General features: G+C 38.8%; 4 protein-coding genes across 13 annotated transcripts in view; all 4 read right to left on the bottom strand.

Moving 5' to 3' along the window:
- Nucleotides 1-28,366: 28,366 nt before the first annotated feature.
- On the bottom strand, nt 28,367-42,689 carry TAL2 (TAL bHLH transcription factor 2). Its single transcript, XM_059411143.1, has 2 exons — nt 42,592-42,689; nt 28,367-28,855 (listed from the first exon to the last, which is right to left on the bottom strand). The coding sequence occupies exons 1-2, from the start codon at nt 42,621-42,623 to the stop codon at nt 28,504-28,506; spliced, it is 384 nt and encodes a 127-aa protein (XP_059267126.1). The 5' UTR covers nt 42,624-42,689; the 3' UTR covers nt 28,367-28,503.
- On the bottom strand, nt 42,601-124,596 carry FKTN (fukutin). 3 transcript variants are annotated; one of them, XM_059411141.1, is made up of 11 exons: nt 123,947-124,596; nt 109,653-109,842; nt 98,730-98,789; nt 94,124-94,327; nt 90,374-90,651; nt 89,582-89,714; nt 82,332-82,461; nt 80,292-80,425; nt 78,725-78,852; nt 57,565-57,662; nt 42,601-42,695 (listed from the first exon to the last, which is right to left on the bottom strand). In XM_059411141.1, exons 2-11 carry the CDS (start codon nt 109,755-109,757, stop codon nt 42,655-42,657), a joined length of 1,311 nt encoding a protein of 436 aa, XP_059267124.1. In that variant the 5' UTR covers nt 109,758-109,842; nt 123,947-124,596; the 3' UTR covers nt 42,601-42,654. The 3 variants fall into 3 exon arrangements, with proteins under 3 accessions (XP_059267124.1, XP_059267123.1, XP_059267125.1); XM_059411140.1 differs by lacking the exon at nt 42,601-42,695 and having other exon boundaries at nt 51,873-57,662; XM_059411142.1 differs by lacking the exons at nt 42,601-42,695; nt 57,565-57,662 and having other exon boundaries at nt 78,732-78,880.
- A 5,271-nt stretch (nt 124,597-129,867) lies between these two features.
- Nucleotides 129,868-199,580, bottom strand: FSD1L (fibronectin type III and SPRY domain containing 1 like). Of its 6 annotated transcripts, XM_059411144.1 has the most exons (14): nt 199,366-199,580; nt 179,673-179,768; nt 177,116-177,247; nt 171,918-172,019; nt 163,789-163,811; nt 158,941-159,062; nt 153,722-153,931; nt 152,083-152,181; nt 149,135-149,264; nt 148,484-148,516; nt 145,338-145,438; nt 144,647-144,898; nt 141,532-141,620; nt 129,868-135,897 (listed from the first exon to the last, which is right to left on the bottom strand). In XM_059411144.1, the coding sequence occupies exons 1-14, from the start codon at nt 199,378-199,380 to the stop codon at nt 135,775-135,777; spliced, it is 1,527 nt and encodes a 508-aa protein (XP_059267127.1). In that variant the 5' UTR covers nt 199,381-199,580; the 3' UTR covers nt 129,868-135,774. The 6 variants fall into 6 exon arrangements, with proteins under 6 accessions (XP_059267127.1, XP_059267131.1, XP_059267132.1 ...); XM_059411148.1 differs by lacking the exon at nt 177,116-177,247; XM_059411149.1 differs by lacking the exon at nt 153,722-153,931.
- Nucleotides 199,581-205,607: 6,027 nt separating this feature from the next.
- SLC44A1 (solute carrier family 44 member 1) overlaps nt 205,608-288,358 on the bottom strand; it is a 202,368-nt gene continuing 119,617 nt past the window's right edge. The window contains exons 8-16 of one of the 3 annotated variants that reach the window (XM_059411153.1): nt 283,819-283,958; nt 282,061-282,247; nt 280,656-280,821; nt 279,088-279,244; nt 278,291-278,374; nt 267,036-267,173; nt 259,382-259,618; nt 256,551-256,631; nt 205,608-207,578 (exon numbers count right to left, since the gene is read on the bottom strand). In XM_059411153.1, the coding sequence (XP_059267136.1) occupies nt 207,564-207,578; nt 256,551-256,631; nt 259,382-259,618; nt 267,036-267,173; nt 278,291-278,374; nt 279,088-279,244; nt 280,656-280,821; nt 282,061-282,247; nt 283,819-283,958 (1,205 nt within the window). In that variant the 3' untranslated portion in view covers nt 205,608-207,563. Of the gene's footprint in view, nt 207,579-251,150; nt 253,562-256,325; nt 256,632-259,381; nt 259,619-267,035; nt 267,174-278,290; nt 278,375-279,087; nt 279,245-280,655; nt 280,822-282,060; nt 282,248-283,818; nt 283,959-288,358 lie in introns of those variants that run through there. The other 2 variants (XM_059411152.1, XM_059411151.1) reach the window with 2 other exon arrangements.

A 288,358-nucleotide genomic window follows, 5' to 3' on the forward strand; every position in this document is an offset into this window, starting at 1 on the left:
CACTCCAAACCTTTGAATTCCCTTCTATGAATTTCCTTTCAAATTGTTGACATCTTGGGGTATTGGGAGTAAAGGTCTCTAGACCAGTTGTTATCTTTAATTAAGTCCCAGTTAGATGGTTTACCTCCTCTCTTTAGAATATGAAGATAAGTAACATCTTTTGTCTTAGGGGCGGTAGCTGGAGTTCCAAAATAGTAACTCCCAATTAACATCTTGTTACACCATAAAATAGGCAAGAGAGAGATTAGAAAATGAGATCGATGAGGGAGGTTTGAAAGAAAATGCATGTAGCTAAAGCTAAGAACTCACAAAATGTAAGTGATCTGTGTGGATGGGTTGATTAAACCAAAACATTAGGAACAAGAACATAATATGCACCTGACATTTGGGCAAACCAAAGGAATCCTAACTAGACTTTCAGAAGTGTGACCAAATAACAGGGAACAAATGGTGAAGAGGGTCCTGAAGTATAGGTGGAGAGGATAAATGCAGGGGGTCTCTGTCCAGTAACAGTCACTGAGGCAAATTAATCCAGTAAAGCTGCTCTAATAGGACAGTTGACAATAAATACATATTCCATTGCTTGAGCCCAAAGCTGTCTAGCTTTCATATAGAATGGATCTACATTACATATCTCCCAAGTCTATTTCTAAAGTGCCTGTCAAGTAGTGGAATTGTATATGTTTCTGTGGACAGAACTTCCAGGGATTGAAGCATCAATCACTGGATGTTCTTTAAGCATCTGTAAATCTGTGTAAATCATGTTAGATATAAAATCTATAAAAACATAAAGATCTATTAATATTTATTATCCATGTTCTTATGGTTTTGCATAGAAAAATTAGTAACAAGTTTCCTTAGCCTGAAAAAATAAAATAGAAAAGCTAAAGGGAGTATTTTTTAAAAGACTTATTTCTTTATTTTAGAGAGAGAGCATGCATGTGCAAGTTGTGGTGAGTGGTGGTGAGGGGCAGGGGGCAGTGGGAAAGGGAGAGGGAGAGATAATCTCGGGCAAACTCCCCATTGAGTATGGCACCGACCAGGCACCCAATCTCATGACCCCTGAGATCATGACCTGAGCCAAAATCAAGAGTCCAACGGTTAATCAATTGAACCACTCAGGTGTCTCAAGAGCATATATTTTTTTAAAGATTTAAAAGATTGTATTTATTTATTTGACAGACAGAGATCACAAGTAGGCAGAGAAACATGCAGAGAGAGTAGGAAGCAGGGTCCCTACCGAGCAGAGAGCCCAGTTCGGTGCTCGATCCCAGGACCCTGAGATCATGACCTAAGCCCAAGGCAGAGGCTTAACCTACTGAGCCACCCAGGCGCCCCTCGAGAGAATATTTTTAATAACAGCACAACTTCTTATGGGCATTATGATTATCTAAAAAGGGAACAATTTTCCAAAGTGTTTTAAACATTGAAATCTACTTTTTTTCCCCTCCAAGCAGTTCATGAAACTAGACATCCAGCATGGAGAACTCAGTATAATTCTTTTCCTATCTCCAATACATTCAGCTGGACTATCAGATTATTTATAAGGTTCATTCACTCAATAAGTATGTATCTCATTTTCAAATAGGGCCCATCAAATCATAACAGAAAAGTCTTTCCCTCCATCTCTTTAGCGACTTCTCTGTTAAGCTTAGCCAGCTAGTAGCAGCATATCAGATTGCATTCTCCATTTTATACGAAGGAATTCGCTTGGGAAACTCTCACCTTGGGAGACAGTGTGGCATACTGCTTGATAAATCTTACCTATTAGTCTTTTATGATATTCAGATGTCTTGGAAGGACCTTAGATGTTCTTTCATACTGCTTTCTTAACTGAAGTTATAGAAATTATACTAATTTTAGAGACCTAGTGGTTAAGACTACAGGTGCTGCAGCCAGAGATCCTGAATCAAATCCTGGCTCTGACCCTTGCTAGCTGAACTATCTTGGGAAAGTTTCTCTATGCTTCAGTTTTCTCACTTCTAAAATGGTGAACATAATACTCTGGACCTCATGGGGTTTTGTGAGGATTAAATATATTAATGTGTGTAAAGAACAGTGCCTAGCACATAGAAAGCCCTCAATAAATGTCAGTTATTATTCAGAATTTACTTAACCAGCATTATAAGGACTTTAATAATTCTCTCTTATCATGAATATAATTCAATTGGGACCTAATTTCATTTTAAAAAAATCTGCCACATAAAAGCTCTCTCAAATTTGTGATCTAGTATATTAACCTAAATAATGAACAAAATCATCTGGGTGCAATAGGAAAGGATACTTAGGTGACAGACTTTTAGTAAGTTCAGTGAAATTGTCTTTAGCATTCCAAGAAAAAAATATAGGCATTTCTCCTTTATTTGTTGCCTTTTGCTTTTGTGGTTTTTTTATTCTTAATTTCCTTCTCTTTAACATTGTACATTGTAATAATAATGTGTGCCCCAATAGAAATAACAACAATCCTTTCCTTAAAACATGAAGATGATGCTATTGTTTTGACTAAAGTCACATTCTTGAGCTTTCCTTGAATTCTCTTGTCACATCTTATCAGCTAGAAGCCATCTACATTGAAGTCTACCAGTTCAATTCAGAAAAGTCTTTGTTAGGGCTTCCAATTCTGTAAATTGACCTAACTTAGAGGTGCTAAAGTAAGGAAAAAAAGTTTAGCCAGAGACTCTAAAGAAGGGCTGGGAACATTCCCTACCAGACAGATGTTAGGACAACTTGGCCAACAGTTGTTGCACATCCATAACTAGGAGAGAGACTGAGGATAAAATTAGATATAGGGACATTGAGACTACCTAATTTAGAAGCGGATAATTGGCAAGTCTGGCCAGTGAGATCATAGCTGAGACTAAGAAATCCAACCTGAGGACCAAATGAGGTTTAGTCAACTGGCATTAGCAGGAACATAGCCAAACACATTACCAGAACAAAAATGTCTGGTGGAGAAAAAAAAAAAAATCAAGCCAATGAAGAAAGAAACACTTCAGTGACAAGGTCTGAATGACTCACCATTGTAAAACCACTGAGGCTAACACTGGTTAGGAGCCTCACAAGGATTTCTCCCAGGTGGGTGAAGAGTTGCATCAGAAATGATTTGTTATCCTAAAGATACCACTGCAAAAAAAGCTCAGACCACGAAAGAAAAAATTGATGAATAGGATTACATTAACATTAAGAACTTCCAATTATCAAAAGACACCATTAAGAGAATAAAAAGGCTAACACAAAGTGGAAGAAGATACTTGCTATATGTATTTCTCTCCAACAGAAAAATCTTACCCCCAAAATATAAAGAATTCATGTAAATTAATAAGTAAAATTCAATTAACTTTTTCAATACAAAACCAAACAAAAACTCAAATAGATAATTCACAGAAGAAGATAAACAAATAACCAATAAATATATGAAGAAGAGGGACACCTGGGTGGGTCAGTTGTTAGGCGTCTGCCTTCGGCTCAGGTCATAATCCTAGGGTCCTGGGATCAAGCCCCGAATCAGGCTCCCTGCTCAGAAGGAAGCCTGCTTCTCCCTCTCTCCCACTCCCCCTGCTTGTGTTCACTCTCTCACTGTGTTTCCCTCTGTCAAATAAATAAAATCTTAAAATATATATGTAAATATACATATATACATATGTAAATATATACGTAAATATACATATATATATGAAGAGGAGCTCAAATTCAATAGCCATCATGGAAATGCAAATTAAAACTGCTTATTAAAATTTTATAAATTAAAAAAAGAGACAACACCAAGTGTGAATACACAATAAAAGGTGAGACTATAAACCCACTTGAACTCTCATCCATGGCTGGTGAGGGTCTAACATGATACAGCCACTTTGGAAAACTGGTAGTATCTGCTAAAGGTGAACACAGATATCCTCAGACCTACAAATTCCATTCACAAATACGCATAGCACTACTATTTATATATATAATTGCTACACACACAGACACACACACATATATACACACATGCACACACAATATTCTAAAAAGTATATTCTGCATGATTCCGTTTAAATGGAGTTCAAAAGCAGGCAAAACTACTCTATGAAGTTGGGATGAGTGGTTGTTCTCGGAGGCAGGAGAAGGGAGCTTCTGGAGTTTGGGTTCTTTATTATGATGTTACTATGTTCACTTTATTGAAAATAGTTATACTTTTAGGATTTGTGCATTTTTGATGTGTTTTTATACTTCAAAAAATTTCTTTCAAGGGGAGGAATGGCATTTGCTAACAAACTTACTAGGAAGCTTGGGGCTTGGCATTCAATCTGGCCCTGACTGGGTTTTCTGTTTTTCCAGGAAGAGTCCAATCTCTGTGAGAGTAGCATGATAAGCCAAGGCATAAAATCCTATCTTAATTCAGTCAAAGGCACTGTTATGTTATCAGCTCAGTTAGAGGTTTTTTTTTGAACTTTGAGAAAAAATAGCTAAGCTTCATGTAATTTTCTTAGTTTATATTCTCCTGAAGTCTGTTTCCTAAAGAATTCCCTCCAGAGAAGATGAAGTTAATAATCATCCTGGAGTTAATCTTCAGGTGCCAATAATCTTGGGCCTTTAGAATGGTTGTTCCTTATATCATTTAACTTTTAAATGTATATTCAGGGGTAGAGATGCTTAAAAAGTATGAGGAGAGGATCAGATGCCAAGTCCACTGTGGGGCCCTTCAACTATATGGCTCTAGATGCTACAAGAGTTCTCTTCTCCTTCCTGAAAGAGAAGTAATTTCAGCTAAGTAAAGGTAAGATTCTTGTGTCATTGCTTGAACAAATGTATACTATGGGCTCCAGACATACAAATTCTGGTGGGCACTTTGAACTCAGAGCTGGGTGACAAGGAGACCTAAAGCCAGGCTCAAATTTCATTAAGTATCTACTCTCCACCAGGCTGCTAGACCATGAGAACAGCAAGGGTAGGGATGAGAATACATCAACTCCCCTAAAGATTGCCATTCAGAACAGGAAAGGTAAATGGTTCAACAGTTATATGAAAATGACCACCAGCATCCCTGCCTACATTGGATTCTTATGAGATATTTGGGAGGGAATTCCAATAGGCTGGTTCATGTATCTAATCAACTTTATGTGTAGATGAAGAACACTCCCGGGCTCTGGGAGCTTTGCTCTAATTGGCACACAGACAAATGACCAAAAACTGTGAAGCATAATGAGTACTGTAACAGCAGGAAGCACAAGGTACTACGAGAGTCCTCAGAAGATAAACTCATAACCCAAACTTGAGAGGTTAAGGAAGTCTGGGAAATAGCTATTTAGTAAATGCACTTGAGTCATAACCCCATTTTGTACCCCACAGTGTTCGCCAGCCATCCCTGGCCATGAAGCAGGGGATTTCCTTCAGGAGGCTCTGAGCCAATCCCATGGCCCCAAATTAAGTCACTGAATAGCAGATATTCTCCCAGATCTTAATTCACAGTGTGTCCTGCTTCCAACTAAAGTAAGAGGCTTGGAACTTGACCAGGACTCTGATCCACAGGTCTAGAATTCGTAACAGCTGTCTCATAGAAAACCAAGTACAAATCCAAGAACTGATGCAACAGTTTGTTTAAAGTAGAAAGATAGTTGTCCTGCAGGCAAGTCAGCCACTATTTGATGGACTGTTTTCTAGAACAATCTATTTCTCTTGCTTCTGTTTATATATCCACCCACAGAAGCATGTGCCAAGCACTCCACACACACATACACACACATATGCACACACACATTCTGTATCATAGTCTCTAAGTCCCACTGCTATGTCCACTGGTACCTCATGTGGCCCTTGTTCCATGGCATATTCATCTACCAAAAACTAAGCTCAGAAAGCAGATAATCTTTTGTATCTTTCAGAAGGGCAAAGAGCCCAAGGATTCCCCCCACCACTCTCAGGGCAATTGCAGAATTTACTGGATGGGGGTTGGAAATTGGGAAAACAGCCATAGTGAAACTGAAAACTTGCTGCCAACTTCTGCAATACTTCAAACATATGACATCCTCCCACTACCACCTTACAACAAAGTCCAAAGACTAGCCTCTATTTGGACTGGAGAACTGGAGTTGCAGGAAGGAAAAATGGGGGGGAATCAGTGTCACATATGGTCCAGAGAGCTGGGCCATTATGAATAATTAAAGAGTCACAGGGATGGTTCTCTGCATCTGTATAAGAAGCCCCAATACACCAAATCACTAGCCCTAATAACAATGTGATCTTTCCTATTTAAAAAAAAAAAGAAAACAACACTTTATTGAGGTATGACTGACATGAAAAAGCTATACATATTAACATACCCAACTTGGTGAGTTTGGAAATAAGTACACTCCCATGAAATGATCACTATAAGCTGGGCCGTAGGCATATCCACCACCTCCAAAAGTGTCCTTCCATCCTCTTTATTTATTATTATTTTGTGTTTACATGTAATAAGATCAGATCTACCCTCTTAGCAAATTTTTAAGTGAATAATATATTGTTAACTATGGGCTCTAAACTGTTCAGTGGGCCTCTAGGACTTATTCATCTTGTATAAGTGAAACTTTGTCCTCTTTGACGAACATCTCCCTATTTCCCCCTCCCTCCAGCCCCTGGCAACCACCATTCTACTCTCAGCATCTATAAAGCTATTTTAGATTCCTTATGTTAGCAATATCATGTGGTATTTGTCTTCTGTACCTGGTTTGTTTCAGTTAGCATCATGTCTTCAAGGTTCAGCCATGTTGCAAATGGCAGGATTTATTTCTTTTTTAAGGCTGATAATATTCCATTGTGCATACATACCACATTTTCTTTACTCATTCATGGGAAGTTTTTAGCCATATTTCTTTAAATAATCTTTCTGCTCTTTCCCTTTCTTTTCCTTCTGAGATTTCCACAATGCATATATTCGTTTCCTTAAAAATATGCCATAAGTCCCATAGGCTTTCTTCACTCTCTTCTATTGTTTTTTCTTTTTGTTCCTCCAACTGGATAATTTTAAATGACATGGCTTTGAGTGTACTGATTCTTTTTTCTACTTGATTGAGTCTGCTGTTGAAGTTCTCTGTTGAAGTTTTCAGGTAAGCCTGTATTCTTCTTCAGCTCTCGAATTTCTCTTTGGTTCTTTTTAATGATTTCTATCTCTTTATTGAACTTCTCATCTTGTTCATGTATTGTTTTCCAGATTTTACTTATTGTTTATCTGTGTTCTCTTGTGCTCACTGGGATTCTTTAAGATGATTATTTTGAATTCTTTGCCAAGCAATTCATAGATAATCCATTTCTTTGGAGTCAGTTACTGAAGCTTTATTTTGTTCCTTTGGTGGTATTTATTTCCCTGTCTTCACAATCCTTGTACCTTATATTGGTATCTGTACATTTGAAAAAGCAATCACCTTTTCCATTCTTTATAGACTGGCTTTGTTGAGAAAAGGCTTCCACCGGTCAGCCCAGACAAAGATTCTGTGTGAGCTCATGCTGGGGTCCACAGGAATGCCAGCTGGTAGGGTGTACTCTCAGGTGGGCCTGGTCCCAGGGGGTCAAGGGCAGTCCGCTGCTGGGGTTTGCAGTGAAGGACCCCAGGTCAGAACTATAGTATAGCCTATAAGTTTTAACATTCTTTTTATAACCAGCTTATGCTAAGAAACTGTGGCCAGCTGACCATAGATAAGGGAGTCAGCAAGCAGCATAACAGGATAACGAATAGCAAAAATCTGTGTTTAACCCAGCTGTTTCTGGCTTCTGTATAATAATGCTTCTAATGCTTTGCTAAGAAATGAAAAATTGCTTAAACCCTCATTCGCTGTGTAATCAAATAAAGTTATACCCTTCCCCTGTTAAGAATTTCCCCTACTACTAAGTAAAATTGATAAGGGTTGCCTCCCGTACCAAGGCCGGAGACATGCGGTTCAGCACGTATACAGATAAAGGTTAGAAACGTGCAATTCAACACGTACCCTCTACTGTACACTACCTGAATGGTGACTGGCCAGAATGTATGGTTGGTTTTAAAGGATTGGCTACCTATGTGTAGGCCTTACTGTAATGCTTTGAAATTACTGGCTAGAAAAATGAGGGCTCTAATGTAATGGACTGTAAAATTCTATATTATGGGACTCCCGAAACAGATCGGGGCTCTCAGACACTGACCCATCCCTCGCGGATTTCATGGTCAAGTGTCCCTGGGAGTCCGAGCATGCCCGAATAAAATCCTCTTGTTTATTGCATCCAGTGCGTCCTTGGGTGCGGGTCCTCTAGGGTCTTTCAGCAGGCCAGCTGTTTAGATCTGTACATTGTTGGTGTACAGCTCTTTTCTTTGTTCTTAACTCATATCCAGTGATCTACTCTTGCTGATTCTCTCAATGTTCTGAGTGAAGCATGACAGAAGGGGGGTTCATAAATAACACCCTGAAAGGCAGGGGAAGTTTAAAGCTCACTTTGCTCTCTCTTTCCCACATAGAGGATTCACAAGCCAGGGGGATCTCCTTCAACATTGCACTGTGCTGTCTTGAGGGAATGGTGACATATATAAAGTGAAACTGTTCTTCTTACCCTTTCATTGCATCTTTTCTCACTGGGGTGCTGTGAGTTCTCACCTGGATTCCAGAGCTCTAGTGATAATATTGCCATCCAAGGATGGTTGTTAAATCAGTGTTTCTGTGCAACGAATGATGGCTGGAGCTTCCTATTCTGCTATCTTCCTGATGCTATTCCTCTGATCTTTTCTATTAACAAATAGATTTCTCTGACTCCAATCCCAGGTGTAACCATGGATCTTAGTTCTTATGTTGCATGTGCATTTGCCAATTTCCATCATGGTACTGTAAAAATTGATCTGAGGCAAAACATCCAAAGGCGTTTGGACTTGGTTTTGGTATACTGTCTATTCTGCCCTGATATAAAACTCCTTCCCCATTCTTAGTTTTGTCTTTAGTTTGCTTGCCTCAATAGTATCATCCCATAAAGACTAAACTCTCCCGTATAACCGGAGTGGGAGGGTCATTCACATGGTAGTCTATGTTCACAGATTTGCTGGGTTCTGGCTTTGGAAAATCCTGGGGTCTACACAGAACATGGGGAAAAAAACTCCCAGAATGAATTCAATCACACATTTTCTAGCATAACAATAGTATATATTAGTATAGTCCATGATACTTCTAACTTTATACAAGCATTTCTTACTCATCAGGTTTTTCTAATGTTAGCCAATTTTTTTTTTAAAACATCTAGGCCTTAAAAGAATCTATATCACTACAGTTTTTGTAAAGAAGTCATCTTTTCACAGAGGTATGCCTATAATACTTGATTTGAGTGAGGTCAAGGCAGTTAGTTTGGGGGGGAAGTCCCAAGACTTCAGCCCATATCCACCCTAAACCCTGGCCCTTAGTTCATTATAAGAATCTGACAAGCGAGTGTGCATTGAATGAGCACTAAAAATCCAATAGGACATCATTGTAGTGGCCAAAGAAAGCCATTTGCAGCAAAATTATACCAAGATGAAGATGTTTAAATATTCATCATTTAGATAGATTGCTAAATATTAAACTCTAGCAAAAGTCTAAGATTGGTTTATAATATTCAAACATATAAAGAAATTACAATTACTGGTGGAAACTCTTCAGACAAAAGACTATCTTTTTTTTTTTTTTAAGATTTTATTTATTTATTTGACAGAGTTCACAAGTAGACAGAGAGGCAGGCAAAGGTGGGGGGAAGCAGGCTCCCTGCTGAGCAGAGAGCCCAATGCAGGGCTCAATCCCAGGACCCTGGGATCATGACCTGAGCCGAAGGCAGAGGCTTTAACCCACTGAGCCACCCAGGCGCCCCAGACAAAAGACTATCTTAAACCAACTATAAGTTGAGTAAGAAAAACATTTTTGTGCTAAGAAATCGTTTAAGCACATCTGAAATCTGCCACGTCTAACCCTCTGCCTTTCCACTCCCCACTATCACCAGGACCTGAAGCTATGAGGTGAGAAGAATAATTTTTTTAAACAAAAATGGGGAGACAGCAGAGATGAAATATGCCTTTCTGTTCTTCTGATGGAATCTGATCATTGCTGCATTTTTAGGCTATTTTGGAGGTGATGGAGAGGGAAAAGTGAAGTGAGCACGTGCTCTGAGAAGGCATGAATCATTCACTAATTTTGGGATAGTCAACCTTGCCAGTTCTGTAAGTGAACTGCAAATTACAAGAGGCTCTCAGATCAAATACAGGAATGAGGGAATGAAGACTTTGGAATAAAAGGAAGACACACCTCTGCAAGCTGTGATGGAAAAAGTATGTGGCAATCTCCAGGGAGGGTACCTGCAGCTTCTGGAGCTTCATCACCCAAGGGCATACTCTGCTTAGAAACTAATTAGCATTTTCACTTTACTTTCCTTTGCCTTTGGAGACATGTCTTGAAAGAAGTTGCTGTGGCCCATGTGGAAGAGGTTACTGCCTATGTTCTCCTCTAGGATTTTGATAGATTCCTATCTCACGTTGAGGTCTTTTATCCATTTTGAGTTTATCTTTGTGTACGGTGTAAGAGAATGGTCAAGTTTCATTCTTCTACACATAGCTGTCCAATTTTCACAGCACCATTTATTGAAGAGACTGTCTTTTTTCCACTGTCTATTTTTTCCTGCTTTGTCAAAGATTATTTGACCATAGAGTTGAGGGTCCATATCTGGGCTCTCTACTCTGTTCCACTGGTCTATCTGTCTGTTTCTGTGCCAGTACCATGCTGTCTTGGTGATCACAGCTTTGTAGTAAAGCTTGAAATCAGGCAACGTGATGCCCCCAGTTTTGTTTTTCTTTTTCAACATTTCCTTAACAATTGGGGGTCTTTTCTGGTTCCATACAAATTTTAGGATTGTTTGTTTCAGCTCTTTGAAAAATGCCAGTAGAATTTTGATCAGGATGGCATTGAAAGTATAGATTGCTCTTGGCAGTATAGATATTTTAACAATATTTATTCTTCCAATCCATGAGCATGGAATGCTCTGCCATCTTTTTGTGTCTTCTTCAATTTCTTTCATGAGGATTTTGTAGTCCCTCTAGTACAGATCCTTTACCTCTTTGGTTAGGTTTATTCCCAGGTATCTTTTGGTTCTTGGTCCTATAGTAAATGGAATCAGTTCTCTAATTTCCTTTTCTATATTTTCATTGTTAGTGTATAAGAAAGCAACTGATTTCTGTACATTGATTTTGTATCCTGCCACATTATGGAATTGCTGTATAAGTTCTAGTAGTTTGGGGGTGGAGTCTTTTAGGTTTTCCATATGAAGTATCATGTCATCTGCGAAGAAAGAGAGTTTGACTTCTTCTTGCCAATTTGAATATCTTTTGTTTCTTTTTGTTGTCTGATTGCTGTTGCTAGGAGTTCTAGTACTATGTTGAACAACAGCTGTGAGAGTGGACATCCTTGTCGTGTTCCTGATCTCAAAGGGAAGGCTGTCAGCTTTTCCCCATTGAGGAGAATATTTGCTATGGGTTTTTCATAGATAGATTTTATGAAGTTGAGGAATGTTCCCTCTATCCCTATACTTTGAAGTGTTTTAATCAGGAACAGATGCTATATCTTGTCAAATGCTGCACAGCAAAGGAAACAGTCAACAAAACAAAGAGGCAACCGATGGAATGGGAGAAGATATTTGCAAATGACACTACAGACAAAGGGCTGATATCCAAGATCTATAAAGAACTCCTCAAACTCAACCCACACAAACAGAAAATCACGTCAAAAAATGGGCAGAAGACATGAGCAGACACTTCTCCAAAGAAGACATACAAATGGCTAACAGACACATGAAAAAATGTTCATCATCCTTAGCCATGAGGGAAATTCAAATCAAAACCACACTGAGATACCACCTTACACCAGTTAGAATGGCCAAAATCAACAAGACAGTAAACAACAAGTGTTGGAGAGGATGTGGAGAAAGGGAAACCCTCTTACACTGTTGGTGGGAATGCAAATTGGTGCAGCCACTTTGGAAAACAGTGTGGAGATTCATTAAGAAACTAAAATTATAGCTAACCTATGACTCTGCAATTGGACTACTGTGTGTTTACCCAAAGATACAGATGTAGTGAAAAGAAGGGCCTTCTGTACCCCCATGTTCATAGCAGCAATGGCCACAATTGTCAAACTGTGGAAAGAATCAAGATGCCCTTCAACAGATGAATGAATAAAGAAGATATGGTCCATATATACAATGGAGTATTATGCCTCCTTCAGAAAGGATGAAAACCCAACTTTTATATCAACATGGATGGGACTGGAAGAGATTATGCTGAGTGAAATATATCAAGCAGAAAGAGTCAATTATCATATGGTTTCATTTATTTGTGGAGCATAAGAAATAACACAGAGGACATGGGGAGATGGAGAGGGGAAGGGAGTTAGGGGAAATTGGAGGGGAAGACGAACCATGAGAGACTGTGGACTCTGAGAAACAAACTGAGGGTTTTGGAGGGGAGGGGGATGGAGGCTTGGGTGAGCCTGGTGGTGGGTATTAAGAAGGGCACGTATTACTTGGAGCACTGGGTGTGGTGCATAAACAATGAATTTTGGATCGCTGAAAATTAAATTAAATTTTAAATAAGAAACTAATTAGCAAAAGTGCTGGGTGCTGACCACCGGGTCAGCAAGAACCTGAAGCATGAAAGGGTCTGGTTTCAAAACGTGTGGGAGAGACCAATTCAGGGACCATTTGATGTCTAGACCAAGACAGGAAGAAATGGAACGGTGTAATTATACAAGAACAGCAACAGGAGAGGTAACAGCTAAAATGAGCTGAAGTTTATAAAAAATGCTTGTTTAGACTACTTCAGCTGAACAACTTCACTTACCCATTTGAAAATTCAAATTGGTTTTGCCAATTGCCTAATGCATGATGGTTTTTTTTTAAGCTATTAGTGTAACATGTTAATATTTTTGTGCTGTCCTACTCATGATACACAATTAAATGAAGCACTTGGCTCTAAGGTCCCCTCTAGCCTTATGTGAGGCCACATGCTGGGGAGGGGGGCAGGAAGCCCTCAACTGGGAACCAAAAGCCCAATTATTAATCAGAGGCTTCATCTTGGATGAGCCATTTAATGTCTCCAGTTCTCAGTTTCAACACTTGAAAATGGAATTAGAAATATCAGTTCTACTTGTCTCACAGTTTATTATGAGGGTCAAATTATAGACTTAGGTATTTTGAATAAAGACAAAGCTTTATATGAATGTAAGTCATTTTTTTCTTTTTTAACAGAGAGAGAGAGAGAGAGAGAGCACGAGCAGGGGAATGGATAGGCAGAGGGAGAAGCAGACTCCACTGAGCAGGGAGCCCAACACGGGCAGGGACCCCAGGACCCCAGGACCATGACGAGAGCTGAAAGCAGAAGCTTACCCGCCTGAGCCACACAGATGCCCCAGAACCTAAGTCATTTTTAAATAATCTATGGAAGACTGTGGAAGATGTCATCAAGCATGAGGCAGAGAAATCAAGTGGAAGAATTGCAATCCCCACACAGAGGTGTTTCGTACTTTCTGTACCTGGATTTCTTTCCCTACCTGAGTGTAAACTCTGAAAGGCAAGAACAGTGTCTTAGACACTTTTGTCCAGCCCATAGCACAAAGCATCATCCTTAACGAGTAGTAGGATCCAGTAAGTGTTTGTTGAACGGTACCACCCAGCTTCAGCTTCTGAATTTCTATATTGATTAGCCAAAAAGGTAAATGTGAGTAAAGTGGATGAAAGAAAGACAAGGAGCCTTTCTTTAGAAGAGGGGGAAACAGCCTTGTCGTTGTGGTCCTTATTGTTGCCTTCTCTGTGCCTGCTGCCTTTTCTATTCTGAACACAGAGACTTCTGAGCACTCTAAATTGTCAAGAGCTCTGTGGGCTTTCCAGAGTAGCAGCTTTGTGTGGCTAAACACAGGACGCGCTTTCTTTTTGCACTTTTTTGGGGGTAGGCTTACCAACAAAGTCGTTGTCCCTCTCTTCCTGGCCTTAGCCCTCTGCAGATCTAGTTATGCCGTTTAGGTTCATGAAGTACAAATTAGCATAATCCGATTAGATTAGCTGCTGAGGGACGTCTTTGGTGTGAAAAGCAGAGGAAACAAAAGTATCTCACAAAGAGGGGAGCCTGGAGCTTGCAAGGGGAGGGGCAACAATTGGTCCTGGGCTGCTGGCCTGAAAGCTTGCACCTGCACAAGCCCTCTTGTAAATAAGGACTCTTAGATGGTATTAAACAGGGCACTGAGGAGTCCGGGGGACTTTGGGGAGGTAGGCATCGGGAAGAGAAAGGCAAGACAGCAGCTCTGCATCCCATTAATTGATTTATCTGGATTGGCAAAGCCCGAGTTGCTGACAGAAGAGAATGCCTGTTTGATTCCTACTCAGCATTGAGAGTGGGTCAGCCCCATAATCTGGTCTATCGAGATAAGCGTTTTTAGAATCTCTGCAAGAGACTGATAAGGGGTTTACTTGTAGGAAACAAAGTTCATTGGATGCTTGATTTCAGGACTTTCTGAATTGGACTCCTGTATGTATCCTTTATTTCTGGAAAAGAAGGGAGGGGGAGAAGCGAGGTGGTGGTAGCTGTTAGGCCTTTGGGTAATGGGTGCTTCGGAGCCTCAGAAGAAAAACTCAACAATCGACTTGTTATAACAAGGGAAGCCAGGAAACTTTTTGACTGAGGGCACCTTTCTCTACTCCAGATCATTTATGGGTAGAACTGCAATTTTCATTATTTTGAAAACTAAGAAAAGGACTATGTGTGCAGTAGATCACTGTGTGATCTCAGGTTTGTCTTTTAGACTCTTTTTTTTTTAAATATTTTATTTATTTATTTGACAGACAGAGATCACAAGTAGGCAGAGAAGCAGGCAGAGAGAGAGAAGGGGAAGCAGGCTCCCTGCCGAGCAGAGAGCCCGATGCAGGGGCTCGATCCCAGGACCCTGGGATCATGACCTGAACCAAAGGCAGAGGCTTTAACCCACTGAGCCACCCAGGTGCCCCATCTTTTAGACTCTTTTAAGCCACAATTCCTCCAACTGTAAACTGGAACCAACACTGCCATTAAATGGTTATTAGTCTCAAAGACGGCATTTCTAAAATGCCAGGCACATAATGGGCTCTCGATGGATATTAATGACTTTTCCTTGAAACGTTTATACATCTCTTCCCCATCCCTACCTTGCCATACTCAGGTCTGTTTTTATGTCAATGTAGGGCTATCATGATCTTCAAACACACTGCAGAGAGTTTACTAGTCCCAAAAGCTGACTTTTCTCTGCTTTGTCTCCCCCATCTTTGGGCCAATACACCTTTCCTTCTCAATTTCTGTGATGGAACATCTTTCCTCCAGGAGCCTAGAGCCATTCTGTCTCTCAGAGAGGACCCAGGAGCTCTGGCACTGAGGGAAAAAATTTAGTCTGGGGAGGTAGGTAGGAAAATAATTTCTATGTGCTAGGGGCCAAAGTGAGCTTGCAGAATACCCTGAGTGTGAGATGGGCGTTTGGAGGCCTGCTGTCCTGAGGAAAGGGTAAGAAGGTGATCAGGGGAAGGTCTGAAAAGCTCACTGACTCTTACAGCCCATGTTTCCCTCAGGTTGTGGGTTGAAACAATTGCACTTGATACCTCTCTTCCATAGACAGAGTGGTTGGCGGCATAAAAGGAAGTGGCGCAAGGTGTCCTTAGTTAGACAAGATGCTCTGCCTTCCCATGCACATTTTAGTAAAGGTTGCTTTTATGAGTCTGACTTCTTCAGGGATATTTTACATCATGGTCAAGATAGAGATTGGGAACATAATTTGATAGTATATAAAATCGTATAGTTATGATGAGGGAGCAGGAGGCTGGCTGAAGACAGAGCAAGAGCTGGCGCTTTGCACCCCCTCTCCACCTGCCCCCCCCTCCATATGTGTGGCATTCCTCAGGCACCCCTGACTGCCATAAAACGATAAATAGTTAACTTGCAGGGATCGCAATCCTGCAGAACAGGAATCTCCCTTGCTCTACAGATGTCCTAGAGATCTAAACAGGGAGGTTACCTTATCAATAGCACAAATTTCCAGAGGCAAATAACTCTCAGTTCCTGAAGCCCTAATGTGTCCCTCCCCACCACAAACTGGAGGAGACTGAGGTAGAAGGGAATGTAAATGATAGCAGGATCATAACACCCCACCAAGAATCTCCCAACTATCTTGATGTTAATGCCTGACCTAAAGACGACATTGATCAGGCCATAAGGGCAAGGTCTCCCCCCCAGCACCTTGTAGGCCCTCCTTAACATGTGAAAACTCTGTTGAAACCTCCCATCCCTTCTCCTCACCTTCCCCTAACCTCAAGGTATATAACATGCCTACCCTCACAACCCGGGGCAGAAGCTCTTCCTGCCCACGGGTCCTGTCCCCGTGCTTTAATAAACCACCATTTTGCACCAAAGATGTCTCAAGAATTCTTTCTTGGTCATCGGCTCCGGACCTCAGCCCACCGAACCTCACCTAGGTTCTAGAACTTCATCAGTTATATATCATGATAATTATATCATGACCAAGTAAAGACTTCTCCAAACAATGCAGGGAAATATATTAATATTATATATCCCATACCAATTTCAATAGATACCAAAAACCTTTCATTAAAATGTATTCCCTGGCACTTCTTTGGGGTGGGGCGACAGGGCAGTGACAAATGCTTTTCTCTATGCTCCAGGAGGCAGATTTACACAAACCTCAGCCTCCCTCATTCTGGCCTCTCTACTCTCGGACTTCTGGTTAGGTTTACAAATACAAAGCAGTAGCAGAGCAGAGGGTAGCAGGAGGAAAAGAGGTCAGGGTATTTATCTGCCCCCCCCCCACTTTGTCTGCAATGACAGCCCCTGTCAGACAGCCCTTCATCATGAACACAGCTTTGCTGGGACCCAATCACACTGGGGGAACCAGGCAGTACCAGACTTTAATTCCACTCTTACCCAGCTCTCCCTTTCTGGAGACCGAATTTTTGAGAAAATTATTCTTCTGAACTTTTATTTCTTGTCTTTTTTTCCTTCCTTTCCTTTTTGTTTTGCCTCTTGGATGTTTCTTTTTCTTCTTGCCCAGGAGTGTGTGTCCTCCTAGCTCTGCCACATTAGGATAGAGGGGGCCAATCTATCTCAGACCTGGTGTGCCCTGGTTCCCCACTTTCTTGTGTCAGAGTTCCAGGAAGCAAGCTTTTGAAACCTCTTTTTATTAGAGCCAAATTTAGAAGTTGGTGAGGGAGCAATTTTATCTATTTGAATTTATTTGAAATATGTAATTTTCTTTTTTTTTTTTTAAACATTTTATTCATTTGACAGACAGAGAGCACAAGTAGACAGAGAGGCAGAGAGAGAGGGGGAAGCAGGCTCCCTCCTGAGCAGAGAGCCTGATGCGGGGCTCGATCCCAGGACCCTGGGATCATGACCTGAGCTGAAAGCAGAGGCTTAACCCACTGAGCCACCCAGGTGCCCTGAAATATGTAATTTTCAATGTCTTAATAAGTCCTTTGTATTATAGGAGAGGAAATACTCAGCATCCCACCACCACCATTTCTTGCCTTAGAAATCTCAAAAATGGGGCCTCACAGCAAGATTTTAAAGTGGGTTCAAAAAGACAAAACCCTGGGGTGCCTGGGTGGCTCAGTGGGTTAAAACCTTTGCCTTCGGCTCAGGTCATGATCCCAGAGTCCTGGGATCAAGCCCCACGTCGGGCTCTCTGCTCAGCAGGGACCCTGCTTCCTCCTCTCTCTCTGCCTGCTTCTCTGCCTGCTTGTGATCTCTGTCAAATAAATAAATAAAGTCTTAAAAAAAAAAAGACAAAACCCTCAGAATGAAGGAAGTCTTTCTAACTATGACTAGAAATCCAGAACCATAAAATTGATAAATTGTATAACACAAAAAATCAAATTCTTATACATGGCAAATGAATACCATAAACAAAGTCATAAGACAAGTAAAATATTGGGGGAGGGATATTTGTTATTCAGGAAAAGGGTTGATCTCCTTCATATATAAAGAGCTTTTAGAAATTAGAAAGAGAAAAAACCAACAACCCAACAGAAAGAAAAGGTAAAAATATCTAAAGAGAGTCCACAAACACACAAATGACTCATAAGTATATGATGTCAGCCTCATTCATAAAAAGAAAAATGCCAATTAAAATTGCATTGAGATAACATTTTCACCTACCAGATTGGCAAATATCCCAGCAGTTGTCAACATGCTCTATAGTTGACTGTGGAAACAAGAATTCCCACACATTGCTGTTAAGAGTGCACTTATCCTACAGCTAGATCTACAAACGGGAAATCCTGTGTATTGAAGGCTATTCATTGCTATTCACTGCAGTATTGTTAGTATCAGCAAAAGGCTGGGAAAAAATCCAGTGTCCCTCAGTAACAAAGGTACATTCTTATGATATAATACAAGCAGATGTTAACAAGAGTAAGAAAGTTCTCTATGGTATTGGAAGATCTCCAGGCTATAGTGTTAAGAAAGAAAGGACAATGGTATAAGAAAGAAGGAAATGAGAATATACAGTTGTATTTGCACAAAGATACAGATAAATTAGTTAAAAGATAATGGTTCACTCCTGGTGTTGTACATTCTAAGGGTTTTGATAAAATGTATAATGACATATGGAAGGTGGCGAAATAGGAGGATCCTAAACTCAGGTGAAGGGGATTAACAGTATACTTATGATGAACACTGAGTGATCTACAGAACTGTTGAATCACTGTATTGTACAGCTGAAACTAATATAATACTGTATGTTAACTCTACTGGAATTTTTTAAAATTCTAATTTTATATTCACTAAAACATCATCTTTGTTATCATCGATCAACTTTATAACTAGATATTACATAACCTCACGCAAATAAGTGTTACTGATTTTAAAAATCTAGTTTTTGTTGATGTTCCATGTTGGTAAGCTATACTTGGTAAGCTATACTTGGTAAGTATAGCTTACCAACATGTAACATAAATGAATAAAATTTCTACTAGGAGGGGCACCTAGGTGGCTCAGTCCATTAAGCATCTGACTCTTGGTTTTGGCTCCGGTCATGATCTCAGTTATGAGATCAAGCCCCCCCCCCCCCGCCACTCCCTCTTAGGCTCCACACGCAGCAAGGAGTCTGCTGAAGATTCTCTCTTTCCCTCTCCCTCTCCCTCCCCCAACTCACACTCTAAATACATACATACATACATAAAATCTTTTAAAAATTTCTACTGGAGGAAAAAAATGTATAATAACATGTATGATATCATACAGAATAATTTCACTGCCCTAAAAATCCTGTGTTCTCCCTATTTATCCTACCCTCTCCCAATTCTGGCAATCACTGATCTTTTAACTGTCTCCATAGTTTTGTCATGTAGAATGTCATGTAGTTGGAATCATACAGCATGTAGTCTTTTCAGGTTGGCTTACTTCACTTAGTGATGCACATTTAAGTTTCCTCTATGTCTTTTCGTGGGTTGATAGCTCATCTCCTTTTACTACTGAATATTATTATTTTGTCTAGATCTGCCACAGTTTATTTATCTATTCATCTACTGAAAGATATCTCGGTTACTTCCAAGTTTGGGCAATTACAAATAAAGTTGCTACAAACATCCGTGTGAAGGTATTTGTGTGGACCTAAGTTTTCAGCACCTTTGGCTAAAAACCAAGGAGTGCAATTGCTGGATGGTATGGAAGGATATCCTTAGTTTTATAAGAAACTGCCAAACTGTCATCCAAAGCAGCTCTACTATTTTGCATTTTCACCAGCAATGTGTGAGAGTTCCTGCTGCTCCCCGTGCTCTCCAGCATTTGATGCTGTCAGTGATCCAGATTTCAACTTCCTAATTGGTGTGTAGTGATATCTCATTGTTTCAGTTTGCCTTTTGCTGATGACATATGATGTGGAGCATTTTTCCATAAGCTTGTTTGCTCTCTGTATACCTTCTTTGGTGAGGTGTATATTAAGGTCTTTGGCCAATTTTTTAATTGGGTTTTTTGTTTTCTTCTCATTGAGTTCTTTGTATATTTTGGATAATAGTCTTTTATCAGATACATCTTTTGAAAATATTTTTTTCCCAATCTGTGGCTTGTTTTCTCCTATTCTTGACATTGTCTTTCACAGAGCTTAATAATATTTAAAAAAAAAAAAATACCGCTGTTACTAACTCCACTCCCACTCTCCTTTATGTTTTGTTCTTTTTTTTTTTTCTTTAGAAAATAACATTTTAGGGGTGCCTGGCTTGCTAGTTGGTAGAGGAGGCAACTCTTAATCTCAGGGCGTTGAGTTTAAGCCCTACTAACTAAAAAATTGGGCATAGAGCCTACTAACTAAAAAATATAGCTTTGGGAAGTGACTTTTTGATAACTATTTCCTGGGCATATTACTATATTTCCCCTATTATCTCAATTCTATCTTTAAAAAATATTACTCTTAAAGACTATAGTTTAGGGGCGCCTGGGTGGCTCAGTGGGTTAAGCCGCTGCCTTCGGCTCAGGTCATGATCTCAGGGTCCTGGGATGGAGTCCCATATCGGGCTCTCTGCTCAGCGGGGAGCCTGCTTCCCTCTCTCTCTCTCCCTCTCTCTCTCTCTCTCTGCCTGCCTCTCCATCTGCCTCTCCATCTGCTTGTGATATCTCTCTGTCAAATAAATAAATAAAATCTTTAAAAAAATAAAGACTATAGTTTAAGAACTATAGATTTTAAACACCTTATCAATTTATAAAAATATGGCAGTTGAATTGAGACCATTTTATTTTAGTATACTTACAGCCACAAGGATATAATGTATAGCTTTTTAACTTTTTACACATTTAGCTCATCTACTTAAACATTTTATCTCACTGGGTAACACTCACACATTCATTCTTTAAACAGAAGTGCTGGGGGGGGAATGTTTATGCCTTGGAAATTTTGTATTTTTAAAGTTTTGCTTAGAAAGTTCTCTTTTCAACTATGCACATGACTATTTCCTGAAAACTAATTTTTACTCCAAAATATTTTAAAATATGTTTGCCTAAATTTGGGCTCCAAGGCAGAAGCTTTTTAGAAGATTCAGATCTCAATTTGGCAAACACTATATTTTCTTGTTTATTTGATTGGTTTGTTCTCAGTTGCCATCTCCTCTCTTTTTTAAATCTACTTGTGCCCTCATGCCAGGAGAGTAAACTCAGAGAATATTTGGGGCTCTCCTCTCACATACTATTTAAAAGCTAAACATGTATCCAGTTTTTGCCCGGAAAGTCTCTGATCCTCCGTCTAGCAGGCATAGTAATATTCTGTCCCATCTAGAATATTGCCATGTGAGGGGTGCCTGGGTGGCTCAGTGGGATGAGCCTCTGCCTTCAGCTCGGGTCATGATCTCAGGGTCTTGGGATCGAGCCCCACGTCGGGCTCTCTGCTCAGCAGCGACTCTGCTCCCCCCTCTTTCTCTGCCTGCCTCTCTGCCTACTTGTGATCTCTCTCTCTGTCTGTGATTTTAAAATATTTTTAAATTTTAATTTTAAAATGTTTTTAAAAAGTGAATATTACCGTGCCCTGTGGTAAGACTGGGGACATCCCAGGACACCTGGCTGCAGTTCCCCTGGTTCCTCCTGTGGGATCTGGTTCATTTTGTGATCTCTATGACAACTTCTACCTCCTTGGGTAGAGTGTTAAAGAGCCACCAAGAAACTGGATCTCAGGCCAACAGATCTTCAGCTTTAACCCTGTCTATTTACTTATTGGTTCACACTGAAAGGAGTTGAAGGACAGGCCAAAAGATGTCACTGATATGACAACCTCCAAACTTTTCTTAGAGACCCAAGAGTCTCGTGTAACTGAGCCCATCCCCTTCGACATATTTTCCAGTCACCGTTGTCTCATTTTTTTAAATCCTCCAAAATCCATTCTTTGTGTAGTGAGGTATGACGGGGTTCGTGCTTCCCAATTGCTGACAATTGTGCACTCTCGGGTGTATTACATTGGTAGAAAGAGAACATGTGCACACATACGCACACGATAAAGTTTGTTGGTTTATTTAGTGAATGATACAAAAAATTCCCTGAAGTGATCAGACTACTGGAGCAGATGCTAAATATTCACCACAGCTCTCCACTTCTCCAAAACTGGGTAAAGGATCACAGTAGTCATAAGACTATGTGCAAGGCAGAGTCTTGCTGAATCCAAGAGATTTAATTCTCTGCTGTTCCACAGTGTTTCTAAACCTGGGACTTGTATCACCAGTTAAAAAGAATTGATACCAACAGTCAAAACTGAATATAGGAAGAGAATGCAATCTCATACCCAGTGAAGAAAAACATTGTCTGTTTCCTTAGACCCTCCTTCCTCCTCAACTCCAGAGAAGCTAAAACCAGAAGGACAGTAGATGTGGAGAAGATTTCCCACCTTGTGCATGCACGCGCGCGCACACACACGCACACACACACACACACACACACACACACACACAGTTACTCACAAGTACCAATGCCCTGAACCGTAGCTCATGCTCAAGCCAAGGTGGAAGGTAGAAGCCAAGTCTAAACAGAAGAACAGTTTGTCCTGTCGGCTCACTTTCAAGCCTGCCTCTGCAGGACACTGTCCTCAGAGTGTTTTACTGAGGTATCATTCCCAGCTTGGTGCTTCTAAAGAGGAGGCTTCGTTCTTCTGGGTGCTGTTTGATGACTCAGTAGCATTATTGGGTAATATTCCTGCCCCATGATGTTCCATTAAAGTAGACAGGATTTTAAAAGTTAAGAATTCCCACACCTGATATTTATTCAAAGGATAAAAAATAGTGATTTGAAGGGGTACATGCACCCCAATGTTTATATCAGCAATGTCTACAATAGTCACTCTAGAAAACGTAATGGAGCTTCCTCAAAAGTTAAAAATAAAGCTACCTTATGACCCAGCAATTACACTACTAGGTATTTACCCAAAGGATACAAAAATAGTGATTCAAAGGAGCACATGCATCCAATGTTTATAGCAGCAATGTCCACAGTAGCCAAAATATGGAAAGAGCCCAGATGTCCATTGACAGATGAATGGATAAAGAAGAGATGGCGCGCATGTGCACACACACACACATGCACACACAATGGAATATTACTCAGCCATCAAAAACAATGGAACCCTACCATTTGCAATGACATGGATGGAATTAGAGCGTATGATGCTAGTGAAATAAGTCAGTCAGAGAAAGACAAATACCATAGGATTTCATTCATATGTAGAATTTAAGAAACAAAACAAGTGAACACAGGGAAAGAGAAGGAAAAATAAAATAAGACAAAAACAGAGAGGGAGGCAAACTATAAGAGACTCTTAATTATTGGAAACAAACTGAGAGTTGCTGGAGGGGCAGTGGGTAAGGGGATGGGTAAATGGGTAATGGGCATTAAGGAGGGCATGTGATGTGATGAGTGCTGGGTGTTATAAGCAACTGATGAGTCACTAAATTCTATCCCTGAAACAAATAATACAGTATATGTTAACTAATTTACATTTAAATTTAAAACAACAACAAAAAGAATTCTCACACCTGAAACTAATGCAACACTGTATGTCAAATATACTTCAATTAGAAAAAGGTAATAACTTTTTTAAATTTAAAAATAAAAGAGAATTAAGAATTTTGTTGCAAAATAAATCTGTGAAAAGCAGTAGTTTTGAGTAAAAATGACCGAGAGTCAAATTCTGACTCTGCAGTGGAAAATTGAGCAAGATAAATAATCTCCTAAACTTCAGTTTCCTCCTCTGTGAAGTGAGAACATCACACACCATTAATATAATGTTAACAATGCAACATTGTTATGAAGATTAAGTGAGCTGATACATTGGAAGCTCTTGGCTCGGTGCCTGGTATACAGGAAGCACCCCAAGAATCTGAGCTCTTACTCTTATTATTATGATTTTTTGTATATTGTAAAATTCTGACGTAGAGATCCATGTACTTACGTCTCTGACTGTAATTCCAATTAACTCTTTATGATAGGTTCCTAGAAGGATGATTACTTAGGTCCAAGCGTCTGAACATACTGGGTGATAATCCTGTTTTGTCAGAGTTATGCAGAAAAGGCAATTCAACAGTTTGCTTCACTTGACTACCAGGAAATTCTCGAGCTCTGGAAGTTAAATTGTTAAATTTATTTGGCAGATTACAAACCTAACTAAATGTATGCATATTTATGTTAAAAATGAGTGCTCTTTAAGATCTCTTGGTGATAGGTCATTAGCAAGAAAGAGAAAGTAAGACAGAGCATTTCCCTATTTCTGGTAAACCAAACAGTACCAGAAGCAAAAGCAGTTTTAGGAGACTGTGCCCCTGGCTTCCTGAGGTCCTTTGAGTGCATTCATTCCTTGGCTTTCCTTTCTAACACCTGCCACTTTAAATCCCTTGCTTTGCATGGCCATTGGACTTTTAGATTCCCTCCTTATCTTTGACCTTTTTATTTAAGGATGTGACTTTTAACTAACCTCTGGCCTGTGGGTCAGCAGTTAAGCTGTCCATTCTCTCATACTCCTTTCATCTTTTGCCTCTTTAAGGACAAAGCCAATTGTGCATAACTTTTACATATTTGGGCCATCTCAAACCATTCTTAGGTGGGGAAACCTCCTAAGGCAGGTGCTGTCAGGGGCACATTGAATAGAAATGAGAAACAAAGTGTTAAGAAGAGCATTAGACTTTGGGTTTCTCAGGAAAACACAGCCTGTTCAAATTTCATTTCAATGTCCTCTTTTAGGGGAGGCTAGAGGATTATTCTTAACAGAGGCAGTGTTGATACAGTCTTCTCTTTTTGAAAGTGAGGTCTCTTGCAGGGCTGTTCTGAGGAGTAAATGTTAGAAACCGTCTCTCTCCTTAGGAGATCTAGCTTACTGGAGAAGGGGGACAGAATACACACAGAAATCTGTAACCTAGAGTAGAGGAAGTAAGGGTCACGATGCACAAAAGGAATTCTAAGAAAGGAGAGTTCAAGTTGAATGGTGGAAATCTAGGAGGACTTCATGTAAAAGATGGTTTTAAGAGGAGTCCAGCTTTGTGAAGGAGTGGCATTGAAGATCAGTCATGAAGGATGGTATTGAGTGGAATTTGGTGCAGGTGGAAGGTGAGTAGAAGGAGAATGGGAACATTCATGCCTGCAAGTAGAATCACAAGAGAAAAGTCAGAGATATTAAGAAGTGGAACATGTCTGGGGACCATCAAGTGAGGTAGTTTCATGAGCATGTATACAAGATGCTGAAGGTTTGATAGCTAGGGAGTGATCTGATCCCAGCTGTGGTTTGAAGATAGTGAGGGTGAAGGTGTGTAAGGTGAAATGAAGAGAGAGCCAGAGGTAAAGAGAGAGAGAGAGAGAGAAAAGAAAGATTAACGAGGGCATGTTAGATTTTTTTCTAGACTAAAGATAATGGTGGGGGAGGGGGTCAAAGCCAGAACAGTGGTTGTGAGGCTGGAGAGAATAGGTGGAAAAGCTTAGTAAATTGATGAATTCTTTTTGTTAAGAATAATTTCTTTTCTTAAATAATTTATTTGCAATAAATTAATAGTTCAATAGCAAATTCAATGGTTAAAAACTCATAAAACATATCAATAAAAAATCTTTGGTTAATACATCTAATCACATTCTATAAAGCACAATAAATCAACTTCAATAAAAAAGCATATGAAGATTACTGAACTCCGTTGAAAAGAGGTAAGCATGACAGTAAGGTGCTTATCTGTTTTCAATCCTAAAAAGCTTAGAGGTTGAACAGGTCTGTAGAAAGTTTGGACACTGGGTCAAGAAATCAGGCACCCATGTCTTGAGTTTCCATTTATTGTCCATGGGACCTCCGAAAAGTCACTTCATAACACTCTGGACCTATTTTCTTCTCTATAAAATGAGGATGAAACTAGCCAATCTCACGATTGATATAAATCAAGCGCCCTGTTTATATCTGGTTTCCAGAAGTTTCTAGTAGTGTCCATAGCAGACCAAACATTTTTTTTTCAAGTAACAGAGTAGCATGATGATATAATCCGCCTACACTTTTTTGTTAGGTTTCGATAATCCAAAAAGATATGTACCATCAGTGAACTAGAATGTGTTTTAATGGAAAATTCTTACCACTGCACTGTGTAAGTTGAGTATAAGACACCAAGGAAGATCACAGAGCAATGTTTGAATTCGCTTCCAGTCTTAGGAATACCCTGCCAAAGGTTTTGATCCATGTGTTCCTACAGTTCCTTTACAGTCATTTTAACCCCACACAAGATGATATACCAAAATCAAAGCTTGCAGAATAATTTAAGAGGTGAATTACATCAAGTAATATTTTAAGTGTTTATTCATTTATCAAGGGAATTTCCTGCAGGGTTTCTTTAAATCATTATTCCCCTCATATAGTTTAATGATAACTCAATCTCCTCATGACTTTTCAGGAGCACTCTCTTACACTTCAGTGGAAAGGTTCTCTGTACTCACAGGCATGGTTCAAACAGCAGAAAAGGGCCCTAATTCTGAGAAGAACAGTAAAATCCTACATTCAGGCAAAGAGGTCCTCTGTGTCCTCCTCAGCAACATGTTAATAGGAAGCTAATATAAAAAACACTATCAAAAGTGTTATTTTAATTTAATGCCAGATGAGAGAGTAAGTAATGTTTTTCAATTGACAATTGTCATCAAAGCTTTGAGATATACTATCAGTTGGTAGTCTGGGGACAAATTTAAGTCCATATAAACTCATGAGCAAGAAATGCACATGAGGAGGAAGTCCCTTAGTCTCTGTGCGTATGTGTTTCCCCGGACTATTCTGGGTCCATAGGGAAGTGTACAGAACACAGTTTAAAGAAAGGACCTAGGGGCGCCTGGGTGGCTCAGTTGGGTGGGCGACTGCCTTCGGCTCAGGTCGTGATCCCGAGGTGTGGGATCGAGTGCCGCATCAGGCTCCCAGCTCCATGGACAGTCTGCTTCTCCCTCTCAACTTCTCCCCTTTCATGCTCTCTCACTCTCTCTCAAATAAATAAAATATTAAAAAAAAAAAAAAAAAGAAAGGACCTAGAAGGAAAACATATTGCATTGGATAAATGCTTTGGGCTATGAGTGGGAATGCTGTGTAGATGTTAATGGCATTATGACCTTGTTATTTGCGGGGAATGAGATTCTGGGGGAGCCACATCTGGCTTTTTTTCTGATCACCAAACTAAAGAGGCTTACTTCAACCTTCCATAAATCAATACCCTCTTTCTAGAGTCACAGGAAATTTAAATTCATCTATTATGTATACACTGGAATCCCATAATTGCAAATCCATCAATTTCCTACCTGTGCTTCAGAAGGTTTTGAAACCAATGTACTGTCAAGAACTTTAGGGTAATAACATGTCCCAGAGACAATCAAATGACATTATTTGTATTCTGGGCTCAGCTATGGGATTCATCCTTGAATCCATCTTTGAATCCAATCATTGGGGGCACATGGTTGTGAGTAGTTCTGCCAGATCCACGCTGTTTCGTTGACTAGTAGGTACCACCCTTCCCGGCATAGGATTGAGCTAATGCTCCATAGCAAAGAAGACAAATGACAAAGTCATTAATTCATTAAAGTCTGGTATTACATTCCTATTGTCTACTCTAGATCTTTTGTTTAAACTAAGCTCTCTGTTAAATGAGTCATTAAATGGGAGTATTTATTTTCATAATTATGTTCATATTTTCATAAGTATATTTGAATTTTACAGGTCTTAAATCAGCAGGAACTTGGGCCGAATTAAACGTTTTAATGTCTGACATGTGCAACTAAGGGGTTAGATAATCTATTTTAGCTACCTGTTTTTCATAAGAAAACCAGGAACTCTAATTCTTAAATTATCAAGTCCTTTCCTCTAACAGATATAATCCACCATTCAGCTTTAGAGATAACAAAGATATAAATGGTTCAATGCAGGTAATACTTCATATTTCCACAGGGATAAAGGATGCAGAGCTCTTCCACATGTATCTGCTATGTTCCTGTAATCCTCACGTGTGAGAAGGGTCTCTCTCATGTTTCCACAAGTCTCCAAGTTGGTTTCTGTGAGGGCTCTCTTCACATTTATCAACCTTATTTTGTTCACCCTCGATCACATATACCTCATTTTTCAAAACAAACAGTAAAATGTTTTCTGAGGGAAGCATTTTCTACTCATCCATTTGAGATCTGTTATGGGAAAACTCTTTCCTTATAATTGAAATCAGACTGAGTAAAACAGTGATTTCCAAGCCTGTTTTTAACCTACGCTTCCCCCCTCCCAAACAACATCTTGTGCAGATCTTGGATACATAAAATAGAGGCAGGCTGCTCTGTCTGGAGCTCTGGGGGTAGCAGACTCCAAAGCCATCTTCCTCATGGCCTCTGTCTGGCTCCCTGCAGCTGTCCCTGAGCCACCTCCCGTGAAGCATAAGTGCATCCCTCACAAATTATTCATCAAGTTGACACTGGAACATGCAAAAGGCTGTCAACAGCTAGTGGCTTCAGAGCAAGGGCTGCCCTGGGTGATGACAGCTGGAGCCCCACTACACAATGCTGTGGCTTGGGTCAAGTGAAGGGACCTGGTAGTCATCGAGTAGAGTCCTGTCCGGCAGGTGGGATCCTTGGGGGAAGAGTCCCAGAATGTTTCCCTGAGCAGCCACTCCTGTTTGCTGCAGGGTTTGCTCCCCCAAGACCTTGACCAAGAAGTTGATGTACCTCATTGCCAGGCGAAGTGTTTCATTTTTGCTCAGCTTTTTGTCTGGAGGGTGAGTGGGGATGAGCTTCCTCAGCTTGGCGAAGGCGCTGTTGACGTTCTGCTGCCTCCACCGCTCCCTGGTGTTTGTGAAGATCTTCCTGGTCATGTCTGAGCTCCTGAGACAGGAAAGAGAAAGGGCCCTGAGGGCCAGTACTGTGTAAGCGATGGTGGGTGTCGCATGTCCAGCCAAGGATTTGAGATGTTAGATCTTTTTGACCCACGTCAAAATTTAGGAAATTCCACTTCCTCATTTTTAGTTTTGGGGGTTTTGTTTGTTTGCTTGCTTGCTTTTTCTTTTTTCTTTTTTTTTTTTTTAATATTTATTTATTTATTTATTTATTGGGTTTTCTAATAAGAGAAGAAAATGTGGCAGAAAAAAGGACAGGGTAAGAACAATACCCTTCAGCCTTTTTCTCCTGAGCTGTTTTGAAGCCTCCTGTTGCAAGGTGGTTTTATCCCAGTATCCCCACTATTTATCACCAACTCCTCCAAATTATTCAGAATCAGGCATAGTATAGGATTTAGTGCTTGCGCAGATAAAATATACATTTAGCCAATAGGGAGTTAAGTATGGAGTCTCAAAAATAAATAAATAAATAAAAGCTGTAGTCCTGGGACACCTGGGTGGCTCAGTGGGTTAAGCCTCTGCCTTCGGCTCAGGTCATGATCTCAGGGTCCTAGGATCGAGTCCCACATCGGTCTCTCTGCTCAGCGGGGAGCCTGCTTCCTCCTCTCCCTCCTCTCTCTCTGCCTGCCTCTCTGCTTACTTGTGATCTCTGTCTGTCGAATAAATAAATAAGTAAGTAAATAATTTTTTTAAAAAGCTGTAGTTCTAGATTTCCCTAATAAGATAATTTGGGGAATGACGATAATAGTGCAGCTCCCCTCTTAGCAGACAAACCTCACCTGGAGAGTTGGGTCTCACTGCACAAGACCTAAAATATCCAGCCTGGACCACGTTTAGAAGAGGATGAACAGAGTGATGAAGTGTCTTGAACCCCTGTTGTATGAAAGACAGAAGTGGGGCTATTTGGCATGACCAGAAGAAAAGACAAGAGACAGGTGGGTGCTACAGAAAATATTCAGGCCTCCACAAGCCTGTGCTTGGGTGACCTTTCCAACTTGGGGAGAGCTGATTATCACCATCTACTGCCAAATTTTCCTTTGCCATTTTTAATCCATAAAGGCACAGGCCCCTTTTGCCAGGCAGCCTGGATTAACATGCGTTAATGGGAACGCAGATGATGCAGGAGCAAACAAAGCCCTCTGAGATCTGGCGTGCGGTGGGCGCTCTACTCTGAAAATAGGAACCCGTCATCCCTACTGAAACTCTGGGTGATAAGGAAGCAGTACCTTCACCAGATCCCTGCAGTCCTGGAGGCAGGTCCAGCAGGAGCTCAGCACAGGGAAACGTCACCATCTCTGTCAGAGGGTGTGTGTTCTGGTCACAGCAGCAAACATGAACCAGCTGTGAGGCACTGCCTAAGTCACTTGACCAACCCGAGCCTCAGTTCCTCAGCTATACAATGGGCATGAATTATACCATCCTTTCTTCACAGTTTGATGTGAAAGCATTCTGGGAACCATAAGCTGAGGAACTTAACTTTGCTTTGTGCCAGGCATCATTTCTCACGCATTACCTCACACTGCATACATACGCAAGCAGTGTTGGTTGTAGAGACAGTATTGGAGGCACTGCTGGGATTGGCCAAGGGCCACCGACATGGTCCAGAAGTCATTTCACTACACTGTGTGCTGGCATCTCTGCCCTTCGGTAGGAACCAAATGACATCTTAGTTAATTAGAACAAGGCACTCTGTTACCCTCAAGCCCTGACTCTATAGGGATCCGTTGCCAATGGAAGCATCTTCGTGTGGGTAAGGACAGAGGCTTTGGAGCCAGAACTTGGTTTGGATTTTTGTTTCTGCTCCTTAGCTGAGCAATCTACTTAAACTGTCTGTGTATCAAATGCCTCGTAAGTGAAAGGGGACTCGGGGTGCCACCTGTAAGGACACATAAGATGATCCACATAAACCACTTTAGTGAAGGGTCTGGCACACAGCCAGTGGTCAATAAATATTAATCACAATTATTACCTCTACCAATAAAACAGTTCATTGCAACATAGCATTTTTCTTTCCTAATGAAGCAGCTACAGTGCAGTAGAAAAGGTCTGAGCTTGATTTATGGATTTGTTTGTTCTGCTCTATCTGTCTATGGATGTGTGTGTTGGGGTGTGTGTGTGTGTGTGTGTGTGTGTGTGTGTGTGTGTATGCAGAGCAAAATACCTAGATGGATTCAGGCTAAACTGTTGACCGTGGTTCCCTGGGGGAGGACCATGGGTTGGGGGCAGATAGAAAAAGGAGATGGGTGTGTTTTATCTGACATAGGTGGGTAATATTTTACATTTTTATAACTAAAAAGGATTCATATATTATTTGCTTCATAATTGACAAAAGCTAAAAAAGTTTATGGGCCTTAATGTAGAAAGACCCAGCTGTGAATCTCAGCTCCCAATTTCTTAGTTATACAATTCTGAGAAAATCACTTAACTTCTTTAAGCCTTGATTTCTTCTCTAGAAAATGGAAATAAAGCCATTTCCAGGGTTCTTGTGAGGTTTTATAATATATTCTGTGAAGCATATAAATACATAAATGAGGCAATACAGTGCCTGCTACAAAGGTGCTTAATAAATACAAGGCTTCTCTTCCCTATGCAGATGGGAAGGGTCGTTACTCCAAAGAATAGCATTTTTCAGTCATGCGTATGGCCCCAGGACACTTCCCCATCCCTGCGCTTGTTGCCTTTCCCGCTTCTGTCTGTATTGGAGACAGAGGGCTCTGTTGAGAACCCAGTGATAAGGGAAAGGGATGGCAGCCCAAGCTCTGGCTGGTTTCAGGCTCCTTCCACCAGCCACTTGGGTCTCTGTGGAGAAACGTTTAGTAGGACCCATGATCCAGATACAATCATACACACTCTGAGCTTACGTATCAACACTTACTGACCATATGTGGCGGACATGGTGCTGCCCGCTGGATCCTGAGGAAACCAGTGCCTTGTGAATGGAGAGAGCAGCACCTACTCCAGGTATTCTAGGGGCCTTCCAGGCATACCATGTATCCTTCCAAACTGAAGGGGGTGGACCAGGTGATGTGGGGGGCCTCTTTCTGCTCTAAAAAGCCACAGTGCCCTGCCTATTGCCTTTGATCTTACTTGGTCATGTCTAAATAGCCTCATCTTTTATCTACAATAAAAAATATGAGTGTTGTCAGAACTGTAACCAAGTAAAATTAACATATGACAGTTTGAACCTAAATTAAGGGATTTTAAGATAGAAAACTATCCAGTTTAGCTTACACTGAGGCTGGCTGCGTTGCAGCCGGGACTGTGGGAGCAAAGTTATTTTCAAGCTTCTCTTGTCAAAAGAGAGTTTAGCTCACTCACTAAGTCAACTCTGGTCCCTTGTGGTCGGGGGAGGGGGGGAGCGTCTTTTTCAAGCTGGAAGAAAAAGATTAAGCAGGATAAACTAACTGGTGTTCTCTTCTAAGAGGGCTCGATTCTATTGTGCTAGAAGCAGACAGAGGAAATCAGGAGAGGAAAAGATGGGCTTCAGAAATGTAGCCTGCCATCCTAGAAGGAGCTTAATAATGCCTTGTTGATTTATCCTCAAGGGTGTTACTCTCCTCCACAGGGGGAAAGAGAAATCAGTTCTTTAACAAGCTGGGAAAATTCAAAGCAGTGGTCACTGGGAAATTACTAATGTACTCATTAAATCAAAGGAAAATTGCACTTAGTGCTTTTCCAGTTGTAAGGACTGATTACTGCTAAGCTTGATTTCAGAATAATTTAAGAGCTTAAAAAATGCACCAGATGCTGCAGAATCAGAAAACATCTGATAGATGTCAAAACAGAGGTAAAACATGTTGTCCCAGGTCACATGGGGAGTAAGTGGCACAGCCGTGTGTCCCACGCCTCTGTATTGATGCATCTTTGTCACCACCGACTTCTGCTAGGTCAGAGTACATAAACTTTTTGCACCATGGTTTCTTCTGGGAGTCTGGGGAAGCCTAAGAGAGGACTCAATCTCCTAGAACAATGATTCAAAATACATAAAGTAAAAAGCCTTTTGTTCCCTCTTCAGAATAATTATTTTAAATGCATGAACTGAAATACATAACACATAAAATCACCAAATAATTATTAAAATAATTTTAAAATGCAAAACAATAATAATATGTTTTGTTTTTAACATATAAAGTATTTATTACTATAATTTCTACACAGTGATATGTAATCAAAAGATATGCAATGTCTGTGGATTAAGGTATTTAAGATTTCTATTGGTGACCTCATCACTAGTACTACTTTTTATTACCTACATTAGTAAATAAAGGAAATGGTAAATTTAGATCAAAGGTTACTGGAAATGAAGATGTAATTTTTTCCCACCCAAGCATATAGAACCCCTGATTTTTAGTTCCATGCCTCTGGTTGGGTAGGTGTCACGGACCTGGGGTTAGGAATGCCTAGGCAAGACGAATGTAATGGTAAAAATAGTAGGAATATAGGAATATAGGTGTGCACAAACTTCTCTCTATTATATTGTCACCACTGAAGTTAACAAGTTACCAGAGAGAAGAATGACAGTTACACACCTACAGAAAGTGACCAATGCCCCCAAAAGGGATTGCTGCTTTTTTGTGACAGTGGTTTCTGCACACAGAGCCTGGGGCACCAAGAACATTCCTGCGGTGGCCTGTCCCAGGCATTTGGACTCACATGGCTCTTTGTTCATAAGACTTAAAATTTCTCCTCCAGTCATTTGGTCATGTGCATTTGTCTCTTCTTTTGTCTTTTTCTTGAAAATAAGTGAAAACAGATTCCAGAAAGAAGGAGATGGAAGGTAGCCTATAGAATTGAGTTAGGGAAAGGTACAGAAACTCCAACACTGGGAATAGTTTTGCCTTTTGAAATCATTATAGAAGTAACACATGCTCATCCAAGAAACAGACAAACAAGCAGTACACAAGTGCATAAAGTTAAAAAATAGAAGTGTCTCTATCTATCTATTCAATCCTACTCCCCAGCAGTAGCCAGTTTGGTGTGTGTAAATATAATATAGATCCTTTATATAGAATACATATGTCCTTTAAAAATCGGAACACATACACATAATAGTATGTGTTCAACTCTGCACATTGATGCTCTAAATAAATACATTCACCGTGAGTAACTGTCTTTGGGAGGGCACCCCGCTCTCCCGGAGAGCTGCCTCTTCCACCTGCGCCTCGCGGCCTGACACACCTGAATTCTCCGCCCACCGCGCCCAACCTGTAGCCCCAGCCCACTTCACTTCCTTACTTCTGTCTTTTCCTTTTTATAACCTTCACTCCCCCTAGCCTGAAGTCTGCATCCAGGAAAGCAGCCGGCGCTCAAGTTACGCACCTGCCAGGTGCGGGGAAGTAGCTCACCCAGACGCAGAAGCTACCCTAACGGCCCTCGGGGGTGCTGCGGGGTGCGTTCAGCATCGCATACCAAGGTGAAGCAGCCAGGCTGACGCACAAGGGCATCGCTTTGCTCCCCCACAGTCGCGCCACCACCCCTACTCAGAAACCCCCGGGTCTTCTCACTGAGTCGACTTGGTAGCTGCTACCAAGTCGCCTCCACACCTCTGTCCTCCCGGGCGAGTGAGGCTCGGATTCCGGGGCTGCGCGGGAGACCGGCTGGCCCACGAACCCGGCCCGGGTAGCGCCCCCCCCCCCCCCCCCCCCCCCCGGGTCGACGCACCTCCTCGCCTGGAGCCGGGAGACCGCGCCGTCGTTGTCGCCGTGGCTGGCCGTGTGCGCCCTCGCCTGGACGCCGCGCCGCCACCGCTGCCTTTATAGGACGCGGTCCTTTGTCTCCGGGACTCACGGGACCCCTTCCTGCACGGGAGTCCCCCCCTTCCCTCCCCACTCCCTGTTGCCCCGCTTCCCAGGCCCACAACCCAGACCCACTAGATCAGCGGTTGTGGGGGTGGGATCCGAAATCTGCGTTTTCACTAAACATTCCAAGAGATGAAGATGCACAGTGATACACAGTGGTCACTGCACTGGGCAGACACCCGGTTCAGGCATCTCGGGGTCCACAGTGCTCAGCACACAGCTTGGTTATTTCAGTGGCCTTCTACTCGGCTTTCTTCTTCTATGCAGTCTCTGATATCCAGCATCACCCAGAAGAAACCTATGAAAATCCAGTTTGGATTCATGTCACTTCCTGTTCAGAACCCTTATGTGGCTCTCCATTTCACTGAGAGTTAATCTGAAGTCTTCACAATGGCCCCTAAAATACTCTTCACCTGACCTGTCTCCTTCTTCTCTTCCTGTGGTTTAGTCAAATGTAGCCACCCTGACCATTGTTGTTTCAGGAACACACCAAACACCCTCCTGCCTCAGGGCCTTTGCATTGCTGTCTCTGCCTCCAACACTCTGCCTCCAAGTTATCCATATAGTTTCCCACCTCCACCCCCACCTCCATTCATTCATTCCATCATTATCACCTACTATGGCCTACCCTGCTCAGGTGCAGGGAGACAACTTCAAACAAAACAGACACAAATCCCTACCCTCAAGGAGCTGAGATCCTTCAGATCTTTGGCCAAACGTCATCTTCTCATGCAGAGTCTCTGAGAATCACATCTAACATTGTACTTCACACGCATAGGGACTCTTCATCAACCTACCCTGCTTTATTCTCTTTAGTGCTCATTCCCATTTAGTAATTTTTAAAAAAGATTTTATTTATTTGACAGAGAACACAAGTAGGCAGAGAGGCAGGCAGAGAGAGAGAGAGAGAGAGGAAGGGAAGCAGGCTCCCTGCTGAGCAGAGAGCCTGATGTGGGGTTCCATCCCAGGACCCTGGGATCATGACCTGAGCTGAAGGCAGAGGCTTTAACCCACTGAGCCACCCAGGCATCACCATCACCACCCCCAATTTAGTAATATTTTACTTATATATTCTATCTCCTCCCAACCCCAGTGAATAGGCATTCATCAAACATTGGTTGATTAATGAATGAATAAGTAATTAATTTCTAGACATCACATTCTCTGAAGGACCCAGCATAGAATTTAGTACAATAAACTCACAATGCATTACAGCATAGTGGATAAGAGTAAAGGATTCAGGTGTTGCATTACCCAGGTTGAAACCTCTGGTCTAAGCATGGCACTGACACAAAAACAGACACAGAGATCAATGGAGCAGAATAGAGAATCCAGAAACAGACCCTTAAATCTATGGTCAACTAATCTTTGACAAAGCAGGAAAGAATGTCCAGTGGAAAGAAGACAGCCTCTTCAACAAATGGTGTTGGGAAAGTTAGCAACATGAAGAAGAATGAAACTAGACCATTTCCTTACACCACACACAAAAATAGACTCAAAACGAATGAAAGACCTCAATGTGAGACAGGAATCCATCAAAACCCTAGAGGAGAACACAGGCAGTAATCTCTTCGACCTCAGCTGCAGCGACTTCTTCCTAGACACATCGCCAAAGGCAAGGGAAGCAAAGGCAAAAATGAACTATCAGGACTTCATCAATATCAAAAGCTTTTGCACAGCAAAGGAAACAGTCAACAAAACCAAAAGACAACCAATAGAATGGGAGAAGATAAAGGGCTAGTATCCAAAATCTATAAAGAACTTATCAAACTCAACACCCAAAGAACACCCAAAGAACACCCAAAGAACAAATAATCCAATCAAGAAATGGGCAGAAGACACCAACAGACATTTCTGCAAAGAAGACATCCAGATGGCCAACAAGACACATGAAAAAGTGCTCAACATCACTCATCATCAAGAAAATACAAATCAAAACCACAAAGCGATACTACCTCACACCAGTCAGAATGGCTCAAATTAACCAGTCAGGAAATAGCCACTCTGGAAAACAGCATAGAGGTTCCTCAAAAAGTTGAAAATAGAGCTACCCTACAACCCAGCAATTGCATTACTGGGTATTTACCCTAAAAATACAAAGGTAGTGATCCGAAGGGGCGTGTGCACCCAAATGCTTATAGCAACAATGTCCACAATAGCCAAACTACGGAAGGAACCTATATGTCCATCAACAGATGAATGGATAAAGAAGAGGTGGTATATATATATAATGGAATACTATGCAGCCATCAAAAGAAATGAAATCTTGCCATTTGTGACGTGGATGGAACTAGAGGGTATTATGCTAAGTGAAATTAGTCAATCAGAGAAAGACAATTATCATATGATCTCTCTGATATGAGGAACTTGAGGGGCAGGGCAAGTGGGCCATGGGGAGTAGGGAGGGAAAAAATGAAACGATGGGATCGGGAGGGAAACAAACCATAAGAGACTCTTAATCTCAGGAAAAAAACAGGGTTGCTGGAGGTGTGAGTGGTGTGGGGAAAGGGTGGCTGGGTTATGGACACTGGGGAGGGTATGTGCTATGGTTAGTGCTTTGAAATGTGTAAGCCTGATGATTCACAGACCTATACCCCTGAGGCAAATAATACATTATATGTTAATTAAAAAATAAAAAAGAAATAAAAGAAATCTCTGGTCCACCCCATTTATGTGATCCTAGGCCAATTATATAACTTCTTCCTCCCTCAGTCTCCTCATCTGGAAAATAGGGACAGTGATAGGATTGTAAGGACAGCTACTGGCTCGCTTCCCTGGGAGAGGATTATATAGCCCCACCCATTGCCATGGACTGACAGTGCCTCCCTCACCTGTAGGTGATGGGAGAAGACTTCCCCAACCACCGCTGGGCTTAGCCATGTGACTTGCATCAGCCAATGAAATGTGAGCAGACCTGCTGTCTGGGGTGATGGAGTGGGAGCTTTAAGAGTGATTCTAGTTGGGCTATCATGTGAACGATATGTTTGGGGTTGCTCTTTCAGCCTGAAAGGTGTGGAGCAAACCCATAACCAACCATGGTTCTCATGTAACATGAGTGAGGGTTAAATCTTTGCTGGTGTAAGTCACTGAGACTTTGGGGTTATTTGTCCCCCTCCTCAAAAAAAAAAAAAAATGCAGTTCTAATTATAAATTTAAAAAGCTGTTGCATGAATTGCTAGAGTCTCGGGAGGTGAGAAGGTGAAGAAAATGCTACATCTGACTTCATGGAATTCACAGCCTTTGGGAGGGAGAGACATGACAAAAATGACTAAATACAAGACAGTCCTGAGTGTCAGAGAGTATGAACTTGGAAATGGGGAGGAACACTAATTCTAGTTGGAGGATCAGAGATCGCTTGTGGGAGGGATGGCATTCAAACCAGGCCCTGACACAAGGCTGCCTCTGACATTTGTGGGACGCAGGAGAAAGGAACCAATGGAGACTCCTGACCCATTCCCATTCTGTTCTCACTGCTTAGCTCTGTTCTACTCTGTGAAGGGCCTTATGTGTATGATGTGGACTTCCAGGTCACATGGACCTAAGGAAGAGCCCTGTGTAGGTTCTAAAAATGGCCACTGGAGCAGAAATTCAGGTCCTAGATACCTGGTCTAAATCCCAGGGTCCTGGATACCCAGAACGTGATCCAGAATGTGGGAAATGGGCCCCAGCTGGGTACTGGAGGAGGGCTAGTACAGGGCCATCTAAAGTGTATCTAAAAAAGCAGTGGTCCCGGGGCGCCTGGGTGGCTCAGTGGGTTAAGCCGCTGCCTTTGGCTCAGGTCATGATCTCAGGGTCCTGGGATCGAGTCCCATATCGGGCTCTCTGCTCGGCAGGGAGCCTGCTTCCCTCTCTCTCTCTCTCTCTCTCTCTCTCTGCCTGCCTCTCTACCTACCTGTGATCTCTCTCTGTCAAATAAATAAATAAAATATTAAAAAAAAAAAAAAAGGCAGTGGTCCCAGTTGCCTGGATATCTGGGGTGAAGAATGAAGAAGATTGCAGGAATTACACTGGTAGGAGTGGAGAAGACAGTCATGTGACACCAGCTGTGTGGACTGAAGATGGGAGCCATCCGTTTAGATTTACAGGATACAAGGCTCATTCTGGTGGCAATGCAAGGGATGAATTGGAGGGTGAGTTGGACAAAATTAATTGGTCAACTTGTGCACAAAGGGGGCCTTTAGAAACACTACTTGATATTTCCAGCAAACATCCCCAAGTTGTCCTCTTTCTGCTCTTCTGTCTTCTCTGTGCTCTGTGGAAGTGGAACTGTGGCCTCCCACTGCCCATGCTTTTCTACCATGCCCTGTTATTTCACAATTCTGATAGACCGGAGGTTATATTTTAAACCAAGGGCTTATACAACCTTTATCTTAGCCGAAAGCTTGTAAGGGAATATATGTGCTTAGTGGCATATTCTGAGATTGTAAAGAAAAGAATTGTGGCAACTGGACCACAAGATCAGAAACGTGTGATGCAAAATAAAACAAGAAGCTGTAAGTGGGATCTGTGCACAGCTGGACACGAGCTTCAGAGAAAGGGGCACAACTGACCAAGGTCGACATCTGTTTTCTTCTCAAACCTGTCTTACACACTATTGCTGCCTTTATCATTGTTAAAATGGGGAAACATTTGGGGGCACCATGCCACCAGCAGTGATTCTTCAGATGATGGGCCCTCTCCTATCCCAGTCTCCCAGTGCTGGGAGTTAGGGGCTAGGTCCGGTTCCTCCCGGGAAGGGGTTGAAGGAGGAATTTACATAATCCGATTATTGGGGGATTAAGTTTGGGCAGCTAAACGCCTCTGTGTGCTCAAGCTAAAACCCTTACTATTCATGGCTCCCACTGCCCCCTGGAGAGACTGCACCTGCAGACCCCTGGTGAGGGAAAGGCAGGTCGCTAGGAGAGCCTGGTTCTACTGGCTTAATTGATCTGTCTGGATTAGCTTGTGAACACTGGACCTCTAGTCTTCCGCGCAGGGGTTGTCTGCTTAAGGAGAGACCAAACCTGAGGGTTTCAGAAGGGATTTCTGTCAGCCCAGGTGGTTGTGGGCCAAGGTCATTTTGGCTGGAGGTCAAGCATCAACTTTATTTATCCAATCTTAAAACTCCTTCCTCCCTTCTCATTTCTAACTCCCTTTCCAATCCCCAATTCTGCATTTCCAGGACCCAATCCATCCATCCATCCATCCATCCATCCATCCATCCATCCATCCATCCCTTCTTCTGTCCCTACTGTGTATGCAGCCATCAATTCATTCATCATATGGATTAGCTAGTTCTTGATAGTTAATAGAATTCACTAGTAAATCCTTTCAGGTAGGTTTTGTTCCTTCAGGTGCTCTATCTCTTAAGTTAATTTTGGTACTTTGACATATAAACTTTGACATTTTCAAAATCATTAATAAAGTATTATATACAGCTATTTGATGATTTTTTAAAAAAATATATATCTGGAGCACCTGGGTGGCTCTATCAGTTAAGAGTCTGCCTTTGATCCTATAGCTCTGGGATCGAGCCCCATGTTGGGGTCCCTGCTTGGTGGGGAGCCTGCTTCTCCCTCTCCCTCTGTCCCTCCCTCCCGCTCATGCTCTCTCTAATAAATAAATAAAATCTCTTAAAAAATGAAAATAAAAAATATATCTACTGGTGTTTGTGTTGCCTTTCACAGTTCTCACGATATGTGTTCTCTCTCTTCTTGATTAGCTTTGCAGAATCTTATACATTTTATTGTTCTTTTTGAAAACTACCCCTGGGTTCCAACATTTTTAGGATTTTCTAATGTATCAATGTCTACTCTATTAAATCTGTTCTTTCTCATTTGCTTATGTTTATTTCATTCTCTCTCCACCTCCCATTCTTAGATTGAATGTTTATTTTATTAATTTTCAGGCTATGAATTTTCTTCTGACATACCTTTGGTGTCACTCTGTGTTTCCATTTATACTATTGTTGTCATTAGTTTCTAACATCTGCTGTTTATTTTAATTTTTCTTTTTGAAAGTATTTTTAAAATTTCTTTATGGTGGTATTTTTTTGGAAACAATTTTCCATTAATTTCTAATTTCACTGTGGTATTGTCAAAGATATGCTCTCTATTTTTTTGCTTTGGGATATTCATTGAGAACTTCTATTTGGTAAAACATATGATCAACTCTTATAAATGATCCATAAGCAATAGAAAAGTAGGTAAATATCCTGTTTGAAAAATAAAGTGTCTAAAAAAAATAATAAATAAATAAATAAATAAAGTGTTTTTATATACCTCCAGTAAATCGATTCTTCACCTCCTTCTTGGAAGTTTTGGTCTGTTTTAATCTCTTTGACAGAGCTGTATGAAAATCACCCTCCACTGCTTCATGTCTGTTCCCTCCTTTCAGTTTTTCCAGGACTACTTGGTTTAGATCTTTATATTTTAAGATACAATGCATTTGAAACATGAAGACTCATGGAAGCTTCATTGATTAAGAGAATAAACCCCATATCAATATAAAAATGGCCTTCTTTGTCTTGCTTCTTGTCGTGAATTTTATATTATGATAACCTACTCTGCATTTCCCAAATAAAACTGTGCTCATTATTTTACAATTAATTTGTAGGTATGTGGGTGTGACTCTTGGTCACAGGTGTTATCTTTCTGTGAAACTTTATTCGGTAAATTAAAATTCCTTAGACTCTGGTGTTTTAAGGAAGCCCCATCACCATGGTGAATTCTTCAAAGCAAATCTCATTCTGGTTTACTTGCTCATTGGCTTGCCTGCTATACACTGTAAATGTCAAGAGGGCAAGGACTTAGCTTCGTTAATCACTAAACCCCACAAACTGTGCTCGCTGCTCATAAAAGCTGCTTGATAAGACATTTGTTGAATGAATGCAAGACAGCGCTGACTCATTTCTCCAAACAGCTGCCCCCAGCCTTCTGTCCCAGGACACATAGCTTGTTTCTATGGAATGAATGTTTCCAAGGCCATGGGAGGGTTTTGGTAATTGTTTGTTTTTTTAAGGAGAAGAGAAGAGCATTCTGGCTGCTGTACCCAGGATGGGCGAGAAAAGATGTGAGAAGACTAGCTAGCAGGCTGTGACAGGACAGCAGATACTCTTCGACCTCGGGGGTGATATTGAGCCCTAACTGGGGGCCAAGTACCAAACTCTCTATCCCATTGTTTTGCATGGGGTCCTAGGTGTGATGCAAGGCGTTACAGCCAATTTTTCCATTTCATATGAGAAATTATATGCTTTGATTATAAAGTGACATAACAAGTTATCATCCTTGACAAAACAAAATATTGCTCCCAAACAAGCGAAATACCAAAAAGTATGCCCAAAGAAGCAAGATTTCACCTGCAGCTGACTCTGTTTTACCAGTGGTCCGTAGACAAACATCTTCGCAGAGCCAGCAGAAGCTGTAAATTCTCACGGACATTAATGTCACTCCATTCACAGGACCCACAGGGCCACTTAGTGCTAAGCTCACCTCCTCGGAAGCTTTCCTGCCTCCCCTTCTCTAACCTCCTGCAAATAAAAAAGTAATAAAGCAAGTGGTTGCAGAGAAGAGCGGGTGACATAGGAAACCAGGGCATCTGGAAAGACAAATAAGCTGACATGGTCCACCTCTCTACCGGAGCTCTGGAAAGGGCGTTGGATGAGTGAGAGCTTTGGTCTTCTCTCACAGGGAAAGAGATTTGGCTGCTTTATCACAATTTTTGGACTTTCCTGTGGTCATTCCCTAGTCATGACAGCAAAGGAAAGATGCTGGAATCTGCAGACCAGTTTCTGATATGCACTGGTCTCAAGGCCCTGGACATACTCACAGATAGACACAGTCAAGGAAAACATGGTATTGCTTTAGAAGGAAACAAACCTGCTGTCCACTGGGTTTTTCCCCTGCAGCATACAGTGACTTTAGTTGACAAAGGAAGAGAAACAATATCACTCTGTAAACAAAGTTATCCTTACTTGGAAGGCTGCCATAGGCTGCCGCCAGACATCCCGCATTTCAGAAGCAGCCAACACTGAATCTCAGGGATGATCCTCCACCAGATTCAAATGTAAGACCCTGTCTGAATAAAGAAGAGGGGAAAGGTGAGTGGTTCATCCACAGTCAGATTTGCAAAGATTTCCTGCACTGATGTAACACTCCCTTCTTGATGCCTCTTCTTGTTTCCTCTGTTTTCTCTGTCTGCTGTCTAATCCTGTGCCTTCCTTGCCTGGGATAAATACAATGATAAATACAATGATAAATACAATGGTTCTGATTGCAAGGAGAGGAATTTATTATTTGTTTTACAGGTCCATGCTGCTTTGTTGCCTTCCCAGGTAAACTGGCTACTTATTTAAGAAATATTTAAGAATTATTTTTTGAGAATTTTATTTAAGAAATTAAAAACTGATTGAATTGTTTCATTGTTTAAAATAAAACCCCACATATTTTACCCTTCTGAGGCTGGTTTCTTTAACCTGGGAATAGGGCTGGTGGGCCATGAATTCAGTGGGATGAAGTCCTACGCAATTCTTAGTCGGTAACAACTAAGAGAAGGCCTTTACTGTGGTCGCAGAGGCAGAGCGACTGGTGTCTGAATCCTTCTCCCACATTAGTCTCTCGGCTGTGAATCGGAAACCTCAGCTTCATGGCTTATTGTGAATTTTAGCAGTAAATTCTTAAAAATGGTGAGAACAGACATCTAACAAAAATCATACTTTTTCAGTAAACAATTGTGTTTTCATTTTTGTTGCCAGAAAAACTCGATCCAAAAACTAAACGGAGAGCTTAAACACATGCATCTAATATCCTCCAAAGGGCACTTTCATTTTTTTCTTTCTTTTGCCCAACCCACCCATCCTGGCTCCAACTTCTCTCCTTCCAGTTGCTTTGGGTCCTGTGCTGCTAAGAAGCATTTATTTCCTTCTAGAATTTGAAGCAAACAGAGCCCAGAGCTGGATAAGGGAGATATCAAAGAGGGGAAAGAAAAGCTTCCGTTGAGCATCGGGCTCTCTCTTACAATTAATTGCCACTCTCCAGCTCCCCAGGCCCAGCACCCCTTGGTAACACCCAGGCACACACATGCACACACATATCTCCTTCAGGACACCTGGTGCTGAGGCCTGTCCAGAACAAATGTTGACCATTGCAACAGAAAGCGGGGCACATAACTGCCTCCAGTGAGTAGGCTTTTCTTCCCATAGTTACACACAGCCCCGGGTGTGCCCAGCTGCTCACACTCTTAAGACCAGGCTTGTTTGGCCTTCACTCTAGACCTGGAGTAGAGAGTGCTACTTTCAGCCAATAACCTCAAGGGCAGTAGGAAAGCAAAGGGGGTGGGAGTGAGCAGAACCAGGTCCTGGAGAAAAGAAAGAGGTGGGGTGTGACTCCCCTTCTCCTCTTTATATTCTCTGGTCTTTGTTTAAGAGACATGACTCGGGACACCTGGGTGGCTCAGTTGGTTAAACAGCTGCCTTCGGCTCAGGTCATGATCCCAGGGTCCTGGGATTGAGTCCCACATTGGGCTCCTTGCTCAGCAGGGAGCCTGCTTCTCCCTCTGTCTCTGTCTGCCATTCTGTCTGCCTGTGCTTGCTCTCTCCCCCTCTCTCTCTCTGACAAATAAATAAAATCTTAAAAAAAAAAAAAGAAAAAGAGAGAGAGAGAGAGAGACATGACTCATCAAATGGGTCCCCTAGATGGGGATTTGGATGCTCTGTGGGCAGCAGATAAGAGTGCAGCCTTCTTGCAGAAAGTAAATTTATTGGATACTCCCCCATAAAGTCAATAATGCCAGGCTTATCAGCTGTCCTCATTCTCCACTCAGCCCCCTGGGGACCAGACTTGAAATAAAGGCCACAGCTCCAGGGCCTGGAGAATGGAGGCATAGGATAGGGCTGGGAAGGGGCCTCTGCCCCCTTGGGCTATATTTTAGGCAGGTGGGGAAAATCTGCCAGGCCTGTGTTGCCCAGAGCCCTCAGCACTCCAGACTGACAAATCCCAAACCAAACATATCCACTGAGGGGATGAGGCAAGCACCCCCTTAGTCCTCAAATTCAGCAGATGTTTTCAGGATGTTCCACTGGAGGTGTCTTAGGACAATTAGAGGATGTTATGTTTTTTTTTAAAAGATTTTATTTATTTATTTGACAAAGAGAGAGAGATCACAAGTAGGCAGAGGGTCAGGCAGAGAGAGAGGGGGAAGCAAGCTCCCTGCTGAGCAGAGAGCCTGATGCGGGGCTCGATTCCACGACACTGAGACCATGACCCAAGCCCAAGGCTGCGGCTTAATCCACTGAGCCACCCAGGTGCCCCTAGAGGATGTTATTTTATTTTATTTTATTTTTAAGATTTTATTTATTTATTTGACAGGCAGATCACAAGTAGGCAGAGAGGCAGGCAGAGAGAGAGAGGAGGGAGCAGGCTCCCTGCTCAGCAGAGAGCCCGATGCGGGGCTCGATCCCAGGACCCTGGGATCATGACCTGAGCCGAAGGCAGAGAGGCTTTAACCCACTGAGCCACCCAGGTGCCCCGAGGATGTTATTTTAAATGTAACCAATAAAAAACCTACAGAGGAAACCTTGATTTCTTGCCACAGTTCTCACGTTCACTTTAATACAGATACTCCTGTGCTACCCAAGAGCACGTCAATTTTTTTCTGGCTGGTGGAGATCTGGTTTCCTTTGCAAGTTGCCTTAAATCAGTCAGTTACCAGCTAGAGTTTCAGACATGATTCCAAAACTCACACAGTAGCTGAATCAGACTGTTTTTTGTTTGTGTGTTTGTTTGTTTAACAGGATACAGCCTGTGCTTGGCTCCTCTCCTCCTAAACTTGACACACACAGGATCCAAGCAGGCATTAAGCCTGGCCCAGACCTTATCAGTGAGTAGTCCCGGCTTCAGCAATCTGACCCAGGCAGAAGAATCTGGCTGGGTAGAAATGGAGAAGAGTGAAAACAAGATGGACTTAGCCTGGCCTGATTTTGAAGCCTAGAATGGCCCAGAAAGCCAATGGGAACCCAAGCTGTCCTATGGGGATAGGAGGTAGGGTGGGGAGAGTTAAGTCGGTTGTGAGCATAAGCTGCCCTCCTTGTGCAACTAGAATAGCTCCTCCTTCCTCTTTGGAGACCAGAGTCTCCAGAGTAAACAGACAATAGAGAAATGAGAACCAAGTTAAGACCTGGGGTTAACATTTCTGTTGAGCCCTCTCCTTTCTGACTTCTGCTTTCCCCAGTTCCCATAGCTAAGCCTTATCCTCACACAGAGAGTATGTCCTGTCGTGGTTTCCAGCTGAAGTAACAGGTGTAGAAATGGCTCCAGCCTCTTCCCCACATCCCCCACACTGCATGCATTGTGCTATTCCAGGTCTGACATTGACCACTATGATCTCACTCCTCCACCCCCTTTCCAGAAGTTGCTTTTCTAACTTCTCCAGAACCTGGGACCTCACTACCAACTCTCCTGCTCCAATTCATCTGACTAAGCTTTTGCCCTGGCTCTCTAATTCCCTGAATTCTTTGGATCACACCCTACCTCAGTCCTGTCATACTTCTCTGTGGTCTGCAGCACAGCTCTTGAGCCCCATTTCCCAGAACAGTACCCAGTGCCTTGTGCTTTTCCTGTTCCTGGCTGCCCTGTGTCTGTATCTGGCACTGGCTGGGAATTCCTAAGAGTCACCTTACCTGAGCCACTTGGCATCTTATGCCCACTTGGGTAAGCCTCTGTCCTCTATCTCTGAAACTGTAGGGATCCCAGGGTTTCTGAGATCTGTCTCATGGAACTTAAATTCTCCCAAATCCCCACTCTAGCCTTCATGAATATTTGCTGAGTCAATGAATGAACCTCAGCTCTCAACACAGTGCCTGTTGGATAGTACTTTAGCCAGGAGTGCTCATTAAAGACACGATGTTCTTATTCAAATAACCTTTCTACGCTTTCTCTTCTCCAAACTTCACAGCAGGATATTCGGTCCTCACCCCCAATCAGCTCCTTTCCTACTTTTCTAGTTGTGTGTGTATGTATGTGTGTTTCTGTGTGTGTCTAATTTTTCTATTGACCCATCTGAGACCAGGTGGTCTTAAGTACCATCTTATAAAGCCCATGCCATGATTCCACTGGTCATTTCACTGACAGTGCCTTAAGATCCAGTTGCACCGCATTGTCCCTTCCGTGCCTTCTTTCGTGGAGCTTTTTTCTAGGCTTGGGTGCTCAGGCTGCCTTCTACAAAGCCTGGAACTTTTGGTCTCCTTATCTAAGCTTGGTCTTTGTGAATCAATTCTGTTAACTGTTGTTTTAATCCCATGTCCTGTCTCAAGAAGCATGCACCTGTGCCCTGGAGGCCAGGGTCATTTCTTATCACCAGACCTCAGGACAGGGCCCTATACCCAGGAGAACTCTTAAATACCCAATCTTACAGAAAAATTATTACTTGGGTTTATCAGGAAAATATAAGTTCATAGGATTTATTCCAAAAGCAGAAATAAAAGCAAGTAAAGATAATATTGACAATAGCTATCACTTACTAAACATCTACTATGTACTAAACAGTGTACTAGATGCTGTGGATTTCCTGTATTACTTATAATAATCCTTATAGGTAGATACTAATCTAAGCCCCATGAGATTAAAAAAAAGAAACAAACAAACCTGGAACTCAGAAGTTAAATAACTCACCCAAGATCACAAAACTAGGAAGTGACACCCCTGGATTTGAGTCCAGATTTATACAATAGTAAAGCCCTTCCTGGTTCCATCAGACTCTCTGGATGTGCATTATCTATGCTCGCTACTAGCTACATGATGCTATTTAACTAATTAAAATTAAACATTCAGTTCCTTGGTTACATTTGCCACATTTCGAGTGCTCAGTAGTCACACGTGGCTAGTGGGTGCTGCATTGGACTGTGCAGACAGAGATCATTTCCAGCATCACAGGAAGCTCTGTTTGGACAGCACTGCTACAGACACTCTGATCTTCCACTACGATATGGGGAAGGATGGCTCCTAGTAAATTATACCTAGCATGATACGAGGAGAGGACAGATTCTTAAGAGCAAAGGTTTTCCCTTTGTCTGTGAAGTCAGACAGACGGATCAGATGGTTGCAGTGTGGGGTCCAAAACAAACTCCTGCACACTGTAACTATCACTCTTCTAAGTGACCTGAAAGACATTTTGTGGTAATTAACATTCAGGAAACTAGTCCTCCAATCACCCTTCCTATAATATTCACTAGAAAATATTCTCCAAATTACTTAAACTATAGAAAAAGATGGAATTTAAAAGTTTTAGGTGAGAAAAAAAAAAACGTGATAAATATGAAATCAATTAAACTTACAAAAGCCTAAGAATAATGACACCAGCTGCTAAAGGGCTTTTGCTGGTAGATTAGGGAAAAGTCAACTAAAAATGACACAAAAGAATAAAAATAAATTTTAAAGAGGATTATTAAATTTATAGAGCAAATCAATGAAGAACTGGAGGAAGAAAGGAGAAAAACAAAACTAAAACCTAAAACTCTGTCTTCTAAAAAATTGTGACGAGATTTTTCCTTTACGTTTCTTTAATAAAGAGTGTTATACGAGTTTTAATACATTGTTGAAGGGTACTCTCTAGTAAAGTCATAGTACAGACCATGGTGTACAGTACACAGGCAAAAAGAAAACCATAAAAGAGACAACTGCAGCATTTGTTGTTATCACTATTTAAATTTTTAGCCATTCTAATAGGTGTGCAGTGATAAGTCATTGTGGCTGTAATTTGCATTTTCCTGATGATCAACACTGTTGAACATCCTTTTTAAAAAGTTGTATTAATAATCACTATTACAGCCCTCTCCTTTTTCTTCTCTATTATCAATGATAGCTTTGACTCCTTCCAGGAAGTGCTGTTAACATTTAGCACCTTAGCTCAGCAGTTTATAGATAGCTTTGCAGGGGGAGAATAGTCCTAGGGAAACATTCTTTATGGGAAGAACAGTAAAGTTATAAAGTCAGGTTAGAGATGAAAGTGTACTAAGTTTTAGTAAAGATGGACGTTTCCACAACATTTCTAGAAAATGACACATTTTGGAAGAGGAATATGCTGATATCCAGCAGATTTTGTATGTTTGCATCCAAAGCAAAAAAATAAGAGCCTCCACAATACAAAGTGCGATGAAGCAGAGCTGAGGCAGAGGATAAACTACCTGCAAGCTCCCCTTCTACAGTCACTTGTCATACCAGTGACAACAGAGAAAATGCTTTCTAATTATCAGCTAAGCAAGGACTGATTTATTAATATTTGCTTCAGTTATATTTCAGGAGGTATTCATGGAAGAAATTAGGACAAGGAAAAATGGCAACATTTCCCCCAGTTTTATAGAGATATAAATGCCTACAATATTGTGTAAGTTTAAAGTATACAACATAATTATTTGATATATGTATTGTGAAATGATCACAAGTTTAGTTAATACCCATCACCTCACATAGCTAAAAATGCTTTCTTGTGATGAAACTGTCTTAGCAACTTTCAAATATACAATAGAGTATTGTCAACTATTCTCATCATACTTGACATTATATCCCCCAAATTTGTGTTATACAGGCAGTTTGTACGTTTTGACTATTCTCATCCAATTTGTCCAGTCCCTACCCCCTGCCTCTGGCAATCACCAATCTGAGTTTGGTTTTTCTAGTTCCCACATATAAAATGAGATCATACAATTATTTTTCTGTCTGATATTTCCCTTAACATGCCTTCGAGGTCTACTAACATTGTCACAGTGGTAGAATTTCCCTCTTTTATTTCTTGGGCCCAATATTACTTGGCTAAGTAATATTCCATTCTCTGTATATACCACATCTTCTTATCCATTCATATGTACAGGGGGTGCGGAAATCTCTTTGGGATAATGATTTCATTTCCCTCAGATAAATATCCAGAAGTGCAATTGCTGGATCATGTGGTAGCTCTATTTTTAATTTTTTGAGGAAACTTCATATTCTTTCTAGTGGCTACACCAATTCACATTCCCATCAGCAGTGAATAAGAGTTCCTTTTTCTGCACATTCTCATCAACACTTGTTAGCTCTTGTCTTTTTAATAACAGCCATTTTAACAGGGGTGAGGTTTTGATTTACATGTCCCTGATAATTAGTGATGTTGAGCATCTCTTCATGTACCCGTTGGCCACCTGAATATCTCCTTTGGAAAAATGTCACTCAGTTTCTTTGCTCACTTTTAATTGAATTATGGGGTATTTTTGCTATTGAGTAGGAGTTTCTTATATATTTAGGATATTAACCCCTTCTCAGGTATATTGCTTGCAAATATTTATTCCCAATCTATAGGTTGCTTTTCATTCTGTTGTTTCCCTTGTTGTGCAGAAACTTTTTAGTTTGATGTAGTCCCACTTGTTTATTATCACTTTTGTTGCCTTTGGTGCTTCTGGTGTCATATCCAAAAAAGTCACTGATACAAGCAATGTCAAGGAGATTTCCCCCATTTTCTTCTAGGAGTTTTATGGCTTCAAGCCTTACATTCATGTTTTTGAATCCATTTTGAGTTAATTTTTGGAGTGGTAGAAGACAAGAGTCTAGTTTTATTCTTTTCCACATGATTATCCAAAATTTTCCAGCCCCATTTATTAGAGACTGTATTTCCTCTGTTGAGTATTCTTGGCTCCCTCATCATATATTAGTTGACTGGATATGCATGGGTTTATTTTCCAGGCTTTCAATTCTGTTCCATTGGTGTAGGTGTCTATGTTTATGCTAGTACTATACTGTTTTGATCAGCAAATCTGATGCCTCCATCTTTATTCTTTCTTCTCTGGATTGCTTTTGGCTAGTTGGTTAACAGTCCTGAATGTCTTTTTGAGTTGCTTATCACCTATGGATCTTTTCCAGTGAAATATCTGTTCATGTCTTTTGCCCATTTTCTAGTGGATTTTTCTAAGCTGTTGAGGGTTAAGTACTTTATATATTCTAGATGCTACTCCTTTGTCAGCTATGTAGTTTGCAAATACTTCCTTCTAGTTTGTGGCTTGGCTTTCCAGCCTCTTTTTGTAGGCTTTTATAGTTTTTAATTTTGGTGGAGTCCAGCTCATCAATTTTCCCTTTTATGGATTGTGTTTTTGGTTGGTATCAAATATTAAGAAAGAACTCTTTACTTCACTCTAGATCATGAAGATTTTCTATTTTTTTTCCCCCCTGAAAGTTTCATAGTCTTACATTTAAGTACAGGAGACATTTGGGTTCATTTTTGTTTAAAGTATGAGGTGCAAGTTCAGGTTATTTTTATTGTTGTTGAAAGGGCTAGCCTAGCCTCTACTGCATTGCTTCTGCTCTTTGATCAAAAACCCATTGAGCAGGGGCACCTGGGTGGCTCAGAGGTTAAAGCCTCTGCCTTCGGCTCGGGTCATGATCCCAGGGTCCTGGGATCGAGCCCCACGTCGGGCTCTCTTCTCAGCAGGGAGCCTGCTTCCTCCTCTCTCTCTACCTGCCTCTCTGCCTACTGGGATCTCTGTCTGTCAAATAAATAAATAAAATCTTAAAAAAAAAAAAAACCATTGAGCATATGTGTGTCAGTTTCTGATTTCTTTATTCTGCTCTAGTGATCTATGTGTCTATCTCTTTACTAATACCACAGTCTTGATTATTGCATTAATCAAGGGCCACCTAATAAAGTATCACAGATGGGGTGTGAGGGGGGCTCAGTCAGTTAAGTGTTTGACTCTTGGTTTTGGCTCAAGTCATGATCTTAGGGTCATGAGATGGAGCTCTGTGTCAGGCTCTGAGCTCAGCAGGGAGTCTGCATGAGATCCTCTCCCTTCCTCTCCCTCTGCCCCTCCCCTGCTTGCATGCTAGTGTGCTCTCTCTCTCTCAAATAAATAAATACATCTTTAAAAAAAATGAAGTATCACAGACTGGGTGGCTTAAAAGAGACTTTTATTTTCTCACAGTTCTGGAGGCTAGAAGTCCAAGGTCAAGGTGTTGGTAGAGCTGGTTTCTTCTGAGGGTCTTTCTCCTTGACTTGCATGTAGATGGCCATCTTCTCCCTAATCTTCGTATAGTCTTCCCTCTGTGCCTGTCTGTATTCTTAAATCTCTTCTTATAAAGGACCCCCAGTCATATCTGATTGGGGCCGATGCATACGATTTCATTTTACCTTAATCTTAGAAATTCTGTACTGGTGGCAAGATTTACTATTTTACCAGACTGCTTATGAATATTAGTGGCTAATATCTACTGCAAATTTCAAGAATAAATACAAAACATCTCAAGTGATTAAAAAAGTTTTATTCATCATCCCAAAATGATTATATATTACAAATTCTGATCAAAATAATAATATTAAAGGTTTTTTCAGTAGTACCACAAACTACCTGTACCTGAAGATAAAACCAAATAGTCAACTGGTAAGCATACACTGAAATTTACCCATGTTTAAAATATCATTTGTTTAAAAAATCCACATACATGTTTTTCTGCTTATGAAGTAGAGGGAGCACACAAATAGCTATATATTATTTTCATGTAACAAACCCATGCTCTGAATGAGTCATCAAAAGACCATAAAACCTTGTAATTTTTTTTTTGATGGTGCATGAGACAGTACATTGTTTTATACAACAAGATACACTACTTCTAATTCTCCTCATAATCCTTTTCAACCCCACTGTGAGAGCTGCTCCTAAGTGTGTAGCAGCTTGGTTGGCTAACAGGTTCCTACATCATCTCTACATTGGGTTGGGTTGGGGGATGGCAAAGGGGCATTCTAACTAGAAGTTCTGGGAATAGAGATGCACAGATTTCTCATTAGAAAAATGCAGACCTGCCTACTGGTCCTGTGAAAAGCTATCACTATTGAACTGATCTGACTGACTTATAAACGATAATTAGATTTTAGTTTATGCAGAGAAGCTTAAAAGAGCTTGAAACATGCCCTGTAGATTCTTGCCCGAGACAGAAACACAAATTTGATGGAAGAAGGTGGAAGTGAGTATTCTCAATTCTCCTTTACTCAAACACAGATACAAACCTTTATCAACACAGATAGTTACATGAAACTAAGGATTCCAAGTTCTCTCCCTCTGAAAATCATGACTTATATCTGTGGCTGGGTAGAGATTTACTAACAAAGAGATGAGGTTTTACTTCTAGAAAAAGCTAGAATATTGAAGAAGTCCAGGGCAGAACAAGTACCAAAACTAGGGAAGCAGAGAGAGTGAATTGCTTGGGACCAAGGAACTATGCAACATAAGGGATCATACAAGGAGACCTTAGGAGACAACTGCTTGACCAATAAAATGAAAATATTAGTTCTATTTAGAGAAGGAGGCAACTTGTTAATGTCTCTGAATTCATGAACCATACAATTTGTCCTTTAATGCCTTGATAAAATGAAACAATTTTTTTTTTTCCCCTAAGTAAATTAAATTCAGTTACCCAACCTCCTGAGTCAGGCTTGTGTTCTGAACCATAGTTTTTTTAAATCCCATTTGAACAATAATTAGAAAAGCAACTGGGAAATAGGAAACGGAACATTCCTTGACTACTTACTTAATCCTAGGCCTGATGCTAAGCACTTTATGTTCCATCTTATCCTAACGAAAAGCCCTGAGATATACACACTTCCCCAATTCACTCATGTGGAAGTTGAGGCTGAGAGGTCCTCTGCCATAAATCCCACATGATGAACCTGTGATGCAAACTCAGGCCTAATTCAGAAATTTGTGATCTTTTTATACCAACATGCTGGTTCCCTTAAGTGAAATGTCAGAGGTGACCTAGCCAGGCCTTAATGAGAGAGGAAGAGAAGGAAAGACAATTTGCTGCTGGGACATTCCTTCAAAGATATCCTTTTGTCTGGTCAAGAACTGGAGTTTTCCCAGATAATTATATATTAGAAGTTGGGAATGTGGTACTTTCTCTGACTACTAATCTTTGAGGAAAATTTTCCCGTGGGGATTTATAATATTAACGATGAAAGAACTGTTCATCTTCCAGAAAGGAAAACTTGGGAGAGACTTAGAAACATGTGAAGCCTTAGGCTTGTGATACTGGATGAGGTGTTAGGCTGGAGTGTGGGAATTCATTCCAAGTGTGTTTCCCAGATGCAGCTCTGGTCCCCAGTCTACAAACCACTGCTCTTCTATGTAATACCTTGCTGTCCTATGTGCCATCTGAAGTTTGGAGCCATATTAAGGCTAGATACAACGGTTTGGGGTCACGAAGAAGAAAAGCAATGGATACAAGTTATTCTCAACTACTTGCATCCATCAGAGACTATCAATAAGGGAAGGAGGAAGGATTCTTTGGAAATGAGTGCTTAGCTAATGGTTTCCTGGGGAAGCAGAAGGGATGAAGTAGCAATGGGACACATCTTGAGCTTAAGAGAATGAAGTACTCCCGGATATTAAGAGTATTATGATCAAAGGCTGATGTCTCCAAACATGAACTATTTCACCTTTTGGAGATACGGCATTTTGTAGTTAAAGGTATGAAAATAGCCTAAGTATTTTGGACAAGAAAGAAATACTCCTTCTTGATCTCTTTGTCACCTTAGGCTCCCAATCTGAGCAAAAACCTATTAAGTGGGGAATGGCATAAACACCCTGAAACTGACTCCTGAGGCATGGGATGACTTCTCTTTGAAGCATCTCAAGCAAAGTTAAAAACTGTGTTGTGATGCAATGACATAGGAACTGGACCAAAATCATGGCACTCTTGAGTTTTAACTTCAGGTGTTTCTCAAGTCACTGCTATCATTTGTTGATTTAGCTATAACATAAAAGGCACAGAATGAATGTGACCTCTATAGCTTTTAAGACTCAAGAGTAAGATGAGGCACCTGGGTGGCTCAGTTGGTTAAGCGACTGCCCTTGGCTCAGGTCATGATCCCAGAGTCCTGGGATCAAGTTTCGCCTCAGGCTCCCAGCAACATGGGGAGTCTGCTGCTCCCTCTAACGTCCCCTCTCATGTTCTTCCTCACCCTGTTTCTCTCTCAAATAAATAAATAAAATCTTAAAAAAAAAAAAAAAGAGCAAATGATTTTCACTTGAGTAAACTTGTTTAGGAAATAGTGGTAGACATTCTGCCATCTAGTGGTCAAATTTCAGGGTCTGTAGCTAGTGAATCAAAGAAATTGGCCATCCTACTGCCCAGCTTCTTAGAGATATTAGATTTTAAGAACTGCAGTTATACTGCAGTTTTATTCCAGCGACCAGAAGTCAGGAGCTGCAGCAGAGGGGAGAAGGCCAAGGGCTCCCCACTTAGAGAAGGACCAAGTGTCCCTGTGCTTGTCAAAGGAAGGGTTATCAATCTTGCCTCTCAGGATCTGTCTGGAGACAGCCAGGGGTGCCTAACTTAGTTAATGTAAGAGGTTTTCTCCTGTAAAACAGACAGAGTGGACCTCAAAGTGGCCATACTAGGAGAATTGTTGTTGGAATACTCAGGTGAAAAAGAAAATTGATCTGATGAGGTTTGATGGTAGAGCCACTGGCCAGTGCGCACAGTTAAGGATCGTCAAGGAGGACAGAACAAAGTACGGCTGAACCTGCAGCAGAAGCAAGGCCAGCCTTCAGAGTCTGGGGAAAGGCTTTCACACCCTCAAGTCAGGGTAGGAACCAAGCAAGAGCAGAAGCCTGTAAAACCAGAAGGTAGTCAAGAAAAGTATTTCAGCTGCCAGTGGGCTGTGGAGGGAAGGATACAGAATCTCTGTCAGTGCAGCCAAGATCTCTTAGATTTTGGATTCTCCAAGACCTTGGACTCCAGCGATAGATAAAAGAAAAATAACCTAAATAGGGGTGGGTAGGACCCCCTGGCAAACAGTGGAAGCCCCAATTTGAAATGGGCAGATGTGTATGCACTTAAGTATATATATACTTCTAAATGCTAAGCAAAAGAAAATGGTCCTCACTAAATGACAGATTTTACCCAGAAACACTATTAGTATCTGATATTTTTTCAACTATGAAAAACGAAATTAGGTTTGGCTATTTAGAATTTGGGTGTGATTTCTATGGTCTAATCTTCCAGCAAAAAGAAGCTGATTACAATGGTCTATCATCTGGGGACAAGTTTACTGGTAATCTGTAAGAGTCCCTGAAAACCCCATTATGTTAGTTATGAAAAGATCCAATGAGTACACATTGAAAGCTTGTCCTAAGAGAGAAAGATGAGTGGTTATCATTTATCAAAAAAAGTTTCTGGTGTTTTGAAAATATAGAGTGGGTGGTTGTAGGTCACTTTTCTCAACTTTGTTTTAGGAAAACTCAGTCAGCCTACTATTCCCTCAGACTCTCTGGTTTCCATTTCTGACACTGTTATGATTCTCTGGTTTTAGAGGAAAGTCTGGGATTTTGTCCAGAAAGTTGTCCTAAGCAGGCTTAGGACAAAATATAAGACCCATCTTCCTTTTCTAGACAAAGAAAAAGATAGCAGTGCTTACTGTACCTACATATACCTTTACCTCTCTCTTGGAATATATCATTAAAGTGACTCACGAAGAGATGGAGGAGAGAGGGCCATCCCAGCCCACTCAGAAACATATCTTGAGTGGGGGAAAAGGAAACTGAAGGGTTTTAAATTGGTGGTACTTGATAAAGCTTATAAAGGAAGTCTGAGTTTTCATCCCATCAATATGCAACAGAGAGAACATCTAGATGGAATGATGAGACTGGACACAAACTTTACAAATACCATGACGGAGAAAGCATTTGTCAGATTTGCCACTGACCTTCACTCTGGAGATGTGATATAGTGTAGAGGAGAGGGAACAGGTAGGCTTATATACCATTTAAATTGGTTTATAGGCCATAACTGAAAGATATGGAGCTGGAATTGATGAATGAATACATGGGTACAGAAGAGTACATCTTAGAAAAATTACAGGTAATTTCTATTAATATTTTAGTGTTAACATCAAAATTGGGAATACAAGGATTAAAAGTTTAGAAAATATTAAAGTCTATGAATAGCTCATATTTTTACCTAACAGATGGTTGGGAATGAAACAAGTAAAGTAAGTTTTGTGAAATCACAACCCTTTCAAAAGCATGTCTGGTAGCATGATCTTGCTTGAATGATTTGTTAACAAGTGCTATAGAGGTCAGTGAAAATATTCTCACAATGGCTGGAAATTAAAGCACCACACAAGCACAAGCTTCCTTTTCATTCCAAATATGAAAATAGAAAATTACAGAAATTTGCATATCTTTGACAAAGCTAGAAAGCAGCTCTCATTCTAAGAGAATGATGCTCTGTACTCTAAATTAATTCCATATGGGGCTGCTGGTAAAATGAAATCTGCTTGCATCCTTTCTTGATGCCACCTAAAGTATGATCACTTAAATATTAACTGCAACTCTACAGTCTTAAAAGCAGCACTAACATACAAGCTTAACTGCTGATTACAGGAATGGGTTATTCGTTTTTTACTGGTATATCCTTCATTAGCTTTGCCCGATGAACCCATCTTCCAGTCCAAATGTTATCTAACATTTTTGAAAGAATATCATATTCTGTAAGAGCTTCAAAGGGTAAGGGTGTTTCCCTCAAAGGAAAACTGAGATGCTTACCAAAGGAATAGGAAAGAGAGACAGGTATGATGTCACCCATCTCTGCTTCTCCGCTCAAACCTAGCACTGTACCTGGGAAGTGTAAAGGGACTCCTTAACAAAAGTAAAATGAGAGAACTAAATCACATGGCTCAGAAGTTAGGACTTTTCCTGCATCTTCAGACTTGACATATATCTTCGGCCCTACTTGCATCTGACAAATAGAGATTTATCTTCTTAAACAGTTATCCATCTTTGTGTCAGAAGGGGAATTCTACCATTTCAACTTACTGTCTCAGTATAACTGGATAACCTCATCCCACTCAGAAACGGGCCAGATCCCATTGGGCTGCACATTGGGGGGAGAGCGCTTCCAGTCCCATGTCTTCACAGGAATCTTCCAGGTCTTACCATAGTTGGCTTCAATGTACTCAATAGTTTCACAGGGCACATGAATCTTCATGTCTACAAACTCAGTCCAGCACAGTGTAAACTTGGGAAACAGGTATCTGTGGCGAAACAGATGCAATGGGGAGAGGAGTTAGGCTCAACAGTACACGTTCGCTCTAAAGAACCCTGCTGCTAGTGCACTCTGGGCCCAAGGAAAGTCCTCCCCCATCAGACAGCTTTGGGGAGAGATACAGAGGACATTTTGTGGTTTCTGACTGTTCAGCACCCTCTTCCTCTTATAATGTTAACAGCATCCTAATCCCAATCCCCAGAGATGGGTAAAAAGGACCCAGGCCTAACCAGTACATTATAGTGACTGGATCAGGGATAAGAATATACACAAATTAGGCAAATAAAAGTCAGCTGTGGGATTTCCGCTGAAACACCAAAGAAAAAGGCATTCTTTTTGTGGAGGTTTCTAAGCTGGTGGGATGGAAGCTGAGCATCTGTTATCTAACAGCAGGGAGAGACTGTCTGAGAATGAAGTCAAAGCCAAAAGCGCCCAAAAGGCGGAGGAAAATGATAGAGCTCAGAAAACTGTAGGGAAGGACTTGCATTTGGCTGTGTCCATTCCTTAAACATCTCAGGTAAACCAATGAATATATATAATTCTTTTTTTTTATACATTTCTAATACTTGCAATTCTTCCTACACAGAGGGAGGCACATGTAGCAGTGTGAAAGGGAACAACTCTTCTAGTCTGCCAGAGAACCTGAATCAACTCTGGCAATACAGGACATTCTCCGACAACAGCATCACATATGCTTGTGCCTTTGAGGCAGGTCTTATTAACTCCTGTGTCTCGGGTTTCACTGTGTTTTTAGACAGCTTTTGATAACCTACTTAGCTTAGTTAGATAAAGAAGAAACTCCCTGGGTCAGCCAGGGTATTCTTCAAACTCCTTTCCTAACTCATACTGCAGTGAAAATTTCTCATGATATGTGAACATGGTAGGATGCACTAAGATGGGTTTTTGAGGAAAGCTTCACACCGCCTCCCCCCTCTTCCAACGCAGGCATCGAGGTCTAACGTCTGGATGTCCTATACTTCAACAAGATGTCCCTTAAAGACAGCTATACCAACCACATTCTTCCTGCTCTATTATTTTAGCACCTGCCCTTTTTAAATCTCTGTTCTCAGCCACAAACTTACTTTCTTATTTTTAACAGTTCACACATCATTAAATCCTCATTAAATTCAAACTGCTACTGAGTGACTCTACAGAATACTAAAATAAGCAGCATATGTGTGAGGTGAATCTTCTCTTTCATAACCTGGACTTCCAAGGAAGACAGCAAGCATGACTCCAAGATGCATTCCCAGACCTCTGTCCCCTCACATGAACCTACATGTAGTTCCTGGCTTTCTTTTCGTCTCAAATGCTAAAGAATCTCTACACCAGCTCAGGCAGTGTTAGTTATTTCACTCTATGTCTAGTGGAACTATTTTAACTAGCAACTAAGTTTAAGAAATTAAACCAAAATGTGTTTTTTAAAGGTATTCTAGATCAGTGAATTAAACTCAATATATTATAAAGGAAAGCTAAAACAAGCAGTTTCGTTAGATTTAAGTTTATACTATAGCGCGATATTCTGTGTTGGTGTTTTCTGAGAAATGTTTCTTCTCTTCACAACATGAAAAAAACTTTCAGTAATGAGATTTGAAGTGACAATAGCAGAGATCACAGAACTTTAAATTATCAGAGGATGAAAGAAAAAAGGAACAGGAAAGAGTCAGATGTCAAAGCATAATCATACTGTGGAAATGGGATCTAGCTGGGATGTTCTCCAAGGAAAGGTCAGTTCTCCTAATATTCTGCTTTTAAATATCGTGTTTTACCACCAGATGAACATAAAGCCATACATGAAAATGAGGGGCTGAACAAATTAAAAAGAAAGCAACAAGTCCCTTCTACCCAAACCAATGGGCACTGGCAGTTAATAGACAATCCCAGCTGGCTTCTGTGAAAAGACGGCCACAGCAAATCTCATAGCTGAGGAAGAAATAAGATACAGCAGAGCTCCACCATCTGCTGGTCCCAATTTTATTCTGCACACTCATATTCATGGAATTGCTTATTTTGTCATCAGACCAGCCATCCATCACGGGCCTCCACCCTCCCCTATCAGATACTGGTCAAAAGAATGTTCACCTGTCCCATCCTATCAAGTTGACATACTCTAGTTGAAATCAGAGGCAGAAATTACGACCTATCTCCATAACATAGGGCAGGAAACTCGTCTCTTAAATATTAGCCTCTACAGTCTATCAAAGAGGTGAAAGAAAGAAAAATCAGAGGTAGATAGATAGATACGGTAGATGAGACTACTACAAATTTTAATGAAAGCAGTATCTTAAACAATGAAATGTTCAAATGAATGAAACCATAACATTAAAAATAAACAGTGAAAAAATAATTCAAAGACAATTTAACTCCAATGTTCATTTGTGTTCCTAAAGGGAAACATCCCTAAATCATTGTGGTTTTCTTTTCACTAAAAAATTTTCAATTCAATCAGCAAAAAGAATATTCCAGCTTCCTAGGAGAAGAAGAAAGATAAACCATAAAATGTGAAAGCTGATTGTTAAATAGGAAAGAGGAGAGGCAGAGAGGGGGTAGGTGGCACAGACCACCACATACCATGTACTCTGTCCAGGTTACCAGTAAACAATGACTAAAACTAGAACACACCATGGGTCTGGGACATTACCTTAGCTAAGCTAAGGTTAAGTTTGGCTAAGCAATGTGTACTTTAGAGCTCTGGGACAGGATCCAAAATGTGAACAGATTTAAATTCAGACTAAGGCAACCCTTGTAAGCTCAAGGGATCTTTTCACACACATACAAATCTTTCCATTCACATTTTCTATGTCATAGCATGTTTACTTCATTTTATCTCTGCCTGAAAGATTAGAATTAACAGTTGGTTGGAGCGAAAAAAAAAAAGAAAAAGAGTTGGAGTAAACTATTTCATTTTTTTCCTCACAAAAGTCCTTATAATCTGTAAAACTACTTACTGGTGGTTAGATAAAGTAATCTCATCAGTTTAATTGTACATCCCATAAGCATAATTGCTAAATGGAAAACACTGTTTTTATTATTATTAGTTAGCTAGACTAAGTAAAAGACAGACACCATCATTTATAACTGAATTTGACCTTTTTAAACATAAGTTGCATTAAACTCTGGAAGTGGAACAGCAGAGCCATGTTTTCAAACAAGAATGTTCTACAAAACAACACAAATGGTTTATTCTCATTACCAATCCTTAATTTCTTTTTCTTGTGCTATTCCAGTGCCTAAGCCCTCTAGCATTCTGCTTAATAGAGGTAGGCAGAGCACACTTTTTTTTTTTCTTTTTTCCTGATTCCAAATCCATTTTACTCCAAGCTTGCTAAAAGGCCTTTCCCCCACTTTTGGTTAATTATGAAATTTATCAAAAGTTTTTAGTGTCAACAAATGATAATGGAGGGTTTTTTCCCTTTGATCTTTTAAACATTTAATGTTGAAAATTGCACTAATACACAAGAACTACAAAATTTGATATAATACATGATCAAGCTTTGCAAATGTTCTATTTATAGCAGACAAGAAAGTATATTCAGCATTTATTGGGTGAAGACTTTTCTATATATCCAATAAATCAAGCTTATTGATTTTCTTCATGTTTTCAAAAGTTTACTAATTTCTTCTTTGCCTGAATCAGCAGTTGTTTTTTTTTTTTAAGAGATTTTATTTATTTATTTAACAGAGAGAGAGAGAGATCACAAGTAGGTAGAGAGGCAGGCAGAGAGAGAGGGAGGCAGGCTCCCCCCTGAGCAGAGAGCCTGATGTGGGGCTCGATCCCAGGACCCTGAGATCATGACCTGAGCCGAAGGCAGAGGCTTTAACCCACTGAGCCACCCAGGTGCCCCAATAAATAAAATCTTAAAATAAAATAATTTCTACACCCAACATGGGGCTTGAACTTACAACCTCAAGATCAAGAGTCACACACTCTACCAAATGAGCCAGCCAGGCACCCATATTTGGAAATTTTAAATAATATTTCTATCTAGCAGTAGTTACTATTTGTAATAGCTACTATTGTTTTTAAAGATTTTATTTATTTATTTGACAAAGAGAGAGAGATACCAAGTAGGCAGAGAGTCAGGCAGAGGGGTGGGTGAAGCAGGCTCCCTGCTGAGAAGAGGCCCCCCCCCACCCCCTCCCCTAAACAGGGAGCAATCCCAAGACCCTGAGATCATGACCTAAGCCAAAGGCAGAGGCTCAACCCACTGGGCCACCCAGGAACCCGCTACTGTCTATTTTTTAACCTATATATATCACGGTAAGAGTTTCTAATAAAAACTGAATATGTGCAGAATCTCAACCCTCTTCCTACTACACAGAATTTAGATACACTTTACTCCTTCAACACTGAAAAATCATCTCCTCCTCAACTGATTATCATCAAGAGTTTCCCTTTCTAACCTTTCTCTTTTTAACCGCTGTCATTTTTTTATAGACAATGGCTCACCAATTTACTGACATATTGTACACACTTTTTTGTTCACCATTATGTCATATATATTATGTCTTCCTTCTGTGTTCTTTAATAGATCTTTAAGCATGGATCTCTGAGACATGAACTTTCTTAATCTTTTTACACATATAAATGTCTTTACCTTGACCTCCCTCTTGAATGTTAGTTTTAACTGCATATAACTTAGTTATTTCTCCTCAGCTTTTGAAAAATAACCTCCATTATCTTCTGGCCTCTATTGTTAAAGAGGTATATTTGCTGCTCCTTTGTGAACAATCTGTTTTGTCTATAGCCTGAAAACAAAAATTTTTTAAAAGATTGTATTTATTTGAGCACCTGGGTGGCTCAGTTGGTTAAGCGACTGCCTTTGGCTTGGGTCATGACCCCAGAGTTCCGGGATCGAGTCCCACATTGGCTCCCAGCTCCACAGGCAATCTGCTTCTCCCTCTGACTTTTTCCCCTCTCTGCTCTCTCTCACATAAATAAAAACAAATCTTAAAAAAAAAAAAAAAGATGTATTTATTTATTTGAGAGTGACAGAGATAGTGACAGAGATAGTAAGAGAGAGCACAAGTGGAGGAGAGGGAGTAGCAGGCTACCTGCTCAGCAAGGAGACCGATGCGGGGCTCAATCCCAGGGTCCTGGGATCATGACCTGAGCTGAAGGCAGATGCTTAACCGAATGAGCACCCAGGAGCCCCCAATTTTTGTTTTTGACATTACAGTTTTCTTAGGAATTATCTAGATGTAGATTTATTATTTATCCTGGTTATCTGTCTTTAATTTGGGAATTCTATTTAAATACTGCTTTTTCACCATTCACTCCAATTTCTTTTAGCTCAGCTATATCTTTTTAAATTTTCTTTGATTTTTATATTTATTTTTTATATTCATTTGAGTGTAGGTGACCACAATATTACGTTTCATGTGTACAACACAGTGATTAGACAAGTTTATACATTATGCTATGTTCATCACAAGGGTAGCTGCCTTCTGTCCTAATACATTGGCATTCTATTATTATTGACTATATTCCTTAAGCTGTGCCTTTTATTCCCATGACTTATTCATTACATAATGGAAGTCTATATGTCCCACTTCCCTTAACCCATTTTGTCCACCTCCCCATAGTCCTCTTCTCTGGCAACCTTCAGTTTGTTCTCTGTATTTATAGGCCTAATTCTGTTTTCTGCTTGTTGATTCATTTAGTTTAGTTTGTTTTAGATTTCACTTAAGCATGAAATCATGCAGTACTTGTCCTTCTCAGTCTGACTTATTTCACCTAGTATAACACTCTCTAGGTCCATTCATGTTTTCTCAAATGGCAAAAGCTCATCTATTTTCATGATTGTGTAATATTCTACCGTGTGTGTGGGGGTATCTATGTGTGTATACTCTTTATATCTTCCTGAGACATTTGTTTATTGATGGACCCTTAGTTTGCTTCCATATCTTGACTATCGTAAATAATGCTGAAATAAACAGGGGTACATATATCTTTCCAAACTAGTGTTTTTGTTTTCTTTGGGTAAGTATCCAATAGTGGAATTACTGGATAAGATATTTCTATTTCTAATTTTTTGTGGAAACTCCATACTGTTTCCCACAGTGGCTGAACCAATTTACATTCCCACCAACAGTGTATGAGGGTTCCTTTTTCTCCATATCCTTGCAAACACTTGTTATTTCTTATGTTTCTTAATTCTGACAGGCCTAAGATGAGAGCTCATTGTGGTTTTTGATTTACATTTCCCTGATACTCAGTGATGTTAATTAGGTATATCTTTTAGACATATTCATCGGTGACTTATACTGAAAGAAAGGGAATGTGGCAAAGTGAGGAATTACTGTGCACAGTAAGTCATTAAGTCCCTACCATCAATTTTGCCCAATTCTCTAAGAATTGCAATCTATTGAGAACCAAGGTTACAGCATGCTGACTAGCATTTTTTAAATGATCTCTTCCACTAAGCCCCTCAAATTCTACCACAGAAAACACAGAAGCAAAAAGTAATATTGAAATGGCTAATATACTTTTCAGAGCCTAAACTAGAATATAATCGTTGAGATCTTCATTCATCCCATACTCCACTCCTATCCCAAACTTCTAACATATAAGCAATATACACAGCACATACATGTTTTATAAAATAAAATTCTACCCACTGAACCTCATTTTCCCACTAACTTCCGTGGAAATTGAGTGACTCCATTTATCCTACTGACTTTTAAACTCTGCTATGCAGTTTCCATAAGACATTACTACTGATTATCCGTACCATAGGAGAAACAAGAAAAAATTTATATCAACAATGAGTAGACAAATTAAAGCTTGGATAAGTGGTTGTTATCATGTAACACTTGAATATAGCTCCATGACTATATCAAAAACTATCCATTTAAAGCATGCTCAAAACTCTTTTTTTTTTTTTAAGATTTTATTTATTTACTTGACAGAAATCACAAGTAGATGGAGAGGCAGGCAGAGAGAGAGAGGGAAGCAGGCTCCCTGCTGAGCAGAGAGCTCGATGCGGGACTCGATCCCAGGACCCTGAGATCATGACCTGAGCCGAAGGCAGCAGCTTAACCCACTGAGCCACCCAGGCGCCCTCAAAACTCTTTTTTAATGCCAGAAACAAAGTCCTAAAGCCCCAGGACATTTTTTTTTTCTTTTTAAGAATCTGAGGACTTCTGAGACTTCTTCTTCTTTTCTTTTTTTTTTTTTTTTTAAGATTTTATTTATTTATTTGAGAGAGAATGAGTGAGAGAGAGCATGAGGGAAGAGAAGGTCAGAGGGAGAAGCCGACTCCCCAAGGAGCTGGGAGCCCGATGTGGGACTCGATCCTGGAAGTCCGGGATCATGACCTGAGCCGAAGGCTGTCGTTCAACCAAAAGAGCCACCCAGGCGCCCACCCCAGGACATTTTTATTTCTACTGCATAACTTCCAAAAATTAGATCTATAGTTTATCAACAATCAGACTTAGCTGTGCTTGCTTTCTCTCAGACAATGTTAATAGTATTTCTCTTTGGATCTAATAGATAAATTTAAAAAGAGATTAAATTATGATTTCAACTTTTATACTAAATTAAAAAAGCTTGTTTTATTTTGAACTCAGATTACCTAATTTGTCAAATCAGATGCAAAAGGCTCAAAGCTTATCATTGCAATTAAGCCTGCCTTGATCAAATTCATCCCTCTGGTCCCAGGTATCCCTCTATTTTAGTATGTAATCTTGGGCTCTTTCCTCTTCACATTGGTTTTCTAAGTCATAATTTTTTTAAGATTTCATTTATTTATTTTAGAGAGAGAGAGCATGCTCATGAATGGGGGGAGGGGAGAAGCAGGAAAAGAGAAATAAGCAGAATCCTCGCTGAATGCAGAGCCTGATGTGGGGCTCAAGCCTATGATCCTGACATCATGACCCGAGATGAAATCAAGAGCCAGACACTTAACTGACTGAGGTACCCAGGTGCCCCATAAATTTTTTAAACGTGTAAATAAACTTTTTTTCTAAATACATTTTTTGAGAAGTAATTTACATTTAACAAACTGAACCCATTTTAAGTTTTGACAAACACATATACCTGTGTAAATACCACAGCAATTAAGACACAGACTACTTCTACTACCCTGCTTCCCAAAGGTCCCTGTGCTCTTTGGCAAGTCATAGAGTAGATCCACCCTGGCCCCTAGCAATCACTGATCTTACTATATCCTTCATTGGTTTTGCCTGTTCTACAATTTCAAATACATGCAGTTACATAGTATGTACTCTTCCTATCTGACTTCCTCCACTGAGCATATTTTAGAGAGTCATTTATGCTACTGCATATATCAGCAGTTCATTTCTCTTTACTGTAAAGTAGTATTTTATTGCCTGAGCATAGTATAATTTATCTGGTCACCAGAAGATGGACATTTGGGTTGTTTCCATTTTTCTGGCTACCATGAATAAGAATGCTACAAACATACATGTCAACTCTTTTGGTGAAAATATGTTTTTATTTCTCTTGGACGACTACCTTATAAAAGACTTTATAGAATTACATTCAAACAAGACATATGGCAGTCTTAAAAATATAATTTATGTCACATAAATGAAAGGTCTTCCATTTATTCATTCTCAGGTAATTTTTTTCAGCATTTTTTTTTTAAGATTTTATTTATTTATTTGACAGAGAGATCACAAGTAGGCAGAGAGGCAGGCAGAGAGAGAGAGAGAGAGGAGGAAGCAGGCTCCCTGCAGAGCAGAGAGCCCGATGTGGGGCTCGATCCCAGGACCCTGGGATCATGACCTGAGCTGAAGGCAGAGGCTTTAACCCACTGAGCCACCCAGGTTCCCCTTTTTCAGCATTTTTATTTTTATTTTATTTTAAGTAATATCTACACCCAATGTGGGGCTCAAAACTAGAGCCCCAAGCTCGAGACTTGAGCAGCCAGGCGCCCCTGAGGTAATCTTCTCTTAAAAAACAAATAAGCAAAGATAACTATATAAATAACTCCCACTTCTGTACCTTGCATACAATTACCATATAAAATTCATTCAAAGTTCTTCCCTCAACGATATACTTTGTACCTGCTACCCACTAGAGGTTTGGAGATATAATTAAGGAAACCTAAGACAATATATCTGTTGCAAGATATGAAGGCATAAACAGAGTAGGAAATGTGAGTCGTTTTCAGAAAGGCCAATGTTTCAAATATACTAATTTAAAGAAATAATCTTTGCTCACAGGCTGAGTAAGCACAGAGTGTGGCTGCAGACCAGGGAGACAGGAATGATTAACTGCTTTTCTCTGAGAGCACAATGAGGAGAGGGGACCCCCCCTCCCCTATCTCCTCCGGGCCAGAGTCTAGGAGGACACCATTTTCATTCTCGTCCTCTAAAACTACACAGAAAGCCTTCAGAGAACCAAAGCTACTGAGAGCAAACCAGAGCAGATTACTTAGCCTAACCCCTAGCAAAGGTGGTGCAATTCTGCCTGAGGCAGAAACATTTGAGAATCACTGCAACAGACCTCTTCCCCAGAAGATCAGCAAGAACATCCAGCCAAGACCAAGTTAGTTTACTGATCAATGAGAACTGTAAAACTTCAATGCTAGAGGACTATAGCATCCAGAATTCATGGCTTTTCCTTATGATTCTTTAGTCTTCCAAGTTAGTATTTTTAATTTTCATCATTGTTTTCTGTTCTTTTTATTTTTCTTCTTTGCTTTTTTTTTTTTTTTTGCCTTTTTTTTTTTTTTTTGGTAAGATTCTATTTATTGGGCCACCCAGGTGGCTCAGTAGTTAAGCATCTACCTTTGGCTCAGGTCATGATCCTGGGGTCCTGGGATTGAGACCCGCATCAGCTCCCTGCTCAGTGGGAAGCCTGCTTCTCCCTCTCTCACTCCCCTGCTTGTGTTCCCTCTCTCTCACTGTGTCTCTGTCAAAAAAAAAAGAAAGAAAGAAAGAAAGAAAGAAAGAAAGAAAGAAAGAAAGAAAGAAAGAAAGAAATTCTATTTATTTATTTAACAGAGACAGCGAGAGAGGGAACACAAACGGGGGAGTGGGAGAGGGAAAAGCAGGCTCCCCACTGAGCAGAGAGCCTGATGTGGGGTTCCATCCCAGGACCCCAGGATCATGACCTGAGCCAAAAGCAGATGCTTAATGACTAAGTCACCCAGGCGCCCCTTTCTTCTCCTTTTCAACCAACTTATCAATATCAATACCTTTTTAAAAAATCATTTATAATATTCACTTTTAGAGTTATATTCTATCCCTTCATTGTATTTAACCTTATTTTTTGTACATATATAAGTTTTTCTTTCTTCAAAATTTTGGGATACAGATTTTTATACCTTATAACTACTGCATGGCTTTTTCTATTCACCCATTTGATCATATTCTCTCCTTTTTTTTTTTTTGAAAAATTAAATTTTTCTTCTTTCTTTTTTCAGCCAACTTATCAATTCCTTTATAAAAGTCTTTTTAAATTTTCATTTTTACAGTCATATTCCATCTCTTCATTGTATTTACCCTTATTTTTGTATATATACAAATTTTTCTTTCTTTAAAAATTTGGGTGTCAGTTTCTTCTACCAGACCAAAATACACCCAAAATCTAGTGTATGGCTCTGTTCTGTTCACCAGCCTGATCATATTCTTCTTTTCTTTCTTTCTTTTCCCCCCAGTTGTGGCTCTCTTCTGATTTGTTTAGTGATTATTTATCTAGGGTTGTTGTTATCCTTTTATCATTTTATTCTCTCATTTATCTGTTCTTCTCTGGACAAAATGACAAGATGTAAAAATTCACCTCAGAAAAAAAGGACAAGAGGTTGTACCAACTGCCAGGGAGCTAAACAACATGGACATGATAAGTAAGATGTCAGAACTAGAGTTCAGAATAATGATTATAAAGATACTAGCTGGGCTTGGAAAAAGCATATAAGATACTAGAGAATCCCTTTCTGGAGAAGTAAAAATCTAACCAAGTGGAAATCAAAAAAGGCTATTAATAAAGTGCAATAAAAAAAATGGAAGCTCTAAGTGCTAGGATAAATGAGGCAGAAGAGAGAATCAGTGATATAGAAGACTAAATGAAGGGCGCCTGGGTGGCTCAATGGGTTAAGCCATTGCCTTCGGCTCAGGTCATGATCTCAGGGTCCTGGGATCGAGTCCCACATCGGGCTCTTTGCTCAGCAGGGAGCCTGCTTCCCTCTCTCTCTCTCTCTCTGCCTGACTCTCTGCCTACTTGTGATCTCTCTCTGTCAAATAAATAAATAAAATCTTAAAAAAAAAAAAAGAAGACTAAATGAAGAAGAATAAAGAAGCTGAGAAGAAGAGAGAGAAATAATTGTTGGATCACGAGGGGAAAATTTGAGAGATAAGTGATACCATAAAGTGAAACAATATTAGAATAAATGGGATCCCAGAAGAAGAAAGACAGAGAGGGACAGAAGATATATTGCAGCAAATTATAGCAGGGAACTTCCTTAATTTGAGGAAGGAAACAAAGATCAAAATCCAGGAGGCACAAAAAACCCCCCTCAAAATCAATAAAAATAGGTCAACATCCTGACATCTAATAGTAAAACTTACAAATCTCAGAGACAAAGAGAAAATCCCGAAAGCAGCTTGGGATAAGAGGTCTGTAACCGACAACGGCAAAAATATTAGACAGGCAGCAGACCTATCCACAGAGACCTGACAGGCCAGAAAGAACTGGCATGATATATTCAGGGTACTAAGCGAGAAAAATATGTAGCCAGGAGTACTATATCCAGCAAGGCTGTCATTGAAAATAGAAGAAGAGAAAAAAGCTTCCAGGGCAAATAGAAACTAAAAGAATTTGTGATCACCATACCAGCCTTACAAGAAATATTGAAAGGGGTGCTATATGTGAAGAGAGAACCTAAAAGTAACATAGACCAGAAGGCAACACAGACAATATACGGTAACAGTCACCCTACAGACAATACGATGGCACTAAATTCATTTCTTGCTATAGTTACCCTGAACATAAATGGGTGAAATATCCTAATCAAAAAACACAGTGTATCAGACTGGTTTTTAAAAAAAAAGACCCATCGATATGCTGTCTCCAAGAAATTCATTTTAGATCCAAAGACACCTCCAGATTTAAAGTGAGGAGGTAGAAAACAACTTACCATGCTAATGGACATCAAAAAAAAGCTAGGGTGGCAATCATTGTATCAGACAAATTAGATTTTAAACCTACGACTAAAATAAGAGATGAGGAAGGACACAATATCATACTTAAAGAGTTGGTCCAACAAGATCTAACAATTTTAAATATTAATGCCCCTAACATGGGAGCAGCCAAGTAATAACAAAATCAAAGAAACACATCAACAATAATACAATAGGGGAATTTAACACCCCCCTCACTGAAGTGGACAGATCATCTAAGCAAAAGTTCAACAAGGAAATAAAGGCTTTCAATGACACACTGGACCAAATGGACATTACAATATATTCAGAACATTCCCTCCCAAAGCAACAGAACTCACATTCTTCTCCAGTGCACATGGAACATTCTCCAGAATAGATCACATACTGGGTCACAAATCAGGTCTCAACCAATACCAAAAGATAGGGATCACTCCCTGCATATTTTCAGACCAACAGTGCTTTGAAACTGGAACTCAATCACAAAAGGAAAGTTGGAAAGAACTCAAATACATGGAGGCTAAAGAGCATTCTACTAAAGAATGAATGGGTCAACCAAGAAATTAAAGAAGAATTTTTAAAAATTCATGGAAACAAAAATGCCAAAACTGAACCAGGAAGAAACAGAAAACCTGAACAGACCCATAACCAGCAAGGAAACTGAAACAGTAATAAAAATCTCCCAGCAAGAGCCCAGGGCCAGAGGGCTTCCCAGGGAAATTCTACAAAACATTTAAAGAAGAATTAATAACTGTTCTTCTGAAACTGTTCCAAACAATAGAAATGGAAGGTAAACTTCCAAACTCATTTTATGAGGCCAGCATTACCTTGATCCCAAAACCAGACAAAGACCCCACCAAAAAGGAGAATTACAGATCCATATCCCTGATGAACATGGATGCAGAAATTCTCACCAAAATACTAGCCAATAGGATCCAACAGTACATTAAAAGGATTATTCAGCACGACCAAGTGGGATTTATTCCTGGGCTGCAAAGTTGATTCAATATCCGCAAATCAATGTGATACAATACATCAATAAAAGAAAGAACAAGACCTGTATGACACTCCCAATAGATGCTGAAAAAACATTTGACAAAGTATAGCATACTTTTTTTTTTTTTAAGATTTTATTTGTTTATTTGACAGACAGAGATCACAAGTAGACAGAGAGGCAGGCAGAGAGAGAGAGGGAAGCAGGCTCCCCGCTGAGCAGAGAGTCCGATGCAGGACTCGATCCCAGGACCCTGAGATCATGACCTGAGCCGAAGGCAGTGGCTTAACCCACTGAGCCACCCAGGCGCCCTATAGCATACTTTCTTGATCAAAACTCTTCACACTGTAGGGATAGAGGCTATATACTTTAATATCAAAGCCATTTATGAAAAACCCACAGTGAATAACCTACTCAATGGGGGAAAACTGAGAGCTTTTCCCCTAAGGTCAGGAACATGGCAGGGATATCCACAATCACCCCTGCTATTCAACACAGTACTGGAAGTCCTAGCCTCAGCAATCAGACAACAAAAAGAAATAAAAGGCATCTGAAATGACAAAGAAGTCAAACTCTCCCTCTTTGCAGATGATATGATACCTTATGTGGAAAACCCAAATGACGCCACTCCAAAACTGCTAGAACTCATACGGGAATTCAGTAAAGTGGCAGGTATAAAATCAAAGCACAGAAACCAGTTGCATTGCTATACACCAACAACAAGACAGAAGAAAGAGAAAGTAAGGAGTCAATCCCATTTACATTCATAACCAGACCCCTAAAATACCTAGGAATAAATCTAACTGAAGAGGCAGAGAATTTGTACTCAGAAAACTATAGAATACTCATGAAAGAAATTGAGGAAGATGCAAAGAAATGGAAAAATGTTCTGTGCTCATGGATTGGAAGAACAAATATTGTTAAAATGTCTATGCTATCTAGAGCAATCTACACATTTATTGCAATCCCTATCAAAATACCACCAACTTTTTTCACAGAAATGAAACAAATAATACTAAAATTTGTGTGGTAACAGAAAAGACCCCAAATAGCCAGAGGAATGTTGAAAAAGAAAACCAAAGTTGGTGGCATCACAATTTCAGACTTCAAGCTCTATTATAATGCTATAATTATCAAGACAGTATGGTACTGGCACAAAAATAGACACATAGATCAATGGAACAGAATAGAGAGCCCAGAAATGGACCCTTGACTCTTGGTCAACTAATTTTCAACAAAGCAGGAATGAATGTCCAATGGAAAAAAGACATTCTTGTCAATAAATGGTGTTGGGAAAATTGGACAGCCAGATGCAGAAGAATGAAACTGGGCCATTTCCTTACACCACACACAAAAATATGCTCAAAATGGCTTACAGACCTAAACATGAGACAGGAATCCATCAAAATCCTAGAGGGGAACACAGGCAGCAACTTCTTCGACCTCAGCCGCAGCACCTTCTTCCTAGAAAGATCATCAAAGACAAGGGAAGCAAGGGCAAAAATGACCATTGGGACTTCATCAAGATCAAAAGCTTTTGCACAGCAAAGGAAGCAGTCAACAAAACCAAAAGACAACCGACAGAATGGGAGAAGATATTCACAAATGATGTATCAGATAAAAGGCTACTATCCAAAATATATATAGAACTTATCAAACTTAACACCCGAAGAACAAATAATCCAATCAAGAAATGGCCAGAAGACATGAACAGAAATTTCTGCAGAGAAGACATCCAAATGGCCAACAGTCATATGAAAAAGTGCTCAACATCACTCACCACCAGAGAAATACAAATCAAAACCACAAGGAGGTACCACCTCACACCAGACAGAATGGCTAAAATTAACCAGTCAGGAAATGACAGAATCCAAAAAAGGGAAAGTCTCTAACTGGCTATAGGCTTATTATGATCAACAGAGGCCAGAAGATATAGGGAGTCAACCTAGAATTCTGTAATAAACCAAGCTTTTATTGGGAAAAAAGAAAGAAAGAAAGAATCCAAATTTGCCTTTTTAACTTCCCAGCTATAAGTACTAAAAAGGCAAGTATATTTTTGAGAGCTAAAACCACAGGAGCCTGGCTGGTATCAATCTATGAAGCTGAGAGAAAGTATGAGTGGGGATTCAACAACAAACTCTCATTTTTAGCTTCTGGTAAAGCAAAATGACTAAAAAACTGGGTAGCTTGACCTTATGGCTCTGATTCTCCAAAGAGAAGGTCGGTTGGATCAACACATTAATCTGACATCACCTTATCATCTTAACAAAACAAATACACTTAAGAACTGACTTTGGTTTCATGAAGGGCCCAGGTCTCACTCAGTTGCAACAGATTTGCCAGGCCTGATTCTATCTGTAACTCAGAAAGGACAGACAAATCAGCAGATGTCCTCAAATAAGGGATGAGAAAAATAAAGGGAAAAAAATCTAGGGAAAAAAAAAAGGACATTCAGAGGAAGGGGATATTATTTCCAGTTAGAGATACTGAGGAGCAATATCAAAAAAAGACAACCCAATGCCTTTGAATGGGCAGAACTGGGACATGTGATGATGTATAACTTGATACTACTTAATGACATACTTAAAATTTTTGTCTCAAATAAAGTTGCAAAAGGCTGGGTATCTAAATTGCAAGGCGGTATCTTGGGTTAGACCCTATAAAAGAGAAAAAAGGATTGAGGAAGCCATACAACTTTTGAGTCCTAAGGAGTCAAAGGAAAAAGTAGAGACTGAGGGAATAAAATCTTGGACTTTACTAATATTAGAACGTTGCCGACTTACCCTTTCTACTTCTTAAACAACACAAACAATAACAATTTCATTTCTAGGAATCTAGTCAAGGAAACTCCCTAATAAAGCTTTTACTTTAAAAGACACCTTAGAGTTTTTAGTTAGAAAAAAAAATAGGAACAGCTTAAAGAGGAAAATAGTTAAGCAAAATTATCATCAGGACTTTCTCCATATTCCTACCAAGTCTACCTAACAAACTTCTTTATTTTTAAGCCACACTTCCTTGCTGTTGCTTCCAGACAGACTTTGATTTGGTATCTCAATTATATACAACACATACTTCAATTACTATACACTACTGATAAAGTACTTTAATCATTTTTTTCTTGGTCCACATTATGAGAACGTTGAGAGCAGAACCCAAGTATGTCCACGTGAGAATCCTTAGCACATACAGTTAGTAAATACATTCTGCAGAAATGAAACATTACATTATATCAGAGCCACACCTGGACAGGAGTCTAGTCCCACAGAGAACAAATCCAAATTTTCTGAAGATCTGTCTAATAAGCAGAAACTACAAATATCAGTTGGGGGAAATCGGAGGAGGAGACAAACCAGGAGAGACTGTGGACTCTGAGAAACAAACTCAGGGTTTTGGAGGGGAGAGGGAGTTTGGTGAGCCTGGTGGTGGATATTAAGGAGGGCACATATTGCATGGAGCACTGGGTTTGGTGCATAAACAATGAATTTTGGAACACACACACACAAAATAAAATTAAATTTAAAAATTAAAAAAAAATTTTTTTAAAGAAGACATAAGGAACCACTACTAACCCAGGGGGTAGCATATTTCCTACCAGAGGATAGAGGTAGCTATATTACCCTGATAATATCACTGAATAGAAGGTCTATTTCCATACAAGGATGAGGTTCAATATAATAGATCATGCTGACACACACATTATCTACACTTTAAGAATTTAGGCTCTGAAGTAATATGGCCCCACGTCTGAGTCTTAGCGCTGCCTTAATTTCCACATCTATAAAATGGAGGTGAGAAGATTAAGATCTCCCTCATAAACTTGTGAAGATTAAATGAGATGATGCATATAAAAGCTTGGCATTGTGCCTGGCACATGCAAATATTCAAACTTAATTTTTATTATTACCTCTCCAACTTCTTGCCTCTACTTGTATCTGCTGATTCAGATGGGAAAGAAAGAAATATCCCCATGAAACCTGGGCAGTATCTGCAGAAACTGTGAAGTTGTAGAATAAAACATCACATCCTGGTGGCACAGGTTGCTTTTTATTACTAGTGACAGGGACTCTAGAGAAGAAAATTAAGTATAAAAAATTCAGAGACCTGGGACACCTGGGTGGCTCAGTCAATTAAGCCACTGCCTTCGGCTCGGGTCATGATCCCAGGCTCCTGGGATCAAGTCCCGCATTGGGCTCCTTGCTCCACAGGGAGCCTGCTTCTCTCTCTGCCTCTGCCTGACACTCTGCCTGCTTGTGTTCTCTCTCTCTCTGACAAATAAATAAATAAAATCTTAAAAAAAAAAAAAATTCAGAGACCCACTGCAGTAACTAATCCAAGTTACCACTGTGTTGAAGGTCCCATGCCTTGTGTCAGAGCAACACAGTAGCAGTAATAGTAATAATACTATTGTAATGATAGTGGCAGCAGTAATGTTTATAGATCACTTTCTATGTGCCAGGTACTATTTTTAAATGCATTTCATGTATTAACTCATTCAACCTATTAAGTCTTTGAAGTAAGCATGTAGGCTGAAGAGTCCAACAGCTCTGGAGTTAAATCTTGGTCCTGCCATTAAGGAGCAAGCTACCTTACTTCTCTGAGTGTTAGTTTCCTCATATCTAACTGGGAGTGAGAACTTCTAACCCACATGGATAATGTAAGGATTGTTTGAGATAACAAACACAAAGTACCCACCATGTGCCAGATAACCAGCTGATACCCTAGTAGCTGTGTCTTTATTATTGTTACATTAACATTATTGATAATGTTAATATTATCATTACATCTGAGGGCCAAAAACTTCATTCTGCAGGCATGGTGAGTGAAGTTTCAAAAGGGGGAACATTTTTCTTCCTTTCTAAGTTCCTCTTTAGTCTGTTTTTTTTTTTTTTTAATGGTAAGTGTTCTATGATATTATTAAGCTTTTCTCAGAATTAACTATACATGAATACAAGTAAAATATTACACAGATAAGAAGACCTTTAGACTAGCTTTAAAAGTTGGGTTTTTTCTTCCCCCCTCTAGGAACAGTAGTGGTGAAAATACTATAGTTCCTTCAAGTAAACAGTGCTGAAAAGAATGAAAATGGCATATGGCTGGGGGAATCTTCCAAAGAAACTACTCTACACAGCCATCCCCTGTTCTTTTCTCTGCCTTTTAAGGTCACAGTAACAGGATAGAAAATCTGGGACTCACACCATCTGTCCAGACAGTTCCATCACTGCTCATTTCTCTTGTTAAATAATCAGAACACTTCACACTTCCCAAACACTGCTACCATAAAGAGCAGTTAAAGCAGAATGAAAGAAGCTCTTTCTATGCAGAAATGTAGTGGTTAGAAATGAACCATTCTTTTGAAGTTTGTGCATTTCAGATCATGTCAGTGAAGAAAGAAATCCAAGAATTAGAAGGAAAATTTAAGAATAACAGAATTATAATAATGGCTCTAGAAAGTATCTCTCTTAGAAAATAGGTGACATCCTCATACGAGTTCTTTAAGAATAGATTTGGCAGTTTAATACTGAGTTAATTACATAGGTATCTAATCTGTAAGTTTCTCATAAGACTAAGAAGAGAAATTATTTTCTTTATCCCTGTCCTACTAATACAGTAGTAGTAATAGAAGCTAGTAATTACTTGGCACTCAGGAGATCTTTAATTCTCTTCAAAATGCTTTTTGTGTATTAACTCACTTAATCCTTAAAGCCATTCCATGTAGCAATTTCTTTTATTATTCCCATTTTACACTTGAGGAGACTAAGGCACAGAGAGGTTAAATAACTTGCCCAAGGTAATACAGATGGTAAGTATAAAGCCGGGATTCAAAAGCAAGCAAATAGGCTCCATCCCTTTCCTTTCTGTGCTACATTACAGTTTTTAAAGAAGCCTCTAAATTATATGTTAAATTCAGCTTTTGTGTGTGTGGGTGTGTTTTTAAAGGTTTAAAGGTTTACTTATTTATTTTAGAGAAAGAGAGAGGGAGCTCAAGAGGAAGGGGCAGAGAAAGAGGGACAGAAAATCCCAAGTAGATTCCATGCTGAGCGCTGAACCTGATGCAGGGCTCCATCTCATGACCCTGAGGTCATGACCTGAACTGAAACCGAGAGTTGGACATTCAACTATTTGAGCCACCCAGGCACCCCCAAATTCACCTTCTTTATTATATCTGAATAAAACAACTACAGCTGAATGTCATAAACACTTACCCCCATTCACCTAGCCACAGTGAGAATGTCAATTAATACATTCTTTAACTTATTAATTTCTGTCTTATATTCAGAGCTTACCCAGCATGAATTTGTTATTGTCATAAAGCAAAATAATTTTTCATATTAAATAAAAGTTTCAAGCATATGCTCTGGGTTCAATGTCAATTTGGGGATATATTTATGACTTTGAGAAAAAGGTTTGGATTATTCTCGAACCTCCAGAATTTAACAGTATATGAAGACTCCTTGCCTTCAAATAAAGATTCAGCAATACCAAAAGGGTGTCGATGTAGCCAGGAGAAACCAGTTTGAATCGAGCATTTCTCTTCCATGTCACAGAACACTCCCCACTCAGCTCAATGGCTCAAATTTATTCAATGATAGAAGCTCCAATCTCAGCTAGTTAGTGAGGCAAATTGAAGCTCCTGCTCATGTAACTATCATAATAATGAGAATAATGATGATAATCACTTTAGTTAATCATAATAATAACAATGATAACCATCATTTACTAATTAACTTAGTAAGTGCTGAGCATTATGCCAGGTGCCTCATATCATCAGGTATACTGGGGGTCAGTGGGGAGCAGTGGTTAAAGGACAGGCAGCTGTCTGAGTCCTTCCGTTATTTGCTATGTGGTCTTGAACAAACTACTTACTTTCCAGCCCCTCACAGAATACCTGCCTCCTAAGATTGTTTTGACGATCAGACGTGTTAACACTTGCAAAATGTTCTTAATAGTCAAACGCACAGTAGTGCTACCCAAACTTAACAGACTGGGAGCTTAATGTTCAGAGAAAAGCTAAAGGCCACAAATAGGTTAGGGTCCAGCGAAGGCCCCCAGCTCTGCCTGACTCCAAAGCTCATGCTCTTTGGGTTCTCATTCCCATTCATTCACCTCTCCTCTGTCTCTCAGAATTAAGAATAGGTCAACTGCTTCATAAAGGAGAGCGTTGTTACTCTAATGTCATTTTTGTCTTTTCTCATCAGAGTTTTACTGTAGCAGCATTAAAAAAAAATGTTAAAAACGTCAATCTAACATACTGTACTCCATCAATTCCAAGACATTTCCCCCACCCAAATTTTTCCATCTGTGAATCATGTGTCTTAGAATTATAATTGGCAGTAATTTTCCTTTCTGAGTAGCACATAAAATAATGGTGCATCTTACAATCCGTATCATCTTACGTTTGACAAAATATGGTAGCTGTTAAGCTCAACGAGTATGCTTTAAGGATCAGCCCTCAGTTACTGTTGAAGGCACATTCCAGACCTTGCCGAGCATTCCTGGCCTCAGAGTTCAGTTCCAGTTCATTTCACTTAAACTTCACTTGACTATCTCCTTCCTATGGACCCTACCCATTTCCATCAAATTAACATGCTTCCATTAACTCTAGTACCCAATCAGTGTTTCGGCTAAGGCTCTGGGCTTGGTTTTTGTGTTCCTTGTTTTGGTTTTCCCTTTCTGATGACTCGAGAGCTTCTAATCTTAATGACTCTTTGGACTGAAGTCCCAGGGGCACTTCCTCCTCTTACACTGTCCTTATAAATAGTCCATACTTTCCAAACATAATTGGGCTTTATGGGTAAACTGAGACAGTATTAGCTAAGAGTGAAGCTGTGACAGTCTTTCATTTGTTTCTCATTTTCAGTTACTTCCTTATTTCTACCTTCCTAAGTTACTTCTCTAGACCCTTTTATAAGTACTTATCTGGTTCATACTTAAATTTTTTTCCTGTTTTGGCCTGGGTGCCTCCATTCCACATATGGTCAGTCTCTTCATAGAAGAAAAAAATGTCGAGTTTTATATCATCTTTTCCTTGGAAAGATAGTTCCAAGCTGTCCTCTACCTAGGATGAAGATGAAAACCTTCACAGACTGAAACAAAGGAAATATATATTCTTTGAAAAAATTTGTTTTATATAGAGAGAATACTGATTCTAAGATAATATGTTTTTTCAAGCTGGAACATCTCTGAAATTGGGATTTATCAGTAGCATGCCAACATTTGATTTCTTTCTTAAATGCATATAAAATAATGTTACTTCTGACAATTAATGAAAACCCAGAGTAAATGACTTACAGTAGCTAAATTACCACTCTGCAGAACATTCTGTTCCTGAGCCTCTTTCTGAATTAAGAAGGAAAGAAACCAAAGAAAAATAACTCCCTTTAATAATCAAGTAGAACTATTAGGAAATAAGTCTCTCATCTCAATCAATAATAAGTACTTAAATAAATGTGACATCATAGAAACCTACCAATATTCCATAAATTACATTATATGAAAAAAATAAAAGTTAAAGATACAAAGAATTCTGAGAGCATTTCCCTAAAGAAAGTTAACCTACAAATAATTATGTTCTCATTCGATGTGGTGCATCTGTCTTGTTATAGTACTAATCACATAATAATTATGTAGTTATTTTTTCCCAATTAGACAGTGAACTCCTCAAAGATAAGTACTGTAACATACTGATCTTTGTGTCCCAGGTGCAGAGTGCAGTGCCAGGGAGAAAGTGAGTATAAACATTTACTGCATGCCTAGAGTTCAACTGCTTTGACTCTGACCTCTGGAGAATATTTTATTAAGTTTTTTTAATAAACTAGACTAATTACAATAAAGAAGTAATTTTTCAGTATTAAACATACTTCTACTTGCTTTCCAGGACAACACCTTCCTGGGAACAACCAAATTAAGAGTAAGACATCATTTGAAAAAAAAAAAAATGAGTAAGATGTTTGCAAGGAATCATGGGCTTAGGGCATAAAAATCAAATTGTCTAAAAAGAGATTTCACTTAAGTCATGATGACCTACTCCTACTTCAACTCTGAGAAAATTGCTATAACCCAGAATATGTGAGATAAATAAGAAATTCAAGTACTATTTGAAATGATTCTGTTTCTAACCCTTAGCCCCAAAGGACCATTTCATGTTGATGATAGGATGCCTAAGTGAATATAAAATTAAGTGACTTATGAGAAACATTATAACTTTAGGTAGGGTAGGTGAGATTCTTAATAATTGTATTAATTTTACATTATATGGTATATTAATTATATTGTAAGAATTCAAGACCCTTTTCCCCTTCTCATGGTCAACAGTAAGCCAGATTTTCTAGTTTCCTTAAGTAGTGCAAAAGTCATAAAATAAGCTTCTGCTGAGCTTACCCTGACCAATACTGAGTGATACACATGTAACATTCTTAACCATCTCTGAGCTGTTTAATATAAACTTTTCTTTTGAGACATGGTACTTATGAAGTAAAGCAGATTTTTATTACTGACCTTCCCAAATTTGTGTTTGAGTGGAAGTCCTACATCCTGAAATGCTGAAATAATATCAGATTTATAATCTTGTATAAAAATTCCTAGGTCAACATCTTTACTATATGGAATAATGTTGCATTGCCGATACCACCCTAAAAATAAAGAAGAAAAAAAAAGAAAATTTTTTAAAAATTTAAGTTTGGAAAAAATTAGTCACGATTGTATAATCTTTGTAAGAGTGGATTTTATTTCTTAAGGTATTTCTTAAGATTAGACTTACAGTGCTTTACCAAAAATATTTTTAAAAGATTAAATCCCAAACTAAAATCTGTGGTTATAAGAAGCCATCTGTTGAAGAACATTCCTTTCTTTTTCTCTTTCTTTCCTTCATTTTTACCATGCTGAAGACTTAGCATCCTCAAAAATGTTATGATGTATTCTAATTTCTAAATAAACTATTAGTTTTAATAATGTTAACTGGGCCAGGACGCCTGGGTGGCTCAGTCATTTGGCCTGGGTAGGTCAGTCGGTTGGTCATTTCAGCTCAGGTCATGATCCCAGGGTCCTGGGATCGAGTCTCACATCAGGCTCCCCACTCTTTGGGGGGCCTGCTTCCTTCTCTCTCTCTGCCTGCCTCTCTGCTACTTGTGATCTCTGTCTGTCAAATAAATAAATAAAATCTTTAAAAAAAAAAACTTAAACCTTAAAGCATATATCACATACATATGTGAAATGTATTTTTTTTCTTGGCTTACTCTGACTATAAGCTCCATGACAGGAAGAACACATGAATTTCCACAAAGCCTAATAAAGAAGATAACCATATATTCCAGTTTACACCTGTCACACCAACATTATTTTTTTTTTTAAAGATTTTATTTATTTATTTGACAGAGAGAGTTCACAGTAGGCAGATAGGCAGGCAGAGAGAGAGAGAGGGAAGCAGGCTCCCTGCTGAGCAGAGATCCCGATGCGGGACTCGATCCCAGGATCCTGAGATCATGACCTGAGCCGAAGGCAGCGGCTTAACCCACTGAGCCACCCAGGCGCCCCACACCAACATTATTAACGGCATTCCTTTTCACTCTCAAAAGACTCTTGAGGGGCGCCTGGGTGGCTCAGTGGGTTAAAGCCTCTGCCTTCGGCTCAGGTCATGATCTCAGGGTCCTGGGATCGAGCCCCGCATCGGGCTCTCTGCTCAGCAGGGAGCCTGCTTCCTCCTCTCTCTCTGCCTGTCTCTCTGCCTCCTTGTGATCTCTCTCTGTCAAATAAATAAATAAAATATTTAAAAAAAAAAAAGACTCTTGAATTGGACAATAAATTATATGGTAACACTATAAAAACAGGAGAATTAATTTTGTATAAATAAAATTATAATCAAAAAAGAATACAGTTAAGACCAACTACAGTTATAAACAAGAGGGAATAAAAACAACAGAACTTAGATTCTAAAGAATTCTAAATTCCAAGAAATTCAATCTAACATATAGTGGAAAGAAATTCATAAATCTTTCTCTGATTCTAGTTGCATAAGGACTCTAGAAATGTCTACTTTTCCCCATCTCAGGATGAGTGGAATGTGGTAAGGCCGTGATGTTCAACCAGTGAGAGCATCAGTGACCTGGAGAAGACTTGTGCGAAGACCTTATGACACCCCTTCAGTCTTCCTCTCATTTGTGTGGTGTGTAAGTGAAGAAATAGAACAGAGGTTTTGTTTTTGTTTTTGTTTTCTAACGGCTGAACAATCTTTGGGACAGAAATAATAAAATGCTAATCCAAGGATTGCCTCAAGATCAAATATAGTCTACACGTTCTGAGATAAGTTTTATACATGACTTACAGTTTTTGGTAAATACAAATGGCCTTCCTAACTCTCTTTTATGTTTCTGAAATTAATTTCTTTAAAGAAATCAATAAATGCCTGCTCCATGCACTACGTTTATTGTGTAAGTATGACACTTCAAATATCACTGATGTTTTGTCATCTCAGGCAGTCATCCCTAAAGCCAAAGAGGATGAAAAGACAAAAAGACAAATGTAAAGCAACAAGAATTTTACCTAGACAAGTTCCACTGCTCAGCCAGAACCGTACTCCCAATTTCTTTAATGTTTTGGCTGCCAGTTGCAATAATTCTTTTGCATTCTTCCGAAAGGTCATAGCTTCCACAGTGTTATCATCAAGGTACTGCTACAGATAGAACAAATAATCAGTTATTATAGCCATTTCTAAATTGCTAGAAATATCTCCATGATATCTAAATTAAATCGGACATCTAATTAAATCTAAATTAACCCCATAGTGTGCATATTTTTCTATTATTCAAAAAAAACCAAGTTTCAGAGTTTCTTGTTAGTTGCCTATCTATGAGACTACAGGAGCAGATTCTAGAAAAGACAAGTTAAAGGGGAAGGAGTATAACCAGAATTCCCAAAAGCTGAGACTTACACGTTTATGAGCTCCCTTCACATCACAATTTATCAGATAGGACAGTGAGAAGAAGACTAATTCTGAGAGCTATAAGCATATCTGAACAAAATGCACTTAGTGCCATTTTCACGATTCACTGATCCAATTGGTCTTTAGAGACTACAGAGTATAAAAGAAAGAGCCTGGGATTTTGATTCAGATTATCCATGTTCGAGTCTAGCCCCGCTTCTTTTTAGCTGTGATGCTGGGCGTATCACCTCAGAAGAACTTAAGCTCCATGAGGAAAGTGACTTCATTTTATCACTTTATCTAGAGTGCCCAGAGCAGCACCTGAACATCTGCTGAATGAGTGAGAGAATGAAGGAACAAACCTCTCTTAGATACGATTTCCTCATCAGTCACTAAAGGACAATAATTACACTTTGTAGGACTGCTGTAGAGAGTTAATGAGACAATGGATGACAGAAAAATGGCTCATAAATTATGAAGTTCTACACAAATATTATTATTATCATTTACCTAGTCATCCTTTTCTAGTTTTCTTCATTTTTAGGGTAGTCTACACTGAGGAAAACACTATAAATCTAGTGATGCTTCTCTATCTATGACTCAAAATCTAAACTTCTTCACATGGCAGACAAGGACATTTGCATTCTGGTCCCTGACTACTAGTCGGGTCTAATCGCCACTGTCCTCACACTTGAGAACACAGCAATAACTTCTACCTCCCCAAATATTCTACAACTTTTCAAGCCTCTATGCCTTTATACATGTTTCCTTTATCTGGAGTGCTCTTGACTAACAAAATCTTTCAGTTCTACCTTTCGAAAAGCATTCCCTAATTTTCCTATGAGGATGTATTCATTCTCCCAATGCTACCCTTTTGTTCAACATTTAAGGGAGCAAAGAATAATATTTGTTCTAGATATAGACAAAGATGAAGGAATCTGTCTAATGAGTTTATAACAGTTACCACTTATATACACTTCCACTATAATTCTTTTTTTTTAAATTCGTATTGTTGGTTTTACTTATGTCTCCTCCACTAGGTTGTAAAGATGGTTCCTTGAGGGCATGTACTAAACCTCCCCAACACCGTATGTACAAATCTGGAATGGTGCCTAATACATAATATGTGAGTATCACATAGTGATAAATGGGTAAATGAATAAATGACTAAACCCCTCCTGCATTCACCCCTGTCTGTAATATCCTATAATAACCTGTCATTCTTTTACAATATAGCAGGAGAAAATACAGTTGCTGGAGAGACTCTAAGGATCTTAAGAAAAAAGTATCCCTAGGAAGAAAGTGGGATCCCAGAAGATAAGTTGCCTTCTCTCTAGATCATAAAAATCCTATAGGATGTCTTCAACATGAAAACATTCTCAAAGGCATAGCTTCTCTTAGAACACATGGTTGGAATGGGAGGCAAATGTTTTTATCCTGGATGTGGTGGAAAACACTGAAGATGCAGGATTTAGTCTATGCTTAGCCAATAATGACTGTGTAGCACACTGAAACCTCTTTTTTTTTTTTTTTTTTTAATTTGTTAAAGGCAAATACTTGCCTTATTTCAAAGAGTAACTGAAAAGGTCAAATTAAGTAACAGACATGAAAACTCTGTGCTTGATAAAAATATTACTCTGATAGTTATGTCCTACTGAGACTGCCCCTGCATAGACATACTCTTACCTCTGATATACCTTTCGTAGCATGATACTCCCAGAAATTCCATTTCTTAGAATTGACTGCATGTATATTAAAGTGTATACACCTATAAACCTTTTGCATCTGTTAGGGATTTTTTAAATTGTAGTATGAATGTTTTTTTCTACTTAAAAATGTCTTATATCAATCTTGGGCTTATCACACCTCTAGAAAAGGACAAAATCCTAATTTAAACATCATGTCCATTTGATCTTTGCTATTCAGGTAACCTTTCCCCAGACTTCCCCCAACATATAGACTGAAAAAAACGTGACAGAAGGTACCCATTTATTTTACAGATGAGGAAATTAGGACTTAGAAATTTTTCCAAAATCTCAGAAAATAATTAGTAGAAGAAGGAGGATAATATAGCTCTGTAGCTATCCCTAGGCCAGGTGTCCAGATAGTTCCATATTTCCCTCTGGTTTTTCACTGGAATTCAAGAGACTGGACTTAAAGTCATTAATTATTTTTTGATGTTTACTGCTAAAACAAAACCAAGTTCAAGAAAATGTATGTTCTCCTACTTCTAAACTTCTTGGTAGACTAAGAAAATAAAAGTAAATGAAGTAAGCCAAGAGAGCATTTCTTCTCCTCCCTTCCTGAACTGTTCAATACTAGAACTATTAGGTAAGGCAGAGCAAGAAAAGGCACATGGGTGGCCTGGTATGGGTATCAGAGCCTGAGCAAGTGGTGAGGAAATCCACATGGAGAGGACACCCCTCCATGTCTAGTGTGGGGAGTCAGAGCCTGAACAGTTTGAGAAGTGTGTCCACAGATGGGGGCACCCCAGAGGGAGATTAGCAACATTCAAGCAGCGTGAGGAGAGCAACCATATGGGAGAGGGGACAGAAGCAATGACAGGGGATTGAACAAATAAGCAAATATATTAATAGGAGTCAAGTTTCTCATTGTTTGAGAAGGGAGTCATAAATAAGGAAACAAACCCTATGCTATTTAACTGAAACATGAAGTAGTTGGACTGGCTATATCATTGTGAATTCATGAATCTTGATAGATAGATGGATATAGAAATAAATACACACACACATACACACTGTCACTGAGAGGGCCTGTGTGCAACAAAAACCACATAGCAATGAGCACACCTGGCATCCAAACCTTGGCTTCTAAAAGGAACCAGGACTTGGAGAAATGGCTGATTCCAGTGTTGTTGCAGGGAAATTACAAGATGGACCTAGAGCATCTTGCTCCAAAGAGCAAAAAAGTACTCAAAAAATAATGAAGACATGTTAAAAAGACACGGAAACCATCATGAAGAAATTCCCACTGGCCAAACAGGGAACAATTTGAGGATCAAAATAAATAATGAAAATAAAGGGGGCGCCTGGCTGGCTCAGTCAAAAGGGCATGTGACTCTTGATCTCCAGTTTGTCAGTTCAATCCCCATGCTGGGTGTAGAGATTACTAAAAAAAAATGAATTAATTAATTTTTTAAAAAAGAAAATAATGAACTATAACCTATTGAATAAAATAGGAAACCCGAGTTCAGACTGATGTAAACAAATACACCGAAAGATTGATAAGGATATGGACAATTACCTTTTTTTTTTTAAGATTTTATTTGTTTCTTTGACAGACAGAAATCACAAGTAGGCAGAGAGGCAGGCAGAGAGAGGAGGAAGCAGGCTCCCTACCGAGCAGATAGCCTGATGTGGGACTCGATCCCAGGACTCCAGGATCATGACCTGAGCTGAAGGCAGAGGCTTTAGCCCACTGAGCCACCCAGGCGCCCCTATGGACAATTACTTTTTAAGAGACAGAGAACACATGCAGTAGTAGGGGGGTGAGGAGGAGTCGAGGGAGAATCTTAGGCAGGCTCCATGCCCAGTGCAGAATCTGATGTGGGACCCTGAGATCATGACCTGAACTGAAATCAAGAGTCCGACACTTCACTACTGGGCTACCCAGGAGCCTGAGGATATTGACAACATTTACCTGGTTTTAAGGTACCTTCGGGGCACTAGATGGCTCAGTAGGTTGAGCTTCTGACTGCTTCTGGCTCCTGTCATGATCTCATGGTTCATGAGATGGAGCTCCATGACAGGCTCCGTGCTCAACAGGGAGCCTGCTTGGGATTCCTTCTCTCTCCCTCTGCCCCTCCCCACCTCTCGTGCACGCGCTCTCTCTCTAACAAATGAACCTTTAAAAAAGATTCCTACCAAATTTTTTATTAGTTACAAAGGAAAAAACAGAAACTTAACAGGGATGAAGCTAGAGATACCACTTTAATCCAGTGCTCAGTGTGAATATCAACAGTAACGGGACAAATCACAACCATGCAGCACCTGACAGGATGTAATGAGAAGAGCACAAAATCACTTCTGCGTCATTCCTACTATAGGTATATTACCTGAGGAAAACCCAGACAAACCGCAAAGAAGGGACAATCTACAAAATATCTGGCTTGTAATCCTCAAAAGCATCCAAGTCATAAAAGTTTAAAAAAGGACTATGAAATCATTACAGACAAGAGGAAACTATGGAGAGAAAAATTAAATACAGGGGGCCCCTGTGGCTCAGTCGGTTAAGTGACTGACTCTTGATTTCCGCTCAGGTCATGATCTCAGGGCCTTGAGATCAAGCACAGGGTCAGGCTCCACACACAGTGCAATGCCTGCTTGGGATTCTTCTTCTTCTCCCTCTCCCTTTACCAACCCCCACTCCACACTCACATTCTCTATCTCTCCCTAAAATAAACAAAATCTTTTTAAAAAGAGAGGGAAAAAGAAAGATTAAATATAACACATGATTCTAAATTCTTTTATCATATTTTACTCTGAATGGATCCTTTTATTACATAGTAAAACTTGAATGGGATTAAATGGTGATAATCTATGTGTTAAGTTCCTGATTTTTTTTTATTAAGACAATGTAGGACAATGTTCTTGTTTTGAGAAAATACTAAATTATTTGAGGTTGTAGGATACATAGTCACCAACTTACTCCCAAATGGTTCAGGAAAAAGATATTTGTATTTTATTTATAACTTTCCTGAAAGTTTGAGAATGTTTCTCAATGAAAAAAAATATATTAGATATAGAAAGAAGGTTGTTTTATGAGCTCTAATAGATTAGTTCATTGCTTATTATACACGAGGCATTATATTTCAGATTGTTTGGCGCCATCATGTGTTCAAAGTTATGTATACTCACTTCAATTTGAAAACTGACCCTCCTGGTACTTTTAAACGATGATGAAGAATGAAACATTTAAGATAATAAGAATGAAGAGTTATCAACCTAATTAGGCACCCCACATCAGTCATACCAATACAACAGGAAAAGAGAAAAGCAAATTAGAAATCACAAGTATACCTTACTGTAAGGGAAGGACACACATGATCCTACTATAAATATAAACCTCCAATCAGGATTACGGTCTCCAGTATGATGGTACTTTTCAGCAAAACCATGAGGCTATATATGATAAGCCCTCTGAGCATCTGTCATTCATATCCTTTACTCAAATGCTGATTGAGTGTTTGACTGAGAATTTAAAAAGCAAGAATGAAAATATAGAATTAAAAAAATTTGATACTATCCTAATAATGTATCAATATTCTGAAGCATTTTACATTTTATACTGCTTTCTCACAAAAATCAACAAAATGAGTCTGGGCAAATGCTTGCTAGGTAATGGAGTAGTCCTAATAAGTGTCATTAAAAAAAAATCACTTGATTCAGATGAGCTGCTTATTCTCCATACATTTTTCCATAATTCTAGGATCCTTTCTTTGCGCCAGATGCTATTCTAGATACTGGGGTTACAGAAGTAAATAAAGAAGATGCCTGTCATCAGTAAGTTCATGGGACAAGACATACATTCACAATTCACTGTGATAAGAGCTCTGACAGAGGTGGCAACCAAAAAAAAAACCCCTTAAGGCCCAAAGTGGTCAAGTCCAAGCACTAGGCGGCATCTCCTCTGTGTTCTGTTACTATTGTGTGATAAATGATGATCAGCACTTGCCTATGAGTCGGCCCATCCATCCACGCAGTTTGCCAGCTTTTCATCCATGAGGCTGACTGGGGTACATTTCACAGCTCCATGATTACAGATTTAAGGGGACGGGGTTGGGAAGACCCACCAGGAAGGCTGGCAGGCATCAGTCCAGGGGAATAACACAGCTTACCAGAAAAACCTTGCATTTGAGGGTGTGGGGCACTTGGCCAGTAACGATACAGCTGGTACTTCATTTCCCCATTCCACTCCTATCCATGTGTCTACAGGTTTTTTGGAAGGGAATCCCAGAAAATAAAGGGCAAGTGGAAGGATTAGGGTACTAAAACCCCTCCATAAATCTGTTTTTATTGTATTTCTGTTTCCAGTCATATCTTAGAGCTGAACCTTCATGTCTCTCCAAATCATCTTTACATTACAAGGTCAGCAGAGTGCCTGGGAAACAGGCTTTCAATAAATGTTTATTGAATTGAAAGCTACAGCAGCAGAATAAAGTAAAGTTCAAAAAGCACTGGTCTCTGTGTAGCATTTACCTTCAAAATTCTTCATAAATACAAAAAAATTCATATTCATTGCCAGCCCTAAGAGAAAAACTGTATTTTCCATGAAATCATTCCCATATCTACATGTTCTGTCTTCTACAGCAGCTTCATCCTAATGGGGGTGGCTTCAAGAACACACCACCTTTGATAAAGCAAATGGCATATCCCAACTGAAAGCAGAGCCAGTGCCAAACCTACCAAAAGTCTATCCAAATAAAACAATGGCTCCATAAACATTGTACCGTTCAAATAGGGAAGAAATCATTTTTTAAGGTTAATGTTTAATCTACTTTAGGGCACCCGGGTGGCTCAGTTGGTGAAGCGCCTGCCTTTCAATCATGATCCTGCAATCCTGGATCAAGTCCTGCATTGGGCTCCCTGCTCAGTGGGAAGTCAGCTTCTCCCTCTGCCATTCCCCTGCTCATGCTCACACTCAATCTCTCTCGCAAAAATAAATAAATAAATAAATAGATCTTTAATCTACTTAAAAAATTAAAATAAAACAATCTAGAAGAAACAGATGAATCAAAAAGATGTTTTCTTACTGATTTTCCATAAGTCCCTTCATTTCCTACCCCTCCCCAGAAATATTAAAAATAAACACATGTCCTTTAATTTAAAAAGTACATTTGATTATTTCTAACCTGAAAGAATGCTCGAGCTTCTTTATACCTACACTCAATAAACCTAGAGTGTGGTATTTCTTCTAGAAAGCGCACTGGATCTTTTGGGATGAAAACTTCTAGTCCATCAATAGTAATTTGTTGCAACTCTGGCCTGAAAACAAAAGTTAAGATTTATTACAAGGACTTAACCCAGAAAACTGGCAGCCTCTTCAAAATATACAACATAAGTAAAACAGCTAAACATCAAGCACATTTTCCTCAGTTAACCTCTGATACCACTTTTTAAGATCTACTCTCTCAGCAACTTTTAAATATATAATACAGCCCTGATAGCTATAGTCACCAAACTGCACATTATACCCCCCGGAATTTATTTCTCTTATAACTGGAAGTTTGTACCTTTTGACCATGTTTACTATGTAAGCATATATCCACAAACATATTTTCTCCTCTGCTTGTACTTTTTATAATCAAGAGTTGTACTATTATACATCTTGCTTCTGTCACTCAACATTGTAGAATTCATCTTTATTGTTACACAGAGCACTAATTCATTTATTCCATGCTCTACAATATTTCATTGTATGAATATACAATGTTTGACGGCATTGAGAACAATGTTGTTATGAACATTCTTATATCTATTTCCTGATGCACATGTCCATGAATTTCTTCCCAATGAACATTAAGATTTCAAAACTGGTTTGTGTGAATTACATATTAGATTTAATTACTAAGTGTAAACAAAGAGTAAGAATTCATGACTGAACAATAGAGGTTTCAGAACACCTATTCAGATCCTGAATTTACCTGTCAAAAGCTCCAGGATAACGACCAAACTGTAACTTTCGAAAAGGAACAAATTTTCTATCCATGTGTCCTTTGAGTCGTAAATGGCCATGCCAGAGGTAGTTGCCACTCCTCTCATGAAAGACCACCAAGTGGATGGCATGACTGGCCAATCTGCAGATATAGTGCAGGGGAATTTCAGTTCCAGAAAGTGAGTCTATCCCATCTAGCCGGGGATCTTTGCTCTCAATCTTTAGGCATTGAAATCCCATATTTTCAGCTATCCGAAACCAGCCTTCCTAAAAACCAAAGAAACATCAAGTTTAAATATTAACCAAATACTGGTAGCAAAACTAAAGTGATTCTTACACCGAATTAAGCCACACATATTTTTTTGCTCATCTGCTCTTTGCCCAAAGATTTCAAACTAAGAGTGGGGGAAGGTGGTGGTGGGAGAATAAAGAATACCAAAAAGGGAAACTACATAGCTTGGTGGACATGTTCAAAGATTCCCTTTATGCAAATTAATACCAATTTCTCCCTTGGAAAGAGAATGCTCAGGTTAGTGTTCTCTGATTAAGATCTATAAAGTAAATGCTAATGTAAGGATGACACTTAAAATAAAACTTGTAATTTTTTTTTTCTTAAAGACTTTATTTATTTATTTGACAGACAGAGATCACAAGTAGGCTGAGAGGCAGGCAGAGAGAGAGAGAGAGAGAGAGGAGGAAGCAGGCTCCCTGCTGAGCAGAGAGCCCGATGCGGGGCTCGATCCCAGGACCCTGGGATCATGACCTGAGCCGAAGGCAGAGGCTTTAACCCACTGAGCCACCCAGGCGCCCAAAACCTGTAATTTTCAATTTAACTTCTATTAATCTTTTATCTTCAAAAGTGCTTCATGGGGTGCCTGGGTTGCTCAGTTAAGCATCTGCCTTTGGCTCAGGTAGTGATCCCAAGGGTTCTTGGACTGAGCCCCACAACAGGCTCCCTGCTGGGCACAGGGCCTGCTTCTCCCTCTCCCACCCCCGGCTTGTGTTCCCTCTCTTGCTGTCTCCCCCCGTCACATAAATAAATAAAACCTTAAAAAAAAAAAAAAAAAGAAACTGCTTCAAAAGAGTACTTTCATCTCATAGTTTATATCCCAGCACCTTCAACTGCTACCTCAACAGAAGTCCACCATAATGCAAATCATTAGAAAACAGACAGACTATGGGGCGTCTGGGTGGCTCAGTGGGTTAAAGCCTCTGCCTTCGGCTCAGGTCATGATCCCAGCGTTCTGGGATCAAGCCCCACATCGGGCTCTCTGCTCAGTGGGGAGCCTGTTTCCTCCTTTCTCTCTCTGCCTGCCTCTCCACATACTTGTGATTTCTGTCAAATAAATGAATAAAATCTTTAAAAAAAAAAAGAAAAAGAAAAAGAAAATAGACTATGAAACAAAGTGTATTTTCCAACATTATTAGTTATGGTATAAATCTCATGTAACAAGATTAATCTATCTTGTAGATTTTTAGTTCTAATATCAACAGCCAGTGCTATGGATGATTAAATAGTATTAATTATTGAGAACACCTGAGATTCTAACAGAACTTTATAATTTCCAAGCAACTTTTATAACCATTATGGTATTTACATATGACATCTATCTTATAAAATAAGTAGCACAGGTACGCTAGATTAAAAAGCAGACTCACAGAAGTCTAAAAAACCGAAATTAATAAAAGGCAAAGCCAGTTCCAGTATTTAGGTCTTATCCAACCAAATCTAAGGTTTTTTTCATTCTTTTCTTTTTTTTAAGATTTTATTTACTTGAGAGAGAGACAGAGAGCTCACAAGCAGGAGGAGGGAGAAGCAGGCTTTCTGTAGAGCAAGGAACCTGATGTGGGGCTTGATCCAGGGACTCAGGATCATGACCTAAACCAAAGGCAGATGTTTTACTGACTAAGCCACTCAGGAAGCCCATGGTTCTTTCTATTCTTAATACTACCTCTTTAGTCTATATTTATATAATGTACCTGAAGCTCTTTCACATTCATTATCTCATCTGATGTCCCTAGAAACTATTTGAAGTTAGAAAGGAAAATATTATTATATCTAGTCTATAGTTAAGGAAAACAATGCCCTAAGTGGTAATATCAGACTTAAATGTTATTAAATTACGGAGCTGTGTTTATAAGTTTATCATCTTAAAAGCCATAGCATTCATAAACATTCTCCAAGACTACATTATTCACATCACTTACTGCTTTTGAATGTTGTCATTTGGATTAGGTGTAACCTCATCCATGCTCTCATTTCATTACAGAAACAGACCTCTATCATAGTACTGATTATACTGCTTTTTAATTGTTTGTTTAAACTCTATCAATAAACTACAAGTTCCTCAACCATAGGAATCAAGAGTGAGTAGTACCCAGCAGGTCAAAATAGATATTTGTTGTTACTGTTGTTCATACTGTTCCATGTGAAAAAGTGTTAATTCTGGTAGAGAACCCTAACCAAGCAATAACAAATGTCTTCTCCTTTATGGAAATAGAGTTAAATTGTGTCTTGGTGAAAATAATGTGGAGGAGGGGCACCTGGGTGGCTCAGTGGTTTAAAGCCTCTGCCTTCGGCTCAGGTCATGATCCCAGGGTCCTGGGATCGAGCCCCACATTGGGCTCTCTGCTCAGCAGGGAGCCTACTTCCCCCATCTCTGCCTGCCTCTCTGCCTACTTGTGATCTTAGTCAAATAAATAAATAAATAAATAAATAAAATCTTAAAAAAAAAAAAAAAAAAAAAAGAATGTGGAGGAAATACCACATAATACTTCTAGGCCTGGCCTTACAATCTTCATTAAATTTCCACACTTTCTCCCTTCTGACCTTTTGCTTCTTCCACCAGCTACGGTCCTACTGGTTTTTGCCAATTCTAGCACATTCTCTTTCTTCTAAAGGACTGGTGTTCAAAGCAAGTGGTACTGTATCCAAGAGACATTTAAAAATGTGGACAGGGGTGACTGGGTGGCTCAGTTGGTTAAGCGTCTGCCTTTGACTCAGGTCATCATCCCAGGGTCCTGGGATGGAGCCCATGCCAGACTCCGTGCTCAGGGGAGTCTGCTTTTCCCTCTCCCTCTGCCCCTCCCCCTACTCATACTCCCTCTCTCTCAAATAAATAAATAAATAAAGTCTTTAAAAATAATCTGTGGGCATATTTTTGATTATCATAATGATTGAGGAAGACACAACTGGCATTTAGAGGCATGGGTGAGGAATACTAGATATCCTACAATCTAAAATACAAAAATCTGCCCCGTGTCCTGAATAATCTCAAATGTTCTATCAGGGAGTCCTGCAGTGATAACCTTGTTCATAATGATCTGAGTCTCTATTTCCCAGGATTGCAATAGCTATGTTAAAGGAGAGATAATTTTACTCTTCTGTTGTTGGAAACTTGTTTACTATTTAAAAAAAACCACATTACTAACAATATCATTCATAATGAGTCTATATTTGATGCTAATCATATTTAATAATCCTACTGAAAAGTGCAACCATCTGAATTACTTCATTATGCTTTCTAATGTAGTCATGACTAAATATTTACATACTGAAATAAACATTTCCTTTTATTTTTAATTTATATAATAGTTAAGACCTTATATTGACTTAGTAGATTATGTGTGTAGACAGGTTATAATTTCTATGAACTTTATTTTTTACTTTTTAAACTGGTTTAACCCCACACTAATTTGTAAAAGACACATTCTATTATCTAAAAGCCAATCATATTACCTCATTCTTCCATAGATGATACCGTAGTGCAAACGCAGTAAAGTCCCTTGGAACACAGAAAAACTTGCATTCTGAAGTGGAGCCATGAGAAGTATTTTTTACTTGTTCAAAGTCTTTATTAATCAATTCCAGAATCAAAGGATCAATAAGGAACACTGGTACATTTTGGCTGGATGTTAGCATAATAAATTTTTTAACTGCACGCTGTTTGAGAGGAAAAGAATCCCTTTAAATCTTCTAAACCAATACAACAACCCATCTTATTAAATTTTTATTAATTTTATAAGAATATATATGTATATTTCACTCAGTAGATTTATAATACAAGGTAAAATATGCTATAACAAAAATATATGCAACACACTATTAGAGAACAGTAAGCTACTAACTAATTATATATCAAAAGAGTAACAAAATCTTTATAGGGGAAGTTGTATCCCAAATGAAAACTTTGGGCTTACAAATTATTCCCCTGGTATTAACTAAATCTTTTTGAGCCAAAGTGGGAAAGGAAATACCAGATGTCAGTTTTTAAAAATTGGTCATGTCAACCTTTTCAAAACAAAAAATCAATTGTATGTGCCACTTTTCTTCATATTTGTAATACTGCTTACTAATCTTTCTAAGCAAAAAATTCAAACTAAAATATATTGCCTGCTTTACTATTCCCATATATAGTTTGATTTTCAAGTAATAATGTGATATTTTAAAATATAATTCTTTAAGGCAGTAAGTAGAGCCCCCTACTAAAAACACAAATTTCAGATAAAATGGACAAATTTCTTTAAAGACACAATTAACAAATTACCACAAGATGAAACAGAAAATCTGAATTGCCCTATACCAATTACCAAAATTGAATTTAAACATATATATTTTTTATATTCATATATATTTGCTATACATATATATGTAATATATACATTTGTTATATATCAAAACAATAGCAACAACAAGAAAAAACTCCAGACTCAGATGGTTCCCAGGTAAATTCTATCAAAGATTTAAGTAATAGTTCCAATTCTACAAAACTTATGAGAAAACTGAGCAGGGAGGTATCCTTCCTAACTCATTTTTACAAGGCCAGTGCAATCCTAATACCAAAACCTAACAAAAATATTCCAAAAAAGAAAATTCTAAACCACTATCAAGATACTAGAAAATCAAATCCAGTAGTTAAAAAAAAAAACAACAAAAAACCAAAAAAGTAAATATCCTGACCAAGCAGCATTTATCCCAGAAAAGAAAGGTTTAAAAAAAAAGAAAGAAAGAAAGGTTAGTTTAGCATTTGAAAATCAATGAAATTTATCATATCAACAGAATAAAGGGGGAAAACGCTATGATAATTTCAATACAGAAAAAGCATTTGACAAAATTCAATACCTAGTCATGATTAAAACTTCTCAGCAAATCAGGAATAGAATACTTCCTCAACTTGATAAAGAATATAAACAAAAAAATCTGCTTTTGAATTGTAGGAGTTCTTTATATATTCTTGATACCCTGTCTTTTGTCAGATACATGTTTTGCAAATACTTCCTCCTCCATGGCATTTCTATTCGTTTTCTTAATGGAGTCTTTTTTTTTTTTTAATTTTTTATTAACATATAATGTATTATTAGCTTCAGGGGTACAGGTCCATGAATCACCAGGTTTACAGACTTCACAGGACTCACCATAGCACACACCCTCCCCAAAGTTCATAACCCCACCCTCTCCCTTCCCCCAGCCCAGCAAACCTCAGTTTGTTTTGTGAGATTAAGAGTCTCTTATGGTTTGTCTCCCTCCTGATCCCATCTTGTTTCACTTTTTTTAATGGAGTCTTTTGAGGATTAGAAGTCTTAAATTGTGAGATTTTAATTTATCTTTTTTTTTCTCTTATGGTTGTTGCTGTCTGTGTTTTATACCAGGAAAATAAAATAAAAGATTTTGAAAGAAAGATGATGAAGTGACAGACACCACCACATATAAGGTGCTTAATAAATATTTGTTGAATGACTCTCTTTCAGCTTAGTGTTAAATACAAACATGATGAACACACTTATGGCTTCATTACAATTATTTTTATAAATATAGATTAGGGCAGGGTAGAGAAGAGAATCTCTAACTCACCTTCTAAATATGCCTTCCAGGTTGTTATCAATGCAATCATCAATGCTCCTTGGAAACAGATGGCCAACTGATTCTAAATCCAATTAATTCTAAATAAACATGACTATTACCATCTGACCTTCATTTTGTTTGTAAGAAAGAAAAATGTCTTGTTGAAAAACAGGGTGTACTAAGACTGTAATAGCCTCGTCATCTAACAGGGCTTGGTGGGACTTGTTCTTGTGAAAGGCTAGCTCCTAATAATCATTTTCTTTCCTAAGTGCTCTCATCTGTTTAATAACTCATTCTAGAATTTTATCAGGCTCAGTCACACTTACTGATCAGATTTCACTTTTCCTTCCCCCCTTTTTTTTTTTTTTAAGATTTTATTTATCTATTTGACAGAGAAAGAGATCACAAGTAGGCAGAGAGGCAGGCAGAGAAAGACGGGGAAGCAGGCTCCCCACTGAGCAGAGAGCCCAATGCGGGACTTGATCCCAGGACCCTGAGATCATGACCTGAGCCAAAGGCATAGGCTTTAACCCACTGAACGACCCAGGCGCCCCTCCTTCCTTTTAAAATACTATTACAGAAGTATTTTAGTACTTCTCCCCTTCCTCATGATTCTGCAATTACAAAGACTGATTCTTAGTACCATGCAATGTAATTAACAAAGAGAACTCACTGAATGTAGTGAGCCATTCTTTAATTTTTGCTCACTTATCTTGGAAGTAAACTCTTTTAAAAAAATCCATTATTTTCTCCCACCTCAGGATCTTTCCCTGAATGAAAAAGACGAGGCTTCCTGTTCTACTATTTTTAATAAATTACAAGTTCATCTTGATACTTCATAGTTGAGGAGCCTGGTATAGGATATCCCAGACTTTACTTTTTAAATAATAGTTCAAAACCAACGGGTGCCAGCAACGACCTAGAATTACTACTCTTTCATTGCTGCTTCATGATTTTGAAAATCTACATTCTATCTTAGAAGCTTCGTGTCTCTGGTTAAAGAGATGCCAAAGACTGAAGTCATCTACAAGAAACGACTAGTCACATCCAAAGTGTATACTAACAGGAGAAATGTAACTTTTTATTAGTAACTAGTAACCTAGCATCCTTTTTCATTCTAAATTTGCCTAGAAAAAAGGTAACAGGGGCGCCTGGGTGGCTCAGTGGGTTAAGCCGCTGCCTTCGGCTCAGGTCATGATCTCAGGGTTCTGGGATCGAGTCCCGCATGGGGCTCTCTGCTCAGCAGGGAGCCTGCTTCCTCCTCTCTCTCTCTGCCTGCCTCTCTGCCTACTTGTGATCTCTCTCTGTCAAATAAATAAATAAAATCTAAAAAAAAAAAAAAAAAGAAAAGAAAGAAAAAAGGTAAGAAAACTTATTTTTATAAATGTATAGGTTCTGAAATTTATAAATCAAAACAGGGATATATCATATATCATATACACTGCTAGTTTTCCTTATCTTAAAAAGGAAACCAGTTGAAGGGCACCTGGGTGGCTCAGTGGGTTAAGCCTCTGCCTTCGGCTCAGGTCATGATCCCAGGGTCCTGGAATCAAGCCCCACATTGGGCCCTCTGCTCAGCAGGGAGCCTGCTTCCCCCTCTCTCTCTGCCTGCTGCTCTACCTACTTGTGATCTCTGTCTGTCAAATAAATAAATCTTAAAAAAAAAAAAAAAGGGGGCGCCTGGGTGGCTCAGTGGGTTAAGCCGCTGCCTTCGGCTCAGGTCATGATCTCAGGGTCCTGGGATCGAGGCCCGCATCAGGCTCTCTGCTCAGCAGGGAGTCTGCTTCCTCCTCTCTCTCTGCCTGACTCTCTGCCTGCTTGTGATCTCTCTCTGTCAAATAAATAAATAAAATCTTTAAAAAAAAAAAGGAAACCAGTTGAATTGATTTTTATTCCTAATCATCATTGTCCCTTATTCATAGTTCAATTCTTTTTTTTTTTTTTTAAAGATTTTATTTATTTATTTGACAGAGAGAAATCACAAGTAGACGGAGAGGCAGGCAGAGAGAGAGAGAGGGAAGCAGGCTCCCTGCTGAGCAGAGAGCCCGATGCGGGACTCGATCCCAGGACCCTGAGATCATGACCTGAGCCGAAGGCAGTGGCTTAACCCACTGAGCCACCCAGGCGCCCTATTCATAGTTCAATTCTGATTCATACATTTTTTCATTTGGGGATGTACCATAGATAAGTGAGTAAGGATTTTGAAAGCAAATACTTACAATCTAGATTCATTCACTTATTAGCCAACTAGCCTTAAACCCTTTAGTGAACTGAGGATAACAGTATATATGACTTCATAAAGTGTCCATAAAGACTAAATGAGATACTGCATGTAATGCACTTGACCCAGGGCCTACCTCTTCCACTCTATCACCCACTCCCACTGCCCACCAAGACAGCTATTACCATTGTCACCATTCAACAAATACTTATCAAGTACATAAACAAACGAACCAAATGAACATTGTAAAGCAGGAATTTCACTCATGCTTATCGTACATACCCACTGTGTGCTATCAAATCCAAGTCGGCTTCCTTTAGATTTTGATAAACCAGCTCCATTCTAAGAAGATAACAAAAAAAATTTTTGGTAAATTCAAAGCTATCTTTCTCTGACTTATTTGGCTTGGCATGCAGAGAACAAACTAGTGGCGGGTACAGGGGAGGAGTGGGAGGATGGGAAAAATGAGTGACGGGGCGTAGGAGATATAGGCTTCTAGTTATGGGGTGAAAGGGACACACGGGAAATACAGTCAAGGGAATACAATCAATGGTACTCTAATAGTGCTGCATGACAGATGGTAGTTACACTTGTGGTGAGCACAGCATAACTGCTGAGTCACTGTGTTGAAACTAATGTAACACTAGGTGTCAACTATACTCCACTAAAAAGGAAAAATTTTTAAAAATATTCAGGTCTAGAGGATCAGAAGAAAGCATTATGAGTTTTCATCTGATAAGCCCCCAAATACTTTGAAAGTATTTTGAAAAAGAATGTCTGATGGTCTAGAGACAATAGGAAGAATGTTTCAAGCCCTAAGAAGATCCAGGGAAGTTTCTTATGCCTTGAATATGTTCTTGACCTAGAAGATATAGATGAGAGGATGCTGAGGAACAGGAAGAATAGCCTTACCCTAAAAAATGAAAAATACCCCAATTTCCTAAAAAGGAGACTCATCTCCCCCCTACACTGCATATTTAAGGGCAGGGACCAAGTCCAATCCTTCTCTGTATTGACAGTGACTAGTGTAGAGCTTAGTAATGAGTAAATGTTTAATGATGGTTTGTTAAACGCAGGGAAGGAAGCAGGAAAAGAGGTAGAGATATACTGAGTTATTAAGGTAAAGCCAGAACTGGTCTCTCGTAAGCTCTGCAACTTAGACAATAACATTTTAATAACAAGGGATATTTGAGAATAAAGCACTAAGAGACAGCTTTGTAATCTTCATCCTTAAAAAGAGACTGAAAACTCTGTAACACAGCCCTTGTTGCTCACCATAGCTCTCCATTAGTAGATGAGGCTGAATTTCCGAGCTGTTTGCTTTCTCTGCTGGATCATTTCCATCAATATATAAATATGATAGTATTTCTCCTATCTTAAAACAAACAAACAAACAACCCCTCTTTTCCCAACTAACAATTTTCTGTCCTCCTTCAAGCAAAACCCTTAATGGGCTGTCTGTTCTCATTGCCTCCAAGTCCCCTCCTCGTGTGCTCACAAGATTAAATTCACTCCTCCAAGTATTCAAGATCACCAATGACCTCCATGTTGCTAAAACCAATGACCAATTATTATTATTATTACCCTTGTCTTTTTTGATCTATCAAGAATTGTAGATCACGTCTGTCTCACTCAAACACTTCAGTTGGTTGGCTCTCAGAATCCTGACTGCTTCTGGTTTTCCTGCTATTTCTTTCTGGCCGCTCCTTCTTAACTCTCATTTGTTAGGTCTTCCACTTCTGATGTATTGGAGGGTCCCAAAACTCACACAGGGAGACTTTTCTCCCATTTCTTTACTCTACGTTCACTTTCTTGGTAACTTATCTACTCTTACTGACTTTAAATACAATCTATACACCTATATTTCCAACCAAACCAGTCCTTTGAATTACAAATTTATTCAACTATCTTTCACCTTCTTCATCTGGCTGTCAAATAAGCATCTCAAACTTAACATGTATGAAAAACAAAAAACTCCAGATCTTTAACCATCCCTCAAGCTTACTTCTCCTAGTCTTCCCCATCTCAGTAAACAGCAACTTCCCTTTTCCAATTATCTAAGCCCAAAATACTAAAGTTATCCCTCATTCTTTTCTGTATTTTATACCCAATATCTAGCCCATACACTAATTCTGATAGCTCTACTTTCCACTTTTCATGAACTCTACCACCAGTTCCCTTATCCAAGACATCATTCTCTTGTGTAAATTACTAGAACAGCCTTTTAACTGGTCTGTGTTAGCCCTTGATCCAATAGTCTATTCTCAAGAGAGCATTCACTACTACTGTTTTTTTTTAAGTCAGATCATGTCACATATCAGCTCAAATCTTTCCTATGGCTCCCAATTTCACTTGGAATAAAAGCAAAAGTTCTCTATTGCCAAATTCATCTCTTTGCTATTCTTAAAACTGCCAGGCATGTTCCTGCCTCAAGACTTCTGTGCTTCCTTTGGTCTCTAGGTATCCACATAGCTCATCCTTTTCTAGATATCCACATAGATTCCACACAGCTCATCTTTTCCAAATAGGCTGTTTCCTCTATTTGTAATGCCCTTCCCATCCTTCTTTACCCGGAAAACTTATACTCATAAAGCTTATATTCATAAAAACCAACTCAAAATTTATTCAATATTTCGTCCATTAAATATTCAACCATAACTTCCCTAAGTAGGTTATTCAGCTGTTTTTTGTTCCCTATAAACTTTGAAATTACCTAAGCTTGAAGGATCAAGGATAAGGACATAGGAAGATCCAGTTCTATAGGGGCCTGAAAATTACACAATTTTGGTGGTCCTATTTAAGAAAAGGAATGCAAAAATATCTTCTGCAAATGTCACCAAAATATATAGCTTTATAACATACTCCTAAGGCCCCTTCAAGGGCCTTTGGAAGTTTGCAGTTGAAATTTCATTTGTCTGAATGGTTAATCTATCTCTGGTGAGGAACAGTTACTGGCACCCAGTGGTTACACTGTAACTGTTTTGAAGGAATGCAGTCCCTATGGAGCAATGATCCTAGAAAGAGAGAACCAAGAGAATAACCTGGCCCCTCTTTCCTCCTGGTCTCCACCCTTTGGGTGATGTTTCCCATTGGCTGACCTCGGCTAGAAAAGGCAAGGAATTCAGCTAATGCAGTCCATACAGGTTACCTCCTGAAGCCCAGACTGCAGGGAAGACAGGATCTTGAGTAGAAAAGACTATCTACCATACCATGGTAAGAAATTAGGATCTTATTCCATAGGTATGCTATGAGAATACGTGGATCACATCTTAAGAAAAATAACTGTGACAGCTGTACAAAAGAGGGTTACAAAAGCTAAAGACTAAAGAACAGAAGAGTTCTTAAACTATAACTAGTAAAGTAGGCAGAACAGGGTTTATGAAGTATGCTTTGAAGAAGTAACATATTATACTGTCGTTTGCTTGTGTGTCTCTTTATAGGTTTCTTTCTTTATTTCTTTTTTTTTTTTTAAATAAGATTTATTTATCTTAGAAAGAGCCAGCAAGCAGGGGGCAGAGGGAGAGGGAGAGAGAGAATCTCAAGCAGACTCTGTGCTGAGTGCAAAGCTAGACATAGGACCCTGAGATTATGACCTAAGATTATGACTCCATTTGTGACTTCCTATACAGCAAGGATTACAGCTTAGTACTATAACTTAGTACTCTCACAGCTTAGTACTGTGCTGGTCACATAGTAAGCACTCAATGAACACTTGAGAAATAAATGGCTGAATGTTCTAAAAGAAATATTATATAAAATCAGGAGTTTTAAAAAAATTTTTAAAGCCTAAAGATAGTCCTGTAGGAATGTAGAGTAAAAATTATGTGAAGTGAATTAATAAATGGAAAGATGGAATCAGATACCAAAAAGCAGGGTAGAAAAAGTCTGGTGGCTATTGAACTCCACTGATAAATGAGTCAAATTAAGATATGCCATTAAGTATTTGGGATATAGGAGGTGAATATTTAAGGAAAAATCCTTTCATTTTTTCAAAGGCAGTATACAACAACCAGTTGCTTGCAGAAACCAAAAACCAGAATTGTTAACCTAGCATGATTATTACTCCTGCCTATAAAAAAATCAAACAGTCAGACTTAAAAACCTGATCTTTTTCAACTGTTTATAAATTTGCAATCTGGGGCATAAGTCTGTGTATGCCTTAGTAAGTGTATGCCTCCAGCTCAGGTCATGATTCTGGAATTCTGGGTTGGAGCCCCTGGGTCAGGCTCCCTGCTCAACAGGGGGCTTCCTTCTCCCTCTCCCTCTCCCTCCACCTGCCACACCCCCTGCTTGTGTTCTCTCTCTCTGTCAAATAAATAAAGTCTTTACAAAAATTAATTTGCAATCCTAAGGATCAGAAACACGAACCATGGTAAATTTACCAACCCTCTAGGCAACTTTCCCCTCTGTATCTCAGTGCCTTTCCTTCCACTAGATGCAGTGTTCTTTTACTTACTCCCAAGTCACTGAAGTTCTTACTGTTAAGACTCATAAATGTGATCTGAGACACTAGAAAAGCTTTGTTTATTAAGAAGACAAAGTGTTTGGCTAAAACACCTAAAAGTCTCAAGTCTGGGAATACATGGAAGTACTGTTTAAATATCCCTCAATTCTAATGGAAGAAATTCTTCCACATTTCTCCTGAACGATGGTGGTAATTGGAGGTGGGTGGGTACAGGAAAGAATAAGAAGAGAGGAAGAACAGTATTTATCAAAGTTCATCATACTACATCAGATTATCAGATGGAATACTCTTCCTCAAGAAATGACCCATATATTATCCTTCAGAGCATAGCCAATAGTCAAAGAAGATTTTTTTACAATCATGTTTCTTTTTTTTTTTAAGATTTTTTTTTTAATTTATTTATTTGACAGAGAGAGAGATCACAAGTAGGCAGAGAGGCAGGCAGAGAGAGAGAGAGAGGAGGAAGAAGGCTCCCCGCTGAGCAGAGAGCCCGATGCGGGACTCGATCCCAGGACCCTGAGATCATGACCCGAGCCAAAGGCAGCGGCTTAACCACTGAGCCACCCAGGCGCCCTACAATCATGTTTCTTTCATGATTTTAGCAAGCAACTGACCAAAATATTTTAAAAACCTTTGTCACACATGATCTAAAATGGCTACCAGATTAATTTCCATGTCTAATAATGGCACATGAAATTGTTCACTGTGAATGAATATTGCCGAATTTGAAATCCAAACTCCCCTTTCCACTCCCTCCTGGCCTTCTAACCAAACACACAGAGGTCACTACATATAATGCAAATAAAGACATCCTAGCACAGAACCCTGTAAGTGGCTTTCCACGTAATAAGAATAGCTGAATACTGCAGGCACAGGTGTTGCTTATGGTTCTAAGTTAAGAACATCACTAAGGTTTGGCTCACTCAATGCTTTATACAAACACTGTCCGTTAGCTTTGTCTTCCTTCCACTGAGGCAGCAATACTCTACAATTTTCTACTGTGACCCATAATACCTTAAAGCCATCTCATTTCATATCTTATCAGTGCTACAGTATTTTGTTTTAACATATTCCTAGAAGACTCTATGAGTGAAGATGTAAGTTTTAGGACCTGAACTTGGCAATCTTTAGCAAGAAGCTTAAGATATCTGGGCCCCAGATAACTTACTTATGAAAAAATGATAAGTGTAGGCTCGTGAGAAGCCTATAATAATTAAATATAATTTCACTTATTGAACAGCAATGTAAACTTTAAAAGGACTAGAATGTGTAAACTACTAACAACTACCATCTATTGAGCATCTACCATATATAAAACACTAAGTGAGATGCATTTCATACATTATCTCAACCAGCAATGGTGCTATTAGGCCCATTTAAAGAAACTGAGGCTCAAAAAAGTTAGGTGACTTTGCAGTAAGCAACAACCAAATGAGGATTTGAACTCGGGACTATGTGGGCCTTGAACTCAAGAATTAATGCTCTTGCCTCCTCCATCAAATTATAAGTTCCTTGAGAGCAGGACCTGTGTTCTATTTATCTCTGTATTCCTGTAAAGTAGCCTGTATGAAACAAGTAATCAATAAACACAGACTGAATGAACACACAGAATTATAATCACAGTCCTGGTTGGTGCAGGAAAGAAACAAGGAACAACTGACATTCCCAAGTGGGTCCTACAGACACCCCTTCCTTTGTGATGCAAACTGTCAGCCAATTACTTGAAAACTGGAGCTCAAAGAAAATGCTCACAAGGTCATCACACAAGAGTTTGTGTTTCAAAGATCTAGAGAGTTGTTTTTTGCAATGTGATGAGTCAAATCCACCCATGTATGGAGTTGTAGCCAACACAAGAGCTATATTAAATCCTTCTCTTTAATGCTGACAAGTAACTAGATAATTCAGACCTCATTGAGAAAATCTTGAAAGGTTAAATTTGTCTAACCAGCTAGGGCCAAAAGGAATTCTGTGGTGAAGCCCTAGAAATGATCAAAAGTAGATCTCCTTAACCCTAAGATAGCAATAACCCTTCTTCCCTAACCAATGATAAGAGTATTCTCTCCTGAAAAAAGCCTGAAAAGCTTTGCAGTCCTGGACATTTACTGCTGCAGGAATTCACTACTACAAGTGGACTGTGATCACAGATAAAACCAACTTTTCATTCCTGTCCTAGCTTTAATACATAATCTCAAATGTCCTTCTAAATTGCCTTGAAGTTCAAACATGACCTAAAAATCATGGTTTTTCCACTGATGCTGCTGACCTATAAGTGAGGGCTGATCACGGCTACCATTCTGTAATCTCCTGCTAACAAATCAAACTAATTTAACTGAACTAGAAATCATTTTATTTGCATGAATTTTCTTTATCTAAGATTGAGTATATGAGAATGTTGAACAAATGAGAAATGCAATTCAGGTACAATCAGTAAACAACGTTTATAAAACTGAGTTCTCTTCCTGTGTCACAAGAAACTATACTAGAATACTCAAGATCCATCTGTATTTCCCTAAAGTTTAAGTGAGATCTTGAAGTTAAATAAAAAGCTAAAAGGGTAAATATTTTCAACAAAATTGAAAAAAATTTACAAGTTGGGAGCTTCAGGGGCACCTGGATGGCTCAGTCAGTTAAGCATCTGCCTTCCGCTCAGGTCATAATCTTAGGATCCGGAGATGGAGTCCTGCATCAGACTCCCTGCTTGGCAGGGAGTCTGCTTCTCTCCCACCCCTGCTTGTTCTCTCTCTTTTTCTCTCTCTAATAAATGAATAAATCTTAAAAAAAAAAAAAAAAAGTTGGGAGCTTCAGTATCTATTACTCTAACTACACCTACTATTTTTAAATAAAGCATTTTTTCCCTGTTGGCATAAACTGCTTGTATTCCTTACAGATTGTATTTTATCTTCACACTAATAACATGCAAGAAGCGTCCATACTTCCAGTAGCATCCGTCCCCAATAAATAAATGGAAGAAAGAAACCATTTCTCATTGCTTCTATCACCCTGTCAAAATGCCTGGTGAGGGACGCCTGGATGGCTCAGTTGGTTAAGCAGCTGCCTTCGGCTCAGGTCATGATCCCAGCGTCCTGCTTCTCCCTCTGCCTCTGCCTGCCATTCTGTCTGCCTGTGCTTGCTCTCTCCCCCTCTCTCTGATAAATAAATAAAATCTTTAAAAAAAAAAAATGCCTGGCGAATGGGGACTTTCAAATAAAAATTTTGAGATAATAAAGTTTAAAACTTCATTTTATAGAATGCAAAATTACTGTCTAGGAATAGTTTAATATAATTGCCGTACTTTTAATAAAAGTAACCTCTGATATTTCAGAACTTAGATATTATCATTTCTACCTATTATTAATAGTGAACTTAAAAAGCAAGAACTCTAGTACAAATAATAGAAATTTTCAAATTTAACAATATACAGATTTAGTGAACTTTATTTAATTTTATGCCTTATTTTGTTTAATTAATGAATATGGGGCTTATTACTAAAGAAGTTTGTATGTCATGGACACAATATAACAAATACAACTTTTGATTATAAAATTGAAGATAATTAATAAAAATAATAGCTCATGGGGTGCCTGGGTGGTTCAGTCGGTTGGGCGTCCAACTCCTGGTTTTGGCTCAGGTCATGATCTCAGGGTCCTGGGATCAAGCCCCATGTCAGGCTCTGCGCTCAGCAGGTCTGGTTGAGGATTCTCTCTCTCTCTCCCTTTGTCCCTCCCCTTGCTGGTGTTCTCTCAAATAAATAAACAAATAAACCTTTGAGAAATAGCTCATAGACAAACCATAAGAGACTCTTAACTATAGAGAACAAACTGAAGGTTGATAGAGGGAGGTGGCTGGGGGATGGGCTAGATGGATGATGGGTTTTAAGGAGGGCACTTGTTTTGATGAGCACTGGGTGTTATATATAAGTAATGAATCACTAAATGCTATTCCTGAAACCAGTAATACACTATATGATAACTAGCTATAATTTAAATTAAAACTTGAAACAAAATGAACGAATCAATGAATGAATGAATCAATGAATGAAAGACATTACTTGAAAAAAAAAAATAAACCTTGTATTAGGTGACATCTTTCCTTAAAAAAAAAAAAAGCCCACCCTGCAAAAAGCCCATATTTCCTGATTTGTATGTGACATGCACTGTTCCAAATGTTTTACATGCATTCATTTGTTTAAGCTTCACAAGTCTACAAGGTGGTACTGTTATCTTCCCTGTATTATAGATGAGGAAACAGCATTTAGAAGTAATTTGCCCAAGATCCCACAGCTAATAAACAGTATAGATAGGTTTAATCCCAGGCTTGAGTTTGTGCTTTTGACAAGTAAAGCTATAATACATTCAGGGGAAGGGGTCAGGATAGTAGTTATTTGTAGGAATTTAATGTATAATTAAGATGGGATTTCTAAGTTAATGAAGGGAATTCAAAAAGTGATATCGGAGCAAATTGTTAACCATCTGGGAAAAACTTAAAGTTAGATATCTAATTCATACCTTATCCTAAAGTAAATTCTATGTAGTTAAAAAAAATATATAAATAATTTTTGATGAAAATACAGGTGAATATTTCCAGTCTTGGGCTACTTATGACATAAAAACCAGATCCCCTAAAGAAGAAAGCTGTCTAACCAAAAAATTAAATACAAATGTACTGGGAGAGTTATACATGAATATAAAGTTAAAAGGCAAATTAATAAACCAGGAAAATGTTTGAGATATATATGATAAAGGTATATTATCCTTAAAACAACATCGAACACACCACCAGAAAAATATGCAGATGGAAATACAAAGAAATAAGGACAAAAATGAACTAAAAAGAAGCAATAAGCATATGGAAAGATGTTTAGCCCCATTAGTAATCAAATAAATGACCACTACTAGAGTTTAATATTAGGAACAAGATTTTTGGGGTAGACTCCCTATGTTTAAATTCTATCTCCCTCATTTAATAATTATGTGACATTGGGTGCCTGGGTGGATCAGTTAAGTGTCGAACTCCTGATTTTGGCTCAGGTCATGATCTCAGGGTTATGAGATCGAGCTCCAAATCAGGCTCCACACTGGGCAGGGAGGCTGCTTAGGATTCTCTCTCTCCTTTTCCTTCTGCCCCTGCACCTGCTTATTCTCTCTCTCTCTAAAAAGAAATTAATAGTTATGTGATATTGGACAAATTAATAAATCTCAACAAACCTCAGTTTTTTTCTCTGGGAAAACCGAAAGCACAAGATATACTCAATTTGTTGTTATAAGAATTAAATGTATGTGAAATGCTTAGCACAATGCCAAGCATATAAGCAACAAAAAGATGTTAGCTGCTGTGGCAGATACTGTGTAAGCTGACCTGACACCCACTTTCACACTTTTTTTCTTCAATCTCTATTACGAAGTGTGGAAAAGCTAAATAACAAGAACAACACGGTAGTAAAACCTTGCTCTCCCAGATTATTTTATATCTGGAAATCTGCTGGCTAATGTCACAAAAGTAGAAGCCTTCTAGAATGCAATATTTCTTCTTCCAGCCTTGTCTCGCACAAGGAAAATGTCAAGAGAAGTTTAGAAGCTCTGAACTTAAAGGTAGAAAATACAAATACCCCTCTATTTGTTTAAGCTACTATTAGTCATCCAAAGCATCTCTAACTAATACAGATGCCATTACTGTCATTACTATTGCTATTATTTCCATATTTGGAAAGGGTACAGGAAATCAGGCACACTACTCATCCTTACGGAATATAACCCTGCGATATGTGACAAAACCTAATACATGCATATGAGATCCAGAAATTCCACTCTAGGACGTTCTCCTAAGAAAATAATCAGAAAGGGATAAGAGATGTCACACACAGACATTCATTGGATAAACACCCAAGATAGCTGGTAGCCTCAGTATTTGTCAATTTTTTAAAAAATAATTAAGCCTGGAAAGAATGGAGTAAAGTATAGACTGTCAGCCCTGGATATTAGAAATTGGGTGATTTGTGTAGGTAAGTTACCTAACATCTCTGTTATTTGGTTTTCTCATCTGTACAATGACATCCAGCAATCCACATAACAATGCTTCATAATTAACTTGACCAATCTTAAAGCCTAATACACATTACTTTCTGTCAGATCTGCAAGTCAGCCAGGCAGCTACACCTTGGTCTGCTTCATACATTCCATCCAGGGCCCAGACTGGAGGGGCAGAATCTACCCAGGGCACATTCCTCTCCTGGTAGGTCAGGGTTGAACAAAGGGGAAGTCACATAACAGCCCCTCTGAAATTTCTGCATATGTCTGTTACATTCCACCAGCCAAAGTAAGTCCGTGGTCAAGGTCAACTAGGGCAGAGAAGTATCCTCCCCTAGAATGGGAGGGAGAAGTACACTGTACTAAAATAAACTAATTTTGGTATTTTATCAAAATTATTTATTATTCAGTTCTTTCCAATAAGGGATGATGTGTTTAGAAGAGTAACAATTTTTATATAACTGTATCAGAAAAAAATTTCAATAGATTAAACATTACCAAAACTTGGCATCTTTGAATAGCATGTTATTACAGTAACATTTAACTGCAATGGTGAATTGTTTGCCACACTTCACAAAGATGAGAATCTCAGTAGGAACTATTTCTGCAAGAATCTGAAAAACTGAGATTATTTTTATGTACTGAACTAGGGAGCTAGGTTAGGAAAATATACAGTTAAAATGAAGCCTAATGATGAGAAAAGAGAAAAAATATTACCTTTGCTGATAAATAGTGCTTGTAGTAGTACAACTGAAACAGCAGAAATGCAGAACTTGCCAAAGTTAAAAGCGCCAAAATCACGTTCTTATTGATTCTGCTCATTAGTCTGCAGTGCTCACTTGGTTGTCTTTTGAGAGTAACCGTGTTCGTTTCATCTTTTTTGGATAAGAAGACACTCTTTTTTTTTCTGTAAACAAAAAAGATATTTCTAAAGAAACAAAAACCTACTTTCAATTTTTCACCTCTAATAACCAGCACCACAACAAAGAAAGTTACCTAAAGTTCTACAGAACATTCGTTGATTTGCTAATTTCCTCTCCTAAATAAACAGATACAAGACCAAATATGAAAGAACAAAAATATTTATCATGGCATTCTACAAACAACAACTGCAAATAATAAACATAAATGGGATATCTGTAAAACCTGACCAACAGAGATCTGGGGACTTTACCTAGTTTCTGATTCAGTAGCTGTGGTATGGGGCACTTCTGACAAGTGGCCATGCCTTGCTGATGTTGCTGACCACATGAAGAACCACTTCCATAGAAGAAATTGAGAAAACTTCTGGTCAAGAAACTTCCTCTGTATGATAGCTTTTTGTTTTTTGTGATCTAGGATATAGTCAGTCTTGATAAGTATCCCATATATGTTTTCAGTTTTTTGCCAATGTAAATAATGTGCAAAGATAAAAAATTTTACTCTTTCATCTTTGGCTGCATCTGACTATTTAGGATAAGAAATTTAAAACAGTTCTACTTCTTTGAACCTCCTATGCACTATTTGATTTTGGTTAAACATATTATATTTAGTCTTCAAGTGTTCATCTTTATTCCTTTAAATATACTAACATCTCTATAACTTGATGTCTAAACTTTTTATCCTTTGTTCTCCAGCTGAATAAGAAGAGGAAATCAGCAAAGTTGTACTTACCCTCCTGCTTTTTCTCCTCCTTCAATCTGGACTTTTTTAAGTTATTTCTACCATGTTATAGTTCTATCATATTCTGTTACTACAAATCTCACAACTATTTTGCTGTATCTTCCCTGTCAATCCTTTTGCTGAATCATCTCTGTTGATCTACTGAATGGCTGATATTCATCTCCTTGCAGTTAATCAAAAAACTTACAGATACTATTTACCTTGAGTTCTTACATTGTTCAAATAAACTAGTCAGCTGATAGTTGGACTGAGATGATACTTTCTTTCCCCTGATGACTTGTAGGCTTTGTACTACTGTTCTATAATGCTAAATATTCCCTTCATGGTATCTGATCCTTCCCCTAGGTCTCCCCTACAGGTAAATTAACCTTTTTAATGGGATGAACAGAGAATGCATTCCTTACCTCTGAAATCCAATTTTTTAAAAACTAGGCCACATAATGATGTTGATGACTGTATAGTTGACACTTGAACAACATGGATCCACTTATACATAGATTTTTTATAGTACAGTACTATAAATTCATTTTCTCTTCCTTATGGTATTCTTAATAACATTTTCTTCTCTCTAGCTTACCTTATAGTAAAAATACAGTATATAATACATTTGGCATATGTGTTAGCCAACTGTTTATGTTATCAATAAGACTTCTGGTCAATGGTAGGCTATCAGTTGTTTAAGATTTTTAGGGAGTCAAAAGTTAACGCAAAGATTTTCAACTGCATGGGGGGGGGTGGTCGGTATCCCTAATCCGCACACTGTTCAAGGGTTAATGTACACTGATTTTTCTTTATTACCTGCCTTTTTGATCTGTAGAACTAAGATTTCTTTAGTAGGAAGTTTCTTAAGTTAGACATTTCAATATTTCCAGAACAAAACTGAGCATTCGTTTTATCTCTTTTCATTCTCATTTCACTTTGTTCAACTTTCAAAAGCCTATTGTCATGCCCCTTACTGACTTTTCAACAGTGTTAATTCTCCCTTTTGCTTCCAAGATGGCCATTTACTTCTCTGATTTCATTTTTCTTCCTTTTCTTTCTTGAGCTCTGCCAGAATATGATTTATCATCTCCTGTTGACTTACTATTTCTCCCTGACCAATAAACCTTGTCTATTATTTTAAAGAAGTGATTGTTTCATTAAATTTGTTAGGCCAATACAGTTTCCTCATGTTTCTCATGTCACTTGTTTTTCTGTTTCTTTTTTCCTTTTTCTCACAGCATTTTTGTGTAGATACTGTGCTTGTTTCCTTTTTATTATTTACCCATGAATGATGTGAACTCTACTAGGATCAGTTATTTGCAAGAGGATTGTGGAAGGAAGAAGCAGGCTTGGTTCTAGACTAAAAGGTAGTCACTGATGTACAAGAAAGCATTTTACGACAGAGTGTTTTGTGCCTGTGTGTGTGAGAGAAAAGAGACAAAGAGAATGTGTCTGAGAACAAATGAGATAAAGTTATTTAGCCATGACTTCTTGCTTCACCAAGAAAGTGTCTTCTGCAAAGACAGTTTATCTCTGTTTTATCCTTTGCTCTTCCTTTCCAGGCAGTTCATGCAGCCAAACAATCCAAGGAAGCTCTCACTGCCCTCCTATCCATCCTGATCCCACTGTAAACAGATCTCTCTCACGTTGCTCTAAGCTCTGAGATCTCTTCCTACTAGTTCCCTCTTTTAATCTCTTCCTGCTTACATTGGACAGCATTTCTCAAATATTTTGGTTTGGGGTTACAGGATTTCTGGTCTCATCAAAGACGTAATCTCTGTGTCTCGTTCTCCTTGTTGTTTCAGGGTAATTTCAGATAGAAGAGGGAACCAATGTCTCTACTCTGCCATCTTAAAAATCAAAAGTCTTGGCTTAGTTTTAAAACAACACTAATGAGCTTCCAGAGCCAAAGTCTACATGAAGCAAACATGGTATTATATAAAGTCAACAAACTACTTAAGACAAATGATACCAACACTAATATGAATAATCCATTTGATGTACAGATAATGTACAGAGCAAAAACAAATGAGTAAATCACGATCATGTTGTTTCCTCAAACTATAAAAACTAGCAACACATATAAAATAACATTGATGATGACATCAGTTTTTGCTGTCAGCTAAAATCTGCTAAAATAAAACAAATACTCTGATAAAAGTAACTCACAAGATAATAAGGAGAATATCCTTCACTTTCAATATTTCAGTGCAGTTTCTTGTAGTTATATTAAATAGTGCACCAACATATTGTATACTGATTCCTATGTAATTTTCTAAAGTGGTATTCAGAGTGTGCCATAACTGAGACTCTTCTATGCCTGAATAAACAGAAAGAAAGCATAAAAGGCCTATATATACTACTACAGCATGTTTCTAACCTATAATTAATTCTTTTTTTTTTTTTAAAGATTTTATTTATTTATTTGACAGAGAGAAATCACATGTAGATGGAGAGGCAGGCAGAGAGAGAGAGAGGGAAGCAGGCTCTCCGCTGAGCAGAGAGCCCGATGCGGGACTCGATCCCAGGACCCTGAGATCATGACCTGAGCCGAAGGCAGCGGCTTAACCCACTGAGCCACCCAGGCGCCCCTAACCTATAATTAATTCTTAACATAAACCTCCAACACATATAATCAATCACTTAATTCTACTGTTATCAAGATGATATCTAATTAACTTTATTATTTTCTATAAATGCCAAGGCAATTCAATTGTAAAGGAGGAGTATTCAAAACATTCCTTTTGGGGTGCCTGGGTGGCTCAGTGGTTTAAGCCACTGCCTTCGGCTTGGGTCATGATCTCAGGGTCCTAGGATCAAACCCCGCATCAGGCTCTCTGCTCAGCGGGGAGCCTGCTTCCCCGTCTCTCTCTGCCTGCCTCTCTGCCTACTTGTGATCTCTGTCAAATAAATAAATAAAATCTTTAAGAAAAAAAAAAACCCTCCTTTTTGCTAACATGATCTCTTTATTAGAAATGTTTACCACTTTAAAATGAAAAATATGATACGTATAAGAGAGGCCAAGGCTTATTGAATGTACCTCTAAAATATCTCTGGCATCAACTTCCTCTTCTCTCTTCACTGTAACTCTAACTTAGACTCTAATTGTATCTAATGTCGCAATTTCAAATGAACCCCCAGTCTCCACTTTCTACCTACCCATAACCTCACTTACACAGTAACAAATCCACCAAGTTGCTGACAGATGAATCAAGATATGCCACGATAACTATTTTTCAATGACTCTCTACCACCTACAAATAAAGTTCTAATTCCAAACGAGAATTCACAATCCGACTGAATACAAGCAAATTCTGTAGGCTTCTCCCACTTCATACACCCTGAAATTTTTGCCCAAGAATCCCTAGAATACATACCACACTTTTCTGCCTCTGCTTTTGCTCATTCCCTCTTGCATGAAATGCTCTCATCCATTTCCATAAACCTAGCTCAACACCTCTTTTTATAACTCTTCTCAAGTAACCCTTGTATAAAGTCTCTCATGCCCTTCTGAGTCAAAATTAATCTCTCCTATCTCTAAATCCCTAGTTTTACCTTCCTTCTTGGGAATATTTACTATTTGATAAGTAAGATAGTTTCCTATTTTCTAAGACTTTAGAGATGAACAGAAGTTCTCAGAAGAACGGTGGTGTTGATGGTGATGGAAGGTGTGATGTATCTACAGAACAGCATGGGAAGTTTTTTCCAAAATGTAAACCTCATTCCTTACCACCCCACATCTAGTTTGTGATAGACTCTATTAGAAGCAAATATGGAGGCAATGTAAACGGTGTTATTGCTATGAAGGCGTAGGCACAAGTTCCTATGGGAGCACAAGGAGGGGCTTTTACTACCTTCCACTTTGGATTATACTTATTAGTACAGATGAATCATTCCCCTCACCAGCCTAAAACTGACTGAATTAAGAAATAACACATATGCGTAGTATACTAATACTTTGCATAATACTCAAGTACACAAAATTATTTTTAAAAGTTTTTATTTTAAGAAGTTCTCTGTCCTGCAGGAACTTTTATGTTAAAACAAAACATGAAATATGAAAAAGTGATTTTTTATTAGAATTTAAAGACCATACTTTGTTATAATCCTGAAGAAGAAACACTTAAAAATATCATATGGGGAAATATAGCATAGAAGCAAAATAAAAACATTCTTTGTGTATACATTTCTTTTTGTATGTGATATTTTACCTATCATAATAAAAGCTCTGGGGAGGATAAGTAATGTATTTTTTTACTTATACTTAGGGAAACCTTCCTAAAAAAGACAGGATATCATGTCTAATGAAAAAGAGATGAGTATTGTAGAGTTAATAAATTAAAATGAGGGGAAAATAAAGGCAAAAGACAGCAAATGTTTTCAGAAAAATATATAATGCAGAGGCACCTGGGTGGCTCAGTGGGTTAAGCCTCTGCCTTCGGCTCGGGTCATGACCTCAGGGTCCTGGGATGGAGCCCCGCATCAGGCTCTCTGTTCAACAGGGAGCCTGCTTCCCCTCCTCTCTCTCTGCCTGTCTCTCTGCCTACTTGTGATCTCTGTCTGTCAAATAAATAAAATCTTTAAAAAAAAAAAAAAAAGAAAAATATATAATGCAGACACTAAGGGGAGTTAGGAGGTTTAAGTAACTCAAGGTTCTTCAAGATCTAATGCAAATATGAGAAGGTTAATGTAAGTATGGTATAGTATAGCAAAGTATGTGGCTCAGATGACAAGGAAGCTTGCCATCCCTAGTGCCATAACCTGAGAATGGGCAATAAAAGGATTGGGTAGATCTGCTTCCCAACGGACTTTTAATGGGTTATGGGTGTCAGAGCTATCAATCCTCTGTCTTTGGGCCTGGGGTAGCCAGAGCCCAAAACTGGCCATCTCCAGCCAAGAATAAACACCTTCTTATATCCTTTATTATCATTTTCACTATGTGTCAAGACATGAAACAGTTTGGAAAAAATGGGTGGTAGATCAAAGCCACACACAAATGTGAAGGGAAATACAAAGGATGGGAAATTCAAGACAAATGCTCGGGCTCTCTCTATAGCCACAAGCAGTATTTCGTGTTCTTTCAGCTTCCCATTTGCCCATTTTACATTATTTGTTTTTTTGCAGGTAATGGCAATGAAAGACTCTGACACCTGGCTTACCCGACATCCCATGAACACCACCACCACCACTCCTTTGAGAATCATTTGTGTAAGGATCTGTCTGAAAGAATGTCTAAGTGCCTGGTTTTTTTATTCCTGCCTTCTGGATCATTTCTCTTGACATGAGAGGCCCTCCAACAAGAAATGTCAGCCTTGACACTTAATTTAGGTTCACAGATGATGTGTGTTAGCCTGTTCCCCTCAATGCTGCTAGGTCGCAACTTACTTAGGGACATGAGGGAAAGGAGAGAGAGGCATTGTTGGTATGAATCAGAAAGAACTGAAATTCAAATATGGCTTGCCCTGCAAAATAAAACAGACTAACCCACAGAGAAGAGAACAGTGTAATTAGGCAAAGGCACAATTAGAGAGCTGAGGCAGAATTTTAGAAAGCTCAAAGAGAAAATGCTTCTGCAAATGTATTCAAGGTAAGACATGAAAAAAAAAAATCAACATTTCCAGCTGCTATAAATAAAAAAAGGCCCAGTAGTAGTAGATGCTACTCATCTTCCCTAAATACTGCCAGTCTTTCTTGCTGTTCATTTCCTTTTCTTTCACAGCTAACTTCTTAATAGTTATCAGTAGCCTGGGAGTTAGGTTAGACTGCACAGAGTTAAGAATTCTCTTTATCTGCTTACTACTCATTTACTTCTTAACCTTTTGCAATATAACCTCTAATTCAACATGCTGACACGTGGGATTAAAAAAAATAGTCGATCTGATACTCCAGAAAAATTGCAAATATATAGTGACTTTTTTTTTTTTTTAAAGATTTTATTTATTTACTTGAGAGAGAGACAGTGAGAGAGAGCATGAATGAGGAGAAGGTCAGAGAGAGAAGCAGCTCCCATGGAGCTGGGAGTCCGATGCGGGACTCGATCCCGGGACTCCAGGATCATGACATGAGCCGAAGGCAGTCGTCCAACCAACTGAGCCACCCAGGCGTCCCTATAGTGACTCTTTTCTAAATGACTAGGGAATGATAAGGTTCTGCATAGAGTGTCTGAAATGAAAAACCTAGATAAAAAAAGTCTAGCTGAGGGGTGCCTGGATGGCTCAGTGAGTTAAAGCCTCTGCCTTTGGCTCAGATCATGATCCCAGGGTCCTAGGATCAAGCCCTGCATAGGGTTCTCTGTTCAGCAGGGAGCCTGCCCCCCACCCCCGCCCCCGCTATGCCTGCCTCTCTGCCTGCTTGTGATCTCTGTCAAATAAATAAATAAAATCTTAAAAAAAAAAAAAAAAAGACTAGCTGAGAAAGGAAGAGAAGATAGGAGGGGATATTACAAGGGCAAAGTAAAAAGGTGAAGGAAATGGTGTTAATATGCCTACGATTCTCTGCTGGATATAAAATCCAGATGGATGTTCTCTTTACATTCTCTTGCTTTTTTTTTTTTTTTTTTAAAGATTTTTATTTATTTGACAGAGAGAGAGAGATAACAAGCAGGCAGAGGGGCAGGCAGAGAGAGAGAGGGGGAAGCAGGCTCCTCGTTGAGCAGAGGGCCTGATGTGGGGCTCGATCCCAGGACCCTGAGATATGACCTGAGCTGAAGGCAGAGGCTTAACCCACTGAGCCACTCAGGCACCCCTTCTCTTGCTCTTAATCATTTTATTAGGGATACTTCCCTAATCTACTGGCTAATTATGACTTATAAATATTCTAGCTGACTGCTGGCTATTTCTTCTCGAACATACCACTACCACCTAAAGCGAATCACTGTCCACCTTCACACTAGATTTCCTCCACAACTTGACCATCTATTTTATTAACAGTATCCCTATATTCTCAATTACTTATGTTCAAAACAAAATAGTTTTTGTGGTTGTAACTCTTCATCTAATGAGTCAACAAACTGTGTATCCTTCTCAGTACCTCTAAAAGCTATCATTTCTTTTCCATTTGCATATAGTTAGCCTCGTTTAAAGGCCTTATTACCTCTGTCTAGATAGAAAGCCTCCTCAAAATACCCATCTTAGGGATCAAAGTCAAATTATTTCTAGCATACCTCTTTATGTCACTTCCACTGCTTTAAGACCTTCTATGGCTTATTCTGTACTATTCTTTTATACGAATCTGCTGATACAGTGCCATCTCACCTGGGTGCCTTCACCTATGCTATTGCTTCTATCTACAATGCTTTCTCCTCCCCACCCCCCTGCCCCTCTCACTGTCTACTGAGTAGTTAAGAGTAGAGGCTCAAACACAGACTGCTCTCTTCAAATCCTGCTCTGACACTTGCAACCCGTAGGACTTTGGGAAGGTTACTTAACATCTTTGTGCCCCTGTCTTCAGAGTGCATCTATAAATTGTACTTGACGCAAAAGGCTCTTCTGAGGATTGAACACATCAATTCATGTAAAGCACTGAACAGCATCTAGAACATCAGAGTGTACGGTAATGCCAGCAATAATTAATAATAGTCATCTTAAAGCTCTACTAATAATTTCCTTTGCTCACACAATTAAAGTCCTCCTCTCTCATATTCCCACACCACTGTATATCTGTACTATTTTTAGTACAGATTTAGTCTTAAATTACAGTCCCTTGAGACAGGAGGCTATCATTCATGTTTTTTATCCCATGGTTTTCTTCTGTGTTTCAAACTCTTCCACAATAGAATCTAAGCACAAACACAGATTTTAAAAGCAACCTTTTACAGAAGAGAAGAGTTCTGTGTGGCCAGGAGAGTACAAGAGAATGAGATGAGAGATGAATGCAAGCAGGTGCAGGTGAAGAGTGACAGCCAGAGTTTACGACAGAGGTCAGTTTGCCGTGCTACCTCGTTCATTCATCCTTCCATTAACTTCACAGATATTGCTGAACCCGATGTACTAGACACCGGGCAAGCTGCTAGCAGTTCCCTGTCACAAGACTATGTATCACATAGACAAAAGATTATGGTTATTTCAAAGGCAGTGGAAACTTGAGAAACCAAGGAATTTTTTTTTTCGACCCAACCATTATTTATATAGGCTATTCCTTGAGGTCATTTAGAGTTACTTTAGTTAGCGTACACTCCAGAGTAATAACAGTGGTTGTCTTTGGGTTGGGTGGAGTGAAGGTATTTTTTTCTGTTTATCCTATGTAAACATCAATTGATTTTCAAATATTAAAATTTTTTTTAACTTTTAAAAGTTTCCTTTCAGGGGCGCCTGGGTGGCTCAGTGGTTAAGCCGCTGCCTTCGGCTCAGGTCATGATCTCGGGGTCCTGGGATCGAGTCCCGCATCGGGCTCTCTGCTCAGCAGGGAGCCTGCTTCCTCCTCTCTCTCTCTCTCTGCCTGCCTCTCTGCCTACTTGTGATTTCTCTCTGTCGAATAAATAAATAAAATCTTTAATAAAAAAATAAAAAATAAAAAAAAAAATAAAAGTTTCCTTTCATTTTGTGTCAATTAACAAGTACTCATTGACTACAGCTTACATGTTATAAGCTTTAATTATGTTAATCTCTTCCCATTTTTTGAGAAAAAAACTTGTTAAACCAAGTTATTTTTAATTGAGTCTTCCCCTCAAGAATGCAAGTACTTGGGGCACCTGGGTGGCTCAGTGGGTTAAAGCCTCTGCCTTCGGCTCAGGTCATGATCCCAGGGTCCTGGGATTGAGCCCCACATCAGGCTCTTTGCTCAACAGGGAGCCTGCTTCCACCTCTCTCTGTCTGCCTCTCTGCCTACTTGTGATCACTGTCTGTCAAATAAATAGATAAAATCTTAAAAAAAAAAAAAAAAGAATGCAAGTACTTGATTGGTTGGTTAACATGTGGATATTGAGCTTAGTAAAATTATATAACTAACAGAATCAAACACAGGGCTCAGAATGTATTCAGTACTTAAAACAATATATAAAAACTTACTGATTTAGAATCTACATTTTACACAAATCAAAACCACAGTAAGATACCACCTCACACCAGTCAGAATGGCTACAATTAACAAGTCAGAAAATGACAGGTGATGGAGAGGATGGAGAAAGGGGAACCCTCCTACACTGTTGGTGGGAATGCAAGCGGGTACAGTCACTCTGGAAAACAGCATGGAGGTTCCTCAAAAAGTTGAAAATAGAGCTGCTCTACGACCCAGCAATCACACTACTGGGTATTTACCCTAAAGATACAAACGTAGTGGTCTGAAGGGGCACGTGCACCCGAATGTTTATAGCAGCAATGTCCACAACAGCTAACTATAGAAAGAACCTAGATGTTCATCAACAGATGAATGGATAAAGAAGATGTGATTGATATATATATATATACACACACATATATATTTATACATATACATATGTACATATATATTTATTTTTATATATTTATTATTTTTATACTATTTTATAATATTATTTATTTATATGCATATATATGTGTGTATGTATACATATATATATGGTTACTATGCAGCCATCAAAAAGAAAAACAAAATCTTGCCACTTGCAATGATGTGGATGGAACTAGAGGGTATCATGCTAAGTGAAATAAATCAGAGAATTATCATATGATCTCTCTGATATGAGGAATTTGAGAGGCAGGGCAGGGGGTTGTGTGGGAAGGGAGGGAAAAAATTAAAATAGATGGGACCGTGGAGGGACACAAACCATAAGAGACTCTTAATCTCAGGAAACAAACTGAGGGTTGCTGGAGGGGTGGGGGTGGGAGGGATGGAATGACTGGGAGACGGGATGTTGAGGAGGGTATGTGCTATGGTGAGCACTGTGAATTGTGCAAGACTGATGATTCACAGACCTGTACCCCTAAAGCAAATAATACATTATATGTTAATTTAAAAAAAAAAGGAATCTACATTTTAACAAGATCCTCAGGCGATTCCTATGTATGATTAAATCTGAAAAGCACTGACCTAGAAGCTAAGACCCTTACAAACAGGAATAATAGGAACAATATCACATCTGCCTTGTTCATCAGTACTTCCTTAGGACCCAGCAGTGCCTGAAACACATAAATATTTGTTGAATAAATATGTAAATGATATTACTTCTGAGTAGACAATTAGACAGTGGAGATTATATTTATTTATTTTCTGCCAGAGTTCCTAGAAAAGGGTGCTTAGTATTTGCTGCAATACTGTCAAATTATTTTAATAAAATGTTGGCCTAAACAATCTACAAAGGCTACGTGTAATCTTTTCTAAAACGAGTCCTTGCTCATTGCTCTGAGAGCCGTGTGTCTCCTTCAGTCATTTTTCTAGCCTCCCATCTTTTTTTTATTATGTTACATTAGTCACCAAACAGTACATCATTAGGTTTTGATGTAGTGTTCTATGATTGTTTGCATATAACATCCAGTGCTCCACGCAATCCATGCGCTCCTTAATACCCATCACCAGGATCACCCATCCCCCACCACCCTCCCTTCTAAAACCCTCAGTTTGTTTCCTGGAGTCTGTAGTCTCTCATGGTTCATCTCCCACTTCGATTTCTCCTCCTTCATTTTTCCCTTCTTCTAATGTCCTCCATGCTATTCCTTATGCTCCACAAATAAATGAAACCAAATGAAAACTGACTTTGTTTGATTTATTTCACTCAGCATAATCTCTCCCAGTCCCATCCATGTTGATGCAAAAGTTGGGGATTCATCCCTTCTGGTGGCTGTGTAATATTCCACTGTGTATATGGACCATATCTCCTTTGTCCATTTGTCTGCTGAAAGGCATCTTGGCTCTTTCCACATTTTTCTAGCCTCCTACCTATGGGCACATCCTCTAGTTACTCTAGAATCTATCCCTCAAAGCAAATATTTCAAGATTTTTAACTGCAACCTCTGAGAGAAAACTTACTTTTTAAGTTCCAGTCTATGAGCTCCATCTGCCTGTATTTCCACCTCTATTTCCTACACCTCAGATTCAGTATGTTCAAAAGTAACAATTCTATTCTCCATCAACCATCTCCCTCCCCTATTTCAGAGAGGTTGCTCTCCATTCTTAGACTCAAGTTTTATAGGTCTTAGAGGAGAGAGACCACCTTGTCCAACAATATCATCTTACAGAGACCAGGTTCTAGAAGAATTAAATGACAGCCCAAGAGGCTAATTATTGGCAATATCCAGATACAATCCGAATCACCATACTGCCAAAACATCATTACATGCTGGATTTCTGATAAAATGCTCATTTTTGTCAACGACACTTAAATTCAGTTTTTCAAAACCCAAGTTCTAAATATCATGTAGATCCAAGAAATCAAGTCCTGTATATTGCTGACATGTCTCTTGTTCCTTTTTCTTCCTTTTCAGACATACTGCACTTTCTTTCCACTCGGGGTTCCTTTGATATCCAGTGCCATCCTTCCCAAGTCCTCTATGTCCTTGAAACCTACCACCAGAAACGGACTCTAAAATATGAAAGCCTCAGGGCTCCTGGGTCTCTCAATCAGCTAAACACCCAACTCTTGGTTTGGGCTCAAGTCATGATCTCAGCTCATGAGATCAAGCCCCGAGCACCTCCACTGGCTCCACCTCAGTGCAGAGTACGCTTTGGATTGTTTCCCTCCCCTATGACCCTCCCCCATCCTCTAAAATAAAATATATAAATAAGTAAAATATGAATGCCTCTTCTTGCCTTTTCTATTTTTATCCAAGGTGTTCAACCGAGATGGTTCCTGATGATTCAAACCCTCAAGCCCTATCCATCCCCAGAGTATCCCAATCTTTTCTACAAGGCTTCTCTCTTTTCCCAATCTCTCTCTCTTTTTTTTTTTAAGATTTTATTTATTTATTTGTCAGAGAGAGAGCCCAAGAAGACAGAGTGACATTCAGAGGCAGAGGCAGAGAGAGAGAAGCAGGCTCCCCCCTGAACAAGGGGCCTGATGTGGGGCTCGATCCCCAAACCCTGGGATCATAACCTGAGCAAAGGCAGCAGCCCAACCAAATAAGCCACCCAGGACCCTTCTTTCCCAATTTTTTTTTTTTAAGATTTTATTTGTTTGTCAGAGAGAGAGAAAGCGCACAAGTAGTCAGAGTGGCAGACAGAGACGGAGAGTGAAGTAGGCTCCCTGCCGAGCAAGGAGCCAGGTGCAGAACTTGATCCCAGGATCCTGGGATCAGGACCTGAGCAGAAGGCAGCGGCTTAACCCACTGAGCCACACAGGTGTCCCTCTTTTCCCAATTCTTAATGCAATGCTCCATCACTCATTTTGAGCCATGTTCATAGGCTGTTCATCTGTTCATAGGCTGATCTTTATTCTCTGGAAATCTGCTATCTTCAAAAGTAGAAAGAATCTGGTATCATGAAGGTCCTCTTTTACATCTGAGAAAACCAAGGCCCTGAGAAAAGTGACTTGCCTCATGTTACCTGAGAAATTGATGGTGATGAATTCTGAACACAGTTCTCACTCCTATTCAAAGCTTCTAACAACCACCTCTACGCATACCGACATCCCCCAACTGACAGTGCAAACAAAAGGCAGACATCAAAGCCATATGAAACTTTAGCATGGCTAGCAACGTCCATCTGTTATGAGGCACAAAAAGGGGTTGCTTCAGTAAATAGTCCTCCAAATGAACTAGAAGTTGAACCCACGGGGAAAGCATCAGAATGAGCGATGGTTAATTAAATTATCCCTCACTATACATCTGTTGTAGTTCTCCACTGCCCGAAGAACCGAACACTCAACAGAGCATCAAGGTCCTTCCCGGTGGAGACCCAACGTCAGCTGCCGGCGCATTCCTAGCCTTCACTTCTCTACGTAGACCCATTCCTCCAGCCATTATGCTAATATGCACGCGGTGCTGCCCAAACCCGGTCGTTCCTTTCATGATTTTGCACGCTTGCACACACTGGTCCTACAATATGCAGTGCTCTCCACCCTCCCACCCGCCACCCCGGTGCCTGTCCTCTCGCAAATCCTGAGATGGCTCTCACGACCCTGCTCAAACATCACTACCCCAAGCAAAGTCCTATGAGGGTCTCGATCGCCCTCCAAAACTGAACTTGTCCCAGGATGCGGATTTTACTTGCTGACACAACCAGGAGCGTGGGAAGGACCGCCCCAGTGGTGAACTGACTCACTGAGTGCCCTCACGCCCCGCCGCCCGCAGCGCGCTCAGCCTCTGGCCCGCCTCGGTCCTGGGGGGGGGGGGCGCGGAGGAAGTAGGTGCCCAGAATGCTGGGGGATGCCCGGTGAGGGGACCCGAGAGCCACCGGAGATGCCTGTCTGAAGGTACCCTCTCATCCCCCGCAACCAAAAGGAACCTTCTACCCCTTACCTCACCCAAGAGAGGCGGCAACTCCGCTTTACGGCAATCACAGCAACTGCTGCAAAAGGTGCGGTCAAGTGCAGAGCCGCGGTGGTTCTGGTTGCTGTCGGGGACGATCACGTTTAACTGACTGGGACCCCTACGTGGCCGGGCGTCCTGCCGCTTCTTCGCCGTCCGAAATTTACGGATCCCTGCGGATTTCCTAGCTTTCCAGAGTCCTTTCGTCGCTTGCCGACGTAACAACTGCAGTATCGCACTGAGGCGACAGGAGATTTCAGGAAGGGGAGCGAGAATTGGAGAGGCGCCACCTGAACCGTGTTTCTTAAAGAGTGTGAATTTAAAATATGGGATAAAATATGGGATGCCTGTGAAAAACGTGAATGTCAGATAAACCACGAATAGTTTTTTAGTGCGTGTGCCACGCAGAGAGATTCAGAATAACTCCCTAAATTCTGTTTAGGGTACACCCATCAGATGGGGGGGGCGGGGAACGGATGATGTAGAGGGAAATAGCAGCTGCATTTAATATTGCTCGTGAGGTTGAGGTGCATGACATCCAAGCTCCAGAGGACCATTTTACCCCGATTTTCGTCTGGAAATAAACACGCATACAGTTCCGGCCCTGGCTTTTTGGATCCACAGTGTCACCCAAAGGATTGTTAAGCATCGGATATGTATCCATTTTGACGTGAATATTGAAAACTATAAAGCACTAAATACTGTAATTTTAAGTTGTTTCTACAAAAATTACTATTAGGCCATAGTAAAGACTAAAAATACTCCTTTTGTATATTTGAGCTTTCTAAACTTTGTTTTTTGGGAACAGTATATAATGAAACATTTCCTGTTATGTTTTTCCTTCTAGAAACTTTCTGTGTACATACAAGCTTATTTGGTAGAAGTCCTCTTATGACTTAGAACTAGTTCTATAGACTTAGAAGTAGTACTTGGTAGATCAATCAAAAAACGTAACACCCAAAGGAAGGAAGTTATCAAGGATTAAAGGGATCATTGGGACACGGGTGCTAACTTGACACACCTAAGATGAGAAAATTTGAGCACCAAAATGAGTAACTTACTGATTGAAACATTAGATACATAAAAATTCTTGACTTCATAATAATTCGTTAAAAATGAAACACACTAGTCATGATTGAAGGTTGCCAGGGCATCCAATCACTATTCTAAAACTTGATCAAGAGAAAAACATCAAGCATTTATCCTTTCTTGCATGAACTGCATTTCAGTGTAGCCAACATGCTGATGAGAATTCTAGCTAGCAAGTGAGTGACAGAACAATTGCCATGTTGCTACTCCTGATGAGATAACGCAAGATACAACATTCATCAATAGATGTTAAAATTAAGCTAAAATGTTGGTGGGAAACTTTAAAACATTTTTGTAATCTTCTTCATAGGAAACTTATTGTAGGTGGATTAGTCTAGCACCCCCTGAACCCACTCCACTGATTAATGATTGAGTCTGGGATAACCAGGCGTTAATTTCATGATGTGATGCCACCCAGGCACCCCTCAAAATGTCTCATGGTTGCTTTCTTCAAATCAGGATCCAGACAAGGTCTATACACTGCCTTTGGTTATGGGTCTCTAAGTTTCTGATTTTGTAGTATTTTCCTCCCTCCCTCCTCTTTAAATTCCATTGATCATTTATCTTGTAGAATATTGCACATTCTGGGGCATTTATCTTGTAGAATATTGTACATTCTGAATTTAGCTAAATTTTGAGGGGTGCCTGGGTGGCTCAATTGCTTGAGTGTCTGATTTAGACTCAAGTCATGATCTCAGGGTGGTGGGATTGAGCCCCTCATCTGTCTCAATGCTCAGTGTGGAGTCTGCTTGAGATTTGCCCTCTCTCTCTGTCCCTTCCCCACAAGCTCAAGCTCACGCTTGCTCTCTCTAAAAAAAAAAAAAAAAAGGAAATTTTGAGACAAAATTTTAATATGGATTGAGCCATTAGACGATATTAAGGAAGTGCTGTAATTTGTTCAGAATGTCAACAATGTGGCTGTGTTTAAAAGAACAAAAGAATAGATCATTATTGATGCATATTGCAATGCTTATGGTGAAATTTTTTTTAAAACTTTGAAAAAAGACATAAACATGGTAAGATATTAATAAAATACTAATATTTAATACAGTATTAATAACGGATATATCTGTGATGAGCATAGAGATGTTATCAACAATAGCCTCTATCTACTTCTCTGTATATTTGAAAATTGTCTGGACGCCTGGGTGGCTCAGTGGCTTAAGCCACTGCCTTCGGCTCAGGTCATGATCCGAGAGTCCTGGGATCGAGTCTCCTTGCTCAGCAGGGAGCCTGCTTCTCTCTCTGCCTCTGCCTGCCTCTCTGCCTGCTTGTGTGCTCGCTCGCTCTCTCTAACAAATAAATAAATAATTTTTTTTAATTGTCATAGTAAAAATTAAGGAAAAGGAAAAATTATGAGGTTCATAGAAAAGTTTTCAAAGGCATAACAAATCTTGTTCCATGTAAACCTAAAAAAAAAAAAAGGCAATTAAAGAAGAGGACTACACTGGATATCTTTTGAGTCAAGATCTTTTAAAATACAAGCCAACTGATTCGAGCATCTGTTTCTCCTATATAAATCACAGACATAGTGCATCACCTATGATTTCTACCTTTTTAAAGTGGTCCAAGGACTTACAGAAACCAGCAAAGGAATCAACTCAGAGCCCTAGTTTTGTTTTGTTTTTGCAATCCTCCCCTATCATTTAGAATTATCTTGGACACAACTATCTTATCAGCAACTTTTTTTTTTAAGCTCGTTAACATTTCCCTCAACTCTCATAATTTTTCATACTCATATTTTATTAGTTTATGTAATAAGTTGCATCATTACAACAATGACTGCCACTAGCATAAACATGTTTGTGAACAAACAGCTAACGGGAGGTAAATGTGTAACTCAACTAGTGTTGAGAAGCAGTACTTCTCCAGCATACCAGAAGGGAGCTGAGCTGTAAGCCTCCAGCTGTCAGTATGCTTTAACTTGGTCGGCCAATCCAAGTGGACAAAGGGTATGAGAATGGGTAAAAACAGCCTCTATTATAGGCAAAGAAATGTTTTAAAAAATAATTAAAAAAAATTATTTTAGAGTGAGCGTGTGAGCAAAGGGAGGGGCAGAGGAGGAGGGAGAGAATCTCAGACTCCCCATTGACCCTGAAATCATGCCTGGAGCCAAAATCAAGAGTTGGACACAACTGAGTCTCCCAGGCACCCCGAAGATCCATCTTCTAAAAATTACTCGAATGTGGGATTACAAACACATCCTGGCCCGCCCAAATATTGTGGGTCCTAAGGCAAGAGTACAAATGGAATCTAATCCCAACATCTTTTAAGTGTCCAGGTAAAGAACTATCAAATATTATGTATCTTTCTACCTTGGCAAATATTCCTTCCCAAGGAACAGAAATCTAGGATCAAATTTGGAATTCCTATATACTACATAAAGCGCAGCACGAGAGCTAGGACTGCTTGTTCTTCCCACAAGGCCGTGAGTCTGCATGCTTTTACCCGTTTCAGCTTACCACGAGTGTCCTGGTATGCATGCATGTGGATACCTGTCTGCACATCCAAGTTCCATCCACAGTACTCATGAGCTGCCACTTCTCAAGAGTAAGGGTAAATACACCTGTAGCACAGTCTGTTCTCAGGATTTGAGAGAGGCCTGCATCTGTTCTGGGATCAAGTTTTGGGCTGGTCAGGCAGGGAATTCTGGGGCTCTGGCTATCTGTGCATAGTGGGTAGAGGAATACAAACTACCAGGGGAGTACAATCCCTTGGTTCCTTCCATTTTTCATTCCGTGAAGAGAAGCACAGCCAGTGTGAGGATTGGGGCAGGGACCCCACTTGCCCAGGTCTAAGTACACACCACCCCCCCATGGTGTCATACTATATAAACTGTTAGACTTGCCTTTTCCATTTCCCATCATGAATACCTTTCCATCAGCAGCATATTCTGTAAAAGGTGTGTAGTGTTTCTTGCAAGCATCACATTCTAATCATTCTGGTGACCTTGTGCAAAAGAGGCAGAAACATACTACTACTAGTACCATCAGTATAAATGTAAAATGGTGGGCGCCTGGGTGGCTCAGTGGGTTAAGCCGCTGCCTTCGGCTCAGGTCATGATCTCAGGGTGCTGGGATCGAGTCCCACGTCGGGCTCTCTGCTCAGCAGGGAGCCTGCTTCCTCCTCTCTCTCTGCCTGCCTCTCTGCCTGCTTGTGATCTCTCTCTGTCAAATAAATAAATAAAATCTTTAAAAAAAAAAAATAAATGTAAAATGGTGTTTAGTAAAGGAAACACTTGACACTAAGTAGTGTTCAAATTCCTTAGCCTTCATTCCAGAGATTCAGACAGGCACACTTTTTTTTTTTTTAGATTATTTATTTGATAGAGCATAATTAGGCGGAGCAGCAAGCAGGTAGAGAGAGAGGGAGAAGTAGGCTCCCATAGGGCAAGGAGTCTGACATGGGGCTCAATCCCAGGGCCCCTGGATCATGACCTGAGCCAAAGGCAGATGCTCAACTGACTGAGCCACCCAGATGCCCAGACAGGACTGGTATTCATGGAAAGAACTCTAACTGAGGAAACAAACTCCCCCATAATAGTCTACATATTCATAACATTTATTGGGGAAGGGACATGCAGAAAGTATCTAGACAAGTATGTAACAATGGTAGCTTGTTAAGGCAGCGATTTACAAAAGGAGAGCTTTTAGAATTCTGGTAGCCCATTCTTTTCTTAAATTAACAATTAGGTTGCTTATATTGCTCTTGTAATGCTGCAATGAGTGCTTATTTGTGAGTATAAAGAGAAATATGTAGAAATGGAATTAACTCTTCAAAGGTATGTATATTTAATATTGCTCAACTCTTCTCCGCTCCATCTTCTATACAAGGGTACTGGTTTCTCAGTATCTTTGTTATGCTCTCCTCCCTATAACACAACGCTATCCAGTCTCTTTCCTTCATTCTTCCTTTGGTGAAAATGGTCATAGTTATAGGAGTTCCAGTCTCATATAGTCCCATTGACTGGTTTTCTTTCCTAAACAGATTTCAAGTTAGGTTCGGGGGACCTGGGTGGCTCAATGGGTTGGGCCTCTGCTTTTGGCTCAGATCATGATCTCGGGGTTCTGGGATCAAGCCCCGCGTTGGGCTCTCTACTTGGCAGGGAGCCTGCTTCCCCTCCTCTCTCTGCCTACTTGTGATCTCTCTGTGTCAAATAAATAAATAAATAAAATCTTTAAGGGAAAAAAAAAACGTAGGTTCTTATTCTAACTCTTTTAGCTACAATCTGCCAAAATGCAACCCAGGATGGGACAAGCTCCAAAGACAAAACTAAGTTCTTAATTTATAGTATAGTCATAGCATGTTTCATCTTCCATTTATAGCTGCACTGTATAAAAAAGTAGCTATTAGTAAGATGGCTTTTTATATTAAAATTAATTACAATAAAAAAATTAGTTGCTTGGGGTGCCTGAGTGGCTCAGATGGTTAAAGCCTCTGCCTTCAGCTCAGGTCATGATCCCAGGGTCCTGGAATGGAGCCCCACATTGGGCTCTCTGCTCAGCAGGGAGCCTGCCTCCCTTCCTCCCTCTCTCTGCCTGCCTCTCTGCCTACTTGTGATCTCTGTCAAATAAATTAAAAAAAATCTTTTTAAAAATTAGTTTCTTAGTTGAACTAGTTATATTTACACACAAGAGCTGCCTGGGCCTAGGGGCTACCATGTTGGACAGCATGAATATAGAACTTCCCATCACTGCATAAAATTCTGTTGGACAGCACTGCTCTAAAAATATAGGCTTTGGGGGCTTTTTATCTTCTCATCCCCAACAGCATGTTGTATATATTTAATAAAAATTGATAAAAATGCAAGCACTGAAGCAAAAGAAGGCTGAAAAAAGTTTAATTTTTAGATGAGATATTCCAGGTGCTTTTGTAAGAACTTAACTTGGTCATTCTATACAGGACATACAATCATTTCAACATACAAGTTATTCCACTTTGAATACTCTATTTTAAAAGTTTAAAAGTTTCTAGTTTAAAGTTTAACAGGCTTTGTCTTGTTTCCAAGGATAATGAGGCAATATGCTTATTAAAACACTACTTTGCAGAACTGAGTACCTTTTAAGTAGTTCATTAATGTTGTTCATCTGTAACTTATAGGTTAATCCTGAGGAATCAGAATTATTATCAGAACTGCATAGCAAAACCATATCCAGATAATAGACATACCAAATAATCTATAGATCAAGATAACCTATAGACTATTTAATAAATCCAATTTAAAGCAAACAAATGTTAGGAGAGATACTAAGTGATATCCATATTAACAAAGTTTTGAAATGCTTCATCAAATTTTTTTAATGCAACAAAAGTTGTAAAAATGTTAAGTGGGCACATATACCTAATATCATTTATCTCGTGACAACAAACCGGATATTTGGTTGTTTGGAAATAATTATTTGGGCTAAATTTACTCTGCATGTGGCACCGAGCAGTCATAAATGGAAAGTGCAAATCCCTGAATTAAAACATAGCTTAAATCACTTATATATGCTACCATTCTACACTGAAACCCTAATGCTGTGAGAGACATTTATAATTTTACAAAGTCTTGATACAGGGTAATAAACTTGATGAGAAAATACAAAAAGGCCACAGGTCATGCACAAACTAAAGACTGTTAAAGGGCATTTTGTTCAGGTAGGTTTTTGTTTTTGGTTTTTGAGGTCCTGGTGATACCACTTCAAGCACATGCTTTACGAAAACAAAGAGCATCTGGAAGTATCCCAACACTTAAATCCATTGTTAACTGAAAATAATACCTTACATTTACATAGCATTTTACTATGTTGAAGCAATTTCACATACTCCATTTCATTTTATTTCTCACAAATCCTCATAAATGTGAGATAAGCTAACAAGTTACAATTATTTTATTTAAGGCAGTGGAGGCCCAAAGATGAGAAACGATTTATGCAAACATCATAGATCTATCTAGTTAGTATATGGTAGAGCAAAAGTATTCCTTTTAATTAATTACTTCAAAAGAAATGAAACCAAAATACTTTTTAAATTATATCCAGAATTTTAAAGACTAGTGGTTTTCAATGTAAATTGCTCCAAAACTTTATATCTTAAAGCATGAATTAGTTATAAATTTGACTTAAAGAGTCTCCCTTAAATGGCAAATTAAGACTCCGTGCTGTGGTACCTTAGGAGATACTGAAAATGTTAAAAAATTATGCCTTCTTACAGCCCATATGCTTTCCAAAAATTTCCAATACTAATAAAAAGACCTTTTAACCACTCACAATTTGACTTTTTTTAAAACTGGTCCAAACTTATGAAGCTCCAAGCCAATGCAAACACATTCACCCACATTCTGTCCTACTTACTGTGAAATCCTCCACGTGCCCATTCCCAAGGACCAACTTACAGTGAATGGGTATCATTAAGAAAATATATCAGGTTAAACTAACATAACTCAAATGATTATGAATCAAAAGTCAGTACCTTATATTGACTTAGAAACAACAAATACTGTTTTAATTTAGTAATTGGGTAGTCTGAGGAGAAAAGTACCCTGGAAATCTCAATTATTTATTTCTAAGCCAGTACTAACCTTTATATGGCAAGTCAAAAATGTCTTTTCAGTAAAAATAACATATACCAAATGCAATCCATTTAAACTCCAAATTACTCAAAAAGCCTTATGTATTTACATTAATCAAATACTCCAGGTAACAAAGCATATCAGGTCACAAATATTTGTATAATATGAATACTGTAAGATACACACAAAACTAAAACTATATTGAACATGAGGTGATCATTCTGTAATGATAAAGGAAACATTCATGATCTTATTATAACGTTCCAGTACCAGCATTATGAAATGTACATTTTGGTTAAAAATAGCAAATAACTTTATGGTTACTCGGGTGTTGAGTAAATTTATGCTGACTACACATTTCTGTAAAAGAATATATCCAGTTTAAAATAAAATCAAGGAAGAAAGTTTTCTAGACCCATTTTTTGTGACTATATAAAGTGAACCATATTATAAGCAGTCAATTTGAATTTTTTATAAACCGCAACAAATTTACTTTTTAGAATTTCTGACTTATTAACAAAACATTGTTTTTAAGATACAAACTTTGTCACATTCCTCAAAAGTAGCAAAACTATATGCACAGTAAATCAAACTTCATTAATTATGGAAATCTAAATACAATGCATTGATGCCATGTCACAGACACTTAAATATCTGTTGTATGAATTAGCTGATGAATGGACACTGATCTAATAAACACGGGTTTTAAAAAAAAAGAATTATGATAACAGATTTTAAAAATAAAAAGAATTATGGTGATTTGAATACAGTCCTTAGTATTTTTAGCTTGGAACCACAATATTTTATAGTAAGAAGTCTATAGTGTCCTCTTCCAGAATACTCTTTGAAATAATCATTTTCTGTGTATACCCTTTTCCAATTTTCTTCCATGTTTTCAAAAGAAACAAAAATAAATAACTCTAATTTTAGAAGTATAGGTAGTCATGAAATGGAGTATGTTAGCCTTATTAAACTCCTTCATTACAAATTATTTACTTTATTTGTACCACTAAGGATCAGTCACAAAAAATTCCAATTATACATGATACTGTTCATACTTTAATAAATGAGCAAATACAAGCCATATGTTTCTTCAAAAGATAATACAGGGAAAGAATTACTGTTTGCAGAACAAAGTAGGCCAAGTCTAGCTGTATAGTGGCAGTTAATGGTTTGTCGACATTACCAGACGCCATCAATAAAACCCATGTACAGACAGGCACACCTCTAATACCTTCATTTTATTTATCTACACCCGGAACCTTCAAAGAATCACTGTATATTAAATTTCTATGTGCTCTCAGTTATCAAGTGTTTGATATATACATATTTACCAAAAGTTAAAGACATATGTGACATGGTAAGCCCAAATAGTCAAAATGAATTCTAAAAAAATTCTTTTCTAAAGTGCTTAAGGCAATTCCTTCATTTCTTTATTCAGTTTACTAGGACTGATTTGGGATTCAACTGCTAAAAGAAATACTAAATGCATGTTTTTATATGACAACTTTTTTATACCTGTGATACATCCATTACTGTCAACCTCTCATGCATTTCTTTTACAGAAAGCAATCACGTTTGACCAGCCAAAACAAATAGTAATAAGTAAACTAACAAAGAATGTCTGAAAGGGTATACTCTCTTCCCATAATGCATTAAATTGAGCAAAAAGGCCCAATATTTTTTAATTCAAATACCAATGAGAATGTTATATATTATCCTCAAGTTAAGAGTTACCTTAATGTGAGACTATTTAAATAGGCACTATTGTTGATTATTTTCTAGTTTGAAAATGAGGGTGGCAAACTCTTCCAGTTTAACTTAACACATACAAACTCAAAACCCTCCACGTTTTGTTCTTTATATCTAGAGACCTTTAAGAAGCACGTAAGAGGAATACCTCAGATTCTTATTTTGAGTAAATGAATTTTCCAAATGAGTATTAGAAAAGTTTATATGAAGGGTTTCAAATGATGGCATGAGCACATTAAAGACTCATATGCACTCCTCCAGCCCCTGATTATTATCTCCTCTTCTCCACATCCCTGCAATAGAAGGCCCTCACCAGTATAATAACATAACGGTCTCTGGCTCAAACGTCAGTTGACACTGCATGGGGGCATGGAACAAGAGCACACTTAGAGGAAGAAGGCACTGAATTAAAGAGAAGACAATTACATAAGACATAACAGTAAAAAATTTTATACAAGAACTTCTGGCTTTTTCTGTGTTATTTTTGCTAAAATATACATGTGAAACACTGTTCACATTAAAGCAGCTCCACTACTAAATTACTGCTTTCAGATTTGACTCTATGAAAGAGAATTATAACTTCCTGTTTCCTTAAGTCCTTGAATAATCCCACTGTAGGGAACAGAACACTCAAAAAATTTTTTCAAAATCTCTAGGAAGAACAAAAACTAAAATTCTACTTGTCTGGAGGATCAAAAGGGTATCTATTGACATATTTCATTCTCTCAACTGCCTTATAAAACTACCTTTAAAACTCTCTTTAAAACTACCAATATGTCATGAGACAATGGTGGACAGATATAAATGTCTTCTGAAAAAAGAATATCAAGTTCAAATAAAACTTCTCGTTTAGGTTTGTTTTACCAATAAACAAAACATCCTATCAGTAAGCAGTAAACTTTAAGAGAGAATGAGCTATCCCTTTCCACAGGACTTTCTGTAAAAGGTAACTCAGCTATAAGCAGCAACAGTCACTTTTTGGGAGAAGGTTGTCTTGACACAATACACTTAAAATGAGAATGAAAGAAAGTCAACATGAGAATGCTCAAGGGATCCTTAAATACTGTAATCACAACTTTCAGTTTGGCTCAAAGAACTTGTATTACAAATTTTAACCAATTAAAAAAAAAATAGGTATGTTCTGCCCAATAACCATGCATGGGTTTTACTCACTGTTTAAGACACTTTCCCTAAATTTGGGAAAGATTCTTCTATGATGATTTTTGGAAGAATTATACCCTTTTAGAAAATAAATGAATGCTGCAAAAGGATTAAAAGAAAAATAGTTACGTTTGAAAAATTTATGTGGCAAATAAATCAGAAATACATAGGAATCTTTCAAAACACTTGCTTAAACCATTCCAAACCTTATTAAAAAGGACACATAAATGACTTCGGTATAGTTTCAGGCACCTCCCTTTATAACCCATCCTTCTGAGATAAAACTTAAATGGTGTAGGTTTTCCGACCTCATATGTAACTTTAACATTTCATTCCTGCTTGAAATATTAAAAATCAGTATAATTATCAATTATTACCAAATTCAAGTGGGAATTTTACCAAGATAACTATTAAAGGTAGTATTAAACTAGACAACAAAATCAAAAAATAGAAAGCTTTTAAAAATCTTATCCATCATCCAAAATGATGGAATGAAAAGAAGTCTAACTAAACAAGGCAACAAAACATATAAAGCATATCCCCCTTTGCCACTGTTAGTGCAGCAGGTAAAAAACTAAAGTATCCGTGATTTTAAGCTACTATGCCTAGAAACTCTTCCTATCCACTCTATTTTGAGTTTTAACCATAAGAGAAATATCACGGTATTTGGAAAAGAGAAAATGATATGTAATCTAGTCAGTAAACAAAAGAGGATAATTTAGCAAAACCCAACTTACTTACAAAAAGAGAAAAATAAACCATTATAAGAAAACCTTTCTAGTATCCCCAACCAATTATTTCAATTTTTAGAAAACCTTATAAGACTGTATTTTTGTTAAAGCTTCGGTTTAAGAATATAGTAATAGGTAGTGATGAGATAAAGAAAAAGTGTAGAGGAAAGAGGACAAGTTTTAAATGCTTTCCCCTCAGGTCCTAGGGCTACAATATGTAACTAAACATATTAGAAGGGCCAAAGTAAACCAAGAAACACAAAAATGAGTTTCTATATAAGTATTTAAACACTGCCTTTCTTCCCATTTATTCTTCAAAGCATCAGTTTCTTCCTTGGTGTCTGCTTGCTTGAAGATACTGCGCAGTAGACTCCTGTGAGTACTTTGCATTAGATGCTTAATGGTAACACATTCCAGGCCTTAAAGCAGAGCGTAGCAAACCTGATTTTCACCACTCATAAATTTCTGGGATTAGCAACTGCACAGAAAAGGCCACCCAATCAGAAGGGGGGTAAACATATTCTGAGTAAGCATTACTGAGTAACATTGTTTAGGCTGCTTGCTGAACCAGTCATTCCATTTTCAGTTTTCTGAAGTGTTCTCACAGCACTTGGAACCTGCATCCCAGTATTCAAAGAAAGTCCACCACACCAAACCTAAGAAAAGACAAAACAAAGCTTCAGTCAGCTTTCAAATCATTAGAACTTAGGTGACCCTTAAAGTTCCCTTTGAAAGGCAAAATGCGGGTGCCTGGGTGGCTCAGTGGGATAGGCCGCGGCCTTCGGCTCGGGTTATGATCTCAGGGTCCTAGGATCAAGTCCCGCATCAGTCTGCTTCCTTCTCTCTCTCTCTGCCTGCTTCTCTGCCTACTTGTGATCTCTCTCTGTCAAATAAATAAATAAAATCTTAAAAAAAAAAGAAAGAAAGAAAGGCAAAATGCTACATATGTGAACATCAACAAATTCCAATTGATAACCTTCATATTTGAACTGAGGGGAAGTGGAAAGGCTAACTCAAGAGTCTTTTAGAACCACTGAGGCCAGAGTGCATGGGTGACTCAGTGGGTTAAACCTCTTCTTTCTACTCAGGTCACAATCTCTCCTGGGATTGAACCCCAGTGTCAGGCTCTCTGCTTGACTGAGAATATGCTTCCCCCTCTCTCTTTGCCTACTTGTGATATCTCTGTCAAATAAATAAATAAAATCTTAAAATAAAAAAATAAAACCAGCGAGGCCAGAGGAAGTCTTTGCGGAAGCAGAACACACTGGAGCTGCACACAATAGAACTAAGGGCTGCAGAAATTTTCAGATGAAATTTTTAGGGTTAACAGGCAAAAGACATTGGCTGTTATTACTGTTGCTAACCTTCACAACCAAGAGAAGTGCACAAAGAGCCAATTTCCTATAGATTGTGATAATGAAGTGTGGCCTGAGACTATAGGAATCTAACACTCCTTTGTAAACAGAGGAAAGCCCATTATTTTCTTCCCTCACTTGTTAACAGTAAGAACTCTTTCATAATTCTTTAAAGACTTCTGAGTAAAGTGCAAATGGCAATATCCACATAAACCATATTGTCAGTCTATTAATTGCCATAAATTTAAGTTTATGAAAGATGAAAGTGCTCTGCTTGCAAACAGAGTAGGTACCATTCAGTAAGGTGAGTAATAACTGATTTGGAACAGACTCAAAAGAATTAAAATAGAAAGAATGGATCAGTTAAAGTATCCTTAATGCTGGTTTGCAGCAGACATAGCTTGAGACAAGGGACCTTCTAGAAACTCTTCAAATATTCTAGAAACTCTTGAAATATTCTAACCTTCAATCGTGTCCTAAAGTGTTTAGTATTTATTAAGTGATTATAGTATTGTACCAAAGAATGTACTGACCTGTGAATTTCATAACTGTATGATTAACATTCCAAATTTTTAAAACTAGCAACTGTATGATTAACATTCCAAATTTTTAAAACTAGCATGTTCAGTAATGATAGCACCCAAACACAAAAGCAGCTCTGTGATTATAAAACCTACTATATAACTTCTTTGGAAATTATTTAAGTGATTTCCAAACCTATTTACTCAAAACATCTAGCACGGGGCAAATCAATAAAGAAAGGTTAGCCTTTTTCAGAAAGTCTTTTTCAGTGGCACTGGAACTCTTAGAATCCATATGTAAAAAAATAGATCTCAAACCATACCTGGTACCATATACAAAAAATAACTCAAAGTGGATCACAGATCTAAATGTAAAACCTAAAACCAAAAAATTTTAGGAAGAATGCAAAAGAAAATATCTTTGTAAGCTTGAGTTAGGCAAAGCATGATGTATAAAAGAAATACATGGATAAAAAGGACTTCATTAAAATGAAAATTTTCTCTTCAAAATGCTCAGAAAATGAGAAAGTCCACAAATTGGGAGAAAATATTTGTAAAACAGTTATTTGATAAGGGACTCATATCCATCACACATAAAGAAATCTTAAAACTTATTAATGAGAAAACAAGTAACCCAATAAAAAAACAAACTGTAGGGGCACCTGGGTGTCTCAGTCGTTAAGTGTCTGCCTTCGGCTCGGGTCATGATTCCAGGGTCCTGGGATCAAGCCCCGCATCGGGCTCCCTGCTCAGCAGAAGGCCTGCTTCTCCCTCTGCCTGCTGCTCCCCCTACTTGTGTGTGTGCTCTCTCTCTCTCTTTCTCACTATCAAACAAATAAATAAAATATTTAAAAAAAAAAAACTGTAGATACTTCACGAAAGAAATTATACAAATGGCAAATGTGCACATGAAAAAATGCTCAACATCATTTATCCTTAGGAAAATACAAGTTAAAACCACAATGAAATACCATTACATGCCTATTAATATTGCTGAACAACAAAAAATCTGACAATATCAAATAATGGCAAGAATGTGGGGAACTTTCATATATTGCTACTAGGAATGTAAAAGTAACGTAGTCTGGAAAACATTTTGGTAGTTTCTTTTAAAGTTAAACATGCACTTTCAAGTGATCTATATCCTCACCCATAGGTATTTACCCAGGAGACATGAAAACAAATATTCACACAAAAACGCATTTGCGAATATTTACAGTGCCTTTATTCAAAATTGCCAAAAACTGGAAAGAACCCAAAAGTCCTTCAACTGGTGAGTAGATGAATAAGATTTGGTATATACACAGTCAGTAATAAAATAGACACTCACCAGCAATAAAAAGAAGGGACTATTGATAAACACAACATCGGTGAATTTCAAATGCGTTATGCTACAGAATCAGAAGTCTACATACCATACAATCCCTTTTCTGTAATATTCTAGAAAAGGCAAAACTATGAAGACTAAAACCTGGTTAGTGATTGCCAGGGCTGATTATGATCTGAGAGGTCCACTACAAAGGAAGATGACTTTTCTGGGGTGATAGAAATGTTCAATGTCTTGATTACAGTGGTGTTACACAACTGTATACATTTGTCAAATCCCAAAGAACTGTATACTCCTATAGATTATCCTCAATAAAGCTTACTTTTAAAAAGAGAATTAATCTTGTACACAAAAAATTAAAGTTACCTAGTTAATAAAGTCTTTAATGAAGGAAAAAAATTATTCCTACCAGTTTGAAATTACATTTCCTCATAATTACTAATGTAATTATGGCTTAATTATTTGGAATAAAAAGCAATAAACTCACGGGACGCCTGGGTGGCTCAGTTGGTTGAGCAGCTGCCTTCGGCTCAGGTCATGATCCCAGCGCCCTGGGATCGAGTCCCACATCGGGCTCCTTGCTCAGCAGGGAGCCTGCTTCTCCCTCTGCCTCTGCCTGCCTCTCTGTCCGCCTGTACTCGCTCTCTCTCCCTCTCTCTCTGATAAATAAATAAAATCTTAAAAAAAAAAAAAACTCACAATATATGCCTATTTGAGAAAGACTCAAACATAAAACTGACCCTTTTAGATGTAGGGGGAAAAATTACTTTGAGCTTCATGTGGTAAAAAAAATTTGTTCCTGATTGGCCTACTTGGAAAAACAGCCCAAAACACATAATACAGCAGAGGTTTATGGCAAAGTACTACTAATAAAAACTTTCTCTAAATCCTTAAGTATTTTTCTATGAATAACTTCATTCACTGATCACTTTTACCTTTTAATGAAAAAACCAAGAGTCTTGGTTATTATAAATTTAAGATTTCAGGGTATCCAAAGTGAATTATCACTATGAATTGTGAGATTTAAAAGTATTGTGTTTAAACCCACATATACCCTGAATACTTTCTTCTCATAGTTGAGAAGCTACAGTCAGGATAATGATGGAAGAAGACACATAAAACATTCCACCAACCCTACAATGGAAATATACCATTCTAGAAGTAGCCCTCCAAATTACGGAAAGCTCTAGCCAGAATAATGAGGCTCTCGACTATATTGCACAACTCCCCACAGTAACCCAAACTTACAGAGAGGATAAAGGAGTTGGAAGAAGCAGAAACATCTGCTTAATAAAAAAACAAATTCAAACCAAGTTTCATTTTGTATGGAGAAAGCATGACTTTTCCTTGCACAAATCAACCTGAAATTGAGTGGTCCTGAATATATGTGTGTCTGCCTACCACATGTGGACTGTCATCTAGTACTTTACAAAGATGACACTGCACTGCAGCAGAAAAGGGTGATGCATTGTCTCAGTAAATGGTCCTGGAACAAGCAGATACCCACAAGGAATTTAAGAATTCCTGACACATAAGTTGACCCCAACTTCATACCAAACATAGCAATTCTACATTGTACTTGTGTTGCAAATGCAGTCTACATCTAAAGGTACAAAATAAAAGAAATATTTCTATCATAAAAAAAAAAAAAAGCACAAGGAAAAGCTTTTAGAAGAAAACAAGAATATTTTCCTAACTGTGGGTGAAAAAAGATTTCTTTCGTTCTTTTTTTTTTAATTAAGATTTTATTTATTTATTTGAGGGAGAGCACACACGCACCCAAGAGTGTGAGCAGGAGAAGAGGGAGGGGCCGAGGGAGAACTGGACTCCCCACTGACCTGGGAGCCGGATGCAGAACTCCACACAAGACAAAGACAGTTGCTTAACCAACTGAGCCACCCAGGCAGCCTGAAAAAAGATTTCTTAAATAGAACACAAAAAGGCTAACCATAAATTTTTAAATTGATAAATTGAGCAACATTAAAATTAACAACTCTTGTTCATCAAAAGACACCAATAAGACAGGGAAAAGAAATTTACAATACATATATCTGGCAAAAGACTCAGGGTATTTAAAGTACTCCAGATCACTCAATAAGAAATAGGAAGAGGACTCAATAGAAATACAGGCAAAAGACTTGAGCAACTATTTTATAAGAGTATACCTAAATAGTCAATAAACATTAAAAAAATACTTTTAACAGCACTAGTCATCAAGGAAGTGCAAATGAAAAACCACAATTCAATATATCATACCCCCTAGAAGGACTAAAACTTAAAAAAGATACTACCAGATGTTGATAAAGATGTAGAAGAATCAAACTCTAATATACGACTAGCAATAAATTAGTATAAGCAACAACTTTGAAAAACCCTACAAGAGTTGATTACATACCATATCATCCAGCAACTCTAATCTCAGTTATATACTCTGATGGAAATATATACATACATTTACCAAAAGACATGAATAAGAATATTCATAGCTATTCTATTTGCTAATGCCCCAAAGGGAAACCACTCAAGAACCCAATGGATATATAAATGATGAAAGTCACATAATGGAAAACTGTACATATAAATACAATGAGAAACTATAAGAATGAATACCGCACCACAGAGAACAAAAATAAATCTCACAAACATTATGTTGAACCAAAAAGATATAGCAGGATTCGATATACAAAGTTGGAAAGGAGGCAAAATGAATTTCATGGTATTAAAACTCAAGACACTAATACCACTTTGCTGCCTGACCAGTAGGCACTAGAAAGAGGCACAAGGAGACTTATGGGGTTCTGGTAATGTTCCGTTTCTTGATCTAGACAGAGGTTACAAAAATGTGTACAGTCCTATAAAGAGTCATCAAACTGCATTCTTATAATTCACATACTTATATGTAGTAATATTTACTTCATTAAAAATACCAAAAGACACAACCACAGATTTGGGAGAGGTAGATTAGGGAAAGAGGGAAGAATATGGTAAAAAAAAAAAAAAAAAAGATGTTTGGCTTCCCCAAATATATAGCAAAGATTGTTCTCCTTAAAGTTGCCAAACGAAATAAAATAAAAATTAGGTACTAACCATGAAGCCAGGTAGTACTGGCTGAGTAAATTTCGTCTTAAAGGAATACAACAACTGTTTTGAGCTTGCATCATAGAAAGAAAGTTGACCTAAAAGGGAAAAAAAAACACACCTAATTTATTATAAGAAACATTTAATTAAATCTGACATATCATCATGAGTGCAAGTAATAATATGTATTTTGGCACTTTTTTAAAATTACAAACTATAACGACTAGACTCAGAAATTCTCACTTGAAAATCAGTAGTATACATGCTTAAGAGAAAGCCCAAATCTAGTTTTCTTTCCTGATTTTCAGGATCTCCATAATGCTTCTATAATCTGGCACTATTCTATTTATTCAACTATAAACTATTTGTTTTATCATTATTTAACAAATGGTTTCCTTAACTCAGTTAAAACCAGGCTATTTCTTCCTCACTTTTACCCTAACCAGTCTCTATATCAAAATCCTATTATAATTTAAGGCTTATTCTATTAAACTCTGTCTTCCAAACATTTGCAGTCATACTCATTTCAGTCTCTGAAATCATGATTATCATTGCTTCTGCTTTGTTAATTTTAAAAATACCCTCACAGTCTGTCTTTCAACATGACCACGCAACTAAAATAACTTTCTGACCACCTAGCTGTCCAACCTGATGGCCTCCTGACATCTGTTACTGCTTCTTGAAATTCTTGTCCCATGGTATCTCTAACTCTGAGGATATCTTCTGTCTCCTTTTCTCCTATTCTGAATGTAGATGCTTGTCTAGGTTCTGTTTTCTCTCTACAATATTTCCTTAATGACTCAGCTGCCACCAAACAGAGAAGAGAAACTAGTATTTATGTCTACCATTAAAGCACTGCGTTCTTTATATACAGTACCTCAAAACATTAAGCAACTTATGTATGGTCACAAAGTTAGTAAAAAGCAGATCAGTAACATTTAATCGTTCTTCAGTAGCCACTCTGATGCTGTGTCTAACATTTAGCTTTAGCTCTACTTCTCTTCTGACTTCTAACATTGAATTTCTAAGTATTAGCCAGCCATGCCACATGGTTGTCCTGCTAGCATCTCATCTTTCTCCAGGACTATGTTCCCTATGCTGCAGATGACATACCATCCCCTTGACCACACTGGCTGGAATCTCAGTCATCTTCAACTCTTCTTTGTTCGCCCTCCAAACCATATTTATCTACTGAGTCCTATGAAGTCTGCTTGTCAGAACCATCAAATCCATTGCTCCTGATTCCCCACTACTCGGGCCCTTGTTACTACTAATCACGCAACAAACATTTATTAATGGCTTGCCATGTAAATGCACTTGCCAGGCAATAAAGATATAATACCTAAGAAGATAAACATGGTCCTGCCTGCACTGCTTAAAGACTGACTCCTGAAAAGTCTTAACCCTGTATTTGAAATCTCTTCCATATTTAACCACCTACTCTCCAATATTTCTAAAATTAGGTTATCATCATATGACTACAGTTTTCTAAAATGCACAAAAACCCCCTTCCCTCGACTACTATAAAAAAATCAAGCCTCTTATTATTCAAGGCTCTCAGAATCAGATTCCATCCTACATTACAACTCCTTCCTGCACCCTATGCGCTAGGCTAGCAATTACACTTCTCACTTTGAGGAACCACAGAGTATGAGAAAAGAGACAGAAGAAGAGAAGCAAAAGGTATGTTGAGAGTTGGAAAAGAAAAAAAAATGTGTCAATAATAACATGTATCCCCAGGGAAATTATAAAAAGAATGCTGCAAAACTAACATGTCATCACCAAAATTAAATCAAGACAAAGTTAACTCTTCTCTTTTGAGTAACTAGGTAGAAGGCTCAGCAAATTATTTGGACATGATGTTACTTAAAACGGTAAAATTGCATTTTATTAGCTTAAAGTGTCAACTTGGAGAAAAGTATTTAGGGAATTACTTTTCCTCCTACTTTGACAATTTCATCTTCAAAATTCTTATAGGAGTGCCGGGGAGGCTCAGTCAGTTAAGTGTCTGACTCTTGAATTCAGCCTGGGTCATGATCTCAGGGTCATGAGATTGAGCCCTGTGCCGGGCTCCATTTAAAACATAGGGCCTGCTTAAGAGTCTCTCTCTTCTGCTTCTTCTACTTTGCTCATGCTCTTTATTATCTCTCTCAAAAAAAAAAATATATATATATATGTAGACAGATAGATATAGATAGATGATAGTAGAAAAGATACTTATCAAATACCTAGTTCAAAAAGCTAGTCATTAAGTCATATTACTAGAAATTGTGTTGCCAAATCACACGTCTTATGATGGTCAGAAATTGCATGACCTACTTTGAGAACCAATCTTTAAGAAATATGTTGACATAGTATGTAACCATAGCAGCTTATAAAGATTTGGAAAAATTAAGCTGTAAGAAAAATGACTGATGGTAGAGAGAATGTACAGTCTGGAAAAAGACCAAAAGAAGTTAACGTTAATAGTTTTTAAACAAATAAATATTATCATGTAAATGTGAATTAGGGAACATAATTCTTTGTTTCTTCAGATGACAAAATTTAAGGACAGTAGTCTCAGAAGTTATAAGGAAACAGAGTCAATTTGCAAAAAACCTTCTACTACTGAGTACTATCCAATGGTGAAATAAGCTGTCTTCCAAGACAATAAGCTTCACATTAGAAAGTTCTTCAAGTATAGGAGTGACAACTACATGAGATATAGTTGATGAAATAACTGTAAGGATATTAACTGTATAGTAGGTAGACTAGACAATTTCTAAAGTCCATTCCAACTTGAAAAATCGGACTCCACCATTCTTTACAGGTAATAAAATAGGTCAGGTAGGAATTAAAATGGACAGAAAAACTTTAATGCTTAAAACTAAATTAAGGAAATCATTCTTTCAGACTTATTAAGCATATATATATAGATGAGTGCTTTTATAACGCTTCAGGCAAACATCAAACATCCCTTCCAGTCAATTCTAGAGCTGAAACTATGTTTGTGATCAAATCCTAGTAGATCAAAGCACCCTGACCACCATAATAATGAAAACTGTATATGAACGATTGCCAATGAAAAGTACTAGAATATAAGCAACTATGACAAAATGACTTATGAGAAAATCAGTAAACTTACCCCCATCAAAGTCACAAAATACACCTATTCTCTCAGGAACAGTAACATCCAAGGCTTTGACTTTATTGTTATGCTTTGCTGCAAATGTGTTCTGTAGCCAGTTGTTGACATGGATACACCAACTACTGTTTGTCTTTCCTAACTGGTCAAATTTCCCCAAAGTCTTGTATGCTACTCCCACACTGTAGGATTTACAATCCTTCTGGGCCTTGACCTCCCAATAATGTTGTCCACTTTCAATAGCAGTGTCTCCTGCAAAAGATCAGAAAGGTAAATTTGGCTCTAACTTCTTTCTTATGAGTCACACAGATTTTTACCTACCTCTCATCTCACAAAATGGCACAAAAAAATACGATTCAGAAAAATACCATATTAACACACAGACACTAAATGCAGAGTACCTGCTATAACTTTACTTGTTATTTACTACTAATTTTTCTGATTTATAAAAAAGGCTTTAGAACTTTTCTTCCTTACTATCTCCTCAAAAGATATAATATATAGAGAGAGTACTATGTAAAAGGAAGCAATCAATGATTAGACAACCTGAAACCTACCAAAAGTAATCAAAAACTTTTGCAAATATTCATTCAGTACACAGGCCACTCCAGCTCTAAGTGAGTGGAAAGCCCATGAGTGTGACCATGACGTCTTTAATATTAACTGACAATGAAGACGATGTTTATCCTACCCAGCACTGTGTATGATTCCCCAGTAAAACGATCTCTGCTGCCTCTTACTGCTGGTGGCCTGGAGCCTATAGATGTCCGTTTGGGGGATGGTGTTCCACTTCTATATAAACAGGAAAAAAAGAAAAACAAATATTCTATATTATAAATGTTTCACAAACTAAAATTATAAATCATGAAATGAAACTCTGAAAAGATGTTTAATTATGTTGCACAAATAACACCATTTTACTTTTATCTGAATTATTATCAGAGTTGTCAATTATAAACACTGAAATGTAAGAAGTCATCAACACAAAGCAGGCTGAACACTTATATCATGCAGACTGAACAAAGCTTATATAAAGAACGCACAGTTGATATAAGAAACAATGCCAAAATGCGACAAGATAGAAAGAAAAACAAAAGAACTGAACAGAAGAAAAGAACTCAAGAAAGGTAATGGATTATAGAGCTTACATTTCTTGCAGTTAAATTTAAATTTTGAAATGGCAAAAATACGACTATAATGCAAACTAAATAACCTTTTCATAAGCAGCAGGTATTTTTGTTGTGAATCTTTTCTTCTTAAGAGGAAGAAAAAGCAAATGCCCAAATCCATGCACAGGATTATATAAAATGTTATAAAGCATTTCTCCTACTAAAATGGACAAGATTCAATTTGATCTCCCCCCTTACATCAAATTATATGATATGATAAACAGGACAGTATTAGGCCTTTCACTAAATCTGAAAAATGCAAAATAAATCAAAACCCAAAGATGCCTAAAAACATTTCAATTATACTGAATCACTGCATTAAAGAAAAACAATTGTAACTTACCAGTAGTAAAGAAATAAAGGGAAAAGCATGGAGAAAAGACAAACAAATGTAACTATTAAGAGTGGCAGTTTAAATTTCAAAAAAGTTAAATAAGGAGGACTCTTCCACTGCAGCACTCTAGACTTCCAACCCTAAGAACATTTTTGCAAGCCGTACCACAGCTAGTGCTGTCCTAGGTCAAACCTGATCCTCCCACCTCTCCTCTAGAACAATACCTTTGAAGCTTTACTGTGTAAATTAAGACTCTTTGTTTACCTGCACTGTAAATTGTTTTACTAGTTTCTGAAATGATCTCTTTGCCACCCAATTCATCTCATTCACTGATACAAGATAAACCCAAGTCTGACATGCCTACTTTAAAATCTTCCAGTACTCCTTACTGCCTACAGACAACTTAGCTTGGCATTTCAGGTTCTTCTGGATTTGGTCCCAGTCTGCTTTTCAAGCCTTCTCACCACCCCCAGATAGCACTATTTAGCTAAATGTAGCAGCTAAGTGTTCCTTAAACTCAGGGAATCTGCTTCAGTGCCTTTCCTCTTTGTTTCTCCCTCTCTCAATCCAAGTCCAAATGGCATGCATTCTTCTACTTTCTTGAGAACCAAGCTAAATACTACTTTTTAATTATTTTACAAATTTTGTTAATGAAGATTTTCCAGATCTTACCAGACTAAATAATTCTTCCGGGGAATCCAGCTCCAGGCCAAAATCCTCTGTGTAGCCTTTCAGGCCCAATTACAAATGGCTTTTAGTGATAGGCCTAGAAGGGCTACCTTTCCTGTACCAGACTTGGTAAATAGCTAGTTTACCACAGCTTCTGAAGGGAGATGCAATCCACCCCCACCACAACCCAGTGCTCAGATGCATATCTGCATTCCTAGCTTAAGCACCTCCATTCAGAGATACTTCTCCCCACCCCCAAAACCTTTTCAGTTGCCTCTGTATAGACCTCCTTCCAGGAGGCAGGGGTGAGGTATGTAGTCTGAGGACACTCTCTCCACTCCATCTCAGTACTTCCCACTTCTAATCTTTCCTCTTCTCCCTTCTTGGTCTCAGGTCCATAAAACAACAGGAAGAGCATTCTGTTTGGGGATCTCTTGGCAGTGAGATGGTTGTCCAGATAACCACCAATGGCAATCTGCTTTCATTTACCTGACCCTCACCCAGTGCCATTCTGTTGGGAAAAATGGAACACCGAGGAGAGCTAGCAGCCTTTCCTTTGAGGCCTCTTACTTGCACTATTGGTAAGTGAATAAAGCCTTGATTGTTACCTTCCGTTTGGCTCAATGTCCTGACCACCTTAAAACCTGGCAGCTCAGGACACCTTTCTTCCTTAAAATCCTTTATCTTGCTTACCATTCCATGTAATCTCTACCTCGTATTACTGTTTTTTTTTTATAGATATGTATTTCATATGCATAAGCTAGGGCAAATATCTTAAAGGCAGGAACACTGTTTATCCCTATAACCCCAACACATCCAGCTAACACCTTACAGTGAACAAATATTTATGGAAAAAATAAATGTACATAACATTCCAGAAGCACCCTACACATAAAATACCCTTAAAAAGGAGAGGAGAAAGAGAAATAATATGATCTGAACTGCTAAATACAAGCAATCTAAAAATCTCCAAGTGACTAAATGAAACTTCATATACTCTATTAAATCCAGAAACATTTTATAATTTATGATATGCTAACCCTGAAATCACTTTCACTAATAATGAACAGATAAACTAGAAAAAAAAAAGAAAGTGATTTTGAAAAGGGAATACATTCTGGTTTCTGGTAAAAATATGTGGTATCTTCAAATTAGCACCTGATTAGTTGTGCAGGTTGAATTGATTCATCCTTCTGAGCACTGTCCTAATAATTTCAGTAATAACCTTTATTTTTTATCCTTGATGCTTTTGAAACTGCGTGATTACTACACGATACAGAACACTTCAAACCTGCCTTGTGTCAAATACAAATAAAAACAAAGCTGTAATGTTAGATATATTGAATACAGCACAAGAAAGATGCCAGGTATAAGTAAATGCAGAAAAAAATCAGATGAGGGAAAATAACTCAAGAAAGACTTTAAAGCAGAGCTCTTTGTTTTGTTACCATATACAATATAATCCAAAGAGTATGCAGCAGACTACAATGCTGTAAATTCAAATTCAAAACATAAGCTACCAATACAGACAATCTACGAGAGCAGAATTTTAGCTTATGAAAGCACTGCAATGGCTTCTGCTTATTGGTTACAAGAAAAATTAAAAAGTTATTCAGCCAAGCTAGATATACTAAGTCCTAGAACCAGACAGACATAGATCATCACCTTGTATGTTTCTTCAGTGAAGTAACATGGACACTGTTAGATAAAAATAGGCAACTGTTAAAGAGACTGCTTTACAACTTAAATTTAACAGCTAATAATAAAATTAGATCAAAAGCCTGCTGAGAGAAAATTTTTGATTCACTGTTTTAACTCACAGTGATATTACTTTATTTCAGTTTGAGCAAAATTTTCCTCTGTTAAAAAAGAAAGAGGCTCCCATACTTTGGAGACTAAGTAAGTCTGACATCAACAAAAGGTCCCAAGACTTTCTCTTTGGTTCATAAGGTTGCTGCAGTGGCAAGACAATGGGACTATACATGCTAAAAGTTGTCATTTAGTGCAGACCTTCAGGTAAGACATGTGATCCATAAGTCTAAAATTCAGGAACTTCTCTCTTAAGCAGTTCAAGTTGCTCTAGCTATAACTTTAAAGAAATGGAATGCTGAAATAAAATGTGTAAAAAGAGGATTAGGAAAGAAAAAGTAATGAAAATGTTAAAACAAATTCAATTGATTAACAGTATTATATTCCTCACTCTGGTGTTATTAACCCATCATACTAATGTATAAAGAAAGGATTTCATAAGCCACTGTCAAGAAAAAACAATGTACAAACACGTGTCCACATAACAGATCTAATGAAATGGCTTACCTGCCCTTATTCTCTTTCCCTTTCATTTTATTTTCTTGACCTTTTCCTCCAGTAGGATCCCACTCTACACAGGCATCTTCAACTCTCAGGTTCAAATGGGATGATGAGTTATCCAAACTGAAGTTTAGTGCTATCCAAAACAATATTTCAATTTTCAAAAAATATAGAACATATCCATATTCTGAAGCACAACTATCATATTATTTTCCTACTTAATTTATTCAACACTGTAGATAAAGAATAAAATTCAAATTGCTAAGGCTAGCATTTAGCTAATAACGATAAGGCTATAATTTAGTAACTCCTTCTTTATTTCCCATTATTGTTCTCTACATATCCTGTACTTCCAACCAAATACAATGTACTTGCATGGCCTCTCATGTTTCTGCTATTCCTTCTGCTGGAAACTCCATCAGCACATAATAACCTCAACTTTCTGTTGTTAGAATATCAGTTGATTATCAGTTGATTGCTAAGACTAAATAGGAAGAGAAGCTGGTACACTTGAGGTCTGGAAAAGGTGATGTGATGTAAAAAATAACACAGCCTGGCTCAAACACATTTTCTCTGAGGTTCTACTACTTAGTAGTTTCATATTTAAACTCCCAGTGATTTTGAATTAAAAGCACAGAGAAATAGGGTCTGAGGGCAGAAGGAAACTGGCCCAGCTTACAGAACTAGAGATGACTTAGATGGCAAAGACATGGGGAAAACACTACATACATGAATATAAAATAAAAAACACAGGGTATCTAGTCAGTGGTACTGGAATGGCATTATACGGTCACAGATGGTAGCTACACTTACAGTGAGCACAGCAGAACTACAGAGAAGTTGAATCATTATGTTGTACACTTGAAACTAATGTAATGTAGTGCCAATTTTTTAAAAATAACTTAAAAATAAAAAAAGTGAAACAAATTATGCTTTTCAAAGTACTTGCTATTTGGGGGAACTATCTATTTACTCAGAAGACTTTCTCAGAACTGCTAGTTTAGGAAATCAGTGTAACAAGGTATTACCTTCTGTCTTTGGAGACTGAAAGTAAACCATTAAAATGTATTGATTAAGCTGAATAATGCAGAATTCATCATGTTCTCAAATGAAATTCCTAGAATCTCTGCCTTAAGCAAGGTATCATCTACTACATAGTTACCAACTAATCTGCTTGTTATATTTTTCTTCAAAAGTTCGAATTTCTGATAATTACATTGAACTTATATTCTTTTACAACCCCATTTCACTTAAAGATATTACTCGATTTAGCCAAAGCTTCAATATATCTACGAGGTATGCATCATCAAACAACAAGATATTCATATACAGAGCCTAATGTTTACCAAGTAAATTAAAAATATTTTCCTTCACTATTCTGTAAAGACCCCTTTTTAAAAAGATTTATTTATTTGTCAGAGAGAGAGAGCGAGCGCGTGCACAGGCAGAGGGAGTGGTAGGCAGAGGGAGAAGTGGGCTCCCCGCTGAGCAAGGGGCTCAATATGGGACTTGATCCCAGGATCCTGGGATCATGACTGAGCTGAAGGCAGACACTTAACCGACTGAGCCATTCAGGCATCCCGAGAGCACTTTAATTTCAACTATGCATCTGACCATTGCTCATTCTCTTTATTTATAAAATAACTTTCTAAATACAAATCTACTGACCATACTGCTTCTGAGAAATACTGTATTAAACAAGTTATTAACTTTTCAAAATTTGCATGAAAACAAAAATGAACTTACAGAAAGAATATGGTTTTTCAATTCAAATAACAAAAAAAAATCCTTAATAAGCATGTTACTAAATAGGCATTTAACAATTGCTTCATAAGTAGGTTATTAAAAAATTAGGATTAAGCAAATCTGAGAGTCTTCAATATCAAGAATGAACTACCTTAAGAAAACAAGATTGGGATGCCTGGCTGGTTGGTCAGAAGAGCATGACACTCTTGACCTCAGGGTAGTGAGTTCAACTCCCATACTGGGTATAGAAATTACTAAAAAACAAAACAAACAAACAAACAAACAAACAGGGTTTATTAACCTCTATATTAGCTATTAGGTAATACATGTGAGGATATCTACATTCTGGAGAGAAAGAAAAAGTAAATATAACTCTAAGGTACCATCAATTCTTAGCTGCTTGTTAAAATCCTAAGGCTTTAAAAAAAAAAAAAAAGGCAAGGAAAAAAATCCTTAGGCTGTTCCCTAATGTTTAATATGATGGAGAAGGGTAGAATCATGAGTGGCAAGAAAAGATATCATGTCCAAGCCAAGTGGGACTAGACTTACTAAATACCACAGCATGCAGATAGAATGGTCAAATGGAGAACTCTGAGAATGCTTTTTTCTAGAATAAGTTTCTAAAAAACAGATGGGTAACTGGGTGACTCAGTCAGTTAAGATCAGACTCTTGATTTTGGTACAGATTATGACCTCAGGGCCATGAAGTTGAGGTTACATCAGGCTCCACGTCCATTGTGGAGCTTATTAAGCTTATTAAGATTCTCTCTCTCCCTCCTCTCCATCCACGCCTTCCCCCACCTTCTCTGGAAGGAAGGAAGGAAGGAAGAAAACAGAATTTGAACTAAACTGAAATGGCACTTCCCCATAATCCATTCCCTGAGAAATCTGTGGGCAAATCTCACTGATGCCTATGTATTGTACTTGATTGCAATTTATAAACTAACATCCACCAGCGAATATAATGCCATCATCTTGGGCTATTTTACCCATCTGAACACCACCATAAAAGATGAACTAATGAAAACCAATTCTGTAATCCTAATATCCCCATCTTAAAATTCCTAGTGCTGGGAATTCCAAATGTGTGTATGTATGTGCACATGCAGTGGGGAAGTACTACCAACACAAAACGCTTCCTGTCACAGTCTTGAATAACTTCAGATGTTAAGTTTGGTTTTATGCTGTATAAATACCTATGATCTTACCTTTGGTCTCTAAAGTCACTGGATCAGAATACTCTCCAGCTACAGCTTTGTTACAAGCTCGTACTCTGAAATTCATATATTTTGAATCAAACTTCAAGCCTGAAAAGATGAAAATGGTTTTCAGATATGAAAAATAAAGAAGAGATCTACTCCAAAAGTATGAGTATGAACCTTCAAACAGACACTTTCCCTCCTTGGAACTCTCTCTTTACTCTAGGACAGTGAATGTTTATGTTAAAACGTTAACACCTCAGATAAGAGGAATCATGATTTATCTAAACTTTCTTCAAAAGAAATAAATTATATACAGCTTATCAATGTGGATTTTTTTAAAACCTAGTGATAAAAAGGTACCCTGAAGCCTTGTTAAAAATAATGTTTTAGTCAATGAGAAATGTTACAATTTAAAACAACATGTTTCTGGAAAGAAGACACCCTAAAGAATTTTTATATTTATGAAACATTGTCTTTTTATGTGAAAAATGAATTTAAAGAGAAACTAAAGCACAGGAATTAATAGTAGACTCTAAAGTTAGTCAAGTCTAGATTAAAATCTCAATCCATGGCATGTCTGGCTGGCTCAGTTGGTAGAGCATGCAACTCTGGTTCTCAGAATTGTAAATTTGAGCCCACGATGAATGCAGAGATTACTTTAAAAAAAAAAAAATCCTTAAAATTTCAGTCCAAAAATTACTAGCTAAAGGACTGCCAACAACTTGACAGAGGCAGTTTTTGTAACTGCAAAATAGAAATGATAAAACCACCTCATAATTGTAAAGATTAAATGATATGTATTGTGTAATACACTTCAGCCCAATTCCTGACCAATAATAAGTGCTCAATAATGGTAATATTACTACTCATGCATAACAAGTGTTGAAGAACTCTGGAAACATTTCGCCATTTCAAATACCCAACATCCTTTATATGTGCAAATACCTTGTGTGTGTGTGTGTATGCGCGCGTGTGTGTGTGTAAATATCTTTTTAATTTTTTTTTTTTTTTTTTTTTTTTTTTTAAAGATTTATTTATTTGACAGAGAGAAATCACAAGTAGACAGAGAGGCAGCCAGAGAGAGAGAGAGAGGGAAGCAGGCTCCCCGCTGAGCAGAGAGCCCGATGCGGGACTCGATCCCAGGATCCTGAGATCATGACCTGAGCCGAAGGCAGCGGCTTAATCCACTGAGCCACCCAGGCGCCCCTCTTTTTAATTATTTTTAAAAGGCTAACACAAATTTCTAATACCAAGTCACAGCTCTTCAGTATTACTGTGAAGGTAATCATAAAGAGATAAAAACCATAGTAGTGATGGTACCACTGAAATGTACAGTGGTATGTACAACTAGAAAATTGACAGTTTTGTTATAAAACCAAGGTTAAAATTAAATGCTATTCTGAAATATGGGTTCCAGAACACCCCTTCATGTTTGTTTTACATACACTGTTTTACCAGATTACAAATATCAGAAGTAATTAAAATGAAAGTTTGCCTGATATTTTAAGAGGAACTTACTTTTATAATGAATTACAGGGAAAGTAAGGTTGGTTAAAGAAACTTAATCTTTTAAAGTAACTCAAAATATTTTTCACAATTACATTTAGTTTCTGAGAATGAGATTCATGAAATGCAGTCCTTTTACCTGATAGTGTATACTCAGTACCCTTAATATTATCAATTATTTCCCAGCATCGCTCATCCTTTACACGTGGAAGTCCATCAAAATTAGTTTTCCGATGTTCCAGTATAAAATGATCAATCTTATTATCTTCTTCTAGCATTCTCCAAGCTACTGTTACAGAATTGTCAGCCACCAAACACTCTACTGGATCTATCTCTGGAGCTTTAGGAACTGAAGAAAAAAAAAAAAGGTCCATTTCTCATTTATTATAGTACTAATCCAATATTTATGTTGGTCATTCAAACTGCTTTCTTCGTGTTGCTTTTGAATGATGCAACTGAATGAGGTTAAGAGAAAGGCTAACATAATAAAGGCAAAATAACTCTTTTTTCAAAGTTCCATTTAAATTGTTTAAAAAAAAATTAATGTTTCAAAGTTTTTTATAGACTTACTCAAAGTTTATTAAAATCTTAGTTGGCAAAAAGCAATTCAAACATGCCAAAGATAAAGAATCAAGATTGGGGCGCCTGGGTGGCTCAGTGGGTTAAAGCCTCTGCCATCGGCTCAGGTCATGATTCCGGGGTCCTGGGATCGAGCATCGCATCGGGCTCTCCGTTCAGCGGGGAGCCTGCTTCCCCCTCTCTCTGTCTTTGCCTACACCTCTCTGCCAACTTATGACCTGTGTCTGTCAAATAAATAAAATCTTAAAAAAAAAAAAAAAGAACCAAGATTAACTTGTTATTCCTCAACAAGTATTTTTTAATCTCCTACTTCAAACTGCTGTAGAATATTGATTAAATCACTAATGACAAAATAGAAAACTTTGACTCCAATGATTAAAGTAATTTAAGATATTTTCAATGTATTTTTAAAATTTTATAAAAGAATTGTAATTTCTCATCACTAAACAAAAATGAGTTCTCCAGCCCCCCAAAAACACTTTAGGATTTTCAGATGTTTCTGCAAGGAGTTCCATGGTTCATTAAAATCAACCAGGGTAAATGAGCCATAACTAACATGTATGAATAGTAATTAATTTCTCTTCCATAGAAGAGATTTTCCATAGCTCCTCAACATCAACAGATGTTCCATTTGCAAAACAAGAGATGTAATTGAAGAACATGGTCCTCCAGTGATATAGATGGGTCTAAAATGTGTGAAACTGCAGATACTGTATTTAAGCATTCTGTCACTAAAAAAAGAGTTTTAAAAAACTTATTCCAACCATTCAAGGCTGGTTCAACATTTTAAATCAATTAATGTATCAATCATATTAGAAGAAAAATCATATGATCTTATCAACAGAGAAAAAGTATTTGATAAAATTAACACCCTCTCATGACAAAAATTGCAAACTAGAATAGAGGAGAACTTTACTTGATAAAGAACATTCACAAAAAACCTACAGTTAACATCATACTTAATGCTAAGAAACTAGATACTTTTCTTCTAAGACAAGTCCCTTTTCACCACTCCTATCCAATGCTGTACTGAAAGTCCTAGCTAAATGTGGTAAGATGAGAAAAGGAAGTAAAAAGTATACAGATCAGGAAGGAAGAAATAAAACTTTCTTTGTTCACTGATGGCATCAATGTCAATGCAAAAAATCTAAAGAATCAAGAAAAAAATTCTTGGAACTAACACACTATTATAGCAAGACTGCAGGATACAAGAGAAGTACAGGTAGAATACAGGGGAATCTTAGAGCAGTGAAACTATTCTGTATGATAATGTCATGGTGGATATGTGACATTATACACTTGTCAAAACCCAAAGAACCATATAACACAAAAAATGAACCCTAATGTAAACTATGAACTAATAGTTAAAATAATAATTAATGTATCAATATTGGTTCATCAGTTATAACAAAGGTATAGATGTTAATGATAGAGTAAATTATATTTGGGGGAGGCAGGGGATACATGATAAGTCTCTGTATAATCTACTCAATTTTCCATAAACCTAAACCTGTTCTAAAAAACAAAGTATTATTTTTTTAAGATTTATTTATTTTGAGGGGCACCTGGGTGGCTCAGTGGGTTAGAGCCTCTGCCTTCGGCTCAGGTTATGATCTCAGGGTCCTGGGATCGAGCCCCACATCGGGCTCTCTGCTCAGCAGGGAGCCTGCTTCCTCCTCTCTCTCTTTGCCTACCTGTCTGCCTGCTTGTGATCTCTGTCTGTCAAATAAATAAATAAAATCTTAAAAAAAAAAAGATTTATTTTGAGAGAGAGCGAGAAAAAGAGTGTGTGTATGTGTGAGTGTGTGTGTGTGTGTGTGTACAGACACATAAGCAGTGGGGAAGAGCAGAGAGGAAAGGAGAGAGAGAATCTCAAGCAGACTCTATGCCCAGTGCAGAGCCCAACGCAGGGCTCAATCTCGGGACCCTGAAATCGTGACCTGAACTGAAATCAAGAATCCAGGCACCCCACAAAGTATTAATTTTAAAAACTATGACAACAAAGGAATTATATGCAAAAGTTAAAATACAATGCAATGTGGCACTTAACAAATAACAAAGTAAGCCAAGTATTTTACATCTGAGATAAAATAATCAAGACCAAGATGAGTCCTCAGGGCTCCTGGGTGGCTCACTCAGTTAAGCATCTGACTCTTAACTTCCGCCCTGGTCTTGATCTCGGAGGCATGAGTTCAAGCCCCATAGCCTACCATCAGGCTCCACCAGGCTCTTAAAAAACAAAAACAAAAACAAAAACCCAAGACGTAAAGATGTAAACCAAAGATGTAAATTTTACATCTTCAAGCATAACTAGTAAGAAAAGGAGGAAAGGAGAAAAATGGGACAAGTTCAGTCTCCAAAGTTCAACTCTTATATCTGTGTAACTAAATGTACAATAAGTATTTAGAATCTGATATATATAATTAAAAAGAGAAAAGACAACTAAGTATTTATCATTTGTCATTACTATTAATTCCTTCATCTGTTTTGTAGGGTTCTTGTCTCTATAACACATAACAGATGCTAATCTCTATTCCTGAAACATAAGCAATACACACTACTATTCGCTGCCAAGACAATAAACCACAGGCATTTATGAATTTACATACTCTGCAATGCCTACATGTAAGGAAATGTAAAGGCCTGTGACATGTAGCAATTTCATAATTTTGCAGAGTCAAAAACCTGTACTTAAAGTTTCAAGAGGCTGACAGCAAGAATCATTTAATATGTAAGCAGGACAGGGGGCGCCTGGGTGGCTCAGTGGGTTAAAGCCTCTGCCCTCATCGATGGTCATAACCTCAGGGTCCTAGGATCAACGAGCCCTGCATCGGGCTCTCTGCTCAGCAGGGAGCCTGCCTCTCTGCCTACTTGTGATCTCTGTCAAATAAATAAATAAAATCTTAAAAAAAATTTTTGTAAGCAGAACCAACTAACCCCACTATCTACATCTTAATTCAGCTGCCATTCTTTTCAGAATGTACTGGCAAGTAGATACTTCTTTCTTGTGAATAATGGTCCCCACGAGAGTACAAATGGCTAAAAGTGGCAACTAAAATAAAAATGGGGAAGAAAAATCCAAGAAAGTGGTGATAGTTGGAAGGTGAGTTATAGAAGCGCAGAGAGAAGGATATAAATTCTTAAGTTTCAATGTATAAAAAATAGCTCTGAGAAGAAGAAGATGACTGTAGTTATTATCATCCATCATCACTTCCATTTTTCAGACTAAGTAAATCTAAAACTTATGTTACTATACATAATATAGTATAGAGTTAATTTTTGGGGTGTTTATGGAATGGATTATTAAAGGATGAAGGTATTTGTTTTTCTAAGTTAATCTGACTCCATCTTATGGGAGAATAAAAAATTAGTGAGATGAATTCATCTTTCATAAATTTTAACAACCTACTATATTTTTTCCCTTCAGACGGAACTCACCCACAGAAGGATTTTATTGTACCTCATTGCTTTAGGCTGTCTTAACACTTTGCCAAAAAAGGAAATCCTAACTATCCATGCAATCTACTTGACTATATAGTTAACATGACCTTGATCTCTTAAGCCATCACAGAAAACCCAAGAGAAAGAAAATAATGGTGAGAATATTGCTCTTTAGCAGTTTTTATTTAAAAAAATCAAAATAATAATACGTGTACATTCACAATCCACTACACCTGACTCTCCTGAATTTATACATAATGTGAATTACAATATAATAGTAATTCTGAAAGGTCAATTTGCAGGTAGATATCCACTGACAAGTACACCTTCCTCCCCTGGTCTACACCTATAGTTCCTTCTCTCATCTTTTCCTTCTATAAACTCCTCTAGAAATTCTGACCTGTAATAATTAATAATAATTCACTTACACTACGCTTATTAGTTCCATTACAGTCTCATAACTACTAATCTATCTTTACAATCGTATTTTAAAGTCCCTGACCAAATATTCAGAGAATGGCTTTATTTGATCAACATTCTCTATTCAAAAACAGCTAACTTCAAAAATTAAAGCCAGTTCTAACTAGAATCTGTAACTAAAAAGCACCTGTAAATAAGTAAAAAGGGCACCTATTCCCTCAAATCACTGTGTCCAAACTGTTTTAGCGACCAACCTAACACCATTACTTCATGTTAGCTAAAAAGAGAATATGGACAAAACGTACTTAGTTGGCTATCTCACACATGTGGAAAATAATTTGAAACTCAATTTCAAACGGTTTTGGCTACTGGAATATCCTCATACTAATACGGTAATAAACCAATACTAACATATTATTACTAGAAAGTCTATCTGAGCCAAAAACCATAACTAATGATAGCAGCTAATATGCACTAAGTGTTAAGTATGTGCCAGATACTATTTTCAAATGATTTAGAGGTTTCAATTCATTTAATTCTTATACAAACCCTTGAAGAATAACATTACATTTTAAAGATTAAAAAAATGAAACAAAGTTAAATAATTTGTTCAAGGTTCACAGCAAGAAATGGCAGCCAAGATTCAAGTCCAAGTCCGGCCCCCAAAACCCACTGTTAACCATCAGGATACACTGTTTCTCTCTGCCTTACAACTAACAATAAAAGACATCCCTTGAATGGGATTCTCAAAATGGAACTTTTACTACCAGGAAAATAATTCTCTAAAAATAAAAATTAGCAAATTTAATTATTCCTTAGCTGAATAAAGAAAAAAAACCCAACTATACTTCTTAATATTTACATTTCAAAATTCATTTCAAAAAAAACACTTTACATGTACTATGTGTACATACTTACCTGGCAAAAACTTCAATGTTCGCAGCATCTGTCTTTCCTGAGAAAAATCCACCATTAAATGAGTCATGTTGTCACTGACCTTTGGTTTCAAAGAAAGGCGGAAGGCTGAAGCCATTGTTACTCTACGGTAAACACAAACATACTTTTAAAAAAAAAGAATGGGGAATATACCATATTTAATTTACAAACAAAAAAATGGGAATTATTTCATTTTAGTGATTTCAGAAACTATAACAAAGGTAACAAAGCGAAAAAGAAATTTGTTCTCAGAGTCTTTTGAAAATTATCTAAGAAAACTGCGAGATGTCTTTAAATTTAGACAATGAGTATAACTTTAAGCAACTTTCCTCCAGGTAGTTTTATAGAATTACAAACAAAAATATCACAGGAAAAAAATATCCCATATAAATCATTGTTAACAGACCCAACAGGTATCTGAAGCTCTGTACACTCAATCTGACTTCCTGATGCCAACCTCACTCCTTTTCATATGCCAAATAATGAACTGAATGTACATTTTCCTTAGTAGTCACAGCTACTCTGTGTGTCCTCAATTAAGAGTAAAATTAACCTGACCAAATATTGTACAGCCTGGAAGCTGCTAAAGATAGGGTATGGATGAGAAAGGAGAGAAGTGAAATCACAATTTTAAATTCCATGCTACTAGGTGTCACCCTGATATATCAGAAGGATACAAGGAAAAACCACCTTGGGAAACCATATGACATGGAAATAATAGTTTAACAAATACTTAATAGATGAATGTGGTATAACAAACAACAAAAGGAAAAAAAAAGAAATAAAGAAGCCATATCAGACCTCATTTTACCCAAAGTATGGGGGAACTGTTCTGTCAATGAAAACTGGAGATTAAAAGAAATTCTCATATTCTAATAATTTGTCGTTTTATTTATCTCAAATTTGAATTTTTCATATTACAGTAAATTTCCACAAATATCATAAAGTAACTTCCCTTATTATCTTTGGTCAAAGAATGATACAAAAGTACTATTCATGGATGTCGTCCCGCTAGCACACAATTTGGGAGAAGTAGTAAATAGAGCTGAGGAACAAGGGAACTACCAGGCCTAGTCATTCAGATCTGCCAAATCTACCCAAGGATACGTGGTATCCAAGATATCAAACTTGTTGCTGTATTCAGTTATTTTGGGATAAAAAATGTCAAGCTGTTGTTATATTCAGTTATTTTATTTCACTTTAAAACCCGGAAAGTAATCACTTTATTAATAACAATGAGTCAAAAACAGCTTATCTACTGATCAAGAAGAATGTGCTACAGTGAAATACAACTTACGGGGAAGTGAACTCATTGAAAGCCAAGCATATTATTTTAAGCTGTTGGTTCTCAATAATTAAATTTCAGATTATATGAGTAAGAAGTTAGGAACAAAGGCTAAGTCTTAACTACTTTGCTCTTTAAAGTCCCAAGAATCTTTTGATTTAGGACTTCTGAAAGAGCTATGTTCAGAGAGGTACTAGTATATGACCACTAAATCAATGAATGGGTTTAAACCTACTTGGATGCTTCTAAACCTATTTAAATGTTTGCTGAGAACTGTTGAGAAAAATATCTGAAATTTTTTCATAGAATTTAAATCTGAAACTTTATCACAAATTTTAATTGTGGCCTCAAAGAAAAATAATGTCCTCCAAAAGTTCATTTATCAAAAAAAGTTCATTTATCAAAAAAATAAAAACATTAAAAATTTAAAAAAAAAAAAAAAGTAAAGATCTATCAAGGGACACCTGGGTGGCTCAGTTGGTTAAACAGCTGCCTTCAGCTCAGATCACGATCCCTGGGATCAAGTCCTACATCTGGCTCCCTGCTCAGGGGGGAGTTTGCTTCTCCCTCTGCCCCTCCCCCGCTTGTGATCTTGCATGCACGCTCTCTCTCTCTCTCAAATAAAATCTTAAAAAAAAAAAACAACAACAGTATATCAGAACCGTAAAAACAAAAATGACCTTTATTTTCTAGTCAGTGTCCAAAAATCAACTTAGATGTACAACAATGCTATAATCTTTTAAAAGACTGGATTATTTATTTTTATTTTTAAGATTTTATTTATTTATTTGATAGAGACAGACAGATCACAAGCAGGCAGAGAGGCAGGCAGAGGAGGAGGAAGCAGGCTCCCCGCCAAGCAGAGAGCATGATGCGGGACTCGAGCCCAGGACCCTGAGATCATGACATGACCTGAAGTGAAGACAAAGGCTTATTAACACACTGAGCCACCCAGGCACCCCTGAATTTTTTATTTTTAAACTGAGTACATTTAGATAATTGTGTCTGAAAGCCTAAATCAACCTAAAATCCATAGATAATTCCCTACCATTACAGGATCCATATGGTTAGGAATGTTTTGATTCACCTTGACTTTCTTGGTTTATTTCCTATAGTACAACTGAATACAAAAATCCTTTCCCCTTAGTTTCTTTTTTACAAAGAAAAAACTGCAAAACATATGGATGAACACTTTCAGTTTCCTCAAAGTATCTAATTAACTTGACTCACCCTTTCATGACCCCTTTTTTCAAGAACTGTAAGTTCACAACAAATCTTAACTAACCATCTTCCAACATTACTAAAAAGCATCCATAAGTATATACCAGTGATTTGTAAAGTTACAGGGATCTGCTATTATCTTTTCATTGCTTAGTTTTTCCTGTTACTCCCACTGTTTCTACTGCATTAACTTCTACCACAACAAATGATAAATAGTCGATTCTCATAGATGCTTTCATTTTTATGTATTTGATTCCCTGCTCAGGTATGTTACATAGATTTTCCTTAAAATTCCTCTTCTGCCCTAATATAAGGTAATAATCCTTTCTTCCCTTAGGAAAAATTATTTTACTAAGACTATATATTTAAATTATTTTTGTATCATAAATGACAATGATGGAATTCTATAAGCCTGCTTCCTGGGAGAGCACCTAATATTTATATCAGAGAAACTTGGACATTATGAAGTTAAAAATCAAGCTTAAAAAAATTAGCCAAGACCTAGAAGTGTTCTCAAGCAGTAAGTGAAAATTTCATGGGTAGCCGAAATGAATAATGTATAAGTTGCAGGGGAGTTTGAGTTTGCCCTGACAGAGAAAAAGGAACCTTTACTCCTGAGATCACCTGGAAGCTGATGAAATCAAGCCTAGAAATGGGCTTAGAAGAGGCAAAGAAGTCAAATTTCACTGAAGCCTTGTGTTCAACCATGAAAATTCATAATTAAATTCTGACAAATTTGGATACAGAAAGATGTCATGGGTAAAAGACAGGATTCTTGGAAGTACAGAACCGTATAGAGTCCTTGGAGAGTATAAGAGAAGATCTTGTGAGGGTTTTCACAAAGTTCTTTTTTTTTTTTTTTAATTTTATTTATTTCTTTGACAGAGATCACAAGTAGGCAGAGAGGCAGGCAGAGAGAGAGAGAGAGAGAGAGAGAGAGAGAGGAGGAAGCAGGCTCCCAGCAGAGCAAAGAGCCTGATGTAGGGCTCGATCCCAAGACCCTGAGATCATGACCTGAGCCAAAGGCAGAGGCTTTAACTCACTAAGCCACGCAGGCGCACCTCGCAAAGTCCTTGGATAGGCCAAAGCCTGATTAGGAAATGACTTCTAATCCAGAAAATCAGAGACCATAGCTAGACCTAGTGGAGTAAGTGGCTAAAAAGAAGAATAATCCAGCCACAGTGAAAGATGGACTACATGTAGCAATTTCAGCAGATACAACCCAATTATATCTTATCCAATAAACTGACCTACCTAGCATCCACTCCCCATACACAGCCAATACTTTTCACCTTCAAACTCTCATAATCACCTTTCTACATTCAGGATTGATAAGCTGATCCTGTCTTTAACCATTCCCTGATACAAAAAATATATTAAAACTATATAAAAACCAGTTTTTGTGCTAAGAGTGCTATGAGTGCCATGTGAATCTTGCCTCTAGTCAAATAAGACCATCAGAAAAACAGAATTGAAGACTTAGGCCAAAATTAACAATAGACACATTGGTTTTCACAGAATCTATGATGAATAATTTTTTGAATTATCTGATGAAGAATAAATAATTTAATCTAGGATTCAGAGTGGTGTTTTTAAGAGCTGGCTTTCAGAGAATCATAATCCTCAAATAAACCGTAAATGATAATCTCAAATGATAATCTCAAAACCTGTGGTAACTCAATCCAGAACTGCCAGCAGTTCTTTTAGCCCTTTGTGTCTTCATTACCGTAAGTACTAAACTATCTTTCTTAATCCTGGCCCTACCAATGAGAAAGACCTTTTAAGATAGTCTTCCACCATTTTAATTTTCTCTTCCCACATATTAGATAGTAGTGGCATGAGAAACAGAAAGAGATGGCACCAGGAATAGGATGGAATGAGAATACAAAGGTGTTAAACAGGAGAGCCGTGAAATAGGAGAGCTTCAACTCTTACTATTAAAAATGCTGACTCCTCAGAGAATAAGACATACTTATAAATTATGAACAACAAAAAAACACATTCCAGGAATATATATTTTTTAATTATCCAAGATGGGCCTCCATCCATTCATAGCTAATTAGGAACTGTACTAAAACTAACTATATTATACCAGAAATGAAATTCTTTTGGAAGTATGTAATTGTCCACAACTATGTTTTTTAAAATAAAATCTTGCTGATACATTGTTTACTCCAGAAGATATGCAAGAGATTTTTTTTTTTTAACATGGCCATTAGGTATTTTTATTTCAACCAACAAAAGTCTAGTAAGAAACTGTTCTTGAATTTCATTTCTGACTTCACTATTGATATTTATATAAAAATGTAGGTTTTATACCATACCTATCCTTGATCTGTCTGGCAGCCTTCGAGCAAATCAGGGAGAAGAGAAAGAAGGTAGTTAGTGCTTTTCATGCAAGTTTCAATGGCAGTGACATGCAAGAAAAGTTAGGATATAAACCCTGGAATAGATTAGTTCACAGTCACCAAAACATGAATTACAGGAAATTTATACAGTTCACATCAGCTTACATAATGTGATGTTAGATCTATAGTGTAAAAACAAAAACAAAATCCAGACCCCATATAAATCACCTCAAAAGGAGGAAAACTGACACTTCAAACTAATTCCAGATGACTATACATGTTTTTCCTTACCTTAGGATTATCAAAATACACCTCCACTTCCAATTCAATCTGACACTCCTCAACTAGAACAATCAATTTCCTTCAAGGGGCACACATTTCTATGCAATCTAATGCTTTTCTTATACATTTCAAATCTGCTCTCCAATTTTTCTTCAATTATCTCTTTCACCATTTCATCATAGTTGTTCCAAGTTTTCTCTGTAGGCCTTCCCTGGGCAAAGGCTTTGCATTTTGAGAGCTTGCCTGCTAACATATAAAACTGGGCTGCAGTTCTTCAATCCTTTACCCCAAAAAGTAAAGTTATAATGACAAAAATTCAGACAAGGAGAAACCAGAGAAATACTTCTGGCAATAAGGTCTTTCCCTGAGATGACTTCACAGAAGCAGTTAACTTAAACCTATTCGGCATGATATCTTTTTTTTTCTTTTTCAGAATGCTAACACGAATTTAGGAAAGGGCACAGCTATCACTTGGTGCTGTACAATATACAGAGAAGCAATGAAAAATACACACAAAACCCCGTTGTCCCCTTCACATTTATATATAATATATTCAACAAAAGTTTTATTTTCCCCCAAACTAACTACCATGATTAACAACACATCCAATGTAAACCATGGCTGTTTTGCTCTATACTCTATCCTAGGCCTAGCGGAAAGCTTGGCACATGGTAATATTAATAATTATTAAATTTAAGTGAACATTAGTTTAATATAGCAATGTTTCTGTTGCCTCTCTTCTTCGATTCTAATATTGTTCTTATTTGGAATTGGTCATTTTTACACCCACCCTAAAATATCCTGAGTACCTTTCTACACAAAAAACTAGAACTGACATTTAGGAGATCAACATATGACACATTTCCAACATTTCCATAATCAATTGTGAGACGTGTACACTAATCATTCTCTTTCCTTTATTAAGAAATTTTAGTCCTTACTGTTTCTACAGATCCTTTCAAAGCTCCACATTCTATAGCAAACCTGATTTGATGCCATTAATACGTGGCTTAAGTCATAACACTACTTTGGTACTAGGAGTAAGAAATGTTAGGAAAGTCAATTATAGTCATTTTTTAAAATTATTGTCATTACAGCTAGAAATACCACCAAAGATTTTAATATAAATGTCCTCTGCTCTTGGTGTTTCTTTACATATGGAGAAATGCCACTGCATTACTCCTTTAGCCTCTCTCTATTCCTTCATTTCTCCCGGTGAGGTGAAAGGGCTTAATCAGCTATTTTCCCTCTTTCTGGCAGCTTGTTGACAGAAAACATATATACTCTGTTCTTTCCCTCTACGTAGGAAGTTTCACAGAAACGGGTTCTCACACACATACACAGAGCTGTACCCTTGTATTGACCATACCTGAGCGGGCAAGTCTGACTAACTCTAGGATTCATATTAGAATGCTTGCCCATGGATATAAGCTAAATTCTCTGATATCATTTGATTGGTATTTGGCCTCGTGTCAGCTTTACTGCTTTCTCTTATTTCGCATCTGGTTTAGAATTTGGTTAGAAGACTGTTACTTACCAATCACTCTAAAAGAACCCAACAATATGAGACCATAACTGTCTTTTTTTTTAACAGAGATTTTCTTTTATCTTTCAAAAACATTATGCGGTATATTTAATTTCCTTACAAAAATTTTTAAAAAGTAATCTCTACACCCAAAGTGGGCTCAAACTCATGACCCTGGGACTAAGAGTCACATGCTCCACCAGCCAAGCACCCCCAATACTGTCTTTTAAACTGACTACAATGATTCAGTTTTGTGCCTAGTATTACTTAACTTAGAAGGTGCCATTTTTTAATGTGTCTGTGTACAAGTGTGCAGATACGCACATACATGTAAAGCTTTCTTGTTATCATTTAATGTACTAGGCTGCTTGTGACAAACCAGAAAAGGAACAGATGAAAAGCCAAATAATGTTGGAAAAACTGTTGTCTTGTGCATTTATATATAAACATACCCAGGTGATCAAACTGAAGACTCAGCGGTTCCTCTTTCATTTAGGTTCGAATTTAACAGTATATACACTGTGTAAATGCAGAAGGGGTTGAAAAAGTTATTCTGTGCAATGATAAAAGGGTAGAAAGTCTCAAATTTTGAAGATACTTCTCTAAATGGGCCCAATTTTAAGAAATGTCCTAAACTGAAAAAGAGTTATATTTTTTTCTGGAATTTCTTCTCCCAAAGTAGAAATCTATCCAAAAGATACACATTACTGTATTGCTTGATTCCTCTAAGTTTCCATTTCAAGAGCAATGCCTTTTGTCAATTAAACATCTCTGCTTACCAAGTACCAAATGATTCCAGAACTTACCACTGCTCTAATGTATTTAATTGCACCTATATAATTCCACTTAGTGAGTTATGAACAGGCCTCAGTTGAATCTTTAGATTTTGGGGTAATGCTACTGCGTATTATTTAAAAGCCTTCAAGAAGTTTAGCTATATAACCTTGCTCAGTAGCACTATTTTCTATTTCAATTTTAATCACTATTTCTATTTCAGTCTTCTACTGAAATCTTATTTGCTAGCACTTCATTTTTCTTTAGTCCTCTCAGAGATAGCTTCTTTCTCTCTCATTCCCTTCCTCCATCTCTCAATAAATGTTATCAAAATAAATCTTACAATTCTTATCCTTTATCAGTTTTAGGAATCTGTCACTTCAGACCAAACTTCCTTAAAAAGACCTGTAATAAGAGTACAAGTAGGAGTAATCACAAATGGGTCTTCATAATAACCAATAAAGTATAAAGAGGTTAAACCAGATCTTTTCCCAATTTCTCTTGCTTTTAATATTCTATAAGTAGATACAGAAACTATTTTCTTTCATGAATTTAGCAAGCACTCTAAAAGTTAAGATTTATTGTTTCTATATTTCTTCTTGATACATCATTTTCCTCCTTTTATAGAAAAATGTTAGATGCAAAGTACCCTAAGATAACTCTAATGTGGAGCAGCTAAATGAAGAGTATTTTCTAAATAGTTAAAACAGGAATAATAATAAAGACGTTTTATATCTTGCTTATTGTACTCAATGAATCATTTACCCAAAAAAGAACAAAATTTGAGATTTCCAAATTTCTTCCCAATCAGCAAAAATTCTAAAACTCCTCAGCAAAAAATAGAATAAGACCAAGGCTTAAGAGATTTCAGTTTCATATCACACTAATCAGCAAGTCACTTAACTCTTTTAGGATTTAGTTCTCTCATCTACAAAGTGATGAGCACTAAAGTGTCTTCAAACTCTAAAAGTCCATCCTGTCTTATTTGCACACAGCAACTTTTAAAATTTATCCAAAATAAACTAAGCATTTTAACAACCCAATTCTCTGAAATATAGGCTGAAATGAAAAGGCCACAAGGGGAAGTTAGTTCAAGTCAGAGCACTAATAAAAAGCAACAAAAATAATACAGTTAACCTTTGAACACAGGTTTGAACTGCTTGGGTCCACTTTTACATTACAGTGCTGTAAATATATTTTCTTTTCCTTAAGATTTTCTTATCTCTAGCTCTACTGTAAGAATGCAGCATATAATACATATAACACAAAATATGTGTTAACCAACTATGTTATAAGCAAATCTTCTCATCAACAGTAGGCTATGAGTAGTTATGTTTTGGGTTTGTCAAAAGTCATACATGGATTTTAAACTACGTGGGGGTCAGTGCTCATAATCCCCATGTTGTTTAAGGGCCAACTATAAAGGTTTCTGAATAACAACAGAGAAAAATATACTCACATTGTCAAAATGATAAATCAAGCAAAAACTAGATTTCAAAATTGGCATTTGCTTGACAGGATTCATCTTTATTTTGACTTGCAGTTAAGCCCAATAGCGTTCCTACTAACACTCTGTATGCCACATAGCACTGAGAAACTTTCCAAGTCTTGTCTGTATGTTCACATTGTTTTATACTTCAGATTTTCCTTCTAGATTTGGGACAGAAATTTTTATAAATGTTTCCTTGAGACAAACTGAAAATGACTATGGGGCAAACATATGATACTTTCCCATTATTTTTTACAATACATAATTGAGACTCCTACCTCATCCCCAAGATACCATATTAAGGAATGACTTGGGAAATGAAAGGGACTCAGTCAGAGAAAGTAAAAAAGACAGTTTCAAAATGCTACTCTCCGGGGCACCTGGGTGGCTCAGTGGGTTAAAGCCTCTGCCTTCGGCTCAGTTTATGATTCTAGAGTCCTGGGATTGAGCCCCATAACGGGGCTCTCTCCGCCTGCTTCCTCCTCTCTCTCCGCCTGCCTCTCTGCCTACTTGTGATCTCTATCTGTCAAATGAATAAATAAGATCTTAAAACAAATAAAAAAATTTTTTAAAATGCTACTCTCCTTTTGGCAAAAAATACCAACTTTAAAAAAACAAAACAAAAACACTGCAAAGCAGTTAATTCCATATGTTAAAAATTTTATATATTCTATATATTTATCTGTTTATAAAAAGAACTACTTTCCAAAAATATCATTTTAGTTTTCATAAAGCTACAGTAAATAACTTGAAATAAACTTTGAATATAGCACTGCATACATCTGTTCTATGACTAAGCACATTTTCATAATAGGAAACTGTATTTCTATATGACATAAACACCCTCAAATGAAATAAAGGTGAAAAATTAGTCTGGGCTATTCTTAACAAATATTTACATTTGTTTTTAAATTGCCTTCGTAGCTGAAACATGCATGCTTTCAGTGAAGGTCCTCTCCTCTCTCAGCATGCCTGACTTCAACCCACAGAAAGCACATCTGCCAGTACTTCTCTTGAAAACATTGTGAGCGGCTTCTACCCCACTCATCTGCTCCTCCCAGTGGTTAGGGGCTGACACTGACAGGACAATATGCCAATGACGAGTTACTGGGAGTCTGAAGTGGAAAAAATACCGAAAATCCATTCTCCCTTTTTATCTGTGATCAAGTGTAGAAGACACCATTCCCCCTTTTACCCTACTCTGTATTTTTTATTCCACCAAAGGCTCCATGTACAGATAACCATTCACTCCCTTCTAATCTGACAATTGGGTTATGTGTGGCAGGATAGTGAGGAAGTGGATGCTTAGTGACTTGGAAACTGCTCCACAGACTCAGCTCTTTTTATAAGTAGAATTCAAGTTCTAAATTCAGGGGTGGGAGAATGGAAATATTAATTCTGTCAAAGGATCCAAGCAATGCTCTATAGGACAGCTATTAGCAGAGAAGCCAGGTCTGGCCACTGTCCATCCAGAAATATAGCAAATGTTCCAAATTGCATTTGCTGGTGATCCTTCTTCATATATTTACTATCAACCAAACTTCTAATGATTAAAAAAAATAGTGATAATAAAACCAATTTGTAATACCAAAATTTTAAAAAAATCAGTGAAAGCACGTTCCAAAATCCTTTCCCATTTTTACTCATACATTTTCAGATTGTCTAATGCTAATGCTAATGCTAATGCTAATGCTAATAAAGCATAGCTTCATATTCAATTCTCAGACTGAGGTACTGCAATGTGATCATTCATATATCAGTATTTAGAGTACTGTTTTTGAAGATAATGAGGTCTAAAAAGACTTGTGGACTGGATTTTAGCCTATGACTTTCTTGTGCCCATGAACTATTAATAATAATCTGATTTAATCACTTTAATATGGGATATTCATAAACACTACACCTTAAAATAATTTTTTTTCCAAAAATCTAACAATATACTAGATGATTATTCTTCAAATTCCAATAATTAATCTTCAAAGTCATCTTTCCTATTCTGTCAGCTATTAGGTCTTTGAGGCAGGTCTATGCACCTGGCAAAGGGGAACCTGGTTTTTGACTTGGAATCAAACCATTCTTTGGATACAATTTAGATATACTAAGAAAATAATTGCAAACAACTCCCAGTTAAGCATTTCTCTTAAACAATAAACTCCAATTTCTAGGTGGAAACACGGACAAATAATTTATTTCACCACATTTCCAAATGGTTTAAGCTATTAAGAAGTACTTCAAAAGGCTAGAAAACCAAAAATATAAAATAAGCAACACAGAACATCAAGAAAATGTTTAAACCACAATGGAATTTATCAGACCCTTTCAAATTTACAACCAGCTGGGAAAAAGTTTTAACAAAGTTGGAAAGGACAAAGGAAAGAGAAAACAGTAGACTTTGAGAGGAAGGGGAGAGGTTTCTGAAAAGAGTAGAAAGGGAAACTTGGGAGAAACAAACTTGATCACAGTTTTTCCGAGCTTCAATCCCTACTTAAATGCAACTGGGTTCAAGCTGTTTTCAAATACGTCTGTCCAAGTTTTATGGTTTTCCTATCTTCTTCTTCCTCACTTTCAGGCTCTCAGGCTCTCAGATGTTAATTCTTGCTGCTATGATTATGCCTGTCATTAGCAGCTGGCCCACTCTACTTGAAGGGGACTCTGAACAACAAGGAAACTGAAGATAAAACTAAAGCTTTAGTAGCACTCTCCATATAATTGTCACTAGATTCTGAGGAACTGCCCATGAATTTTATGACACTCATTTAGATACAGATATTTTTTGCTTTCTCTATTTTTTTGGCTATGTTCCAGATATCTGAGGTTATCCCATAATGTCCTCTGAATAGGTGACGTATCTATATTCTAAAGTATTTAAAGTATGATACATTTTCTTCAAAATTCCTTTATATAGCAAGTACTACCAAATACAAAGATGAACCTACTTACAATCGACCTCTAAATTCAAGGATTAATTAGTTTGCAGATTTATAGCAAAAGAACTTTTGTTTTGATTCATTTCATTAAAAGGAAATCATTTTTAAAATTCATTTTCAGAATGGAGGGATGTAAGCCACCAAATGTTATCTTCTCAAGGAAGATTCTTCTACCTTCAAGTTCATAGAAAAATAATGAAATTAAAGTACTAGGTAGACACAAATGGATTATGAAGCCATCTTTCTAACACTAAAAAAGTTTACTACATAGTCCACAAAGACCAAGAAAGTAGTATCAAACTCAAATACTTAGTTGCTAAGATTACTACAGTATGTATTTTCCTAATTATAAAGCTCAAGTTGCCACTTTTCTCACACCATTTTTAAATATATTCTACATCAAAAAGAGATTTGATTTGATAATGTGGTAATCATTTAAAAATGACCCTAGTTAAAATAAAAATTAGAATCTAGAATTCAGAATCTCTTAAACACTAGGTTCTAGCTTAAAACATTAGCAGTCTTATTATTCTACTGTTTATACTTCATACCAAACATACCCTCCAAATAAGAACCTACATTTTCATATTTTGATAAAACATTAAAAAAAATTACACCAAACAGTGGGACGTTTAATACATTTAATAACCAATATCACTAGGTTACAGTGCTCATACGCATCAAGTGATGTTTTCCCAATCAGCTCAGAGAAAGAAAGAAATACAAAACTAGATTTTTAAGAATGTTAATAGCAGTATTAATCTTCTTTCCTTAGTCATGAAATATTTATAACAAAGGTATGACTCAAATAAAACACACAAGTACCCTTAAAATAAATGGCTAATAAGGATATAATTGTAAAGGAAAATAACTTGATCCATCCAAACAGAGCATTAAAGAGAAATTAAATAATTTGTGTATTACCCTGAAGACACATCCAGGTGTCTACTTTGGAATAAACGAATAGGTAAGCATTTTACTTAAGAAATAAAAGACTTTAGTATTAGAGATGACTTAATCCAAAATTGAAAGGGAAAACATCGTTTTTTAAAACAAGGCTCTCCTATTTAAGTGGTTAGTTTAGATTTTTTGGCTGATGTTTTAATACCTTTGAAAATTCTTCAGGTTCCTTTATATCTAATGACCGTGTTGCAAATTCTAATAGTTCTTCTGAGTTCTCCAAGGCATTATTACATTGACTGAGCTGACTCTAAAAAACAATAATAAATCTTTAAAATAAAATTTCCTATTTCCATTAGAACCTTAAATATATATTTTTAAAATGAACTTACAATTTTAATAGAAAAAACTGAACAAAAATATTTTAGAGAGCTATTAAAGTAACATATTCACTAGTCATATATGTAACAAATTTAACTATCTTAATATATTGTACTTAACATCTTTCCATAATTTGTTCAAAACAGTTTAATTGCATTCAGCTATAGATAAACTCATCCCTTAAAAAACAAAACAGAAAATAAAGCAATCATAAATAGTTCAGGTCAAATTAAACATTTTTCTCAATCAGGGCTGTCAGAAATTTATCAACTATTTTTTTAACCATAAACAATTTAAATTATCAAAATAGTCCATCTGCAGAAAACATCCTCTATAAATGAGGACTAGGTTTCTTGATGATATTTAACAAATAAAACTAAAGTTTATGAATCAAGTTAAAGGTATGTGCAGTTGAGCACAATTTTAGTAGTCCATTTATCATGTTACTCAAGTAATACATACTGCCATAAATGCTAATTTACAGTTTCCAAAATTGGATAACATAAGGAATCACAAATGTAAATGCTAAGATTTCAAAAAGAATAAAGAAGAACAAAAGACATAACTGTTGCAGTGATGTGCCCTGCCACTGTGATGTATTAATTTCACATACCAGTCTGTCTTAGTCAGTTCTCTGTCACTCTTTATCATCTGTGATCTAAAACTAAGCCAGTCGTGCAGAAATATTGTTAGTGATACCTTTAAACGAAGAAACAGATCTATTTCTAAGTTTTCTTAATGTACCCAAGATTCTTCTTCAGAATATTAATAGCTATTTATTACTATCTATTTCATATTCCAATCTACTTAGGTACCCCGTAAGATCGGCACTAAGGATAAACTATGGCTCATTTTATTGGTTTCTGGATGTGTCATATTTTTCCTTTGGAAAAGGAGAACAGTTTTGCCCTATCTTGGTGAACAATAGGTTTTCATGTGTTATTCTAAGAACCTAACCACAATTTCCTAAAAATACTATAAGTAAATTAAGTAAAGTATAGTGTCTTCCTAAAAATACTATAAGTAAACAAGTAAAAATTCCTATAAGTAAAATTTTTACAAGTTCCAAAGAATAATTAGCAAACCATCATTTGAAATATTCCATTTGTATAAGAGCTTTACAAAAAGTTTGAGCAAAATCACTGAGATGGTAGCTAATAATGGTAGCTAATAATGGTCTACACAGGGACGCCTGGGTGGCTCAGTTGGTTAAGCCACTGCCTTCAGCTCAGGTCATGATCCCGGGGTCCTGGGATCGAGTCCCACATCAGGCTCCTCGGTGGGGAGACTGCTTCTCTCTCTGCTTCTGCCTGCTTGTACACTGTCTCTCTCTCTCTGACAAATAAATAAATAAAATATTTTTTAAAAAATAATGGTCTACACAGGATCACTAGGGGACACTAAGTGAATGCAGTATTAAAATAAAAAATAACAAAAAGAATAAGGAATATATCTCAAGAAACTATTAAAGGGAAAGAACCCAATCTGAGGTCAAAATTTAAGATAAAATATCTTATTCTAAGAAAAGACTACAGGTGCACCTGAGTGGCTCAGTTGGTTAAGCATTTGCCTTTGGCTCAGGTTATGATCTCAGGGTCCTGGAATGAGCTCCATATCCTGGCTCCCTGCTCAGTGAGGTGTGTGCTTCTCCCTCGTCCTTTGTCCCTCCCCCTGCTGGTGCACTCTCTCTCTCTCTCAAATAAAATCTTTATATTAAAAAAAAAAAAAAAAGGAAAGAAAATGCTATAGATTTGCTTTCAAGTCAAGAGGGAAAGTTTAAGAAAAGGGTACAAAGGAATACAATTTAAAGACCAATAACTTGTCAGTTATTTAGAGTAACTGATAAAATTTTAATGAAAACAACATGCTATCAAGTTTGGAAACCCAAAAGAAGAACAGAGATGTTCTACTGTCTCCAACTAAAGAAGAAAATGGCACTGGTAGCCAAGTTGTGAATCCTTTTAATATTTGGTTTTTAAACTATCCCAATAAAGCCTTATGGTTTAAATTACCATTAGGGTGGTATCATCCTCCCTTTTCCTTTGAATCCTAACACAACAATGAATTTATTTCACTAAGCTTATAATTCAACAACTCAGTCTTACTTTATAGCCTATCTCTTCATCTCCCCTAGATCACTATTCCTATAAAAAAAAATTGCCAAAATTTTTGTGGCATTGAGAGGCAAGTATTAAGAGTTATAAAGGGCAACCGGATGTAAGATTTTTTTTTAAAAAGAAGAAAACAAAAACAATGGAATCACTGGAAAAAATGAAGATCTCAAGTGTTCAAACAGGAAGAGAAAATGGTCCTAACATCCTTGCAGTTACCAGTTTCAAAGAGCATCGTCTCACACCCATTAAGATGGCTACTACCAAAAAAATTTAAAACATGGATGAACAGGTGATGTTGGTCAAAAAGTACAAATTCCCAGTTATAAAATAAGTCCTGGGTGTATAATGTACAGCATGGTGAAAAGAATTATATTTTTTAAAAGTAATCTCTAGGCCCACTGTGGGGCTTGAACTCATGACCCAAAGATCAAGAGTCAAATGCTCTACCAAATGAGCCAGCCAGGTGCCCCTACAGTACTGTGTATTTAAACACTGCTAAGAAAGTAGAACTTAACTTATCAAACTCCACACCCACCTAACAAATAATCCAGTCAAGAAATGGGCAGTAGACATAAACAGAAAACCAATTAGCATCAGAGAAAGGCAAATCAAAACCACAATGAGATACCACCTCATACCACTCAAAATGGCTAAAATTAACAACTCAGCAAACAAAAGATGGTGAGGATGTGGAGAAAGCTCTGATGCTGTTGGTAGGAAAGCAAACTGGTGCAGTCACTCTGGAAAACAGTATGGAGGTTCCTCAAAAAGTTAAAAATAGAACTACTCTATGACCCAGCAATTGCACTACAAGGTATTTACCCCAAAGTGACAAATGTAGTGATGTGAAGGAGCTACATGCACCCAAAGGCTTGTAGCAGAAATGTCCACAAGAGTCAAACTATGGAAAAATCCCAGATGTCCATCAACAGAGGAGTGGATAAAGAGCATGTGGAATACTACTCAGTTATCAAAAACAATGAAACCTTGCCATCTGTAATGATGTGGATGGAACCAGAGGGTATTATGCTGAGTGAAATGTCAGTCAAAGACAAATACCATGTGATTTCACTCATATGTGGAATTGAAGAAACAAAACAGATGAACATGGGGAAGGAAGGAAAAATATAGTAAGATGAAAATCGAGAGAAGACAAATCATAAGGGACTCTTAACTATAGGAAACAAATTGAGAATTGCTGAAGGGGAAGTGAGTGGGGGAAAGGGATAATCAGGTGATGGGCATTAAGGAGGGTACCTGATGTAACTAGCACTGGGTGTTATCTGCGACTGATGAATCACTAAATTTTACCTCTGAAACTGATGAAAAAAATATATGACATAAAATTAAAAGCAGTAATTTGTGAACAGTCTCAGAAAAAAAAGATCTTCAAAGTTCTCATCACAAAAAAAAGTGTATAACTATGCATGGTGATGGATTCAATCAACTAGACACTCTGGTGGTCATTTTGCAATATGTATAAAAACTAAATTATTACACTGTACACCTAAAATGGACATAATGTTATAGGTCACATCGCCGTTTATTATTAAGATTTTATTTATTTATTTGAGAAAGAGCAAAAGTAAGAGAGATTATGGAGAGAGAGAAGCAGACTCACTGCTGAGTGGAAAGCCTGAAATAGGGCTCAATCCCAGGATCCTGAGACAATGACCTGAGCCACGATACTGAATAATTGCACCTCTATGAGGTATTTGGAATAATCAAAATCATGGAAACACACTGGTGGTTTGCCAGGTAGTGCGGTATGGGGGAAATAGGAAGTTGTTGTTCAATGGGGATAATTTCAATTTTAAAAGATAAAAAGTTCTAGAGATATGTTAAACAACAATGTCAACAGAGTTAACCCACTCCTGAACTGTACATTTAAAAATGATTACCGGGGGGGAAACACCTGGGTGGCTCAGTCATTTAAGCATCTGTCTTCAGCTCAGGTCATGATCCCAGGTCCTGGGATCGAGCCCCACATCAGGCTTGCTGCTCAGCAGAAAGCCTACTTCTCCCTCTCCCAATCCCCATGCTTGTGTTCTTTCTCACTGTGTCTCTCTCTGTCAAATAAATAAACAAAATCTTTAAATAAATAAATAAAATTTAAAAAATAAAAATTATTACAAGGGACGCCTGTATGGCTCAGTTGTTTAAGCATCTGCCTTCTGGCTCAGGTCATGATCCCAGGGTCCTCCCTGCCCAGCAGGGAGCCTGCTTCTCTCTCTCTGCCTGCACTGCCCCTGCTTTTGCGCTCTGACAAATAAGCAAATAAAATCTTAAGAAAAAAAAAGGCTACAAGGGTAAATCTTGGGTTTTTACCACAATTAAGAAAAAACAAGACTGGAGCACCTGGGTGGCTCAGTGGGTTAAGCCTCTGCCTTTGGCTCAGGTCATGATCTTAGGGTCCTGGGATCGAGCCCCACATTGGGCTCTCTGCTCAGTGGGGAGCCTGCTTCCCCCTCTCTCTCTGCCTGACTCTCTGCCTATGTGTGATGTCTGTCAAATAAGTAAATAAAATCTTAAAAAAAAAACCAAGATATATATAACCAAAACAAAGTTAATAATCATTTTCTATAAGATAAAAGTAGTTATTCACAGAAATTCACTGATTTTTTCCTGTCAGTAAATCAAGTATTAAATAGACTAAAATTGGGACGCCTGGGTGGCTCAGTTGGTTAAGCAGCTGCCTTCGGCTCAGGTCATGATCCCAGCGTCCTGGGATCGAGTCCCACATCGGGCTCCTTGCTCAGCAGGGAGCCTGCTTCTCCCTCTGCCTCTGCCTGCCATTCTGTCTGCCTGTGCTCGCTCTCTCCCCCTCTCTCTGATAAATAAATAAAATCTTTAAAAAATAATAATAAATAGACTAAAATTATTCATATTTAAATATGTTGTATGAACTCACCTGTAACTCTTGTGATTTACGAGCTTGTTCCTGTTTGATACTGTTAATCATACTTTCTTTCACCTCATCCAAAATAGAATATAAACTATCAAATTCTTCATCTAATTCTGAAAGTACGTTAGAAGAATTTTCCTGTTTAATAAACAAAACAATGATTATACTGGAGCTGTCAAACATTAGAAAACTAAAAGATATGCTTATCAAAGGAGAGAATATATTACAGTATAAACTACCCCAGGCAAAAATCATATAAACAACAAAATTCTAGTATGTGACATAGGCTTTAAAAACAGGTAAATCATAGAGGCTGGCTGCTAATGCCAACAGCACTATCTCCATTATGTTGAGTTAAACAGCTTTTTATAGACTGGCCCATATTCTTTTTAGCTTTTAGACACTGTTTCTGCAGGACAATGTGAAAGGTTGTTTAAAGGTTGCCAACTTGTCCAGACCTTCAGGTTCCAAGGCAGGCCCTAAGCCAGTAGTTCTCAACCTTTGTTGTGCATCAGAATCATCTATGATGCATTTTAATAAAATAATCAAGATTTTGATTCCATAACTGAAGAACAATATGTGCTAATTTTGTGAAATCTTAAAATATTTTAGGTTGTCTGAAGCAGTGTGTTTATATAAGATATACATAACTTAAAAGACCAAGCAATTCCTTACTGGACCTAAGAGATTTATCAAACACTGAATTTGAGTGCTCTAAGGAACCTCAGAAGTCATCTACTGACTAGAATTTGTAGTCAAACTACTAAATTTCAGGAATTAAAATACAGAAAAGTGACTTGCCCAAAGCCACACAACTAGTGATTAGAGGTAGAACCAATAAAGCATTTCAAGCCTGCTAACTTCCCAGTTCCTTACTGCCTCAATTAAGCACGATGCTGCTATTTCAACAATAACTTAAAATATCTGTGAAACCTCTAGATAAGCAATATCTACACTTGCAGCAATTATGAGACAGAAGAAACTATGTTAGGCATTTTTCAACTTAGATGAATCATTCAATAAAGAGAATTGGGCACTGGTTAAGAAAACTAATATGTATAACCTGCTGCAATAACATAAACCAAACTTTTGCTTATAATTTTTATAGAAGCCAGACTCATGTCACTGGAGTCTTACCAAAAGTGGTGTAAATCATTTTACTAATTGATTTACAGTGATAAAGAACAAGCTGCGGCAACAGAAATGTGCAGTCTGGTAGGCAAAGGACCTAAGTCAAATCTTGCATTAACTACTGAGTAACAGTGTGACCTTGGACAAGCCACTTAAATTTCTGGACCTCAGTTTACTCATCTGTAAAAAGAGAATGGACTAATCCTCAATAACCAATTGGTACATCCTCACAGTCTCTTGCCTACTACCTCTTATGCTCCCAACTCCAGCGACAAGACTGTAGTTAAATGCCCCCTCTATTTTTTTTTCTGGATTCTAAGGTAGAGTACTAATAATTTATTAATCAGAGAAATTGTTTGGACTAGCTCATGGTCTATTTTTCCAGATGTCAAATGTGATGATTCCCTTATATATAGATCAAGAGCCTTAACACAAGTAGCTTTGCTTATTTAAAGAAAGTGGACTCCTGGATTCACCAAATTTTCCAGTAAAATAGTTTGGGAAAGACAGTTAAGTGGTGAAGATCTTAATCAACTAACTTCAATTATTACAAATTCAGAAGTAAAGGAAATAAAAGGACTATAAGGTTTACCAGGCCAAGATACAGGCAATAACCTAGGTTCAAACAAAAACCATAGGGAAGGACTTACTCTCTACAAGTGTCCTATAAATCTTCTGTTTATTTTACCAAAAAATGACCACTAAATTCAGTAAGACATATTCATCAACATTTGATTATATACAGTATGGATTATCTGCCCAAAGCTGGGACCATTTCCTTAAGTATTCCTCTTCCTATTAGCACTTTTATTTTTTTACTTTTATTTTTACTTTCTTCCAGTTCTATATGCAAACTTCTTACCATCCACATTTTCCTTCCACTATTTATTATAAAAGAAATAGCTTCTCAGTACTCTGAAAAAATAGAATTTGCTCTTAATTAAAATTACAAAAGACAAATCTATAATGGAAAGGGTGAAACGCGAGCACTACAATATTCCCTACCAACTACTATAGCAAAGTTTTCTTCTTTCCTTACTATTTCTTTCCATTGATAATACAAAAAAAGGAAGGAAAACATTTTTATTTATCTACCATTTAAAAACCTTACTCTCAGGGCACGTGCCTGGGTGGCTCAGTTGGTTAAGCATCTGCCTTCAACTCAGGTCATGACCCCAGGGTCCTGAGATCAAGCCCCGCATCAGACTCCCTTCTCACCCAGGAGTCCGCTTCTCCCTCTCCTTCTGTCCCTCCCCTCCACCTGTGCGCATGCTCAAAACACATGCATTTAAATAAAGAAATAAGTAAAATAAAAACCTTACTCTCACCTCCTTTAATTTATAATCTAGAGTTGATATATTTATACTTTTGATCTGACCCAACAATCATTCATTGTGACACAGTACTGAAACATTTTTAAAAAGATTAATACCTGAACTCCCTTTAGTGTTTGATTTAGTGTATCAATAAAGTTCTGAATTTCATCATTTTTATTTGCCAGGGTTGAAATGATCCTTTGTAGAGCTTCCTAGGATTAAAACAAGAAAAACACGTAGCATCATGATATTTTTAATAAGAGAATTATAAACCCATAACAACTTTCTAAATAAACCATACATTATATAAGAGGAGATAAATTGCCAAAGGCCTATAATTACAAAAGATGGGATATGTATTTGTGCTATTTTACAAACCTTATTCCTAGTGTACAATTTAATCACCACCATACCATTCATATTGAAGATGATCAGTATTATTTAATACCAATAGTATTATTTTAGGTCATAGGACCAGGGCCAAGGAATAAAATCAAATCCTTAAATGCTGCAAAACAAATGGAGCTTTCTAATAGGATATGAGGGAGAAAAACAAAGAGGCACTAAAAGTTGACACTTTATTTATAAAAATAAAAAACATTTTAGAAACACAAAAGTAGATTAAAAAAAATCCATTTTGAGTTTATCTTTGTGTACGGTTTAAGAGAATGGTTGAGTTTCATTCTTCTACTTATAGCTGTCCAGTTTTCCCAGCACCATTTATTGAAGAGACTGTCTTTTTTCCACCGTATATTTTTTCCTGTTTTGTCAAAGATTATTTGACTATAGAGTTGAGGGTCCATATCTGGGCTCTCTACTCTGTTCCACTGGTCTATGTGTCTGTTTTTATGCCAGTACCATGCTGTCTTGGTGATCACAGCTTTGTAATAAAGCTTGAAATCAGGTAACGTGATGCCCCCAGCTTTATTTTTGTTTTTCAACATTTCCTTAGCGATTCGGGGTCTCTTCTGATTCCATACAAATTTTTGGATTATTAGCTCCAGCTCTTTGAAGAATACCGGTGGAATTTTGATCAGAATGGCATTAAAAGTATATATTGCTCTAGGCAGTATAGACATTTTAACAATGTTTATTCTTCCAATCCAAGAGCAGGGAATGGTCTTCCATCTTTTTGTGTCTTCTTCAATTTCTTTCATGAGTGTTCTGTAGTTCCTCAAGTACAGATCCTTTACCTCTTTGGTTAGGTTTATTCCCAGGTATCTTATGGTTCTTGGTGCTATAGTAAATGGAATCAATTCTCTAATTTCCCTTTCTGTATTTTCATTGTTAGTGTATAAGAAAGACACTGATTTCTGCACATTGACTTTGTATCCTGCCACGTTGCTGAATTGCTGTATGAGTCCTAGTAGTTTGGGGGTGGAGTCTTTTGGGTTTTCCATATAAAGAATCATGTCATCTGCGAATAGAGAGTTTGACTTCTTCATTGCCAATTTGGATACCTTTTATTTCTCTTTGTTGTCTGATTGCTGTTGCTAGGACTTCTAATACTATGTTGAACAAGAGTGGTGAAAGTGGGCATCCTTGTCTTGTTCCTGATCTCAATGGGAAGGCTGCATCAGAATCCTAGAGGAGAACATAGGCAGTAATCTCTTTGATATCAGCCACAGCGACTTCTTTAAAGATATGTCTCCAAAGGCAAAGGAAACAAAAGCCAAAATAAACTTTTAGGACTTCATCAAAATCAAAAGCTTCTGCACAGCAAAGGAAACAGTCAAGAAAACAAAGAAGCAACCCACAGAATGGGAGAAGATATTTGCAAATGACAGTACAGACAAAAGGTTCATATCCAGGTTCTATAATGAACTCCTCAAACTCAACACACACGAAACAGGCAAACATATCAAAAATGGGCAGAAGATATGAACAGACACTTCTCCAATCAAGACATATAAATGGCTATCAGACACATGAAAAAATGTTCATCATCACTAGCCCTCAGGGAGATTCAAATTAAAACCACATTGAGATATCACCTTACACCAGTTAGAATGGCCAAAATTAAGAAAACAGGAAACAACATGTGTTGGAGAGGATGTGGAGAAAGGGGAACCCTCTTCCACTGTTGGTGGGAATGCAAGTTGGTGCAGCCTCTTTGGAGAACACTGTGGAGATTCCTCAAGAAATTAAAAATAGAACTTCCCTATGATCCTGCCATTGCACTCCTGGGTATTTACCCCAAAGATACAGATGTTGTGAAAAGAAGGGCCATCTGTACCCCAATGTTTATAGCAGCAATGGCCACGGTCGCCAAACTATGGAGAGCACCGAATCCTAACTACTAGACTACCAGGGAGGTTCGCCAAACTATGGAAAGAACCAAGATGCCCTTCAACGGACAAATGGATAAGGAAGTTGTGGTCCATATACACTATGGAGTATTATGCCTCCATCAGAAAGGATGAATACCCAACTTTTGTAGCAACATGGACCGGACTGGAAGAGATAATGCTGAGTGAAATAAGTCAAGCAGAGAGAGTCAACTATCATACGGTTTCACTTATTTGTGGAGCATAACAAATATCATGGAAAACAAGGGGTGTTAGAGAGGAGAAGGGAGTTGGGGTAAATTGGAAGGGGAGGTGAATCACGAGAGACTATGGACTCTGAAAAACAATCTGAGGGGTTTGAAGTGGTGGGGGGGTGGGAGGTTGGGGTACCAGGTGGTGGGTATTATAGAGGGCACGGATTGCATGGAGCACTGGGTGTGGTGAAAAAATAATGAACACTGTTTTTCTGAAAATAAATAAATTAATTTAATTTAAAAAAACTGTAGCTAAAATTATAATATTCACTGCAATAGTTAGCAGATTCTATAAAACCATAAAAGTAATTTTAGTAGCAAATACCTCATACTTTTTGATAGTGCTTCCTATTTAAATAAAATCCTTGGTTATTTAATCTTCTCATACTCTCTCGTTCAGTGCTGTACAATAAGATATTCTGCTATGATGGACATATCCTATATAGACTGTCCAAATTGGCAATCAATAGCTATATGAAACTAATGAGCTCTTGAAATGTAGACAGAACTGAGGAACTGAGTTTACTGTTTTTAACTTTAGTTATTTTCACTTTTTATAGCCACGTGTGACAAGTACTGTCATACTGGACAGCATAAGTCTAGTTGTTCAGTAATTCTTCATGAGTAGTAATAGCAAAATCCATACAAGGTACTTGTACTCTCAGTAAAAATCAAATGCAAGTACTTCCACTTTATAATTTTCTCAGAAGCCCAAGCCTTGTTTCTCTAAATACTTACAAGTATAAATATTTTAATAATGTCCTACAAGACTTTATGATAAGTTCTTCTCAAAATATAATCCGATATCAATAAAGGGCTATATGTAAAGAGCTCCAAAAATAAAATGATAAAGGGAAAATATTTTAATAAGTATTCACAAGGCATTAGAGTAGTAAAAATTTAAAAGTAATCACAACAGCTCTCATTTAATTCTCACAAGAATCCCTGGAGATAAGGAGATATTAACATCATCCCTGAGGCTGCCTAGGGCTCTCTGCTGTATTCACTTACCTTTATTATTTCTTCCCATCCTCACTGCTGGTGGTATTTTATTGTTTTATTTTTTATTTGACAGACAGAGATCAAAAGTAGGCAGAGAGGCAGCCAGAGAGAGAGAGGAGGGAGCAGGCTCCCTGCCAAGCAGAGAGCCCAATGCGGAGCTTGATCCCAGGACCCTGAGATCATGACCTGAGCCAAAGGCAGAGGCTTTAACCCACTGAGCCACCCAGGCGCCCCTGCTGGTGGTATTTTGATACAATACAATGAAATTATGTCATGACAGATCAACATCAAGAGTTAGCTATTTATCCTGTTGGTGTTCTTCGCAGAAACAGGTGCACCAAGATTTGAACACAAAACAACTAGCAGAGGGGCAAAATGAAGCTGAGACTTGGGGCAGGAGTGGGCACAGTTCTAGGGGCAAGAATGGTAGTACAGAGATGCAGAAACAGAGGACAGATGACTTAAGAGTCTTTCAGTTATTCATCCAAGGTAGGTTCTATATATATTTAAAAACACAATGGAAGAGTAAAAGTGGTTCTGCACAATCACTGGGCTGTGTAGAGTAAGCTTCAGTCAAGACTGGGCTCCTTCTGGGACACAAGGCGGCTCAGTCAGTTGAGCATCTGACTAGATTTCAGCTCAGGTTATGATCTTGGGGTCATGAAATCAAGCCCCAGGTTGGGCTCAGTATGAGTCTGGGATTCTCTCTCCCCCTTTCCCTCTGCTCCCGATTCTTGCTCTCATTGCTTGCTATCTCCCTCTAAGATAAATAAATAAATCTTTAAAAAAGAAAAGAAGAGACTCTTCTTGGTAAATGGACTATACCTGCTTCCCTTTTTATCCCTCCTAATGGCAGGGCACATCTGTATGGTACAGATGAGAAAATGATAGAAACTGCTAGGAAAGTATAAATTATGCTCAGCCTACCTCCAAAATCCATGCTGTTTACCTCTTTAGAATACTGTCTCTAAGTCTAACTAATTTGCTCATCATATGAAATAGCCAGACAATAAATTATATATTCTTTTAAAATTTTGGTTTGCTAAGACTCTTTGTGACATATAAAATGGTCAAAATTCCCATAACAGAAAATCACTGCTTGAGGTTAAACTCTGTCCAGTACTAAGCATACTTGTGAACTTTAAGGTAAAAAAGAAGAGTCTTCTAGTAGAGATTTTTATCCCATAGAGTTAGGCCCAATGAATTCAACTCAATAACTAAATTTCAATCGCCAGGATATATGTGAATACAATAAACATTGAAGGAAATTTCACAAAGAAACTGTAGAGCATTGGTATGTAAAAAAGGTAGAACTAGTTCAGAGCCAAAACAAAACAAAACAAAAACAAAAAAAAAAACCCCAAAATCTCCCTAGTATAAAACAGCTTTCCACTTTCATTTTTTGGGATTTCTGTAGCAAAAATTCTTTGGAGATAGCTAAAGCCTATTTGTCTCAGCTAGGTAACCTCTAAGTCCAAACATTTTAATGAGAAACCTCCTACCATTTTAAAGCTATTCACTGGGTAGAGTTAAAAACATCTAAACGCTCTAAGGTTTATTAAGTTTTCAAGCTAAATTCTTTATACTTCTGAGAATTACCTACTTACTGGGGATGCCCCAGTGGCTTAGTTGGTTAAGCATCTGCCCTCAGTTCAGGTCATGATCACAGGAGGATTCAGCTTCTCCCTCTGCAACTCCCCCACTCATTCTCTTTCTCTCTCTCTCTCTCAAATAAATAAAATCTTTAAAAAAAAAAAGTTGGGGCGCCTGGGTGGCTCAGTGGGTTGAGCCACTGCCTTCGGCTCAGGTCATGATCTCAGGGTCCTGGGATCGAGCCCCGCATCGGGCTCGCTGCTCGGCGGGGAGCCTGCTTCCCTCTCTCTCTCTCTGCCTGCCTCTCCATCTACTTGTGATTTCTCTCTGTCAAATAAATAAATAAATAAAATCTTTAAAAAAAAAAAAAAAGTTACCCACTTACTGAAAGTCATTAGAGTCTGTTCTCACAGTAACGTTACAGGAAAGAATACAGCCTTTATCAATGCAACATTCAACAGGCATATAGCGAGGGCCAAACAGTAGCCACATCAAAAAAAGTAAAACAGGTGAAGTTAATTTGAATATTTTACTTAACCCAACTGATCCAAAATATTATCCCAACATGTAATCAAAATTTAACAATTACCAAATTCCTTTTTTCCTTCCTTTTTAGTACTAGGTCTTCAAAATTTGATGCGCATTTTACACTTACAGTACATCTCAATTCAAATGAGTCACATTTCCAGTGCCCAATAAGCAAATGGGACACAAAGCTACCATACTGGACAAAAAAGTCCATCCAAATAGTCCATATATTTCTAAGACTGGGATCAAGGCAAAGATCCTATATAGATCTGCTTAATTAATAAAAGCTTTCTTAATTTTTTCTCAGAATACCAGAATTTCTATATATGTTTACCATATGCTAGATTCCTGGAATTACAATAGCTGTTATTGAATATAAGCTAAAATGTTACAACCAAATTCCTTTACCAGAATTTCACTAATTTCTCAGTTTTTCTTTATGTAAATATTATCTTTCCATATTATTATACGAGAAAATATTATAATATTACCACTTCTCAAAAATAAACAAAACTCCAATGCATAAGCAACTTTCCCTTTGGGATCCCACTAATACCATAAGAGAAAGCTACTCTTCTCTCCTGTAAAACTTACACTGCTCATTAGTTTTGGTTGGAAAAAACTTAAACGTCCATATCAAGGCTGGTATCTGACAAAAACAAAGCTGCCCTGAAGACAGCTTATACAAACTTAAAGAATCACCAGGCTCCTTCGTGTACGGTATTGCTCCATACTTCCAAACTATAATACCCTGAGATTACAGTTAATCTTATGGTTAAGACTATTTTAAAAATCTAATGGTAAAGACTATTCTCCTTTAATTCATTCAAAATTCTGCTGTTACCAGAAAATGAAAAATGATCTTTCTTAATCTGTATTGGCGCATGAAGTGTTAATAGCAATATTTCTGGAAAGAAACCCTACTATCTGTGTAGTAAAGCTTTGGGGGTAATGGTATTCCATAGGAATTACCTAAGGCTTTAAAAACACCATTATCAGGGTACCTGGGTGGCTCAGTGGGTTAAAAATACCATACTCCCCCAGAAACTGGTGGGGAAGGAAAGGTCTTTAAAGGTTGATATAGTAGTTCAGGGGAACACCTTCTCATTCTTTGAAGAGAAAATGCTTTATCACTCACATTTTGCACTTCACTAGGAGTTCTAGTACAGACTGAGGGTCTACCACAGAACACCTACATAAAGGGCCCACATCCTAAGAAAGACAGCTTACCTTACTGCCAAAGTAACAAAGACTGAAGTCTGAGATTCTCAGGGTGGGGGTGTTACTTCAATCTCTAGATAGGGAGCACTTTGGAGCCTTTGCTATAATATAAACCACTGAGATGCTACACAAATAAACAAGACAGCTGTAGAGGGCTTTGGAGCCTCAGCATTTATGGTGACCTATATTTTAGCAGCTACCAAATATATTAGAAAACATGCCTGTAGTGGGACACCTGGGTGGCTCAGTGAGTTAAGTGTCTTCCTTCGGCTCAGGACGTGATCTCCAGCTCCTGGGACTGAGCCTCATATGGGGGCTCCTTGCTCTGCAGGGAGTCTGCTTCTCCCTCTCCCTCTGCCCCCGTCTTGAGCTCACTCTCTCACGTGCTTTCAATCTCATATAAACAAATAAAATCTTAAGAAAAAAAGAAAGAAAGAAAGAAAGAACATGGCTGCAGAAGAAGCAATCATCCAGATGACTACGAATCAGAACCCAAAGCAACCAATGTGACTTTGGTAGCTAATACAGATAAAGTGCTACCTCTACTGTAAGCTTTTCTAAGAAGAAAAAAGGGAGGTATCCTGAAAGTTTACAAGGACAGATTGCTGAAGGGCTCCAGAACCTCTGAAGCCACTTGCCCTTTAATCTGGAGAGAATGAGCAATTGCAAAAGACTAATTAAGAATTCACACTTAATATTCTCCTGTAGTGGAAGTTCTTCAGGAAGGGATGAGAAATAAATTATCAAGGGGACCAGGGCTTCAACCATTCTGGCCCTCAGAAGAACAGGGACTAGCTAGACTACAGGTGAAAATGAAATGAAGACAGAAAGAACTAAGGAACTTGGAGCTGAGCAGAACTGGAAAACAAATTACAAGTAACCAAAATATTTAAGTACCCAAACTTATAGAACTATAAAACCAAAAACTTATAAACTACAAAACTTATAAAAACTAAAGGATTAGGATTCCATGAACTGAGTTCTGAAACTTAACCCCAGCTTGTGTATGTGCTAAGAGGCTGAAGTTTCTATAGTGGAAGGACTTAGAGAAGAAGTATATATGGGGATTATGTGTACCTAATATAAGAGGTATGCAACAGGAGGCTAACTGAATAGGTATCAAATCCAACATAATTTTGTTAAAGTTTTTCTAAATATGGCAGGCAACATGCCAGGGAGGATATCTATACTCAGAAACTTAAAGAAAGAGACAGAAAATTAAAAGATACCATAATCCTTTTGAGTTTTCTATCCCAGTTTATCCCTTTTGGGCCTCCACAATTAATAGTTTTTATAACGGAGACACAGTAATGTTAAAGAAGTTGAGGAGGAAGCACAAAGCCAAAAGCTCCAAGGAATGTAATGTAAGCTGTGCACAATCAGTGCACCATTAGATACAGAGCCTCTCCTCTGAGCTCTAGACTGTTTTCATCCAACTGCTTACTTGGAATCTCCACTTGGATATCTCATAAGCATTTCAAAACTCAGAATCTCATAATGTCTCCTACTAAATCTGAGCCCTTCTCTAGTGTTCTTCTCTGCAAATGGCGATACTAACCGCAAAATCAGAAACCCAGGCCACCATCATTACACCCTCTCCTTTCATCTGTGCTCTATGTGTAATCACCAAGTCCTGAGGACTTTATCTCCTAAACAGTTCTATAATCATTACTAGTATCTTAGTACAAGTTAATATCATATCTGAACTTATACTCCTGTAAAACTTAACTGGCTTGTGATCCATTCTTTCTCCCCCAATAATCAGTTCTGTATACTGCAGCTAGAATATGATAGCATCACTCTTCCTGCTTAATAGTTGGTCTTCAATGGCTTTCCACTGGTCCTTGGATTAAAACTGAGAATCTTTAACATGACCTGTTAACATGATCTTACATAATCTATAAAACCCTGCATGATCTTTCTACTGCCTACCTCTCCTGCTTCAATTCACACCAGATTTCCTCTTCCTTGCCACAGTAGCCTTATTTCTAACATGCCTTGTTTCCCACCTGGGAACTCTCACACCTATCAGTTCCTCTGCCTATAAGCACTGTTCTAAAACATATACATGGGGACGCCTGGGTGGCTCAGTTGGTTAAGCAGCTGCCTTCGGCTCAGGTCATGATCCCAGCGTCCTGGGATCAAGTCCCACATCGGGCTCCTTGCTTGGCAGGGAGCCTGCTTCTCCCTCTGCCTCTGCCTACCACTCTGTCTGCCTGTGCTTGCTCTCGCTTCTCTCTCTATGACAAATAAATAAAATAAAAAATCTTTAAAAAAAAACCAAAACATATACATGATGTACCATTAAAAGAAGTTCCATCAAAAAAAAAAAAAAAAAGAAGAAGAAGTTCCATCATTAAGACAAGTTCCAAAAAGGTATTTATGAAATGAGCTCACTGTGATATATATTAGCCTCAGTTATTATCAAATCCTGATGATGGAGGAGGACATCTGCTCTGTGGGATTCTATCAATGAGAAAGGATGCCTACAAGGGTCTCAGATTTCACCTCAGACCTCCAGTATCTCTTTACCTTCCAATAAAATTATACTGTGCAAGACTTCTGCTGGGATGACTAAGAGTTCTAGGTGATACAGGTCTGAAGATATGCTTTGCCAAATATCAATTCTGCCAGATCACAGTAAAATATACAGGACATGAGTCTCCAAAGACATCGTGAGATTGCACAGGCAATCTCAGCCATTATTCTTTGGTCAAAAAGCACAGTTACCAGGATCTCAAAAACTGAGGACTGAGCCTGCCAATTACTTGACTAGGGAGATAAGCTAAGGTAAGTGTTATGCTAACAAAAACGAAAAAAAAGTAAGGAGGGGGGAGTATACACCCCAGCCAAGCACAACTGCAATCATTCCCATGGAATGGATCAAAAATCTAGGAGCTGGGATGTACAAAGCATGAGCCACCCTCTTCAAAGGAGCATAGCTTAATGTTATGCCTATAACATTAATCACAATAGTCACAATAAATCATGTGAAGTAAAAGCACAATAGTCGCTGAGCAAAACAATAAATAACACTTTTATACTAAGAGCCAAGCATCATTTTAAGCCCTTTACATATATTTATTTAATCTTCTCAAGAATCCTATGAAGTAGGACACTATTATTATCCCCATTTTCTTTTTTTTTTTTTTTAAGATTTTATTTATTTATTTGACAGAGAGAAATCACAAGTAGACAGAGAGACAGGCTGAGAGAGAGAGAGGGAAGCAGGCTCCCTGCTGAGCGGAGAGCCCAATGCGGGACTGGATCTCAGGACCCCGAGATCATGACCTGAGCCGAAGGCAGTGGCTTCACCCACTGAGCCACCCAGGCACCCTTATCCCCATTTTCTAATTTGAAAGCTGAGGTACAAAGAGGTTAAATGAGTGTGCCCATGATCTCAGTGCTAAAATGTGGCAGTCTGTGTTCAAATTAAGGCAGTCTGACTCCTGAGTCTGTGCTTTCAATTTTTACACTGTACTACCTGAAAATAAAGATCTGAGGTATATGGAAAGACTATCTAAGGGCACCAAAAAGACTAAGATTTTACCTCAAGATTGTAAAAACCAGAACAGTTCAACAGATTTTAACATGTACCACCCTGCCAGATCCAAGGTCAACAAAAACAGCTATTCTTACTGTAAATGTATCATCTTATAAGTGTTAACATGATGAATTCCAACGTTAGAAATGGCATGGTTCTCGGGACGCCTGGGTGGCTCAGTTGGTTAAGCAGCTGCCTTCAGCTCAGGTCATGATCCCAGCGTGCTGGGATCCAGTCCCACATCGGGCTCCTAGCTCAGCGGGGAGCCTGCTTCTCCCTCTGCCTCTGCCTGCCATTCTGTCTGCCTGTGCTCGCTCACTCTCCCTCTCTCTCTCTGATAAATAAATAAAATCTTTATTAAAAAAAAAAAGAAATGGCATGGTTCTACTGGTTTTAGCCTAATATATGTGAAGATGACAAATTTGAATGCTGAGTCTTAATTTTGCTACATCCAACAAAAAACTGCCAACTTGGGTTACTTACTTGAAAACTATCAGTGCAACCAGCCCCTGAAATTATGGTGCAGAAACTTCCTGTTCTTAGAACCAGTGACAGAAAACCATTATACCCAAGTTCATATGCTAGTCTCAATTGAGGCCCTCAATGACCATGTGCTCATAATTAGAGAAATACTCTATGTGTTTTCCACCAGCCACCTCCTCACATCAAGAGATTTCTGACTCAAACTCTACATTAGTATTCCAGACTGCTGAAATACACAAATCTAGAATCCACTGCAAATATTACTAGTCAATCTACAATTTAAGAGAGTCAAACTATTCTTACGGTCATTTCAGTAGTATTCATTAAGCACCTTCTACGTGCCAGGAACTGTGCTAAGCCATCATCATGGGGTGTCTTTTTAATCATCACACAGATTTTTTTTTTTTTTTTTTTTTTTTTTTTGACAGAGAGCAAGACAGCCAGAGAGGGAATACAAGCAGGGGGAGTGGGAGAGGAAGAAGCAGGCTTCGCATTGAGCAGGGAGCCTGATGCAAGCCTCGATCCCAGGATCCTGGGATCATGACCTAAGCCAAAGGCAGACCCTTAACAACTGAGCCACCCAGGCTCCCCACAACAGATTTTTTTAAAGTAGTATCAGTGAGGAGCCTGGGTGGCTCAGTAGGTTAAGCCTCTGCCTTCGGCTCAAGTCATTATGCCAAGGCCCTGGGATAGAACCCAGTATTGCTCAGCGGGGAGCCTGCTTCCTCCTCTCTCTCTCTCTCTCTCTGCCTGCCTCTCTGCCTACTTGTGATCTCTGTCAAATAAATAAAGTATTAAAAATAAATAAGTAAATAAATAAAAAGTAGTATCAATCTTTGCATTTTATGGTTGAAGAAAAGGAAGGTTAGAGAAGTTAAGAAAATTTCTTAGATCACACAACTATCAGGTAGCAGTCACAGTTCAAATCTAAGAAGGTGCCTGTAATTTTACACTACTTTAGGCTGCTTATACTGCCAGAATGTACAAAACAAGCATAAGGTTCTTGCAATCAGAGCAAAGGGACCAATGCAACCAGGAGAGAACCCTTCTGGAAAATATCCTAATGCCACCAGGAATGATGCCACTTGCATCATACCACACCATAGACTTTGAATTAAGTAATTAAGTAATAAGAGTTAAAATCCAGAAAGTTCTATCCAACTGATAAGCTATACAACCAGAATCTCACCAGCTCTCCATAGCGCTGGCAACACAAAGAAGAGTATTTGCTCAGATGTTATGTGAAGAGCTGAAAATGGAGAGTTATAGATTGCTGAGGAATTCAGGAATCTAATTACCACAAATAGCTAGATGGTAGAAAGCTATGCCCTCTCTTAACACTGAAACAGTTAGGAACACTACCTATTTACAAAGACAACTGAGGTGATCCAGAGAAAAAAATCTAATAAAAGACCTGGGAGGGAACTGTATCTTTCAATGTTGAGCCTAGCTGTAAGACATCAGGACAGAAGAAGTACTCTCCCACCTAGGATTTGAAGAAATATAACGAGTCACAAGCTAAAGAAGTCTTAGCCATGCACAGTGACCTCTAAACTGGTTGTTTCATTCAGTGAAGTCTAGGAAGCCAAAGAAACCAGAGGTCCCACCACCTAACTGAGGGAGGTGCAATGGGAATGAAGATAAGGGTGCACTCAGGTTCTGCTGGTGGCAGTATAAACTAACAACCCTACTGAAGGGCAACTTGGCAATACATACCAAAGATTTTTAAAAGTTTAGACACATTGGGGCACCTGGGTGGCTCAGTGGGTTAAAGCCTCTGCCTTCAGCTCGGGTCATGATCCCAGGGTGCTAGGATCGAGCCCCGAATCGGGCTCTCTGCTCAGCGGGGAGTCTGCTTCCTCTTTCCTCTCTCTCTCTCCTCTCTGCCTGCCTCTCTGCCTACTTGTGATCTCTGTCAAATTAAAAAAAAAAAATAAAAACTTATTAAAAAAGTTTAGACACATTGACTCAATAAATCCATTTCTACTAATTTTTCTTTTTTTTTTTTTAAGATTTTATTTATTTATTTGACAGACAGAGACCACAAGTAGGCAGAGAGGCAGGCAGAGAGAGAGAGGAGGAAGCAGGCTCCCCATTGAGCAGAGAGCACGATGCAGGGCTCGATCCCAGGACCCTGGGATCATGACCCAAGCTGAAGGCAGCGGCTTAACCACTGAGCCACCCAGGCGCCCCTCTACTAATTTTTTCTAAGTAAATAATTAAAGGTATAAGCAGAGACTTGGCTACAAGATGTTCATCCAACACCAGAAGGTTGGGACCAACATAAATATACAATAAGAAGCACTGATTAAAAATCAATGCATCCACACAAAGAATTCTTCACTAAGTATAGAATAAAACTAACATGATAAAAGATTTATAATATATTAAGTGAAAGGCAAACTATAAAGCAGTATTACCATGGCATGATACTATAATTTTTTTAAGTTTCTATATGCATTAAAAAATTGAAATGTAATACATACAAATATTAAAACAGGTTACATCTGAGTAGGAGGGTTATGGGTGATTTTCATTTATCTATATTTCCTATTTTCCTACAATAAGCTTGTATTACTTATATTTATAATGTAACAAAAGTACACCGACTGGCTGTGCTAACAACACCTTGTTATAAATTAGCTCAAAATATAATTAGCTATCAATCAATAAGTATCGATAACTAAGACCAGATTCAAACAGAACCTTATGGCTAGAAAGAGTACCAACTGAGTACCAACAAAAAGAGAGGTGGAGATAAAATCTACCATCTTTAAAATACTGTCAACCCTAGGCTGGAGTAGATTATTTATCACCATGGCAAACATTCAGTATATGTTTACTGCATGAATAATCCTGCTTCCATTCAGCCAGGCATTGCAAAGAAGCACAGTGTTAAAATTAAAATGAACGAGTGAATGAATGAATGAAAAAAAGAGCGAGCAGGAGGGAGGTGGGAGGGCACGAGGGCAGTGGGAGACAGAGAGGAAGGAAGGATGAATCTGCTTCACCATCGACTTCTGAACTGCCTGGTTCTGGGTTAGAACTGCACCAGTGTACTTATAAATGGATTTTTTACAGTTAAGTACTGTAAATATATTTTCCCTTTCTTATAACTTTCTTAACATTTTCTTTTCTCTAGCTTACTTTATTATAAGAATACAACATATGGGGGCACCTGGGTGGCTCAGTGGTTGAAGCCTCTGCCTTTGACTCAGGTCATGATTTCAGGGTCCTAGGATGGAGCCCCACATCTGGCTCACTCTCAGCTGGGAGCCTGGTCTCCCCCCAACCCCGCCCACCTGCCTCTCTGCCTGCTTGTGATTTCTGTCTGTCAAATAAATAAATAAAATCTTAAAAAAATTAAAAAGAATACAACATATGATACATATACAAAATGTATGCCAAATGACTGTTTATCGTATCCATAGGCTTCCAGTTTACTTTTTCAGTCAAAAGTAGGCTATTAAGGGGCACCTGGGTGGCTCAGTGGGTTAAGCCTCTGCCTTTGGCTCAGGTCATGATCCCAGGGTTCTGGGATAGAGCCCCCCATCAGGCTCTCTGCTCGGTGGGGAGCCTGCTTCCCCACCACCACCACCTCTCTGCCTACTTGTGATCTCTCTCTCTGTCAAATAAATAAAATCTTTTAAAAAAGAGGAAAAAGAAAAAAAGTAGGCTATTAGTAGTTAAGTTTTGAGGGAGTCAAAAGTTATATGCATATTCTCAACTGTGTCAGGGGCACGTCAGCACACCTAATTCCTGTGTTGTTCAAGGGTCAACTTGTTATTTCCAATTTTTTTAAACCGCCAAGTTCAATTCAAAAATGAACACATCTGTATTTAAATATAGTGATCAAGAGTATGTCAGTATGGTCCTTTAAAGAGGGTATCTTATGCCTGTACATCCCAGATTACTTTGATCCATTCCATGGGAATGACTGCAGTTGCGTTTGGATAGGGTATATAAAACTCAACGTATACTTTCCTGTTCACAGCTCTACTTTAGAGAGCTAAGACCCTCCTTCAAAAACAAAAAAAGAGCAGGAGAGGGGATACAGACACACAGACACACACACACACAAAAAAATGGTATCAGGGCATCAAGGCAGACCAAATTCCAGGGTTTTACATTAATCATGTTCTATTACTTTCTATCAATGGTTTTCCCTAGATTTAATTAGCTTCTTTTAAAAAACAAACAAACAAACAAACAAACAATTTTATAGGAGCACGAGCACCAGAATGGCTCTGTGGGTTAAGCATCTACCTTCAGCTCAGGTCATGATCTCAGAGTTCTGGGATCCAGCCCAAGGTTAAGCTCCTTTCTCAGCAGGGACTCTGCTTTTTCCTCTCACTCTGCCCCTCCCCATGCTCATATGCACATGCAGGAGTGGACTCTCTCTCTCTCAGAGAAATAAGCAAGTCTTTTTTTTTTTTTTAAGATTTATTTATTTGACAGAGAGAGATTACAAGTAGGCAGAGAGGCAGGCAGAGAGAGAGAGGAGGAAGCAGGCTCCCTGCTGAGCAGAGAGCCCGATGCGGGACTCGATCCCAGGACCCTGAGATCATGACCTGAGCCGAAGGCAGCGGCTTAACCCACTGAGCCACCCAGGCGCCCAGAAATAAGCAAATCTTTAAAAAAAAGTACATAAGAACAAAAAGCGACCCAATAGGGATTCATTCCTATTAACATCCCAAATTTTAAATTAATCATATCACCATTAAAGACAAAGGATTCAGGAAAGAAGAGTGGTAATGAAAAAAGCTTGGGTCGTGAAGAAAGATAGGGCTTAAATGCAGACTATCAGTTGCTAGCTGTGCAACCCTAAAGAAGTCAGTTAGCTTCTGAGTTTGGTTTTCTATATAGATGTGCAACTGGAGTAAGTTATCGTGAGAGTTTAAAGCAATCTAACACAATAGTAGATGCAGAACAATACTCAAATTTCATTTTTCTTTCTTTTCTTCGGGAAATATATTTTTTTGACTGAGAAGAGGAAGTAATTTTGGAACATGAAAATGGCTGACTGTCTGGATATGGAGGTCTCTGAACTGCTAAGGAACAATATAGGAAAAGAAGAGCTAATACCAGCGTGGAGGAGGAAACTGGGATAAGGAAGCCATGTGGAGACCACTACTTGCTACAGCCTGTCATGCTTTAAAACTCCCCCTACTCAGTTCAATCTCCCCAACCTACATTTGTCCCCTCTTGCAAAGTCAACCCTCACCTTCTACTTTCCAAATAGCAAGTAAAGAAAATGCAGGAAAAAGTAGGATAAACCCAACATTTTACAATGTATGCTCTTAACAACATCCCTCCCCTGGGCTGGCCCTTCCTTTCCACCTTTATTATTCCTACAGCATGTACCTTTCCTAGAAACAGCAACCCCTATGAATACAAATGATCTCCTTTCCAAAACCTTAAACTATCAAATTCTAAGGGCCAAGATTCTAGAAAGGTATAAATGTCTGTTGTTTCCTTGGTTTCTTTGAACATACGCATTTATTCAGGTACAGAAACCTTTGGGATTTTATCTTAAAACCACTTAAGGACATAATCAAAAGGTTTGAGTATCAAACAAAGCCACCTATCTATAACACATCCTGTTCGCAAAAGTGTCCCAGAAACTCGATATGAACAAAATCCTTCTGTTTATTTCTAGGAGATAATACTGTGGTTTTCTGTATCCAACAGTATGCCTTACACACCCAAGGCAATTATGTTTTCTTCCTCTACTCAAACAGAGCATCTGTTGCTAACACAACACTGAAGTCCAAGTTATTTTCACAGACAAAAAAGCAGCTGGTCAAGCTAGTCCATCTGCTGACTAGCCACCATCAAGCTTCTGTAAGACTGTCCAGTTAACTTAACTCCTATTGTCAGGCTGCATGAGTCACAACTCCCAATCCTCTTTCAATTAGGATTCAACAACTCTTTTTTGACACCACCATTTGAAATCACTTATTACAGACACAAAAACAGAAAAACGTATTTTAAAACTCAAGGACAAAGGTTAAAAATGGTAGATTGGATTAGAAAAATAGTTACACAAATTATCAACAAAAGGAAAAAGTTATTTTGAAGTTGGGATTATGAAATTCATAACAATAGCCAGCAGTACTCAATGTGGGCTAAGCACCAAGGATTTTTAAAAACTAACATGATCTTCTCAATAACCTTCTGATGTAAGTACAATTGTTACCTCTCTTCTATAGATGAGAAAATAGAGACACATAGCGAACTACCCAAGTTCATTCAGCTCATAGTTGGTAGTAATACTGGAGACCTGGCTCCAAAGCCATCCTCTTTTTAATAATTTAAAGCCCAAATCCCAATTATTTACTAACAGGTGTATATATTCAAGCCATCCTCACCATTTGCCACTTGTAGTACCTCACCATTTTCCTTACAATGACTAACGTATCATAGCTGCTACTATTTTCATTATAACATGTTATTTTATTTTTTCTGTTTATTTGAGAGAGAGTGTGTGTGCGTGAGAGAGAGCAGGAGCGCGACCGAGAGCACAAGCAGAGGGGAGGGGTAGGGGGAGCTGTAGACTCTCCAGTGGACCAAGGAGCCCGATGAGGGGCTCAGTCCCAGGAGCCCAGGATCATGATCTGAGCCAAAGGCCAAAGGTAGACCCTTAACCGACTGAGCCACCCAGGTGCCTGTCATTATAACATTTTATAACATGGAAGAATAATCACACCTGAGGTGTAATACTTACTTAAAGAGAAATACACAGTTCATTATTAGTTGAGGTATAGAACTGATTCTGCAGTAATTCATGAGAAAAAAATGCTGAAATTCATAGCAATAAATCGGTTATAAGCATTCACACCCGATACTTGTTTTAAGCTATAAAAGAAAATAGTTTTTTATTAGAAATATTATTTGATACCAACAAATGAAATGAAATTCAGCACCTTTTCTAACACTGAGAAGTGAAATTTCAAAGTTATCACAAAGAACAACTAATTCCTTGCTACCTCTGGGGAAACCGCTGGCAGTACTTGTAGCTACTCAAAAACATCATTTGGGGGGCGCCTGGGTGGCTCAGTAGGTTAAGCGGCTGCCTTCGGCTCAGGTCATGATCCCACCGTCCTGGATGGAGCCCCCCATCCGGCTCCCTGCTCAGCAGAGAGCCTGCTTCTCCCACTCCCTCTCCCTACTTGTGATCTCTCTGTCAAATAAATAAATAAAATCTTAAACAAACAAACAAACAAACAACCATTTGGAATGAGACCAAATAAGTTCAAGTCTTAGCCTAGAGCTAGTGGTAGGACCTTGCAGGACCTACAGATTCCAACTCAAGCCCTTATTGAAGTGAGGGATAATGCGTGCCCTGGCAAAATAAAGATGATCCATATTAAAATACTCTTTAAAATTCCATTTTAAAACACATAGAGTACTTTAGTACTTTGTAAACTTTAAAACACCTTGTTTTCATAACGAATTATTTCACCTGATTTTTACACTAACTCTATAAAATATTCTTACTTCCAATGCATAAACAAGGAAATAGATTAATCCCAGTTAAGAGATTTGCTCCGTATCACAGAACCAGTAAACAGCACCATGGAACCCGGGTCTCTGCCCTGAATTAACATCCATTCACCTACCATATGACTTTTACCTAAAAAGTTTAATAAGTTAAATAAGTTTTAAAAAAGTTAAATAAGCAGTGAAATGTTTTACAAATTAAGGCAAAGATGTTTCAAACATATATATTCCAAGTAAACAAAATGTTAATTTTTTACAGATGTCTAATAGTCATGGAAATGAAAACTGAGTATACCCAGCTGAGTTTCAAGATGCATGCATACAATTAAAACTAAATCATATGCACTTTAGTAAAATACTATAACAGTCAATGCTTCAAACACCACTACACGATTTTCCCGTGGCCTCCCTGGCCCCCGCCGTGCTCCTTGAGGCGGTGAATCCAAGCAAAGTTTGAGAAAACATTGTTCTAGTAAGTTTTTCCAGTGCTTTCCATCTAAGAATAGAACAGAATGGCCTCTTGGATATGCCCTTGTTTTCCCTGCTACATTATTAATAACACTTGTCCTCGCCTCCCATACTATCCTATACTTCAATTACTATCCTCTAACAAAGAGAACAGGATGGTTATTTCTATACAGAGATTATGCCTGAAGATCAATAATTCTAACTGTATTCAAAACATTGGCTATGTTCTCGAAAACGGGGTTTTTTTTTTCCCCCCCTTAATTGAAATTACTAGTCTTCTCTTTAACTTGTCCGGAAAGCATGCACGGGCCACAACAACCATTAAGGTAACTAACTGTGAGAGCAAGAAACGGGTCGCAGACGGTGGGCCGGCGAGCTCTCCTTCCCAGATCAGCTACAACTCAACACCAAGACCTGCCTCCGAACCGGTCCCGAGGCGGGTGGGAGCGGGGGGCGCGGTCCTAGGGAGACTGGGTTCCCGACCTACAGCAGGTCGCATTGTGCCAAGAAAGCAGGCTGAGTCGAGGAAGCAGCCTCAGCTTCGGCGTCCGCAGGTAGTAGACCCCGCGCGCCTCGGCTTCTGCTAAGGAGGGATTAAACCCGCGCTCGCAGGCGGGGAGGCTCGAGAAGCAAAGGCGGCCTAGAGCGCGGCAGGAAATCACTGGGAAATGGGGACAGCTCCCTTCTTCCCCTCAGGAGCCAGGGCCCAGGGCCAAAGGCCAGCTTGGGTCACCGGGCGCGGTCCCCGCAGCCCGGCGAGCGCCGCGGGAGGAGGGAGGGTGGGGGCCGGCAGCCTCGCCCTCGGCCGCCGCAGCCCAGCCTGGCCTGGTCAGCCCCGCGCGCCCACCGCCCACCCGGCCCCGGGCGCCCCAGACATCCATCCCCGCCAACGTCTGCGGCCCCGCGCCTCCTTCCCCCCACTTACTTTCTGGGAGTCCATGGCCAGGGGCTAGACCCGTTGGGCCCGAAACCGCGTCGAAGAATCGTGCGGCGAGGCGGACGGAAATCGGGCACGCCAACGCTGTCCCCACGGGCCCCGCTCTCCTCCACCGCCGCCTCAGCTTCAAGCTCAGCCTCAGCCTGCAGCGGCGCCGCCCGGCCCCGCCCGGTCCGCGCCCAGCCAGAGCGCGCGCCACCGTCGCGCCGCGGTTGCCGGGGTGAAAGGGCGGCCCGCAGGAGGGAGGGCGCCCGGAGCACCGTGCGCATGCGCACTGCCGCGAGACGGGATGGGGCGGAGGGTGGCCAGGGCTGGGTAGGAGGGGCAGTGCTAACCTCCTAGCGCCGCGGGTCCACAGACCGAGGCTTTCCTTCCTTCCCGCATCCTTTTTCCCCCAGCACGCGCTCTCTCTGCAGGTCTTGGAATGGACCACTGGGTATCCAGCAGCCGGGCCCGTGGGGTGGGCAGGGGAAGGAAAGCTCTGACCCTCGAGAGAGCCCCCTCTCCGCTCTGCACGCATCTGAAGCACCCCCGACACTGGCTGTCCAGGAGCAGCCAGGCTAGACCAGGCCCGCTGTCTGGTGACAAGGAAAGGGCTGGGATGGAGGATGTAGTGGAAGCATGGGAAAGGCCTGTAGGGACATTGGCAGAAACCTCGGTAGACCGTGGAGCCTAGTAGACCTTCCCCAGAGAGCCCTCCTGGGGATCGCGCTGTGATTCTGGCCAAGTCACTCTCCCTGGGCCTATTTCGTCTTCCTTAAAATAAGAGCAGTAATGCTGACTTTGCAGAGCAGAGCATTGTTAGGATAAAATAACGTATTTGAAGTGCCCGGTACATAATTAATGGCCAGTAAGTTACAGTTGTTGGTGGGGGGCTAGAACCTGTTCAGTCTGGCCTGAAGGGACCATGAAAACTATAGAAACTTAGGGGAGGTAGGCTTGAAAAGGTTCTTCCTCAAGCAGAAAGGCCTCAGTCCACCATTTGGATGACTCTGGAGAGGCTCAGAAGAGTTCCAACCAGGCAATCACGCACGATGAATGAACACAAGGAAAATAATATATATTGAGCACCTATTAGGTACCAGTTCTCTGAACCTGGGAATTCAGCTGTGACAGGGCCCTGCTCTTACAGTCTAGTATAGGAGGCAGAAGAAAAAAAGTGTCTATCTATCTATATAGTAAACTAATGTAAATACACACAGTGGTAGGGGCACTATAATATATATATATTTGCATATATGTGTGTATATATATGTATGTATGTAGATATATGGCAGTTAGAGGCACTATAAAGAAAAATTACATGGGGTAAATGGACTCGGAGAATTGTGAGGGCTTCATTTTCCATAAGAAGGTCAGGGAAGGCCTCCAAAGAGACCTTACTGAACTGAGAGAATGAGGCATACAAAGATCTGGGGAAGAGCATTCTAGATAGAAGGAACAGCAAATGCAAAGACCCCAAGAGGGCATGAGCTCTATTTAAGAAATCAGCATTTATCCTACAAGTCTGTAATTGTCTCTATACTGTGACTTCCATGAGGGTCAAAATTTCTTTTCCTCATATCTGCATCCCCAGCACAGGGCCTGCCATCTATGCACTCAATAAATTCTTTTTTTTTTTTTTGTACTGGACAGACATGTACAAGAAACAGAACAAAGGGCACAAAAGGAAAACAGGGACTTGGTTCAAGCTGGGTGGACAGTGCTTGAAGGCCAGGGTCCAGGGTGTGCCTATATGCACAGTTTTGCTCCTGCAGCTGAAAGGAATAATGGCATGCAAACTTGCAGAGAGCTGTCTCTTGGTATCAAGGGAAAGGAGCCTCCTATCCAAGCCACCCTGATTCCATGCGGAGCGGTGGACAGCCAAGCACCAGCCTCTAGGGCAGGCCTGCAAGCATGGAGGCCCTTCTCCACACTGGGTACTCACTGCAGCTGAGTCAGGGAGAAATGCAGCCTAGGGACTGCAGAACATTAGAGGTCAAACCGCATGACTGAGTGCCCGAGCCCTGTCCCTACCTTCTGCTGTGGGACACATCACTAAGGGGGAGAAATGGTATTTAGGGCTGTCCCCAGTTCTCTTGCTGCAAGGACTTTACTTCAGAGAGAAACCCCTGCACACTTTATGACTGATAGGTATAACCACAGGAGGAGATAGAAAGAGGCTTTGGAGACAGTAAGTCGCCGCTGAAATGTGATCGCCAGAATACTGTCACAGGTCACTTCCCAGGAGCTCACTCCTGGCTTCTTGCCTCCTTACTCATCCAGCTCTTTCCCTGCAGCCCAGCCAGGAGCCTGCAGCTTTGGACAAGTGCTCTGCCCCATTTGACTTCTGCCCTTGCGTGATCTCTCTTTCTTCAGGCAGGCTGACTTCCCTGGCCAGCTCACCCAGGCCTTCTGCTTGCCCTGGTTGCTCTCTCTTCTGGCTGTGATTTCTGTCTTTCCCCACCTATCCACACTCTCTGGCGGCAGTGCTCACCTGGCTGGGCTCTCAGTCAACACCCCCACCCCACTCCTGCTGCTATGCCTTTTCTGTACTTAACTTTTCACCGCCAAGTCAGTTTGGAAATTTTCAGAAAGCAAAGCCGCTGTTCTCAAATGTAATCCCCAGGCCAGCTGCATCAGCACCACCTGGGAACTTGCTAGAAGGGCAAATTCTCAACCTTCATCCCCAGACTAACTAAATTGGAATCTCTGGCAGGAAGGTCCAGAGAAACTGTGTTTTGACAAATCCTCCAAGTGACTGATGTACACTAGAGCTTCAGAACCAATGAACTAAGAGAAAGCAAATTGTTTAAAAAAAATAAAAATAAAAAAAACAAGCAACTACAGAGGCATTAAAAGCAATGTTCTAACCCTTAGGTTTCTAATTCTGAGATAGAAATCTACTCATAGGTATTTATTTTATGGCGGTTCCTGGGCCTCCAGGAATGTCTTTCCGAGGGAACATCAAGCTAGAATAAGCTCAGGATTGGCACTGCTGATATGAAGAGTCTGGCAAAATTGTCTCTTTCAGAACCAGGTTCTCTCTCCTCTCTTGCCAGGTGTTGCTCCCGCACCCTAAACACCCTCCCCCGTCTCTTGGGAGAGAACATTCCTTCCCTTAAGTATCGCCAACACTGTTCCCCTTTGGGAGTAGGTGTAGGGCCAGAGGCCTGGAGTCAGCAGTCTGAATTTAAATCCTGACCCTGGCGCCTACCAGCAGTGTAGCCTGCAGTGGGTCTTTCCTCTAGATCAGCCTCAATTTCCTCATCCGGAGCAGTGATCATGATCACAGTCATTCCCAGTTTTGGTGGTTGTGAGGATTAAGGAGATTACATATGCAAAGCGCTGAGCTTAGTACACATTTAACGAATGATAGCTGTTACTATTATTACTCCCTCGTACATCATATCCTCCTGTGTCACCCTTGGATGGCCTTTATCACCGCTTGGTCTTTGGGGGCTTAGAAGTCCTACTGTCACCCCAACTCCCATTTTCATTGTTATCCTGGTTTCTCTGAAGCATAATCACTGGCCAGATACTGCTCTTTGTTGAAGCCCTAGATCTCCACCTATTTCTCCCTGGTAATATCGGGCCTGATCTCAGCATACACCACCTCACCCAGGAAAACCATGGGTTTCTCTATGCCTCAGTGTCTTCCATTGTGAACGAGGCATCATAACAATACCACCTGTGGGGGGTTTGAGTTGATGAAACAGGATAATTCATATTAAGAGTTTAGCAGTCCCTGTCATGTAGGAAGTATTCAAAAAATATTAGCTATCCTCTCTTCCCAATCTTAGAAACCTAATTCTTCTTTTTCCCCTGCCTCCTTCTCACTAAAACAGACTCAACCGAAAGTTCTGGAAGCCCCTTGAACTCCGAGTACTAATTTCTGATCCTAGGAACTCCTTTTAGACATTTATGCTCTCTGGGAAGAAAAGGATGATCCTGGTCTGCTGTGGTCTAGCTCCGTAGTTGGAGAGCTCTAAGCAAAATGGGCAGCAATCAGTGCACACCAACATGACAGAGGGCCTGGAAACCGTGAGACGAGACACAATGAAAAGTGCCTATGAGTATTTAGCCTGGAAAGGAAAAGTTTCTCATGTCAGAGAGGACGTGATCATTGGCTTCAAATCTCTCTAGGGCTGTGGTGTGGAAGAGGCCAGTGACTTGTTCTCTAATATCCTACCAATAGAATTAGACCCGATGAGTGGAAGCTACTAGAAGATGCATTTCCGGTCAACAAAAAGTCCAGCTTCCTAACAGCCATACAGAGCTGGAATGGACTTGGGTGGCGGGTCCCTGTCTGTGGAGGTGTCCAAGCAGGGGCTAAGCATGTGCCTGGCAGAGCTTTCCTAGGGGATCAGGCAGTGGAAGGGTAGATGGCAGAGATCACTTTTAACATCTTTCTGAACCCTGAGGTGCTGTCATGCTGCAAACTCGAAGCCAGTAATGATTCGTTCCCTTTCTGACTCAGCTTTGCAATTGTACTCACCTCTGGAATGTGCTCTGTATCCCTTCTCCCCACCCCCACTCTCATACGCTCCATTGTAAGAGGCCCCTCTCCTTCCTGGGATAGGGCATGAAAGGGGCAGTTAACTGAACTGTAGCCATTATGATGTTGCTATGTCACAATACCTTCTCCGTGCGTGATGGCTTGCTTTCTGCTAGGCACCGGAGACACCAGGTAAGTGAAGTCTGGAAGACACAGATGTTTCCATCGCAGCCTGCCTTGGCTCTCGAAACGCCTCTGGACTCCTCTTGTTCAGAGAATGACCAAGCACAAAGCAAATGTTTCTGCCTGTTGATCTCTCCATTGTGAAAGGATGCTGCCCACACCCCACCACCCCTGCCTGGCTCTCTAACACAGTAACAGGCTCACTGTTCCTAGTGAGAACATTACTCAGCAGCCCCTCTCCCTCTGCATATACTTGGAGAATGGTGTGGGCCAGAATGAGACGGAGAGATTGATAAAGGGTGCTGGTGAATTGAGCACCCAGATTCTGATGCCAGACTGAGTCCACATGCCGAGTCTACCACTTTCCCACTGTGTGGCCTTGGGCGATCCAGTAACCTCTTTACCTCAGTGGTCTTATTTGTAAAATGAGACTATTAGTAATACCCACTTGAAGGGGGTTGTCAGGAAGATAAATGACAGTGTATGTAAAGTGCTTACCTAGAATCATGTCTGATTTATGTCAAGTATATAATATATGGTAGCTCTCCATTATTTATTTTTATTTTTATTTTTTGAGAGAGAGCATGAGTGGAGTGGGGTGGGAGGGGTGGGCAGAGGGAGGAAGAGAGATAACCTTAAGCAGACTCCATGCCCAGCACTGAGCCCAACAAGGGGCTCGATCTCATGACCCTGAGATCCTGACCTGAGCTGAAGTCAAGAGTCAAGTCGTTCAACTGCCTGAGCCACCCAGATGCCCCTATCAGTTATTATTTTCTAAAAGAAACCATTCTCCTGAGCACAGTGCCAGGAGATAATAGTGTCTGTGAGCCTTTGATACTGTCGGGCTACCGTCAGACTCAGATGGTGCCACGTCAGAACTTCCGGGAAACAAGTCTCTTGAAATCCATCTCTCTCATTCTGCTGGACTTCTCTCTAGCAATTGAAATTTGAAGAAGGAAAGTGACAGAACCGAAGCTGGATGGGGTAACTTAAGACAGCAGGCATGAAGGGAAGACAGGATCCTCTCCAAGCCAAAGAAACAGCCTGAGCAAAGGTGGGAGGGAATGAGGAGAACAACTCTGGAGAATGGAGATAGGAGGTGAAATGAACAGAAAAAGGAGCCCTCAATGCCCCTGATCCCGCAGAAGTATTAAGAAAACATTGGAACATACAAATAAAGGAATATTCTGCAGCATGAAAAATTATCTTTTTGAAAAATACATAGCAATGTGGGAGGAAGCTTGTATTACAATTTAAAAACAAGGGGCACCTGGGTGGCTCAGTGGGTTAAAGCCTCTGCCTTCAGCTCAGGTCATGGTCTCAGGGTCCTGGGATCGAGCCCTGCATCTGAGCCCTGCATCGGGCTCTTTGCTCGGCGGGGAGCCTGCTTCCTCCTCTCTCTCCGTCTGCCTCTCTGCCTACTTGTGATCTCTCTCTGTGTCAAATAAATACATAGATGTCTTAAAAAAAAAAAAAAAAAGAATTGTGTAAGACTGATGATTCACAGACCTGTACCCTTGAAGCAAATAATACATCATATGTTGATAAATAAAATAAAAATTTAAAAAAATTTTTTTTAAGATTTTATTTATTTATTTGACAGAGAGACATCACAAATAGGCAGAGAGGCAGGCAGAGAGAGAGAGGAGGAAGCAGGCTCCCCACTGAGCAGAGAGCCCGATGTGGGACTCGATCCCAGGACCCTGAGATCATGACCTGAGCCGAAGGAAGCAGCTTCACCCACTGAGCCACCCAGGCGCCCCTAAAAAAAAAAATTTTAACAAAAGGATGTTCTCTCTCTGTCTCTCACTGCCCCCCACCACTACACCCTGCCCAGCATGCTCTCCCTTTCTCTAAAAAAGAAAAAAGTGACTCAAAAGGAGGGGGGATGGGTGAAATAGGTGATGGGGATTAAAGAGTACATTTATCATGATGAGCACTGAATAATGCATACAATTCTTGAATCACTGTTTTGATTATTACCTGAAACTAATGTAACACTGTATGTTAGCCATACTGGAATTGACATTTTAAAAAAACTAAAAAAAAAAAAAAAAAAAGAATCAAAGACAAATTGACTTTGAGACATAAATTCAAATCTAGCATGACTTCCTCATGATTACAAAAAAAAAAAAAAAAGGCAGGATGTGAAAAGAGATTAGTAGGGGTCAGATTGTTATAGTCTCTAAATTCCAGGCTGGGGTGTTGGGATTTGAGCATGTTGTAAGTGGGAAACCACTTACAGGTTCATGAGCAAGGGGTTATTTTAGGAAATGTGATTTGGCAGGAGGAATAGGAAGGACATGAGTGGGATGAGTCTGGGGTGGGGAGTTGGCTGGGGACCCAGAGACCCAGATGTCTCCCTCCTAGTCCTTGTCCCTTAAGCTTCCCGGGTTAGATCCCCAAAACCTCCACCCCCATCCTGACTGTGCCACCACCTCCTCCACCATTAAAATACAGTGAATATCTCAGCATTACGAATCTTTAGGTAGTTTTTCAGTCCAAAGGAAAAAATAATAACTTGGCTTTCTTCCTAAGTCACCTAAAACAGGGATCAGCTAACTTTTTCTGGAAACACCCAGACAGTCTATATTTTAGGCTTTTTCAGGCCATATGATCTCTGCCACAACTATGCAACTATGTAGAGAGAAAGCAGTCATAGACAACACAGACAGGATTGGAGATGTCTGTGTTCCCATAAAACTTTATTTACAAAAATAGGTTGGGGGCTAGATTTGACTCACAGGCCAAGTTTATCAGCCTTTAATCTAAAAGCACATTGTGTTATTCTTCTTAGAAAATAATTCCATTATTACTCAATGCCTCTAAAGCTTCCCCGACCCTCCCTCTTAGACACTTCCCATACACAGCCCCATCCCCGTCTCTAGTTATGAAAGGAATGCCAGTGACCATAGGCAAAGCAGTGTGTTAGGCAAAGCGCTGTGGATCTAGATCTAGACAGCGCCCTGTCTCTGCCAGCTGTGTGATCTGACACAGAGCGCACAACCTCTCTGAGCCTCTCTCTGTTTCTTCACAGACGAAATGGAGGAAGTAGGTGCAACTTTATAGGATTTTTGTGAAGATCAGATGTTTTCAAGCATGCAGTCTAATGACTGGCATGGAATAAGCATTCAATAAATAGTTATGAACCCACACTGAGTCTATAAATAGCCCGAATGAGGAGAATTCCATTGCGGATCCAGCCTTCAGGCCAGTAGCGGTGCTGGAGAGAGAAGCAGCAGAGATCACAGAAACACACACGAGGCTAGATAAGAAGGCAACGCAAACTTTGAAGACGCTGTTACAAGATGAATTTGTATCAGATACTTCTGATGAATCATTTATTAGCCAGCCCCGCTGTGCCAAATCCGCTCGGCTGCTGGTGCAGTTCGGCAACACGGTCGCACGCTTCCATCCAAGTAATAAGATCCCGCTCTTCATCCACAGACTTGCAACAGCTGGTGAGTGGGAGACCCTCGTGTAAACAGCCTCTTCTGAGTTCATTCTTCCGGCCTCATGGGACCAGTCACCTTCGCTTCAGCTGAAAAATAAACACATCAGGAAAATGAATGCTTCTGTCCTAGGGGAACACGACACAACGAGAATCAATCAATAACAAGAAATAGCGTGGGGTCATCTTTAGAGAAAATGCTGTGAAATGGAAGAAGGCTAAGTACAAACACACACACACACACACACACACACACACACACACACACATTAACAAATAAGAAAAGACCCTAAGTTCAAATCTTGATCTTTTGTCCTCATCAGCTTTTTTTTTTTTTAAAGATTTTATTTATTTATTTGACAGAGATCACAAGTAGGCAGAGAGGCAGGCAGAGAGAGAGGCAGAGAGAGAGAGGAGGAAGCAGGCTCCCCACTGAGCAGAGAGCCTGATGTGGGGCTCGATCCCAGGACCCTGGGACCATGACCCGAGCCAAAGGCAGAGGCTTTAACCCACTGAACCACCCAGGCGCCCCGTCCTCATCAGCTTTATATTTGGAGTCAAGTTATTTAAGGTCCGTGTCTACATCCCCCCGCCCCGTATAAAATGAAGATAGTCATGGTATGTTCCTTTTTTTTTTTTTTTAAGATTTTATTTATTTATTTGACAGAGAGAGGGAGATCACAAGTAGGCAGAGAGGCAGGCAGAGGGAGAGAGGGAAGCAGGCTCCCCACTGAGCAGAGAGCCCAATGTGGGGCTCAAACCCAGGACCCTGATATCATGACCTGAGCTGAAAGCAGAGGCTTTAACCCACTGAGCCACCCAGGCGCCCCTCATGGTATGTTTCTTTACACTTGTGAGAATTAAGAACAGTCCCTGAATAATCATGATTGTCCTGTTAGTGTTTGCCAGTGTTGGTGTCAGCATTATTCTTTGAAAAAGATGTTTTCAGAATAGCTGAACAATGAAGTCAAACAAACACATAATGAATCCAATTCAAAAGGAATCTGAAAAATCTGAATCTGTGATACTCTCCAAGAGCCAAACCTGAAATTCACATGAGACTCTGGAGTTCCGTCTCCTGTGACTCAGCAGTAGGACAGGTCAAACCAGGAAGATGGGTGTTTCCATCATTCGGTTCAGTTCAAGAAACGGTGACCGAGTACAGTATACCAAAGCCGGCAGCTATGTGCTGTGGTTTTATAAAAGGATATCCTTATTCTTAGGAAATACATAATGAAGTGGTTAGGACTAAAGGGCCATGATGTATGCAAATCATTCTCCAATGGTTCAAAAATATTGGGTGTCCCTATAGAGAGAGAGAGAGAGGGAGAGAAATGTCTAACAATAGGTGTGACAAGAGTCCTAGTGTTCTGTGTACCATTCTTATCCATGCAGCTTTTCATAAGTTTGAAATATTTTCCAAATAAAAACTTTTTAAAAAGCCCAGTAGGGTGGGTTAAAAATAGAAAAGAAGCATTGACTCCAGCTCAACTATGAGACAAGCACAAGGCGTCAGCAAGGACAAGCAGAGGGGATGATGCGGTCCTGACAAGACGCCAAGAGAGCTTGGACTTGAACGAGGGGACATACAGTTGGCTCTAGGATTCAAATGTACAGTGGAGTCAGGCTAAGATCACCCTGAAACACATCTCCCCGGTGGGCCCTGCTTGTGCCCAGGCACCTAAAACGGGTTGTATGTGGCACTAAGACTAATGTTGCTTGAAACCCTTGCCCCGTGTTTCATTTTAGGGTTTTAGTCCCGAAATTTTTGTTTCCCATGCCAATTATTGCCTTTTTGCTGATCCCCTGCCAAAGATTTCTCCCCATCTTCAATCCATTTGGCAAACTGCTGATAGAGTAAATCCCTAAATCATTTCTCTCATTGCATCATTTCCTCACTCAAGAAGTGACGATGCTTTCCTATGTTCTAGAACACCGTTTCTAAACGTCGCTGTCTCATCACTTCCATGTTTTATGATTTCACATACTTCGATTTGTAGTTTCAACTTTCAAGATTTTTTTTCCTGCCACTGAAACAAACACAAGCTATGATTAGACCGATACCCGAGAGTGGCGGATGCTTAGTTTCTGTCTTACGTTCTGAACACTAGGCTGAGGCCCAAGTTGTGATTGGTCTGAAATTGACATAAAAGTTTTTCCTCCTGTTTTTGTAATTTAGATACACTTTTCAATTTTAGAATGGTTTTAGGTTTGCAGAAAAGTTGCAAAAATAATACAGAGAATTCCCATATACACCACACCCTGTTTCCCTACTGTTTGTATCTTACATCACTATGGACATTTGTTAAAATTAACGAACCCATATTGGTATATGCTAATTAATTACACTTTATACTTTATTCAGATTTCATTCATTTTCCTTAATGTCCTTTTCTATCCCAGGATCCAAGGGACAACACTACAGTTAGCTTCCCTTCTATTCTGAGACTGTAAAATATTGTTTAAGAAGCCAAATGTAAAAAATATAGTCTTTTTTTTAAACATAAAATGCGTGTTTATTTCAATCATCAAAGATGGCTTAACACTAAAATCTCACCATATACCCAGTTATTAGTATAAAAGAAAATGTATGTAGGGGCGCCTGGGTGGCTCAGTGGGTTAAAGCCTCTGCCTTTGGCTCGGGTCATGATCTCAGGGTCCTGGGATCGAGCCCTGCATCCAGCTCTCTGCTCAGCAGGGAGCCTGCTTCCCCCTCTATCTCTGCCTGCCTCTCTGCCTACTTGTGATCTTTCTCTGTGTCAAATAAATAAATATCTTTTTAAAAAGTTTTAAAAAAAGAAATTGTAGGTATTCATTTGTATAGATACAGTAAAGGAATTTGATAAAATTCAACATTCATACATGATTTAAAACTCTTAACAAACTAGGAATTTCCTTTCTTTTTGTTAATCTTTTATTTTGAAATAATTTTAGATTTCTAGAAAAGTTGTAAAAAAGAAAAAGGACTCCTGTATCACCTTCACCAAAATTGGCAATCATTTACATTTTATCACATATGTTTTATTAATGCCACTCTGTCTATACTACTTTTCTGAACCATTAAAGAGTAACATATGAAATCTCTATGATGTGTGTAGTCTGATTGAGTAAGATTTTATACGACACTTTATAATCATCTTTCCTACTGCCCTTGAACAGTAGGGGCCGTAGGAAAGTTAGATGCTGTGCATCTAACAGTATCGAACTCATCCCGAAGCATTATTATAACATTCATTGCAAGACTCCCTGAATTTTCCCTTTATGTCAGAACCTCTGGGAGCCCAGATTTCACGTCCAAGACTAGATCTAATTAGCTAATCCAATAAAGTTTGCTTCTTATACAATAAACCGCAGTTCTCTACACAGGACTTCACACAGAGATTTCCTGAAATCTCGTGTTTGATAACAGAGGGTGCTAAAATGAGCTCTCACCACCACTGGTGGAAAGTACCTCAGTAACATGACTGCCGGTATTATTCCCTCTGGCCAGGAATATTAGAGTGTCCTTTAAGGAAAACTATGGTATCAGCTGCCTTTAAGCTGCCAGTGGCTTTTCTCTGGTTCAATTATCAGGAGTCTATCTATTAACCTTGCTCAAAGAGCTCATTAGCGAATAGAGCTAATTAATAGGCAAAGTTTAAGTGCCCTTCCTAGCCTCCAATATAACATGGGCTCTGCATTCCTTTCAGTACCTTTCATTTCAGTATTCCTTTCATTTTCATTCAGTATTCCTTTCATTTTCCCCTGCATAGCTGGAGTAAAAAGAAGGCATTCATGGTAACATCTAAACAAATGGCCATATTTTTCCCACCAGGAGTGGGTAATTTCCCATTCTCTCTCTTAAGGAAGAGAAACAATACCCTTTTGTCAGACAGTTTTTTAGATGGAAACAACTTAAATTCCGTACCCTTTAGTACCCTACTAGGGAATAGTATCCCATTAGCAAAGAGCTAATAGTTATAAAGATTTCAGACACTGAGCATATTTGACAGCAACTCTTTCCAAAAGAAATACTTGGCATGGAATTTTAAACAGCCAACATAGGATTTTTACCAGTTCTATTTTTTTTAAGCTTTTTGATGTTTCCCTTGTCTGTTTAAAAACGCAGTATAAAATTAAAATGAATTTTTACAAAAAGAAAAATTTATTAGTAATTTCACCATTGTAGCATACCTATTTCAGGATTATGAATTCCCCTTTATCTTTGGCTAAGCCTGTGTTCTTTTTACCTCACATTTTATTATAAGCATTTCTTATGTCTCTGGTATTTATTTTATGTATATTTTTTAAGGGTTATATAATATTTCATTAAGTAGATGTATAATTATTATTTAAACATTTCCCTAATGTAGTTTAAAAGGGGAAAGACTTTTTCTGTTTTCTTTTTTTCCCCTTTTGTCAATTTATTTTTACTACATAATCTCTTTTATTATCTATCTGAATTTAGCATTTTTTAAAAAAGAGTTATTCGTTTGAGAGAGCGAGCGAGCAGTGGGAGAGGCAGAGAGAGGGAGTGAGAGAATCTTTAGTCAGACTCTCCCTGAGCATGGGGCCCGACATGGAGCTCATTCCCAAGACCCTGAGATCACAACCTGAGCCGAAATCAAGAGTTGGTTGCTTAACTGACTGAGCCACCCAGGATACCTTGAATTTAGTTCGTTTGAAAATGTTATCTTGCACCTTACTTCAGTTTCCTCCAAGTCATTTTGTTGTTTTCTCTTTGTTTTGATCTCTCTCCTGTCATAGAGACTTGACTCAAGGGTCTGGTAATTCTTATTTAAGTATGGGGCCTTGAGCAGTGCCTGGGTGGCTCAGTCAGTTAAGCAGCTGCCTTTGGCTCAGGTCAGGATCCCAGGGCCCTGAAGTGGCCCTGCATCAGGCTCCCTGCTCAATGAGAAGTCTGCTTCTCCCTCTCGTCTGCCCCTGCCTCTACCTGTGCTCTCTTGGTTGCGTTCTCTCTCTCTCAAATAAATAAAGAAAATCTTAAAAAGGAAAAAAAAAAAAAAAAGATTGGGGCATGAAAAGCTAGTTGGAAGTTTTTTATTTGTAGGTAGAGTTGAAGTGCTTCACTCAAGGTGATTTGGCTGGGCCTTTTAGTTGGAGAACCTGTGTTAGTTTCTCTAGGTATTTTCTCTAGGCCTAGTCGGGTTCCCCAGAGAATAATTTTCCAATTTCCAACTTAGTGGGCAAAGGCCCAGTTGCTAGGATTCCAGGAGCTGAAAGAAGAATGAAGGCGTCAGGTCCTCTCTTCCAGTATTCAGACTTCCAATTAATCCCCCTGATTTAAGTGTGGTAGCTCTGCTTCTTATATCCCCTTAAATTCTATTCTAGCCTCTTTAGAGAATACCCCTCTAGCTGTCTGTTGGGGATAAGAAGGGGCCGTTGTCTGACTTCACAGAATAGAGGATGGTGTTTGGAAAAGTTTATTTTTTAATAGACATTTAAAAATTTTAATGACAACTTAAATGCAATAAAGTACACAAATTTTAAGTATACACACCTAATGCAGTTTTGCATGTATACGTATCCATACAACATCCAGATTGGCATATAGAATATTTCCAGCACCCGGGAAGACTCCCTCATGGCCCATCAGTCAAAACCCTCCACAAAGTAACCATTATTCTCTTGGGTTTTACCATAGATGACTTTTACCTGTTCTTAAACTTGAGTTAAAGGAAATCACACTGTATGTGTGATACAAATGTATTTGTGTCTAGCTTTTTGCTCAATATTATATCTGCATGATTTATTCATGTTGTTTCAATTTAGTTGTAGCTCATTCTTTTTCACCTCTGTGTAGTATGCTATTGTTTAAATATACCACAATTTATTAATCCATTTGAATATTGTGGACATGAATAATTTCCACTTTTTACTATTTTTTAATATATTTTTGAAGATTTTATTTATTTTTACTTAATTGAGAGAGAAAGAGAGAGCACAGCAGGGGGAGCAGCAGGTAGAGGAAGAAGGAGAAGCAGTCTCCCCTCTGAGCAGGGAGCCTGATGTAGGTCTTGATCCCAGGACCCTAGGATCATGACCAGAGTTCAAGGCAGATGCTTAACCAACTGAACCACGCAGGCAACCCTTTACTGTTTTTTTAAATTGTAGTATAGTTGACATAGAGTTTTTTCCAGTTTTTGGCTCTTATAAATAATCCATTCATGAAGATTATTAAGCATATCTTTTGGCACACATATGCCCACACTTCCATTGGGCATATACACAGGAGTGAACTTGCTGGATCTTAGGACATATATTTATTTTTAGCTTCAATAATACAGCAAATAAGTTTCCAATTTGTTGGGAACCAATTTGTTTTCCCATGAGCAGTGAGTGAGAGTTTCAGTTGCACCACAACCTAGCCAACACCTTAAATTTTAGTCATTTCGACGGGTGGGTAGTAGTATCACATTATGATTTTAATTTGCATGTCCAAGATAACTGAAGATGGTAAGCACATTTTATATGCTCACTGAGCATTTAACTGTTCTCTTTTGGGAAGTGCCTGCTCAAGTCTTTTAACCATTTGGGTTGTCTTTTTCATACTCATTTGCAGAAATTCTTTATAAATTTTGGATAGGAATTCTTTATCAAATGTGTATTGAATAATGTCACTTTTCCAATCTGTGGCTTGTCTTTTCTCTCTGTTAGTGGTGTCTTTTTTTTTTTTAAAGCTTTTATTTATTTGACAGAGAGAGATCACAAGTAGGCAGAGAGGCAGGCAGAGAGAGAGGAAGGGAAGCAGGCTCCCTGCTGAGCAGAGAGCCCGATGCAGGACTCGATTCCAGGACCCTGAGATCATGACCTGAGCCGAAGGCAGCGGCTTAACACACTGAGCCACCCAGGTGCCCCTAGTGGTGTCTTTTGATGAGCAGAAGTTCTTAGTTTTTATTATGGCAAATGTAAGGCTCGATTTTAAGCAACTTAAAAAGGAAAATTTTGTTTAAAAATCAGGGTTGTCTTGGGGCGTCTGGGTGGTTCAGTCAGTTAGCCATCTAACCCTTAGTTTTGGCTCAGGGTCATGAGATCAAGTCCCACATCTCAGCGGAGACTGCTTTAGATTCTCTCCCTCTGTCCCTCCTCTGGCTAGGGTGTGTGTGTGCACGTGCTCTCTCTGTCTCTCTCAAATAAATAAATAAACAAACAAATTTATCTTAAAAAAAAAAAATCAGGGCTGTCTTTCTGGGTTTTCTGCAATGCACTGCAATAAAACTTGTGCTGAGCAGAAAACCATCTTTGTTCCAAAGTTCAGGGTTATGGCTCTTGTTCTAGCTCTCATCATAATAGAACGTTACCAGACACAAACTCTGTACCATGCTACTCTGTGATCTCTGGGGTCCACCTTTGGTCTAGAAGACCACATTGCATCAAAGATTTGGTCCCTAAAGAAATAAGGATAAAACTTCCAGGCCCAGAGAATCACTGTCTCTGTCTCCCTTCCATATACTTTGTTAATAAAATAATATCCTTTTGGGTGTTTTCTTCAATCCTGCAGATGCCTCCCCCCAGCTACCTTCAACCAAGTGAAATGGAACAGCAGGCATTCTATTATACACAAATGATAAGGTTTTATTACTTTTAACAAGGAGTGGTCTGAACAGACAGTTGGCCTACAAGGTAATTATTGACAAAGAGAAGGCCTATAAAGCAACTATTCAAAAACTAGAGCCACCATTTAACTGTTTTTAGCAAATGAAAAATGGTAGTAGAGTCAAAGTACTGTTTTTGGTAACCCTGGAAAATGTTGGAAGTAGGCCAGAAATGGAAGTCCTCAATCAAGACTGGTTTATTGTGCACAGGAGAGACTGGGAATTCATTATTTATCAGATGAATTTGAGGATGCTGGCCTGGACATGTGGAGGCTCTTGAAACTGGTCAGAGTTACACTCTCTTTCCAGGTTCAATTCTGAATAGGAAGAATAATTATTTTTAAAATAATGTTTTCCTAGGGGCGCCTGGGTGGCTCAGTGGGTTAAAGTCTCTGCCTTTGGCTCAGGTCATGATCCTGGGTCCTGGGAGGGAACCCCGCATCGGCCTCTCTGCTCGGTGGAAAGCCTGCTTCCTCCTCTCCCTCTGCCTACTTGTGATCTCTGTCTGTCAAATAAATACATAAAATCTAAAAAAAAATAATGTTTTCCAAATTAATTTATAAATCTAGTAGTCTTCTGCTTAAAACTGCAGAGGACTTTTTGACAATAAACAGTTACTAAGTGATTTTATATATCAAAGGATAAAAAATGCTATATGGAAAAATGAAGGGTATTAAGCAGACAGGGACTGTGGTGGTTGGGTCACTCTTTTCTCTAAGTAGTTCAAGGAAGGAGGTACTGATAAGGTAACATTTGTACTGAGACCTGAGGCAAATGAGGGCACGAGACCTGTGGAAGCAAGTACAAAGGCCCTGAGTTACCCCTGGTTACATGGAGAACAGAAGATGCTGGAGGAGGTCTCCAGCTAGCACAGAATGATTGAAGACAGAATGGTAGGAAATGATTTGAGAGTAGCAATAGATGGGTTAGCGGGTGGAGGGTGAATCATGTAGGGACTCTGAAACCTATTCTATTTATTCTGAATGAGAAGGCGAGCCTTTGGAGAGTTTTGAGCAGAGGACTGATGAGATCAGACTTAGATTTTAAAAGGATCGCTCTGACTCTTGTGCTGAGAAGAAAATGTAGGGGAACAAGGCTGGAAGCAAGAAGATGAGTTAAGAACCTGTTACCATTTTCCAGGTAAGCATAAAGGGTAGCAGCAATGGAGGAGGTGAGAACGATTGTATTATGGCTCTCTATGGAAAAATAGAGTTGACAGGATTTGCTAATGGGCCGGGTGTAGGGCGTGAGAGAAAAAGCATGGTCAAGGATGATTCACAGCTTCTGTTCTCAGCCAACGCAAGGCCAGAGTGGCTATTTACTGAGAGTTCAGGTAGGGAATGTCACATTTGTCATGCTTATTAGAAATCCAAGTGGCGATGGCAGGTAGGCAGTTGGAGAGGCTTAAAAATTAATCTGCATTTCATCTAGAAGAATAATGGGCAAGAGTTGCTATTAAATAAAACTTCAAAATAAAGATTAAGGTGGGAATTGGCTTCACAGACATGAAAGTGCAATCTAAAACTACAATAAACAAAACTGACGCAGAAAACCAGAGAGATCAATGAAACAAGAAATATGCCTTGAAACAGTTCCTCCAAGGCTTCTCTGCGTTTACAGATTTAAGCATTGCTGTTTTTACCGTTGGCAATGAGCTCTGAATCTTCGTGACGATTTAGCTCTAAAATTTGCTCAGGTACGCAGTTTTCCCAATGGAAACTTCTTTATTGTTTGTCCCTCAATATACATAATTATTATCAAAAAATTATAGTAATGCAGAAAGCTGTACTCTCATATCCCTCCAGGCTTTGAGATAATCTGTGTTTTTGTTTTTGTTTTTGTTTTTGTTTTTTTTATCCTTCGGGTCTTCCTTCTAGGGCATAATAGGAGTTGTGTGCCTGTGGATCTGGAAGAGTGTCACTCAACTGAGAGTGAGCCCAGCTAATATCCACTATGGAGATGTGAATGCAGCTTTGTTTTATTTTTTTAATCAAATTCCCAGTAACTCATTACTGGTTAAAACAAATGTGGCTTTGTTTTATTTTTCAGATTCCCAGTAACTCATTAAAGCTTCCTACACCATTCAAGAACACTGAGATTTATTAAAATATGGAATAACTTTACCAATATCACAGTCATAGTTATGGTAGCAAATACATACCCTATAGAATGTTTCACACACCTCCTGCTAAACGCTCTGTATGCACCAAAGAATAGGATCCTCTTCACAATCCCTCTTTTATAGATGGGGGAGCTTAGGGTTTGATGAGCTAAGTAACTTATTTCAAATAAAAAAAAAAATAGCAGAGCCAGAATCTGAACCCAGATGTGGCTGATCACAAAGTCCAAAGTCCAAACTCTTGGCTTATTAATTTACTTCTTGGAAATTTTAAGGGGTCTACTGCATATGATAAAACATCTTTACAAACCAGTGAGGGAAGGGATGAATTAGTCAATAAATGATTTGGTGGAAATTCGTTTAATATTCAATATGGGCTTCTTTTCATATTATATAACGAGATTATTTCTGGCTATTAATAAATATGAAAAATGATAGATAGAATCATTGAAAACACAACATACATTATATCTTAATGTTAAAAAGAAAAAATATGTGAAAAATAGAAGAATATATAGGTAAGTATTTTATTGATTTAGGAGAATAGGGAAAAACTTGAACAAAAAACTGGAAAAATAACACAAAATAAATCAATTTGTCTATCATAAAAATTTAAACCACTTATACATAAAATATCACTAGCAAAATTAAAAGACATATTATAAATAAGGAAAAATATCTGCTATGAATATGACTGAAAAAGTGCTAATATCCCTGATATCAAAAAATCTCTTATCCAACAGGAAGGAAAGCAGTGATAGTTCAATAGCAAAATTGGCACAGGACATGAACAGAGAATTTACAGAAGAAGAAATATAAAGGACTGATAAATTAATGCAAAATATTCAACTCACTAATAAAGAAATGCAATGTTTTTACAAGAGACTATCATTCATCTTCTGGCTTTAGGGTTATCAGAAGTGAATGAGAATGGCATCAGGACTATTTGCCAGGTGTGGGAAAATGGAGACATTCATAGACCTTAGTAAATATTTACTTTAGTAAATTGGTACAACCTTTCTTAAAAGCAATTTGGCAACATGTATCAACATTCATAAAGTCCCTTTACCTTTTGACCTAGTGATACCACTTCCGGATGTCTATCTTAAGGAACCAATCAGCAGTGTGACAAATACAAGTCTACAATCATAAGATTATACATAATCTAAAAGTTTAATGATAAAACATTAATATGAGGAAATATAAATCCACTATCATAATCATGTTTCTGAAGAATATTTAATGATCTGCAATATGTTTGTGTTATATTTATTTATATACCTATATATATTGTTAAATGGTAAGGACAGGATATGAAAATTTCTATGTATATATGTTTTATCATTAACTGTGGAAATGAGATATATAGGTGGATAAATATTATAGATACATAAATATATAGCAGGAAATAAAATCATACAATTAGTTAATTGTGGTTAGGGGGTTAGGGGGTAAGGTTTTCTCTCTTTTCTGGAAATATTTTCTACATATATTAAAAGGAAAATGTGTTACTCTAACTTAACTTTAACTTAACAAGAACCCTTGAAAGTTCATTGCTTTTTAAAAATTTTTTTAAAAATTTATTTGAGAGAGAGAGAAAACAAGAGAGGAGAGAGGTCAGCGGGAGAAGCAGACTCCCTGCTGAGCAGGAAGCCCAATATGGACTGGATCCCACAACTCCAGGATCACGACCTGAGCCAAAGGCAGTCGCCTAACCAACTGAGGCACCCAGGCATCCCAGAAGTTTATTTCTTTTTACCTAATAAGTCAGTCAAGTTCCAGGAATGTATCTTTAACAATGAAAAATGATAAAGACAAAGATTTCTATGCAAAAGTGATTGCTTTAACATTATTAATAACTCTAATTTTGAGAGGGAACTGCTAAATTCAATTATAGAAGAAAGACTGAAGAAAATATAGTACATAAAATGAAAGAAGGTTGTAAATCTATTAGTCCTATCTACTAGGAATTTTTAATAACACACAATAAAATTCTCATATTTTATGTTAAGGGAAAACAGGACAGTAATTATTCAATATGTATTTAATTTACTGTAACCTTTTATTTTTAATATGATTTGGATCAGATAGATAGTAGATGGATACCCACATGCACTCTCTTTCATTTATGTATAGTCATTTATTTACTCATTTATTCACTTATTTTTCAATTTTTCCATTTAACAATTTCTTTACAGAGACTGGACTTGAATCCAAGCTCTGGCAAAAAATAACTGGACTTTGGGCAAATTACCAATCAATCTTCCCTTAGCCTCTGTTTTTTCATCTGTAAAATGAAGAACACCCACTGTGCAAGAGTAAATGAAGTAAATGCATAGAAGGACCCAGAACAATGACTTACTCATAAAATGTTTTCAGGAAATAGCAGTTGATAGTATTTAACTGTTACTTTAAAAAAGAAAAAAGACTTAGGAAGCAAAGAAGTAGTGAGGAACCAAGAATGCATGGGTCTAGAGAGACCTTCACATCCTCCCAGTTAGGGGAATCATTTTCCCTATAATTTAAAAATAAAGACCTTTATTTCCTTGCTGATCTTTTGCTTGGATGATCTGCAAGGAAACAAACTGAGGGTTGCTGGGGGGAGGGGGTTTGGGAGAAGGGGTGGGATTATGAACATTGGGGAGGGTATGTGCTTTGGTGAGTGCTGTGAAGTGTGTAAACCTGGTGATTCACAGACCTGTACCCCTGGGGATAAAAATATATGTTTATAAAAAAAAAAAGAAAGAAATTTACTTAGGATTCCAGGTGTTATTATCAGAGAAGAATATCTACAATTCTATGAAAAGATTTTTAAAATACTTCTCTCTTTTCCAACTATATACCTGGGTGAGGCCATATTTTTTAATTCACATACTTCCTCTAAACAACTTATCTCAACAGACTGAGGAAGCAGCAGATGAGGCTCTAGCTGTCTTCTAGCAAGCTAGACATTGAAGGGATTGCAAAAATGGAAACAATGCCACTCTTCTCACTAATTTATTTTGTTTTTGATATATATATCCAAAATCATATATATGTATGTGTGTGTGTATACATATATATGTACATATATATGTGTGTATGATTATATATATATGATTATATATATATATATATGATTTTATTTACTTGACAGAGAGAGAAGGAGAGAGAGAGAGAGCACAAGCAGGGGTGGTAGCAGGAAGAGGGAGAGGGAGAAGGAGACTCCCTGCTGAGCAAGGAACCTGTGGGACTTGATCCCAGGACCCTGGGATCATGACCTTAGCCTAAGCAGATGCTTAACTGACTGAGCCACCCAGGCACCCTGGGGGGGGGGGGACATATATACACACACACACACATATATATGTATATATATATATATTTTTTGTCAAAGTATGTTATGTATTTAATATGTAATTAATTTATTATTGTTGTTTTTAAGTGAATAAGGATCTGAAAGTTAAAAAAAAAATAAAAAATAAAAAAATAAAGGCCTCCTGAGTAGCTCACAGTGGGTTGGGCCTCTGCCTTCAGCTCAGGTCATGGTCTCAGGGTCCTGGGATTGAGTCCCGACCGCTCCGCGCTCAGCAGGGAGCCTGCTTCCCCCGCTCTCTCTCCCTGCCTCTCTGCCTACTTGCGATCTCTCTCTCTGTGTCAAATAAATAAATAAAATCTTTAAAAATAAGTAAAAATAAATAAAAACAAAACCCACAAAATATACTACATTTTCAGGACTTCAAAGGAATGTAAATGCCAATGTAAATCAAAGCTCAAATAAGAGGAAATAACGTTAGGAACGATGCAACGCGCTGAGTAGCCCCAGCAAATGCTCTCATGCGGCTTACCAACTATGATATTGCCACCTTGTGGAATTAATGATACATTTCACATCCCAGGGCATTTGCGATTTTACTTTGAAGTAATTTATACACAAAGCCTAAATTCTACAAATATTCTTACCAAAAAAAAATTAACATGCAGGGGCGCCTGAGTGGCTCAGTGGGTTAGAGCCGCTGCCTTCGGCTGGGGTCGTGATCCCGGGGTCCTGGAATCGAGCCCCGCATCGGGCTGTCTGCTCCGCAGGGAGCCTGCTTCCTCTCCTCTCCCTTTCTGCCCGCCTCTCTGTCTACTTGTGATCTCTGTCTGTCAAATAAATAAATAAAATCTTAAAAAAAAATTAACATGCAACAAGAGGAGATCAAATAATAAATTGTTCAAACGTGTAGAAACGTAGAATATTATAGTACAGGGAGTTTGGTGAACAAAAAAAAAATCACCATAATTCTATCACTGCAAAGCAGTAACATCATTTTAAGATTATTTTTATCATTTCATCCCACTTTTCAAATTTCTTTTTTTTTTCAGTTCTTTTTTTTAAAGATTTTATTTATTTATTTGACACAGAGAGAGCACCCAAGCAGGGGGAGCGGCAGGCAGAGGGAGAGGGAGAAGCAGGCTCCCCGCTGAGCAAGGAGCCTGACACTGGGCTTGATCCAGGACCCTGAGATCACAGCCTGAATCAAAGGCAGACCCACAACCTACTGAGGCACCCAGGCATCCCAGCCCACTTTTTAAATTTCTTAGCTAATATCATATCATTAGCATTTTCCATCCTGTGGCATCCTTCACAATGATTTTTTAATGATGACCTACCATTTTATTGAATTGATGTGCCATACCCTAGCTCAACATTCCCAGAATGCTGGGCATCCAATCTACTTCCAAGTAAAATGTCAGTTTATGGTGATAGTTTCTGTACAGGTGGATATTAATGTCTTTACTTGGTTATAAAAACTAAGATATATTCTTTTTTTTCAATTTTTAATTTTAATTTTAATTTATTTGACAGATAGAGATCACAAGTAGGCAGAGAGGCAGGCAGAGAAAGAGAGGAGGAAGCAGGCTCCCCGCCAAGCAGAGAGCCCGACGCAGGGCTCGATCCCAGGACCCTGAGATCATGACCTGAGCCGAAGGCAGAGGCTTTCACCCACTGAGCCACCCAGGCGCCCCCTAAGATATGTTCTTATTATGAAGATAATACACACTCAGTATTTAAAAGATAAGTGAAAGTGAACTATACTTGCATTTTGCAACCCAGGAAACCACTGTAGCACCTTGCAGATTTTTCTGACACACACAAACGTTATGTGTAGTATATTTTTACATTTTTTAAAAAATATTTTATTTATTTATTATTTATTTATCCCCTCAGCTCTGTGAACTTTTTGCTCTGTGAAGGGGTCCAGAGGGAGGAGGACAAGAGTGAGGATCTGATGCTCAGGACTACTTAAGGCAGAACTGATTGCATCTAGTCAAAATTAACTTTGAAAAATCTCATAAATCATCCTTAAAGCATAGTGCTGTATGTTTTGTCTGTATGACCCTCTATCATTGTTTTCTAATTTTTCCTTGTCCATGTTTCTCTATATCTCTCAGTTAATTTCATCCTATATGACACTGATGGAGTCATCAACACCCACTTACGTAGCTATGGGAATAATATATTTCCTTTGTATCATGACAAGTAAACCCTTGAAAGCATTCATAACTCTTTCATACATTGGCTTTTAGGCTTGATGGCATCTATTGCCTGCTTAAGTTAACACATGTGTAAGATGACTCCCTGTTGATTTTGGAAAATGATAGGACTTGGACTAATGGTTGAAATAGAGGGAGGGGAATTTAGAAATGATGGTAGATTTCCAGCCTGAGCAACTGATTTAACAGTGCTGTTTACTGAGATGGGAAAGACCAGGGGACGAACAGGTATAGATACATTGTAATTCACTGATCGGATTCCCTCTTACTGGACATTCAGGTTGCTTGCAATATGGTATCATTAGGAACTATACTCTGATTTGTGGCAAGATCTTTTTGCACATCTTTAATTTCTAAATACAGAATTACTTGATTAGGGGATGTAAAAATTCTTTAGATTTTTAAAAAAATATTTTATTTATTTATTTGACAGAGATAGCAAGTAGGCAGAGAGGCAGGCAGAGAGAGAAAGAGAGAGAGAGAGGAGGAAGCAGGCTCCTGCTGAGCAGAGAACCCAAAGCAGGGCTCGATCCCAGGACCCTGAGATCATGACCTGAGCCGAAGGCAGAGGCTTTAACCCACTGAGTCACCCAGGCGCCCCAAAAAATTCTTAAGATTTTAATGCACATTGCCAAATAACTTTTAAAAGAGCTGTTTCTTCACACTGTTAACATTAGGACAAATTTTGAACACTGAAGTTCCAAGCCTCCGTTGCTCTTTCCTTGTTTCCCTCCCACTTTTCCTTTGTCCATTCGATAAGTAACTTTTTTTAAAAAATATTTTATTTATTTATTTGACAGAGAGAGATCACAAGTAGGCAGAGAGGCAGGCAGAGAGAGGAGGAAGCAGGCTCCCCGCCGAGCAGAGAGCCCCATGTGGGATTCAATCCCATGACCCCGAGATCATGACCCGAGCCGAAGGCAGCGGCCTAACCCACTGAGCCACCCAGGCGCCCCAATAAGTAACTTTTTTGAGTACCTACTATGACCCACCCAGGGCCCGAGATAAATCTAGCTTTGTTCCTCGTTGGGGGCTGAGAGAAGCCTGGGGAGAAGGAAAAGCTATGGAAGACTCTAGAGTTTTGAACTGGGTGACTTGGATATCTTGCCCCAAACTTCTTCTTTAGCTCTGGAGACCAATCTAAAGAAGTTAAAACTCCTTCTTTATTTAGATTGGTGATGGCTCTCTAAGAATTTGGAGGAAAACGTTTAACTTAGTAAGGCCACAAATAGGACACCGAGAGCAGGCTTTGCCCTGAGGAACTATAATTTGGAGGGTATTATTTGGCAATGAGCTTTTAAAATATGGTGCAAAGTTTACTCTTAACCAGTGGCCACATCATCTCACCAGGACTTGTGGCAGAACTGCCCTAGCAAGGATTCTGTCTCATGGCAGCTGATAGAGGATGGAGCAGGAGACTCCAGGTCAGGGCATAAGGCCTGTTTGTGCACACCAGGGCCAGCCCTCAAACTCTTGATTTGAAGCACTTTTCCTACTACCTGGCTTGAGCACCTAAGCTGCTAGAGTTGACTCTGAACTTGAGTTAAAAGAGGTGCTGGTGGACGTCCTCATTGCTGTAATTCAGACAGGAGAGTCCAACCCAATACCACCATCTTGTCTCCTCTCATCTGGGACCTAGTAAAAGATTTCAGCATGCACAATACTAATTACTGCCAGTTATTGGTAGCCTTGAGCCCTACACAAGGCTGGAAAATAATAAGAACACACCCAGGTGCCAATAGAATTACAAGGAGATGCTGGAGTATTTTGAACCTAAGGCAAGACTGGATTATGAGGGTTGTAACTCCCCTCTCTAAATATGGGTTATGATATAAACTTCCTCATCCAGAGTTCTGCTAATGACTGTGGCTCTCATACGTCACTAACCCTCTGGAGGCTCTCTGACCTGAGTCACTGTGTTCTCATCTTTAAAATGGGAACTGGGGAGGGGTGCCTGGGTGGCTCAGTGGGTTAAAGCCTCTGCCTTTCGGCTCAGGTCATGATCCCGGGGTCCTGGGATGGAGCCCCACATCGGGCTCTCTGCTCAGCAGAGCTCTCTGCTTCCTCCTCCTCTCTCTCTCTCTCTCCCTCTCTCTCTGCCTACTTGTGATCTCTGTCAAATAAATAAATAAAATCTTTTTTAAAATAAAATAAATAAAATAAAATGGGAACTGGGGGCGCCTGGCTGGCTCAGTCGGTAGAGCATGCAACTCTTATTCTCGGGGTTGTGCATTCAAGCTCCACATTGGGTGTAGAGATTACTTAAAAATTAAATCCATAAATAAATAAATAAATGAAATGGGAATAATTCAATGTCTCATGATTCCTATAAGGTTTTAAAAAGATAATCCACATAAAACCCACAGTAGAGTAACTTTCACTTAGTAAGTATTCAGTAAATGATGTTTCTGGAACAATGTACATCATACTAGCACATCTGATTCATAAAATATTAATGCATCTTATTTATTAGACCATCTATTTGAAAACCAGAGGAACCGTTCCCAGGTATGATTTTTTTAAAGACTCAGCATCTGCCTTCTTAAAATATATGATGTGGTTATACCTCTGGAACTCTAGGTATTTGTTAGTTCATTCAACATCTGCTGAACACTTTTTTTTTTCTTTCTTTAAAGATTTTACTTTTTTATTTGACAGAGAGAGACAGTGAGAGATGGAACACAAGCAGGGTGTTTGGGAGAGGGAGAAGCTGGCTTCCTGATGAGCAGGGAGCCCAACGTGGGACTCGATCCCAGGACCCCAGGATCATGATCCAAGCCAAAGGCAGACACTTAACAACTGAGCCACCCAGACACCCCTGCTGAACACTTTTTATACACCAAAATCATGCTACCTATCTGTGTCTTTGTATGGGCCTTTGTAGTTCCTTGCTGAGTGGATTGTCAAAGCAACCCAAAAGCAGATTTACCTAGACCATGCTATTTATATAAATATTATATTGGCTGTACTCAGGTCAACTTTCTGATATCTTGCTGACTTCCATACTTTGAAAGAAAGAGATGTACACAAAAGGAATGTGTGGTTCCCAGTGAAAGGAAAGTCTCCATACTCTGTACTCTGTACTCTACTCTTCTCCATATACACATTTCTATAATCAGGACAAATTAAGAATCTTGTGATAACTTTAATTTTACATTCCCAATAGGAGGCCAACACTTTGTAATAAGCAGAAGTTACAGATAACCATGACTTTTATTTAATCAAGTTCTATGGCTTCCTCCTTCTTCCTTGGATGCTAACAAGAAGTTAAACAGCTGTCTCGCCTCTCTTCCTGCCACAATGTTGGGGTGCTGCAGGCAACAGGATTCTTTCTGTCCAGACCAAGACCATGGGCTCTGGGGACTATGGCATTTGTCCTGAATAATAGCAGACAAAAGAGACCTCTGAGCAAATGATTGATGGGTCTCAAACAGCATGGGCACCTGCTGTTTCAAAAGACAGTGCAGAGTGTACTCTGGAATAGGTGCAAAGCACCAGATTCTGCCCCAACTGTCAGAGTAGGTGGTGTGGAAACAGGTGCCTTTTACAAGGACTCCTAATCTGCTTAGAAGGTAAGGACTACTAAATTAATTTCCATTAATAATTAGCAGTTAGGGTACTTGTTAGTTAGGAGTTCCAGAGCAAACAAGATGCTTCTGGGAGTAGAGTGTGTTCAGACCTTTTAAATCCCAGCTGGGGACATGTGGTCTGTCCCAAAACTTTCTCCTGACTCATGTGTTTCCTGAAAGATCCTCCCTTTGTAAAACTACAGTGAATGTATGATCTCCTTTCCAACCCTTGGAGCTTATCAGACACGAAAATAAAAATTGCCTAGAACATACTTTAAAATCCTTCAAGTACAAATAAAGCAGAGTCGTGTTTGAGGATCATCGTTATCTCCCCATGTCGTCACCAGATCTAGCAGCAGACACCCTCAGGCAGGTGTGCTGGCACGGTTTACGTTAGTGTTGCTGGGGAGTACTGATGCTATGCAAACCAGCCCATTTCCTATCACATGCCCCCACAAGCCAACAGGAGGGTTCTTCAGCTTCTAGGTCTTTTTCTTTTGTGGCTTTTCAATCTTTCATTGATTGATTTCTTTGGCCCTTTTTTGATTGTCATACCCACTGCTAAACTTTGTTTAGGGACAATTTGCCCATATCTCTACATCACCAGGATAGTAAGAGTAATGAATACAATAGAATATATACAATTTGGGGGAAGGGTCCCCCACCCCAGATGTTATCCCTTTAAGTCAAAGATTAACTTTGGACCAAATCTTTGAGAGTAATGTCCTTTAGGCTGTTGACTTGCCTAGTAAGCAAGAACCCTCAGTGTATTAGGCAATACCTGTTAATAAGAGAGCCACACTTGGGCATGAGTGGCTAAGAGACCCTCTCCTGATCTGGGGTCAAGCCAGTCAGGCACAAGCTCCTTATCTGTGCAGATGGGGCAGCCCTACCCACGGGTCAAGAGAGCCTGGTTTGGGGGATCACATTAGCGTTGTGACCGTGTCCTGCGGTGAGCAAATATTGACAGAATTGGATTCCTCTCTGAACAGCTGGTTAACGACCGTCAGACTCCATCCTTGAAAGAACTCAGACTCTTTACAGAGAGATCGGGACAGAAAATCTGTAAGCTAAGAAAAGGTCTCTTATTTAATTAACCTGTTTCAGAGGTAAACCCCATAAAGAGCACCAAAGAGCATGAACTAATAGCCACTTACCACTGTTGCAGTCTCGATGCTGTGTGCTTCCTGGTCTTTTGACGATTCATTGGTATCAAGAGAAGGAGGGAAAAAAGGGAAAGGGGCTAACATTTATGAAGGAACTGCTGTGTGCTGGGCACTGGTCTCAGTCATTTTATACATATTTTTCTCACTCAGTCCTCAAGATAAGGTATTATTAGCTCCTTTGGCCAGTAAAAAAAGAGGAAAAGTTAAGTGACTTGCCAATGCAATGGCAGGGAGGAGGCAAGATTCAAATTCAAGTCCATCAGTTTCCAAATCCATGCTTTTTCTGCTAGACCAGGCCAAATGTGTAAGGATATGCATGGTATGGCTGGAGATGCAGCAGGGGGAGGAAGGAGAAGCAAAGAAATTCTGTTTGTCCATCTTTCATGAAGAAAAGTATTGATTCTGGAGCACGAACCCAACCAGAACACCTTATTCCGTTGTGAAAAGCAACCTGGACATATATCATTATCACTTATTCATTTTTAAACGAGTTTATTTATTCACTTGAGAGAGAGAGGGCAGACACTTCACCGACTGAGCCACCCAGGTGCCCCGATCACTTATTTTTAAAAGGTGAAAAATTATGCACAAAATAATGAACCGATTTATTTACTGCCTCTGGCTCTAAATATGAACCAGTGTTAGCTTTTGGACGTGGGCAGGATACCTGTGGGATTTTCCTGGATTTTGTGTGATAGGCAAAGCTTCAGAGTCAGGACGGGAAGAGAAGGCATTGCAGAAGCTCTTTTTTTTTTTAAAGATTTTATTTATTTATTTGACAGAGAGAGATCACAAGCAGGCAGAGAGGCAGGCAGAGAGAGAGGAGGAAGCAGGCTCCCCGCTGAGCAGAGAGCCCGATGCGGGGCTCAATCCCAGGACCCTGAGATCATGACCTGAGCCAAAGGCAGCGGCTTAACCCACTGAGCCACCCAGGTGCCCCCCGAAGCTCTTAAATAAAAGGCACAATAGGGGCACCTGGATGGCTCAGTCAGTTAAGCGCCCGACTTTAGTTTCCCTGAGATCATGATCTCAGGGTCAGGAGCTCAGGGTCACGAGATGGAGCCCTACTTCGGGCTCCACACCCAGCCAGGAGCCTGCTTGAGATTCTTTCCTTCTTCCTCTCTCTTCGCCTCTCTCCCTGCTTGTGTTCTCTCTCTCTCTTTCTCCCTCTCTAATTAATTAATTAATTAATTGCATCTTTTTTTAAAAGGCACAGAAATCCACCTCTGTCCCATATCTGTATAAAAAGAACCCCTTGTTGGGACGCCTGGGTGGCTCAGTTGGTTGGACGACTGCTTTCGGCTCAGGTCATGATCCCGGAGTCCCGGGATCGAGTCCCGCATCAGGCTCCCAGCTCCATGGGGAGTCTGCTTTTCCCTCTGACCTTCTCCTCGCTCATGCTCTCTCTCACTGTCTCTCTCTCAAATAAATAAATAAAATCTTAAAAAAAAAAAAAAAAGAACCCCTTGTTAAACACACGGGTCAAATCTAATTATCAGAATACTAAGAGACTTTCCAAATGGACTGGGATTTTTTGTGTTGAATCTGCACAAAATTCTCAACGACTACCTCTAATCTTAATCAGGAATTCAGACTCAGATTTGACCACTATTAGTTACAAAGGAAGTCCTGTACTTACTATGTTGATATCCGACGGAATAAATAATCTGATAAAAAGTAAACCTTAAATCTAAACTTTTCAGTGATCACTTACACCTATAGGATGAACTCTAACCTTCTTAGAAGGTGGGGGAGGCCTGGCCTACCTCCTTGGCCCCATCACCCATCAGTTGCAATTTCACACTCCATAAGAGCAAATTCTTTGGAGGTTACCCCTCTCCCAGTGTAGACACCCCAAATGCCGCTTCACACCTCTATGTTTTAGCATACACCTGTCTCTATTCTGAGAACTTCTGCCCTAGAAATGTCTATGTAGGATTTGGAAGAATCCATTTTTCCCAGACTTCATCTTGTTTCTGGATTCCTCTATCCCCTCACTGCCTTGCTACACATCACATGCTTCCACGGCCCTACGCACACCCTCCCCTGTCTCCATCCCTGAACTTTGAACTCCCTGAGAGGAGGGCTGGCATAGAGTAGGTGCTCAGTAAGGAACGGAATCAATTGAGCTAAGATCTCTTGAAACATTTTTTCTTTATCTTGCCTGGAGTCTTCAATGAGAGATCAAAGTTGGCTTCTCCTCATTTCCCTCAAACAACCACAAAGAATAAGTTCTCTAGTTGAAGTTTCAGTAAATCCTTCCAGAGGACATCCAAAACTTGTCAATGTTTCATATAAGCATGAGATAAGAATATTTATTCTGGGGCGCCTGGGTGGCTCAGTGGGGTAAAACCTCTCCCTTCAGCTCAGGTCATGATCCCAGCGTCTTGGTATCAAGCCCACATCAGACTCTCTGCTCAGTGGGGAGCCTGCTTCCCCCCTCTCTCTCTCTCTCTCTGTCTGCCTGCCTCTCTGGCTGCTTGTGATCTCTGTCTGTCAAATAAATAAATAAAATCTAAAAAAAAAAAAAAAAGAATTTTGTTCTAAGAAACATGTAACATAATTGAAGGACAATATTCTCTAAGAATCCATTGATTCTCCCCCAAGCTAGTAAAAAGAGGAGAGAAATGTGAAATCAGGTGTTCCCCACTTCCTGATACCTGGGACTTTGGGTGTATTAATCATTGCTGTCAGATTTTGAACACTAAAATACAGCCCCCACGGTCTTGTGGGCCCCATATGAGAAAGCACCCATGTAGTTAGAGGGGGTTCAGTGCTTGCTAATTGTTACCGTCAACCAGCAGGTGTCACCAGAGACAAGCACATCCGCGGTGGCTGCCTTCTCGAGGATGACTACCCTGAATTCTGCCTCCAGCTGGAATTCTGCCGCTCTCTAAGGTCCCACAACCCTGTGGAAGCTTCCACTGGAACAGCCAATCTACACGCCCATGGTTCCAAAGTTCATTATCCAGGAGAGGCACTTGGAGCACAGGGACTGTTGAAATGCAGGTTCCCGAGCCCGAGCTGCAGAGATTCTGATTTAGTAGGAATGCAGGAGGGCCTTGAATAAAAAATTTCCATTTTAAGCACCACCTGCTTATCCTCCCTCAACCCTCCATTTTGAGGTGCTTGGAGAAACCCTGATTTGGACCCACGTAGACTGTCCAATATCCTCGTACAGCCTCGACTCAGAGATAGTCAGGCTGGAAAGAGATTCATGGGCTCATTCATTCACCCAACATCTACTGAGCCCTTATGGCTTGCCAGTCACCCCTGGGCACCTTCGCAAAGTCAAGCAGCACATTCCCAGGTCTGAGATCACCGCTGAGGGATCGGACAGAACACCCAGTGAAGACTGAAATTATGTTTTCTTGCGTTTACCGCAGCAAAGAACCTGGCTTCCATCATGAGAGGAAAAAAGTCTTCCTTTCCCATAAAGAACACTCTCACGTTGACAGAAATTCTGCCAATAAATTGATCCCTAATGGTTAGTTAGGAACATACAGTCGAAAAGGACTCTTGTTACCAAGATGCATTTTCTAAAGCACAGATAATAATAAATCCATTATTTTAAAACAAAGACAAAAACAATAAACCCATTAGTATCTGAAAGTCAAAATGCTCCTGAGTATATGTCCTCCTGTCACGTTAACTTTCCAAATCCAAGATAAATAAAAATCTCAAGTAGTAAAACAGTGGGATAAATGACATTACTACAAAGAAAGCATAAACTAAAATTTCATTAGAAACTTAAAACTGGCATGGTATGGTTACCCAGGGGGTTTCAGGGAGAGGGCTGTCTTAGAAATCACTGGGAAGTATGGATTCCAGGGCAGTCTACTGCCGAAACATACCACCTGTTCAGTGACCAACACTTAAAAGGCCCTGAGCCCAACTTTTTTTTTTTTTAACTACCTTTCTGACTTTTGAGAAGTTTTTGTTCACAGAATCCCAACTTTTCACTGCACACTCAACGCAGCTTTACCACATTGCAGCTGCCGAAGCACTTCTCAGCCTCTGCATGCATTCCCTAGGGTCAAGGGATCACTCCCTTTCCCAGAGCTCAGTCCATCTTAGGAATGTTCTAGTGTTTAGGAACTTCCTCTTCACATCCTGACTGACAGGCAGGAAAAGCCAGTGACTCCACAAGAAAGCAAGCCTTCCCTGACCCCTCAAAGTTAGCATGGTGCCCGGGGTCAGGTGGCATCCTCGCCTGTTACAACAGCCTAAACAAGGAAGGTGTCCATCTTTCATCTACAACAGGAAGCCCAGAAGACAGCAAACCCAAATGAAGGAAGTAAGGACGTCCTCCAGGAGCTAGGCTCCTTCTCTCTTTCTGCTCTGCCATCTTTTCTCCTGTGGTTCTTGCTCCTGTTTATAAGATTACTTCTGCTTCCCCCCCACACCACATCTGCATTCCCGACAGGCAGAGGGCAGGGAAAACCAAGAGGATGGGAGGCGCCTGTATAGAGAAGGCAACACTTTCTTGGAACTCCCTCTTATCTTTCACCTTGTATCTTGGCAAGAACTGTCACATGACCAACTCAAAACTTCAGTAGGAGGTGGGTGTTTCAGTCCGGCACTTTGTTGACCAGAACATCTGGGTTAAACTCGTGAGGAAGAAGGACAGAACAGATATTGGGTAGGACAATTAGCAGTCATTGCCAGAGCCTCATAGCAATAGGTGATTAACATGTTAATTGGCTGATAAAATCTGTCTTTTTAACCATTAGAACCCTTCAGAGGCTGAGGACAAGATTATAGAAACTCTTCTTTCTCTGTAACACCCCTTCAGATAATTGAATACAGTGATCATTTCTTTTCACGTCCCCCACCCCAAGATGTCTCTTTTCTGAGTAGAAGTCTTTTCCAGGCTTGTCTTTGAAAACACTTCCATTTGTTTATATTCCAGGTGCGGACTGAGCCATAAAAACTAAGGCAGAATCATCACCTTCTTCCTGCTGTACACCGTGCTGTTAACAGAGCCCCAAATCCCTTGAACTGAAACATCCTACAGTCAATTTATACAGAGCGTGTCTTGAACTCTGATGCTTGTGGGGGAAGAGGTGGGGCAATGGGGACACACAGCACTGAATCCATACCCTCTGAAAGGCTCTCTGCCATCTCCCTTATCACACATTCCATTCAGAAGACCCCAAGGCCGTATCAACCTCATTCGAGCCATTGCAAGGCTGGTTTTATAGACCCAAGGAAGCACTTTACATAATCATTGCTAAACTCCATGCTGCCAGATTTAGTCCATTGCTCCTGAGCTCTGGTTGTTGTTACCCAACAGCATTTTAAGCCCTAAGTCACCTTAAAATATGATCTATCTTTAGTATTAGTTAGGATTGTGTTCAGCTGTAATGCAAAACAAAACAAAACAAAACAAAACAAAAAACCCCAAAAGACAAAACGAAACAAACCCAGCCAAATAACAGTTACTGACATAGAACAGATTTATTCAAGCAGTGTGGAGGTTGGGGGCGCCTAGTGTGGTTCAATCAGTTAAGAGTCTGACTTGATTTTGGCTCAGGTCAGGATCTCAGGGTTATAAGATCAAGCCCTGTGTCAGGCTCCATGCTGGTCGAAGAGTCTGCTTAAGATTCCCTTTCTCTCTTTCTCTGCGTCCCTCCATCTCCCATACCCCTGACTCATTTGCTCACTCTCTCAAAAAAGAAAAAAAAAAGTCTGGAGGTTGTCAGCCCAGAGTTGATGTGGTGTGCCAAGTATTGGGGATGCAGGCACCTTCTATCTTGTTACTCTGTTAAGTTCTGCCAGTTTCAAGGTCACTGCATTGTCAATGCATTGTTCAGGATGGCTGACAGACTTCTAGTCATCATGTCTAAATTCCAGCTAGCAGAAAAGAGGAAATCAGGGGCGCCTGGGTGACTCAGTGAGTTAAGCCGCTGCCTTCGGCTCAGGTCATGATCTCAGGGTCCTGGGATCAAGTCCTGCATCGGGCTCTCTGCTCAGCAGGGAGCCTGCTTCCTCCTCTCTCTCTGCCTGCCTCTCTGCCTACTTGTGATTTCTCTCTGTCAAATAAATAAATAAAATCTTTAAAAAAAAAAAAGAAAGAAAGAAAGAAAGAAAAGAGGAAATCAAAGAAGAGGCAATGGCCCTTCCTTTTAGATGTTTCCTGGTAATTACACGTCATTTCTACTTGTATCCCACTGGCCAGAACTGAGTCACATAGTCATAACTTAGCTGAAAGGGTAGCTGGGAAATGTAGTTTTTGTTCAGAATGGCTGTATGCCCATCTAAAAATCTGGTAAATGTCACATTGAAGACTGAAAGGATATGGGGAGACAACGTGTCATCGCTTTCCTCCCTCCCTCCCTTGTCTCCTTCCCTTTTTTCTTTTCTTTCTTTCTTTCTTTCTTTTTTTTTTTTAAGTAAGCTCTATGCCCTCCATGGGGCTTGAACTCACAACCAAGATCAAAAGTCACATGCTCTACCAGCGGAGCCAGCCAGGCGCCCCTCTTTTCGTTTCTTCACCCACATCCATAGGAAAAATATTAAACTGTCCCAGACTAAGGCAAAAGACCAAAAAGAGTTAGTATTTGCTGAACATTCACTAGGTGTCAGGAACTTCTCTATGCATTTTACATGGAATAATATAGCTAATAATCATAAAAATTCTCTTACTTTGGACACGACGACTCTACTACATAGGTGGAAAAACAAAGGCCTTGGGAGGCTGAAGCCCCAGATCCTCTAGCTCCTAAGGGATACAGGTGTGCTTGAACTGGAGTTCATGCTCCTAGTTAATCACTGCAATGCATTGCCTTAGGGCAATGTGTGAGAAATATAAACTTCTGTCTCATTTCAGCAACTGTTATTTTGGGTTTTTTTGTTACTCACATCTGGCGTCTGGCTCCTCTCTCAGAGTCCTCCCTTGGGTTGAAATTAATTAGCAAGCCTTAGGTTTGATCCTTCAATTAATGACTATTCCACCCGTATTTCTTCTCAGGTCTGCTTAGCTCCTAAGAGTCTTGTCCTTTGCAATTTAGATAAACAGGAAGGACTCCCAGAACCAAGTTGATGCTGAAGAAAAATGGGAGATAAGACCTACATGCCGAGAGCAGGTGTGGCAGCCCAACAAACATCTTGGCAGTATGGAGTGCTTTAGTGTGGCAAACCAAGTTCAAAGGACTTTGGAGTAAAAAAGACCTCAGGTTGAATGAATCCTGGATCTGCCATTTGCCACTAGAAAAACCTCCTTAACCTCTTGGCCTCTCAGTTTCCTCAGATGAGACCCACTTTGCACATCTGTTGCGAGGAGTCAAATGCATATACATGTGTGCACAAGTACGTATCTCCAAACCCTACAGCACAGAATCGGGCACCTGGCAGGCACTCCTTGCTTTACAACTTTGTTGACAACCAGTGAAACTCCAATGCACTGTTGGAGCTCCAGGCATCCTTGAAGGAGAAAGAAATGTGAAAGATTAAAGGTTGAAGAAATTGTATTATACTTTTTAAAAAAAAAATCTTTTTTGACTTCTGGGAATTTATCCAGAAGAACAAACACAACTGAAGAAAAAACATAGATGCTAGATTTGCAGAACCATCTCAGAACAGCTGAAAGCTAAAAGCCACTACCCGCCCACACTGGAGAAGGAAGAACTTAGTGTACAGGGCACAGTTGCTCAGTGGAACTCTGGGTAGCCATTTGAAAGGACAGGGAGTGAGCTCTTGCAGCAACATGACAACATATTTAGGATCAGGATTTAATAGAAGTGAAAAAAGGAAGACAAAGGGATATGATACATGGTTGCAACTTTGTATGTATAATTATAGCTATATATATAACTGTAACTATATATGTGTATTATAACTATATATATATGCGCATGTTCATTCCTATTTAGAACCAGAAATAATGTGTACAAAATAGAAATAGAATTGGCACAAGGTAGAATATTTTCAGTACTTTTGTACTGCCTTTCCAATAAAACAACAACAAAAAAAGCATTAGATAGTACCATTAGGTGGAAAGTCAGTTTTCTGTATTTTCAAAAAAAGCTACCACGATGAGTACTTCTAGTGCCCAGATCTTGGTTTCTAAATACCAATTTCCATTAAAAAGGAACAAGGGTTCCTTTAAGACATTAGTGATTACAGAGCTGAGATGGGGCAAGGCTAAGATGAGCCTGGAATATCTGGTTTGTGTCAGTAAACAGGGAAGTACTCAAAGGCTCATAGAGACAGGTCAAAAGGATACAGAAACTAGTATGGATGTGCTCCTATGGGTGAAATGTGAGACCACTGGGGTATAAAGATAATGATAGAAAAAAAATCCATACTTTGATATTTATCCAATGAGTAAATAAGTGGGAAAGAAGATAAAGTTCTTCTTTATAGTGGAACACCAACTCTTAAATGTAGAAGGAATGATGGTATTAGAAAATCACCATTAGGTAAAACCCACAGTAGTCGTCGTTTCAAAGAAGAATTATGAATACATGCTAAGGCCAGTAGGTGAAAGGTTGGTGAGAAACAGGATCTTTACATAGTCTCAAAATATTTCCTCACAAGATACTTATTAATTACAAGGGAGAAATAGCAACTTCATGGTGGAGAAACGAGGAAGATCCACCTTAACCAAAAGATCGAAGCTAATGTCACCAATATCAGACAAACAGACATTATGTGCCTCCTGATATGAGGCACTAAGAACACAACATGATTTCTGGGGTATCTCTGCCAATAATGCAAAACTTAATCTAATCATGAGGAAACTTAAACCCAAATCGAAGGACAGTCTATAAAATAAATGGCCTGACTCTTAAAAAAATATCAAGGTCAGATAGAGGAATTGTTCTAAATTAAAGGACATTAAAGACACATGGAACCAGGGCGTCTGGATGGCTCAGTTGATTAAGCGACTGCCTTCGGCTCAGGTCATGATCCTGGAGTGCCAGGATTGAGTCCCACATCCGGCTTCCTGCTCAACAGGGAGTCTGCTTCTCCCTCTGACCCTCCCCTTCTCATGTTCTTTTTCTCTCTCAAATAAATAAATAAAATCTGAAAAGAGAAAAAAAAGATACATGGAACTAAATGCAATGTGTGATCCTAAATTGGATTCTTGATCAGAATATTTTTCCATAAAGGCCATCCCTGGGACAACTGTAAAAATTTAAATAGTTTATAGAACACACACACACACACACACACACACACACACACACAGACACATAGAGTCAGAAATAAAGAGACAGACAAATAGAGAGCAACAGAGAGAGTGAGAGGGACAGAAAACAAAAAAGCAAATATGACAAAATGCTAACATTTGGGGAATCAGAGTGTGAGGTATATAAGAATTCTTTGTACCATTCTTCCAATTTTTCTGTAAGTTCTAAAATTTCAAAATAAAGTTAAATAAATAATATCTACCAGTGTCATTAGTTTTTTTCTTAAATGTGGTAAAATAAACATAATAATGTTTCATTTTATTAATTTTAAAGTGAATAATTCAATGGCATTTGTACATTCAGAAAGTTGTGCAATCATCACCACTATATAATCCGGAACATTTTCAACATCCCACTAAGCAGCAACCCCTTCCCCCACCTTCCCCTAGGCCTTGAAAACCATTAAATCTGTTTCCTGTCTCTGTGGATTTGCCTATTGGGGATATTTTTATATACAGGTATTCATGCATTATATGGCCTTTTCTGTTTAGTATAATGGTTTCAAGTTTCATCCATATTGCATCAGTACCTGCATCAGTACCTAACTCCTTTTTCCTACTGGATAATGTTCCACTGTATGGGCGTACCACATTTTGTTTCTCCATTCATCAGTCGATGGATATTGGATTATTTCCGCATTTTGGTTGTGAATCGTGCTTTGATGAACATTTGCATAAAGTTTTTGTTTCAATGTCTGTTTTTAATTATTTTGGGTATATATCTAGGGAGAGGAATTCCTGGGTCATGTAGTAATTCTATGCTTGAGCATGTACTGAGAAACTGCCAAATTATTTTCTATCGGGTCTGCATCATTTTGCATTCCCATCAGTAACATACGAGGGTTCCAATTTCTGCACATTCTCATCCATGCTTGCTATTGGTTGTCTGGTTGTAGTCATCCTAGTGGATATGAAGTTATAGCTCATTGCTCATTGTGGTTTTGATTTGCACTTCTCTAATAATATTTAATAATACTGAGCATCTTTTCAGGTATTTCATGGCCATTAAAAAAATCTTCTTTAGAGAAATGCCTATTCAACTGCATTGCCCTTTTTTTTTTTTTTTAAAGATTTTATTTATTTATTTGACAGACAGAGATCACAAGTAGGCAGAGAGGCAGGCAGAGAGAGAGGAAGGGAAGCAGGCTCCCTGTCAAGCAGAGAGCCCAATGTGGGGCTTGAACCCAGGACCCTGGGATCATGACCTGAGCCAAAGGCAGCGCCTTAACCCACTGAGCCACCCAGATGCCCCTGCATTGCTCATTTTTTTAAATTGGGTTTTCTTTCTGTTGTTGAATATTAAGAGTTCTTTAAGTATTCTGGATACTAAACCCTTATCAGGTATATGATTTGCAATTATTTCCTCCAGTTATGTGGGGTGCCTTGGCATACTTTTAAATATAGTATCTCCTGAAGCCAAAAGTTTTTAATTTGGATGAAGCCAATTTACCTATTTTTCTTCTGTTGCTTGTGTTTTGGTGTCATATCCAAGAAACCATCGTCAGATCCAAGGTCATGAAAATTTGCCCCTGTTTTCTTATAAGGGATTTACAGTTTTAACTCTTATATGAGTCTTTGATTCATTTTGAGTTAAATTTTTGTATATGATGTGAGGTAAAGGTCCAATTTCTTTCTCTCTCTCTCTCTCTTTTTTTTTTTTTTTGTATGTAGATATTGAGTTGTGCAAGCATCATTTACTGGAAATGATAAGGAAATGATAAATTTCCTCACTGAATAGTCTTGGCAAATTTGCTGAGAAATAGTTGACAATAGACACATGCTTTTATTTTGATGCTTTCAGTCCTGTTCCATCTACCTCCATTTCTATCCGTGTATTAGTACCATGTTGTTTTGATTACTGTAACTTTAGAGTAAGTTTTGAAATCAGAAAGTGGTAGTTCTCCAACTTTTTTTTTTCTAGATTGTTTTGGCAAAATGGAGTAGCTTGCAAAACTCCGTATGAATTTTTGAATCAACATTTCTGCCCCCCCCCCCCAAAAAAGCTTTCGGGATTTTGATAAGGATTGCTTTGACTCTGTCCATCACTTTGAATAGTATTATCATCCTAACAATATTAACTCTTCCAGGGGTGCCTGGCTGGCTCCGTTAGTAGAGCATCTGACTCTTGATCTTAAGGTTGTAAGTTTAAGCCCCACATTGGGCATGGGGCCTACTTAAAAGAATAAGTAAATAAAAAACTCTTCCAACCCATGAACACTGATGTCTCCCCATTTTCTTATATCTTCTTTTCATTTCTTTCAATGGTATTTTATAGTTTTTAATGTAAACATCTTGCACTGCCTTTGTTAAATTTACTTCTCAGGATTTTATTCTTCTTGATGCTATTGTGAATGGGATTGTTTTCTTCATTTCTTTTTTAGATTAAAAATAAAACTGATTTTTATGTGAAAGGAATAAAACTTTAGATAGAAATAAAACTGATTTTGGGGGCACCTGGGTGTCTCAGTGGATTGAGGCCTCTGCCTTCAGCTTGGGTCGTGATCTTGGGGTCCTGGGATCGAGCCTCTTGTCGGGCTCTCTGCTCGGTGGGGAGCCTGCCTCTCTGCCTACTTGTGATCTCTGTTAAATAAAATAAATGGAATCTTAAATAAAAAAAAAAAGGAAATAACACTGATTTTTAATGTGTTGATCTTCTATCCCACAAACAATGCTTAATTTATTTAATTGTGTGTGTATGAACTCATTACGATTTTCTATATAGAAGATTGTGTCATATGGGAAGAGATAAAACTTTCTTTCTTTCTAAACTGGATATCTTTTTCCCTTTTTTTTCCTCCCCTACTGAATTACCCTGGCTGGAATGTTCGGTATAATGTTGAAGAGAAATGGCAAGAGTAGGTATGCTTGTCTTATAAGTGATCTTAGGGGTAAAACTTTGAGTCTTTCACCTCTGAGTGTACTAGCTATGTGGTTTTCATAAACACTCCTTATCAGGTTGGGTACATTCCCCCACTGTTACCACAGTGATTTTTTCCCCCTAAAATGCTCAAATCACCAAGCACTCTCTTGCTTAAAACCCTTCAGCGAGGGACACCTGGGTGGCTCAGTTGGTTAAGCAGCTGCCTTCGGCTCAGGGTCATGATCCCAGCGCCTTGGGATCGAGTCCCACATCAGGCTCCTTGCTCAGCAGGGAGCCTGCTTCTCCCTCTGCCTCTGCCTGCCATTCTGTCTGCCTGTGCTCGCTCTCTCTCCCTCTCTCTCTCTCTGATAAATAAATAAATAAATAAATCTTTAAAAAAAAACAAAACAAAAAAAAAACCCCTTTAGCGAGTTCCCATCTTCTTCAGCATCAAATCAAGTCCTTGAGCCTGGCACACAGGACCCTCAAGATCTGATTTCTCTTGAGTTCTCTGATTTCATGTCCCCACACCTATTCTCTGGGACAGATTCACAGACATGTCATTTCTTTATACACACTGTCCCCTTGGTTTGGAGCAGTGACACTTTTGCAAAAGGTTTCCTTCCCTTACCACATCTCATCTCCCTGCCCTTCCCACCTTCAAGTAGTCTCCATGCTGCTCCTGAGTGAATTCCATCAGCGTCTGGCACACTACATTACAACCATCTCCTCACCCTCTCTGCCTTCCTGAACACTGTGAGACCTTGGAAAGCAAAGACTGGATCTTTCATTTCCGTATCCTTAGCTAATACAGGACTTGGTGAATAAACAAAGACTTCTATTTTATTAGTACTTAAGAATGTATATTGTAAGTCCTAATAGAGGAAGATCTGGATAAGAATAAAGTCACACATTCAAAGACTCAGGAAGTTACATGCTGGGACTTAATCAGCCCAGCACCTCCAAACCCCAATCTGACAGTCATGTAGATTAATTTTGCTTTCACAGTCACCTGAATAATGCATATACTTACTTCCATCAAAGAATGATATTCTATAAATCTTGGTGTTTTCTTTTCGTTCAGGTTGCCAGGAGGCTCAAAATATTAATGCCTTACTATGTGGTAACAATTAGTCCTAGAATCTAGCATGTTTGTTTCTTCTTGCTTATCCTTTGCTTTTCTAATTTTTTTTTAGAGTTTGCTTATTTATAATCTCTACACCCAACCTAGGGCTCAAACTCATGACCCCAAGATCAAGAGTTGCATGCTCCACCGATTGGGCCAACTAGACACTCCTGCTTTTCTGTTTTCAATAATCTTAATTTATATATGTCTTTTTGGAGAAAAGCAGAACATGAATATGTAAACATACAAATACACCAAATATATTGCGTTATTTCTCGTTAGGGTAGAAGTGCACAGGTGATTAAGGTAACAATTAGTAGAACAGAGTCACAGCCATTGAGACAGACTTTGCCTGCAGTTACGACAACTGCACAGCCATTGCTAGGTTGGGATCTCTTAACCGAAACCAGAAATCGGGTGGATTTCATTCATCACGGAGTGAAAAAATAAATATCTTGTTGGTACAGAGAATTTTCGACCCTCAAACTTTTCTACAACTGACTCCTTCTTATCATTACAGAACTTTTACATCAGAGAGCATTAAGAAGGAAAGGTAAATATTTCTGATATCCGGTGAAGTAGAGAAGCAGAGCCTGGATGAACTTGCCCGTCCAGTACAAGCCCCTATCTTTTTAAATGCAGAGGTGACATGCACCACTCTGAGTGTAGAGCTCCACGATTTTGTTTTCCTTCTCCCCCAGATCTAGCTGGTCACCAGGCCTGTTAGAGTTCCCCCTGGAATATTCCTCTTCCCCTTCCTTCTCACTCCCAGGTCTCCCTCTTCCTGTCCTAGGCTCCTGACAGCTCTTGGCTCAGGCATGAGTGTATAGGCAAGATGCCTGCATCCTCTCCAGGGTCACTGTCACCTCTTGCATCATATCCACAAGTTCTCGGCTTAGGACATGTTGCTGTATGATCGCTGCTATTCTTCTGAGTAGAATCTTCTCGCCTCCCAGCATCTCCCTTATCTCATCGCGCTAATTAATTCCTGCTCATCCTTCAAGTCTCAGCTCAAGGTAGCTTCTCCTAATGACCCCAGAACCTCCCTAGGTGCTCCCAAAGCACCCTGTTCTCATCCTAACCTCACTGCTGTCTACCTCCCTCACTAGGCTGTGAGCTCCTTAAGATCAGGGAGTCAATATTTACCAATGAGTTCCCACATTAGAAATCTGACCGACCAGAGGAGGTCTCAGGAAATGCTTATTGAATTAAAGTGAACACACCCAGCACACTGTTTAGTAAATGCATCGGAAGTGGGCCTCACTCATTACATTTTCCACAAAATGTGAGACATGGATCTCACCAACTCCCAGCAGTCTATGCTTTTTTTTTTTTTTAACCTAATCCTTCTAAATTTATTGTCTCTCCCACTCCTTCCCCTGATCTTTCCCTCATCTAATTAAAAAAAAAAATCCTTAATCCATTTGGATTTGACTTGGATTTGTTTTCAAACTGAAAATCAATTGTCCTAAACACCGTTTATTAAATGAACTCTTTCTTTCCTTATTCATTTGAGGTATATCCTTAGCTTTTATTAAATTCTTATAAAAATATAATTTGTTTTGGGAACTATCTCTTCTACTCCATTAGATATATTACCATATGGGTTTAGTTACTATCATTTTAATATACTGACCTAGCTATTTGCTTTTTAATGTGACTATGTTGTTCAGAGTAAGAAACTAGAGAGGAATATTTTAAACATACAGATAAGTAAAGAAAAAATTAAATTACCCACACTCCCGTAATGTAGAGATTAACCATAATAATCATTTTGATGTAAAAAGGGTGGCTTTCTTAGCTGACTTCCACTTCACCATCTTGCCAGATTAACTGACATTTCTGTACTCCCCTGTGGAAGGTACTGGTCGATGTCACAGCAGGCTGAATGTTCCTGGGGGCAAGTGTACTTCGTTCTCAACATCAGTGGACTATGCTTAGCAAGAGTCAGGTGTGTTTATTCCAACATGTTATGTCAGGTGCACTGTTTATTCTAATGGTATGATTATTTATATCACACATACTGATAAAAACAATGTGTATAAAGAGAGTAATTGCAAAGAAAACTAAGTTGAATGCTAAAGATACTAAAAATATTACTGTCGAATTATGTGTGTGTGAGAATTCTAAACAATGGAAAGAAATTATAAAAATCTGGGAGTCCATACACAGCTGGCTTCATAAGCGTGTCTAAACTCCTGATCCACTTTTAAAATCCAATATTTCACTTATCACATTTTTAGGTGGTTACATTATTGGTGTGGTTAGTGCAAAAAAAAAGATAACAGACAACTTCAGAGGAGTCAGTCATAAAAAAGAACTATACCTATGTCAAAGATTAGCCAATATTTACTTGTATTCAAAAATTTTTTCATTAATAATGATTCTCTTCATTAACCAAATTTTTCAATTAACTGATTAACTACCAGTGCTTACAGAATTGCAGCTACTATACCATCAGTCATTTAAAAATGTATAAAAATTGACTTACATAAATGAGATCAGGCTGTCAATACTGTTTTATCCCTTTTTCATTGATTATAGGTATTACAAGTCATTAAATATTACTCATTTTTAATACCTGACTCGTTACTCCTATTAAAGTTCTATTCAATGCTTCCTCCCCCAACCCCCAACCCCATGCTTCCTTTTATTAGACATGTAAAACTATGTACCTTTTTTGACTTCCTCTTTGCAGGACTGACAGAAAACTAGCAGTTCAGTGTTATGCTCATCCTTGGGTTTCTTATACAGCTAATTTTCCTTTCTCAGTTTTCATTTTCCTTTTATTTTTAATTTTAATTTTGTTGTTGTTTTATTTTGTAAATTATGAGAATCCTTCTTGGCAGATGGACTCTGGATCAGACACAAATGTCTAATATCCTGTCTCCAAAAATAAAGTTATATCGTAAGTATGAATGACTAAAAGCCTTGTTTTGCCTTGAAGGCAATTCTACTGTCGCCTCCCTAGACTGACATACCTGGCCAGGGAGCTTATAACTATCTAGAAAGCTTTAAGACATCTGTTGAAATTGCTGATTAAGTCCATGAAATGGTCTAATAGCTTAGCTTTGTGTTTTCTGAAAACCCAAATTAAATCAAGGTGCATCTTCTATTTTTTTCATTGAATGCATAATATCAAATTAAAGGCACAAGTTACTTCTTGCTTTCACTGCTCCATGCCACGACTAAAAAATATATGAAGAAGCAGTGATTAGTTTCACAGAACTTGATCAGAGATCTAAGGCCAAAGATTCTCATAGCATACTGGCTTCTTTCTGAATCTTTCAACACCCGTAAGAGTTTGAGTTACTTAGCTCTTTGAAACTCAAATCTCAATCCTAACTTACATATTAACCTCAAGTGCACAAACAGTATTCTTCCTGAAAGAAGTCTTATTTTTATTTTCTAAAATTGGAAATTGAACACAGACTATACTTTCCACAGCCAAAGAGACAAAAAATCTAGGTACCTTTTAGGAGATGTGAAGCTTTTCACAGGCTCTTTAATCACTAGGTGAGCTATAGAACAAGAAATTGTATAAGTTTGAACAGAACCGCTGAAAAAAAGAATTAACAGTCTAGACTTACTAATATTCTTCAGTATGTCAAATACTTCCAGTGTTTAAGGATACCTCACAAATGTCCTATCACAACTTTTGGCAAGGTGGTATAGATAAACATCTGGGGCTATCATCTGGGCATCATTCATGTTTACTAATGAAAAGCAGTCTGTAGAGCAGCTACTCGAAGTCCAAAATTATGAAACAAATTAGGAGAGGTTTATTGGTAGTACAAAAGGTCTTCGACTTATGAACATCCCCTTCCTTAGTCCTCAGTATCATTTAAAATACAATTCATCTTAAACAAACTTGATTTTTCTAAGCTTTAATGGGGCACAGCCACTGTATAATTGAGGGCATACCACAGCTTCACAAACCCACTAACTCAGCACAGATCTAGGCTTCAAGTTATGTGCAGGGCACGGTACCAGACAAAAGTGTTTTCCATTGTAAATGTGATCGAAGAGGCTTTTTTTCTATTCTACGTAATGATTTATTCAGTTGCAACCTTAGCATTCACAAGGCAACTCAGACCCAAGCTTGGTCGGGCAGTGGATGAACTTTGTACTTCTTTAGTCTGTAGCATTTTTATACTGTGCACTTCAAGGATGCTAGGACATGCTGAGAGGGCTAGAAAGGAAGAACTGGAAAATTCTAGGGCACCCTTGCAGCATAATGACCTAATCCAAGAAGGTCAAGATGTTGCCAAAGATCACTTCCCATTGACAAGTAGGATACGCTGCCCTAAAATATGACTTTAGGATTTCAAAACACGCTATCTCCCAAAATGCCATTTTGGTATATTGATCATTTTCAACTGTAGGTACTTGAAAAGTAGTAAATGCAGGAAGAGGCCTTCTCTGAACTCTCCTGACCTACCTTAAGACAGATCCTCCAAAAGGAACTCAACTGTCATCAACTCTGTTCTTGGGAGGTTCATCAACTGGGGAAAAGATTTATCACAGTGGACAAGAAGTCAACACTACACCCAGGCAAAATTTTTCACAAACTGTCTTAACTCTCCTTTATTCTTCTAAGGGGCCACTCACCTTTCTTAAAAATCATCTCTTCTCCAAAAAAAAAAAAAAAAAAAATCATCTCTTCTCCCCTAACAAAGCTACCTCACTCCCCTTTCCCTAGTAAGATGGTATTTAAGCTTGAATTTTAAGCCACCTTGGGGGGGGTAATCAATTTTCCCTGGGTATCTCCCATGTATACATGAGGTATACATGTTAATACACTTCAGCAGGCTTATCTCTCATTAATCTGTCTTCTGTTATGGGGGGAGAGGTCTCAACTAAAAATTCAGAAGGGTAGGGGGAAAATTATCTTCCTCCCTTACACTACTATTAATCACCACCCTGGACATGGGAAAGTGTTCCAACACAGTAGACAATGACAATCTTTCCTATAAAATTTTATTTATTACATAAAAAATTCTATACATTTGTTAGACTAAAATACAGTTTTCATTATAATTCTGGCAACTGAGTCAGTACACAGAGAAAACTTAGCATTGGATCAGCACTTTTTTTCTAGTTCATATTTCTGCACAAGAAAAACATTTCAAAGCTCCATTTCATAGAGGCTCATTGTACTCTGAAGCCAGATGGAATTCCATCCAATTCAGAGCTCTTGGAAGTTAATTTCCCAGCAAGATTTGATAACTCCAGAAAGTTAATTGCTTAATATACATATTTTTAAAGTCCTCTGAGAGCATAATGCTCTGTCTGTAAAGTCTGCACTGTGTCAACAATGACAGTCACAAATAGTAGGGCTACAACCGTGTCTGTGGGGCATGTGCAAGCACCTACATGTTTGTTCCCCCACCTGAATACAGTGTAGTGACACTGGGATAAGGAAAAGCTCAAAATGACCCTAAGGGAAAGGATCCCAAACTGCAGAATTCATGGAAGGCTGAACTCTGATCCTATAGTTCATAATGGACAGACAGGACATGATACAAGAATCCATTTTGACACTATGAAATAGGATGCAAATGGCAAAAGAAAATGACAAAGACAAAAAGGCATCAGGTTAAGAAATATGTGGCACCACAACATATTTCTCATGCTGGATCACACAACAGTGAGTGATCAAGACACACTGATGCGTGTTTTCTATTCCTATCACCCCATCCATACCCTGGGCTGGGCCGGACACTGGATATAAGCCTCAGAGCCTGAGAGATCAAGAGCAGGTCCCTATTGCACTGACTCATCTTAAAGCTCAGCTGCCTATTCTAGGACTTCTACTCTATACTCCCAAAGTTCAGATAGGCTGAGCCAGCAAGTACTTAAAAGTTGGACCTTTGGTCTGCAGAAGATATGCTTTTGTCTTTGGTTGTTTTTCCAGAGCCCCTGTAATTTTGTTAGGTGCCCTCCATACTTTTCTCCCTACTTTTTGGTTGGTTGGTTGTAATGTTTTTCCTCCTATAATCAGATCAGCTAACAGCCCACTAAACTTATTTCATTGGGTACAAGACCTGTTTGAAGTGCATTCAGTGGTCAAGAATATTCTGAGACAATACCATTGAAACTTCTTTTCATTATGGAGCCCCTATTACCCTTTTATAGGAAGGAAGAAGTCAGAAAACCTCAGCAACACAATATAATCTTGTAGCACTAAGGCAGCATAGAAGAAAGGTAACTTTCCCTGTGCTAAGTCTCCGAAACTCAAAACCAGCACAGAAACAAGAGGAGCCAAAAAGAACTTCTGAGCACACACTACTACTGGAAGGAACCCAGATGATGGAGAAAATTTACTTAAGAGTCTCTGTCTCAAATCATCAGCCCCTGACACTGTCTTATTATTGTCTCATTCCTGTGAGGTATCTAACACAATTTATGAATCCTGGCCTGGTGATCAACATGGTAAATAGAGAGTGCTCACATTTTCTAGTGGCAGGTAGAATGGTCCGTGGGATGCTGGCTGGAGCTTCCTCTCAGTTCCATGCCCATTTATTCAAGTCTTCTTTTCAGTCCTTAATTTTACTTACACAGAATGATTTAACACAAATTCCTGAAAAAAATAACTAACTCAAACTACATTCCAATCGGATGGGAAGGGTAGATCAGATTCAGATGGGAGGATCAGAACATTCTAAGTCATACATGTCTACAACAAAAGGAATGTCAAATGCAGATACTTACAGTGGACTTAGGCCCTTTTTCACCTGTTATGGGAATTTCCACCCACGGTCTCTCCATTTGCTACTGTAGAAGGTTCATTAAAGCTCTTCTGGAGGTGCGGGGTGGGGGAGGGAGCTGACTCTCCTTTCTTCTCCAGCCAGTTATGAGATTCCCACTGCTTCCTTCAGCTTGAAAATGTAGGTAAGGGTTTGATGTCTGACTACAAATCATGACTCACTGGAATCAAATCTTAAAAGAACTTCAAACTCTTTAAGGATTTCTGCCTGCTCTTTTTTTAAGGGTCTTGAGGTCCCTCCATGTAGATGCAGCACGCTTACCTAATAGTAGGGTTGAGATGTGAAGAAACCCACATGCTTCCCTAAAGAAGCAGGGATGGATGCAGGGGAGTGGAGGCACAGTCTTGTTGGCAGAGTGGCCAAAGGCTCAAAAACAGTCAAAACAAAGAAACACCTCCTTGATGTAACTAGGAAGAAAAACAACGTTTGAATTCCCTTCCTCCCACCCACCAGCATCTGCTCCTCCAACTTTCCACTAAAATATTGTCAACTGTAAACTACACCGAGTTTGCTAATTTCTCATCATCTTCAACTGTTCTTGGTCACAATGACTGATGACGTATTTTTGGACAGTGATCTACTGATAGCATTTGTCATATTTGAGAAACAAAAGAATCCAGTGCTTTGGTTGATGGATAATTATAAGATTCTTGGATTTTTTTGTCCACTGCAAAAAACTGGGTAGTTTGCCAAAATCCCTCCCCAACACACCCCATCACACCTCCAAGGAATGAAATCTTACTCTTGAAGATTCAGTGTTGACCATTTTCTTACTCCTTTCAGATTAGTGTGGTTTCGGTTTCCAAAGCAAGTACTAAATCAAAGTCTTCAGGTTATACAAATAATTCCAAGTTATAAGTAGGTAAGTACCATATTAGAAGTATTTTTAGTGGAGGCCCAATCACTACTTTATTTCAAAACATGTTATCAAACCAACTTTAGGGCAGCCTTTGATTTGTGTGTGTTAGGCCTTAAGGGGATGGTGGGTTGGAGGCTGGCAGATAGAGGGTCCTGAAATTCTATTACCATTTCAAATGTTCATAAAATGTACTATGTGCTTTTGAGAGAAAGAGAGTCCATTACTTTCATAAGCTTCTCAAAGGGGCCCATAGTTCTCTCAAAAGATTAAGAACCTGCTTAATATTAAATATTAAATTCAGGTCTTAGCAAGTAAAACAGAAATTCTTGAAACATTTGGGAATTACAGTGATTTCATATTCAGCTAGATCTTGACTTGACCTTGAGTAACCTAAAAGCTTCATTATTCCGAGTACCCTGGCCTGGAGTATTTATTCCTCAGGAAATCATTTTAGTTGTAAAACTTGAGTATCAAAATGGAATAAAATTGCCTAATATTTTGGTTCCTAATAATTTCATATCTTTTCCACAAATTTACTATTGAGTTCCTTTAGAAAATATCAAACTAAAATCCTTTCCATGTCATTTACAAAAGTGATCATTGTTTATGCAATACTGAAACACCATTTGCCATTTTTTATGCATATAAAAATCCTGAAGATGGGAAAGAAAGTACTGTAGTATTTCTATAGAAAGGTTTTCCATAGAAATTCTCAAATTTAAAAACTTTGCATTGAAGCCTTCTATAAGAAAGTTGTTTTAAAAGTTTGAATCTTAGATTAAAGTTTTCTCTTAAAATGTGGAGAGTAAGAATTTGGCTCACGTTTATGAAATCTGAATGGGGCAAGTGTGCTGTTTTAAACTGACAAGTGTATACAACATAGTTTTTTGTTTTGTTTTCTGAAGTTTGTTACAAGCATTAGATTTTTCTCTTGGCACATTCAAATGTCCTGCTTTCAAAATTTAGGCTATGTGCCGCTAATCAAAAATGAGCTAATTTCAAAAACAGCCACTGTATCTGAACAGTGCCTACTTTTCAAAAGGGCTAATATGCATCCTGAGTACACAAAGATACATGAATATGCATTTAAAGCAAAAGGCAGTCTATGCTGTGAATTTATAATACACAAATCTCTGCTTTATGTGTATTTACTTATGAACCTGCAATTTTCCAATATATATTCACAGACCACGTCTTAACAACTCTAGGCAAGCCCTTATAGTGCACTCCTATCTGTCAGATGGAATATATGAAAAGAATACAGAAATTAACTCTGGCAGGTGCATTTATAAGCCTCCAGACTCTCAGGATTTTTTTTTTTTTTTTTTAAGTAGCAATAAAAAAGCAGTAGAGAACTTATTGAAAGGTGAAAGCTTAAAGACTTTTCTGAAGGTAATGTCTTGTAGGCTACGTTAAGGCTACTGGAAACTCCAGAAATATAAATGAGAAGGTTACTGACCAAAGACAAAATAAAATGCTTAGGTCACCATAATTGGCAGCTCTGGTTTTGGGACTGACCCTACAGTTCTATTTTGTCGTTGCGGTGGTTTAGGGGTGGGGGAAGATCTCCTGAAATGGCCTTTATTAGCTAGTACTGGCACATGGTGGAAATCGTTGAAATTTGGGGGGCACGGATATGCCCTGATAATTCGGTGCCCATAGTTCTGGTGGTAGAAGCATTACTCTGGTATAAAGCAGCAGGTCAGCATCAGGATAAAGGAAGGAGTCATCTCTTCACTAAGCCCAACTGGGATGAAGTCCTGAAACTGCCCTGGAAAGACAAGGGCCCTTGGCAGATACCAAGGTCAATGGTACTGGCAATTGGCAGCTTAATGTTCTTTGCTTAAAAAAAAAAAAATGGAAGAGTAAAGGAACATCTCTACAAAAGAAAAAAAAAACTTATTTCCAGCATAATTTTAAAAGAGACTCAGTGAGTACCTCTTCTCCAACCATTACACAAAAAGTTTGGGGACCAGCACACAGTTAAACTACTTAAATTGCGGTAACATAGGACTTAATCATGCTATAGGATAGGATAAAAGCTCTAATCCTAAACATTAAGCATTGCATTAAATGGTTTAAAGGAACAACCTGCTTTGAGCTCTGCTCATCTATGCAAGGATTATATAATCTCAATGCCCTAGCTAAATTACTAATGTTTACCTAAGTACTGGTTAAGCCTCCCCTAGAAGATGGGTTTCTTGGATTTATACTGAAATATGACCTTTTCCTTTCCACTTTATATGACTGCAGCACTTCCTCTTGAGGCAGGAGCCTGCAAAGTCTAAATCAGGTACCAGAGCCTTTTGCTGATGGCAGAACCCACAGTGATGCTTGGGTCCCCACGATCACCACTTACACTGGAGGACCTTAACTGTACTCTGGAGATGTTGGTACTGAACACGACTTTGAAGATCCAACACAGAAAAAGACACAGACCACAACACAGAGTCAATGGCTTCTAAAATTTTTCAGGTCACCACATATCACAGATAATTTTTGTTCTTCATCTATTCTTCTCACTTGGGCAGAAGATGGAGGCAGTGAGCATTGAATAGCAGTAAGGCAGCCCAGAGCTAGCTGAAGAATGACTCGCGATGAATGAAAGAGGCAGCAGGAATATCCAAACATAACCCCAAAACATTGAAATATTGCTAAAAAGCCTCTGTGAGGCTTTATAAAATGTATCAAGGAATGAAGCTCATATGAGAGTGATATTCTCTACATTAAATATCTCTCTGTATGTGCCTGGGTAACACATATATGCAGAGAAGCATATATCTACCTATGTGGCACACACATTTACTTAGGGAACACAGCCTAGTAATTAATTTGGAACTCAAATGACATGGTTACACATAGATCATAATTTCTAAACACAATGTTAGTAAAACAAAATTTATTTGTAAAACAGGACCTGTTATATAAAATGGCACACGATCAAGTTATACAAAAATACAAAATTTCTTTCTGATTACAGTTCTAGTTGCAAATGATAATTAGAAAGCATTCCTGGTGGTTTCCAAATAGCTGAGATTGCGAGCAAATGAACAGGGGAGCAGCGAGAGTCCATGATGCTGGGATGTCCAAGTGAGTAGAACCTAATTTCCAAAATTCAAGACTTCCATCAGGTCACTTTGGAGGGACATCTCCTAAAACAGCTAGCTCCTAGAATGTCTTCTGTTCTGATACTCATCTTGCAAACTTTTTCCAATCCTAAATTTAGTTCCCAATGTCTCTTAATGTCCAAAATCTGTGTGGCTATGAAACAGAAGGTATTCTGAATTTTCTTACATGATTTGCTCTCTCATCTATTTGGATAATTGTTAGTTAAATAATTATATTTATTCCATTTCAGAGGATACAAAAAGAGTACAATGATACTGTCTGGCGATGTTAGATGTTAACTTCTGGAGGATTATGGTTTCAAAATAGCTATTCTCACAATGTTGGTTTCCCAGGTCTTGCCAAGATAAGAGCTCTTAACTGTGTGTATTTTGTTTTGTTGTTGTTGTTTTTTTTTTAATCCAGACTCTTATTGCAAATATTCTGAAAAATCAGAAATATTACATGAGCTTTGAAAAGAAACCAAGGCATTTAGCAAATTTTAGCCTAGCTAGAGTAAAGAACACGGATACTAAAAAAAAAAAAGAAAAAAATACAATTTACCTTTTGCAGCAATTTAAAGGTCTAACCCTTTGAAAGCAAGCACATGAGCAAACCGCTGCTTATTAAGCCCTAGTGACATTAATTGTATGCATTTCCATAATACCGGTCTAACTCACTGTCTACTTCTGGTAAGAGGCAATGCTTTCTTTCAAAAGATTCTTCTTCCATGGAATGATAAAATGCTGAGGCTTTTTTTTTTTTTTTGTACAGAGCCTGTATTTAGTGCAATAAGTTTAAAAAATCTGCTCTGAAATATTTACTTTACATTAACAAAAATAGCTTTTTTTAAAAAAATCGTAACAAAAAGGAGTTATCGCATAAACAGATCATGAATTATTCTTAGCAAATTACACTTTTTTTTTTCCTTAAAGCATTCACCATTACAATAAGCAGAACAATGGAATATTAGCCATTCATATCTGGTAAGCTTCAGGAATAAAAAAGAAAAAGAACGAGAAACAAAAAAAACCCCAAACCCATTCCCGAACAAAAAGAATATTCAACACTTGAGGATCAAAACATAACCAATTCTTCAGTTAAACATTGTAGAATTCTGGATATTTAATGAATTGCAGAGGAGAGGAGCACCTGCCAGTATGGTTTCAGATTTTACAGCAAGTATTTGAATAAAATGGCCACTTAGCCTGGAGCCACTGAAGGTCCTTAGGAGCAGAAGCCCAAGCACTGGAATTTGCAATGCTTTGTGTTCCAAGTTTCTCTCCCTTTTTTATTCCTCCCAGCATTACTTAATCTGCAAATCAATACACGGAAACTTAAAGGCTAACGTTGCTGGGCGCCCCAGCTTCCCTTCAAATCAGTCACACCAATGTGTGGAGGGTGCTACTAAAGTAAGAAATGAAAGAAAGACAAACTATAAGAACAAAGTTTGCATAAGAAAGATTATCTACCCTTTTCTTTTTAACCTACTCTCTTATAGAAGCTTAGGGTAAACTACAAATACCTGAGGAGTTGGTTACTTTTTAATGTTGGCTGACAAATGCATGAGCTATTATGAAAATTCCCATATTGAGTCCACTAGTATGTTTCTAAAAGTAAAATGACATGGCTTCTTTGATTGGGGAAAACTGATTGGAGTATCTCCTTATTTATCTGAAAGCATATGCCTAGTCTCGTCCCGCTAGGACTTATGCATCAGTAAAGTAAGACCTTGATTTTTATGCACACATCAGGGAAATCATCCCTGAATAAACTTTAGACAGAGAATTCGGTACAATCATTTTACCTAATTTAAATAACTAAAGTTAAAATCTCCTCTAAGTTATTAAAAATGTTAATCAGATATGAATCTTAACATTTCCATTAAGACAATTACAATTGAAAACATTAAATGACGGCAGTTGCCTTGTAAAAGCCACCCGTATGAAAGGAGTACATGTTTGACAAAAATAAGCATAAAAAAGGTATTAAATCCCTGTTCCTTTTCTCTGATTTTGGCTGATTATGTGTGTGTGTGTATATACATATACATATATATACACACATACATATACATATATACACACACCCACACACACAAATACATAGTTATGTGTATATATTGTTTTGGAATGTCAATGGGTTCCGTAACGGTCGGCTAGGTTCAAGCAGAACTTGCTCCCGAAGCCTAGAAAACAAAGTCATACAGAGTAGAATCTTAGACAATTACCATTAAAAGGAGATCATGAACGATGTTACAAATACATAGATGGTCACAAGCGGCAACAAAGCAAAATGGATTGAGAGCCCTTCTCCCCAAACCTATATTCCAAGGGGCTGCAATTCCTATGAATGTGGAAAGTCACACTTCTGGGTAAGCTCTGAGATATGCAGAGAATACATCTCCCGCCTATGTTGCTGCAGTGTCCAGGTTTTTCCCCTCCCTTTCCTCTATAAATTCTTCCCTATAGGCAGAAGGCCAGAGTGTCTCCTTCTTCAACTTCTACATCACATGTGATCAATTTTTCTAAAATAATTTTCAAAGATGTATAGGGTGACCTCACAAACCTTTGACGTTTCCTTAACTAGTGAGTTTCTCTCAAAAAAAAGGAAAGAAAAAAAAGTCCACGAGGAAAACTGGAAGTACTTATATTTTAGTTCAATGATTCCCTGTCAAAAAGGAAATTTAAAAGCTCATTTTTTTCCCTAAACATTATTCTATAGGCTAAAAGTAAATTCTAAAGTAAAATATCCCACTAAGAAAGAAGATAGACCAGTGAACTTAAACAGCAGGTTGTACAGATATGGCAAAATAGGTATGATGCTTTCATACAACTTTCATCTATGGGAATAACATGTGAATTTAAACAAGCAAATACAAATAAACAATACTAAATTCTACCAATCCCCAAACTTTAGTGAGAAATTTCTCAGGTAATTATTTAGGAACACATCCAAGATGGTGGTCAACTCCAACCATGCTAATGGAGAAGAGGGATAAGAATGAGAGGTATTGATTATGCTTCAAGTATTTAACTACTCTGCGAGAAATTTCTCAAATTCTCTCCTGCAAAGTTTTTAAGCCATATAAAAACATCATTCTTAGGGATCAAATGCTGTAATGTCCAAAGCACCAGAAAAATGCACATAAAAGAGGTATTTCAGGACAGAGTGGAGAGTTTTGTTACAAATTTGAAAGCAATGAGCTGATGAACAATATAAAATAAAAGCAAAAAATGAATGAAGATTTTAAAGCAGTGTTTGAGTTAAGGGACAATAATTTAAAACTGAAAGCAATATTAGGGGGAAAAATCTAAGTTCTTGGCTTCTGGTAGAATGCCACATAACTTGGGCAATTCTATTATTATTACCTATGAATTAGGGTTTCGAGGAAAGAAGGCATACTTGCCATCTGGTCTACCACAATTTATCTCTCACTAAAGGATAATGCAAAAAAAAAAAATACATGTCAATTCATGGTTCAAACTGAGATAGTGTAGACCTCCACATATTTCTCCCTTTGGAAAAATGACTATTACTGACAAATGATTTAATAGAAGTGCCAACCACTAGAAAGACAGAAAGTGGTAGAGAAGAGAGGGTTTACATTTTAAGATTTTATATTTTACCTTTTTAAAGTTATAGGCTGGGAACCTTATTTACTGAACAAGTAAGATAAGCCAAGAATGACACGAAGAAAGCCTTCCTCATTTACCCATGCCACCAGAAGGTTGGCAAGAATCTTTACTGCTTTCTCCATTGGCCAGTGGCAAGTAAGAGAGATATAGAAAGGGTAGGGAAGGCAAGCAACCAGACCATGGGCATTGCTGATGGTGACTCTTGCTCACTCAATGCAGTTCTGGCTAATGCATGCTTAAAACTAAGAGCTCTACATCCTTTTACTTAAAATTAGAGTGATCTATACTTGGGAACTAAACACTGAAGGTTTGACTTTATAATCATCAGTGCTATTAAAAGCAACCCCAAAATAGGCCTTGGAAGGGGGTTATGGAGAATGAGTTTTTATCTAAACATTCTGCTGAGGCTTCAATTTAGGTTGAATATGCAATTATTTTGCATATTCATATGCATATACATATGCCCCCCCAAACCTTAAACGAACCCATTTCCTTTACGCTTATATACTTAAATGGGCTTGTTTTACATTATGTATTTCTCCAGATGGAGACCTATGAAATCAACCACTTACTAAACTAGAAAGAAGAGGAGTCTTAATCTCATGCTTTTGGAAGTTACGTGCAATGAGAAGTCATGTTATTTAAAATGTACCATTTAAGGAGGTAGGCAATTATATAATATTTTGAAGTCACATGCTCTTTAAGAATACATTAGTAAAATAAGCAGTAATTACACAAATATGTGCGAGAGACATCTGTTATTATGCAGAGGTGAGAATATCTATGGGAAAAGCTACTCAGGATTCTCTTATGCTGACTGAGTTGCTTTTTGTCAAATAAAGTGCAGTACTTATAATACACACGTCTCCCTGACCAGAGATAATTTATCCTTCTCACAATCAAGCTGAGGTTAGAGAAGACCCGGTTGTCTTTCTGAGCGGGGAATGTGAGTGTTGATGGAAATAACCTTGTTTCCTACTGAAAAATAGCTGAAGAAACAAAGAAAGTACAATCCAGGCAACAGAAGAAAAAGTCAGCAAGGGAAAAAAGACAGCAACAGAAACAAACCAATATTAAAAACGTGGGGGATATGAATTTTAGCAAGTTGAAAGGAATTATTATCACCTTCCAAAAATGACAAAAATCAAACTGTCAGTTCACGTGTGCAACCAAATGTTCAGTCTGATGAAAACCAAACACTGACAGTTAAAAAGGAAAAAAACAAAACAAAACAAAACAAACACCCTCCACCCGAGAAATGGCAATTTTACTTTAGGGACAGAAACAGTCCCTCCCCACCAGGAGCACCGGGAAAAGACACTGTTCCTTTCAGCTTACTTTTACAGAAGGTGGTCTCAGTTGTGACAAGAGTTCTGCCATCCAAGTGATGGGTAAACACACAAACAGAAAGAGCAGAACATCCTGCGTGATACAGATAACAACAGCTTCTCCCGAAGAAGTGCAGTCAGTGAAGACACTGAGAGAGAGGAAGTGAAAATGAAACTCTTGGAGGCCGGCCACCTCCTCATCTCCACCTACCATCGGTTTCAGCTCTCTGGCATCGGCAACGCCTCCCTTACCAGCTTCTTTCATTGCTTTTCTACTGTTTTCCACAAACTCCTGCAAAATAGGGACCAAATGGCATAAATTCTTAGGTCCTTCAGATTGTGGTTGGTAGATGAACCTAAGGAGCGTTTACATTTTGGATTCAATGTTAATAAAGGGATGCCCTAAAAACATAGCAATAAATGATAGTATCACTACACAAGAGCTGCTAAGTTGGTGCGGGTAGGCAGCAATGTCAAGATAAAATCTTTTTTCCATACATTCACTGGGACCATCTCACTCAGGCTCAGAGAGAGAATGTTACTTCTATTTGGAAGAGAAAATACCTAATTATTTTTAAGAGGACTATTTTCCCATAGATTCTTATTTTATTTGTTGTTTTACTTTTTCCATATCAAGGTTAAAGGGAATAACAAAGACTATTTTACTCCAGAAGGCCTGTCTTTAAAATAACCCTAGAAGGTAAAAGAAAGCACCGATACTAAGCTCAGATAACTCTTTTTACCAAACCAGAAATAAGCTACTTAAAAAAAAAAATGTCTATTTGGCTTTGAAATTACTCCATAAAGCAGGAAGACGGGAAGTTACAACAAGAACCTGTGGTAGAAAAGTAGTCAAAATGGGATTATACCCTGAAGGAAACATCTCTATCTTGTCAAAGTTTATGGAGCACTTCTCCATTCGATATACTCATCATTCTTACAGAAGAAAACTAAAAGAAGAAAAAGTGTTATTTTTTTTAACTCAACTTTTGATCAGAGGTTTAAAAAATAGAAACAAGTAATTCTTCTTTTTTTTTTTTTAATTTTATTTATTTATTCGTCAGAGAGAAAGAGACAGTGCACAAGCAGGCAGAGGCAGAGAAAGAAGCAGGCTCCCCACCGAGGAGCCCGATGTGGGACTTGATCCCAGGACCCTGGGATCATGAGCTGAGCCTAAGGCAGTGGCCTAACCAACTGAGCCACCCAGGCATCCCACAAGTAATTCTTCTTCTTAAGATTTTATCTAAACCCACTGTGAGGGTTTAGATAAACTTACAACTCTGAGATCAAGAGTCACATGTTCTACCGACTGAGCCACGCAACCATCCCCAAATTCTTCCAAATGCCTTCATCAAAAGGGAGATGGATTGCTCACAAGTCAAATTCCATCACGAGAACAACCAGTTAGAATTATAGTATAGACATTATGGAAATGGCCAAAATGTAGTTCTCAGTGAAAGATATTCAGTACCAAATACGTCAGCTAAATCATTTGGAATTTTTGTGACTGTGAGAGGGGAAAAAAGGAATCTATTTTATTTATTGACACATTTTATTTATTTATTTATTTATTTATTTATTTATTTATAAGATTGTATTTATTTATTTGAGAGAGAGACAGACAGAGCATGAGAACGGAAGGTCAGAGGGAGAAGCCGACTCCCAACAGAGCAGGGAGCACAATGTGGGACTGGATCCTGGGGCTCCAGGATCATGACCTGAGCCGAAGGCAGTCACTTAACCAACTGTACCTCCCAGGCTTCCCGACATATTTATTTTATTTTAATTTTTATATTTTATCTTTTTAAAGATTTTATTTATTTATTTGACAGACAGAGATCACAAGTAGACAGAGAGGCAGGCAGAGAAGGGGGGTGGTGTAGCAGGCTCCCTGCTCGAGCTGGGGCTCGATCCCAGAACCCTGGGATCATGACCTGAGCCGAAGGCAGAGGCTTTAACCCACTGAGCCACCCAGGCACCCCCCGACATATTTATTTTTGACTTAACTAGATAAACCATGCTCCTGGAAGAGGACTTGTTAACTCAATGTCTAATGTTCAGTCTTCAACATTACCCACCCTTCAGACAGGAACATTTCACAGCTTACTAGCAAAGTACTATTAAGTATCCTTAATTTGGTAGCATTTGACAGTGTTAACAGTATATGAACCATTTAAGTAGGATTTCTAAATTTTAAAAAATTTCTATTGAGATTCTAACATAGGGAATCTGCAGAGTCTACATAACTATAACGTAACTGTAAAGAATCTGAATGTAATACCTTTATCTCTGGATCTTGACTTACAGAAAACAATACAATACAATCAGGGTCTGCTCATCTGTATTCATTATGAAACACCTTCAATTTGGCCTGGCATACTTAGGATAATGAGTTTTAATGGGTCTGATGGCAATAATATTTGGAAAGGTGATAGAGAAATACAAGCAGGTACTACAACCTGGGAAGTCTTTGAGCTCCACTTTAGGAAAAGGCACTTAGAACATCAGTAGTCCAGTGGTCCAATTCAAGGGCTAAAATGCAGGTTTAAAAAGTCAATTCTAGGGGCACCTGGGTGGCTCAGTGGGTTAAGCCGCTGCCTTCGGTTCAGGTCATGATCTCAGAGTCCTGGGATCGAGTCCCGCATCGGGCTCTCCGCTCAGCGGAGAGCCTGCTTCCCTCTCTCTCTCTGCCTGCCTCTCCATCTACTTGTGATTTCTCTCTGTCAAATAAATAAATAAAATCTTTAAAAAAAAAAAAAAGTCAATTCTAATCCATCTAATCACAGAGAGGGAGGCAGGAGTTTGAAATAATGTGAATCGGGGCTACCTAATGGTTATTGCTCCAGCTATAAACGGTCCCATCCATGCCAAGAAGAGCTCCTTCCCTGATTTCCCCAAGACTAAGCTCATTCATGAGCACTACAGGTCTCATCCTCAATTACTCAGTTGCATATAATAGCAATGAAATACAGACAATGTCTTGCAAAATTTCTGAATCGTATTTTTACCCCTAAAGCAATTGAGGGCATTTGAAGTACTTACCATCAGCACTTTATCCATATAGAATTCTCTGCCAGGGCTCCCATCATTGTATTTTGTATCAATGGCAAAACACAAGAATAATACATCCACTACCATTTCGTAAATGGACAGGAAGCAATGAGCGACTAGGAAAGCAAAGAGGCAGACGATGATCAGAGGCAGCACCCAGACTGTGTAATCTTGCTGGTAGTTGAGCAGCATAATCCCAGCCAAGCCTGTGCTGCAGACTATCAGCACCTGAAGCAGAGAGAACAAAGAGCCCATTTAACAGCCACTGTTTGTTCAACACGTGCAGATTTCAAGTTCCCTTCAAAATTCTTAAATGATGGTTGCATACATTCATTCCACCTCAAGTTAGGAAGTATGTCATCCACACAGACCCACAGATACATACACGTGTTTATCACATAAACAAAACATCGTCCTTTAAACGCTCTGGTTTACATGAAAAAAGAGTCATGTTTTCCAAAGATTATGCTTATTCCTTAAAACTTCCCATATATATATAGCACCTGTGGCCATTTTTAAAATAAGTGTATACATATTTTAGGAAATGACCCCAATAGCACTAAGAAAAAAATTACTGACATTCCGGGGTATTGCTATGTACTTCTAAGCACTTTTACATATATGAAATAGCATTATACATACGAATCATTAAAAGCTATTCATTAATATTTATAATATCACTATCAAATGTTTCATAAACACTTAGTCACATAATTTCATCTTACAGGGGACTTAGAAAATTTGACCGGGTTTCTACATCTGGAGACTTTTATTGTTTTCTGGTATAAATAATGCTGCAACAAACATCTCTGAGAGTTTTTTCTTTGTTTCATATTTTATTTCACACAGAATACATGGCGAATTGAATATGATTTGCCACGAAATTTAAATTTAGATTACCTGTGAGGAAAGAGGTTGCCACAAGCATCCATCATAGACGAATATAAGAAATAGCCAATTTGCTTATTGTCAAGAATGACCTACTCTGATCATTTCTAGGCAGCACTTGAAATTTCTTGTAGTTCTTTTACTATATTTTAGTTCAGCTTTTCAGTCCCTATAATGGTTTATGGCAAACATCATCATCCTCATTTTATAGACTGGGAAATGTGCTCAGAGACACTATGCAACCTGCCCAGGGTCACAGAGTAGAAGAGCAGATACCACCTAAATCATGGTCTTGCGATGCCAGCTCCAGCATTCTTTGCAGGTAAAAACTCAGTAAATACTTGGATATGGATATAAAGCAGCAATAGGTTATACTGAATCCTAAACACAGTCTTGCTCAGCCCCTTATTTGCCTTACCATCCATCATTAAGTAACAAAGGAAAAGAAAGAGTCCTCTAGGATCATAGCAGTCTTTCCCTGTCCAGTGCTGAGAACAGGCAGCTTGAGAATTAATTCTCTTGCCTTTCCCCTACTATTTATCCACACCAAAGCATCTCTCCTTCTCTATTATTTTAACCAAGAGTTATAATGCATTAGACGAAATATTGGTTAGGCTATCAGCTGACCCTTCTCGGATGATTTTAGGGAACAAATCTGGGTCTGCTCCAAATTTTGAAGACCCTTTACCATTTTTTGGTGGCAAACATTCAGGAATCCTCTCTTACCATTACTTTCTGGGGTGACTTCTACAGGTAACTAATTATATCCATTTTCTCTCATGCTTTTTGGTTTTAGGATGAAATCACTGTTTTTGATAGCTCTTCTTCAAATTGTTGATATCCACCCTATAGAAGGACTTAGGTTCTTTATGCTCTCATTAGACTACTTAAAGTCAAGCCACATTTGAAATGTTAAAGTCAATTATAGGGAGAAGATGTGACTCAGACAAACCAAACCAATGTTGAGATAAAAGCTGTTGAGGTGGAAGAATGGATACTGTCACTTTAGAAACAACTTCAAGAATTTATGATATTCAGGGGCGCCTGAGTGGCTCAGTGGGTTAAAGCCTCTGCCTTCGGCTCAGGTCATGATCCCAGAGTTCTGGGATCGAGCCCCACATTGGGCTCTCTGCTTCATGGGGAGCCTGCTTTCTCCTCTCTCTCTCTCTTTGCTTGCCTCGCTGCCTACTTGTCATCTGTCTGTCAAATAAATAAAATCTTTAAAAAAAAAAAAAGAGAGAGAATTCATGATATTTAGCTGAAAAGGTCAGAGAAGTGTAATAATTGCTTCCAAATACAGTGAAAGGGCATCATGCATTTATTCAAGCAGAGGATACATTAATGGCTCTCAAACGATGAGGGGTCTAGGTTATCAATTGGGGAGTTCGAGAATAACACAGATTCCTGGGCCCTACCCCCGGAGTCCAGTTGGTTGGATCTAAGATGAAACCCAGCAATATTTATTTAAAAAGTACCTCAGGTCATTCTGATAAAGTCCACAGCCTATAAGAAGTACTGGTCTTTATCAATGGTCTCCATAGTGGGATATACATACTCAAGGAGTATTGAAGCGGATCACCTAGGACTTCATATTGTATTTCTCATTTATTGAAATTTTCTTTTGTACTATGCTTTACAATACATATTATTAAAAGCTATATATATATTAATAAATATAAATATATTAGGAAGTGTGCTCAAATTTTTTTTTTTCCTAATAAGACACCCGATTTAAAAAGTTTAGACTCTCCTGTCTACAGGATACATTATTGGTGATGCAACAGAAGAGATTCATATACAGGCCAGGATATGAGAAGCAGGAAGGAAAGGGTGCTAGTTTTGGAATCAGAAAGACATAGATCTGAATCACAGAGTTAATGCTTCCTAGTTTGTGACTCCAAGCAAGTTCAAATTCAGGCTTTCTGAGTCTGTTTTTCTGCCTTTAAAAGAGACCTAAGAGTACACACATCCCGTAATTGTTAAAATAAGCATTCTGAAAGCATGTAACACAGGGCTTGGCAATCTGTTTGTTTCTTCCTTCCTTTGATTTCCACCATAAATCTTGCATTATGATGCCCTTTCCACATAGAACTCAAGTTTTGAAAGATTTTGTTTACCAGTAAAATAGCACCTATTTAAGTAATAATTCATATTCTCATTTTTAATTAATCAATGCCAAATAAACTGCCAATAATTAATGTTATAAGTAGTATTCTCAGATAGAGATGAAAAAATTTCAGACAGAAGTGGAGAAACAGATTTTGTAGGGTTTTTGGTATAATTTTATTGGGCAAATATGCATTATCTATAGGAGTTGAAAATGTTTAAATAGCTTGTAGATCTCTATTCTTACCTAGGAGGACCCTATAGACCAGTGATCACAGGTCACAAGCCACTAAACTAAAGGAGCTAAGATCCCTTCCAAATCTAATTCCATTCCATGAAATCACTTGGGTTCCACAGAAATGGAATCCAGGGCATTGTCTTTTGTTTTCTTTTAAATTCAGGGTTTTTAATTTTTTTTAAGATGTTTAATATTTTATTTATTTTAAAAGATTTTATTTATTTATTTGACAGAAAGAGAAAGAGATCACAAGTAGGCAGAGAGGCAGGCAGAGAGAAAGGGGGAAGCAGGCTCCCTGCTGAGTAGAGAGCCCGACTCGGGGCTCCATCCCAGGAACCTGAGACCATGACCTGAGCCGAAGGCAGAGGCTTAACCCACTGAGCCACCTGGTGCCCCTGAATTCTGGGGTTTTACAAATGAAATGGTAAATTTTAAGACAATTTTGGATTCACGTATAGTTGTAAGAAATAACAAAGAATGATTCCATAAACCCTTTACCCAGTTCCTTTCAATGGTAACATCTTGTATACAGTACAATACCACAACCACAGTATTGACATTGACACAGTCAAGATACAGAACATTTCCATCATCACAAGGATCCTTCACGTTAACCTTTTATAACTACTCCTACTCCTCCCCCACCCCATCTCTAGCTGAGTGACCACCAATTTCCATAATGTTGTCATTTCAAAAATGTTATATAATCAGTTCAAGTCCCATGTTGAGTGTAGTGCTTACTTAATTAAAAAAAAAAGGTATATAAGAATGTTACATACATGGAAACATACAGTAGTTACTTTTCTGGCGTTGGTGTTTTCCACTCTGCACAATTATCTCATGATTAATCCAAGTTGTATATTATCAATAGTTTGTTCCTGACACTTTTATTTAATTTTTAAAAATGATTTTATTTATTTGAAGGAGAGTGAGTGAGAGATACAGAGAAAGAGTGCACCAGCAGGGGGAAGAGCAGAGGGAGAGAGGGGATAAGCAGGCTCCCAACTGAGCAGAAGACTGAGGAAGGGCTGCATTCCAGGACCCTGGGATCATAACCTGAGCCAAACAGCAGAAACTTAACAGACTGAGCCACACAGGTGCCTGTCTTTCCCCAGGGAAATTGGGGATTTCCGATTTCCCCTCTTGAACTATCTGCTCAGAAACTATTTCTGCACACTAGCAACCACTTTTAGAAAGAAATGCTTTCAAAAGATTTACTGTATTCTGTGATCAGTACTATATTTTTTTAAAAGAAAACTATAGAATGTTTATCTCAGTATGTTGGAAACCCAGACTTTATTCCCCTCTCATTTTTTATTTTTTTCTTTTTGGGTATCTGGATTAAAAAACAGTTTATCGGGCGCCTGGGTGGCTCAGTGGGTTAAGCCTCTGCCTTCGGCTCAGGTCATGATCCTAGGGTCCTGGGATCGAGCCCCACATCGGGTTCTCTGCTCCGCAGGGAGCCTGCTTCCTCCTTTCTCTCTGCCTCTCTGCCTACTTGTGATCTCTGTCAAATAAATAAATAAAATACTATTAAAAAAAAACCAGTTTATCTTTCATGGTTTTTTACAGTGTTATAAATTTTATATTATTCAAATGTAAATGTTCCTGAAAAGCAATTTGGTAATGTACATCAATTTTAGTATATGTGCTGCCGAAGTGAGCACGGTAATGTACATCAAGAAACATATTATGTACTCTGACTCTATCTATTTCTAGGATTCTGGACTCAAGAAATAAGGATTGATGCAGGCAAGGATTTGTATACAAAAGTTTCTCTGTATCATACTTTATGTTAGTAAAATGAGAATAGTTTAACTATAAAAAATAGTTTAACTATAAAAAATTGGAGGCTTAGTTAAATAAATGATACAATTGTATAACCATGATTAAAACATTTTTAATAAAATAGGAAATGCTCATAACATCAAGTGAAAAAAGGGATATAAAACTGCTTTTTCGACTAGATTTTAAATTCTCTTTATTGACTACTGTATCACCAGTATCCAGAAAAGTTCCTAGCATATTACTAGTGGGCACTCTAGGATATTTGTGGAATGAAAAAAATGGTAAAACCAAAGAAAAAATTTTGATATAGGCTGCTCAAAAACTCAAAGTCAATTTTAAAACACTGTATTTTATCACCTCTATATTTCCCCATTATGAGAAATGTGTATTTCATATAGAGAATTATTTCATTATGGTAAAGCAGGGGAAAGGGTTTGGAATCACTTGTATTTTCAATAACCAAAGATAATCATTAACATTTTGAGATAGTAATTCTTTCTAATATGTACATCCTTTTCTCATATGTACATCCTTAAACTGATAGTCAAGTCAGTCTTTTCACTTGTCATATTATATGTAAAGATCACATGATAAACTTTCAATAAAAACATGGTCTAACAACAGGTGAATAACAGTTTGCTATTATTTCTAACCATTTCTCTATTGGTAGGCAGTAGATTGTTGGCGATTACTAACTATTAGAAATAATGTTGTATTTTTCTGTATTTAGGATTATATCTAGCAGTGGTTTATCATAAACAGAATTACTGAATCAAAAGACTTAAAAAAAAAGCTCAAGGGCAAACTTAAGGTTAGCACATAGTGACTGCAAACTGAGAAGTTAGACAGACGTAAGTTTGAACTCCAGCTCTGCCACATTCTAGTCCTTTAAATTTGGGCAACCTATCTAGTTCTCTAAACTTGAGTTTCCTCTGCTACAAAATGAAGGAAAACAGTAGCGGCTCACATTCTAGGAGAGGACGAATAACACTTCCCATAAAGTACATTCCTCAGAACCTAATACGGAGCAAGTGTCTCCATCAGAGTTTACTAAAATCACCATTATGATCAAATGCTGCCCCTGAGAATAACTTTCTGTTATTTCTCTCTATGGCTTCTCTTCTATTTTAACTGCTCTGTGTACATATGTTTGTATTTTAAGCTGCTTCATATCCTTCTTAGTAGTGGGGATAAATTATAAATATGTAAAACATAAACTAGACATAAAATCTGAAGGCTTCCTAAATTAGTCATATAGCATATAAATAATAGCAATAGTTAATAAGAGTGTCAAATGCTATACTCAGTCCTTAACATGGACTGACTCATTCAATCCTTACTATAAAACATTTCCTGTTGTAAAAACATGACAAGAACAAATCCAAGTTTAATTTAATTTAATTTAATCCAAGTAAGTTTAATTACAGATTTTCAAAACAACTGCACGGTTTTATAATTCTTTTTAGATGACAGCTGCCTGAGAACTTGACACCACACCATGGTATCTTGGCCTCTCTACACCAAGTATTTTTTCCTTTTTAAAAGCATTTTCAAAACATAGTGGCTGGAGGAACTTAAGTGTTTAGCAGTAAGAGAGTGTCTAAGAATAGCATTTGATAAAATACTGCCCATCATGATCATGAATACTTATGAAGATTATCAAAGCAACAGGAGAACTGGATACAATGTAATATAATGTGCAAAGGGCAGAACAAATTGGTAAGTATGCTATGATTGTTACACTATAGAAATATAAGCCTATGAAAAAACACTGGGAGGGAATATATATAAGTGATGTTATTAGGTTATAGGGATGTCAGCTTAATTTTTCAAAATTTCTGAGTATTTTATGGTATATTGTATATGGTATAGTATATTAATTTTTCAAAATTTCTGAGTATATTTATGTACAGATACACAGAAATCCAACTATAATGTTATTTATTATTCTGCAGATTTTAATAGTATAGAAAAATTACCTCTTTTCAGACACTTTAAGGACAGGTAAGTCTCATTCCCACACAGCTCTGTTTTAAAGGCATTTATATACAGTAACAGTGACAGCCAACATTCATTGAGAACTTACAGTGTGTCAGACACTGTCTTAGGTACACTACATGTATTAGCCAGTCTAATCCTTACAACCCTAGGGGTTTGGCTCTATTATTATCCCACTTCCACAGATGAACAAACTGAGGCACAGAATGGTTATGTACCCTGCTTCAGGTCACACAGTGAGAGAGCCAGGATTTAAATCCAGGCAGTCAGGCTCCAGATACAGCACCTCTAACCACTAAGAAGACTATTCCTGAATTCTGTACAGATCAAAGTATGTAAGGAGAAACATGGACGTATTACTGACTGCTGTCTCAGTTTTCCCATCTGTAAAATGAGGATAATAACAGAACTTCCTTCACAAATTTCTTGTTAGGATTAAATGAGCACCAGACATGTAAAGTACTTAGAAGAGTGCCTGACATAAATTAAGGGCTTTGTAAGTGCTTCTTATATATTACCTATATTACTTTAAGTTTTTTGGTGGACTAGATATTTTTCAAATGAAAAAGCAAACACGTATATATGCAAAAATTCACTGTATGTCTCAGGTAACAGATGTGGTCTTACCTTGCCTAGGAACAACATGAAATCCCCCACTGTGTTGATGGCAGCCACCCGTAAAGCATTCTCCACAAGAATGACAAAGGCATCCTTCGCGGAGGTGCAGAAGTTGGTGCTGTTGATAGCTGTGGCTGTGTATGCATTCTGTACAAAAGCAAAAAATGGTATTTTCATCAGTAAATGTAATTTTGCTCTGTTAAGATATAAACCAAATACAGTTAAAGCACAGCTTGTGAAAACAGTTCCCAGTTAAACCCATGGCTCTGGTAAGGTACAGGTTAAAACTCAGCACAAGGAATATTAGACATAAAAAAACCCCCAAAACCCAATATGGTAAAAAGAGCTTTTCAGTTGGCTTATTTCAGTCTTTTTAAAACACTGATATTTATTAAGGCACACAGACCTTTCCAACATCCATTAACTTCTTCCCCGTCTTAGTAAATCAAACATAATTTAACCTTTCCTAGATGTCTCAGGTTCATCGCTGTGAATATCAGGGATGCACTATTACCATTTCAGTGATGCTTTAAAAGCCACACAAATAGATAAAAGGCACAAGGATGCGTGCTGTTTTATCTGGAACACCTACCATCTCCCCTTGGTGCTTTCGTCTGTGCTGCCACTTCTCACAATTTTTGTAGTAGACGGCTATTTGCTGCCCAATACACCCCTCCCTCCTGGGAGCAGGGCCCCAAGTTCCCCTTGAGAAAAGAGTCCTTCCCCCTTCTCTTAGAGTCTGAGTGGGGGACGCTATCTCTAGCTCTGGGGGTGGGCCCTGATTGAGGTAAGCCAATCAGCCCGTTCTACCCAGCTCCACAAAGACGGGTTCAGGGACTGGGACATAAACTAATAGAGCCAATAAAAGCCAAAGATGTTCCCTGGGGCTTCTTGGGAAAAAAAAGTCTCCTTCTTCCATAAGAGCTCCTGACAAAGCAGGTCTCTCATTTTCCTGGAAAGCAAGGTGTGAAGGGATGAACTGCCAGGGCTGTTTGGCCAACATAATGGGAAGAGCCTGAAGCTGCTGGAGGTAACAACATGGAAGGGAGGGCAAGGCTACCATCATGGAAGCAAGAGCAGAGAGAAACCAGGGTCTTGTACTTGGTGACAATGTTTGCACGATTAGGAACTAGCCACGTTTTTGGACTTTAGCCTAAGAAGCTAATAAATTGCTAAGAATCTCTCTTCTGTCCCCCTCCCCCTTTCTCACTTTCTCTTTTTTAGGCCAGATGGAGCTGGCTTTCTGTCCCTTGTAGTACTGGGTCCCAGGTGACACACTTTTATTCAATTATACCTGCTTCTGCTGCTCCATGTCCTCTCTGACCCTCTGTCACAGACTCTGATTTTTTCCCCCTTTGTACAGTGCATTCTAGAATAGGATTGACATTTTCTGGGAAATGTGAATACATGCTAGAACATCAAATACATCTGAGTCGTAGGAAGCGAAAGTATGTAGGCTTTGTGGCTAAAACTTATAATCCCGAGGAATTTTTGGTTTAGTGTGGACTTAAATTGTTGGTGAGTCCAAAATGTTCAAGTTGTTGGGAAACTGCTGCACATGAAGGGCTTACTTTACATTGTGTTGTCTGTGAAATACTGTTTTCTTTTTTTATTATTATGTATTTATTTATTTGATAGAGAGAGAGGTCACAAGTAGGGAGAGAAAGAGAGAGTGGGAAGCAGGCTCCCTGTTGAGGAGAGAGCCCAACGCAAGACTCGATCCCAGGACCCTGAGATCATGACCTGAGCCGAAGGCAGAGGCTTAACCCACTGAGCCACCCAGGCGCCCCGGAAACATTTATCTTTTAAAAAGATTTTATTTATTAGAGAGAAAGAAAGAGTAAAGGGAGGGACAGAGGGAGAGAGAGAGAGAGAGAAAATCTCAAACAGACTCCCTACTGAGCATGGAGCCTGATGCCGGGCTGAATCTCATGACCCTGAGATCATGACCTGAGCCAAAGCCAAGAGTCAGATGCTCAACCAACTGAGATACCTTAGGTGCCCCTGTAAATAAAGTCTTTTTCTTTCTTTCCTTTTTTTTTTTTTTTTAATTTTATTTATTTGAAAGAGAGAGAGAGAGCACAAGCAGGGTAGAGGGAGAGGGAGAAGCAGACTCCCTGCTTAGCAGGAAGCCCAATGCAGGGCTCGATCCCAGGACCCTGTGATCAGGACCTGATCCAAAGGCAGACGCTGAACTGACTGAGCTACCCGGGGTCCCATTTTTTTTTTTTTAATTGACATATAGTTGGCACATCATGTTACATCAGTTTCAGCTACACAACACAGTGACTCCACAACTCTTTAAGTTATGCTCTGCTCACAAGAGTGGCTACCGTCAGCCACCACAGTATTACAACAGCACTGACTATTTTCCCTAGGCTGTACATTTCATCTCCATGACTTATTTATTCCGTAACTGGAGGCCTGTATCTCCCACTCCCATTTAAACACTGAGCTTGGGAGACACAGTCTTTATTTTATGAATGTTCCTCTTGTATGCTTGTTAGTTAATAGGAATTTCATATGAAGATGAAGTCTGAGTCACCAAAAATTTGTTGCCATTACACAGTTAAATTCATTGATTAAAAATACAGAGTATTTTAGGGCCAAGGAAATAACACTACAACTGAGTAGGACACTAATTTTTCACCAAGGGAGCAGTATATAATGATGCTCTTTGAGAAAGACAGTATGATTTTGCTATATACAACTCTACTAAACAAATTGGGGTAATTTATTATCGGAACATACTACTACATTGTGTTCGCAGTTCTTTTTATCTCAAAAGCTAATATACAGAGTCTTTTAAGGAAATGATACTATTAAATTGTTCTGGTAGCAATAATTTGCTGCTTGCTCTCATATATTGTCATCAGCCAGTGTTTCTTATCAGTTCAAAGGCAGCAGGCACCAAAGAGTTAATCACCTAACTGCAGTGGTCTACATTTCTTCATCTACAAAGCTTCTTTTCAAATATTCTGCCAAATGCCTCAATGACATAAAAATAAACTATACTTTTGATCTTACGTAATTTTAACTCTGCCGAAAGATAATGGAGAAGAATTTCTCAGGCCTGATCTATTCTCAGAGAACCAATACAATTCCCTCCATACTCAAAACAAACAAAAAATGCATTCAACAATTTATTCTAAAGCAGAGGTTGAAAAACTACCACCTGTGCACCAAATCTGGCCTCCTTCCTACTTCTGTAAATAAAGTTTTATCAGAACACAGCCATGTTCATTTGCTTACATGGCATTTATGGCTGTTTTCAGGCTACAATGGCAGACCTGAGCAAATGGGACAGAGTCTATATGGCCACAAAGCCAAAAATATTTACTATCTGTTCCTTGACAGAAAACTTTGCTGATCCCTGTTCTTGAGTACTGCCCAGGAACAGTATCACCCTTGTCTACAGCCTATGGAACCCATCTTCTTATCCCTTCAATCTTCTAGTACCTTTCTCTGCAACTTCAAAGTCTTCCAGCATCTTTCACCAAAATGCTTCAGTTCAACGACAGACATCTAATGATTTGAAATAGAACATCCCATAAGGAAAATACCTTACTTCCTCTATCCTAAGACATGATCAAGAAATGAATGTCAGTTACTTAGTAACAGATTTCCAGGGGAAGATACCCTGTCACATTAACTATATATATTGATTATGAAATACTTTCTGAAGTTAAAAAAAAAAAAGCATTATGATATCTAGAATCAAAGATATTGGATAACCCATTTAAATCAAATAGGTAGTGTCTTCAATTTCACCTCCTCAATGAGGATCCAACGACTCACTCTTAAGTATGCTATTCTCCCCTTTCCAGTTTGAAAAGGATCTTCTCTGAAAGAGACAGAAGCAAGAGAGGACCCATATACCTCCAATCTCTCTCCCCTAACATCAGACCAGCTGACTCAGAGAAGGCCTAACATCTCCAGACTAAACCATAAAAGCTTTTCTGTTTTTCAGTCATTTCAGAAGAAATTATGATTCCTCCTCTCCTGCTTCCTCCTTCTCTCCCCATGCTGCCCCACCCATCCCATCTACATTTAGAGCAGAAGCCTATTTATTTGTGGACCTGGAAGAAGGCAGCAATAATTTTTCTCTACTCCTAAGTTCCAGGGCTGGATATGCTCCTAGAAATTTAGCTTTCTTGGCAATATTCCTACAGATCTGTGCAACTCCTTTTGTAGTCAACCTAACCGAAAAAAGTTAAGTGGATATTTCGTAAGCTCTTTCTCCCACTCCCAAGGCAGAAAGATGAGCTGCATGTGACACACACAGGTCAGGATGACCTCTGCAGGAGGAAAATTGTGCTACAGATCACAGCAGGCCAGTGAAAATTTCCTTCTACTTCTCTACCTCCTAGTCTGAAAGGATTCATGCTAAGGTGCTCAAGAAATTCTGAGTTCTTTGTGCCCTTCCCTATTACTGTTCTCTGAACTTTCTGTTGAACTACTTGGTTGAGATTTTTTCCAGCCCACCTCCTTTCTCACACAGCCTTCCTGATCTTGAGTAAACCGCCCACAGAGAGGCATCGATGATTAACATGTAGCTTTAGCGAGTGCTCAAAATGTGCGCAGGCAGGATGGAGGCCTTAAGGCTATATAACTCCCAGAAGCAAGATAAAGGTAATCACCCTCCAGGAAGCGTTTTAAAAGGATGACTGTTAGGCCCAAGTGGTAACATATGTGTGTGACAGGATGAGGTGAAAAAGTCCTGGTCACATGGAAGAAAATGTTGGGGTGGAAGGTCACCACGTAGATAACCCAGGTCTGCTTGGCCACATGTCCCAGAACATATCTACATTTCTGTACCTTTCCTTTCTTCACTTACAGACTTAAAAATTCTCTTCAAATTTAAAACCCCTTCAGGGGGCGTCTGGGTGGCTCAGTTGGTTAAGCAGCTGTCTTCCGCTAAGGTCATGATCCCAGAGTCCTGGGATTGAGTCCCACATCAGGCTCCCAGCTCCACAGGGATTCTGCTTCTCCCTCTGACCCTTTCCTCTCTCACTGTCTCTCTCTCAAATAAATAAACAAAATCTTTTAAAAAAGAGATAAAATTTAAGACCTTCAGAGAATAATAGGAGAGAGCTAGACAATAATGGTAGGTAAAGGGAACAGATATGTACAACTCTATGTGTGGATTGTTATGAATTAAGTAAGGGAAAAGGTAATTAAAATTATCCCTTTCTTGTTTTGAGTGAGGAATGGAGGGGGCAAAAGTCCCACCAACATCATTCATTTCATTCAGTTTGGTTCTAAATTCTTAGACTGTTTAAGAGATATAAGAATTAATAATATGTCACAAATCTTAAATTGTCTTTATTTTTTAATTTATTTTTAAAGAATTTATATATTTATTTTACAGACAGAGATCACAATCAGGCAGAGAGGCAGGCGGGGTGAGGCGGGGGAGCAGGCTTCCTGATGAGCAAAGAGCTCGATGCGGGGCTCCATCCCAGGACCCTGAGACAATGACCTGAGCCGAAGGCAGTGGCTTAACCCACTGAGCCACTCAGGTGCCCCAAAATTGATTGTCTTTAAAACCATCACTTGTTTTAGTTTATACAATGAAACATGAAAATTTGAGATGTTTACATATTCTCTATAATAATCTATACTCTAGTCTTCTTTATATTGCATAAGATGGGTATTTATATGGAAAATAGGGTGATATCCTAGCAATAAGTACACAAACTTAGATTTGAAAACTTCCTCCATCTCTAGGTCAGATGGTCTGCGACAAGATGCTAGTCTCCATTTTCTCTCCAAAGGAAATGAGCCTTCCTTATAGAGTTGGAGAGAAAGTGATAATACAGATTAAATGCTTAGTATGGTATCAGGTATAGGTGCTCAAAAGATATTCTTTGCAATTCCCACTCCTACTTATGTCAAGACGAGCTTTATAATCTTAAAAGCTTGGCAGCCAGAAAGCAGATCCCCTCCAGTATTAAACTCCACTATCTCCAAATGGTGTCGAAGAAAACTGAGGCCAGAGTAATGCCCATAAGAAACAGATTCTAGACAATCTCTCCACCCAAAGTGCATTCTGTTAGATGAGATGTACAATCACCTTCCTGACACATTAAGATAAGTACTGGCAGAAACAAAGAGCAGTTTATAGTTCACTCTATTTATGTGCAAAACTCTAACACCTATGCTATAAATAATTAATGGCTTATTTTGAAAACCCAAAGGTCATTTTTGAAGCCAGCTGTCTTCTCCATGCAGTATGGCACCAGACTATGGATGGGGCTTCCCAATTTCAGACTGAGCTGCAAAACAACTCTGGTCTAGTCTACCTCCATACGTACCAACACTCCTCTACTATTATCCTCTAAGTACTGGCAACAAACTGGTGGCCCATGGTCAACTGACACTGTATGGCCCGGAGACCCTAGCAGCTCTGGCTCACTCAGATATACATTTTTTTTTTAATTAGCTGTCAACATTTTAATAGCAGGAGATAAAATGCAAACATCCAGAATTCTGGCTTCGCTTGAGAAACTGGAAGAGTTAGAAACTGTCTGTAAATTCTCATATGGCAAGAATATACCTGGGCTAAGAAGTGACTGTCTTCTTTGATTGGAATATGAACTCCCCAACTTGCCAGTCTCCACCACTCTCTGCTGCCTCGGACCCTGTCTGCTGCTCTCATTTGCATAAGCAAAATAATACACCTCAACTGGCCCAGCAGGCGTCTGCCCTGTCCAGCTCTGCTCAAGGCTTTTGACTTCAAAGCTGCATACCAATCTCAGGAGTGATAGCAAAAGAAAGGATGGGAGGAAAACAATGCAACAGGCATTAACTAATTATTAACCATTTCCAAAGAGTACACAGAACAGATCTCCGAATGGGAGACTCCATATGTAAAATGTGAGCCACGGTGCCTGGCACAGGATAAGTGTTTGATAAATATTAGCTGGCATTATAACTAGTATTATTATTTCACTGTACTCTATTGGACACTGCAAGGATAATTCCAGAATGTAAACAGGTGATGAGATAAGAAATTTTTGAGAATTAGGAAGGAGGGATGCCTGCATGGCTCAGATGGTTAGGTGTCTGCCCCTGGAGTCCTGGGATGGAGCCGGGCACTGGGCTCCCTGCCCAGCAGGGAGTCTGTTCCTCCCTCTTCTCCTCTCTCGGTTCCTGCTCTCTCTCTCTCAAATAAATTAATAAACTATTTTTTAAAAATGTAAAAGAAACTAACAATGAACAGTACTACAGAATAAGAGTCATCACTACAGTGGACTTGCTGTGTCCAGCCACATGCCTGGGGTACTACAGATATCATCTCTGCATCCTCACGGTCATGGGCACTATAGGTGCTATTATTATCACCATTTTACAGATGATGTGTATAGACTGATAAGACAGTCTGTAAGTAATGTTTACTGCACTGAAGTAAAGTCTTAGAAAGTTTTTCTCGAAGCTAACAGTATTTCAATGAAGGTAACTTATGTTACCGCGGTCAGATCATGGGTGATGTTTTGTTTTGTCTTGGTTTTCCAAACTCTTCAGTATTTTACATTCTATTGACTTTTAAAGAAAATAGATACATCTTTGGAAATACCTCTTGTTTTATCTTTGCCAGAGCTCTCTTATCTTAGAGTAAAACACTGAGAGTTCTTTATAAAACAATAAAATGGAGGGGGAGCGATAACATTTACTAGGTGATGATCAGGAGCCAGGCACTGTAAGAGTTGACTTATCTGCATTATATTTCATCCTTACCTAAAGCTTATGAGGACAGGTATATTTTTCTCTACTCCCTGAAGAAGGAAACAGAGACTCTGAGGTTGCATTGAGCTTGCCAAAGAGCTAAACTGTTGGGATTGAAACACATCTGCAATATCTGGGCTCTCTCCACTGTATCTTCCCCCAATTATCAACTGTGCCTTTTCCAACAAGGCTATAAAAGTATGGATTCAATCCAATGTGTATGGGGAAAAAGGAACTTCATTTTCAGAAAGCGGTGATAAACACTAGAGAGGAAAGGAAAGGTATGAGCCTCCTGTTATCTTGGTGCCAGCTCTGGCTTGATCTCTAGCAGAGCACTAATCTCAGAACTGCCAAATGTATGCAGCAGCGCTGAGAAGAACGCCCCTTCAGACACCAGCAGATCATACTCTTGGACCTTATTGCTTTTTTTTTTTTTTTCCAAATTTTAGACAAGTCTTTAGAGCTCATCTATTCAGTACTGCCATGATTCCTGTCACCTTAAATACTTTAAATGGATGGGTGCCCACCCAGCTCTGAAACATTTCACAGGAACAAGGATTAAAAGAATTCCACTGGCAACTGATATTTAGGCTTAACCTCTCATGCTAGGAAGTGTTCCAATATCTTCAATCTGTTGACCTCACTTCAAGTGAAATTCCTGGGCAAAACAGGAAGCAGCTGGTAATCAGTCCCCAGAGGGCAGCATTTCGTATTCCCAAACAGACCTAAGTATTAATTACTCTCCTGAAACCTTCACTCATTTATTACTATGTTACTGCTTCCCTTGTATCTTCAAACAATGAAGATCCAAAATGCACAAAACCTGTACAAAAAAAGACCAATCTGAAGTTTGGATATACAACTCAGGACTGCACTAAATTGCTGATTCATGTTCATCTTGGGATGAGCTGAGAATTTTGGATTTTTTCACCTGGTTACTAAGCATCTTACCATCATTTGATTTGTTCTCTTCCTTCAGTAAAACTGCACATCTCCTTTTTGAAACACTTTCTTTTGGTTTTGACTGTTAGTCTTTTTGTCTGTTAGTCTTTAAAATCCAAATATTCACTGATTAACAACTCATCCAGAAAACATTTATTTTTCTTCTTTTTTTTTTTTTTTAAGATTTTATTTATTTATTTGACAGACAGAGATCACAAGTAGGCAGAGAGGCAGGCAGAGAAAGAAGGGGGGAAGCAGGCTCCCTGCTGAGGAGAGAGCCTGACACAGGACTCGATCCCAGGATCCTGAGATCATGACCTGAACCGAAGGCAGAGGCTTAACCCACTGAGCCACCCAGGCACCCTGAAAACATTTATCTTTTAAAAAGATGTTATCTATTTGAGAGAGAGAGAGGGCATGAGCAGGGAAAGGGGCAGAGAGAGAGGGAGAAACAAAACTCCCCACCGAGCAGGGAGCCCAATGCAGTAGTCAATCCCAGGACCCTGGGATCATAACCTGAGCCGAAGGCAGACGCTTAACAGAATGAACCACTCAGGTGCCCCTCACTCAGAAAACATTTAAAGACCACTTACTCTATACCAAGTACTGTGATAGTCTCTGGAGAGACAAAACTAAGATCCCTGTCTTTGAGGAGCTAAAGGTCTAAATGTGGAGATAAATATATAAACAGACAATTTCCATACACTGTTTTCAGTGTTTTCATAGAGGTATGAACCCGTGTTGTGAAAAATTGGCAGGGACTGAGAGAAGACTGCTTTGAGGTGACACTCAGGCAGAATCATTAAGGATTGGAAGGAGTTAGCCAAGCGTTGGAAGGAAGTCATTCCAGGCATGTTTGGTTAATTGCGAGAGCAAAAGGTTCCTGTGGGAAGGTGGTAGAAATTGAGAATGGAGAGGTGAGTTTAGCATCTCTCTCTGCGGATGAGCTATTTAGTGATGGGTACGAAATGTAATGATGATTATTTTTAGTGCATCCATCAACTTTTTGATAAGGATGACTTGGTCCTAAACTGAATTTTAAGGAATGTAATTTTTCAAATTGCTGTGGTTGATACTAATTATTTTTAATAACGACCTTCCAAACACTTTACATCCATACAGTATTACAATCTACAAGAATTTATTTTGCTAATGAAATGTCGTGCCTCCTTCTTCATATTAACCACAGAAATCCAATAAAGCAAACTCCAGGAACGCTAACCACCGCAAGGACTACCGTCCTCGGACTACCCTTGAGTGAATGGAAAACACATTGCTACTCCTGAATCACTTAGTCATAAATGGTGAGAAAGTCCATTTCTATCTTTAGTCTATTAAAAGAGGGTATTGGCACATCACAATTGATTTTCAAGAAATGGAGAGAAGTGGTTAAAAAAAAAAATGAAGAAGATGGGAAGAGTGAGTCCCGGCAAGTCCTGTGTGCCCAGGCACAGCAAGACAGAGGAACAAGCTGCTCCCTAAGAACAGTTATTCTGTAATACCAGTTCTTCCATTTGACCCAAGAAATGATAGCATTCCTCTGACAATATTTCCCAGGCTAGTATCACAGTCTTTAAGCAGCTGGATTTCTCCTGCCAAAAAGTATCAGGATAGAGAGCACACTAGTCTTGAACAATAATAGAACTGAAGGACGGGGTGCCTGGCTGGCTCAGTGGGTTAAGCCTCTGCCTTCAGCTCAGGTCATGATCTCAGGGTCCTGGGATTGAGCCCCGCATTGGACTCTCTGCTCAGCAGGGAGCCTGCCCCCACCCCCCCGCTTCTCTCTCTGGCTATTTGTGATCTGTCATAAATAAATAAAAACTTAAAAAAAAAAAAAAGAACTGCAGGGAAAAAAAGAGTTTAAGTGTCACAGTGACTTTTCATTAAATTAAAGCTTTCAAACAACATTCATTCATTCATTCATTTAAAAAAAGTAGGCTCCGTACCCAGCATGGGGCTTGAACTCACAACCCTGAGATTAAGAGTCATATGCTCTATGGAATGAGCCAGCCAGATACCCCTCAAACAGTATTTAAAAGAAGAATTAAAGAAATCCAGCTAGAGTAGACAGGTTCTTAGGGAAAATCAAAGATGAAAGGATGTTAATTAAGGGATAAAAGATAAATGTTTTTCCTTAAAGATGAACCCTAATGATATTTTATCCTTATATTATAATTAGTAATAATAAGCCTTGGTAAGAATATTTATCACTTTTAAAAATAAGACTATGATAGGAGCACCTGGGTGGCTTAGTTGATTAAGTGTCCACCTTCAGCTCAGATCATGATCCCAGTATCCTGGGATTGAGCCCCACATTGGGCTCCCAGCTTGGCCGGAAACCGGCTTCTTCCTCTGCCCTTCCCCCCTGCTTATGCGCAAGTGCGCAGCTCTCTCTCTCAAATAAATAAATAAAATCTTAAAAAAAAAAAAAAGAATATGATAGAAATAGATATACTTGAACACGCTACAATATACCAAAACATGGGAAATACATAAAATCTTTCAAGTAAGCTCAATTATTTTATCTTGGAAGAAGAAACGATGAACCTGTCTTTAAAAAGTGAATGTTAGACTGATTTTTTTAAATCTTTTACCTGATTTAGATAATTTAGGCACTTTTCAAGACACCAAAGGCAACAAATGCAAGATTTCAGCACACATCGAGCACAAGCATTTTCCTGGGAAGGACAAAAATTTGAAATAATTAAAAACCAAAGAATCAGATGATCATACCGAAAATTCCAAATGTTAGAAAAATAAATAAAAGTTAAAAAAAATCAAAACCTATGTTTCAAGGCCTCTACACCCACACCCTCTTTTCCCTCAAAATGTAATAGCTGAATTAGTTTTAATTTAATTCAACAGCTATTTAGTACCTACTGCATATAAGATAGAGTAAGGTATCTCAGACCAGAAAGGAACTTATACTACTGTAGAAGAAAAAAAATGCTAAATATAAAAAAAGGTTAGAATCAGAATATGCAGTAGATCCTAGTGTGATGAGAGTGGAACACAGAGATGACATTATCAAAGAGGAGGAGTAATCAGGGAAGGCTTCTGGGAAGATGTGTCATGTGAGCCAACCTGTGTTGAAATGCATGCTATCTCCATAGTCAGGGACAGGGAGCAGGCTCCAAGGAGGAGGGTGTGAGTCAACATAGAGGAAGAGAAGCAAGGGGTACTTTGCCAAACCAGTGATATGATGGTTTTGCCAGAGCATATAGAGAGCAAGAATAGGGGATAAGGCAGAAGGGCTGGATTCTGTTTGCAGGGATTTTGAAGAAAACATTCACAGCTACGGACTTAACATCACTGGGAGCTTTACCACATGCAGAGCTGAGGTCTGGAATGCGACAACCACAGAAAGCCCAAAAATGTTTTCTCTTCTTACCTTTCCTTTGAGCTGACTGTGCATGTACATAAGGATCATTCGTGGAATTTTGACTAACGTGATAATGAAAGATCCTTTTGCCACCGTACCCAGGTGATAACGAATAAGGCGATTCACTGATGCCAAAATAGGTGTAAATGGCAAATTCCTTTTATCCCTATTTAAAAAGTAACCAAAAAGACAGTTAAAACAAAGCCTAAGTACAGGAATGGTTTTAAGCCCAATGAAGTGAAAAAATCAGTTCATCTAAAAAAAATTCTAGCTTTGTGGCAAAATGGCAAAGAAATATATAGCTAATACAGATGCTACTGATGTACCAAATAAAATTAATGCTTCATTTCTCTATGGTAGTTTAATGGGGTTCTTAGGCTCTTAAGACTTAAAGTAAAATGAAACTGTGCTTTGAAAGCTTTTCCTCATAAATACTTACGGAATTAAATGTACAACCAAAAAATGGAACTTAAAAAAAATGTTTAGGGTAACAGTCGGTTAGGCGTCTAGATCTTGGTTTCAGCTCGAGTCCTCATCTCAAAGGTCGTGAATCAAGCCACATGTTGGTTCCATGCTCATGTGGAATCTGCTTAAGACTCTCTCTCCCTCTGCTCCTCCCTACCTGCTCTCTTTCTCCCAAATAAATACATAAATCTTAAAAAAAAAAAAAAAAAGATGTTCAATCTAGACCTGGTACCTCATTGTAATAGAAAATTGTAAGGCCTACAACTTATATTCAGCTCTGAAGTTAGGAAAGGGAGTCACAATACTTATTGTGATCCAAACAAATTAAAAAGGCATGTTATCCTTTGACGGACCTTTAAGTTTTTTTTTTTTTTTTAAGATTATTTATTTTAGAGTGAGAGCACAAATGTGAACAACAGAGGAAGAAAGAAGGAGTGAGAATCTTAGGCAGATTCCACGTAACGTGGGGCTCCATCTCACGACCACGAGATTGTGACCTGAGCCAAAACCAAGAGTCAGAGGTTTCACTGACTCCACCACCCAGGGGCCCCAATAGAAAAAGAACAAAAGACGGTATAAGATTTATTCTTCTGCTAAATATAATTGCAGTGATATCATGACTTGCTGTTCTGATTAATTTTTTTGAGGAACTTAAAGAAAAGTATAAAGATTAAAGTAATAAGCTCCCATGTTCCTACTGCCCAGAATTATCAGGTATAACATTTTGTCATATTCACTTCCAACTGCTTTTTAAAGACATGAAACTTGGCATGGCTGGGTGACTCAGTTGTTAGGCATCTGCCTCTGGATCAGGTCATAATCCCAGGGTCTTGAGATCGAGCCCCACATCAGGATCTCTGCTCTGTGGGAAGCCTACTTCTCCCTCCCCCACTCCCCCTGCTTGTGTTCCCACTCTCACTGTGTCTCTCTCTGTCAAATAAGTTTAAAAAAAAATTAAAAAATTAAATTAAAATTAAATTAATTTTAAAAAATTAAAAAAATTTTTTTAAAAAAAGAAGAAAAGACATGAAACTCTTACAGCCTCACCTCTGTGTCCTTCAGACACAATCCCTTAGATGATCTTAAGTTTTCTGACGAGTATAAATTCTCACCTAGTAAAATAGTATGTTACCACGGCCCCCGCCACAGTCATCTGCTGACAGGCCAGGATGAATTCGCTGATCCATATCAGGCCCACTGCATGGAACCACCACATGTACTGCAGAGGCCCAGAAACTCTGAACTCCACAAAGCCTTGCTCATTCTGAACAGCACTGCCTAGGAGAATATCAAGGAAGGAAAAGAGAAACACATACAGCACAAGCTAAGCAATAGGGCTATTCAATGTAAGGCATTAATCTAATTCCCAACGACAGCCCCCTCCCACCCCCTCCACCCCTCTAATGCGCCCCCCTCACTTTCCCCCAAACTACTGACTTTATGACTTTATGATCACAGTGCTACTGAATTAGGAGACAAAAATAATTATCACTTGAAAAGCTGTGAAGCCAGACATTGTACAATGAAGCATTTTGTTTTCCCCGAAGGCATCATATAGTTTAAAAGGTCTTCTATTTGAATACAGTCCTTACCACACCGGTTAATTTAGGCATGAATTTTCAAACACTTTCATTTTTTTTTCAGAGCTATTTATGACTCATCCAATAATTATATACCTAAATCATTAGCAATGGATGGAAATTCATATTATTTTCAATTGGTGAATGTTGCTAAATGGCCAGAGAGTTCACATACAAGCCTACAATACTTATGCCACTCCTCACCATTAATTCCATTTAGGGGTATTTTTTTTTAATTTTATTTTTTAATTTTTTATAAACATGTAATTTATTTTTATCCCCACGGGTACAAGTCTGTGAATCATCAGGTTTACATACTTCACAGCACTCACCATAGCACATACCCTCCCCAATGTCCATAACCCCACCCCCATTCTCCCAACCCCCCTTCCCCCAGCAACCCTCAGTTTGTTTTGTGAGATTAAGAGTCACTTATGGTTTGTCTCCCTCCCAATCCCATCTTGTTTCATTTATTCTTCTCCTATCCCCTTAACCCTAGGGGTTACTTTTGATATGAAGTGTGGTTGTAAGCAAGTCTGAGACTCTAACTATGAATGGTATCATTACAAGGAACTCTACTTAGGTTCAGATCTTTTGCAAACTAGAAAATCCCAAGGAAACAAGCTGATCTTTGGCTGTAACTGGATTTAAGGCAACCCCACAGCCACCCTGCATTCAATCTGTTTGAGAATGAATCCAAATGTCTGAATCAGTTTTGGAGTGTACTTCAAAGCCATGACCTGGTTTAGACCCACTCTGCTAGGATGATCTAAAAACCACACACAGGGAATGGGTTGGTGAAGAGCTGTGACCACTACTAGTTCTGAGGGCGATCAGACCTCAGTCATAAATGTCTGAGAATTATACCTTAAGTTTTAAAATAATTTAACACGAATCAGATTCATCACTGAGAGAAAGAAGCAGCAGGTCTTCTTACCAGCGGTGCCAAGAAAAAGAAGTGTCATGATCCAGTATGCCCAAAATAAGACAAGAGCAAAGAAAGTCCAAAAGGGTTGGAAGACTAGCAGCGGCAAGTGAATGAAGACCTTGCCAGCCACGTGGAACAGGGCGATGGTGAGAGCAACGCGCTTGCGCATGACCAGCATGATCAGGAACAAGATAACCTGTGTCCAGAGAAGGCAGAGAAAGGCTCCCGTTAGCTTCTTGGGCAGAAAACACAGGAACCGAACAATGGCGGACATTTTTAACGTAACCCTTCCTTTCAAATGGGGTTAGGACTATTATTCTCGGAATCCCCAAAATACTTTATCAGTCTTGTGGCACTTAGCGCTCTCGTTTGTACACTGAAAACATCCTTAAAACTAAACATAAAAGGATTTCTCAATTAATAAGTCCTAGAATTCTCCTACTTTACTTTTCTACTCATTATGAATCAAAATGGGCTGTTTGTCAGTCGGGATGAGGCTCTGAATTTATCTGGATAGATACACACCTGTCACTCTGGAAACAGGGGAGAAGACAATACACCCTGATTACAAAATCAGAGGCCGTATTTGTACCTCACCTCCTTTATTGGACCAAGAGCCCCTAGATAGCAGGGTCGATGTCAGATTTCCTGCCCTGCACACCCTCACCCGGCCTTGGGTGAGGACGGGTGAAGGATACTTTAAATTAAAAAAAAAAAAGAAGAAGAAGAAGAAGAATTGTACTTAAAGATGATTAATACATATTTAGATAATAGTAACAAATAGATACCTTTTGGGACAAATGGTTTTGTGTGGCTTTTTAAATTTTTATTTTTATTTTTTTTTAAATTTTATTTATTTGACAGAGAGAGATCACAAGTAGGCAGAAAGGCAGGCAGAGAGAGAGAGGGGAGGAAGCAGTCTCCCCGCGGAGCAGAAAGCCCAACCCACTGAGCCACCCAGGTGCCCCGGCTTATTTAATTTTTAAACCTCAATTAAAAGCTTGGGATTGGTCTGAGATTTTTTTTTCCTTTTTTCACCGAGGAGAAGATGAACCGAAGATACGAGTACAGATTATTTAACCACATGTTCATTGGTAATCTACAGTAGAGTGCCTAGCCAGCAGGGCTCACCGACTTGGAATAATGTTGTTAAAAGTTGAAAAGGCAAAAACGGGAAAATAATTAGTGAACAAGTAAAAGAAATGATATGAAGTGGTGTGTTGTGTTTCTTTACATACTTTAGGAAAGAAAACTATTTTTAGGGCCGCCTGGGTGGCTCAGTTGGTTAAGCGGCTGCCTTGGGCCCAGGTGATGATCCCTGGGTCCTGGGATCAAACCCCTCATTGGGCTCCTTGCTCCGTAGGGGGAGCCTCCTTCTCCACCTTGTCCCCACTTGTTTTCTCTCTTGCCATCTCTGTCTCTCTCAAATAAATAAATTAATTAATTTTAAAAAAAAGGAAACTTTTAAAAAAGGAATTCTATTATGACAGTAAGATAACATGTTCTTACAAATGATAATGTAAATATTCTAGGCGAAACTCCTCTCTCAACAGGTAGGCAGTGCAGAATAAAAGGTTGCATCAAATAACACTCATCAATTAGGGGAGCCTTCTGAACACTTTTTAGTGTTCCACACCGTGGGACAGAGATTTTCTCTCACGGAGGTCAGGGTTAGGCATGCAATAGCTAGAGGTGAGTTTCTGCTCCATTCACGATCCCTGTAAAGAAAAATGTAAACCTGAAAGATCCACCCACGCCCATACTCACTGTGAACACTGTGGCTGAAATGGCATAGATGAGGAGGGCCCGAAGATTGTCTTCAGCTATTTGAAGCTGCTCAGGAATCACGGTTTCTTTGGGAGACCTTCTTTGCTTTGCATACAGCCACCACAGTACCCCTGTGCCACCTGGGTTCAAAAACCAATTGTTTTGGAAATAAGTAGCACGAGAAAATGCATAACATAAATCTGCCCTTTCCTACACATCACTGTGGGACTGATACAGCAACAATCCATTTGGCAGGGGTGGTGGTGGTGGTGCATGGCTGTAACTTTTTGCGGACATAAGGGGAGCTCCAATTACTCCTTTCTCATCGTTCACACTAGGTCTTAGACATATTCCAGTGTATCAAATAAATGTCCTTCAGCCATATTTATTATTTTTTAAAGATTTTATTTATTTGACAGACAGAGAAAAAGTACAAGTAGGCAGAGCAGCAGGCAGAGGGAGAGGGAGAAGCAGGCTCTCTGTGGAGTAGGGAGCCTGATGTGGGACTTGATCCCAGGACCTTGGGATCATGACCCGAGCCGAAGGCAGCACTTAACCGACTGAGCCACCCACGTGCCCAGCCATATTTATTATTGACACTGAAGTTCAGAGAGAGCCAGCAAAGACAGGTATCCCTGAGAGGAAGTGATCATGAAGAGAGAGTCAGAGCCTGTTGGGACCTGAGGAGATTGTAGGAAGCAAGTAAGGGTCACAGAAATCAGTAATGAAGCTGAGGACTGAGGAAAGGAAAGATCCTCTTTGTTGTGCTATCACAGTAACCCCAGTGCCTCCTGTGGAAACAGTCATGCAGTGGATACAGTATTTGTACAATGAGCAAATGAAGATGAAAGGAGTAATTCCCACCAAAAGCAGGAACAAAGATAGGAGATCTCTGATAGCTTGCTAGCGGTGTGTGCTAGGGATGGGAGTTTTTCTTCCTGTCACTGGTTCAGAGATCACTAGAGCTAAACTGTAGAGGGGGGCAAACTCGCCACCACATGAGCACTGTATCAGACACCTTCATTCTGAGTGCCCAGAGCATCGACTGTGCTAGGTGCTGGGGACAGAGCTGTGAACAAAACTAAGTCCGCATGGAGCTTATATAGTCATAAGGAAAGTCCCCTCATGGAGCTTATATAGTCATAAGGAAACAAAACATAAAAGGAATTACTTAAAAATAGAGTATATGACGTCTAAAGAAAAATGTAACCTCTTAATAAGGATAGAAAGTGCTAGGGTTGGGAAAGCATTGTAACAAGATGGGTAAGCAAGGTCTCACTGGTGAGTTGGTATCTGAGCAAAAGAATCAAAGACAGGCCAAAAGCAATCTATAAAACTATCTAAGAAAAGGCTGTTGCAGGCAAAGGTAATAGCAAATTCTAAGATGCCGAGGTGGGACACCCGCCTGGCAGGAGAGAAAAGAGGCCACCATGGCTAAGCAACAAGCAAGGAGCAGAGGGTAAAAGCTGTGGGCAGAGGGGCTCTAGGACCAGATCCTAGTGGAAGGCCTTGTAGGCTACAGCAAGGAAATGGAAGATTCAGAATAAAGATGTGTATATGTAAGCAGACAAGATAAATGCCTGGGCGAGGAGAAACTGGGCTCAGAGATATTCAAATCAACCTGATCCCCACCTGCACTCAAGTAAACAGTGAATAGTGTCAAAGGGAAATGCCACCCCTGCCTGGTGGCAAACAGTGAGCACGAATTTTTTTTCCATTGAAGATGAATAAACAAATTTAAAACCACCATGAGCCTATGAAAAACATTTGAAAAAGGGAAGTACTTCCATTTTGAAATCTTTTTTATTTTTATTTTTTTCAAAGCTTTTATTTATTTACTGGAAACACAGGGAGAGAGAAAGAGAGAGAGACAGCACAAGCAGGGAGAGTGGCAGGCAGAGGGAGAAGCAGGCAGCCCAATGTGGGACTTGATCTAAGAATCCCGGTCATGACCTGAGCCAAAGGCAGACGCTTAACCACCTGAGCCACCCAGGCGTCCTTCCATGTTGAAATCTTAAAGAAAACTGTCATAGCCTCAAAAAATGGAGTAAAATATGTTCTCTACAAATAGGAATAGAAGTTATGAGGGAAACGGCTGCCTGGCTGGCTCAGTTGGTGGAGCGTGTAACTCTCAATCTTGGGGTTGTGAGTTTGAGCCCCACGTTAGGTGTAGAGATTACTGAAAAATTTTTACAATCTTGGGTGCCTGGGTGGCTCAGTGGGTTAAAGCCTCTGCCTTCACTAGGAGTCTGATGGATTCCTGTCTCACGTTGAGGTCTTTTATCCATTTTGAGTTAATCTTTGTGTACGGTATAAGAGAATGGTCGAGTTTCATTCTTCTACATATAGCTGTCCAGTTTTCCCAGCGAATCCATCAGACTCCTAGAGGAGAACATAGGCAGTAATCTCTTCGATATCACAGCCATAGCAACTTCTTTCAAGGTATGTCTCCAAAGGCAAAGGAAACAAAAGTGAAGATGAACTTTTGGGACTTCATCAAAATCAAAAGCTTCTGCACAGCAAAGGAAACAGTCAAAAAAACAAAGAGGCAACCCACAGAATGGGAGAAGATATTTGCAAATGACAGTACAGACAAAAGGTTCATATCCAGGATCTATAGTGAACTCCTCAAACTCAACACACACAAAACAGGCAAACATATCAAAAAATGGGAAGAAGATATGAACAGACACTTCTCCAATCAAGACATACAAATGGCTATCAGACACATGAAAAAATGTTCATCATCACTAGCCCTCAGGGAGATTCAAATTAAAACCACATTGAGATACCACCTTACACCAGTTAGAATGGCCAAAATTAACAAAACAGGAAACCACATGTGTTGGAGAGGATGTGGAGAAAGGGGAACCCTCTTCCACTGTTGATGGGAATGCAAGTTGGTGCAGCCTCTTTGGAGAACAGTGTGGAGATTCCTCAAGAAATTAAAAACAGAACTTCCCTATGACCCTGCCATTGCACTCCTGGGTATTTACCCCAAAGATACAGATGTTGTGAAAAGAAGGGCCATCTGTACCCCAAGGTTTATAGCAGCAATGGCCACGGTTGCCAAACTATGGAAAGAACCAAGATGCCCTTCAACGGACAAATGGATAAGGAAGATGTGGTCCATATACACTATGGAGTATTATGCCTCCATCAGAAAGGACGAATACCCAACTTTTGTAGCAACATGGACGGGACTGGAAGAGATTATGCTGAGTGAAATAAGTCAAGCAGAAGAGAGTCAATTATCATATGGTTTCACTTATTTGTGGAGCATAACAAATACCATGGAGCACAAGGGGTGTTAGAGAGGAGAAGGGAGCTGGGGTAAATTGGAAGGGGAGGTGAATCATGAGAGACTATGGACTCTGAAAAACAATCTGAGGGGTTTGAAGTGGCGAGGGGATGGGAGGTTGGGGTACCAGGTGGTGGGTATTATAGAGGGCACGGATTGCATGGAGCACTGGGTGTGGTGAAAAAATAATGAGTACTGTTTTTCTGAAAATAAATAAATTTAAAAAATGGGAGAGAATAGTAAAAAAAAAAAAAGCCTCTGCCTTCAGCTCAGGTCATGATCCCAGGGTCCTGGGACAGAGCCCCGCATCAGGCTCTCTGCTCAGTGGGGAGCTTGCTTCCCCTTACTCTCTCTCTATCTGCCTGCCTCTCTGCTTGCTTGTGATCTCTGTCTATCAAATAAATAAATAAAATCTTAAAAAAAATTTTTTTAAATCTTTAAAAACATTATGAGAGAAAGAAAAAAAGAAATGAGAAATAAAGACAGAATAAAAACAGAAAACAGAACGAGATAATAAAGGAGACATCAAGGAGGATACCATTCATCACAGCCACAGAAGATACCACTTATTAAACATGTAAATTTGTGTTAGGAAGTGCAAAACCAACGCGAACAAATTGAAGCAACACAATGCTATTAAGCAAATATTAAAAGTCCCACTTTTTAAGTGATAAAATTGAAATTCAGGAAAGTTAAATAACGTGCCAATTATCACACACCTAGTTAAGTGGCAGAGCTGGAATTCAGATTTAGTTTTTTATAAAAATGATCCATCTGCTATAAACTGAATGTTTGTGACCCCCTAAAACTCATATACTCAAGTCCTCGTTCTTAATAAGATGGTATTTAAAGGTGGGTCTTTGGAAGATGATGACATCATGAGGGTGAAGCCCTCATGAATGAGATCAGTGCCCTTATAGCACAGCTGTCAGAGAACTCCTCCCCACTTGCACCATGTGAGAAAATATCAAGATGATGGCTGGATGCAGGAACCCAGCCCTCACCGGATAAACGAAGCTGCTGGCACCTTGGCTTTGGCCTTTTGATCCTGCAGAACTGTAAGAAGTAAACGTTTGTTGTTGATAAGGCATCCAGTCGATGGTAGTTTGTCACAGCAGCCCAAAGTGACCAAGAAACAGAAACTAGATACGATGGTGACACACGCTAAAGTAAAAAGAAAGGTGGCTGGGCGAAGGAAGGAGTGGAATAACAAAGTGAGGAGGTCCAGTAAAGAAGTGA

Source organism: Mustela nigripes, chromosome 9 (assembly GCF_022355385.1).
Source record: "Mustela nigripes isolate SB6536 chromosome 9, MUSNIG.SB6536, whole genome shotgun sequence".
Taxonomy (NCBI): Eukaryota; Metazoa; Chordata; class Mammalia; order Carnivora; family Mustelidae; genus Mustela; species Mustela nigripes.

What these genes read in the sequence shown, in the direction of transcription:
- TAL2 (XM_059411143.1), bottom strand. Translation starts at nt 42,623, where the DNA reads ATGTCTGGCGGCAGCCTATGGCAGCCTTCCAA. An exon ending in AGCCTATGGCAGCCTTCCAA is followed by an intron (nt 28,856 to 42,591) that starts GTAAGGATAACT and finishes ACTGGCCCTCAG; the next exon opens with GGCCCTTTCTCTTTCCTGTC.
- FKTN (XM_059411140.1), bottom strand. Translation starts at nt 109,757, where the DNA reads ATGAGCAGAATCAATAAGAACGTGATTTTGGCGCTTTTAACTTTGGCA. An exon ending in AGCACTATTTATCAGCAAAG is followed by an intron (nt 98,790 to 109,652) that starts GTAATATTTTTT and finishes TTATCTTCTTAG; the next exon opens with AATGGAGCTGGTTTATCAAA. An exon ending in GAGCAGTGGAACTTGTCTAG is followed by an intron (nt 80,426 to 82,331) that starts GTAAAATTCTTG and finishes CTTTATTTTTAG; the next exon opens with GGTGGTATCGGCAATGCAAC.
- FSD1L (XM_059411144.1), bottom strand. An exon ending in TACTGAGTATACACTATCAG is followed by an intron (nt 152,182 to 153,721) that starts GTAAAAGGACTG and finishes TCATCTTTTCAG; the next exon opens with GCTTGAAGTTTGATTCAAAA. An exon ending in GGGAAAGAGAATAAGGGCAG is followed by an intron (nt 148,517 to 149,134) that starts GTAAGCCATTTC and finishes TTTATCTAACAG; the next exon opens with TGTCCATGTTACTTCACTGA.